Raw genomic sequence first — 222,935 nt, 5'->3', positions numbered from 1 at the left:
ATTCGGCTCAGCTGCCCCTTACAGGTCACCAGCACACAGCAGGACTCTGGAGCTCAGTCAGTAGGCCACCCCCACCACCAAAAGGAAGCATTCTGAAAGCAACGAGGAGCAAACATCTCCTGCGCACTGCACACGGGGGTGGCAGGAAAAGGCACATCACTTCAGAGAGGAAAGGGCCATGGGGTGGGGGCGGGGGCCAGGCTGAGGCTGCCACAGAGAGAAACGAAACGGAGATCTGATAAAGAAGCCGCATGCTGAACAAGGCTGGGGTGTAGCCAGAAGGCTGGGGTGCAGGAGCAAGGCTTGGAGGCCAAAGGCACAATGACAACTCAGCCCACTGACCTCTGGGCTTCTGGGGTAACTGCTGGTCAGGTGCTACCCATCCAGCAGCACATCCAAGTCCCAGGTCCCAGCCTCTAAAGAATCCCTGCCCCAGAACTGGTTTCTGGGGTGCCTGCCCTGCCTGGTCTTGGCCTCCAGGTTACTGAAGGGAAACTGAGGCTGGACAAGCCTCCCAATTTCAGTCAGTGTTGTCATCTACAGGGTCTGGGTTTGCTCCTGCTCCTAGCCTGGGCCACTCAGAGAGGAGAGATGGGAGTCAGCACGGGACCAGCCAGAGACTGTGGTGGCTAGTGTTCTTTGTTCAGCTCCTCAGCTGACCTTTTCATGGCCTTGGGGACTGTTCCTGTCCCTCTGGGTTCCCTATCCTCCGGAGGTGTACATGGGCCATCAATAGTATCAGAATCTTGAAGGGGTGCAGTTGAGCAGGGGGGCAGTTCCTTGCAATGCAGTTCCCAACACAGTGGCTTAAGCCAAAACCAGCCCAGCTAAGAACTGAACACTCGCCATCCCAGGACAAACCCAGGCTGAGGCCGCTATGACTGGCAGTGGCTTTCTCAAACTCTGGCCTTGAGATTTCTTTTACTGAGACTCTAGAGGTCCTTCCCAGCCCACTGCCTGACCCTCTCCATGAAAGGACAGGACTCCCCTCCCCCTGGACAGACTACAACTTGATTGGAGAGAGCAGCGGACCTCTCCTGGGACCATAAAGCATATGGTCAGAGGGTCACACAGGCTCTGGGGCAGGAGCCCATGATTCAGTGGGAGCGCTCTCAAGGATCTGGGAGGCGTGTAGTCTGGCCCACAGAGAACAATAGTAACAGCATCCCAGTGGCAGGAATGGTGCAGAGTAGGCCCGGATACCACATCTGAATGCTTAGCTGGGTGGTAAGCACCAGAGACCCCAGTAACATAAATTCAAAATCCACTCCCTCCATTCTCTACATTCCCTAGCTGTGGCCATTGCCAAATGACTTGCACCAAGATCAACAGAAACAGTGAAAACTCAGTAAGCAGGGTAAATATTGTTGCACTTTTTTCAAGTGAAGACAGACTTTTTGCAGAAATAAGCCCCCCACCCCCGACCCACAAAAGGAGCTCTGAAAGTGAGTGTCTACCCTCGTGCTCCCTGATTTTCTGCACAGCTTCTCCCCAGTAGGGGCAGACTACCTTTAGCAAACAGCCAAGGGTGGGTGGATGGAACCCATCCACTCCTGTGAGGCAAGGCCACATGGTACCAATCCACCCTGGTGGGCATCCGTGGTAGTTCACAGCATGGCACTTGCTACCTGCTCAGTCCGTGTTGTCTCTATGCTAAGGCAAGTCTTCATGGTCCCATTAACTGGTCTTTGTGGCAGGCACTGACCTGGAGCTCCTCCTGCCTCAGGCTTCCAAGTGCTGGAATCACAGGAGGGCACCATAGCACTGGGCTGTATTCCACTAGTTTCAACAGCGAACAGAGGCTGGGAAAGGCAAAGCAATCTGCCCATATTCTAACTATGCCAAGTAGATAAGGACTGTACTTGGTCTGAGGGAAATACTGGTTATACTGGTTTCTTTCTTTCTTTCTTTCTTTTTTTCTTTAGTTTTTCAAGACAGGGTTTTTCTGTGTAACAGCTCTGGCTATCTTGAAACTCATTTTGTAGACCAGGCTGGCCTTGAACTCAGAGATCCTCCTGCCTCTGCCTCCCAAGTGCTGGGATTAAAGGTGTGCGCTACCACCACCCAGCAAGACACTGGTTTCTTAACCTCGTACGCTAAGAGCCCAAAGCTAAAGGTTATGCTGGAAACAGGCCAAAGTGCAGAGAACTGGGGGCATGGGCAAGGGAAGGCAGCAGGTTTCCCACCATGGTCCTCACCTCTGAGTCCCTGTGTCTCCAAGGTGGGCAGGGAGGGAGCAGGAGTGGGCTGAGGTTGGAGGATGTGTAGAATATGTTATGCAGCAGGAGCCGTGTGTGTGTGTGTGTGTGTGTGTGTGTGTGTGTGTGTGTGTGTGTGTGTGTAAAGGAAGAGCCAGAGGTGGACTGTGACTCTCCAAGCCACTGAGAGGTGCCCTCATCACACCTCGCATGCCCTGGAGGCTCCTGCACCCATTGCTTTTTTTCACCAGATTCCCTGAGCAGGATTGATGAACGACGGAATAACGGGGGCAATCACATTATTCCTGAATGCATTTTAATAAAAATCAAATAAAAGCAATTATGTGAATTTCCAAGAGGATCACCTCTCCTCCTTTCCCCGAGGTAGGAAATGGAATGAATTCAGGAAATCATTAAAATCAGAAACCGAGCCGGCTGCCACCGAGGCTCTAGCGGCGGCAGAGGCGGCAGGGAAGCCCAGTCCTCACCGGCATGTGGCAGCCAGCGGCGTGGGTGCCTTCCTTCAGCTAACTGAGTGGAATTCCACCCATGGGTGACAGAGGGTAATTAAGGGCCAGAGGAGCCGCTTTGAACGCCGTTTGTCCCTTAGTGTAGACTGGCAGTTTCAAAGGGACCTAGCTTCCCCTCAAAGGAGCGTTCCCGTCACCAGCAGCCAGGGGCCTGATGGGCTCCGAAGCGGGTTCTCAAACTACTCAGTGTCCCTCTGCAGGGACATACAGAGCTCAGCCCATCTGGATGCCAAAAGACTGGGTATCCTGTCCTCTGTCACTTCTCAGAGGGGCACCGGCTTGTTACTTGCAAGAGCCTTCTGATGGCTCTTATCTCATCTAACCCTTGAGTTGATAAGCTCCTTTGAGATGGAGGCAGCTGTAGCCAGAGGGGGCCAGCCAGTGACATGTCCAAGACTCCCAGCTGGTAAGGCAACGCCAAGTCTGGATTCTGGCTTTTCTGGGACCACTAGGGCAAGTGCACATGTTGTGGTGTTGGTAGCCTGAACCCAGTGACTTCTACCAGGCACAGGGCTTGCAAGAGTCAACTGAGTGTCTCAGTCGTGTCCTAGACTGGTGTGACTATCTCCAGGCACTACTCAGGTAGTAGTCATCTTATCTGCACAGGTGTGGAACTAGGTTTCAGGGGGGCAAGGAGCTTGTCCACGGCCCCACGGATGGAAGTGAGGAGTTATGTTCTGCTAGGCTGCCAGAGTTCCCAGGCAGAGCCCCTGCCTGCTAAGTCTCTGAGGGAGCTTCCACTCAGGCCTTTGGGAGGAAGACATATAGAAGGTAAGAAAAGACTCTGCCGGCCCCCACAATCACACTAATAGCCCATGCCACCATGTCACCAGAAAAGGAAGCCCAAAAGGACCCAGAAAGGACTCCCTGATTATCTCAAAGTTCATCTCTCTCAAACACAACAACCTGAAACTCAGTTGCAGTGGGTACTGCAGCTGAAGGTCCCTTTTGGGGACAGCCTGAGTAAAGAGACAGGCTGAAAGGTCTGGAATAAGCTTTGCATGTGTGTCCCTAGTTCCTGTGTCCTCTGTGGGCACACGTACACGTTCGTGTGTATGTGTATGTGCATGGGTGTTTTTGTGAACACTCTGGTTCCTGCTTCAGACATTTGGTGGTGCTCTTCCACCCTGTCCAGTCTCACTCTGCTCTAGGCTGTCTTCAGTCTCTGCTGTTGGCACTGCTGTGCGCCCTCCCAGAGGACACCTGTGCAAACGTCACTGGGGAAAATCACAGCTTCCAGTCCAGGAAGCAAAGAGAAAGGGAAGCTTCTGGACCTTTCCTGCTGTCAGCTTCCTTGTGGGGCGGGCAGGCCCTGCACTGACATCACTCAGCATGAGAAGCAAGCACTGGCCACTGGTGGCTGATCTCATGGTTCTGGCCCCACTGTTGACCTGCAGGTGCCCTCTCAGGCCTCTGGATGCTAGGGACTCTATCTGAGAGGCTGAGGCTATGGTGCTGGAGGCTGCTAGGGCTGGTGTGCAGTCTAGGATGACATGTGAGTAGTTATTCAGTCCCCTCAAGAGCCAGCTGCTGGTCCACTGCCCTGCCCCTGCCAGCCCCTGTAGTCTAGTGCATGGTAGGTTCTCCATATATGTGCCTTGTGTGAGGCTCAAAGATCAAACAGGCTTATCCACAAAGAGAAGAAAGTCCCTCATCATGATCCACACACATGTGGACTTGGGATTACACACATATGTATGTGCACTCACACTCTTAACAACCATACCCCCATGTAGGCATATATATTGACTCACCCATCCATCCAGCAAGTGGATAGTAGAGCGCCCCAAGTCCTAAGAGCCTCCCTGAGACTTCCCTCCCAGTCCACAGGCCAGACTAGCCCACAGAACCTTGGAGGAAATCCTCCTCCATGAAGTCCCTATACCCAGGGATGTCCACGAGCTATCATGTACTCTCTTACTCTGAGTCACTCTAGGAATGTCTACTTTGGAGCCAATGCTCAGCTCCTCTGGGATCTGGGTACTAGCTACCTAACATCTCTGCCCTGTGAGATGGATGGCTGCCCAAAGATACTGATGGATACAGAGATCAGATCTCCCAAGGAAAGCTTCCCTGCCATGAAACCCTGGGGCTGGAGCTAGAAGGAGCCAGGTATCCTGGGTGGAAAGGAAAGGGTCCTACAGATGGAGAACACTGCCCAAGCAAACAGTAGCACACCTTGCTCAAGGAATGTCCAGTTGCCAGATGCTGCCCTGTCCTGTTGGCTGTACCAGGAACATGCGTCCATTTTGGAGCATTTGAGGCAGGAGGGCAAATGAGGTTCCATGTGGCCCTAAAAAAAGGGGGGGGCATGAGAATACAGGTGGCTCCTCAGAGGTCCTCCTGTCCCTTAAAGAAGTTACATCCTCTGGGATTGAAGAATCTAAGGCCATGTCTTAAAGGTGCAGTGAGGCCAGTGGTTCCGCACACATGTACTAAAACGATTTGTTTAAAAGAGGAAGGGAGTAATGATCACATTTAGGGTACTAGTTCCTCCTGGGAAGTAGGGGGCCAAGAGGCAGGTCTTCCCCAGTGCCCAAATAATCCAGTTCTTAAGCAGAGTGGCCATGAGCTTTCGTTCTGATGTGTTCATAGCTCACAAATAGTCTTTTATATGTAGGAAATATAATGTAATAAAATTTTAATTGTGTATAAGCCCAGGTTTACAGGGCTGTTGCGAGGCTGGGTTGGCTGAGAGGCCTCTATGATCCCCTGAGGCTGGCATCCTTAAAGGTACCCTCTGCAGCTCTGCGGCAGTGTAGAGGCCTGGGCTCTCTTCCCAGCTCCTCTAAATGCATAGAAGATCCCGGCCATGTCTAGGACAAGGCTGAGCATGGACAGGAAGACAGGCATAGAAGGCCAGCTCATCCTTTGCAAAGACTGCGCGTATCTGCCTGGGCCTTTTTGTCCTCTGTGCAGTGACAGCCTCTGATAAGCTGCTGTCCTAGGTCTGGTCAGACTGCACCACTTAGGTCACATTCCTTGGGACACTCCGCCTCCCCACAAGCAGACCTGTAACAGGGGCTGTGAGGACTGTAAGAGACCATGCGTGTTCTGGTACACCCCTGGCACTCAGGATCCCTCCACTAATGCTGGTCAAACAAACAAACAACAAAAAACCTACCTGAACAAAGCCCCTTCATACAGACAGGGCAGGACTGGAGTCTGCACTAACTGAGCTCGTGGCCCAACTCCACTGCTTACTGGCCAAAGCCTCTGGTCCTTTCCCCAGAGCGCACTGGGCTTCTGTGTACAGGGCACTACCAGAGCTCCTCTGGAGAGGAGAGAGAGGGTCAGCCCAGGAGAGGAAAAGTGAGAGCGAGGAAGTTCTGGCAAAGGAGAGTACAATGCATATGCCAGGCAAGTGACTTGGGCTCTGATCTCCTGCCCGGGGGTAAAACCCTTCTGCTTCATTATGGATAGGCTGGGCCTCACCCAGGGCAGCCCTAATCCCTGCTCCTGTGCAGCACTAAGGCCTCAGCTCAGACCCGGCTGGGATTGGGAGGGGGAGGGCAGGGATCAAAAGCAGAAGAGATTAGCATCATAGAGAGCCCCTGAGGGTGAGCCTGGATTAATTCACCCCTTCACTGTAACCCCCATACACACATACACATATGCCCCTATGCCTCCAAGGGCTCTGGGAGGCTGCCTGGGCTGGGGGAAGGGTCCCTTTTCATTCTAGGGCCCTGTTACACACCTGAGACCCAGTAAGGGTAAGGACAGTGGTTTGGACAGACTGACTGGGCAAAGCGGGTCTCATAGTATCCTTGAGGCACAGGCCTAATATTCTTCAAGGACTCCTTAGTCGATGCTATAATGCCTGCCTCCAGGAGCCATGGCCGGGCTATCCTAAGCTGGGGAGTGGAACAGGGCCCAGTATGGATCTGCCCCTGTAGACACCAAGAGAGCTGGCAAGCCTTTGGCAACAGAAAACAGGTGTGAAAGACTAAGCAGATCTGGTACCTGCCACCCCAATCCAGGCATGCTGGGCTCCTCTGGTCCTATGGCCTCTTCTCCCCTACCCCCACCCCAATACTTTCACCTATCTCTTGCCTCATGAGGTTTCAGCTCCCACCTCATGCCATCTGTTATTGCCCTTCAATGGACTCCAAGGTCCACTCCTCATGCCTATTCTGCAGGAGAAACTAAGACTCGGAGAAGCAGAAAGATGAGCCCAGTAAGAGGTGAGTGAATTCAGAGCTGTGGAGCTTCCAGAGAATCTGAGTATCAGCTTGGTCCAGGTCAGGCCAGCTATGTGTGCTCTACACTCTTCCAAAGCCCATGAGCAATGCATGGTCTCTGCTCCCCTGCCCAACGGTGTGCACAGAAATATGAGCCTTCTACCTGGACAGACCTCTGATGCTCCCCCACTAACACACTCGGCCTTTGCTCCTCTGTCTACTTTTGTGAAGGCCCATCACAAGTACCTCTCAGTGAGCTTCCTCCCATTGCCTTATCCATCAATGGCCTCCCTCTTCCCTAGCCAAGGGCCTGGAGATGTTCCTCTCTTGGGTACTAATCCCTTTACCTGTTGAGAAGCCCAAAGGGCAGATCAGTGGCTTCTCTGCATCATTCCACCTCTATCTCCAGGCTGGGATAAGGATGTGCAAAAGTGGGGAACACTATGGACACCCCAAACCTCAGCCTCTACAAGGCACACTCATTGCACTGCCATACAGCATCAAGTTTAACAGCCGGGGCTCTGAAATAGATTGTCCCGGGTTCATATCTCAGCACTTTTACCCAGTACCTGTGTGACCTTGGGCTTATGTAACCTGTCTGTACCTTAAATTATCTTTCCATTTGATTGGTTGGTTGGTTTGTTTGGGGAAAGGTTTCCAGGCTAGCATCATATTCTTTTTTTTTTTTTTTTTTGGTTTTTTTTTTTTTTTTTTTTTTTTTTTTTTTTTTTTTTTTTGGTTTTTTTTTTCGAGACAGGGTTTCTCTGCGTAGTTTTGCGCCTTTCCTGGAGCTCACTTGGTAGCCCAGGCTGGCCTCGAACTCACAGCGATCCGCCTGGCTCTGCCTCCCGAGTGCTGGGATTAAAGGTGTGCGCCACCACCGCCCGGCACTAGCATCATATTCTTGATGTTCCTCCTGCCTCGGTCTCTACAACGCTGGGATTATGGGTGTGTGCTACTGTACCCAGCACACTATCTGCTATTGACAGAAATAGGTTAGTTCCAAGCTTTGGAGGATGAAAGGCTTCCACATATGTAAATTCTTGGATTAAGACCCTGTATCTTGTATTCTTATATATGTGTCTGTTGTTACTAGTATTAGAGTCTAATTAACTAGAGACTAAGAAGAGGCATTGGCACAAAGTCTATCCAGAAGAGGATGGAAGTCCAGACAGGAACCGGAAAAGGGGGTTACATTTTAATCCCACTGAATGGCCAAAACCATCTTGGAAGTGGTTATCACCAGGCCTGCCTTGCAGATAAGGAAACTGAGGTTCCCAAAGGTGGTGTAAGCTCCAGAGAACGCATATCCCCAGTGGCAGGGCTGGAATGGAAGGCCAGGTCACATGGCTCCAAAGTCCACACTTTCAACAGCCCAAGCTGCCTCTCTGTCTGGCAGGAAGATAAGCCGTGTACACAAATAGCTGTAATCCGAGGTAGAAAGTGATAAGTGCCAAAAGGGACGATAAAGGCTCTGGGAGGGCTTGAGAGGGAGGCAGGCTGCCCAAGGCAGGAAGAGAAAGGGAGGCAGTCGGTCTGAGTGGGGTCTGGGAGGTGGACAGGCAGGGTAGGTGGAGCCAGGGGATCTAAGATAGGGTCTGTGTAGCCACAGTACCTAGCACCACGGCGTCACCAGGGCCCAATAAATATTTGTGACAGGAAGTGAAGGAGAAGATCAGAAAAAGGAAGGTGGCTGTACCGTCTCTGCTAAGCCCAGGATCTACCCATCTCACGAGGTTCAGATCAAGGTGTGAAGGGCTGCATGTGGACAATGAAGTATTTTGCTCAACATCAGGAAGAACTTTCCAGCAAGTTGGACCAGGCTTCTCTTGGGGGCAACTCTGTGTTGCAGCCTGCTGGTACTGGCTTAGGAAAGGCGGCAGTTAAACTTTCACCAAGTGTGTGAACTGCTAAGCAGACAGCACCAGGTCACCATGGTAGGACTATTTACACTAAGGGAATCAACAGATACTACGAATCAGGTTTTCCCCAGTCTGGAGAGCCAGATGTTAAACATTTACTAGCACACACACACCGCTGGGCAGAGGTCTGCTCTGTGAAGGAGCAAGCATTCTATCTCCTCCAGAAAGGTACAGGAAGCAAAAAAACAAAAACAAAAATTAATTCCTGGGAAGGACGGGGCTAAGGTGTTCTTGCTCAGTGAGGGGGTTCAAGTCAGATGACCTGAGAAGCCCCTCTCTGGCTTCAAGTGCCCGTGAAAAGTTGGGTTTAAGAAAACACTGTGCCAAGATAATTACTCATGCCAGGAAATCATTAACCACTTGACCTAGAAGGTGGGAATAGGGCAAGGACCTAGAAACCAGGGGAGAAGCTACGTGCTTACAGATGTCAAGAAAGCCTTTCTTAGTCTACATAGCCAGGAAGAAGCAACCCTAGGGCAAGAGAGAGCCTATGTCTCCAATACTCTGGGTCCAGGGCTCCTTCTGGGGCACGTGGCTGAACCTCTGGGAACAGGAGTCTCTGCATGGGACTGTTGGACTGGTTTCCTCCATCAGAATGTCAGGTGAGGGGGCAACATGGTTCACATCTGCCCTCCTCTTTGTTGGGTCCCTAGCACTTAGCTCTGTGCTCGACACAGCTTAGAGCCAATAATATTCATTTGTTGAATGAATGAAAGTGTCTGAGATCCTGTCTCTCAGCAGCATCTGGGGATAGGAGTGGCATCTTTTGAAACATCACTACTACCTGGGTTGGTGACACTGAATCAAGTTATCAGGATTCAAATCTTGACAAGACGCCCCCCCCCCACACACACCTGTATAATACTGGCCAAACCACCAAGCCATTTTCTCCTTCCACAAAGTGGGTTGTGCAATCTGCCTGCCTCCTGAGGCTGTTGTGGCACTTGTGTGGGATAGAAGGTGCTCTTTACAAACTCAAAAGTGCTATTCCCAGGGGAGAAGGGAGCTTGAGACGCTAACCTTGGCAGGAGCTACTTTGTAGACCCTGACCAATGACCAGAATGTTGGTCTTGCAGGGCTGATCACTGGAGTAACCTGGGACAGAATGGCCCATGGCCTGGGAAGGTCAGAGTTCAGGTGCAAGAGGGATCTCTTAAAAGGGGTGTGAGCAAAAGGAGACAGCCATGGAGTCTTGGAGAGCCCTTTCCAAAGAGCAAATGGGTAACTGTCTCAGCAGAGAAGCCATTTGACGTGCCTCTGGGGTCCCAGTCCTCTACCCCTGCAGATGGCATACCTTACTGGGAGTGGGTAGCAAAGCCTGCTGTGTTCAGCCTAGAATCGAACCGGTGTTTAAAGTGATGTTCTACAAGAGAGAGATTTGCAACACCCTCAGACATGTACCCATAGTCCTTTCTTGGTAGGGTGGGGGTCTGCCTGCCAGGGAAGAGGTCCAGCTACCCAAGGCTGCAGGCAGATGAGGAAGGAAGGCATGAGGGTGGCAGTGGTCCTCCAGCCCTCCCCAATGACATCTAATACTTACAGAAGGGGTGAGGCCAGGCCTCTGGGTGGCCGGCTCCTGCTCCATCCTATGCAGCTGGGTCACTGTTCTATTTGGCACCAGCTGCAGTTGAGAACAATGTCTTGGTTTCTCTTCTTTCTTCTCTCTCGTTTTAATTGAGGGGAGAAGGACCACAGCCACTTGCTGAACAGCTCAGCATCATCAAGGCGCCTGGGACTGTGCATCTTTCAAAAAAAGCACAGTTGCAGGAGCACCAAGGCAGGCTGCAAGGTGCAGGGATGCCAGTCACTTTGGGAGCCTTGATACTAATCCTGCCTTTGCTGTTCAACACCAGTGATTTTTCTTCCCTAAATCTGAAGAACGGCATCTGGACAATCCTTCACAGGAGCCTGGTCTGTCCGTGTGTGTCCCCATCTCCGCTGTACTTGACTGCTTGTAAAGTCACTGGGTAACAGTATAGAGCAACCTCTATTCTACCTCTAGAGGTGGGGGGACTGGGTAGTTTCCACCATGAGGTGTTACACTGGCAAATGAGAGTTCCTATGCCTCAGTTTTCTCATCAGTAAGATGGAGCCATTAGTACTAATTCTCAGCTCATGTGAGGACCAGAATTCAAGTGTATGAGCTACTGAGGACCTGCCCAGGCAGTCTCTATGGTCATACTGACAGGGAGGCAGGCAGTCTGGCAGCATTCAGGGATGGAGGTGATGTAGACAGCTTGGCTGGTGGTACCATCAGAGTAGGCTCCTGAGCAGGTGGCTGCAGACATGGACTGGAAGGCTGGGATGGGTGTGTCCTAGGAGACAAAGGGAGCGTGCACAAAAGCAGGCAAGGAGTTGTATGCATGTGATGGTGGTACTTCTGGAAGCCGCCGAGCATGAAGAACATGAAGACAGGTTAGGGCAAGAGGGTGTAAAAAGCATGCATATGTGAGACATCAGTCCTGAGCTCCTTTGCAGGGCGAAAGTGCTGCAGGATGAAGGCAGGAAGCCACTGTACTCCACCCCTGGCATGCTGCATTTATCTCCCCAGCTGGCCTTCACACACCAGTCCCAGCTTGCTGTCTGGTGGAGCGCTGGCGTAGGGAGAGGGTGCTGCAGGAAGTGGCCCACCTTTCATGCTCTCTCTGTACTTCCCAGTCCTGTGGCCCAGTGAAAGCCACCGCCTCCCTCTGTGTCATCCCAGTCACCCATAGAAGTGCCATTGTGAGGATCAGAGGATGACAAGACAAGATGGCATGTCCCAGCTGGGTGTGGTGGCTCACAGCTGTAATCCTAGCACCCGGCAGACACAGAACTCTGAGTTCAAAGGCCAGCCTGGGCTACACAGCAAGACTTCGTCTCAAAGTGCCACACTCCCATGAAGAACCCAATACAAATAAGTCCTCCTAGTTGATCATATACTGGGAATCTTCCTACGATGCATCAGTTGTCTAGTGTTCAGAGAAGGGAGGAGAATCTAGCTGGAACATAGAGGCTCTGTGCTGGAGGGTACAGGCTTTCTGTGGCGGACCAACTATCTACTCCTACGAGGTATAGGTACAGAGCTGGGCAGGATCCAAAGGGTCCCGGTCCAACCACAGGTAAAGACTAATTATGTTCCCATTACTCACTGTCTAGGAAGGGCTTAGACAGAGATCTAGCAGGTGCTTATATCTTCCCCCAAAGCACTTCAAAAATCACCTCAGCTGTACCATACTTGGTCATGAGATGAGCTCAGAGGTGTAGCCACACCTGGAACCCTACCGCCCCGCCCCCCACTCCCGACCCCCAGCAGCCAATCAACCTCTGTGCTCTTCCTTCGGCCTGGAGACACAGAAGGAGACGGAGTGCCAAAGCACCTGGCCCACGGGAGCCGCGAGATGGATTTTCACATACCTTTTGACTCCAGGAGGAGAAAGGCAGGAACTGGTACCTGCATGCTTGTTCCTACCTCAACCCACTGATGGCAGCCTGGTCCAGAGGCCGTACTCGCTACACCCTGCATGCACAGATCCTCTGCATACTCTGGGTGCTCACACCTCCCATCACAGGCTTCCTCCTGGCCCTTGGACTTCCTGCCTCCTGGGACCCAGGCTCAGGCCCCGCCTAAGCAGTGGCCCTCTTCCTCAGACTTGATGGTTCTATGAGGGTAGGAAACAAGAGGTACTTAGGCCTGATGGGAAGGTGGGTGTAAGCTGAGCCTGCACTGCGTGGCCCACACTCTGGTGGGCACAGACGCTGCCTTCAGAGCCAGGGGAATACAGGAACCTTCATCCACCAGGCAGAATGCACTTTCCACCTCTGTTTCAACCCAGGCCTACTGTAGCTGAGGCTGAGATGGGGAACTCAGGGCACAGAGAACAGCAAGGCTTGATGGCTGCTATGAGATCTAGCCTTTAGTTTATAGAGGGCCCAGAAAGGGAGAACAACTTGTCTAGGGCCACACAGAATTTCTGGCTAAGGATGCAGAGCTTGGGTTGTTGATTCACAGGAAGCCACGTTAATGAGGGTCTGAACAGCATGGGACGGCATGTACAGTCCTCTTTTCTTTGGAGGGGATAGTAATGTCCCTAACTGCAGGCAATAAGTTAATGCCCATGATGTCCTCACTCAGCACACAGTAGGCACCAAATAAGTCATACCTTCTAAGACTCCAGAGGGAGCCAACCAACAGGACTAGCAGCTTCCTGGGCAGAGGAATAGAGAGAACAATGGCCTAGGATCCCCAAGGCTTGAGGCCTGGGGCCCTCACAAGAGGCCTGGATGTGATTTCTCAGACTTCTTGCCCCCAAGGTGCCATGCTTGGTGGACTGACTGGGAAGGCTGACTCTGTCTTGCTGGGCTCCTCTGCCCTCTGCAGCTACTTCCGGGTTTCCAGATGAACTTGTTGGCTAGAAATAAGGGGTGGGGGAGCCAGCAAGATGGCTCCTCTTTGGGAAAGGCTTCTGCTGCCAAGCCTGAGGATCAACCCCCTGGAAGGACCTACATTGATACAAGGGGAGAAGTGATTCCCAAAAGATGTTCTCTGACCTTCTTGTGTATCTCTCTCCTCAAATAAATAAATACAATGTAATTTTTAAGAAAAAAAGGGGGGGGAGTGGGGCCTTCTGGACAGGAGCTTTTGAACATGAATGTTCACCTGAGGTCACCATTTCCTCCACTTCCTGGAGGTGGCTAGCTCTGCTTACTTACAGAAGGATTTGGAGAGGTTTGATGACTCAGGTGGTCATCAAGGCCAACAGGCCTGGCCCAGGTGTTGGTTGGGGCTGGATTCTTGCATCCCAAGTCTGACAGGGACTTTGGTGCTGGGGATGGAGGTGTCTTTCTGGGTGTACCAATGCTGTGAAGGTCAGAGGGCAGGATGGCTGTGGCTCCATTTAGAAAACTGAATCCTCACCTTTCAAGTCAAGCTTTCCAGGATTTCTCAGACTACCCTTCCCAACCTTGGCCACCCACAGGCTGTGGTGTGTGTGTGTGTGTGTGTGTGTGTGTGTGTGTGTGTGTGTGTGTGTGTTCTTCTTGGAAATGTGCCGGGGCCAGGCCATTCCAGTGTCCCTAGAGGTCTGGAAATGGTTTCATGCCACCCACTTTCCCCAAGGATACTCATCTGCCACCTGTGGGTGGGTAGTGGAGCAAGTTGCTAACTGTTCATCCTGTGTGACAGGTCCGAGGACCGAGGCCGAGGAGCACCGCCCCACCCCCACCTCCATCCGGCACCCAATGGCAGCAGGAGGCAGAATTTGTCGGGGGTGGGGGGAGTAGTTTCCTGCACCCAGACACCCCCTGCCCCACGTCCCTGTGGACCTGAGCCGCAATCTGCTCTCAGGAATTCCAGGCTGAGTTCACCGCTGCCAGACCCGTCAGAGCTTTGAGAATGAATTCAAAGCTAGCAAACGCACTTTGCCTCCTTGTCTTAGTGGTGGAAGGAGTGATCTCTCTGGCCCTGAAGGAGTTCAAGCCGAGGTCAGAGCAGCCAGCCCTCCTAAGGATATTCTAAAATGGGGGTCTGAGGTGCGGGGGGGGGAGCGCTCCCGCCTGCTCCCCCTGTTGGCCCGCGGTGTGCTACGATCACCGCCCAAGAGGCTCAGGAACCCGCGAGTCTGCGTGGCACGTCTGCGCTCCCATGCGGACCTCGTCAATCAAATTGCGGCCCTGGAGAGGCCAAGACTTCTTCCGCCCGCCCCAGGCCCCGAGCAGGACCCCCGCCCGGGCTGCCTGCCCGAGCCCGCCCCCAGCGGTGTCATTGTTCTCTGACGTCACGCGGCGGCCCCGCCCCTCTCCCCCCACTTTTCCTCCCCACCTCCGGTTCTCCCGGCTAGCCGCCAAGCAGCCTCCGACGACCCGGCAGTGCAGGGCTCCCCCCGCGGCCCGGCCGGGGCTGCGCCCCCTTGCGCTCTTCCCAACTTGCCTTTGTTATTCCAGCTCCCTTCCTCGCCTTGCCTCCGACACCGCGGCTGCCTGCAAAACGCGGAGCACGGAGCAGTCGCCACACCTGGATTGCCTAGCGGGCTCCGTCCCAAGCCTCCCCCGCCTGCCCTGGAGGGGAGTGCGTGCGTGCGCGCGTGTCCAACCCAGGCGCTTGTTATCCTTAGGACCGGAGTACCTCTAATCAGGAAGGGGGTTTGAGGAAGGGATGTGGAAGCGTTAGGGGAACATGTGTTTGTATGTGTACGTGAGCGTGAGATGCAGTGCACGGGGGAATGCCTCGTGGTTTTGTTTTTTGTTTTTTTTAAAAGCGTACCGGAGGTGGTGTACAGCGAGGTTAATGTGTACAATTGTATGAATCCGGGTGTACGGGCATATCTAGGATGGAAAGTGTGTGTGCAAGTGTGTTGGAGGGGCAGTATGTGTGCTCTGCTGAGGGTAGGCGCAAATGTGTGTGCCGTTTGTGTAGGAGTTTCTGTGTGAGTGGCAATGGACATGAGCCAAAGGGAGTGCGCACTTGGATACTCTCGGGGGCGGGTCTGCGAGGGGAACCCCCGCGAGTGGGCGCACCTAACTGTGCTTCGTGAGTGCCCTCCGCCACCAGAGGAGTGGTTGGTTCCCAGCCCTGGGCTGGGAGCTGGGCTGGGTTCTTTCCACCTCTGCAGCGCCAGAGCGCTCGGCTCGTGGCGCCCCAGGCGCTCCCAGCAAGGCACCTGGGCGTTCTTGAGTCTCTGAACTTCGAGTGGGGTGGGGACATATGGTTCGCTCTGCATCCCTTGCTCCTCCTCAGAGGTCAAGGGAGGCCCCCTTTAACCTCCTACGTCACCAGTGGTGGTGAAGGTTAGGGTCGTCTCACCCTCTCTCTGCCACACGGTTTTAGGAACAATCCCAAAGTCTCCGGGGATTCTTTACACACCTCTCGTTAGCAACTCGGTCACCCCAATTCGGTTGGCTGACAGCACCTGCGGCCCCAGTGTACTCCCGCAGGGGACCAGCAGGAAGCGGGGTACACCTTCGGGCAGTAATTTTGCTCCTACCAATGCGGTCCCTTCCTAGGCACATTAGTCTCCCCACTCCAAACTTACGGGATTGAGGGGGTGTTAAAGAGCGGCGAAGGGAGGCGAGAGGAGGGACCGAGAGTAAACCAGCGGCATAGGGTGTGGGGGTAGCGAGGAGCCTACCAGAGTCAGGAAGAGAAAAGCTTCGAGAGAGCAGAGACCTGGGAACAGGAAGAAAGGGAGGGAAAGAAGGGAAAGGAGAGGTAGAGAGGCGGAAAGGAAAGGGAGAGCGCAGCGAGCGCGCAGATGGAGAGCGAACCAAGGCAAGCAGAGCTGAGCGCTGGAGGCGCGGCGCTCCGCTCCCGCGGTGATTCCGTGCCGGCTTTTGCGGGAGGCCGGCGGCGCGGGGCCCTTTGGAAATAGAATAGCCAATGTAATCTGACACTTCAACTTGCTCGGCTCCGGGCGAGTTGATTCACTTACTCACCCCCTAACGCCGAGTTCCTTTTCACTGTCTGTGGACATTAAAAAAGCGAGCGGCGGCGGCGGCGGGCGCCCGGGAGAGCGAGCGGCCGGGCGGGCGAGCAGTGATCCGGCCGCAGAGCAAGCGAGCAGCGCCGGCGCAGCGCAGTGACCCCAGCCCCGGCCGGCTAGGAGCCGGAGCGGGAGTCGGAGCCGAGCGGATCTCCGCACTCTCCCTGCGCTCCTCCCGGCTCCAGCCGGCCCTACCCGGCGGTGGCGGCGGCGCGTCCTCCAGCGGTGGCAGTGGTGCTCGCAGCGCCCGGTAAGTTTGGGGACAGAGCCAGGCGCCCGTTAGCACTGAGGGTTCCTCCCGCTCCCCGCGGATCGTCGGGGTGCGAGCGCCGGGTACTGTACTAGGGCTTTCCGATTAGAGGCTTAGCTCCGGCCGGGCGAAAGGCGCCAGCCGTGCGGGCTCGGTGCGCTGCCCTGGCCGCCGGGGGCGGAGGCCCTGGACACCAGCGAGCGCCGAGCTGCGTAGAGCGGCTCGGACTGAGCGCGGGGACGGAGGGAATCGTCGGGTGTGCGGGGCGCCGGTGCGGTTTGTGGGCGCGCGGACTCGGTGCCCGCCTCCTGCCGGCGCACCTCCAGCCGTCGCTCCGAACACTCGGGGTCCGGCCGGGAAACGGATTCCGAGGAGGGAGGGAAGGACCCGGGAAGGACTGGCTGAGTCTCCCTCGCCTCCTTTGGAAAGATGTGAAGTTGTGCTCCTGGGTGCGTAGGAGAACCGCCGGGAAGGCGCTGGATTCCAGGGTGGCCAAGGTTGGTGGTGTTAAGTTGTGCCTCCGAATTTCTATGGAGAACACACTTTAGTACATGGGAAATGGGGGCGCGGTTAAGTTGTTTTGCGGGGAGAATGGCCCAGGAAAACGCGGCGCGTGGCTGGAGCAGGGCACGCCGAGTGGAGTGTGTCTAGGCTTCCCGTTCGGGCTTCGGAAGCCGAAGGGGCTTTCAGGCCAACGCCTGGCTGGGGCTGCCCCAGCCAGGAGGCGAGCCCAAGGGGAAGATGTGTCTGTGTGTGCGCGCGCGCGTTGCAAATACGAAAGTAATTTCCCCGTGTTCTTTCTTCCTTTCTGTCTCCGGCGGCGGTGGCCCCGGGGGAGTGGTAGGCTGGCCCGGGTATAGGTTGAGGGGCCGGGCTGGAGCTGAAGCTGGGGTCTGGATGGTGGGGGGCAAGCTCTGAAAGCTTGTTTCACATTCCTGGTGTCGAAGCTGGGGAGAAAACAGTGGGGAGCACGGCCTTGGTGTCGCGGTGCAGGCTGCGGGAGCGCGTCGCCCCCTGGCCGGGGACATCTGTCCAGGAAGCTGGCCAGGCGGGGAGAGGGCGCGGTGCAGAGGGCAGGCTCCCCGCCCTGGAGCGGTGGGGGCGCGGGCGAGGGGCGGCCGCCTCTCCCGGCCATTGTGCGCCAGCAGATTTTCACGGGAGACTGCCCCGAAGCCGCCGGAGAAGGCCAGGAGCCGGCCACAGCCCCGGGTTTAAAAGACACTCCAGGAATGTAAACAACCCGGGCGGGAGGGCTAGCGGACTGAAGCGCGCCAGGACTGCGGGCCTGGGCCCCCCACCCTCCCCCGGGGACAGCCGATCGAAGCGGCCACTCTGCTCTTTCCTCTACCTGCCGCAAACTTTTCCCTCCTCTGCTTTACAGTTCCACCTTGTACCTCCAGCCCCGGGCTGGGCTAGGGCCTTTCCCATAACCCGGGCTCAGGGAGCTTGGTATCCGGCACCGACCGGGAGGCCAGGCGGCTCGATCCCTGCTTCGATGCCGGGAGCCCGGGAGACGTCTGCCCCGGGAGCTGCAGCTCCTTGGGCTCGCAGTGCTAAGAGTAACTGGGACTGGGAGCCTGCCCGCCTGGATTGCTTGCTCGCTCTCTCCCGCCCTCCTTCCCGCGGCTCCTTCCCCCGCTCTCCCCCTTCCCCTTTCCCCTGACTGCTTTTCCAATGCCCTGACATGAGGGAGGAAGATTTAACTTGGCAGCCCAAACAAATGTTCTCTCTGAGATCTCCAAGAAGCTGGCTGGCGGCTGGGCTGGCGGGGTGAGTGCACCGCTCGGCCAGCCTTTCCCTCCTCTCTGCACTGCCAGGGACATTTGGAGCCCCGTGGGTGGACAGCCCTGGGCATGAACAGTGGAGACCAACCCCCGGGATTTGAAAGGGCGGTCAGTGGGCTGCGCCTGTGGAAGCCCCTGCCTTGGCGCTAGCTACATAGAAGAGAGCCATTGGCTCCAGCTGCCTCCTGGTGCCAATGGTTTTCTGAAGGGTTTTCTTGAGCAACAGTTTGCCTCTGCTGCAACCTGGGAACTGGGCCTGGTAGACCAGAGGGTTAACTAGTGCAGTCTCCTCCCTCCCTCGTGGGTGTGAGGACAGGCTGGTTACACAGGGCAGGGCAGGAGGCCAGAGGCTGTTCCCAGAGGTGCCTGGTTTTGCTTATTGTTTTTTTGAAGGTACAGATAAAGGGATGGTGGCTGGGGCTGGAGAAACAGGCGACTTGGCTGCTGGTGAATTCTGACCTGCCTCCCTGTGCTTGTTCAGTGACTAGAGTGTGGAAGAGTTGCCTGTGAGCTATTTGGGAAGTTTAGATGAGGAAGCAAACCCATGGCCTTTTCTTATCCGGGCTGGTTTTTGAAGAGGTCCAAAGCAGGGGGAATTCCTGGCCCCTTGCTTGGGACCTCTGGCCGCTGAGCCGAGGCAGAGGGTTTGTGAACACCCCCGGGAGCCTTGTGCTGACCTTTCCCTCTTGAAGAAGAGGATGTCGAAACACCAGCATCAAACAAAAGGCACATTGAAAGCCCTATCTGCCTAGGAGCGCGTGCGGCTTTGGGGCTAGGAGTGCCTTTAGAGGGAGATGGTGTTTTCCTCTGGGTTTTATGATTTTGGTTGTTCTGTTTTTCCCCCAAAAGACAGAAGCATCACTGGCCCTAAGTCACACGGTTAGGAGACCTAGTTTTCTCCTATGAATCAGAAGTTTAGACTTGAGAACTTGGTAACTGAGGCTGGGGGAGGAGCTATAGACTTTCCAGGACTTGAGCTGCGGTTGTAAGACTTTCTGAGTACTGCTCCCAGGCTCACAGAGGGGACTGGACTTACGAAAAAACTTTGAATAAATAGCCTTGTCTGTGCAGAAACGGCTGCTGGCTTCATTGTGGGGACAAAATGTTCTTTTTTTCCTCCTAAGGAAAAGTGGGGGGGGGGAGGCGGGTGTGTGTGTGGAATCCAGGGGCAAATAGAGACTTAGAAGCTGGGGTTTGGCTCCAACCCTCCTCCCTGATCCCCACCTCGTGTGTGTGTGTGTGTGTGTGTGTGTGTGTGTGTGTGTGTGTGTGTGTGTGTTCATGTAATACTTCCTCAGCCATAGCAACCCTACCTTTTCATCCCTGGCCCCTGTTCAGATGACCCAACATGGCACAGTTGTCCACAGGTTCACTCCTACCAGAAGATGGAAGGAAGGACCCAGCTGAGAAGAGCCAACCTCCCCCTGCCCCCCCCCCCCACCTCTGACTGGTGGGGGTGGATAAGGAAGGAAGGCACTTTAGAGGTTATATGTGTCCTCAGAGTCTGGGTACACGAGGGCCTGTGTAGGAAGCTTGGATACCTAGCTCCAGTTCCAGGTCTATGGAGGGTTTTTTTTTTTTTACCCAAAGTCTTGGGGTAAAATGTTGTAAGAAACCTGTGCAGCAGCAAGTTAATTTTGGGAAGCGACTGTGGACACGGTGGCATGAAACCAGGGTGTGGGGCCTGCTGGACAGTGGCTGGGTCCCATACATTTTCATTCATAACTGCTCCTGTGGGTCCTTGTCAGGCCCCCGCCTCTGTTTCGTCTTTATGAGATTCCTTGGGTTTTGTGTAGACAACAAAGGCCGCTGCCCTAATTACCCCTGACCCTGACCCTTCGGCTGCAGTTTCTCCTAGTGACTGCTGGATCCTCTCAGCAGGACACTGTGGCCTCCACCCAGGCCCTCTCTGGGGGGAATCTTTGTCCTGAACAGACCCTGAGGCTGGGGTTGTGGCAGCCTGCCTGGGTGCATGGAGCCTGGCCTGGAAGTTCCAGCCATGAGTCTGAGGTTAGGCTCTCCCTCGGGAGGCAACACCCGGCAGTCCTACCGCAGACGCGAGCAGGGGCAGAGAAAAAGGTATCAGGAGGCTGTAGCTGCTGGCCGTGTGGGCCGGGATGTGGACTCTGCCGAGCCTCAGTCTCCAGATTTGTAAAATGAGTTCAAGCGCAGAACTCCTGTCATCCCACATGGTTGCCGGGAGGATCCAACCATTTGAGTCTTCAGCCTGAAGGCTAGGTTGGATAGATAACAAAAGGGCCAGATTCAGGGTAAGGGATGCTGGAAACAGTTTCCAGAAGTGGCTCCCTCAGCCTTACTTACTTACCTCCCTAACGGCTGACTGTTCAGCCTTGGCTTGCATGCCTCCTGTGACGGGGTGCTCACCACTTCTGGGCAGCAAGCCTCTACTCACTGGCAGCTGTGAGTTGCATGCTTCCTGGAAAGCCACAGCAGGTGATTGATCCCGACTTGAGACTTAAGGTGCTGGGGCCTCTCTCAACCATTTCCTTAATGATCATGAGGTCTAAATCTTGTACCCAGGCTTTAGTGATCCATGTGCATGGTGGTGGGGAGCACTCTCCCCATGACTGTTTCCAGCCTTCCTGATAGGACAGAAGTTCAGGGGAGGGTCTGCCCAAGGGGTTCTTCTCTTCTGCTGGCTCTAGGCCTGCCTCCTGGCACTTTCTTTCCTTGAATTGGGCATGACCTGGGAAGGGTGGTATATGAAGGGAGGAGTCAGGTCAGGGACCCAGAACTGACTCTTCATGTGTTTAATGATAGTCTACAGAGTGAAGACAGTGGCCAGTGGATCCCAGAACTAGGCAAGACGCTCTTTAGGAGCTTTTGTCCAGCAAGGGCAGAAAGACCAGTCCAAATAAATAATTATCCACCAGTCTCTGGCTGCCTGCCATGTGCACGTGAGAAAGGGTGTGGCCATAGCCCCTTCCCTTTGCCTGGCGCGGTCTGTCTAGAATCACTTTTCAAATTTGTTGGATCCCATTAACAACAGTGTCAGCTGCTATCTGGAATTACTTCCATTTAGCAGAGAAGAAAACTAAAGCTCCGAGAGAGGCCGAGAGGCTGTGGCTAAGCCAGGACTCAGCCCCAGGCCTTACAGACCCCTACATCACAGCACATCGAGCAATAGACCCAACTATGCTGGCTTGTGGCACAGAATCCTGTGTGGATCCCAGGAGTGGAGCAGTTGTTTCCAGAAGGGTCGCAGGTGGTCCTCCCTGCATCTGGCAATACACACCCCCAGCAGCTGTCTCTTCCTCCTTCTCTCTCTCTCTCTCTCTCTCTCTCTCTCTCTCTCTCTCTCTCTCTCCCTCCCTCCCTCCCTCCCTCCCTCCCTCCCTCCTTCTCTCACCCATCTAGAGCTTGCATGAACCTCACATGCTGCCTGCCTAGGCGTATGTGTGCAGCAGCCTCAGCTCTGCCCGGCCCTGGAGGAGGAAGCAAGATTGTCCCCGAGCTGCTATGGTTTCTATAGACACAGAGCAGGAGCATGACTCAAACTGCCCCTCCTCTGGCTGAGTCAGTCCCCTACACTGTGTAGGGTGGCCGCCCAATGGGGCCCCTGGGTTCTTTCCTCGCCATGGGCACCAACCCCCTTTGCACCTCGTCATCTGGAGCCTAGTTGAGTGCCACCCTTTGACAAGACTTTGGCTGGTGGGGTCATGGGCAGTGGGTTACTGGGCAGGCTGAGATAGCACCTCCCCAGAAGTCTGCCCTGGCCTGGCCAGGCACACCTGTGCAGGTAATGACTGTAGCCCTGAGGGCCAGGAGCCTGCCCCTCCCATTAGCCCCAGCTGCCAGGGTTACTACAGGATTGTGCTGGGGGAGGCCGGGGTGCCTGAGCTAATTAGATTTCTTAGATTTCAACGCTCCCCTAATCCTGTTAGCCTGGCTGTAATTGTAACCACTTCAAGGTTTTTGGCGGTGGCAGGCTGTTGAGGACAGACGTTATGGAGACTCTGCTCTGCCCAGCCCTAACCCTCCACAGCCGGTTGGGGATAGAGGCCACCTTTCCAGGTCTCTTGGGTGGGGTGGGGGTGGGGGATCTATATAGCATGTCTGTATCCCAAACTGCCGGAACAGATAATGTCTCTCCTAGATCTCCTAGCTCAAATCCTTGTCAGAACTTGTGGGGAAACTGAGGCTGAAGAATGACAGGGAATGGCAGAGGGCTTCAATAACTGGAGTGGCTTGTTCTCGGGAGCTTCAGGACAGGTTTGGAATTCCCAGGGGCTAGGAACCTTCCTGAGACACCTGCCCCCAGAAACAGGGTTTGGGGGGCCTTGCTCCCTTTTGGTGACCACCCGTGCCGCTTTCCTCTCCTCAAGCACACATGCTCATCTCTGCCTGTCTTCCTCCCATGTCCTCAAATATGAGGTAGTTTGATCCTTTTTTGCCCATCAGTCTTTCCCACATCCCTGCCAATTCTATACCCACCAGGACATGGCCAGGCCGCTGACGGGGAAACAGTGTCAGAATGTAACTCTTGTGTGCTTTCAATGGCTCCTTGTCCAGACTTCTTTTTTGGTGTCTAGCTTGAGTGGAAACTGCACACAAGAAGGGATTCCTCTGGCCTGCAGAGCCCCTTCTCTGCCTGGAGGCTCACCTTAGATTCAGAAGCTCATCCTATAGTCTTAGCTCTGGACCACAGGAAGAAATGCCCAGAAGTCCCCTTCCTTCTACCTCAGAATCCACTTCTCTGGACTTTAAACTCCCAAGCCTATAGAATTAGGGGGCTGCCTGTCCTTTTCTAGCCCAGGAACCAGAACCTTAGAAAGCAGTGATTAGCCCCATTGAAGGTTGGCAGTGCATGGAGCTGCACCAGGACCAGAACCTGGACCCTGTCCGTTCATAAGCTTGCTAGACATTTACAGTGGGCCAGCCCTAGCTCTTTTTAGCTGGTCTTTACCTCAATAAAGGCTGTTTGTAACCTAGCTCAGGAGCCCAGCTGAGGGAGAGTAGGGTGGCCTCTGACTTCATTTTAGGGATAGCCTCTGAACCTCTTGCAGTACGCAAGCTTGAGTGTATGCATGTGTGTGTATGCATGTGTGTATATCCATGCGTGTGTGTTTCCAGGTTGAGTGCAATGCTGATGTGTGAGAAGTCAAACCGAGTTCCTCTTGAGAGGGTCCAAGCTCTCACCAGCCAAGGCTTCCTCTCCCTCCCTCCAGAGCCCTCACTCCCACGCATTTCATGCTGACTTCAGGTGGCTGATGGCTTGCTTGTCTGCTGCCCTTGCCTCCGTGGATAAGGAAGCAGAGTTGGAACCTGCTTGCTCCACCCTCACAGTCACCTGTGTTGGGTCCAGGTGACAGCTGCTAGAGGAAAAAGGGACCCGGCTCAGGATGCAATTGTCTGGACCTTGCCCTGTCCCCAAGGCTCCTGCCCAATCTCCCACCCTGCTCTCTGGGTGGACCTTGACCTCAGCTGGGACTGTTGAGAAGCTCAGAACACTGGTCCAACGGCCAGCAAGCAGCAGGGCCAAGCGACAGGCAGAGCCAGGAGCTTTCCAGAAAGAGTCTTGACTTTTTTCTCTTGGTGTTTGGAAGTCCAAGGAGTCCTTCCCTATGTTTGCCCTTCTGGATGGCAGATGGGGAAAGCCCAAGGGGACAGGCCCCAGGTCAAAGGAGATGGCTTTCCCACAGCGGGGTGTCACAGCAAGGAAGCCGTGGAGGGGCTGGTCCAGGTGCAGAGGCTCAGTGTGTCACTGAGGTTGCTACTGTTCGCAGACGTGAAATCATTTACTGAAGCCCCCCCCCCAAATCTCTGCTGCCACCCCTCTCTGTGTGTTTGTGTGTGTCTCTGTGTCTGTGTGTATGTGCATGTCTGAATTTGTGTGTGCCTGCCTGTGTTTGTGTGTCTGTGTGTGTCTATGTGTCTGTCAGTGTCTGTATGTATGTGTGTCTGAGTGTGTCTGTGTGTGTCTGTGTGTATGTGTGTGTCTTTATGTATGTGTGTCTGAGTGTGTGTGTCTGTGTGTATGTGTGTGTCTTGAGTCTGTGTGTGTCTGTATGTATGGTCTGTGTCTGTGTAGGTGTGGTCTGTGTGTTGGTGTGTGTGTATGTGTCTGTGTGTTGGTGTGTGTGTGTTTGTCTGAGTCTGTGTGTGTCTGTATGTATGTATGGTCTGTGTCTGTGTAGGTGTGGTCTGTGTGTGTGTTTGTCTGAGTCTGTGTGTGTCTGTATGTATGTATGGTCTGTGTCTGTGTGGGTATGGTCTGTGTGTTGGTGTGTGTGTGTGTGTGTGTGTGTCTGTGTGTGTGAAGCCAACCTCAGGTATTGCTCCTCAGGACAGCCATCTTGTATTTTGAGACAGGGTTTCTCACTGGGACCTTAGCTGATTAGGCTAAGCTGGCCGACCAGTCAGCCTCGGGGACCTTCTTGTCTCTGCCCTCAAGCCCTGGGACTGTAAGAGCACCACGACTCTTGACTTTTGACATGGGCACTGGAGACTGAACTAGGTCTTCTTCATATTTGCATGGCAAGAGCTTCAGGGACTGAGATGTCTATCTCCCCAGCCCTGTCTCAAGGTTTTTCTCTGGCTGCCTGGAGTCAGCTCTCAACTCCACCTTTTATGTGTGACATCTCTGACCTTGGCCTCCACATCTGTAAAAGAGTTATTCATGCTCTAACAATCACTAACACACTGCCCTCCCCATAGGTTAAGAAGCCAGAAGAGTGCTCAGTGCCTGGCATGTGGCAAGTACTTAAAGAATGGTAGTCTTAGTCACTGTCATGAGTGTCCTCCCAAAGCCTTACCTCCAGTGCACTGACGGCTCAAGGTCAAACTGACTGAGGACCAACTAGGGCCTTCTGAAGCGTGAGATGGGAGCCTGTCCTCCCATAGAGGCTACTGGTAATAATTCGAGGGCATTTTAACTCCACCCACCAAGAAGGCTGGTTATCCCCCCCACCCCCATCCCCCCAATGTTCTCAGTCATCTGGCTTCCTGTCTGAGAGCTTTGTTTTCCCTTCTGCAAACTGAGGCAGGAGATACCAAAAACTCCCCTTTTGGCCTCTGTCCATGTGATAAGACTCAGGGTGGACCAGGCCTCAATACCTGCTCAGCTCTGTGGAGGGCAGCTGTGAAGGAGGACAGAGAATGGGACCTTTGGCTAATCATAGACACACACACACACACACACACCCTGCCGCCCCCGACCGAGCTTCAGTTTTCTTACCCACCAATTATGAACAGGGATGATATCATAGCATCCTGATGCTGGTTGTTGGGGTATCACAACCCCCACCCCTCCACTCCTGGGAAACCCTCAGCCTAGTTTACTAGGAACTCTGACAGGAAAGAGCACTTGGCCTCATTCTGGTATTCCCCATCTTCTGGAGAGATAGCCCACAGCTTGCTTCAGTGTGGACTCCCTGGAAGCAGTATCAGAAGGTTGCCCTGGCCCACAAAGCTGGTGTCCCTGGCCATGAGATGAATAGCTGGCCGTGTCTTGAAGGCCCTCCTGGCCACATTCTGGCCTAGTGTATGACCTCTCTCTTTGTTGTCTTTCAGACAGCTTTGTTGTCTCACCCAGCTTGACATTTTACTGGTGAGAAGACAGGCTGAAAGGAAGAGAAGGGACTTGGCTAAGGTCCCTAGCAATAGAGTCTCCTGAGGCAGATGACCTGGCCCGGGTGTTGGGTGGTCCCGGGAGATGGAGGGTGAACAGTCATGGATATGGCCTTGTGGGGTCCCTGATGTCCCTGGGAAATGGTCCTACTTCCTGTTGTAGCTTACTGTCTCTGGATTCAGTCCTTAGCTCTTTCGGGATTAGGTGGGGAGAAGCCCGCCCCCCCCCCCCCGCCCCCGTGCACCTCTAGGAAGGCAGCAGACCAGGTCAGAGCTGATGTGGGTCATCTCTTCCTTGGGGTTGGGAGCCCCGACACTGCTCAGGTGGACACACAGGCCTCAGAAGAGCTGGCTGCCCTCATACTGTGAGGTGGCCTTTTCTGGAGGCAGGCTTTGCATGCAGAGAGGCAGTTTGGGTAGGCCCTTGAGGAGGGTTGTGACCCCCAATCTGCCACTGTGGGTAACACATCATTTTCCTGGCTCACAGTCTTCATGTGACTTTCCTGACTTTGGGGAGTGGACTGGATGGCTGGCAGGGAGAGGAGGAGCGTGTTCATTGGCCGTCCGTCGTCTCCCTACTCATCGAGTGTGGGCCACTGAAGCCTCAGCGCCTCCTTGTGCCTCAGCTCCTGGGAGAAGACCTGAAAGTTCAGGGGTGTATTTTAGTTTTGTTTTGATGTTGGGCTTGGGGCTATGAGCTCCTCCGCTGACCTCCTGCTGAAGGGGGGCGGGGCTTCAGTGCCCTCGAAGAACCCACCTGAGCTGACTTCAATTTTCTGTCATTCCTTGTCAGCCTGGCTGGTCCCTTTATGCAGGAGGAGTGGGCCTGCTTGGAGGGTTCGTATCCTTTCAGGCCTCAGAATTCTTGGGTTTGCTGTCTTGGATAGAGCCCCCTTTGCCTGACCCCACAGACTCCACACATCTTTATTTCCGGTATTCCTAGGAATTTGGGATCCCAAGTCATCCGGCTACTCTGGGCGCTGCATCCTCTGATGCCTGTCATACAGATTTACACCCTGTATGTGACATCCTCACAGTGTCATGTGTGGCCTTGTGCCCCTCCAGGAGTGGGCTGCTCCTTACTCCCCAGCAGTTCTATCTGGAAAGTTCCATGTTCTGTGGAGTTTAGAAGGGCTCCTGAGGCCCAGTTCTCATCCCAGAACTGTGAAGAATCCAGGACTCACACCCCCACACCCCCCCCCCCTCTACACAGCACAATTGTATCACCTGAGTCCTCCCTGGCTGAGTCTAAGGCAGGAGTAAGTAGAGTGGACTCCCTGGAGGAGATGGCTTTCTTTTGGCTTCAAGTTTCATTTTTCGTTTCTTCTTCTTCTTCTTCTTCTTCTTCTTCTTCTTCTTCTTCTTCTTCTTCTTCTTCTTCTTCTTCTTCTTCTTCTTCTCTTCCTCCTCCTCCTCCTCCTCCTCCTCCTCCTCCTCCTCCTTCTTCTTCTGGCTCTGACTTTCTTAGTTAGGATTTCTATTGTTGTGATAAAACACCTTGATCAGATGGGTGGGTGGTAGCACGTACCTTTAATCCCAGCTTTCAGGAGGCAGAGGCAGGCAGATTTCTGAATTCAAAGTCAGCCTGGTCTACAGAGTGAGTTCCAGGACAGCCAAGGCTACACAGAGAAAAAAAATAAAACAACAAACAAGCAAACAACAACAACAACAACAACAACAACAACAACAACAACAAAAACCCACCATGACCAAAGGAACTTGGAGAAGAAAGGGTTTATTTCATTTTAGAGATTGTAATCCACCATCCAGGAAAATCAGGATGAGAACTCCATGCAGCCACCTGGAGGCAGGAGCTGATGGAGGAATGCTGTGTACTAGCTGGCTCTTCATGGCCTGCTTTCCTAATTAGAGCATCCAGGACCACCAGCCCAGAGATGACCCCACCCACAGTGGGCTGGGCCCCTCTCACATCAGTCACTAACTAAGAAAAGGCACCACGGACTTGCCTACAAGTTACTCTTTTTTTGTTTTGTTTTGGGTTTTTCGAGACAGCATTTTTCTGTGTAGTTTTGGTGCCTTTCCTGGAACTCTGTAGCTCAGGCTGGCCTCAAACACACAGAGATCCGCCTGCCTCTGCCTCCCGAGTGCTGGGATTAAAGGTGTGCGCCGCCGCCGCCGCCGCCGCCGCCGCCGCCGCCGCCGCCACCACCACCACCACCACCACCAGGCTGACAAGTTACTCTTATGGAGCCATTTTCTCCGTGGAGATTCCCAGATGGCTCCAGCTTGTATCAAGTTGAAATAAAACTAGCCAGTGCACTGGGCCTTCCTATTCTCTTTGCATCTGTGCAGCTGGAAGACATCAGGCAGGTTGGGGAAGTAATGCACTCAGGTTGTGGGATGTGGAAGTGGCTGGTGGGGGGGGGGGTGGGCGGCGGCGACGACTACGACGAGGACGGCAGACTGCAGGGACAGAGCAGGAAGAAAGTGGCCGGCATTTGCTGATCCAGCAGGATCCTGTGCTGGAGCCCCGGGGGTTTTGTCTTTTGGGCCCTTCCTGTCATACTCATTCAGCACTAGAGGTGGAGCCCTGTCCAGGGAGGTGGCAGCAGTATGCACGTGAGAAGAGCCCGCCTCCCACGGACCCTTGGTTCAACCCAGCTTGTCTCCCACCTCCACAGCCGACCGTCCAGGCGTATCCTACCCAAGCACTCTCAGGCTCCAAAGCCCAGGAGAGCTCTCTGCAAGAAGCACTGGGTTTGGAATCAGAATTTTTGACATCGCTTCCTGCTGTGGCATCCCTTGTGGCTGTTGGGAACATTAAATGTGAGGCCCTGCCCTTGTCAGGTGCTGTGCGGTGTCGCTGTGTCACACAGCATAGAGTATTATTACCACATACATCAATAATAACAGCCCAGACCAGGCCAAACCCTCATTTAGCCACTTGAGTCTAAACCCCGAGAGACAGGTCGCTAGATGAGCTGGGACGGGAACCTAGGTATCCCAACCAAGTAGCATGTGGTTGGTTCTTGCACTGTTCCTACAAAAGCTCTCCCCTGGAGTGAGTGAGGCCCGGGGACAGGGCCCTCTGTGGCTGTTAACAGTAGTGCTGCTACTTTGCTTGGGACTTCTGCGTTGGCCCACAGAGGCAAGGTCCTGTGCCTCTGCCTCTGCTCCCCGGAGCTGTAGGGCCTAGGGCATGCACCTACGTATTTGACTCTGCTCTCCAGAGCTGTAGGGCCTGGGGCAAGCATCTAGGTATTTATTCACTGTGGTCTCTGGAGGGCTGCTGGTCCCTTGGTCATAGTCTGCTCATGGCCACCATCCTATAACAAGATACTTCTCAGTCCATACGGGGCTGTCTTATTTTTGCCAGCTGTCACTTGGAATAGTCAGGGCCCCAGAAACTGTTGCCCTGTGAGACTCCTTGCCCACGTGTCTGGCCTATCTGGCCACAAAATGTGGCCTTGTCCTAGACCACAGTTTGGACTTGTTGCTACACTGTCAGTGGACACGACCTCTCCCAGAACCCACAGATCCAAAGATGGCTAGAGGGTGGGTGGGCATTAGGAGGGAGCGAGGGACCCTGTCCACCTCACCCTTCTGTCCCTACTTTCCAGTTAGGGAAGTGAGGCCCAGAGAGGGGGAGAGCTAGCAAGATTCTGAGCGCTCCTACCCTAGCCGGCTGGCTCCCCGTCATCCCTTTGCCTCCATCCTCCACTCTCTGAGGCTGGCCTCATTCCTGCTGGTCCGAGTGTACGCAGGATGAGCGGACCACAGGCGGAGCAGCAGTCTCTGGGTGCTTCTTAAGGTGTCTTCATCACTCGGGCCAACCCTGCTTCCTAAGGGGCGTGGTTCTCACTGGCCTGAGAGCTAGCCATGGCCTGTGTCCAGTCCCCAGTGCTCTTCCCAGGGAAGAGTGGTATCTGGAACCCTTCAGGGCTGTCACCTCCCCTGTGACAGTACCTCCTCTGTCGCTGTGCCCCTTAAACCCTTGGGAGTGTGGGGAGTGTCATGGGCACCAGCGTTTGGTCTCTGTCTTCCTTGTCAGCCAGTGTCCCACCCTCCATCCCCTCTGCTTTCTGTACTGAGTACCAGTTCCCCCCTATTCCAGTCTCCCCTCCTTCTTTCCCCTTTTCTCCTGTAGTATCAAGGATTGAACCCGGGGCCTCCCCCACGCTAGGCAAGCACTCCACCACCGAAGTCCCCTCCCCGACTTTTTGAGACTGGTTTCTGGCCTGGAACTCACTACGTAGCTGAGTATGACCTTGAATTTCTGATCCTCCAGCTGCTACCTTCCAAGTGCTGAGACTATAGACACGGACCGTGACGTGTGAATTATTCGGGGTTGGAGGTCAAACCCAGAGTTTTGTGTATTAAGCTACATCCTAATCCCTACTATTTTCTTATTTGGAGACAAGATCTCACTAAGTTGCCCAAGCTGACCTTGAACTTACTTTACAGTACAGGTGGGCCTGGTAATTACCATCCTCCTGTCTCAGCCTCCAAGCAGCTGAGCCACCAGGCTTACACGGCACACCATGGTTTTCTAATATGCAGTTACCTCAAGCCCTGAGCCTCGATATTTTCTCTAGCCTCGTCACTCAGTCTGGTGATGAATGAACTCCTGTTCATCCCTAAGAAGCCAGTTCAAGAGCTGCCCTGCCGAGCTCTCCTTCCAGGGGATAGTATCGGATGCTGGGGAGCTCTCTTCTGAAGATTCCGCCTCTCCACCCCGCTGCTCTCTTTCTTAGTTGCTTACCACCATCCTAGGCTGGGGCTGGGACTGTACCTCCCTTCACACCCCCTCTTTCCGCCCATGTCCTCACAGGTTGGCCCAGGGCCGGCACAGAGGAGGTAACAAAAACATTTCAGTGTATTCCTGGAGCAGTAGCTGGTTACTATGGAAACAAGGAAGTGTTGCAACTTCCTGAACTTGAGGTTGGGGTCAGAGAAGGCAGCTCTGTCTTGGTTCCATGAGATGGGCCCAGGATGACTGTCCTGGAGTTCTTCCTAACTCCCAAGTTGCCTAGGGCAGAAACTTTTCCTGTCTCTAAGCCTCAGTTTATCCTTCAGGAAGATGGAGACATGGGGATGCCTGGCTCGCTGCCTTAACTTACCAAATCCATCTCCCTATGTGACAAACAGCCCCTTTGCCTTCTTCAGGCCTCAGTTTCCCTACTTTGCTCATCATTTTTCCCTAATGAGGTACTCCATTCAGTGTCTAGACCCAAGTCTCTGTAGGCTGACTGCCCTTGACAGCATCAGGATTCCTGTGACTAGTGCAGAGGCACAAAGAGGGAAGTCCCCAGGGCTGGGGTGGCAGAGGGTAGAGCACGAGGTGGATGGAAGGGTTGTCGGCAAACCAGGCCAGCTGACTCTGGTCTGAGCCAGCACAGGCCCTGGGTCACTTTCCCTCACCCTGAGGGTGGCCTAAGCCAGTGTGGGTCAGGGTGGCTCTTGATTTTGCTGGAGACTGGCGGCTTTGCCTTCTGGTGTCATGCTATGGGGACCCTGCCCTGCCCTCTGAGGTCTAACGTGTCCTGGATAGCCTCAGAGGATGCTCCCTGCCCACAGCAGTAGGTGGGCAGCGTGTTCTTTCTGTTTCCTCTCTCTCTCTGCCTCATTGCTCAGAGCCTCGAGTCAGCCAAGCTCCAGCTGCAGCCTGGCTGCTGCCTCCTCCGCAGCCCTGCAGCGCAGGCAGGTGCATCTGAGCTCAGCCCTGTCCACACATGACAACGAAGCCAGGCCGAGAGTCAAGCAGCCTCGCCCAGGTCCCGCTGCCATGCATACCTGCCACCTGGCTAAGTAGGTAGCAGACTTGGACTACCCACATGCACGCTGCCTCCTTTAGGCCTTTAGGGGTAGACCAGCTTCCCTCCGCCCCCCCAGGCCTGGGACCAGTAGGACCTGGAGGAAAAGGTTTCACATCCTCTGCAGCTGAGCTTGTTAATCTGTAAAATAGGGGGAGTGGGGGTGAGGCTGAGGAGGCTGAGGCAAGCTGCCTGAGTTCTCCGGAGCCTAGTCACAATCAGTGGAACTGTCCGTGGCAGGCAGTCACAGGCTGGTAGCCCAGGTGCTGTGGTGAATGTAGCTGAGTAGTAGAATGCTTACCTAGCAGATCGGAGGCTCCGAGTTCCACTCCAGCACAAATGGAAGGGGAAGGAGGCAAGGGAGAGACTGAGAAAGGAAGGATGGGTGGAAGGAAGGAAGGAGCAAGCAATCCTATTTTTTGGTTGGTTGGTTGGTTGGTTGGTTTTTTGAGACAGGGTTTCTCTGTGTAGCCCTGGCTTTCCTGGGACTCCCTCTGAAGACCAGGCTGGCCTAGAACTCAAGAGATCTGCCTGCCTCTGCCTCCCGAGTGCTGGGATTAGTGAGTACTGCTTCCTCTGTCTCTGACGGAGGGGACCAGCAGACATCTACAGATAGGTCTTTTCTCCCTGCTGTTGCCCGCTGTGTCTGTTACCCCTGGGGCAGCACTGGAACCTGGAAGAAGCTCTCTCCAGGGTCTGCTGACCAGCTGCCCCCTCCTGCTACCTTTCAGCTTCCTGATCTGCACAAGCCCTGTGCTCTCCCTCCATGGTGGGGCATTGAGTCCATGCTGGCGCCTGAGATGCTTCTGGAAGCCTGTGTGAGCCTTTTGTTTGAGTAGGCAGAGTCCTCACACTGGACCCCATTTCTCTCAGGTTTCACGTTGGCTCTCACTTCTAAGAGATTCTCACTTTGTGGGTGAGTGTGGATCTGTGCACTGGCATGTAGAGGCCAGAAGACCCGCCCTCAGATGTCATTCCTCAGATGCTGCTCATCTCTCTTTTTTTTTTTTTCCAATTATTTATCATTAGTGAGTATACACGTGTGCCTGATTGTGTGCGCCTGTGGTGGCCAGAGGGTCCAAGGACAACTTGATGGAGTCCGGGGTCTGGAACTGAACTCAGGTCTTGTACATAAAGCCTTTACCTGCTGAGCTGTCTTGCTGGAGCCGTCATTTTTTGTTGAGTCAGGGTCTCTCACTGGCCTAGGCTGGCTGGCCAGTGAGCCAGAGATCTACCCGCCTGTCTCCCCAGCATTGGGATCACAAGTGAACCAGCTTTATTCATTCATTCATTCATTCATTCATTCATTCATTCATTTAACATGGGAGATTCTGGGGACTCCAACTCCAGTCCTAAGCTCTTAACCCACTGAGCCGCCCTGCCAGCCCTGGGGCTCTCACTTTTGCGCACAGCCACAGGAGCCCGGCAGGCAAGCAAGCCAGCTCTTCACAGTTTGGCAGGGAGACATGTGTCTCCTAGGAGGCCTCCTACTTCTCTGTTTGCTGAGGTCCCCTTGGGGGCCCCCCAGCGCTTCGCCTTCTTCCTGATTTGAGATCTATCCCCAGACAGTGCCTGGAGCGGAGAAGCCCTGAGTCAAGCTGGGTGTAGCTGCAAGTCATTGGAAGGAAGCCTTCCACCACCGTCCTGATGACTGCCACACAGAAAACTCGGATTCTCAGGGTGTGGGGGCCCTGACATATTTGCCCACTGCCATTCTGCTTCTTAGGGTCTTAAAAAAGAATCCTTTTTTTTTTTTGAAGCCCTGAGACTAGCCCTGATTTCTTTACCTTTGGCTGGTATTTCACTGTCAAACCCTTGCTTTCTGTCTCCCTCTTGAGCGTGTCCTTTATCTTCCTTGCTCAAGCAGGTACTTTTTTTTCTCTTTTGAATCCCATATAGTAATAAATGCACATCTCATTTTATTTAGATTTCTCACGCCAAAAAAAAAAAAAAAAAAAAAAAAAGGCAGGGAGGGTTAGTAAACTCTGCCTTGGTTGTTCTTCCTTTGGTAGAGGTTTGTTGTCCTTGTTTGTTTGGGTTGGGTTTTTATCTCTGGGTCTGAGGTTTTATCTGCTGTTTCTGCCCATGAGCTCCGGACCTGCAGCCCTTCCCATTGTCTGTCTGCTGGCCGTGTGTCTCCTAGGAGGCCTGTGTGCCCTCAGTGCGTGTGCTCACCACACAAGTGGTTCTTACGTTGTCGCTCCCTGCAGATTATGTGTTTATTAAATCGCATGCTGGAAAATGGTGGTAATGTGTTTTGGGGGAGGGCAGTCTTGGTTGTGATTTGCATAAAGTCACTGCATAGGACTCAGACTAGGGTTGTCACCTCCCCACTGCTCGGCTGTAACCCGGAAGTCACCCTGATAGCGCCACTGCGACCATGAGATTGGGTGTCTGTCCCAGGGGCTTTTCTTGTGAAATAACACAGGGAGCTCTGGACTCGACCTTCAGATTTCCAAAGCCCTCTCTGGTAACCTCCATATAATCCCTCGCTGTCCTCTCTCGGCTGGGCCACCAGAGTGGGTCTAAGTAAGAGCTACCTCAGCCATCGGCACCTGCCCTCTCTGCTTACCTCTCCTCTGTGCCTTCCCACACCACAGCCTGGCCTTCGAGGCGTCCTGTTAGCTGGCCCAAGCCCTGCTTTCATATGTGTGCACTTTATGCGTTCTGTTCCTTCTGCTCTGTCTGCCAGGGGAACTCCTAGGCATCCTGCAAAGCCTCCTCAAGCCTCAGACTGTCCGAGGGCAGTGGCCAGGTTGCGCGGACAGTCTGCCCTCGTCCTCCTTCCTCAGGCACTGCCTGCTGACTTCTGTGGCAGCCTGTGTCACCAGGATGGCTGCCGCTTTCAGCTCCAACTCGCCAACACCCTGCACCACGTCTGGCATCTAGCAAGCATTCCAGAATGCTCTCTGCACAGTGAATAATAAGTGACGCCACCTTTGACACAGCGCTGGTGGGTTTTGTGGTTTGGAACACACGTCTTCCCATTCAGGAGGAATGAACAACCTCAGTGCTGGGATCACAGCTGGGCCCGTGAGCCTGGCCCAACCCCTCTGTCCAACCTTCACCTTCCCGGTTGGAGCAGAGGGCCAGCGAGCACCTCCAGGGCAAGGCTGTGTTGTGTGAAGTGGCCAGGTCCATAGACACCAGCACTCCAGTTGCCCCTGCCTTGCTGTCTGCCCTGGTTTTGCTGGCTTGGAGAACTGTCTCCATTTTAGCAGCCTGGCCAGGCTGAAGGGCCTCTTGGGCAAGACCCTAGGCAGATCTGGAGCCTGGGCCTCACAGGCAGCCTACACACCAGGCGAATCTATGGCAAATGGCCCTGGCTTGCCAGCTCTGGAGAGGGCAGAGGGAGGGCCACCTTCTGTCGGGTAAACATGGTGTCCAGGCCTGCCTGGGCACGTTCCTGGCTCTGTCGGTTAAAGACACAGGACGACATTTTATTTCAACAAACCTGGAGTTGCTGGGTGGCGATGAGAAGTGACAGGTAGGGACATGAGGTAATCTGTAACCCTTGCTGGCCTCAGTCCTGCCAGTTCTTCCCAGATGAGGGCACAGGCCACAGGAGGTTGTATGTGTGTGTGTGTGGGGGGGGGGGGGCATGTCCCCAGGCCAGTCTGACTGTGGTCCTTTCCATCACTGTCCTCTTTTCTCTGCTGGCTGTTTCTGGGCCCTGTGGGTAAGGGTGAGGGTGGTGGGTGGGCTTTGAGCTTGCTTGTGGCTTAAGTCAGGTCTGACTCCAGAGCCACCTCTGCATTCCCGCTGCAGACACACTCGCTCGAGTCCACCCTTACCCAAGGTGGCTCCCTGTTCCCTGGGACACCCACTGGGCTTCAGACAGAGTCTGTTGGGCTTGTTCCTGGAGTGGTGGCCTCTGCAATGGGAGGTCTCATCCACTTACTAGATTTAGAAGTGGAGCTCAGCACCATGTTTCTGGATCTTTCTCCTGACATGAGGCCTTCTGCTGACTCTGCGTGTGTGTTTGTGTGTGTGTGTGTGTGTGTGTGTGTGTGTGTGTGTGTGTGTACTTGTGCATACGTGCGCGCTCATGTGAAGGTGTGCACATACCACAGCTTGTGTGTCGTGTCTGGAGGTCAGAGGATAACTTTTAGGAACCAGTTCTTTCTTCTACCAGGCTGAGTGCCGCGCCTGTGCCTGCTGAGGCATCTCTCTGGCCTGACTCTGTTTTGATCTGTCTGTTGGTGCGCCTGAGTAACATTCTGGGCATAGTGACCAGCACTGTCCGAATGGGAAGCCCTGAGCATTGCCTGGGCGGTTTGCCCTGGGGAGATAGATGGAAGGGTCGTTTGCCTCTTGGGAGAGCTTCTGTGGTCCATGACAGAGGCAGAACTATTCCAGGCATTCTGTTCTCATCCACTGGAGCTGAGCGGTCCTGTTCCGTAGTCCTTGACCCCTGTGTGAACAGATTCTGGGACACCTGTGGGGACAGAGAGCAGGGCTGCCACTCTGGCTCGCTTGCCTTCTCTCCTGCTGCGGTGTCGGGCTAATGTGGCATCCTTGGCTTGCGGCGGGGCAAGCAGTGGACCCTCCTGAGGGTCCTGAAAGCTGGGAGATGCCCTGGGATCGCTCCATGAGACCCCATAGGAGGCAGGTAGAAATCGGAAGTCCTGGGTCCCGTCGGACATGGCGTGATGCTTTTCGTCGTAGACTGGCTTGGAAGGCTAGGAGCTCAATACCCGGAGGGCGGGCACTCTGCTCCGACCCCCAGCTGCCCCTGGGACGGAGGGCCAGTCCCTGCCTTTGTCTCTCTGTTCCACTCCTCACTCTCAGGCCACCGCTCTCTCCTCTCATGTCCCCTTGCCCATGAGGGCCCCTGCGAAGCTCCTGGTTTTCTGAAAGGAGGGGACAGGTTGCAAAGATCCGGGAAGAGCTAGAGTATAATTTTATTTCTGTGGTTTTCCTTTCAAGCTGTCACGGTAAATCTATTTTACTTGTCACTTTGTAAGTCATTATGCAGAATTAAACCTTTTACTGGCTTTTAAGGCTTCTGCAGCCATGGATGGCCCACTCCGCCCCGTGCTGCCTGCTTCTTCCTCCTGTCTGCCCCGAGGAACCTCAAATGCTCCAGGCCAGCCCTATGGCTGTTTACTTCGGGAACGTCCGGTCCGTTAGGTTGCCTATGGGACCTGGGACACAGTGTGCTGTCGTTCACTTCGCTTCCTCTTCTCACAACTGGGAAACCATGCTGGGAATCAGGGGCTCGCCATGGTTTCCAATACCCCCCCCCCCCAATGTGGTGGGGCAGTGGAGACTCTGAGAGCCAGGAAGCATGGGATGCTGAGATGGAGAGGCTGTCCCCAGTACCCAGGCAGACTGGGGCATCTGCTGGGGGCTCTGGTATGAGTGCTCCAGACCTTTGGAATGGGAGAGATGCTAGGGGCTAGAGAAAGCCCTTCTGTCCCCTTCCGGGGGCAGGGGCAGGGGTAGGTGGGAGGGGTAGGTGGGTGTTGTACAGTAGGCCTGGAAAGTACACTGGGGTACAGCTGGAGATGAGAACGTGGTTAGAGACACCACTCTGGCATGTAGGATCCCGTTTATTTATCCTCCAGAAGTCTGTGCCCGGCTCCAGAGGAGCTCTTCAGCGTGAGCACAATGGAGCCATTGGTGGAGCTTGCTGGGAGCTGCGCAGAAGGACCAGGCTGCTAGGCTGCCCGCCAGCAGAATGCGTCTCTCACAGCCAGCCCATCTGGGGAGGCCCACAGTAGAACAGAAGGCACAGGCTACCAGCCCCATAGGCTGCCGCCACAGCAGGGGTATGTGAGGCCTCTGGGTGCTGCCTAGGTCAGGGACCCTGGTATCGCCCCTGGCCAGCCATCCAGCCTTCTGCTTTGCCTCATCCGTAGGGACAGATGGCCTTGCTGGAGGCCAAGTCTACCTGAGCAGTCTGTGCCTGAGGATGTCCCTGGTCAATCTGCCAAAGCTGTCCCCCAGCTTGGGAGGCCAGCACGTGCCCCCCTTTTTTTTTATATTTGAACCCTGACATAGTGTCACTCCATTGGGATCCCATGGGGAAACTCCTACTGGTTCACCCTCACGTGCATTACTCTCGCCACCATCAGCTTCTAGAATTGTCTGCTGTCTCCCTTAGCACGAGGCCATCAGGGTATAGCTAGAGCGATGTACCTTGAGTGGAGGATGGGTAGATGAATCCCGAGACCTTGATCTGGATCCGTTGCATGGTTTAAATGGGATGGTGAACCTTGGCTACTGGGCAGAACCGAGAAGATAAATTCTCAGAGCTCCGGAGGTGACAGTGGAAGAGGTTCAGAGGAGTGAGAAGAACATGGGCCAGAGTGGTCAGGTCAGGGAAGGCCACTTGGAGGAAGGGACATTTCAGGGAAGCTTTAAGAATGGAGTGACTCTGGCTAGAGCAAGGCAAGGTGGGAGAAGAAAGGTACTTCTTGGGTGGGAGGGCACGAAGGAAGGGAAGGAGGGAGACATGTGGGGTCTTCAGGCAGTTTGGCCAGTGCCTGTGGCCTTTATTTTCTTTTTATCTATCTATCTATCTATCTATCTATCTATCTATCTATCTATCTATCTATCTATCTATCTATCTATCCATCTATCCATCTATCTATTTATTTATTTTTGGTTTTTTGAGACAGGGTTTCTCTGTGTAGCTTTGCGCCTTTCCTGGAACTCACTTGGTAGCCCAGGCTGGCCTTGAACTCACAGAGATCAACCTGCCTCTGCCTCCAGAGTGCTGGGATTAAAGGCATGCGCCACCACCGCCCGGCGCCTGTGGACTTTAAGGGGGTAGCTGTGAATCTCCAGGAATGGTCAGCACCATTTAAGGGAAGGCAGGTAGCAGATGGGAGTAAGGTGTTGCCTGGAGGCTCCAACAGAGGGGACAGGGGCTGAGCAGTGTTTTAGGAGATTAATGTGGTGTCAGGGAGCCACCAAGGCTGGAGGAGGAGACTGAGCCCTGTTAATTACACCCATGAGTCCCACAGGTGTCTTCAGAACCAACTAGCTGCCCTGTGCTGGGTGGGAGAATTGTCAGGGGTGGAGCTAGGGAATGGGCCCTCCTCCACAGGTGGAGGAGGAGTTTGCAAGTCTCATCTGGTGGAGTGTAGTAAGGAGTCAAGAGAGGGAAGACATCCTTGTGAGTCAACATTGATATGATTATCTGTCTGGAAAGCTGACCTATATTGGCATGGCCATCTCATGGCTGCCAGCTTCCCTTGGGTTTCATCCATGGTCCCTTCTATGAACAAGCCCATGTCGACAGATCGGGCTCCAGGTGAGCGTTGCTACCACTAGGAGACCATGCTTCGAAGGTTAAGGAGTGTCTCTCTGTGGGCGGGGCTCCAGTCACCCTGCATGCCCATTGTCATGGTAGCCTTGCAACTCTTGATCCAGAGCCTTGCAACCTCAGACAAGAGGTTCTGACGTGCTCTTCGTGGTCTCTGGTGACTTCTAGGGCTATGCTATATTTGCTTGTGTCTCTTGTGCAGTTCCGGGAGGCCTTCATAAGTCTAGCACCCTTACCTGATCCCCAAGGCACGTGCCCCTGCTTGCTGTTTTGCTGGGTCTAGACTCCCAGTGCAGAGGCTTTCCATCTTAGCTTGTCCTCTAAGATGGGACTTGAGGTAGTTTTTTTTTGTTTGTTTGTTTGCTGGTTGGTTGTTTTTAGAATAAATTTTGTTTTTCTTGATAGGGGGAACAGAGAGTCCAGGAAACAGCACCCTCAAAAACATTAGCTTATAATGCTGGCCGTTGAGGGGCTGCGTGGCCAGCCAGTAGGAGACTGGCTCCTTGGTATTCATGAACAGTGGCAGAAACTAAGACCCAAAGAGTGGATGGGACCGTTCTGCAGCCAACCAGCAAGATGGCAAATGGGGGAGCAGGTTCCGGCCCTAGTCAATGGCGACAGTTATTTTTCTGTCTTAGCCACCACCACAAGCACGGTACTGCACAATTTCTGTGATTATCTCATTTAATTCTCCAGGGAACCGTAAAGAAAGAACTGTCGTATCTGCATTTGACAGACACACAGGCTTAATGGTGTGATGTCGTGAGGTGATCACAGCTGCAAAGTGAGACCATGTCCGTAGCAGGATTTGAATGCAGATCTGGGTATCAGAAGCCTCTCTTCTTTGTCCCCTCTCTGGCCCCTGCCCTGGTCCTGCTTCCTAGGCCAGCAGTGGGAAGGCCTCTTCCTCTTTCTAGACGTGGGAGTGAGGACTTTCTGTATTTAAGAGATAAAGAGCACTTTCTGGATGATTTTTATCAGTTCAAGTAAGCCTGTTTGACTTACAGGAAGAAGGCCGTTCCATTTGCATGTGGAGAGAGAAAGGCAGCGGTGAGCACTGGGTAGATTTATAAATAAACAGTCTGCCGAGGGCATTGTCTGTCCCCAGCCGGACAATGAAGGACTCATATTGACACCACAGCCTGTTCTGCACGTCAAAGCTGCCCTTTGGACAGAAAGACCTGCTTGAGTAAGAGAGGGCCACCGAGATGCCAAGGAACCCTTCCTCTGACTGGCTTCCCCAGACCTGCTGGGTGAGTCCAGCTGCGGCTGGGCCTGTTTCCTGAGGCCCTAGGTGTGCAAGGAGCGAGCAAGGTGTATACAGCCGGCCTGTGCTGGTACTAACCTGGGCTGTGAGGGCTGGAACTAGGCAGCTTCTGCCCTGTTTGCAGCTCTGTGGGAGCCCCTGAGCTGGGTCCCAGGAGTCTCAAGTCCCCAGTTGCCCCAGTGGTTACCATTCGCCAGAGAAGGCAGGCAGAACCCAGCCCTCCGCCACGACTCTCAGGCTCTTCTGTCTTTGGTGCCTCCTGTCCTTGGCTGCTAAGCTGTGTTGGCTCCCTACTTCCCAGGCTCTTTTGAAAATGGAAGCCCACGGTTGCTGCATCGGGTGGCCTGGCCCTGCCACCTGAGTGGGTGATTTGGTACAAGTCCAGCAACTTCCTGGGCTTCAGTGTCCTCTTTAGTCAGTGTCTGGGCTGGGAAATCATTCAGTCGGGAAAGCACTTGTTGAACACCCATGAGCACCTGCACCCAAGTGAGGAGCCAGGTGTGGTGGCATGGTGCTTATAATTTTAGCATTGGGGAGGCAGAGTCGGGAGGACCCCTGGAGCTCGGTGGCCAGCCAGGCTAGCCCAGGTTACACACACCACATACACACACACACACACAGATAGATCATGCTTGCTGAGTGCTGGTGAGAGGCCTGGAGACCCAGACACCTGTGCACTCACACCCATTAGCACATATGCACTTGCTCATGCAGAAAGTGACCAGATTGAATGCTGATGAGGGGCCCAGGACCCTTGGGGCACAAGGCTCAGGGCCCTGCACCACTCTGGATTCACATGCACTTCTCACCTGCAGGGTCTTGGGCAGTTGGCATGCTCATTTCATGGGACAATGGAGTTGTTAGGGGGATGAAATACAATAATGTATGCTTAGTGCTCAGGGTTGAGCCAGTCCCATGGTGAATGCTCGTAAATAAATTATGTCAGTAATATTTATTTCAGGGGGAAAACTCTATTTTCAAGTCAGAACACTGTCTATTAAGTCAAATGTTCCCCTGATTTAATTCCAGCTAGCACTAAATAACAATAATAACCATAGAACCTGTAGTTTGGAGACTGCCCCCACGAGGTTCGGGGCTATGCCTCTGAGCTTGCTTCCTGATCCGGGCTCTTATGCAGAGACAACCCTGAGCACCAGCCTGGCCTATCCTTGCTTGGCTGGCTGCCTGGGCCTTCCTGCTGCCCAGCTGCTCTACAGGGTAACTACAGGTGATTTTGTCTTTCTGACTCTCTGCTGAATGCAGACAGTAGCTTTACCTGCTGCCCTGATTGGTCTCACCATCTCTGGACCTGTATTTCTCTGGCCGACGCAACCATGGCCATGAAGAGGATGCCTCATGCATCTCTTCACCCAGAGATGCCGTGGGCTTCTATACCCCCGAAGTGCAGTGAGCCTTCCTTGCGTAGAGGCCAGTTCTCATGGGCCCCAGCTATTCTGGGGTCTCTCCCTGTCCCCAGATCTCACCCCTCATGGTCAGCTTGAAGCATCTGTAGATGACAGTACCAAAGCTGCCCTAAGTATGCACTGCTCACAGTGAGCTAGGGACTCATCCTTCCTGTTGAGGAACCCAAAAGTCCGCAGAGATGGCTGAGACCATAGGCCTCTGACACCTACCAGGCAGGTGATTGGCATAACTTACTACTGTTCTGTGTTTTTGCTTAGTTGATGGGACCAGAATGTGAACCTAGCTCCCAAACTCAAGTCCTCACCTGCCTACTGGCCCTGCTGTCCAGAATGGTCCTAAAGGAAGCCGAATGTAGAGAATGGTCAGGAGGGGAGGGAGGGGACAGGTCCCCACAGTGAGCTAGATATGAGAATGTGTGACACAGCTTCTGACCACTGGGAGAGGCAATTCTGCTCGGAAACAACATGTTTTTGCAGAATCTCTTTATCCTAAACCACTGCATTCAGGAATGGGCAGGAGTGGGGTCTGCTGAGGCCGAGTCTCTGCTAGGCACTGAGGACAAGATGGTGACCCCGAGAGTTAAGATTCCTATCTGTGGGGAGCCCGAGAGAAAGCACTGGTAAACAAGCCAATTATCTACATCTTTGGTAATCACAGTGAGTGCCAAGGAAGAAACAAGTGCTAGATGGGAAATTCTGGGAGGTGGGTTGCAGGGGCCTGATCAAGCTATGTGATAATGAGGGTGGGGAGTAATGTGTGGGGAAAGTCTGAGTGGCTGAAAGGAGACCTGTGTGGCTGAGGGACAGTGGCCAAAGGACAAAGTAACTGAATAAAACGAACACCTTGTACATCTTCTGTCCCATTTGTCCCTGGAGAGCCAGCAGAGTCTGGCTCAGCCTGTCATGGACATGCATCCAGTTGGGGCTGGGGCCCACAGATGGTGATGAGGTCTACATGGGACCAGCTTCCTGCCCCAGCCAAGGGGCACATAAAGATGACATCACTGTCTATTTATGCTTCCTGAAGGCCACCCCCACCCTTGAGGCATGAATGGGAGGACTGACCTTGGCCCTTGATCCCTTGTGCTAGTGAATACCACCTGTCACGCCTGAGGACCTCAGCTGCCGCAGAGGGAGGGGGAGCCCCAGTGTTCATTCTGTGTGTCAGTTTGGGTTCTGCCTGGGGTCACCTGGTCCTGCACCTTGGTTTATTGGCTTTGGTCCTTGTTCAGACCAGTGTAGAGAGCTGCCTCAAATGAAATGTGGAGAACTGGGGATGATAATGAAATCAACTGTTTCCCCAGTAATTCTGGAGACTGATGCATCATTAATGTTGGTAATACAGTGCCTGTCAGCTCACAAACTTCTCAATAAATGTGCAGCTGGCAAGCTCTGATAGAAATTGGAGGCAAGCAGAGAATGAGATTTGGGGCCTTTGATATATGGGGTGTCAGTGGCACTGTAAAGTTTTTATCAATTTCTGTCACTTTGGGCTTTTGTGCATGCTACATATGTGGTCTGCATGGCCCCTCTCATGGGCTGCTTGGCTGCTGACTGTGCCCTCACATTAATGTGAGGAGGAGGAGTTGTTGCAGGGGCCCTCCACATCCTCCTGAGCCTTTACCCTGAGGCCTGTTACTCAGAGCTGCTCAGACCAACCCAGACAGGCAGCACCAGGGGCCTCTGGACTGGTCTCATGGATCACTCAGCCACCATGTCAGTTTTGAGTGAGACTGTCTAAAGCATCAGTTCTCAACCTGTGGGTCCTGACTCCCCTCCCCCCCCCGGGGGGGGGGTCAAACAACCTTTTCACAGGAGTCGCCTAAGACTGTCGGAAAACACAGATATTTATATTACAACTCATAACAGTAGCAAAATTACAGTTATGTAGTAGCAACAAAATATATGGTTGGGTTAAAGTGTTGCAGCATTATGAAGGTTGAGAAGCACTGGTCTAGAGGGACTTGGGTCCCAGATGGAAGCCTGGGTATGAGCTTAGGGGTGTGGGGATCAGAGCTAGTGTGGAAGTGTATGGGTGGATGAGCAGTAGGGCACGTTAGGTAGGAGACGCTGCGTGGATCCAGGCTCGGAACTGCAGGGAGGAAATGGACCAGGCTGGGCTTGGATGCGTGGGTAAAGGGACAGTAGACTTTCAGATGCAGCATAATGTGGTGGTTGGTGTGTGCATTCTGGAGCCAGGCTGCTGGGTCCCAGATCCCAGCTCTTGTGTTTGCCAGCTGGGCAACCTTGTTCAGGTACCTCCGCCTCGCTGCCTCGGTTCCTTCCTTTTGTTAAATGGGGAATGGAAATCTAACCAAAGGAATGGAAACACCACATACCTCGAAGGCTCTGACTGATCACGGATGAAATTTGTAGGATATCCAAGCCCATCTGTGGGTCAGACACGGAGCTGGGATTTGAGCTCATGTGACCCTCAAAGCCTGGAGGCTCCAGGATGCTGAGGCTGGGGCTGCAGTAGTGCCAGAGTGGCCAGGAGGACACCACACGCATGCACGCACATACACAAGAATGAGGTCCCGGCCCCCTTCAGAGCTCTGACCTCCCAAGGTCAACCTCACCAGCAAGGAGGTTAATTGTGAGAGGAGAGCACGAGGAGGTTCAGGCTCTCAAGGAAGCTGGAGAAATTTTGAGACCAGGGACCAGAATGTGGCCACATAAGGAACTTGCTGGGGCTCCTGGGGTTTAGACGGAGACGGTGGTGATGCCAGGCAGAAGCACCAGAAGCCAAACAGAGCGGGGCAGGGGCTTGGATCTTCCTGCCATGTCCTGTGCAAGAATTAGGGACAGGCCTCAAGAGGCCCAGTGCCTGGAAACCAAGCGTAAGGATTCTTGAGTTGTAGGGAGAACTGGAGCCAGGAGGTCCCTCTGCCACAACCATAGCATCACTGACCTGCTGAGAGCTGACATGGGGGGTGTCGGAGTTCATTGTGCTGGTGCTGGGAGACCACTGCTCCTGGGGACCTTCTGGAAGAGGGAGGGGCCTCTCGCCACTCTGAACACGGTGCTCTTGGGCCTCCCTCAGGCTGCTTGTGAGGTGCTTCTCCCTCCCCAGTCTCTGCAGAACCCAGGAGATGCCTCTGGATGCTCAACCCGTGTTAGCTCTCCCAGGAGGGCAGCGTGCGAGCTCTTGGGACTCTCAGGAAGAAGGGTCTTGAGAGGAACATGGAAGTCAGAGGTTCTCCACTGTGCCCTAGCAGGGAACCTCTGTGTTCGGCCTGGAACCCTTGCTTGTTCCCATCTCACAGTTCTAGGAAGACTCTTCTCCAAGGCCCTTGTGCCCTTAGCTTGGAGTATTCCTTCACCTCAAAACACCTGTTCCTGTTTTGTGGAAGGGGAGCTGGCTAAAGGTGCATTGTCGGGGTCAGCCAGCTTCCTCTCATTCTCAAGGGGCAAGTCCTGGGAATAGCTGGAGCAGCCCACTGATTTGATCCTACCACAGTTGGCCCTAACTGCTGCTGTGACAACAGGTATCAGGCCCTGAAGGAGTGGCCCAGCCCAGGAGCTCAGAGACTCACTGAGAACAAGACAGGTCAGGAGTTTCCCACAACATGAGTGTCTAATAAGCCCTGCCAAGGGAGCAGAGGCTACAAGTCAACCTGTTAGGAAAGGGTAGTCAGGGAGGGCTTCCCAGAGGAGGAGGAAGGCCTTTGCACGACATCCCGAATGATATCCTGTTTCTAGCAGAGAGGGGCTGGAGAGGACATCAGCTCTGTATCCACAGAACTAACTAGGGCCTAAGTATCCATCACGGAGGCCTTGAACAGCAACCGTGCCTCAGAGGACTCAGGTAGGCGCGATGCCCCCAGATCCTGTCCACCACAGAGCAGTTGTGGCTGCCAGAGGGCTAGTCTTATGGGCCCCAGAGCCCTGCTGTGGTCCAGGAGGGATATAGAGTCTGAGACCCATCACACTGATCCCTGGGGCTTATGGACCAGATGCTGAGCCTCTCTCAGCACAGCTGGACGGGTGCCTTGGAAGCCAGGCAGAGAGCTTCAGGTCGGAGGAGCACAGAGTCTCGGCCTCCAGAGCATCCTAAGAGGACAGGATCCCCTGGAGGGAAAGAGCTGACCGTGTTATAGAAGACTCTTGAGGGGGTCTTGGAGGGGACCATGGCCGTACACTTGGCTGGGGCAAAGAGAGAGGAGAAGCAAGCTCTCCTTCTTCCCTGGAGAGTGATTCAGCACAGACTGGCACACCGTCCTGAGCAGCCCTATGCGGTTGTGTAGAGGAGGGCCAGGGCTCAGCCCCAGGGAGTCACTATCCATCTAATGGAGAGGGGTGTGCAGTGCAGGCGGAGAGCTGAGCTCACTCTGATGGGAAAGTGGGAGGGGAGGGTGATTCCCGGGCCAGAAAGAGAGGGAAGGACATGGGAGGCACCAGGGGAGCAAGCCGAAGGACAGACACGAGGGGAGGTGTTGAGTGCGGGGTAAACTCTCAAGCCGGGAGTCAGCCGGGCCTCCCAGGCAGAGGTTGAAGGGCCTGGTTTCTTTGTCTGGACCTCCTGTGCTCTGTCTGCCCTTGGGTGTTTCTGGGAAGGTCAGTGCTTGTGTGACAGTGGCCCATCTGTGTGTTGCTACATGGGGTAGCCGGATTCATGGACCTGCAGGTCAGAGACCAGGCCAGCTGCGCACGGAGGGAGGGAGTCTCTCTAGACAGGGTCCACCAGCTGCCCCTTGCATGTTAAAGTCCAGGGTAACCCAGGTCGAGGAAGGAGGAAGGCGCGCAGGGTCAGGTGACAGCTGTCCTGGCAGGTGTGCCCTCATCTGGCGTGAAGACGGCTGTGGGGCCCAGGGGTGGCCTCATTTCTCACCTCGCTCCCTGATGCCAACATGTACGTGGTGCTATGGGGTGCTAGCCCTCCGGGCTGAGCATTCCCTGTCAGGAACAGGTGTCCATTCCCCCACTGGCAGTTGGCACAGTGAATGAAATAACTAAGGACCAGAGAAGGCGAGTGACCTGCCCTAGCGACACAGTAAACAAACCTTCCATCTGCCTCCCAGAGTCCCATGCCACCATGATCCTGGAGGCTTTGGGATAAACTGGTTGGGCCAGGATCTGGCCAACGCCTCTGTCCCTCAAAACATACATGCGGGGCCATGTGCCTACTCAGTGTGTCTTTACCCCACCTTAAAAACAGAGGCAGCCACCAACCCAGGAAGGCCTAGCCAAAGTTTGGCTTGGACCAACCCTCCTGGGATGGCAGTAAAGTCCCTGAGCTCGCTGACTGAGAGGCAGAGTCCCAGCTCTGTGAGCATAAACATGGCTATTTTTAGCCCTCACAGGGCTGTGAGTGCAGCAATGTGACCTGAATTTGGCTTGGCCCCCTCATCCTGCCCCACCCCAGGACAACAGACCTCTCCTGCCCCTGAGTCTCCCCATCAGCTCAAGGCAGCCCTGGGAGTCACTGGGCATTTTGAGGAAGGGAACTGGGCTGGCTCAGACAGGGGTCCTCAAAAGGATGGCCAGGATCCAGTCAGGCCCATGCGGAGGTTAGCTTGGCTAACAGGATGTGGTAGGCAGAGAGAGGTGGCATTTGAGCCATCTGTGTCTTGTTTTCTTCTGTGGTGCTGGGTACCCCTCTGGCCTGGCTGGGCCTCAGGAAGCCTGGGCTCTGCCTCTGTCTCACAGACTCCCAGGCAGTCGTGGCTGCTCTCAGTTCTTGGCATCGTCATCTAGGGAGTGGGGGAGTTTGTGGATGGTCACTCACTTCCTCTTTCAGCTAACCCTGAGCTGCCATTTTGTGCCAGCCACTGGACATGCCACAGAGGCCAACCTGACTAGGTGCCTACCCTCCTGGGCTGTTGTTATTGGGCAGAGATGGGTGGGACCATGGAAGGCAGAATAAATACACACAGAAGGAATCAGCTTTGGGGGCATCCGATATAGGAATGGCATTGAGTGTTATTGCAGAAGGCCATGTGTTTTAGGTAAGGGCACCCGGGGAAGGACCTCTTGGGAAACTATAGAGCTGGTCATGGTGTGGGCAGAGAATTGGAGAGGGAAAGACATGTGCAAATGCCCTGAGGCAGGAATTCATTTAGGGTCTGAGGTACTGACGGAGTGGACAGCAATGGAGAGGAGTCTCTAAAACGAGGTGAACAAGGACCAGAAGCACACAGGGTGGAGGCAGCAAATAGGAAGAGTTAGGCCAGTGCAGGGAAGAGGACAGGATGAGCCTGAGAGCCAGTGAAGAGATGTTATCCTCCTGCCAGCAAAGGAGGTGGGGGCGGGGGATGGACAGGTGAGCAAATAATATGACGGTCTACAGGGCAGCAAGTACCTTGGCTGAAGGCAGCCTCAGAGTCAAGGTTGATTGCTTGGTTTATGGGTCCGACCTATGGGTGTTGGACCCTGGGCTCCTGTGGGGTGGACATCAGTTGATCCAGAAGGAACCGTGAAGAAGGAGGGTGAACTTGCTGAGGGCAAGCAGACCGTGAAAGGGCAGTGTCATGGTGGATGCACTGGTTTGCTGTGTCTGTTGACACCCAAGAGAGTGGTTTTATGGGTCCAATCAAACCCAATGCTAGCAGGTCCCCCTACTCTGCCAACCTCCTGGGGCGGTGTGGGCGGGACTGTCCTGGGCTTTGTTTTAGTGCATCTGGGACCATGGCTCTCTGAAGCTTGGCTTGTAGGTTGCCTGGCCTGGGTGGAGCTGGGTGCAGTGGGTGGGGTCTGCAGCCTGGGTACAGAGGGGTTAGAAGCCCCACCTGGAAGAATAGACTTGGCATTGCTCAGCAGGTGCGTGCCTTGGGCACGGAACGCTGTTCACTTTCTCCTGGCCCTGGGCCCTGGGGGCCACTGCTGTTCCGTGTCCTCAGCTGGGAACTTCTGCTTGTGACATAGCAGCAGCCTCTGGTGTGCCCACTGGCATTCGAAGCCAGAAGGGTCAGCTACATGTGTGGGGATGTTCACAGCAGACTCAGTTTCCCTGTGCTGTGTGCTGGCCAGCATGGGGATCCTAGACATGTCCCTCTCCTTCCCGAGCCTTGGCGTTTCTGCCTGAGACGCTGGAACGCAGTGGAAGAGCCTCAGGGCTTTGGGACTGGAAAGGTCCTTTTGTAACTCAGGCCAGTGGGCTGAGCCTGGTGGAGCCGGAGGGAGCTGGTTAGTATGGGATAGAACAGGGAGGGCTGTGACAATCCCTTATTGCAAAAGCCCCTGTACAGGTCTTTGCCTCGTTGACATTGACACCTTACTGTGGCCGTGGGCATTATGGAAGGTCAGTAAATTTCTGCAAGCCATCGGCGAGAGCCTGCTTAGCGCAGCCTCATCTGCCTTTCCTCAACCCTGCATTGCAACTAGAATCTTAATTTAGGGAGAGGGCTCCTCCACTGTTGAGGTTCCCGAGAGAGCCATAATCCCAGCCTGTGACTCCTTCCGAACCTAACAAGAAGGCTGTGAGCTTCACTGCCCCTCATGGTAGCTTTGAGGACTCTCTGTGTCTGTGTGTATCTCCTGCAGCATGTATGTGTGTCTGCTGGTCTGGGTTTGTGCTGTGGTAGAAAGTGAGGAAAAGAGCAGATGTTGCCTCCAGTTGCCACCAAACTGTCTTGAAATGCTATAAATATTTTCTAAAAGATGAACTTCCCAGGCCGATGCGTTAGTACCTGCTCAGAAGCTGATTCCTGAAAATTAAGACAAACAACCTCTTAAATCATAGCTGTTAACCTCAGGTGTAAAAGCTGTTAGCACAGCCATGGGTCAGGGTGACTCCACTCCGCCTGAGTGACTGTGTAGCAGAGATGAGGGACCTTGGCTTACTCAGAAGGCTTCGATAACCAGGCTCAGCCACTCACTGCCATGCGACTTCAAGTCTGTGAGTCCGTGTCTTTGAGCCTCCTCTCTTGTCAATGGGGTGCTGTTGTTGGCCACCCCCTCAGATCCCGTGAACCTTGTGGAGATGACCACGCTCCTGAAAGGTTAACAGAGATGGCTGCGCTGTGTTCACTGCTGTGTAAATCAGAACACAGAGTCCTGTCTGTGCCCAGACCACTCCGCCTCTCAGCCTGTGTCAAGGACACCTTCCAATGGCCAAAGCACTTACATGCTGCTGTTTTCTTCTAACGTCACTGGGCTGCAGGGGGCTGCAGCTCGTGGTGAGCAATAGCCCCATAGTATATCGTTCATGAGTCTGCTCTCCTCTCTAATTTGTATTCATGGTGGTTAAAGCTAATTTCGTATTAAGATGGTGCTGTGAACTTCTTAGAAATGTGTTTAAGCAAAAGTTGTGAGATGACTTCAACTAGACTATTCTGAGGACATCTCTGAGGAGAGCAGGAGCAATAACAACGGGCAGGAGGAGAATTTGGGATGTCGTTTGGGCTGCCCTTCCTCTGAGGGCTCGTGGAATTGTCTTAGGACTGTGGCTAGAGAAGGGCTGTACTGGAAGGACAGATTCTGGTGGCCTATCCCCGCCTCGCCCAACAGACAGAGAAATCCCAGGCCCAGGACCCAGGCCTATTAGAGAAGCTGCTGTGCTCCTACAGTGTTTGGGCCAAGAGCCTGGAAGGGTCTGACGACATCTCCGGTCCTCACACCCACTGTGTGTTTCCCCTAAAGATCTCAAACTGGGGTCCAAGGCTTGCATCTGCCAGCTGATATCTCCCAGGCCAGAACCAAGACTAGGCCCCACTTAAGTAGGCTGTGATTTATCCCAGTGGAATGTGACTGTCAATATCACTTTGTGTTATTCCCTGTCTATGAGTGATAGCCCAGGGTGCCATGTAGGATGATAATTCTAAGGCCGCATTGGAGCTCTGGAAGAGAGCACAGGGATTGATTGGTAATGCCTACCCATAGGTGTGGGAAAGGAGCTTGGGGATACTTGTGCTATCATTCGTCATCCAGGATCTTGTGGCTGGATCCCGTTGCCATTCTAGAGCTGAACAGGGTGATTCACTAGCCAGTGAAAGAACCTACAGGCAAGCTCCCGTTGGGACTCAGCCCGTGGCTGGATATGGTGTAGGTGACTAGAAAGTAATGTCAACCAGCATCCAGAAGGATCACCACAGTCAGGAAAAGTCACAGAGGCACAACCATGGGGAGCACAGCGGGGGTGGAGGATGGGGGGGGGGCGGAAGTCATCCACTTTGCATGTTCACAAGGCTCCTCACCCCCCTGTGCTTTTAGGTGAACCCAGATTTTTCCAGGGCATCCCTGGTTTCAGATCCCTGAACAGTGTTTTCCGTGGCTTCACCAGCATTTGAACTGTGGTTCGGGGAGCCCAGCGGCCTTTCTGTCCTTCCCAGAGCCTCTGACGTCACTATTGCCTCCAAGCCTGCAATGGGAGGGCAGCCTCCATTCATCCCATCCCCATTTATCAGCTGAAGAAACAAGGTCCAGGCTTGGCAAGGGACTTGCTTGAGATCACACAAAGAGGGCATGCAGAAACCTGGCCTGAACCCATGGCACTCATCTCCTGACCACTTCCCCATCCACTGGCACTGATCACTCAGAAGACAGTGGTTCAATCCCCAGTACCCCTTTCCAGCCCCACAAATGGGTGTTTAATCTTGAGTGGCTTGTGGTGGCCTTCAGGTCTCTGTGGCCTGGAAAGTGAGACCTCTGTGACCAAACAGCCTAGTGTGCATTCTGCCCACTTCTTTTCCCTGGGTTTCTTGATCCATCAGATGGGTTACCAGGAGCACACAAGCTCTTGTGTAAGCCCCCAGTTCATGGTGTGTATACATTCAAGGTAGGGTCTGGAGGCCCCTGTGTCATTCATTCGCCTATGATTCAGAATGGCAGAGTGCTCAGCAGGAGCAGCTCGTGGTCTGGCCAGTGGGCCGCCACATGAGCACTCAGTGGCATTCCTGTTTGCAGCAGGGACAGAGGGCCTGAGCCCACAGGACAGAGGGATGGATGGTGGCTGCACCCACTGTCCCGCTCCGGGGGAGGGGTGTGTGTCAGAAAGGCTCTTGCTGTGCAGGGAGACGACTTGGAGCAGGGCTGGGGGTGGGGACCAGGGAGGAAGGCACCAGGCAGAGGTGTAAAATGATGTGGGCAGAGAATCTATTACAGGGCTGACCCAGTCTTGCACCTCACAGCATCCGAGGCGTCTTCAGACGAAGCTAGGCAGCAGGGCAAAGCTGAGAAGAGCTGGAGCCTCCCAAGCTTTCCCCTGGGGGCAGGCACAGAGAATCCTTCCCTGAGGCCAAGCTTCAGGGACTGTCTGGTTTCACTGTCTGATGAACAGGTCCCCATCGTCTGTCTGTCTGCCTGCCTGCTTGCTGCCTGCCTGTCTGCCTGGCTGGCTGTCTCTGCTCTCCTCATCTGTCTGAGCAGCATCCACAGCTCCTCCCCAGTGCTCTGTCACCATGCGTCCACTCTCAGGCTGGTGGTGACACCAGCGGCCCATTCAGAGACCTATTCATTCTGCCGCCGTCGCCGCCGCCGCCGGGGCAGGCACAGGGCCCGGTTTTAATCATATGTGCTCTACCACGAGCTACAGATGGCTGTATTATTAATAGTCATAATTAATCAGCATCCACGAGATCTTTTCCCCCAGCAGCAGATCCTCAGCTTGAGCAGCCCCGGAGGCCCTGAGCCCATCCCCACTTTACAGACGGGAAGAAGTGATGTGGGCCAAGGGAGGGGACTCCCCCTGGGTGGAACTGACAGGGGAATCCATGCTTAAATGCCTAGGCTGGTGACAGCCCACAGTGTTCCTGTTGAGGAATCGACTGTCCGCCTCCCCTCCCCCACCCTCCTGTGCCCATAGGATACTAGTCGCTGGTAGAAGCTGTTGGTGCTAGGCCTGGAGGCCAGTGCCCAAGCTGTGAATGTGCTTCAAGGCTTGGCTGAACAAGGAGTGGCAAAGGTTAAAGCCAGGAGGGCCTGGCCGCGAGCAGGGCAAGGGGGATCTAGCTCGGATGCAGGTGTGTGTGTGTGGGGGCACTCGTGGAGTGAGAGATGCCAAATGCCAGCATCCTCCCTCTCTTCTGCCCCCAGCTGCTGGCCCTTCATCCTGAGCGCCAAGTCTGGCCGCGGTGATTTAAACAGCTGCGGCAAGTGGCTTCCTGATTTATGGGGCTGCTGTGAGCATCCCAGCTATGAAGCACAGCATTGGCGGCGAGAGCTCCTTAGCCGGTCCTGCAGATGGCTGCCTTCCGTGCGTGCTCTCTTTGCTTGTCTCCCCGTCCTGGCCACCTCCAGAACGACTGCTGTGTATGAGGGTATACACATGTGTCCTGACCCGCGTCTGGGGACCACGTGCTGTGTGCATCAGGGGCTGTTCCCATCCTTGCTCTGGATTCAAGCGCAAATGAACATGGTGTGCCATGCATACACCCGTACCTGCCAGCATCCAGAGCAGTACCTGGTCTTGTGGGGTGGATGTGTGCTTATCAGCCTGTGCGCATGCCTGTGTTTGACACACAGTGATCAACAGTGAGCATCAGGAATGTTAATGGGGTTTGTCTTTGTGTACACGCACACGTGCATACACCCGCTGACTTACCTTTTGCTTTCCACCCTAACAAGCCCGTGTGTAAGCAGACGTGGGATAGGTAAGGAGAATGTGTCTGCATGCATGTGCATGTGTGTGCACACACAAAATACTCAGTGTGTTCCAGGCACCTGGCTTGATCATAGGGTCGTGAATAAGGCTTCCTGCTCTTACCGTCAGGAACGAGTGGCCATGCCAGGAACTCTTCAGGCAGTAGGGAGATAGCTTCATTTGTCCTTGGAGCCTTTTGCCTATCTTTCCCACCCCCCACCCCCACCCCAGATCGCCACACAATCTCTGTTTCTCCCCTACCATGTCCACCAGCTGTGAGCCAGGCCATCGGAAGAGGACTGTGTCATGGAAGCCCATCCCCAAAGCATCAACCCCGGTTCTGTCAGGAGCATGTGGCTGTGGGCAGTTCCTTCCACCTCTCCATCCTGTGTTTTCCTGTTTGCTAATGGGTTCAAGGGCGGCCATTTTGGAATTCAGTTCAGATTACTGAGCAATTCAGGCTCCTTCCCAGTCAGGCTTGGTGGGGTGGGGGTGGGGCAGTTCTCCATCTGTCACATGGTAATAATGACCTTCACCGGCTGCCTCCATGAGCCTTTTACTCTGTTCTGTTTGTAGTGCTAGAGATGGAACCCAGGGCCCCATCATGCAGAGCAAGCACTCTTGCTTGAAACAGAATATTAATAATATGACTAGACTGACCTCAGACTTGAAATCCTCCTGCCCCCAGCCTCCTGAGTTCCAGTCCTGAACCAGCATGCCCAACTTCGAAAGGCCATTTTGAGGAAGAGATGAACAAAGGGCTCTGAGAGGAAGGCGGGATGATGGGTGAGATCATGCCCACAGCACTTGTCAAAGCTCTGGGCTTGAGCAATGAGGAGTGCAAGGCCATTAGTGACTGATAGAGGCCAGGACCCAAATTCTCAAACAGCTACTCTGACCCGGGATCTCAGACAACGACTTCCTCTTTAGCTCCATCCAAATCTCTGTGGAACTTGGCCTCTGCCTTTCATGATGCTGTAGCTTATCACACTCTCCATGCAGCAGAGGAAGGATACGGGAGATGCATGGTCACATACAGTGAACACACAAGGCAGTGGCACCCATCCCTCTACTTAGTAGCCTGTCACTGCACAGGTGGCCCTGAATCTGGAAAGTCAGGCAGGTGCATGGTGAATGGCAATGCACCAGGGTAGGATGCCTATTTGTGAGGTTCTGTCTATGCTTCTAGACTTAACCATTTGCTAGAATCAACTATGTGGCATCCAGGCCTTTGTAGGGTGGCACACTGAGAACGAGGCTGTTGTTTCTGGTCTTTGCTAGCTACAAGGGAACTTGCATTTGGCACCGCCCAGCTCCCCTACGCTAGTCCAGAGGTCACCTTGATCTGCTACCTTTGGTCCACAAGGCCCTGAAAAGAAGCCTGAGGACGAGGGGGCTACAGATCACTTTCCATCTGAACCTGGTGGAGCTGCAAGCCTTGTGCCAACCAAGAAAACCGCCAGCCCTGGATTTAGAGCTGTGGGGTTCAAACAGAGCCCTGTGTCTGGTGGGTCCCTGGCAGCTGCTGGGGTGCAGAGGAATAGTCAGAGTCTCTAGTAGAAATGAGTCCCGGGCGCCCAGGCCAGTTCAGATAGACCTCACAGAGACATAGGCAGGGTTGCAGGGACTTGGGGGGTCATGGGGCTTAGGTAGAAGGCAGACTAGAATGCATCCAGACCTCGAAGGACAGAAAAGATTTGGCTAGCTTGAGAGAGAGAGCAGTGTGACAGCGGGTGTGGGCGTGAGGACAGAGGTTTGGAGTGGCTCTTGGGGACAGGCGAATCCTCTCCCATCAGACATCAGGGCTGCTCTGGCTCAAATGGTCTTGTCTCTTGGTGAACAGAGGCCACGGGGTAAAGCAGATGGCCAGTGGAGGCGGGGTGGGGGTGCCTTCAGGCCTGAGCCAAGCGAAGCCAAGTGGCCCACATAGGCCAGAGTCGAAGACCTTGGCACAAGCATTTGAGCTCTCCACTTGAAAGTTAATGATTCATTTGTGGCCAATTTCTGTTGGCATTTGCCTGGAAATTCCCAAGCCTGCCCCTTCCTTTGGCTTGGGAACTCCAAGAATACAGTCTCATTATATTTGGCTGAGAGCATCTCACCCTCTCTCTGGGCAATGGCTTTTAAAATTGTCATCAGACCTATGCAGGTTATCCATTAGGAAGAACTGGTGCTGGGTGGTAGACTGGGAACTGGGGTGGCGTGGGTGGATTTGAGTGTAATAAAGTTAGGGATTCACTCTGACCCTGTGTGCCAAGTGCTGGTGAAAAGAACCCTGTTTGTATTCATGATGTCCCCCCATTTAGCTCAGCACAGATGTGACCAGAATTCAGTCTAGGATAATGCATATAGTGTGCAACAACTATAAGTAGAGAGAGCAGAATTTGACAGGTAGAGAAAGAACTGTCACATGCAAAGGCCCTGGGGCATGACAGCCCAGGGTGGTCCAATCATTGTAGTGTGAGTAGGTTACAGAGACTTCTGTGAACACACCAACGAGTGAAGAACTGGAAGACTGGAGGGTTTGACAGTCACAAGTGCTACGAAGTAATATGAAGTTAGAGCTGGAGCTGGATGTGTTTGTTTTGGTTATGGAGTCATTTGCCCATTTGGGTCTTGATTTTTGCTGGCCAGCAGAACTTTCTCGATAGCCTGCTCCCAAGCTCCGCCCAGGGCCCTGCACCTGTGTGAAGCCTGTATTAGAGAGAAGCGGTCATACATACCAACCCAGCTGAGTGCTGACAAGAACACACAGGAGCCCTGAGACGCTGGCAGGAGCACAGGTGGGGGAGGGACAATGTCACTCTGAGCCTGGTGACGAACAAAGCAGTGTTGGTTGGGGTCAACTCCCAGAATTCCATGTCCCCGGCAGGCTACCGCCAGCTACCCTGGAGGCTCACCCATGTCTCATGGGAGCCATGTGGCTTTTCCCATCCTGAATGTGTCTCTGTCACTGTGTGTACAGGTAGAGCCCGGGAGGGGACAGTTGATAGCAGAGCAAAGGCTAGATTCAGGGTCCCACCTCTGCATTAGCTTGATGTACCCACACTCCTACTCCATAGGCCCCTCCAGCCTGAAGGATGTTCCCTGAATCCCAGGCCGCTTCTCCTAAGCAGCTGAGAAAGGGACCCTTTGACTTTGCAGACTGAAATTCTTCTGGCGATGCCTTGACAGTCCTTGGTGTGATGGTAAACATCTACTCTCCGTAAAACATCTCCCCGAGACAGCAGCTTGCTCTGACGAGGGTGTGATCCACACTTGGCAGGGCCCCTGCTGCAACTGACACCCTGAAAAAAAACATTCAGAAAGACCAATGTGTGCTGGGCATGGCTGGAGGGGCTGGGCAGGGTCAGGCGGAGCAGCCCAGCTGGGCCTGGGATCCTCACATGGCCTCTGGCTGTAGCTGGTCCCTGGGCTGTGAGGTGGGGGCAGTATCAGGTGTCTCTTGGCTCCCACAGCCCTGGTGTCTGGGTCCTTGGCACGTTAGGCAGCAATGGGGATCCTGTCTCCCAAGGGTAACATCGCCAGGCCCGTCTGTGGCTGAACACTTGGACCTACAGCCTCGGGGCCTGCGTCACACTGGCTTAGGTGTCCTGAATCAGAGCCAGGAAATGGATCTGCCGTACCAGTGTGGTGGGGATACTGGCCGGGCAGCTGGGGTGAACCTCAAGCTCCTGCCTGTGTAGACTGAGGGTGCTAGCCTTCTGCCCAAACTCCCATCCCACCAAGCCAGAAGCCGCCACTCAAGCAGACCCCCCCCCCCCCCACACACACACACACAACGTTCAGCCTTTACCTGGGCTACCCCCTGAGTGCCATTCCTGTCTTCCCTGGGATAATTTTCTGCACCCATCTAAGGATTTTCCCAGGAATTACTTCAGTGAATCCTTCCTTAGCATTCTCATCCAGCCACAGCTGACCCCTCTTCTCTGCATCACCTCCCCATGGAGCCCTAGTTCTGTGTCCATCATTGTGTAGCACACAGTCTTGCCATGGGGTGTCTCCCACCACCGTTAGTTAGCCCCTGAGGGCTTTGGGGCTTGTTTATTTGTGCATCCTGCCGCCCTGATATATAGTAGGTGCCCAATAAAAAGCAGGCTGGATTTAATTAAGAGGCTCCTGAAGGCGGTGATGGAGTCTCCCTTTGTTAATAATGTCAGGCAGAACAGAGGGTTTCACATTTGCAAGCGCAAAGCCTCAGCTTCCCTACCCCCACCTACCCCTCTACCCAAGGTGACTGCTGGGGCTGGGGCCAGCCTCCTGCTGGCCTCTCTCCAGCCACTGCCTTCCTGGCTGGCAGAAGCCAGCTCCCCGGGCTGCCCGAGTGATCACTCCAGAAAACACCCCAGTGGAAACTGCATGAATGATTGATAAGGGCTGAGAGCTGTTTAATATTTTCCTCCTGTTTAATGGCTATCAATAATTTAATACGCTCTCTGTATGTTTTTAAGAAATAGCACCCATTTTGCCGTCTCCGGTTTAGCGGGCTAAATGATTTAAGTGTTGGACGTGTGCTCAAAGGATGGAGGTGGAGCGAGTCAGAAATCTGGTGTCTGGAGGGGGTGGTAATGAGGGCTACCACAGCATCTTGGCCTGTGTGTGTGTGTGTGTGTGTGTGTGTGTGTATGGGGGGGGGCGTTGGTTAAAAGGGCGAGTGCCTTTCTGCTAAGAGCAAGATAATTGTTTTTCTGGAGCCTCGGTGGGCAGCTGTTGCTCCCCAACCCTGCCCCATGATAAAGATTGTGGCGGCTCTGGGGGCTCAGGAGCTAGGAAGGAGCTGGGTTGGTACCACCACTGTGGGATGAATCCCCCCCCCCCCACCGACTCCTGAAGCTTCTAAATCGCTCTTAATGATATGTTCAGGCCACTGCCCAGGAGGGCTGGTATCTTCCAGATGGGTTTGGAGAGATGGAGAGGGATATTCAAAGCTGATAATCTCTAGACCCAGAAGGACCTGGAAGGTCACCTGCTAGTGTCCCTCATCTTTCCAGATGCCGAGGATCACCTGGGAGATCTGATTAACTATTTACATTTCTGGGCTGTCTTCCAGACCCACATTCTCTCCAGGGAGAGGGCAAGAAGACACTGTGGGCACAGCAATCATCCGAGCACTGTGGTCCTCAGGGGAGTCTGAGAAATCGAAGTCCAGCTTGCTTCTGATGTACCTGTGACTTCATGGGTCCCTCCCACCATGTACAGCTCCTTTTCCAGCTGCTCTTGTATAGCTGTCTTCTCTCGATAGGATGGACCTCCGCCCCAGGCACCTGGTGGCCCTCCCTCACCCAGCCTGGGCACACTTCTCTGCTCAGTAGGGGCTTCCTTTCTTAGCACAGGATGTCTGAGGCTGGCTGCGGCCTGTGTGGAATGAGGTGGCTGCATCAGACTGCTGTTAGCAGGAATTGGTGCTGGCACAGTGAGGACAGGAAAAGACCTGAGACCCACCATCACCTCGCCCTCTCAGGGCTCGGGCCTTTCCCTGAAGAGGGGGAAAGGGCCCATCTGAGACGGTTAAATTAGCCTATCTTTCACGTGGGTGGTGGGCTGTGGTGTAGCTCTGTTGGTGGGCTACACACACGTTTAGAAGAGAGCTGGAGTGGATGAAGCCCACAGAGGGTTGTTGGTACGCAGGGCCCTAGCTGAGACCCTGTGCTGGTTACCCACGGCAGAGTCGGGAGGCTGCTGTGCAGGCTGGGTCCGAAGCACCACAGAGTTACAGAGGAGTCAATGTCCTTGTCTGGCCCCCAGGCCTCTTCCTTTGCTCTTCGAGGCTCTTGTGGTCTTATTTTAGTAGGTAATTATGGGGGAATGGTACACGTTTATGGGGTCATCTACAACAGAGAACCCCGAAGGCCTTCCCACTGTAGAACCTTCTTGGCATGCCCACGTTCAGCCTCACCTTTGGTCTTTTCTGGAGATGAAGATGAAGGTGAAGGAATGTTGCCTTGTTCGATGCGAGCCTATGATCTGTGTCACCAGGAGACTCATCACCGTAGGACCCCAGGGTCTCTTCCCTGGGCGATGACTGGCCTCTGCTGGAAGAGCCTTCAGAATCAGAAGAAAAAGACTCAATCCTGCCTGAGAGAGGCTCTGTCCCCTCCCTCCCAGAACTGTGTGCATGTGGGCCCAGAAAAAGATGGGAGGGAGGTCAAGGAAGACTTCCTGGAGGAGGTACTGCCTGGCATGGTGGGAAGGGGTAAGGCATCCCAGATGCAGAGGTGAGGTAGCAGGGCCGTTCAGGGAGGGGCTGGACCTGTCACTCAGGCCAAGGCTTCAAGATGTGTTTGGTTTCAGCTGCTATTGAAGTGTTAGAGCTCCTTAGAAAAGTGTCCTACCCTACTCATGTAGCTGTATAAATTGTCTCAGTGAACATGCTTGTGTAACCACTGCGCCACCAAGAAGCACAACATTCCGGACTCCCTAGAAGGCCGGGTATTCCTCTTAGACTCTACTCCCCTCTTCAGAAGCAAAGGATTCTGGCTTCTGAAACTTGCTCTCGGTTATGTGTTATGTGCACCTTAAAAGGCGTGGTCTGCAAGAGCCCCCCTCACTCTTGTCTGGGGAGTCCCTTGGGCACATGTGGCCCCTCCAGTCAGCTGAGGTAGAGGCCTTTTCTCCACCTGGCTGTGGACTGGAATACTGGCTGTGCTCCACTTCTCCAGCGTCCAGTGAAGGCAGAATGTTTCTTCTGCGGTCCTAAGGCTTTCTGAGAGTCAAGGTCAGAAAGACAGAAGGAACCCCCCCGGAGCCAGGTCTCTCCACCCCAGCAAATGCCGCTTTCCCTGAATCCCGTCCCTCAAAGCCAGTTTGAAGGCTCACACAGGACCACGGGCGAAGAGCAGACTGCCCTTATGAAGGGCATGCCATGGCGATGCTGCAGCCCCGAGTCCCCTTGCCTCTTCTTGACCTTGGTCTGTGTGATCTCCAGGTGTGTTCTTGCCCATGTCTGGCTTTCCCATCTGTGCTCTGTTGGTGGGATTTATGTGTTGTTGCTGGATGTAGTTAGGGGGTCCCATCCTCTCGATACTCCGAGGGAGTACATGGGATGCACCGACTTGTCCCTTCTGTGGCTGGGTGTTTATGTGAAAAGTGTTCACTCGGGAGTGGTTGTGCCTGACACTGAGGAACCACACTGAGGAACCAATGTGTGCGTTGCTGTAGAAATGGACTGGCTAGGTCTACTCCACACCCTACTCCAAAATGGCGATACTAGTGCGTGCTCCACCAGCAGTGTTCAGGGTCCAGAAGGGACTTTAGAAAGGCTTGATGGGTATCTCTGCTCTGGACAGTGGTGGAGATGCTTCAGGAGGCTCCCTGCGCTGCCCTCCCCGAGCCTCAGGTCTCCAGGCTGGAGGAAGAAGGGCTAGCAGGCTGGGCAGTTTGGCCTGAGGAAGGCTTCTTCCCTGTGGCACCCTTTCCAGCCCTAGGGACTTCTCGTCTTCTAGGGCTCATCCCCAACAGTCAGTTGCCTCGAGACACAGCTGAGAGGAGTCTGTCAAAGCAGCCTTCATACCTGAGTCTGCCAGCAATGGGTAAAGCTAGGAGACATGATACACTTCTGACCTTGCCCCTCTCACTAAGGAATCCTGGGAAAAGTGGGCCCCTAGAAGGGCCTCAGTGTCCTCATTTGTAGAACAACAGAGAATCTCTCTCTCTCTCTCTCTCTCTCTCTCTCTCTCTCTCTCTCTCTCTCTCTCTCTCTCTCTCTCTCTCACACACACACACACACACACACACACACACACACACACACACACACACACACATCTGCCACTGCCACTACCATGTTCTGGAACCCCAGACAGTGGGAAGCCTTTGGGTTGCTCCGAAGGCCTCCTGACTGAAGGCACATGGCAGCTGGCCCACAGGTTGAGCCTGTCCAGTGAACCCCTCACTGAACCAGGATGGCTGGCCTCGTCGCTCTCTCCCTCTGTCTCTTTTCCATCCAACACCAAACGGTCCCTGTGTCCCTTGATGACAATGTCAGAGGAAGGATACATTAGACCTTCTTTCTGATGAGGCTTTGGAAATCTGGGAGAGAGTTGGTCAATATGCCACAAATCTGCAGAGAACAGAGGGGGTGTGGTCAAAGAGGGCCTCCCAGGGGACCTGAACATGGGCTCCAAGGCCCCTCTGGCTTGGGGCTTTGAATGACAAAGAAGAGGAGACCCGGCTGGAGGACAGGAGGCCTGTTGGTGGGGTAGAGTGGTGGTATGTGAGTGTGTGTGTGGCGGGGGGGTAACTGCTGCTGTCTGTATACGGGCTATAGAGCCCACTGAGTGAGGCTGATTGTTGGGTCGCAAGTATGAATTTCAAGAGCCCGTGCCTGTCCTATGAAGAACTATAGCCCCCAGTTCTCTGGAGCTCCCCTTGGATATGTGGCTGTGTTTTCCGGGAGGTGGTTTGAGGGACCCAGGCATGCTAGATTTAAGGGACCGCTAGGAGACTCGGGGTTGCCTGCTGGCCGGAACCCGGAGCTCATTGTCTCCTCTGCTCTTTCTTGCAGAACTTGTGGCCACTGTGCTCGGACAGCATAGAGCCCACTCAGCGCCTCCTTCGCCGCAGCCTCCCTTCCCCAACACTGCAACAGCCTTGAGCTGTGATCGACGGACGGAAGCCTTAGCAGGTGAGTGGATGCGCCAGCTGTATTGGTACCGGGAATCTGCCACGGAGGGACGGGTGAGTGTGTGTGGCCACCTGAAACAGGCGGTGTCAGTAGCTTGAGGAGCTGCATGGGGAGATGGCTCGTTCCTCCGTTTCCCCTTTGTTTCTGGGCTTCCAAACCAGAGAAGCGAAGGCTTGAGCCTAGCCTGGGCATTGGATGCATAGTTTTAGTCTATTGTCAGTGCCCTGTGTGGGGCTTGGTGGCTCTCACCCTCCTGCTAAGGGATTTTGCCTTCTAATCTAGTTTCTGGAGATAACGACAGTCGTCATAGTAAGAGAGTAGTGTCCTCTGCTCCCGTGGACACTTGACTGTGCACAGGTACCATGCCAAGCATTTGCCCTCCATAACTGCCCTTGAGGGAGGGGCTGTCACCATCTCCATTGTGCAGCAAGTACCTTGCCAGAGGCCAGACACCTGACCAAACCTGGGTTTACGTTCATATCTGTGCACCCTTGAGCCCTGTCCTGGTCCTCCCCGTTCTATGGCAGCTTCTTGAGGGTGGGACTGAGTGTCCTCAGAAGAGCCAACTCACGACAGAAGGGGAGGCCTTCTACGAAGGGACAGTGGCTGCTGGTTGCTGTGATCTAGCTTCCTCAGATACTCTAGGAATTGACCATTTCACACTGGACGGGGTAACTGAGGCCTAGAGAGGGTGGGATACACAGGCCGGAAATGACAGGGCCAGAATGGGTATTGATCAACCACGCTGCACCCAAAGCCCTCCTTTCTGCTGGGAAGCCTCCCTGATGTGGGAATAGCATCTACATCAGGGTAGAAAGCCTAGGCATAAGCCCTGCCTGGGAAGTGGTTGAGCGGGCCTGGGGAAGGTGAGAAGGTTACTATGCTGATATAGAGGGGCAAGGAAGACCAAGCAGAGGGCAGCACAGCTCCTGCGGAAGCAAAAGTTAACTCACAGCCATTCAGGCCTGTATCTGAGTGCCCAAGAGAGACCGTTAGAATCAGGGTCGGCTGTATCATTTGCGGGGCCGAGTGAAAAATAAAAATCAAGGCCAGTTGTTCACAAAGTATTAAGGACTTGAATGATGGCAAGCACAGTGAGGTCCCTTGAAGCTTGAGGACCAGGGTGACAAAGGCCAGCCCCTAAAGCCAGGTGTAGAAGTAGAGTGAACTCGTCGAGAAGTACTTCTGCATACAAGTGGAATAAAGTGGGAGCAATCAAGCGAATCCATAGCCTCCTCCACTTACAAGCCATCTACGGGCCTGCTGACCATGTACACGGCCCCTTGGCGTCGGCGCTTCATCCGCTACATCCACAGTGCTGTCCCCTCACACAGCGGGGAGGCTCTGTGATGCCAGGGTCTAGCTGGTCTCCAGCAGCCGGGGACAGGCTGCATTAGGATTGTGTGGGAACTCTCTTGGGCACGCTGTTCCAGCCTGCCCTACCAGTCCCCTCCCCGCTAAACCTGCAGCCTGGCAGCGTGTGTGACAAGGGACAGAGAGAAAGGAAGACCCAGCAGTGGAGCTGCTGCCACCAAGGCCAGCTGTTTGCAGAGCTTCCTGTCTGGCCTGCTCTCTGCTTGCCTGTTCCTCATGCACTTGTTCCTGTGGGTTGGATGCCCGGAACCTTCAGCGCCCCGGTACTACCACTACCAGGGGCTGCCTCTTGTGGTTCTCTGCAGTGGGCAGCGTGCTCATTAGATCTGGTAAGAAGGCATTATTCTTATTGGCTGGATGCAAAAAACAAAACAACAACAACAAAAAAAACTGGCTGTGAGACCTAAGGCCACTCCAAACCCCCCTGGGCTATGGTGAGGAGGCCCATCTAGGCCCTGAGATGGCTGATGATTGTAAAGGGCCATATACCTAAGCTCTGCCCTAGAGACAGACTTTTTCCCCACTCTGGGTAAAATTTAACTTCAACCCCTGGTAAAGGAGAGGTTCTAGGTTTTCGGCTCCTGGAGATGAGCTGGTGGGTCCTGGAGCTCTGGCCCAGCAGAAGCCTTCAGCCCTGCTTATTGCTGGGAGGAGTGTGGCTCAGCCCACACAGAGCTTGGGCAAGCCACTCGCTGGGCAGAGGCGAGAAGACTTGAGTTGCTCCCGGCCATCGCAGATGGAAAGGCCAGATGCAGAGGGAGAGGGTGTCCTGTCAGGTTGTGACCAGCTACCCCTTCTGTGGCTGGGATGTAGAGAAGGCATACTGGGTGAATACATTGAACATGACATGGTTGAGAGTGTGGACTCAGGGCCTAGGCTTTGGGGTGTTCGTGGCTCTATTGCTCCATTTTTTTTTTTTTTAATTGCCTCATTCTTGTGACAAAGTCTCTTTGAGCCCCCTGTCATCATCTGCAGGTGAGGGAGAGAGTCTTCTCTGGGAGGTGTCATATGGTCACTATGCTTCCAGCCAGGCCTGCGGACGGGTGATGGGTAGCAGGGGTGCGTGACATGGTTGACTCCAGCTGTGTGGATACTCAGAGACAGTTCCTAGAGAGAGGCTTGCCTGTGGAATCACTGAGAAGACACCGGGAAGGGGTGGGGGAGATCTGGGTTCCTGAGGAGGTGATCCCATGCATGCTCTGTGGGCAGCCACGTGACAAGAGTCACATTTGTGCCCCACCAGCCCCCAGGCTCCAGGCAATGGCATCTTGCCTCCAAACTGGCAGTCACCTGTAGTCTGTGCACTAGGGTTAAGCACAATGTGGGCTGCCTGAAAAGACCTTGGGTGCCAAGGCCAGCAGGCTGGGCCCAGCCTGAGGTCATGCAGAACTGGACTTCCAGGGCCGCCTGTGACATGCCTGTCAGTCTTCAGTCCAGCTGAGAATGCATGCCCCAGCCCCTGCCCGGAATTTGTGGCCTCCAGGCCACCCCCTCCACTAGCAGCCTCTGCAGCCTGCCCTGCCCCACCCTCCTCCCGCTACTCCAGCCTGGAGCTGGAAATAGTCTACAGCCTGCTGCTTATTCCTGCCCTCATGGGTTAGTAGGGTGGGGCTGCCTTTCCACTAGACCTGCTGTGTGACCTCGGGTAAGTCCCTGCCCTTCTCTGTGGCTGTTCCTTAGCCTGTACAACCAGAAGGTGAAGTTTTTAAACATCAACAACCCAGTAAAAGCTGAACTTGTCCTATGGTGCAGATGAGGAAACTCACCACACAGAGAGACTAGGAAACCTACCCAGAGTCACACAGCCCTTGATGGAGCTGGGATCAAGCCCAGTTTCCTCTGGAACCATATGTTCTCCCTGCTGTCAGGCTGGCTCTCCCAGACGCTGGCACCCTCGGGCTGAATGCGAATGGTGGTTGAGCCGTTGGGTGAGCATGAGTCCAAGGCAGCAGTCACAGGACTGCGGTGCACAGGCACACAAGTGTCCACTCAGTGAGGGCGAAGGCCCAGGAGGTAGCCAAGAAGTCTGCCTGGAGGAGGAGGAAGCAGTGCAGGGTTCTGTGGGACCTGGCAGCCTCCCGGCCAGCCAGGAAGATACATCCAGCCGCAGCTGGAATTGGGTGCTTCAGCAGCTCCCGCGGGCCCCAGAGACCCGTACCCAGTTTGGCCTGGCTTCTTTCTTCTCTAATGGGAGCAAGGGCAGCTCTCTGGGGACTTGGGGTCCAGCCTCAGCTGCCACGCTAGAGGTAGAGCCCCTGAGCCTTGGTTCCCAGGCTAGGGGAAACAGGCTTCTTCCTGTAGCTGGGCCCCACAAGGTCTTAAAGCCCTCAGTACCTATTCTGGGAGGGAAAAGCCCGCCTACCCAAAGGCAGGAGGAGGGTAGTCTAAAGGGGGGCCAAGTGCTACCCTCTTCTGCCACACTCTGCACATCTGTTGGTCCCTCACCCCTCAGTGGCCCAAACTCAGCCCAGGAGCTTAGGGTGGACGTTCTTGAGGGACAAAGGATTACAGAAACCCAGAAACCCACCTGGGGACACACAGCTTCATTATGTCAGACACAAGAGGCTAAGACTCAGGTATCCTTCCCAAGATGGGCAAGGCAGGGTTGCTCCCCAACTCTACCACCTACCTATTTATGTAGGAATGGGAGGGCCCATAAAGAGCTCTGTGAATGTAATATGGGCAACTCTTCCTTCCGCTGAGGTTTGCTCACCCAGCTCTTGCCATGTTCAGCTTGTTCAGCTCTTGTCCATGAGACACATACCCAGGCCCCACTTGTAATGAAGGACAGCTCTGCCTGTGCCTTTTGTCTCTGTATCCAAAGCCCCCACATACCTCACAGCAAAGGAGAAGACCCTGGGCTGGCTGCTGTCTCGAGGCATCAAAATGTCACACTCTCTCCCAGAGAAGGAATGTGCCGCGGGAGCCACCTGGCCAAGATCCCCATGGCTCGGGAGACCCGAGGCCCGGTGCTGGAGATCCACAGTAACAGCATGGCGCTCTAGCCCTACTGCCAAGCACACTGCCCTCCTAAACTACTCTGACGATAGGGACGGCGGGGAGGCTGACAGTGGGGACCAGCAATAGTGACCAGAGCACTGTGTTTAACAAAAAGCAAAGGCAGCCGAGGAGCTGTGACTGCAGAGAGCCCAGGGAAGCTCAGATGTTTGTGGAGACTCGCCTACAGGGGGCAGAGGGGCCCAGCTCTGTGAAAACTGATCACTGCCTTCTGTCATGGCCCTCCCAGTAGTGAAATCTTCTCTGTCCTGACCCGTTTACTTGGTGTCAAGACATTTACATGGTGTCATGCTATGGATGAGAACAGAAAGTAGACCGGAGATCGGGGCCTACCCATAGTCATCATCTCCTTTTGCAGTGGGATGCTGAGTACCCAGCCACCCTGCAGTCTGGGAGGCTACGCTATGGCATTCCTGTTACCTGGGGTAAGGGTCTGGAGCTAGTCCTGAAGAATGAACCTGAAATGGACTGCCAGTATCCAAGCCACAGGAAAAGCTGGGCAGAGAGACCACCCCAGTGACTGTGTAGAGGGCCAAGGGGCTGATAAAGGAAAGGGGTGGGTAGATGCCTGTGGAAGTCTAGATGCCAGAAGAATGGAATTTGTATTTTTCTTCTAACTCCCTAACGTTCCACTTCTGTGCCTTGGTTTCCCTCAGATCTTCTCTGGGCTTCGGGTACCTAGGAGCCACCTCCAGGCTTTGAAGCCACCTCCAGGCTTTGGTAGGAACATCTGCCTTTGGCCAGCACAAGCTGTGCTTGGGTTTTTGCTGAGGGAGGGACAAAACTATCTGGATCCTTGGTGGGCAACTGGCTGGGGAAACTGGAGCTGGACTCAGGGCTTCTCCATAGCTGACGGAGACCAGCTTAAGGCTCCTAGAGTTTCCTAGGCTAGACCATCCCGGGAGGGCAGGGGATGGCCCTGGGTAATTCTACCTGTGGACTGAGGATCTAGTTCTCAGAGCACGTTTGGGAGAAGGGCCTGATTTGGGCATCCCCATCTTTCCTATAACCACCTGCCTCCTGGGAGAGGCTGGAAGCAGGGAGAGGGTAGTCCTCCCAAGACTGTGGCAGGTGACCCAGGCTCTGGTGAAGGTATGGTAGGTGGGGAGATCTCCCTGGCTGCCACCAGTCTCCAGTCGGTAGCCATGCTGGGGCCCTGTGGTCTGCTCCCTGATCACTCCGACACTGTGTGCCAAACGGCACTGACTCACAGTGGTCCTGTTCTCACCTCTTTCCTGGCAATAGCTCCAGCCACAGGCCCCTTGGACTGCATGTCCTGGGATTGCATAAACCTCCTGCACTAGCAGTCTGCACGGCTCCGTTCCCGTCAGCCTAGGGATGGCCCAGGATCCCGTCCAGGAAGCCCATAGTCCTTTCTGGAATGCTACAACAGCTACCCTACAACAAGGAGAGGCAGAATTCCCTGAACTCAAAGCCTCTCCACGACCCCTGACTCATGTTATTCTCATCGTATCAGCTGGGTATGAGCCTGCATCCAATGTGGAAAACTAGAGTCAGAGAGGGCAGGACATTTGGCTAAGGTCACACAGCCAATCCAAAATCAAGCTGAGCTTCCGGGCCCCTGCTTATACTCCTCGGGAACCAAGCAAGTGTTGTTTGTTTGTTAGGGGAAGCCACTGGCTAGAGTTGCTAGAAGCCGACAGGAGGCCTTGCTCTCTTCCCTCCTGGACTTCATCTGCTCTAATTGGCCACCAGTGCTAGTGGTGCTGACATTTACCTGGTAGAAGGGCCTCTCCCTCTTGCATCAAGATACTAAAAATAGCGGGGGCCAGCTTCCTTCAGCCCCTGCCCAGCCCACGCTTGCTCCCCGCCTCAGTGACCTTTTTCCTGGGGTGGCACTAGGCTCCGCCTTGCTGTCCCTGTCAGGTCTCCATGTCCTCAGGCTGTCAGGCAGTGGCCCTGCGGGGAACTCCTCCTCCTTTTCCTTGCTTCCCTGTGGGCACTCCCTGTCTGCAGTGACCACCTCATTCCTGGGCTCCAGCAGGGGGCATGCTCCATCCCCTAGTGATCTGGTGCTCAGTTCTCATCCTCCTCTATGCTAAAGTCAAGTTGCGGGGGTGGCAAGGATGGAAACAGTCCTGGGATAGAGGCAATGAAGACAAGCCAGGCTTTACCTTGGGTATTGTGAGCCTATGTACATCCCTATCTCTGAAATGGGCAGCACCACGTGACCCTAGAGTGTTGCAAGGATGTACTAAGGCAATGTACAAGAGGAGCCGAGCCCCCTCTGGGAGCTTTTCTCAAACAGCTACTCTGGGAACCTAATAAACGAGGCTGATATGCTGGAACAGGGAAGGAACGTTCCAGAACAGGCGAAGGATTGGCAACTTGACTTCCTCCAGGTCAGGGCCTCTTGCCCATTCCCCGTGCACTTCCAGCCTGGCCTGCCATGCCTGCCTAGCCAGTGTTTGTCTGGTTCGTGTCCTGGGTCAGTATGACCAGAAGTGTGTGCACACTGGCCTCCATCCAGTGGCTGGCTGGCTTTGGACTCAGCCCAGTGGAAACAGGAGTGGTTTTCCAGGTTTGGGCTTGTGCCTGACACAGGGGCTACTCCAGTGTGCCTCAGCTGATAATGCTCTAACTTACCCTGTGTCGTACGGGGGCTCGGTCATCAGCACGTGTGCACACAAAAGAGCGTGTGGTCCAGTCGTCATGCTGGGGACGCCTGAACTGGGCCTCCTGCTAGCGAGGCTGGTGGCACTGTTGGTGGTAGTGACAGTGGCCACCTGCTGTGTTGAGTGACTGGTGTCAGCTGCTGAGCACACAGCACGTGGGGTCCTGAATACAGTCTCCAAACCCCTCACATGAGGTCCTGTCATACGCTGCATTCCAGATGAGGAGACTGAGGCACACACGGAGGCCACCCACAGTTAGAAAAGGGTGCGTCTGGAAACCAGAATCCAGACTATCAGCCCAGCTAGAGTGACCCACAGCTGTGCATGCCTAGGACTGCTCCAGCGTTCGGAACGTTAAGTCCCAAATCCTGGAGATTCGTCTCTCTTCTGGGTGACACAGGGTGGGTGACAGGGCCAGCTCTGGCTGGACACAGTGCCTCCCCTCCACAGGCCCACTTGGATCTCCCTCAGCTTGGGGGACTTGCTGGTTCTGTCTGGACTTGGCCCTTCCTGTGTCTTATGGCCTGCTCCCTGCTGGTTGCTGGTCACCACTCTTTCCAGACTTACTCTGTTCCTCTCTAACTGCTCTTCTCCACCCTGGTCTCAGGAGGATTCTAGAACATGCCAGTCAGGTCTTTGCCCAGGTTGTACCAGTAGCTGGGTCATGGGAGATGGGCTGCTGTTTATCAGGCCTCAGTTTCCCTATTTGCACAGAGGGGCTTGGCAGCTCTCCTCCCACCCTTCTAAAGATTTCTGGGACCTCTTTTTTATTGTTACCGTGTGTGTGTGTGGGGGGGGGGGGGACTCAAGGTGCTCAGGGGCCATGGTCACAGGTAGAGGTCTTTGACTCCTCAGGGGTCGATCCTTGCCTTCCTTCCACCTTGTGTGAGGCAGGTTCTCGTGTTTGCCCTTGTGTACACTAGACCAGCTGGCTTGTGAGCTTCCTGGGATTCTCATGGCTCCGCCTTCCATCTTGCTGTGGGAGCATTGGCGTTACAGATGTACACGACCGCTTCTCACTTTGCGGCACTTCGGAACTCTCTCTCTCTCTCTCTGTCTCTGTCTCTCTCTATCTCTATCTCTGCCTCTCTCTGTATGGGACGCCCATGCATGCATGCATGCATGCATGCATGCGCGCGCATGCGCACGGGTTCTTACACTTGCGCAGTTCAACACCCGTTGAACCGTCCTTCTCTTTAGCCCCGGAACATCTGAAGAGCAGAGGCAGAAGGAGCCCCGAAGGAGCAGGGCCTTTCTAGTGCAATGATGTACACCAGCATTGATAAAGGAGACATCTCGGCAGAGGGACAGAGCAGGGCCGGGGACACTGCTGGCCTGTGTTGCCCCTCCCTATGCCAGGACTTCGTGGGTGAGGAACCAGCGCTCCATGGGTGCCTGGGTCAGTTCTTACGGATGTAGAAAGTGGTGCATGTTGAGGCCAGGTCTCGCATGGAGGAAGCCTAGCATATCATTGACACTCCCCTCCCCCTGGTCCCTGGACCTTTTTCTCATCTCTGCCTCTGTGTTCTCACTATCTTGCTCCCGCCAGCAGCCAGGCCTTACTATGTTCCTGCCTCTGTGTCACCCTCTCCAACCTTCTCTATCTCCCTAGTTCCCCATTGCCCTCGTGCGGGGGGCGGGGGGGGGCACATTACAAGACGCCATCAAGGCCATCTTCCTGACTTCGTAAGGTCTGAGATCTGTTTGGGCCTCTCAGACAACCTGAACCTTCTGAGTCTTCTGTCTTGAGGGGTATGGGTGACATGGTACCTTTGTACAGGCATACAGGCTTGGCTCTATGCCCAATCCAGGCCTGGTCTCACTGTGGATACAGTGTATTCAGGACCAGAACAACACCCTGCTCGGACACTACCCAGAACTACTGCCCCCAGCTACCCAGTGTGGCTCAGGCCCAGCTTCCGGATGCAGGAGCAGCCTGTCTGCTCACATGGATGTTCCGTTCCAGGAGGGCAGAGCTGTGCCGTGGGGAGCGAGCAGGCTCGTGTGGTAAATGCAGGCGTGTGCTCCCAGCTCCACAGCTATGCGACTTGGGGCAGCCCAGATAAGCCTCGGGAGTATAATTTATGACATGTGGATAGCAAGAATGCCTTCATCACAGGCTACTGGAATAGTAAGAGCATACAGGGTCCTGGGACATTGTAAGGATGATAGGCACAGTGCTTATCCATTTTTTGTTTGTTTGTTTGTTTGTTTGTTTGTTTTTTGTCAGAACAGGGAAGTACTTTATCCTTGAGCTGTCGACCATCTTCCAAAAAGGCTCTCACTCTGTCTTTGATGTCACTTTCATTTCTGCCCACCCCCACCTTTGTTCTGTCCTAGCACTCCTTCCCAGGGCCCCTGACACCCCAAGAATCCAGCCAGTGCCTGCTGGCCTAGGCTGTCACTTAATCGCCCCATCTCCACTGGGCACCTTCTGATCTGACCCCAGGGTTCACTCATTTTTTCCTCCCACAGGTGTCTGGACCCCAGGGATGGGGGCTCATGACAGGGTGTTGGGTGAACCCATGTTCAAGCAAAATCATCTCCAAGAGCAACATAGCTGTGGCCAGCCAGGATTCTGGGTCTACCCGTAGGCTGCCGAGGACGTATCTGGAATGCTACCTGGAATCAGGGACAGCACCCACCCCTAGCTTCTTGGGGTCCCGCAGGCACCATGAAGTGTGATTTGCAGCTGGCTCCCCCGCGGTCCAGCGCCTCTCTCTCAGCTGTAGGGCTCTGTTTTTGTTTGCCGAGGTCCTGCCCCACCCCCGCCGTCCTCCGTTCAATTGTGTTATTATATTTAAACAAATCAATTCCATTGCAGAGTTTTCCCGTCCTAATGATGAGTTTGCAGTGCAGAGGCCATTGATTTCTCACAGCCCTGAAAACCAGCTGATGAATGGCACCCGTGCTTCTTTGGAGAGGCACTTAGGCAGTCTTGCATGTGCCCCCAAGCTACCTAGGGACACTGCCCCACCCTGCCCTCAGCTGCTGCCTGCAGCTGGGACTGAGGTCATGGGCCAAAGGAGACCCCGAGTCCCTCCCCGGGTGGATGGAATGTTGTGGCGCAGCCTGCGCCTGCTCTGGTGACACCGAGTGAAGATTTTTTTTTTATTGATTTTGGCCCCAGGCAGGACTTACAGAGCAGAGAAGCCTCAAGGTGTGATCTTGATCTTCTACAAACCCAAAGCGCCTTCTTAGGAGTTGGCACCTAGTCCCTAGACCTGGTGGGGCTGCCAGTAAAAGCCATTTGAGCCGCTTTGGGGAAGGGAGGGTCGAGAGCTGCCCATGCTGGAGAGGTGAGAGGGCTTCCCTTTGGGAAATCCGTCAGAACCCAGTGTTCAAAGGCACCGTTAAGCTGCCACCCAGGGCTTTTGCCTCTCAGATCCCGGCTTTTCCTGCTTCTCTGAGTTCCTATGGGCAGGGACTACTGTTCCCAGCATGGAGGGACCTCAAAAGAGGGAGGGAAGGGCAGCCGTTTGCCTGCCAGGGTGGAGGCACAGTGGACTCTGGGAGCCAGTCAAGTTCCCAGTTGTACTTCTTGGAGTGTCCCGGTGACAGGGAGGCTGCCCCCACTGCCAGCCTTACTCTTATCCACCCTGGGCTTCTGTCTGTGTGAGCCAGGCCCCTTGCAGGTTTCAGGCTTAGCTGCCCACCGCAGCACCCTCAGGAGCCTGTGAACTGGAGTGTCAGGGTCTAGAGTGAACCTCAGAGGGCATGCCTGGCCTCAGGTCCTCCGAATGCAGCACAAAACTCTCGGGGTGGCGGGGGTGGAGCAGAAGCCAATTTGCTGACCACTCTCCACTGCCAGTTCACTCTTTCTTTTAGAGACCAGAGCTTATGGCCCAGAGGAGGGCGCTGTTCTTCAGGGCTGCAGCCGGTACCTCACAGGCTGCAGCAGCGTTGGAACTGGGGTAGGGGCTTGTGCATGGCTGTCCTGTGTTTCCCACGTTTCCTGAGACCACCCCTCACTGAGGACCCCAGGCTGGCCCAGTGTGCACCTTCCTGTGCATTCCCAGTGGCCACGCCAAACAACCACTCCCCCCCACCTCCCCACCCCCGCCTTCCTGCAGACTGACAGCTACTATAATCAGGTTAGCCTCCCTCTGCTCCATGCTTGCTCTGCTGAGCCAGACCAGCTGCCTCTAATGGCCGGTCCACCTGGCCCTCTCTGTGGTGCTGGGGTGGGGGAGGGGAACTGAGGCAAGAGCTGCCTTCCTCCACGTAGACCTCTGCAGGAGCCCAAATCCTTACTCCGGCATCTAAGACCTTGCTCCCTTCTCCCGTCTCCATGCCCCCGGGAATACTCATGAGTGTAGTGGCTGCTCCTGTACATGTAGGGCCCTTTGTTACACTTCCTAGAAAACGTCTGTGTATCCTTAGAAACCCAATTCCCATCTCTTCCTCCGGACTACTTCAACGGCCCCTACCTGCCCTGGGTGCTCCTCTGACCGTGAGCCAATCAGTGCCAATGTATTAAGAGCATTACTCCTGGATGTAGTCCAGGAAGAAAAAAAAAATATATATATATACATTCCTTTCTCTGTACTGCAGGTGGCAGCTTGAGAAATATCCAGTAAATGGCCAGGGCCAGCCAAGGAAAGAGAAGCAACCAGAGGAAAGAAAGAAACAGACAGGAGGGGCCAGGAGAGCCGCTGCCAGCCCCTCACACACTGCAGCCCACTTCCTGCCGGGGAGGTCCATTCCCAGCTCCTCGTGACACATGTCAGGCCTGAAATAGACCCACGGGGCCGTGGTGGTGTCTTTACCACCCCTCCTCCCTTCTGGGCACGTTGGCTCCTCCCCTTCTGGGCCCTGCTCAGTGCCAGGACCCTTGCCAGCCAGCAGGGCCAGGCCATGATCTCTGTCCCTGCTTTTTTTTTTTTTTTTTTTTTTAAATAAATGCAGTGTGTAAATAGGGTCTGCTGCTTCCCAGGAGCGCTGTGTTTAAGGACTGGGGCACCACTGCAGGCATGATTGTGCTACCAAACCCATCAGCTGCCTAATTACCATTCATTTTGCATTTATTTCTGCTAATTAAAAAGAGAGGAACTCCTAACGACTTTTACGTAAATACTCGATTTGTTCTATGTAAAGACGGGGTTCAGATTTGAGGGTGATTGTCTACTCCTGTAGCTGTCACACACGAAGTGCTGGGGGATGGTGCTCAGAGGGCCTGTCTGGGGATCAGGGGGTCACCAGGAATGTCAGATACCATGAGTGCTTGGGCTGCAGTCTGACTAGTGGAGCTGGGGGGAAACCCTGGCTCATGCTCCTAGACATATGAGATTGAGACCCACACCTCCCAGAGAGAGATAGACTCTGCTTCCGGTGCATGGACTCTCATTCTAGTGCTCATATGGACTTAAGAACTCAAGGAAGGAAAGGGCAGCCTGGCTCAGCCCTTATGCTCTTGGAGAAATCTCCGCCTCCTCTCACTTCCCATCTGTGCCGTAGCTCCCCAGCAGCCCTTATGCTCTTGGAGGCATTCTCCCCACCTGGACGGAGGCCCCCGCCATGACAAGCCTGCACCCTGCCCAGGCCTTTGCAGACTGATGTACCAGGAAACAGGTGTGGGGCTGGCTGATTTCACATTTTTAATATTATGTATTTATTTTCATGTGGATTAGAAAATATGTATAATTAGTATATAAGACCCATGATTTGGCAGATGATAGTACTTTAGATGAGGCTAAGTAAAAAGAAGGTGATTGGTTTAAAATGATTAAAATAATGATACATAAATTATTAAGGTGGAACACAGATGGCTTGTGGTATCTGATGACAGATGAAGGGACACACTGAAAGTGTCTGAGTGACGATGACTACCGAGCCAGGCCCTGGCATTGCGGGTCCAGAGAACTGCTATTCCCTGGCCTATAGATACCCTGCCTCATCCTAGGGGCAAATGGCACTCCTGGAACATTCCAGAGTCTCCCTAACTCTATTGGCCATAAGCAGTAACCCCCAAGAAACATAGAGCGTAAGTGGAAGGACCTGTAAAGTGGCTTCCTGCCCAGGGTCACTTGACATGGCACAGACACATATCCTGGCCTCCCTGGTGTTGTAGGCTGTAGATAGGAGGCCGATGTGCCTCTGGATGGCTTCCTACTATCTGTCTTCCAGGCCAGTCTCAAGACGCTAGGGCCGAACAGCTCCAAGGCTCTGGTGGCTTCTAGCCAGGGTTTCCATCCTCCTGCCTGCTGCTCTGAGACCTTCATCTCTTCCTCTGTTCAGTAGGAGCTGGTGGGGCTGAGAGACATTGGAGAAGGATGTGCAGACTGCTCCTTGGGAAGCACTCGGCTCAGCCATGGTACACAGTGGGTCCTGGCTGGAGCCTTGGGCCACCACCTCCTTGTATACTCTCTGTGGGAGGGGACCATAGTGCTATAACCTGTCAGCCTCAGTTCATCAACCCTTGGGTCATTCTGGAGGCCTTAGGGGCAAATGGGAGAGAAAAAGGACGAATAGAGGCGTGACCTGAGTGGCCAAAGACACCCGCCATTGCCTCCTCCTCTTCCTCCTCCATCAGCCACCGGCTAGCCTGTTCCACCATCATGGCCTCATGACCCCAGGCTTCCAGCAACCCTCCCTGCCCTCCAAAAGACTAGCTGCAAACCTCTCAGGAGCTCACTGCTACTGCAGGCCAGCCCCTGTGGGCACTACTCCCCGGCCACCTCCTCTTCTCTGGGACATGGGGCAGTCTGGCAACACGCTGGGTGACCTTGAGCAGCCCCCTCCTCCACCCCACTAAGATCTCCCTGGTGCCAGCCCAGTCCATCTCTAAGGCCTCTCCCACTCCAAACCCTGTCTACCTGCCCCGGCAAGTGAAGGCAGTGTCCATTGCTGCCTACGCAGAAGGCCCAGCACGTTGGGTGAGGCAAGCAGGGGCCCTGTTGGCTTGCTGAGGTGTTGGTGCCAGGTGGGGTGAGTAAGTGATTTCATTCATGAATGAATGCATAAATGAATGGGTATACTTAACATCCACCCTTGGTTGCCGCCGCCGCCGCTGCTGCTGCTGCTGCTGCTGCTGCTGCTGCTGTTGGAGTCTCTCCAGCTTCTCAGAGCAGTGGCCGAGAGGACTGGCCAAGGACTGGCTGCGGCACAGTGCCAGCCTGTCTGGGTTCGTATCCTGGCCGTGACCTTGAGCTGTGTTCTTCTTGTCTTTCTATGTTTCCTCATCTTTTAAAATGGGTACAGTTTGTACTTCCTAGGATGTCATGAGACTAAGGGACTCTTAGGACGGTGCAGCTGAAGGCCCTTTAAAGTTAGCTGTTATTAACAGTTTCATTACCACTACGATAATTACCAAAGGTCGGGGGAACGTTGGATGGAGTCTTGGAGTCCCTGGGAGCTATGGAATGTTATAGGCAGAGAAGTGCAGCAAGCTGTAATTAGGAGCTTTCATTATAAGCATTTCAGGGAAATTGTTTAAAGAAGCTTCATCAGAAACAGGACTCAGTTCCCTTAGGACTCAGGAGTTGGTTATGATTTTTCTGACTCTCTAAATAGACATTTACAGTTTGACATATGCAAGAGGGTCTCCAAAATTGCATCAATTTAAGCTTCTGTGGATCTGAACGACACAAGTTTTATCAGTGTGCCTGCTTCTATGCTCCCCCTTCAGTGAGTCCCGGCAGGAGGTGGTGGCACTGCCCACTTTGAGAGGCACCTAACTTCTTAGCCTCAGACACCATGCTGTGTGCAGACTGGTCTCTTACTTGGAGTTCCCTAGCCTGAGAATGGCCTGAAGGGTTCCAGGCAGCCCACAGAGAGAAAGGGTTCTCTTTCTCTTCCCTGTCAATGTCTCCTGCCAGGGACCTGCACCACACAAAGGCCCAGGTGCTGGGCCCCGTTGCCCCTGTACTTCTGAGCTGAGGGCTCTTGCCCACCGGCCGAGGTCTGCTTACTCTCTCCTCTCCTGTGTGTGCCCTGGGCACTACAAGGCAGTTAGGCTGCGGGAAACAGGTTGCTGAGCTGTGAGGTTGTCGCTGGAGTGGCTGGCTGTGTGCCAAGTCGAGGGTTTAGTGCCAGGTTGGGGCCCGGGACTGGCCTTGCCCTCAAGGATCTCTTTGGTCACCAAGACCACAGGATTCTCACCCGAAGGGTAAGGTGGAGACGGGATGATGGGGTCAGGCCCCTTATCCGTTATCTCGGAGTAAAAGTGCAGAAAGCCAGTAGCTCGTGGAAGGCCTGACAGATGGAACGCACTCCAGAGGACGGACCGTTAGCTGGGGAAGACCCCCGGGGTGAGCACTCTGGACACTTGCTGCCTCCACTGGCAGCAGGGCCTCTAGACCCTGTTCTGAGAGGGACATTTATAACTCACAGCTGTGCGGTCCTGAGCCCAACTGACTGTGGTAAACCGATCTGGCTTCAGGAAGTCCCAACCCAAGGCCACTCCCAACTCGACCCCACATTCTCCTCACCTCCTGACACCCACATCCTGTTCTCAGCAGGAGGGCGGGCAGTGGGGCCCAGGCAGGGTCTCCAGCTGCAAAGCACCGGGATGGTTCTAGAACTGTGAGGCCACCAACCTCATCAGGGCCTGTCCCAAAGACAAATAGATAAGGACACCGGGTCAACAGAGGGCTGGTGACTGCCGCCCCCCGCTGCACCTCCCCCCCACCCCCCGCACCCCATACACCGCCCCCAGGTCCATAGGCTTGAGGACCCGGAGTGCTGGTTGTAGGATCAGGGGCATGCTTGGCACTCCCACTATGATCCAAAGAGGGGTTGATGCTTCTATGCCCTGCCAACCACTGTAGCCCAGAGGAGCCTGACGGAAGAGAGAAGAGAGCTTCAGGGAATGCTGGGAAAAGACGCCATCTTGGACCCCAGGCTTTTGCATTGCCACCTTCTTTCTGGTTACTTCCTTCTCTGGAGGCCCCATACCGTCCACTGAGTGTGGGGCTGGGCTGGGCTGGGGAAAGGGAGGGCGCTGCTGCAAGCTTCCAGCCTTCTATGGCCTTGGCTCTGGTGTTTGGGCCAAGCACTCACTTCTCTGCCATGTTTTCCCTGCAAACAGAACTGTAGTGCAGGAACTTGGCCCAGGAAACTCTAGAAGTTTGTGACCAGATTCTAAACTCAGAACCAGAAAGAGCATGTATTTTTGTTTTATTTGGTTACGTATTTATTAAATCATATTAGAAATACCAAACTATATGTCATACCCATTGCTTTATGGCTCTCCTCTGCTTTAAACTGTTTCTGGAGGCTAGGGAGGTGCAGACAGATGGATCCCTGAGGCTCAACAGCCGGCCAGTCTAGCTGAACCGGTGAGCCCCAGGTTCAGTGAGAGACCCTGCCTCAAAGACACGATGTGGAACACCAGGTGTAGTGGCACACGCCTTTAAATCCCACCACGAGGGATGCAGAAACCAGCAGATCTTAGTGAATATAAAAGGCTAGCCTGGTCTTCAGAGTAAGTTCCAGGCCAGTCAGAGCCTCCTAGTAAGACCATGTCTCAAAAACAAAAACAAAAAAGACGGAGAGTGGATACTGAAGACAGCATTGACCTTCAGCTTCTCCTCGTGTGTGCATGTACACAGACAAAAATGAAATAGATACCAGCTGTAGAAGTGGCTCAGTGGTTAAGAGCAGATACCGCTTGTCCAGAGGACCTGACTTTGCTCTCCAGCACACCTATAGTACTAGCTCAGTTACTCTGGCCTCCAGCCTCATGTACACATACCCGCACAGAGACAGACGTGGTGGCTTATGGAAGAGCCACTCCACACATCCTCCAGTAACAGCGGACTCTGGATCTCCCTTGATGTACAGATCCTCAAGGCTCTGTACAGTGACAAGGGCTGGTGCTCCTGAGATGGGGGACAGCATAAATAGGAGTAAAACTGACCGGCTGTACCATGGTGGTGATTATGCTCTCAAGAAGACATGGACAGCGAGTGTCTAAGACATGAGGATACCATGTGGCAGGCAATGGTGGTGCTTTGTTTTAGCATCTATCTATCTATCTATCTATCTATCTATCTATCTATCTATCTATCTGTTTGTTTACAATTGGGGGGCATTTGCTCATCTCAGCGTGCATATGGGTTGAACTCGAGGTTGTCACGGCAGGCACCTTTACACTCTGAGCTAGCTCACCTGCTGGAGACTGGGTTCTAAGAAGTGAAATGCAGGCAGAAAAGAGAGCATGGGGCAGAGGAGTGCTCTGATGGTTAGTTAAGGCCTCTGTGAGCTTGGAGGCTAGTACAGTGGAGAGGATGGTCTCAACTGGGAACAACAGGGGAATTAGAGAGGTAGAGGTATCGATTGAGGAGCATGGAATCATTGAAGGCTTGCTGCCAGGTCCTAAGAGAGCTCTGGTAGCTTTCACTGGGGGTATTAGGGAAGAGGTGAGCAGCAGTTGCATCTAAATATTCCTGAGATCCTACATCAGGTTTGCTGTGGACTCTGATGGAGGATCCTGTAGATCAAGGATGGTCAGGGCTGGCTGGTCGGTTTGGGACAGAGCCAGAGAAGGAGGTTGTCATTTTCTCTGCCCCTGGACTGCTGGGAGTACAGAGTGGGACCCCAGAAGGCACTCTGCTTTGGATGGATGGAGGTGCTGCACCTCGGAGCCACAAAGGGCCGAGCCAGGAGGCAGCCAGACCTGAGTCTGGAAAGAGAGACTGTGCCTGGAGATGCACGGTCGGTCGGGAATTGTTTGTGACCGGTGTTACAAGCTAGGCAGCCAGTGAGGTCACCCTGAGAGAGAGCTTGTTGAGAGTGTGGAGGCCAGGAGTCTGAGTCTGAGTCACAGCCATCTGGCCCTGGAGAGGAGCACAGATGGGGAGGGAACAGGAATGGATGTCAGGAGGGCGCAACCAGAGAGGCAGAGGAGAGCAGAGCCAGCTCTAAGTGGACAGGAAGATGTCATTGGGAAAGCTGGGAAGGGCACTGCAATGCAGAGGGAACAGAGGGAACACACACAAAGGCTCAGAGACCTTAATAGGGAAGCGGTATTCAGAGAGGATTGTTAGAGTTGGAGAAGGGACTAGGGACTTCCTTCTGCTACACAGGTGGGGAGGACCCCAGGGGTGGGCTGCTAATGAGCCTATGTCCCGGCCTTCTGTCCATCTGGTGAGGCCCCATCAGGCCTCTAGCCCTAAGGTCTGTCCATTTCTCATTCTTTGAGAAGTCCTGTTGGGCCCTTTTGGCCTCCTGCCCATCTCGCGCTCTTGGGCCCATGGTTACGCCCTTTCCTGTATCCCTCGTCCAGAGTACAGGGCTCAAGGAGGCAGGGCAAGGGAAAGACAAGAACAGCCCCCTGTTACATCTCTGGGCAGGAGCAGATCCTTGCTCTTAAAGAGAGAACTACCTTCCAGGGCTGCCGGAGGGTTGGACTGCTGGCCCAGGGGTCATGGCACTCTGCCATAGGCAGGGGACTATGTTTCTATCCCGTGATAGTTTTCTCTCCTTACCTAAGCTCTGTCTCTCTCAGTGTGTCCCCACTGGGCTGGGACAAGGCTGGTGAGACACAAAAAGAGCACTTGTAACCTCATGTGTCCTCTTTCAGCTTCTAGACACTCCCTGTTGGTGTTCAGGACTCAGGGATGGGGTTCCCACCTTGCTACCACGGCAGGACATTGAAAGCTGCCACTGCCCCATGCTGGACCCAGCACACTGAGAGTCCCTGAGCCATCTCTTTCCTCCCTAATGACCCTGCAGCTCCCTCGTGTGCCTCATGGTGGGCAGATGAGCAGAGGGGACAATGGTGGGCCCCCATTTCCCAAGAGCCTTTGAGGGTACAGTTGAGGCTTTGGGGTCAGCAGGGCAGGGGGGGGGAACGACGACGACGACGACGACGACGACGACGACGATGATGACGACGACCCTGTAACCTTCAGTGTGACAGAGCAATGTGGAACTCCTTAGGGAGAAGCACTCCCCTGCCTGTGGGCTCAGCAAGACAGCAGGGGCTTTGGACATTGGACACGGGCGCCACAGGAGCAAGGCCAGCCCTCAGCAGGAGCTGACCGTGGTGGTAGGCTGCTTGTTACAGGCTTCTGACATTCCTCAGCCTGAGAACTGCACAGAACCCAGGTGGGGCCTTGGGACCGAGTGAGAGGGGGTGCCCCCATGATTCTGCAGTAGGATTAGGGGAGCCAGCCAAGGCTGCTTTGATGCTATGGGGCTCTATGTCGCCTCAGTGGCAGGAGACTGTGGGTAATCTCATTAATGTGCTCTGCGGATAGCCAAGTAATCCCGGGGCCTTCCTTCAGACTCACTTTCTTTAAGCCTCCCTCCACCTGTCCCTGTCTTAATCCTCTCCTGCCTCAGTGATCTCTGGCAGGGCTGGACTTATCGCCATTGAACAGATTGGTAAGCCAGGGCTCCAGAGGACCCAGTGTGTAGGATGTCACAGCTAATTTGTCGAGGAGGCCCTTTGTTATTGGCGAAATTAAGGCAACTCCACATAGTTAAAAGGGAGGTTTATTTTGTGGGGTAATTCACAAATGAAGGGATAGGTAACAGGGTCTGGGAAAGGTGTAGCGCAGTCCGGCTGTGTTCTCTGGAGAATTCTGCTCGGTCTACCTCCAGCATCCAGGGTCCAGGAACCAAGAGAGCCGGCGCATCCCGATCTCGGGTCTTCAGGGTCCTCTCTTGGCCCCACCTTGTAGGCATGACAGTTACCAAAGCCTCAGTGGGGGTTGGAACTTCCAGATCAAAGCTGGAATGGCTACCCACTACACTTTGTACCTGAGCCATCTGAACCCAAAGTCTAGGAACTTAAAACAAACTCTATGGTCTCCCACGCTCTTCTAGAATAGCCAGGCATAAACCACCTTTCAGCATTTTCATTGTGGAGGTAAGGAAATGGAGGCCCAGAGAAAGCAAGGCACTTTCGAAGAGCCACACAGCAGCCAGTCAGGTCTAGCATCAGAATTACAGCTGGCGCCCTGCTCCCCAGAAGGCACAGAGGTCCCTCCTGGGCTCTGTCCACCACTGCCCACAGCGCCCACTGCATTAAACTCCCCAGCAAGCCTCTCCTTTTGAAGGCACCCAGTTCTGAACCCCAGAGCTTTCCAGTGCCCATTGTTTAAATATAGATTACTAATGAACTGCTTTTTCTTCGCCTTCCCAGTGAATAGTTGTGTAAAGTTAATTTGCAGTGTTATGTAAATTCTGTTTAACTTCAATCAAGTTTCTAATTATGTTTTTACCGCAGTAATTCCCATTTGATTTGTCATCTCCTGTTAGGTATTTAACGTTCGGTGGGCAGGCTTGCTTTCTACCATCTCTCCATTTTCCAGCACCCATTCCCCGCTGACCTGCCTGCCTGCCTGCCTTTCCCCCACGCTCCTCCTCCGCTGCTGTTCTCCTCCTGTCCATCACTTCCTCTTCCTCTCCTCATTCACCAGTTTCCTTTTCTCTTGCTCACTCCTGGAGTCCTCCCTCCCCTCCTGCTTCTCCCCCTACCCCCAGATCTTGTTTCTCATTCTTCCAGGCCTTCCTCGCTCTGTGTATCATATGTCCTCTGTCCACCCGGGTCTCGCTCTGCTGCCCCCTGTATTCTCCATCCTTCTTTGTGATCCAGCGAGTGTTCCTCCTTCTTTGAGTCTTCTCTCTCTCTTTCTCTCTCTCTCTCTCTCTCTCTCTCTCTCTCTCTCTCTCTCTCTCTCTCTCTCTCTTCTTCTCCTTGTGCCCTTGAGCCATTTCAAGGGAGTGTGTAGGGGGCGCTTCTAGGGCCCCCAACACTGAGGCAAGAGTAGGATTACCAGGCATGGATCCTGAGCATCTCTTCAGAAATCAGGGTCTGGCCTTGGAAACACAGTCAGGAACTTCACAGGTAAACTGTTCCCGGGCTGTGGAGTGGAGCCTGGGTGAGAAACATGGGCTCTGACTCTGATAGGCCGCAGCCTTCTTGTTAGCACCCCCTGTGGCCACGCCCCCCTCTCCGCCCCTGTCTGTGAAGTGGAGTGACAGGAGCTCTTGTACTCAGCTGCTGTGAGGATAGATGAGGTGACTTCCTGGAAGAGCTTGCTGGGGCCAGGTGGAGATGGCTTTTTATCTGGGAACCCTCAGCCTCACCTCTCGCTTTTCTCTGGCTTCCCAGGTTCCAGGAAGATTCTGGACTACTGGGCCCTGGTATCCGGGCCAGGCCTGAGCCAGGTGGAAGCTAGCTACAGGTGATCTCACAGCCACCAGCAAGGGCAGAGACTGAATGTAGTCTTGGGCCTGTCCCCAGGATGTCAAGGGCAGAGGTGTAGCTACGAGGTAGCGACAGGCATCTTTACCTTGACCTCTAGCGTCCCCAGAGTCATGCTGTGGTGTCCAGCTGTGAGACTTACATTCTGTCACCAAGTCCCTGGGGCTTCCTTTCTGGGCCTTGAGTCTAGCCCTAGCCCTGGCTCTGGGGTTCCCCCCCGGCCCCCCATTATTTGAGAGTTGTTGGCAGCCACAGAGGGGCTCTCTGGCGTGTGTCTGCCCTTGTGGGAGGCAGAGGGGGAAGGAAAAGAACAGACAGAGGCCTGGGTGGGCATGTGTCCCTCCTCATCCTGTCCTCCTTGTTCCCCACAGTCCTGGCTTCTCATCGGCCAGGAAGCAGAAAACAAATGTTTGCAAGGAGCATTCTACCAAGCGAGGAAAGGCCACTGGTCACTTGTCCTTCAGAAACTCAGAAACCTGAGCTGGCTCAGCCTGCCCTGCTGGGCCTTGTGGCCACCTGACCCAGTGAGTGGTTGTGTGTGTGTGTGTGTGTGTGCACATGCGTGTGAGACCAAGGAAACCTTGGCCATCACGTGGCTGCTCTTTCCCCTGTTTATCTAAGTAAGCAGTTCAGGTCAGCTGAAGCGAGGAGGCTGTGACATGCACCACAGGACAGAGGACAGGAGCCGCAGTGCAATGGAAGGCCGTGAGCCAGGGGTCAGAGGTCCTGGGCCACCGCACTGAGTGGGGAGGACTGGACTGGGCCAGCCCTGGACATACCCTCCCCACCAGGATCTCCAGCCCGGACACAGAGAGGCTGGTAGCTCTGGCAAGGCGGAGCTCCAAAAGGCAACATCCCAGCCAGAGATGGGGTTGGTATATAAAAGCTGCCTCCAACTACTGTGGCCCCAGACCTGTGCTGCTGCAGAGTCCTGAGCCTTGGCTTTCCCACATGGACCCAGAAAGCCACTGAATGCGTGTGGCGTACCTACTGTGAGGCAGGCCCTGGTTCCCGCGGAGGTGTGTGTACATGCCTGTTTCTCCAGAACCTCTGGGGAACCCCATATCTGACGTGTTTCCTTCTGGGAATCAATCCTACTGAGACCAATCCCCTTCCAGGGTGAGGACCCTATGACCTTATCATGAGGTGACCTGTCCCATCTACCACTGTTCAGGAGGCCTGAAACCCCAGTGTTGGGTCAGAGCTCACCAAGAGGAGGAGGCGGGTGAGAGACGTGTATTCCTCGAAGACTGGAGAATGAGGCCCGAGCAGGTGTTTCTAGCCGAGGAGGGGCCCATTCCTCCGGGGATGTAGGGCCAGAGCAGCTGTGTACAGCGGCCAGCTACACAGGCCAAGATAACCTCCGGACATCTGGGGCCTTCTATGAACCCTCCAGCGGGGAAAGACGGCCCTGAAATCACTCCGAATGGGCCGCCCTCGGTCTTTACCATGCTTGCCAGTCTTTCTAGGAACCATGCTGTTCTCCCTGGCCTGGAAGCGGGTGCCCAGCACCCACATTCAGATGGAAATGGTAAAATGACAGCCACTTTGGTTCACGTCTGCATCCCCTTCTCGGCTGACCCTTCCCCGCGTCCTTCCTTCCACAAACATTCTTGGCATGTGTCCTTGCCGGCTCTGTGTTCCAGGAAAACCACATTCCCCAGCCCTAGAGATACCAATTGCCAAATCAGTGGTGGTCAGACGGGCCAAAGGGGTCCAGAAGGTGAGAGCTGTTAGAAGAGGCAGCTGTGGCTGGGAATTGGGGTCCCGCTACCTGGGCGCTGGGAGGGAAAGGCGCCCTTGGTACTGAGTGTCAAGATGAGGAGGTCCCGAGGGCCACCTCCGAGCATACACGGCGTCTCCAAGCTTTGCTGTGATAGCTGTTAGGGGTTCGGTATTCAACGTGAAGAAGATGAATGGGGAACCTCTGTGCAGAGAAAAGCTAGAGGGATGTACCCAGTCAGTGGCTGCCGTTTTACCGTTCCCATCTGAATGTGGGTGCTGGGCAGGGGGGCGGGGGCAGCAGAGCGGACAAGGCTAGAGCCTACAGTGCCCTCTGGGCCTTATTGCCAGCCCTAGCTTGCACCCTACAGCTCCAGGGTTGGCTGTCTTCTGCCCACAGACGTCAGGTAGTTCTTTTAGTGGGCTGGCCACCTGCCAGGCTGAAGTCTGACCTCTGTCCTTCATCCCACTTTGTGTGAGGGCCACAGACCATTAGCCTTCAGCATCTCTGAGCCCCGGCTTCCAGGCTTCCTGCCTTGCAAGTCCCAGCAGTATAGACCAGGCCTCTGATCCAGAACTGGTAGCCAGGGTGTGGCTCACGTCCGTTCTGCCAAAGCTCAGCAGATGCACCTTCCCACCTCTCAGGATTTCCAGGGCCAGGAGGCCTGCTGGGGCTATGCCTTGGGTGGGGAGATGCTTGGGCTGCCATGTACAGGCAAGAGACTGGATTCCAGGGGAGGCCTGGTCTCTCCCACTCTCAGTGAACAGGAGAGGCCTATGTTGAGGTGAGGTGGGCCTACTGGGGTGCAGCTGAGAGGCCCTCCCTTCTCATTCTGATGTCTAGCAGTCTGATGGGGACCCAATGTAGCCCTCCCATTGGCTGGGGAGCCATGAAGGAGGGGCCAGGGAGGGGCTAAACGCTGTGTCTACATCCCCCCACCCCGGGGCGGGGCACCAACTTCCTTTTTTTTACTGTACCCTCAGCCTGAGTGAATGTATCCCCAACTCCTGAACCATAGAGAATGGGCTGGGGTCACCTACAATGCTAGAGTCAAAATGTACATGGGTGACCCCATGGGCCTTTCCCTGCATGCCACTCGGGTGATCTGACGTGTCAGCACTAGGTAAGACTAATTCCCACAGGCCCTACTCAGCCATGTCCAAGGTCATATGCTCAGGGGAGAAACACAGTGATACTTTTGCCATGGCATCATTCTGTAAAATAAATGATCAAGAGTCCCAGAGGTCAGAGGTCATGGTGGCCAAGCTTGCCAGGCTTCCTAGTCCATCCTGCCTCCAGAAAGCAGCAGCCCTTATGAAGAGACCTCTGAGGCCCTCCGTCTCCCCTGGGCCCAGTGGGGTTGATGGGACAGGAAACCAGGGCAAGTGGGAGGATGGTCTAGCCCAGAGATGAAATACAATGAAGTCTGTCCTGTCCCCCAGGGCCATAGACACACGGGTCACCCCCACAGGAAGCCCTACCCAAGCGCTACCTTGGCCCACCCAGGTTTCCCGACTGAAGTGTCTCCTATTCCCGTGGGAGCCACCACCAAGAATCCTGCCCCCTTGAGAAAGGAAGGACTGCCCTGACCGTGACCTGTTCTGGCTCCTCCCTCCCAGGCTGTCCTGTGGTTAGAGACTCTCAGCCAGCACCAACCCTCACCCTCCATGTGAGGCTCCTTGGTACAATTTTTCAGGCCCATGGCAGAAACTTCAGGCCTGCAAGCCAGAGGCCCAGATTCTTTGTCCAGAATCTGCCCCGGGTTTGTTTGGTGGTGCACTTGGGCAAGTCACTTGCCCACTCCGGACCTCATCTGTAAAGAGCCAAGGAGAGGTGGACACTCTGCCTAGCATAAGCAGTTGGTGAAAAGAAACCCTTGGCAGAGGATGAATTTAGGATTGGTGAGGACAGTCAGTCTTGGGTGACCACTTACAGGCGCCTTGCACCTCCCTGAGGAGGAGGGGAGGCCCTTCTTCCGCAGCCCAGCAGGTGGAACATGTCTGAGTTCTGCCTTGCTCAGGCCAGTGTGTCAGGTCGGTGGATCTGTATGTAGGTGGAAGTCTGGGGCTGTGGGTGTTGCTGTGAACAGGTCCTCTAACCCATTCTCTCCCCTGGCAGGTACCGCCACACCTGGGACACCCCCCTCAAGCTGGGTGGCCACCAGCCCGGCACAGTTTAGTGTGTACGTGGATGACTGGTCCCAAGGGGACCAAGGAGAGGGTCAGGACTCCAAGGAAAAGTGGGTTCATTGTGACTTGGAAGGGTAAAGGGAGCTGTCGGACACCTTGAGCTCATGTGCCAGCTAATGAACAGTGGGGAAGCCCCTAACACAGGAGCCCTCCGCCTCAGGATCCACTCTGTCCACTTGGACTCATGGGACCTTTGTCATGTGGCACTGTGGGGTGATCCCGGCAAGTCAGACCAGAGGGGACAGCGGTGCAGAGGGAGGGAGGTACAGTGCCCGTAAGGTGCTGAGACTGAGGAGTCATGGGTTCCTGGGGAGAGAAATTGGCAGTGAGAAGCCTGGATCCAGCGTGGTGCCCCAAGTCACGAGGAGACAAATAATCTGAGTGGATGCCAGCACCAGGGACCCAGGCCAACCTCCCCTTCCTGTGGACTGGAGCAGAGTGGTTGTCCCAGGCTGACACTATGCCCCTCGCCTCTTCCTCTGGGCGTCTCCCTGTTCCACCTAGCCCTAGGTGGGTCCCATTGTTCCTTCCGCCCTCTGTGGCTCTCTGCTCCTTGTGGGAGGGTACTCTGGTGCCGCCCAGAAGCTCTGGGAGTGGGTGGAGTCCTAGGCTGGATGGTTATGAGTCAGTGTTGCTGTGTGTCACCAGACTGCATGCTGGGCTGTTTCCCTGCCTGCCTGCCTCTTCTCTCCCGCCCACATATGTGGGCTGCTCCTCTGGAGGGGACAATGCTGTATCCGCAAGCTCGAAACGACCCAGGGCAGAGAACCTGAGGGCTCAGCTCTAGGCCTCAGGGTCCTCCATCCCTAAGCCCCATTCCCAGTGCAATGGAGCTATCATGGGCAAGCCAGAGTTCTCAGCCCTGGCCTCAGAGGAAACTGTGGACAGTTCTGAATGATAACTACCTCAGACCGGTGAAATCAGGTCCTTGGGTGTAGCCGGCTGCTGCTGGCTGGGCTGCTCTGGTTTGGGTGGCCTCTGGTGGCTGCCTTCGCTGCTCTCCCCGAGAGCCCCTGGGAAGAGAGTCCTGTTGACTCAGTTCACAGAGCCTAGAGCCGGTGCTGGGCCCAGCTCTGGCGCTTTCTGACCCTGAGCATGAGCCTCCTCTTCCTCATTTATGCAGTGAGGGTGCCATTGACACTTTGGGGTGTGTAAGTGTGTTCATAGTGAGCTCATGTGTGTAAACCGTGTCCTGAGACTAGGCCTGGGGCAGAGGCAGTAGGCACCATAACAACACTCTGGCCACCACTGTTCCTTTGTGTCCAACGAAGTCCTTGCCCGGCTTTGTAGCAAGCTGCTTGAGACTTGATAGTTTAGAAAGAATAGGAGTTCATTTGGCCCACAGTTCTGGAGTGTGGGGAGTGCAAGGGTACAGTGTTAGCATCTGCTGGGGCTTCCCGACACAGCAGAGAGTGTTGCGTGGCAACACTGAGCTCTTCTGTGAAGCCACTAATGCCATGCTGAGGGCCCCACCCTTGTACCCTCACTCAAGCCTATGAACCTTCTGACGGCCCCACCTCCAAACCATTAACACATAGACTTTGGGGACACATTCGAACTGTAATGTTGGGGTGCCTGCAAGGCTAGGGCTGGACTCTAAAGCCTCATGAAGAGACAGCTCACCTCAGGGGATGTCCTTGGGCCGTCCAGCTCCCTGGAATGTGTGCTCTGTCACTCCTAAGGATGAGCGGGCTGGTAAGGGCGTCGCTCCTCACCCCGACAATCCAATCAGATAGCCAGGGTGTGAGCCTCTCCCTCTGAAAGAACAGGGGGAATCCCGGATTCTGTGGAGAAGGGCACCTTAGGTCTGCAAGAAGACCTGGCTGGCATGCTTCTAGGGAGCAGCAAGCACCTCCAGGACAGAGCGTCACTGGGCTCTGGGTGTGCCCTGGCTCAGGGATGGGTGAGCTGACATCACACCCATAATTGGTGCAGGAAGATGCAGAGGCTGAAACACACTGGCACCATCCAGGGCTGGGCCCCAGGCACCCAGGGAGGCAAGCCTAGCTAGTTTCTGCCGTGCACAGTAGAGCAGGTCGGGGATGCCCTTCTCGGCCCACCACCTGCTGCGTGCCATTCTCCTCCTAGAGTTCATCCAGCCATCCAGGCAGCTGCGTAGGCATCCTTCCTCCCTCCCCCCCCCCCCAGCAGCTGTCCCAGGTCAGGAAAAGGTGAAAGGCAAAATCTGGACGCAAAGGACAGCACTGAGCAAACAGAGCGCCGGTAGGGAAGGTTGACTTGGTGAGGTGCCCGGGCACACACTGTGGGCTGAAGTGCAGTGGCCTTTTCTTCTTTGGTCCTTCAGCTGCCTCTTACACACTGACTGGCCGCCTGTGGAAGGAAGGCTGGACCACCCTCTAACACCTTGTCATACCACGGAGGCCACAGGAAAGACAGGATGCTATCTAGGCCTGGGTGATGATAGACTCTTAGTAAGAACAGGGCTTTCTTTTGCCTGGATTTTATACACCTGGGCTCCACTACATCCCAGGCACAAGTGGCCAGCGTCCCCAAGGGATGCCTGCTAAGGAATGTGATTGCCTGGGGGTGGGGGCAGAGATCATAGGGAATACATCGTCCCCGGTGCCCAAACTTCTTGAACTTCCTGTACCAATTACGGGTATGAAGCCAACCCATCCAGGCCTTTAGCCATTGATGGCCCCAGATGGGGGAACTAAGGTCTGGAAGGACTGGCTGCTTATTTGTGGGCCAAGACTGTCTCCCCTGGCTCCTTAGTTCCCCCCCACCCCCCGGCCACATACACATACACCCCTACTGTTCCCATGCCCCAGGATACCCCACCTGCCATCCATCCACCTGCCTTCCTACCTCAGCTCAAAATGGGAACACACGGTCAGGCCGAGACACTGCCAGGGGCCCCGCCTCCCAGCCCCGCCTCCCACCTTGCCTTCCTGCACTTCTGTTTTGCTCTTCTTGCATGTGAGGTACCCAGGGTCATTTGTTAAAGGAAGGGGATAAGTTCCCGAGGGAGAGAATGAGTGAATGACAGTGCCTAGAAGTCAGTTGACAACTCCCGTTTTAAAAAACGAGAGCCGAGTCTCAGGGACCCTCCTCCATGACCGCGTCTTTGGGTTCCTGGCGGCTGTAGAGTGTGAACCCGAGTTTCATAGGATTCTCTCCTGTGGGTGGTTCCTGCCAATGTTCATGTCTCCGAAAACAACCTGGAACATCCCGTGATGCTCAGAGGTGTCGACAAGGGCCCAGGAGGCAGGTAACGCCCCAGGTTTGCAGCTGTCCCCTGCCCAGCAGGTCAGCCCACTGTTTCTGCCCCATCCCTGGCTCCCTGGTCAGAAAGCCTGCACCTGCTTTAATGCAGGGCACAGTGTGACAGCAGCTGGTTGAGTCTGTGTGCAGACCAAAGACCTGCTAATGGTTATTCTCAGGCATCCCTGCCCATGAGTTCCCACCCTGAGCCACCAGCCCACCTGTCACCTGGAGGCCAGTGAGGTGCAGCGGCAGCAAGAATTCTGAGTGCCCCAACCCCCAGGGTCCAGCTCCGCCCTGCCTGGAATGAGGACAGCCAAGTCCTCCCTTGTGGCCTTCATGGCCCAAAATATAGATAACTGCCAAGTTCTAATTATGCAAGAAGAAACACTGAATGTTCTGGAAGCTCTGGAAAGACCTTGGGCCAGAAGGGACACCTCTATGAAGGCAGCATTAATCATCAGGTGATTCTTCAGGGAGTGGAGATGACCAGGTCCACAAGGCAGTGGTAGAGATGCTGGAAGTGCAGTGTGAGGTGGGGCCTCAAAATCCTGCTCCTTTTGGCCAAAGGCTTCTACCTGCAGATGTAGTTTCAGGTCTGCTTAATGGGACCTTCTCATTACGGGGACCAGGATCATGCTAAGGGCTGGGAGGGAGCTAAAAGAGTTGTTGAGGAAGGGCCAACAGGTGAGACAGTCCTTGTGGTAGCAGACTGGGCCACACTGTGTGTGTGTGTGTGTGTGTGTGTGTGTGTGTGTGTGTGTGTGTGTGTGTACGCGCGCGCGCGTGCGTGTGTGCGTGTATGAGTGTACTGGTGTCACTTTCTGGCTGGTATCACTAACCATGAATAATAGGCACTGAGGCTATCAACAGAGCTGTCATCCCATACCCTTCTCTGGGCGAAGCTAGCCACTGGTAGGAAGTTTGTGGTAGGCCTGTGGGTGGTTCCCGCCAATGCGCACTTCTCTGAGAACATCCTGGAACATCTCTTGTGGGTGCATAGGGGGACGTTTTGAGACAACTCCAGCTTTCCAGCCAGCAGACCTTGGCTCCCCCTAGCTCTGGAGCCTGAGTCGGGCTATCCCAGTCCAGCTCCCCAACCCACAGCTCAGCTCAGTGAGGGTGAGGTCAGGGAACATGTATTCCAAGAATGCAGGAGGCAGAGCTTCAGATAAGGTTTGGATAACCATCTGGGGTAAATATTTGCCTTTTTTCTGGAGCCAGCCCGGGCCTCCAAAGAGAGACCAAGACCAGGGCTTGGGCTCAGGGTCATCTTAGGGGATGTGTGTCTATGTAAATCTCTCGGGAAATCCCTGTCCCCATGAAGAGTTTGGTTGGACCCAAGAGGGGACCCATTCCTCACCCTAGCCTCTGACATAACAGCTCTACAAAGTAGGGGTGGCACAACTGCCCTGTCCAGGTCAGGCACCAGGAGGTAGGGTGGCAGGGTTCAGGTCTTCGTACCAGGTCAGCTGGGAATGGGCATGCCCCCATGATGGAGGTTCTGCCCCCACTCAGCCACTTGTGAATAGAGCAGTTCTGCACTCTGCAAAGGTGCCTTGTCACCATTCTCTGGACTCTTCCTCCACGCCTTGTAACACTTCCTGTCTGGTTCATCCCTCGGGATTGCAGGCTCGGCCGTAGACAGCCCGTACACTGTAAGGGCTGTCTAGCTACCCTTGGTCTGGGTATGCTCATGTTCAAGATCCTCGCCAGCCTGGAGCCTCCCTTGCAGATGAGTTGTTGGAGGAAAAGTTAGAAAGGAGATAGAGGCTCAGAGAGGCTGAGTGACCTGCACCCGGTGACCCAGCAAAGCAGGGACTTAAGCCCGGCCCTACCCATCCCTGCCCCCTGACCTAACCACAGGATTCCAATCCAGATCATGGTCTCCATCAAAACAACCCCCACTTCCTCCTAGGGATCCTTGGAGGAGGTGGGGATGGTAACTTGGCAATGGTTGGGGGACCCTGTCTTGGCCCTGAGACAGTCCCAGTCCCCAAGTGATCTCTGCCTTATGCAAGACCGACCAGGGTCTGCTCACTCAGGAGCAGTAATGGAGACTCCAGCAACCACATTCCCCACCGGGGCTTTGGAATCATGCCTAAGATGGGTGTGGCCCTGTGTGGCTTTCTCTGTCACTGATGGAAGCTGCCTTGTGGTTGGAGTCTCGCCCCCCACCCTGCAAGGGTCCCCATTCACAGGAAACCAGGGTGAGTTCCTACTGCCCACAATCCTCCAGGATACCAAAGGCCTTTGAGGAAGAAAACAGTGCCTCTCAGACCTGCTATTTACCCTGTGGTTTGCACTGTCTGGGAGCAGCCAAGGACAAGTCACCTCTTGCCTCTGTCCTTGGCCTTACTAGGTGTCCAAGCGCACGCAGGCTGGGAGCCATAGCGGAGGACACTAGCAGGAGTGGGTGAGTTGGACACCATGTCTCTCCTGTGTCCACTGCCTCGTCCAGGCTCCTGGTACCCGAGCCTTCTGTAGGAGGGGCCTCGGATCCACTTGTTCTGAGCAGGGCTACCGAATGACTTCCAGGGCCAGGCTGTTAGGTACATTAGCTCTGCGGTAGCTGTGTGACCTTAGGCCGTTAGAGAACTTCTCTGGGCCTTGCCTAAAAATTAAAGTGCCTTTTTTCTGAGGCTAATTCCGGCCATCGTGACCCCATAGCATGGATTCAGTGTCAGCCTCCTGTGCCTGTGTCTTCAGATATAAGGCAGACGCATACCCCTGACCCGGTCCAGAGCTCAAATTCCAGTGTCCTTCCCTCGGTGCCCTTCCTGGCCTGCTTACCCCTTGGCATAAGTTTAACACTGAGGTAGTAGGGCTGTAGGAGATGGGGGCCATATGTCCATGCTGAACCAGATGCCCAAGTCAAAGCCACGCACCCTGAGTGGCAGGCGTTGATTCTTAAAGCCTGGGTGACACCAAGTGAGCAAGGCCTTTCCGGCTCCGACTTATGTCTCCACTGCCAAAATAATCATTTTCTCTTTGTCAGCGGCTCTGCCGGCCAACTAGACTTCAGGAAACTGCCTGGGCTGTGGATGGCAGGAGGCAGGAGGTTCGTTCCCTTTCCACACCAGCCCAGTTGCTGCTGTGTATGAGACCCTGGTCCTCAGTTTCCTCCTTTGTAAAATGGAACGTAGCAGCAACAGTACCCAGGGACTATTTTATATTCTCAAAGTAACTAATTGGCTGGCCTGGCGGCTCTAGGACTCTGTGCTGTGTGGAACCCTGCACTGGCCCCTATGGGGTGATTCATGTCCCAACTAGCAGACAAGGGTCCACACCCTGTATACACCGCCTTACGTGGTCTGTGTCTCCAAGCGGGGGGCCTATGTCCCTACAATTGAGGCAAGGAGATGTGTGCCAGGCACACATCTTTAGAGAGTGGGTGACCTGGGGGCTTGAACTAGGTTCTTCTGATTTGAGACTGTGCCCTAAACCACAGGGCTCAGGAGTCTCTGGCAGCTGTGCCTGCTGGGCAGTGAGAGAGCCCGGGCCAGGCTGCGTGGCTGGTACCACCCGTCCCGCCATCAGCCAGGCCTCTCTGCTCCGAGAGGCCTGCCGCCCTGGGGCCAGCGGTCTTAGGGACTCAGAGGCAAGTGTGCTGGCCCCAGGAAGCACAGTGCTTGCTTCCGACCACAGAACTGCTTTCATAGAGCCAGAATTTGAAATTGGGGTCTGCATCTCTCACCCTGCCAGAGAGCCTCCTGGGTACCGATGAGCTCCCTGGGCAGTGGGGTAACCAGAGGCCACCCAGTGAGGACAACTTTGCCCCATGCCCTGCCACCCGCATGGGTAGCTGCTCTGCATTCTGCCCTCTCAGACCTTGGTGCAGCCCCCAGCTAGTCTCCCTACCACCTCCTTCTCATCCAAGTTCTTCTCCCTCAGCAGCCACGGGAACTCTTCCCAAATTGGCATGCAGGTCATTCCCCCTCTGTGACTGCTTCTGCCCACTGCTGCTCTGCTCCACACTCCCTGAGCCCACGCCTCCCATTCTCGTGTCCTCTAGACCACACTTGGTCCCCTACCGTTTGGAGTCTTCGCTTATACTGTTCCTTCTGCCCAGATGCTATTCCCTGACTCCTAGTCTGCCTTTCGATTCATCCTTTAACTTCACCTTCCTGAAGAGGCCACTCCACCCTTTGAGTCTCTGCGGGGCAGCCCCTGCTCTTGTTCTGGATGTGAGATGCTACTTAGGTTTGCCGTGCTTCATTCTGAGCTGTTGAAGCAGCAACCGCTATCACAGCTTGGGTGTTCTGTTCATGCCGTGTTCATGGGGTGAATGGTGTGAGCATCACCACTTCCTCTTGGGTCCGAGAGAGAGAGAGAGAGAGAGAGAGAGAGAGAGAGAGAGAGAGAGAGAGAGAGAGAGAGAGAGAGAAGGGGATCCATTGTACAGGGAAACTGAAGTCTACAGAAATGCAGAAATGGAGTGTCTGGACCTGCCTACATCACCCCCACGACACCCCTTGGTGCTCCCATCTGTCAGCTGGTTCTGCCTGTTAAGTTTTCCCTTTGGTAACAGTTGTGACAGTGTGATCAGCCTGGCAGGCCCTGCAGGAGCCGGACACGCTAACCGTCCCCTCTCATTGCAGGAGGATGGACCTTGAGTGAAGTGGAGGGGCTGTGAGCTGCCGACCAGTGCAGGGACACGAGCGACTCTTGGCTCACGGAGGTAGGTGCACATTTCTGCCGAGAGCTCCCAGAAGCAGATGAACATCAGGGCTGGGGGTCCTAGGTTAGTCTCAGCCACACTGGGGCTTCCCAGCCCTCACAGTGGGGGCCGGTGCCACCACCTTTGCTGGATGTCATTGTGTCCTGACAAGTGCTCCCTATAGTTCATGCCCCATGCATGGCCTCTGCCTTGATGTTTCTCAAGTAGCCGCTGAGATAAGGTGGAGAGTGCTTGGGATGCAAGCCTGTCATTCCCAGCCTTGGCACGGTGATACTTACAAGCACACTGGTGACCCTGAGCCCCCGTGGGACACAGGAACCCCTAGGAGGGTGGCCTGGATGGCAGAGAGGCATGCTCACTGCCATGAGTCACCAGTGTGCCACAGTGAGCGCTGCTAACCTCAGAGCCTGACTCTGGCACTTGTCCACTGGAACCATGAGCAATTGCGCTATACTTTGCTTTAACTGTCTGTCAAATGGGAATGGCATGATAAGGGATGTATGCAGCGTATTGCCTATTTCCTTGGGGATCCTGGGACTCCCTCCCCACTATGCCCTTCCTCTGAGGACCTGCCAGTACCAGGATGGGCACAGACAGACCACCTGGCCTGATGGAGAACTTAGGTCCCGCAGGGAGCTCCTGAGAATGGCAGGGACCAAACCTTAGGATTGAGCTGGCCTAGACACCAGGGTGTCTCATCCCAGGATGGCATTTCAGGGTTGATCACACTTGGCTCCACACCAAAGGGTACCTGTGTAATCTCTATTTACTCCTTGGCTCTCAACCCAGAGGGTTCAGAAGCCATACACAGATGCTCATTGGCTCAGAGCCCTTTGTCTCAGGGCACCATGGCCCTGGGCCACTTTGGGAGAGTAGAGAGAGATTCCCTGCCCAACTGCCTGAAGCTTTTCAGTAGAGTATGATAGGGCAGAACCGGCAGTTCAACTGGGGACCTGGGCTATGGCCCCATCTGCTGCAGGAACCCCAGATTTCTGCTTCTCAACTGTGTGACTGACTGTAGGTGGGTCACATCCCTATAGCAAGAGTGAGGTTCTTATCCCCAAATGAACATAAGCATCACCATCATGGCAGACAGCCCTGCTAGGATGCTTAGAAGCCTCTGATGGTGTTCTATTTTGGCTCTTCTGGTACCTGGGTTGTACTCTTGGAACACACACTTCCCCGCATGAGATCCCTTAGAGGAGGTTTGTGTAATGCCTGTTTCCCAGAGACTCTGTAGTTAAGAAACCCATTGAGCTGTAAGTGGTGGAGAGGGATTTGAACCGAGGTCTGTAAGAATTAAGCAATGTGTAATGTCAGAGGACAGAGACCAGGAAGGGTCTACATAGATGCAGGGAAAGCCACCTCCAGCTCTGCCTCTTCAGCCTCCCTGTACTGCTCTCGGAAGCCAGGGGCTTTGCCCCCTCCCCAGCAGGCTGCACATACCTCTCTGATAGAGCTACCCACATTGCTCCTCTCTGCAGTGGGGCCTCTCAACAGTCCAGTTCGGCTAGAGGAATCCATGCTAACTGCTAGGTAACCCTTTTGACTCTCCTTCACGGTGGGTTCTCTTTTCGGATGTTTTTCAAGGTAATTCATTCCCTTTCCAGAAATTGCCAGTGGCAGAGCATTAGGCAGCTGGTAATTAATCATGGGAATGGCTTCAAGTTTATTCTTTAAAAAAAAAAAGAAAAAGAAAGAAAGAAAGAAAGAAAAGAAAAAGAAGAAGAAAAAGAAAGCGAGGAACAGAAAGCCTTGGTGGAAAAAGAAAAGAAACCCTTTCCAAGGTAGGGCTGGTAATCAATACCTCCGTGTCCTAGAAACGGCGAATGGGGGTGGCAGCCAGGAGCTGTGGTCAGCACCTGCAGCAGGGAGGAGTCTCATTCTTGGCCATCACCCAGGTGACCCTGGGAAGTCACTGCCTCCCTCTGAACTCAGGTTCGCCACTGTAAAGTAGGTTAAGGTTAGATGCTGATGAGACAAGTGTGTTCATGACTGTGACCCAGTGCCCAGCACGCTGTGGCTGCCCCAGAGATATTACTGAGTGACTAGACCAGCTGACATCAGTAAAAATGGCAGCACAGGGTGACGGGACCCTTGAGTCACTTTCTAGATGACAGAAGCACAGTTTGGCTCAGTGGACTTTGGGCAGGAGGGTCAGAGTCCCTTGGGCTCTTCATCTTCAACCTTCTAGGAGTCGGAGCTATCAAGAGAGCGTGATTGCTGGAGTTGGGGTGTTGGGGGCATTCAGGCTGTGGGGACGTGATGCTCTCCACAGTGGACCCTGGAGAAGGGCCGCAGGAAGATCACCCTGGGAGAATGCAACACCACTGTAACTGCAGCTTGGACTCACCCCGTGGCCTGGGTACCAGAACTGAATGGAGTGGGAGGAAGGCCTAAGCCCCTGAGGCTGGGCTGGGGTGAACAGGCTATGCCCTGGGTAGTTGTGGAATAGTGTCTGCATCTTAGAGGTAGGATCTCAGACCTAGGCCCCACCTGCTGGTCAGATCTGGTGTGACTTGACACCATCTCTGTCTCCACCCCCAGCCCCACCCCCGACCCCCAGTGACTGCGTTGTCTCCATCTATCTCCATGGCTCTCCTTTGCCAAGCACGCATGGCCTTCTCTTCCCTAGCATGGCACTCTCCCCATGCTGCCCAGGCTGGCCAGCTGAGCCCAGTCCCTCCTCACCTCTGCTCTCCTTTATCACCAGAGCCACTCTGCCAGGCACCCATCAGTTCCTCTGCTTTGTCCTTCTCCTCCAGTCTCAGAGAACTGACACCTCCTGGGGTCCTGAACTGCCAGTCTTGGCCTGGCTTATCTGGTTCTGTTTCTCCCTTGAAGCAGGTATTTGAAGAAGCTGGTATGCAAAACCAGGAAGGGGTTGTTCCTGGCCAAGGGCCATAGTGCAAGGCCCAGCATGGGTCCACAGGGCAACGTCGCCATTCACAGAGGCTAGGTGGCAGCGTTGCCTATGTGGCTGGGGGTAGGACTGCACTGTCCTCTCCCTGGAGTTTGGGACCTGCCATGCTGGCCACTTGGAATGGAGAAGGATCTTCTAGCCCAGATGAAGACAAGGGGCCCACACCTACTGGCAGGGTCTTCAGAAACCTGGCATTTCCCTGCAGCATTATTGAAATTTTTGCTATAATTAGAAGTGAGGTGTACAGGCACCGGCTGCCTGGTGGGAGTGTGTGTGTGTGCTCATGAATAAATAAATCATCCTCTCCCAAGGGAAGGAGAGCTGGAGGGTGAGCTCCCAGAGAACTACAGGCCTAGGAGTGTCAGTGACCTGGCACCTTCTGGAGAGTCTCTGGCTAGTATCTTCTTGGAAATGCCTACTGTGCCTGGCATAGTCAGCCTGTCATGGTAGCTGCTACCATCTGGCCACTGTCTCCTTTCCTAGCCACATTACCGACCAGCCTCTACCAGTGCCCTAGGCTAGAGCACCACTGTCCCCTCACTGTACCTTCCCACACTGCACCACGGTTCATAGCCTGCCATGTCCCCTTCCAGATTGTGCATCCTGACCTCTTGGGTGCCTCCTTCAATCCGTGCTTCCTGTGCGAGGCGAGATTAGACCCCTGTCTCTGAAGGACCCTGAGCACTTGCTCTGTCTTCCGAAATCCAGGTCCTTCCTCTGCTGTGCCCTCATCACAGCCTCATGGGGGCCTGCCACATTGTTTCCCATTGATCGTGTATCGGAATGATAATCTATGGGGTTCACAGGGCAGATGTTTTACATCTGTTTTTATATCGGGTCTTCTCGATCTGGCGTGTACTTGCTAAGTACACACAGCTCTCACTGTTCAGCCACCCCTGTGGCTCTTGAGGACACAGCAGCCAGTACAGGCTTGGAGGGTCTGGCTTTCCTCAGTTAGGGGTGAGAACCAAGGCCCGCCTGGCCAAGCATGAGCCTGTGGTCATGAAGGTGGATGAGGCCATCAGGGTTATGGCTGAAATGCTTGGGATAGAAACACACTATGCCTAGAGGGCAGACTTGTGTGGATTCTGTCCCATCTCCCACAGTGAGCTCAAGTAAGTGGGGACTGTCCAAACAACCATTACCAGCATGGACCCATGCCTCTGGCCTTGCCGCTCATCCCTTCCAGCTTCTAAATAGGGGGCTCAGAGAGTCGAGATTTGACCTCCCAGGAAAGGAGGGTGTCTGACCTCCTTGCCTCTCAACTCAAACAAGCATTTGAAATTACAGAGATGTTCCAAGGGTGTGCCCTCCTCTCAGGAACCTGGGAGGGTGGAGGATGCTGGTGTCATGGAAGACTTCGTGAGCCAAAGTGGGAGAAGGGAACTCACTTCTTGGGGTCAGGGTCACCCCTGCTAGCCTGAGTCGGGGGGCGCTTTCTGGAGGCGGGGTATTTCCCAGGTCAGGCTGGCAGCCAAGCCCGCTTTCTTCTTAGATACCATCAAGCCCCTCCCCCTGCACTGGGGCTGCACACAGCAGCTCTGCTCAGCTCTCCCAATGATTGCCTCTGCTCAGGCAGTGTGGTGAGCCATGGAAGGTTCAGGTGCTGCCTCACTCCTCTGAAGGGCTTCCTCTGGGCCTGCCTCTTTCCACTGTTCAGTGTACACTGAACTGAACACCCCCTTCCCCTCCCTGCCCACTGAGATTCACAGACCCTGCTTCTAAAGCCTTTCAACCCCAATCCCTTGGCTTTTCCTTGCTTTTGTTCCTTTAAGCCAGCTGTCTGTTGTCTTCTCCTTTGAGGTACTAGGGATTTAGCCCAGGGCCTTGTTCATGCTAGGTAAGCAGCCTACCATAGTCTACCAAGGAGCTACACTCCAAGACCTTAATTTTATTTATTTATTTATTTATTTATTTATTTATTTATTTATTTATTTATTTATTTTTGGAGAGTGTGTGTGTGTGTGTGTGTGTGTGTGTGTGTGTGTGTGTGTGTGTGTATTTTCCTCGTGCTCTGCCAGGCAGGCCTCAAACTTTGCTGTCTAGTGCAGACAGGCTTGACTTTGTCATCTTCTAGCCTCGTGCTATTTAAAGGCAATTACCTCTCTGAGCCACATTCTCAACATGGTTCTTGGCACTCCAGTGCTGAGGGGTCTCAGGAGGCCCATGTGCCTCAGTTTCCCAGGGATGGCAACAAGCCTTCATCCATTAAGCTCTTTCAGTACTTGGAGGACTAGGTTCAGAAGGGTTCTGAGGCTGTGTATAGGCTCTGTAGGAAACAGTATTGGTAGTTCAAGGCACACATCTGCCTGTCTAGCTCCTGCTTCCTAGGGTTGGATCCCTCCATGGGTTCCTCAGTTCTGGTCTGTGGCAATACAAAGAGAAGGAAGGGGCAGTGGCCTCTCTGTGGCCCCAGTGGCATCCATTCACTCTGGCTGCCCGGGTGACTCTGCCCCCAGAGAGTGGGCTGTTTCATGGAGAGCGGGGCCTTGGGTCCTTCTGAAGCTCAGCCCCCTACACCTGTGTCTCCTGTCCAGCATGCCTCATCCTCTGTAGTTTGTTTGGAAGGAGCATGTCTTTCCTCCAGGATGTCGGGAACCTTCTGCCGTGTCCCGGGGCACCTTTGGACACTCCGTTCAGATAAAGGATGTAATGTGACAGCTGGTTAAAATGTGTTATAGGGACAAAGCTGCCAGGTTCAAGTCCCTGCTTTGCCACTTAGAAGCCAGGTCAGTGTGAATCAGGTGGTCTGTCTTTGGGCTCCCTGCTCTTTCCATCCCTGCGCATAGCAAGAGCTGGGAAGCACCCATCCCCTCTGTGAACCGGAGACCCTGGACTCCTGTCCCAACAGAGATACCCCTCCACCAGACAGGAACAGCCAGTGAGGTTTCCTCATTATTGCCCTCCACACACACTGCCCACCCTCACTATCACTGTACACACACACACACACACACCACTCCTCTTGTGAGCAGGAAATTTTAGGCTGACACTTGAGTATGTTAGCAGCACTTTCCGAGCCAGCTAGCATGCAGGGGGCCCCACAGACTTTGGATTAAATGCAAACACTTGGGCTGTCTCTCGGAGTTAGTCTGTGGGCTGCTGTTGAGCTCAGGCCTCTGAAGTGAGTGTGTGTGTGTGTGTGTGTGTGTGTGTTGTGTATTTAGAGAGTGTCTCTTCCTGGAAACGAGCCCCTTAGAGCAGAAGTAAGTGATCTCCAGGCTTGAGTTCTGGGCAGTGTGATAATTCAGGTGCTTAGGGAGAGACACTGTCTGACACCAGACTCCCTGACTTTCCCAGCTTCCCGGCTCTGCCCCCAGAATGAGCTGACTAGTGCTCAGGCTTCCCTCAGCAGAGGCCTCTAGGCTGTGAGACAAAGGAAGTCGGAGTACTGGCACCTGTGAAAACAGAAAGGACCACAGGGCCAGAGGACAGCCTCCTGGCTCCGGTACCAAGACAAGTCACTGCATAGGAGGAGGGGAATAAGGAAGAATTTCAAGACTCTACCTTGATGGCTAAATAGTGAGAGCAAGTGACTTGTCCAAGACCACTGGACCCAAATTTTGTTTGCTTTTTGTTTTTTGAGGCAGGGTTTGTCTTTGTAGTCCTGGCCGTCTTGGAACTCACTATGTAGACCAGGCTGGCCTTGAACTCACAGAGATCCTCCTGTTTTGCCTCCCAAGTGCTGGGATTAAAGGCATGAGCTGCCAGCATCTGGCCACCAAACCCAAATTTAAGGCCCAATCTTTGCTATTAATCATGGCATCAGTGTGGTATGCGTGCGACTGCTTAAAATATGCGGTGTGTGCTGGGGAGCCTTACTGGTAGTTGTATTAATTAATACTTGCTTCAATTACTTTGCATGCACCATCTAATTTAAACTTCATGGACGTTTGTTTTAAACCTAGAATGTAGGTGCGCACCTGCAATTCAAGCATCCATGACACCAAACCAGGATCACCTCAAGTTTGAGGCCAGCTTGGGCTATATAGCCAATGCTGCTCTAGGAAACTAAACAACCACCACAACCACCACAACCACCAATTGTTTGTAAAGTAAGGAACTGATAGGCTAAGAACTCCACCCATGGCCACACACCCACTGGAAGGTGGGGCCAGAATGTGAACTGGCCCCACCTGACTTTCAAGTCTGAGCCCTCAGCCTTGAGTGTAGGCATAGGGAGCCACTCCTGGCTTTGCAGGGACAGAGATCCCTGCCAGCCTCCAAAATGGCAGGGGACTGCTTGGAGGTCCACGGCAGTGTTGTCTGTAGAGGACCCGGGCTCTTCCCCATTCTCAGACCATAGGGAGAGGGAGAATGGCACCCCCTCATCCAGTGGGTAGATGCAGCCAGGAATGCCAAAATGGCCAGCATATCCCATGCTACCAGCTGTGGCACAGGCCACCCAGTCGGGAACCTTCTTAGCATCTCCTAGGATAGTTAATGAACCCAGTTTACTATAGTTGCTGAAACAAAGTGAGTCTGCTATAGGGCTACCTGGGACCCACAGGCTGGCTGTCCCTCCTATGACAGGGACAGAGATAGGCCGTCTGAACTGGGTAGAACATGAGACATCAGGAGGAAAGCCAAAGCTTAGTCCCATAGCTGAGCACTGGGGTGTAACTCCAGAGAGGCTCCTAGGAGGCATGTCATGGAACAAGGCCCTCTCGGCACATCTTTGTTTAATGGGCAGAGGGGAGCCAGTGAAAATGTGGTTAGTAGCAGAACATGAGGCCAGTTCTCTCTGGGTTTCCATGGGAGGGTGTTCGTGCTGGAGATCCTTTCTGTAGCTGAGTTGCCCTTTTGCAAGCCTGGCCTTTAAAATGCAAGTCCAGTGAGAGTGGGAATTAGTGTGTTCAAATTGTTCATCAGAAACGGGATGCCAGGATGCTGCAGAGCCCCTTGAGCAAGCCAAATGGAGAATTCTGGAGATGTTAAGGACCAAGGGCTCTGAGGAGGCAACCATCCATGTCTTCATCATCCTATACCTCCTGCATGGGAGGAAATGAAGGCCTGGGGCCGGGAAGGGTTTGTCTGAAGAAACCCAGGGTCCTTGCAGTAAATGCATCGCTCTGACCTATACCTGCCATAGCTCCAGTCTGCACCTGCTCTCCTGAGGGAGGCCTCTTCCGGCATGTCTCTGATCTCCAGCCAAAGGGAGAAGACGATGTGTGAGACTGGGGAGTGGTTCACCAGGATCAGAACAAGAGCATCCTCCGGGAGACAGTGGGACCCTCCTCTTGTTCCTAGACATGGAGGCTGCCATGCCTGGCCTGTTGCAAGTATGCAGTGGTCAGCTGGCATAGCTGCCATCAATCTGGGTTGCAGTCCGTGGAGTGGTCTTGAGCGCTTAGCTGCTAGCAGCCTACCATGTGTTGGGTACCCATGACTGGAGCTGCCAAGTCCATGTACAGCCCAGCCTGCGCACACTGCCTAGCAGGACCTGTGAAATGAAAACACGCTGTTTCCTGCTGAAGGCCAACACAGGGCTGGGCTCCATGTGGCCTTGGCAAGCTGGCCCCGATCTCAGGAAGCCCTGCCCCCACGCCCTCCACCCCCCAGCAGTGCCACAAAAACAGTGGAAAAGTGAGCCTGCTCCAAGGCTGTTTCCACTGTAAACAGTGGCTCTTCAGCTGTCCCCAGCCTCCTGAGTCAGGGCCAGACTCCTCCACCCTGCCTGGGAAGGACCTCAGCCGCCCTCTGTCCCAACAGAGGCGCACTCATGGAAGAAGCCCTCTGTGCCTTACTTATAGTCTAGATCCAACATGCCAAGACCCCTTAGTCTTCACACGCAGCCTGTGTAGTGAGAAGATGGAGGTCAGGGAGCACAGCTGTGCACAGAGAAGCACAGAGCATTTGACCAACGTCACGCAGCAAAGACAAGACTGACCCAGTCTTTGGTCCTCCCAGAAGCACCTGTCCGAGCCTGCGGGTCTCAGAGAAAGAGTCCGTGTGCCATTCACTCACGGCCAGATGCAACTTGAGTTTCATTGACTTTATCCCATAAATGCAGGAAGTCAGCAGCGTTTAGTGGGAGCAGCGTCTTCATTTTCAATTTGAATTTTTTTTGGGGGGTGGGGAGGATGACTTACTATTTCTAGAAACCAGGAGTCTTCACAGTGTGATGGAGGGGCTGAGGTCAGGGCACTCCCCCTTGACAATGAATTTACCCCTTCCCAGACTAGCTAGGATGGGTGCTACCAATGATGGAGTGCCATGAGGAGGTGTCCCATCCTGCAGAGAAGCCTCTTAGAGAAGGTGGATTTATTTGGGCCTAGGTGCTAGGTACCAAGAGGTTCTGCTTTGCAGTTTGACACCAGGTTATCTGTGCAGTAAAGGTCCCTGTGGGTCCCCCTGGAGCCCACTAGGCTCTGTCTGTTAGCTGACTACAGTACACGACCATGCCATCTTACACTCACTTGGTCCAGAAGCCAATGCTGAGTGTCTACTGTATACAAAATGTCAGAAAAGCCAAAGAGCTCAGGCCCCCTACACCTGCACCCCCCCCATCACCCGTTCTACCCTAGAAGCCCAGCCAAGCCCCTCTCTGAGATTCTCACCACGCCAGATCTGGAGGCCAGCTGGGCTGTGGGAGCAGCAGAGGTCCCAGGAGGAGCTATCTCCGGTCCCCTCCACCCACCGACGTCCTTGGTGGCCCTAAGACAGCTTTATGGAGGACAGATTGAGGCTGTCTCCCTCCTGGCAGGTTTATTTCTTCATTTTTCAAACCCTGCTCTGATTTTTCCACCTTGGCCTCCCTGCCCCCACTGGCTCCCTGGCAAACTTCCTCTGCCTCCCCCTCATCTGTCAGCCTGGCTAGGCAGAGGGCCACTGGCCTCCCAGGTGATTGAGTTATGGGAAAGACAGGCTAGACTCTGCAGGAGTGCTTTTGGCTTCCTGCCTTCAGAAGGATGGGGAGGCCGGAAGGGTGGCGAACGCGGGCCACGGATCCCTGATGTGGCTCCAGTCCTTCAAGACAGCCCTACCTGCTGACCAGGCCAGCTGTGTTCGGGCCTCGGTTTCCCTTCCTGAGGAATGGGCAGGCCCAGAGCCAAAGGACGGCAAGGTGTCAGAGCAGCTGACTACTGACTCATCGTGGGAAATTTCCTAAGCATTGCTGTCTCTGAGCTGCAGATCAGAGACACACGTGGAGGGAGAAGAAAAGGGAGGTACATATGTACAAAGAGCCTACTGGGTGCAGTCCCTCCGCCCCAGCAGTACCCTAAAGAGATAGCTGCTGGTAGCAATAGGTCAGAATTATTTTGAAAGATGGGTGGGGTTTTGTTTGTTTGTTGTTAGAGTGTTGTTGTTGTTTTTAAAGATGGTCTTGTTATGTAGCCTAAGCTGGACTCAGAGTCAGTATATAGCCCAGGATAGCCCCCCACCTCCTAGCAGTCCAACTGTCTCAGCTTCTGAGTGTCCAGATTACAGGCTTGTGTGGCTTGCCAGCCTCAGCTCCAAGTCTCTAGAAGACAGGGGTTCTGAATCTCTGGGGGCTACAGAAGGTTAGACAATGAAGTGGGTCCCCAAAAGAGCGGGGGGGTGGGGGGAGGATGGACTTGATTGTCCCAAAGACAGACCAGAGAAGTGAGCAGAGCAGCCTGAGGTCACACAGCTGGAAGTAGAGCCCTGTTCTGCCCGGCTCCTCCTCCACCCTCCTTGCTCTCTGTGGCGTCAAGCCACTTCTCATCTGACTGTTGGCAAGGAGGACTTGCCGTTCCAGCTGCCGTGGCCCAGCCCATGCTTGCCATGATGGACTGAAAGCTTGGTGGCCTCAAGGTTTGCCCCTTTCTTACAAGCCAGTGTCTGACCCTCGGCTAGTCAGGCCCCACCTGCTGTCTCTTCCCTGGGAAGGAGGGGCTGGAGGGGAACCCCCCCCTCCCCACCCTGCCACGCTGCTCTTGCTCTCCAGCTCATGGGAATGAAAAACACATTGGCTTCATTATCCTCGGATTGAATGAGCAGGGTTGCTATGGCAACAGCCATCTCAGGCCAGCAAGGGGGCAGGGAAGGGGCTGGTGAGACCGGAGCAAGTGGGGACCGGGCAGCGGGTGGGCAGGCACATCGGGTGGGCAGGCCACAGGAACAATTGTCATTTATGCCACCCACCCTCTTTTGAGGCCCCTGGCTTCCAGTCAACAATCTCACATGGGGAGAGGCAGGGGGATTGAGAAGGCAGTAGCATCCTTCCCTAACTTGCCCCTCGTTCCTGTCCCTTTCATGGAAGGGTGCCAGGATGGTGGCAGACCCGTATCCAGAGCCACTCAGTGGACCTACTTTCCAGCAGAGACCACCAGCCCAGGGGCTCCGTGAGCCTCCTGGGTGCATGGTTAGTGGAAGAGATAGACTATGATAGCTCAGCAAGCTGCCAACATAACTGTTCTGGGAGGCTGGCTCTCCAGGTATGAATAAGACAAGGCAGGTGATGGTGGCTAGGAGGTGGCTTCTTAGGTCCAGCCCTCAGCAAATCCATCCCCTGACCCTGACCCTTTTAGAGCCAAGTATCCTGGTGCCCATGAGGGCCCTTCCCTACCTGGGGCCTGGATGCACCCTCCCTTCCAACCCACAAATAGCCACACCCAGATAAGCTCCATCCTACCATCCTGTGCACAGCCTAGCCCAAAGGTGACCAGCTGTAGCCTTTGCTTCTCTAAAGAACTCCAGCTGTTCATCCTGAGGAACCCCAAGCAATCGATGCCATTCCGTCTTATCAGGAAGCCTCAGATGTCCCTTCCATTGGATCCAGACACAGAGATCACCTTGCTTCCAGGGACTATGCCCACGGGACAGTGACATCAGATAGAACCACTCAGAACCCCACTGCTGACCCCATTTGGATGCACCACCCTGGCCAGGCCCCCCCTTGTGCACACACCACAGCTCTCACAGCCCAGCTTCGCCGCCACCTCTCTGTCCTGCCTCTTACTATGTTAACTTCAATGAGAAACCGAGGCTTGGAAGGGAAATGATTTGTCCAGGGCCACAGTGTGTGTGTGTGCGTGTGCGCGCAGATGGGAGATCTGGGCAGCACAGACTGATATGGGACATCACTTTTCCAAGCCAGGCCCTTAGTACCCATTGTGATGGGCCAAGAGGCCTCATGGTCTTAGATCCAGAGCCAACCTTCTCCAGGGCTGGTGACAACTTCCCTACCAGGACTGACTGCAGCGATAGCTCTGCCTGCCGGTCCCAGGTTTGAGAGTTCTTTGGTGACCTTTCCTGGTGGGGAGGAACCATTGTGGGTGATCCAGGTCTGAATTCTTTTCTCTGAGCCCTAACAAGGTGGGCAGTCCTGTGGGCCCACACACACCTGGGCATATGACTTCTAAGGAGATAGGCAATGGGGAGGGGGGAGGGGCCAGAATCAGAGTGGATGGCCTATAGATGCCCTGCCCTTCTGCCAAGTCGGGTACAGCGAAGGGAAAGACTGCAGAGAAGCCACTCAGGGTTCCCAAGCGAGTTGCAAACCCATCCCAGGGGCTGTTCTCAAGTGCAGGCTCTGGGGCCCATCAAGGGACACCTGGGACAGGCCAGAAATCAGCGCACCTGACTGTGCCCCCGGGTCTGGCCACCCTGCCTCGAGATCCGAGGCCTGTGCCTTGAGTCTTCCTGGCTGAGGCTCCATCCCCTAGCCTCAGATGGAGTGACAAGCCTTTGCTGACCCTCCCTGGGCCCTGTCCATCATCCCTCTTCCCTCTCCCCACAGTCCCCATTCCCCATGGCATCCTCCCCTGCTGTTGACCTCCCATGACTCCACGGCTGTGTATCCTGGGCCCTCCTCCTCGTCACCACCAGGGCTACAGCCCGGCTCCGCACCCACAGGCCTTTGGAGGGCGGTTGTTGGGCAAACCTGTCATTTTCCCAGCTGGGGATTATAGGTTTGGGGCTTAGGGCGTCTGGGGGAGGAGGAGCCAGGACCCTGGTGTCATGCCAGAGAGATACACCTCACAGGAAGAGGGATGGGAGTGGTGCTGTTGGGGCCTGGCTGAGGATTCCTGAAACTTGACTGGTGTGTGTGTGTGTGTGTGTGTGTGTGTGTGTGTGTGTGTGTGTGTGTGTGTGTGTGTGTTTACACCTCTCCTGAAGGTCAGGGCCTCTCTTTACTCTCATGATTTAATCCTCTCAGTGAGCCCAAGGACAAACCTAGCTTCAGATTTTCCAGATTTGAAAAAGACAGAACTCTGTATGGTAAGTGACTCAGTCAGTAAAGCCCTTGCCCTGAAAGCCTGAGGACCTGAATTCAGATCCCAGGAACCCACGTAAAAAGCCGGACACGTTGTTACACGCTTGTGATCCCAGCTGTGCTGAGAAGAAAAGCCAAGATACGCAGATCCCTAGAGTTCACTAACCACTAGCCTAGCCTGCTTGGCAAAGTTCCAGGCCAGTGAACACTCTTTCTCAAACAAAAGGTCGGGGGTACCTGAGGAATGACACCCAAGATTGCCCTCTGACCTACACATATGAATAAATGCACACCCATCCACACATCTGTCTAGCACATACATACACACATATACACACACATACACATCTGTACATGCGCACACACCTACACATCTGTATAGACATACATCTATATATCTGTATACACACACACCTACACCTCTGTATACACACACACTTATACCTCTGTACACGCACACACACTTATCTACACATCTGTACAGACACACATCTGCATATCTATCCAGCACATGCATGCACGCACACACACCCCTACACATCTGTACACACACACACACACACACACACACACACACACACACATATCTACACAAAGACAAAACTTAGGAAAGGCATCAGACTGATCAGACAGGCCTTCTATACAACAGGTTAAAGCAGAGCCAAGATTGGTGCCCAGTAGGCAGCCTCCTGCTGGTCTCTCGGCATCCCAAGATGCTGGGGAAGCCTGTCCCTGACTGCTTTACCTCACCTGGATTGTGCCTCTCCTTCCACTCTCTGGTCTCAGGGACAGAGAGTGAGCATGGAGGAGATGGTGTGAACTGCACTCGGTACGATCAGAAGAATCTCCCAGTGTTCCATCAGTACAAATTAGAGTAGGTCTACACACCTATGAGGTGACCCAGCCCTCGAAAGGATCCAGGTAAAATATATATATATATATATATGCCAGTGATAGGGCCGAGGGACCCCTAAGGGGCTTGAGGACTTGAAGAATTCATGTCTCAAGAAACATGGTAGAATGGTTCTGAGCGCCGGATCTCTCGACTCAGACCGACCTCTGTGCTCAAGTCTGGGACCCAAGTCATGTAAGAGACTCTTGGAGGCTCAACCGTGGCTTATGTGGGTCATGTTAGAAGAGTTGATGGAGCCGCTACTGGCTCCTTGCTGCTGGCTGACTGTGATGCTTGTTCAGGGGGGGTCTTTGCTATTCTGGCTGTTGGTACTTAAGGCCCTGTTCACCATCTGAACAGCAAGGGGTGGAGCAGGGCAGCCAGTGTGCTTCAGGCAGCCAGGAGGGGCCTTTGGAGCTCTCCCAGACTACACCAACTGGGGAGCCAGCATTTCTGATGGACCGCCACTTCCTGTGTGAACTGGACTTCTGCTGGCAGCCAGAGGGACCTCATGGAGCCAACCCATGACTCCCCACAGGCCCAGGGGAGCAGAGAGCTGGAGGGAACCAAGGCTAGGGGGAGGCCTGCCTGTTCTTGGGAATTCACGACGTGTCTGCTTGTTGCAAGCATCTCGATAAGGAAGATTTGTGGGTGAGATTTGCAATTCTGTTTCCTCTGATGGTTATAAATCAGTGGCACACACATCTTCCGTGAAGCTGGAGGCTCACAAGCACACACAGGAGCATGCAGACGGAAGCACACACGAGTACCATCCCTATCTGATGTCCCCTGGAGCATGGCAAAGACTTCTTAAGGGAGTGGGGTGCTGTGGAGGAAAAAACGAGAGTCCCTGACTGCCACCTGTCCTAACAGGGTCCCAGAACCAGAGATAAAAGACTGAGATGGGCAGGGTGACTCGTGTGGGAACCTTCATTCAGCTCTGCACTCTGCTACTGACTAGCTGTGCGCTCTTGGCTGTGTGGCTTTTAAAAGTTCCTACCCCAGCTTCCCCGTTTCTGAAATGAGGCTACTTATGCTATTACCTCGCAGCATAGTTGAAAGAATAAAATAAAATACGATGTACAGAATGCTTAAAACAGCCCAGAATACATAGTGAGTGAGAGCTTTGGGAAAACTTGACATCATCATCTATTGGTCCTCTCTGAGCCCCCAGACCTTCCACTAGGGGCTGTTAACTTTCTGGCCACTGGATTGTGACCATGAAAGATGCAGTAAGAGGCCCTTTGGATGGGGTGGCCATTGCTGTGCCTGCTGGAGGTGGGCTCAGGGACTGGGGGGGGGGGGGGTCTGAAGCCTCCAGGTGTCTCTTCTCTGTGGCCTGTCTTCCTGTGGGAGGACAGTGTGCAGATGTTTGGAGGACCAGGGAAGGCTCTGAGGAGGAAAGCCAAGGGGGGAGTCTAGGAACATCTGTCTCCCTTTCACCATGGTGGAAGGAAAGCCCTAGCCACATTGTCTCTCTTTGCCCCAATTCTCCTGCCTTTTCCCATGGGAAGGGGCCTTGGAGAGGGGCAGGTGTGAGTCACGGCTGTGCCATGCACTTACTGGGTGGCCTTGGGCAGGTCATATAATCCCTCCACTCCTTCCAGTGAGGGATGATTGTTCCTGCCATGCCAGGCAGCTGGAGAGCGTGTTAAATGAGATACCGCATGTCAAGCCCTTAGCCCGGCGCCCGGTGGTGGCCTCAGGATAAGTGCTCCGCAAATCCCGTCGGGGCTCCTTTCCTTCCTCCAGCACCTGATGCACACGGATGGCATCGTCTCAGGCCAGACCTTGTAATATTTCTCTCTGGGGAAAAAAAAATGAGCTTTAAATCTGGGACATTAGGAGCAACTGTAGGCAAGCATGGAGAGAGAGAGGAAATGAGACCTGCCCCGCTCCCATGCAGGTCCTCTCACCGTGGCAGAGTGGGGGTGCCATGCACAAAGCCCAGCTCTTAATGGCCCGCTGCTGCCCCCCCCACTCCTGCACCTTTACTGCCTCCTGGGGTCCACAGGTGCTATCAACGTGGGCTCCCTTCCAAGCTGCTCCTGGCATTTTTACCTGCTCAGCCATAAAGCCCTGGAAAGCAATGAATCTAGGGCCGAGGAGCCACTTGCACAGCGCCGGGGTGGGGGAGAGATGGGGAGCAGTGGCTGTATTTCTGCAGAGCTGGCACTTTTACGCCCCTCTCTCCCAGCTCACTGCTGGGGCAAGCAGGACAGTGAAGCCTTGGCCTCAGATAATTGTCGGGAGCATCCCAGGCCAAGCCTAGTCTCCCTGTCAGAACTTTGGAGGCCGGACTTTTCTGTTACCAGGGAAACCAGTCTTCCCTGGAAAGGAAATCAACACGGGTGCTTTGGCTGTTGAGATGCAGCCCCTCCCTGGGCTCCCCCGCCCCCAAATGAGTTCCCTCCAAAACTGATTGCCCCGAAAGCACCCAGGCGACAGCATCCCGCCTCCTCCCTGAGCTCAAGGAGATGCCAGAAAATGAGATCTGCCCCTGACCTTGCGTTTTCCACCTCTTTAAAACATTCCATTGTAGTGCAAGGACGTGTTTTGTTTTTTCTTATTTATCTTCCTCTCCTGCCAGCTGGGGTTCTGAGTCTTTCTCTGCTCTTGTTGACTGGAGCCAGAAGGGAAAGGCCTTCCACCTCTTTCTCCCCTTCAGCTGTCAGGAAAAATAAACAGGCAGCTTTATATTTGGAAAACAGAGGGTCTTGGCCACCAGATTGCTATGTCCGGGGCAGGTCACAGCCTTGGTTGTCCCCCTCCTGCACCAGGGGTTTGAAATCTGACCTGCAGATTTGTAGAGCTGGAGGGGGGAGGGTAGGCCTGTCTTTACTCACATAGACTTTTAGAAGTCATTGGAGGGGCACTGTCATTCTCCAGCAGCACCGGGCCTTAGGAAAGCGGGTTATAAGAAAGAATAGCCAGGAACAATTCCAAGGCTGGCAAGCTGAGAGCAGGGGTGCCTCATTCCTACCCTGTACTCTACCCACCCAGGTCACAGATGAACCTGAGCTTATGGTGACATTACCAGATCCTTCAAGGAGATTTTTGGTGGGGGACTGGTGGGTGGGGTTTGAGACAGGGTGTCTCTGTGTAACAGCCTTGGCTGTCCCGGAACTCGCTTTGTGGACCAGGCTGGCCTCGAACTCACAGAGACCAGCCTGCCTCTGCTTCCCCAGCACTGGGATTAAAGGTGTGCGCCACCACACTGGTCTCTGAGGAGAATCTTGATGCAGGGCCCATTGTCCTCCTTGTGCACTCCTGAATGGAGACTAAACAAAGCAGGGAGGCAGAGAGAGAGAGAGAAAAAAAAAAACCAGATTAGCTAGAGGGTGGTTAGAGGCTTTTAGGGTTCAGTTGAAGAGGGTGAAGCTATGAAGAGCCCTTGGTCCAAACAGCCACCAGACCCTTCCCTCTTAGAGTGTGGGTCTCCCCACCCCAACTTCTGCTGGGACTTGATGCTCTGTCCTCAGCCTGCCCTGTGACCTGTGCCTCCAGGACCCACTTTGTTTTGGTGATCTGCGGAGTTACTCTGTCACCTACAAGTGACTCCCTGTTCCATAAGTAATTTTAAATAAATCCTTTCTTGTCCCTAAACTTCCACGGGAGGCAAGCACGCCCCTGCTGGGCTTTTCTCCTTCTGATTTGCAGACAACATGTGGTCCAGGAAGTGTGCCCATCCATTGGCCAGCGAGGGCCCCATGCCCCAGCCATGTGAAGCACCCATCCAGGCACAGACGCACAGCAGGGGTCCCCAGGCCTTTGTATCCTCAGTCTAGGTTTGCATGGATCTTCCTGAAGCCCTGTCAGCTCTTGCTATTAGCACGAGGCTCTCAGAATGTAGAGTAAACTAATGAATTACAGCATGATTACACAGCACATAATTAACTTTGTAATTAATATGCAACTGCCACTTAAGCTAAAACACTGCTTATAGAGACGTAAGGCAATGGGAAATCACAGGTCAGAAATGGGCTTCGGGATTTTTAGAAGCCTAAGCGGAAGTGGGGGATCACGCAAGGCCACAGGGCATGTTAATTAAAAGATGGTGAATAGTGGGAGCCCAGAATCTTTTCATTCTGCACCTTCTTTAACAAAGACCCCTAGCGCTTGCCAGGTTGATCAGCCAGCATTAGCCAAATCAGCCCCTGAGCTTTGTCTTTTCATATACAGGGCAGGCCTTACCTTCCTGCCCACCCTTCCTTGGCCCTTGGAGCCTGGCTGGACCCCTTCCTCCTCCAGAAAGCTTGTGGGGTTCCCTGCCTCCAGGGCTCAGCCTCATGCTGGGCATAACCAGCAGGTGTCTGGGCAGCTCCCCTGCCTCACCTGTATTTTAGGCTTCAAGAAGTCAGGGGTTCCATCTTCATTTTTATTCAATCTTATCATTCATTCTCTGGCCTATCCCAATGGTTTAAATCTAGAGGATCCCTTAGACATCATCCCACCCAGCCCCCCTCCTCCCACTAGGGCCAGACTGAGAATCTCAGTCACCTGGTAATATGGGCGTGGGCTGAGCAGGAAGCCTCCAAAGAGTCTCTCTCTGCTCTAGAGTGCTACCACACACACACACACAGGCACATGCACACGCACACGCACACACACACCAGTTGTGTGTGTGTCCTTGGGAAGGTGTGTAAGCTCTCTGAGCCTTGCTTACTATAAGGTACAGGCAGTGAGACCCATCCCAATGGAGTACGAATTAGGTGGGAAGATGTACCTGAAGAAGCTTATTGGCGTGCACACGATGTATAGAGCTGTCTAAGGTTTCTGCAGCTAAGGGAACAGGTCCAGAGAAGTGAATATCCATAGCACTGCACATGGGCTGGTGTGCTTGGAACCCCCCCCCCAAAAAAAAAAACAAGAGCACCCAATGATGGACCCCTGTCCATATATCCTACCCTGAGCTGGATCTTTAGGACAGAGTTGTCCTCCTGGCCCCTGGCCCCAGGACCATGTGCAGAGACCAAGGTTCAAACCCTAGCATTGTGTTTTCTGATCTGGGGCCGATTTTAAGCTCCTTTCTTCTTTCCTGCCTGAGCAGTCCCATCAGTAGATGGCAGCAATCCTCCTGCCTTTGGCTGGGTTGTTACACTTCATAGGAAATGTCAAATGTGAGCCTGGAGAGTGGTAGCTAAGGTGCACCTGTTCTCATTATTATTCCAAGTTAGTGGAAGCTGCAGGGTGTTCACCCCCACAGCCTTGGGGAGAAAGCCCTCACTCTTTGGGCCACTGGGCGCCACACACCTGGCTCCTGTGTCCTTTGCCTGGGTGGGGGAAGGAGGGGTATTGGCCTCAGCAGATCCAGTCTTCTTAGCCAGTTCCTGTGACCTTTGCCCATTCAGGAAGTGGCTGGGCCTCTGCTCCCAGCCTAAGTCAGACTGGCTGCAGAGGGGAGCTGTCTGGATTTCCATGAGAGGCAGGCACTCATGAAGCTTCTCAAGGTCTTGGATCCAGCCCTTCCTGGGGCGTCTCTTCCCAGAGATACTTTGGGGTCAGATCTTCATGTGAAACCGAGTTTGTCCCGCACCCACCCTGGTGACCCTGCCAGCTCTTCTGTGTCTCCTCTGCCTCTGCTCTTTCCTTTGTACCCCACTGGCTTGCCTCGTAGGTTAGCATTTCTCAATATCTCAATAGCTGGGGACATTCATGCCTGTGGAATTTTCAGATGTGTTCAGGGAAAGGGGTGTCTGTCTTATGATCCAATACCTGTGGAAATGTCAAGTGTTCAGAGCCACGTGGGAACATGTAGAGGCCATCTCTCCAGGAGGGCAGAACATAGAACATTTGTCTCAACTGACCAGGGCCTCAATTCTTCAGAACAACCTCAGGGGGTTGTGTTCCGGGTGACAGATCACAGCCACTCACTGACCGACCCTCTCTTAACTGACCCTTCCTTCAGTGGACCCTCTCTGGCCTCCTGTCCCCCACTGCAGACACTGCCTGCCTGGATAGGCTCTGTGTGGGTACCCAGGCCCTTGCCTGGAGACCTCACAAGTCTCAGAGCTCCTGCCCTGTTCCATAGCCACACTGAAACTTTACAGCCCGGGCCTTTCCCACTCAGTGTCTCTGCCTAGTATTACAGCTGCTGGGCTTGGCCAGGCCTCATTTTTAGTCCCCGTTCATCCTCCAAGCCCCTGTGGAGGCTCACTCAAAAGGGATGTGGGAAGGGGTTACTGGAGAGATGGCTCAGTGGTTAAGAGCACATACTGCTCTTCCTGAGGACCTGAGTTCGATCCCAGCACCCATGTTAGGCAGCTTACAACTGCCTGTAGTGCCAGCTCCAGCGGAATCTGACACCTCTGACCTCTGTGGGTGCTCGCATTCCCCCCCCCCCACATATACACAATTGAAATAATAAAAAAAAGACGGGTGCTGAGGGGTAGCGCCCCAACCCACCCTCCATCCTCAGCAGCCTCAGTTTACAAACTGAGCCTCTTTTTAAGACACTACTGCAAAATTTCGTAAGCAGGCTTAAAAACTAGGCTTTGGGATTTTTTCAGATTGAAAATTTTTAGCATTCAGAGTAACGGCACATAAGTCTTCCTCAGCAGGCGCCAGGCTTCTGGTTTTTTGTTTTTCCTCCCTGCACGGATATTGTCCAGAAGGGTCAGGGAGTCTGCACAGAACTAGTAGTTGGGGCTAGATGCAGATTCGTGTTCAGTAACCGACTGACTGAGTGAGCCCAGCAGCCTGGGTGGCAGCTGCTGTCACCGCTTCACGTTTTCAGAAGAGCCCAGGGCTCGGGGGCCAGCAAATAACAGGGGCAGGATTTGAACCCAGTGGCCTGCTGCCCTTACCACTAAGCCACTCTGACTATCTAAGACTGCATGATGACAAGAAGGTCAGGACACCCAAGTGCTCTGTGAACCGCAGAGTGCATGTGGTGGGACCTCTCGTCACCGTCGCCAGGCAGGAAGTAAGGTCCCACTTATCCCCGGAGGGCCTCTGAGCTGAGACTGCAGTGGCTGGGTCCCCTGAGACCCTCATACCCAGAAACTCACTGAGCTCAGACAAGATACTAGACGGTATGATGGGGCCTGGAACCAGCTGCAGGGAAAGAAGACTTCTGCCCGGAACCCTGGGCTCACAGCTCTGCTGGGAAAGCATGGCTGTCTCACAGTGGGCACGGAGCTTTCCTTCCTGTCACCCTTGGGATGGGCACTCAGCCCAACCCGGGGAGCTGGCAGCTCCGGGCAGCCCACTGTGGCAGCTGTGGACTGAATGTGGCCTAGCCTAGGCCGGCACCTGCAAGGGCCAACTGAGACTGTGAGAGGCTAGGGGGGAGCTGAGAGGCTCGGCAGCTGGGGCTCCCAGGCCGAGGCTGGACTACTCAGGCTTTCGAGGTTCTTCTCTGCTCACACCCACCCTTCCCAGGTCTGTTTCCTCAGCAGTGGATGCCAGGTGGGTCTGATGACCGCTTCCGAGGATCCCTACTAGGTCTAGGCCATAAGAACTGTTGTTTGTTGTTTCCTTATTGGTTTTTGTTTTGTTTTGTTTTTTTGTTTTTGTTTTTGTTTTTCAAGACGGGGTTTCTCTGTGTAACAGTCCTGCCTGGATCTCGCTCTGTAGACCAGGCTGGCCTTGAACTCACAGAGATCTGCCTGCCTCTGCCTCCCGAGTGCTGGGATTAAAGGCGTGCACCACCACCGTCCAGCGGTTGTTGTTTTCTGTCTGCCACTTATAGCACAAATCTATCTCCCTTCTGATACTTTTCCTTTAAAAAAAATAGTTTTTGAAAAATTTGATAGACAGAGGCAGACAGAAGCTGCTCTAGGGGCTGGAGAGGACTCTGGTTAAAAACTCACATTGCTTTCCCAGCACCTACCTCTGGAGGCTCACAATCACTTGTCACTACAATTCCAGGGGATGAGGGGTCTGACCCCCTCTTCTGGCCTCCACAGGCACTACACTCCTGGGTTTCTGTGCATGTGTGTGTGTGTGCACAACCAAAAATAAAAGAAGCTGCTCCACTGGACAGCCATACCTCCGTCTGGCTGAGAGCCTCGGTTTTCCCATCTGCAAAATGGAGTAATAGAGTCAGCTTTTCGGCTATGCTATGAGACTGGCTGCTTTAGCTGTGTGGTCCCACCATCCAGGGGTTTCCGGGGGGCCTTGCTCACACTCTGGGTTTCAGAAAAGAACACCAAGCCGGGCGGTGGTGGCGCATGCCTTTAATCCCAGCACTCGGGAGGCAGAGCCAAGCGGATCTCTGTGAGTTCGAGGCCAGCCTGGGCTACCAAGTGAGTTCCAGGAAAGGCGCAAAGCTACACAGAGAAACCCTGTCTTGAAAAACCAAAAAAGAAAGAAAGAAAGAAAAAAAGAAAAAAACACCAAGTCGGAGATCTGGAAGTAGGTGTGTGGTCGCCCTGACAGCCTCTTGCCGCTCACTCTCCTTTCAGAGATGAATCACTCAAGGCCGGGGAGACAGCTCGGTCAGTACAGGCCTGTCACACAAACACCAGGACCCCAGCTCCGATCCCTAGAACCCCCATAAAAGCCATATAGTAGTGCAAACCTACAACCCCAGCATTGATGTGTGTGGCAGCAAGGGAGATAGGCAGACCCCTGAAGCTCACTGGCCACACAGCCTGGCCGAGTCAACAAACTTCAGATTCAGTGCGAGATTCTGCCTAAAAAATAAAGATGAAAAGAAACTGAAAAAAAGACATCCCGTGTCAACCTTGGACCTCCACACACTCTCACACATACACTAGCACCAACATGCACACGCTACACACATTCACAACAACACACACCAAGTTGACTCACCTGGACGTCTTCATTTCCTGGGTTAGTAAGGAGTGGGTGGGTAGACAATCATCTGTCAATGTCTGGACTACCTGAGAAGAGTGTTGTGATTGATTAGCCATGTCTGTCTGGGGTGCAGAAGTTGGGGGTGTTTCTACGCTCAGCCTTGCTCTCAGCCCCACTCTCCCTGGACTGTGTGGTCCCTTACAGACCTATTGAGCTCTCAGGGCTCCCTCTGGAAAATGCTGTTGCCTTTGTCTTGTCAAGTTCCCCACAATACCAAGTGCAGATTTTGAAGGTGTGGGGAGCCAGAGGTAGGAGACAGTCCAAACACCTTCTGTGCTATAGGACCATCTGCCTGAGTTCACTGCTTTCTGGAAGACTCCAGCTTCCCTCCTTCCCTGTCCCCCAGAGCTCTTGAGTAACCACTGGCCTCCCCCACCCCTTCCCATTTCCTGGCATCTGAGACTTCGGAATAGCCACGGGAGCCCGAGGCAAAGGCAGGTCAGGGCCTCTGTGTGAGCGCTGCTGTCCTGGGAGACACAGTCATTTCGGCACGGCACAGCAGTGATGGTCACTTCCTCGCTCTGGGCAGTGGGGCTGGGAAGGAAGCGTCCAGCTGATGACGATCTGCCGTGCTCCTGTGCGCAACGAGTGGGCTGTGCAACAGAGGCTTCTGTGGTCAGAACAGGGACAGAATCCCGGCGCCACCTCTCAGCACTGTGGCCTCAAGCAAGTCACTGGGCCTCTCAGAGCCTCGGTGTCCTCTCTGTGGCCCGACCATGATAACTGGAGCCGAAGTCACAGCAGAGCTGACACTTAAGTGAGGTGACGCAGAGAACCTAGTGGGAAGACTGGCTTTGGGGAGAAGGAGAGCCCCAAAGGCCTTGCCCAAGACTGGGCCAGCCCGCGCCCCCGCGTGCGTGCGTGCGTGCGTGCGTGCTGAAGGAGTGGGGGGTCAGGGACTTAGACTGTGGCCAGAGGAGGGCAGAGGGCTTGACTTGAGGGTACTGCGAGGCTGCTGAGGCATCCTGTGCCCAGGGGACAAAGAGCCCAGATGTAGTTGCCGTCCCAGGCCGAGTGTGGGTGGGGACAGTGGCCGACCTTTCTCGGGGCCACATTCCAGAGTGTGTTACTTCTCTAGACAGTCCAGGGCATAGTGTCAGGCACGGCTAGGTGGGGCTGCCCTTCGGGACCTGGCTCCGAAGGGAAGGCTCTGTAGTTTTCCTTTAACCAACGCCAACAGTGGAGGCTCCTGTGGATAGGGTGGGTGCTGGAAGATGGGGTCACTGAGAGAAGAGGGTCCACCCTTCCAGAAACCTCCAACACGGAGCCAGAGCCTCTGCAGTCACTGGCCAGATGGTGTGGGCCTTATGGAGTCTGGTCACAGGGTGTTTGCTGCTTGGATAGAGGAAGCAGGTGTGGGCCTTCCAGAATCCTTCCTCCCGAGTGTCTTTGCTCGCTCGCTCCGCTCCTCAGCCCAGCAGGGAGGGGAGGAGATTTCCTGTCCTCCCATAGAAGACACAGGCTCAGGAGGTGAAAGGGCCTTCCCAAAGCCCACAGCCAGGAAGGCCTGGCCCTCAGCCCACCACCCACTGGAGCGCCGCCCTGGACAGGCCTCCTGCCTGCCCAGGGCCTGCCCTCACTGCCTGACCTAGAGAAGGACAGCTGGTCCCCAGCAGCTGCCCAGGGCTTCCTCACTCCTCTGGCTCCTTCTGCCTGCCCTTCTTCCAGACTCCCCTGGAGTAGAACGCCAAAGTCGGAGTCACTCCCTCCACCTGCCTTTGCTTCCCGTTTCTCGGGGCTTCCATGACTTCCCTTTCAAGATGAGGAGGGTGGAGGTCTACCTCAGAGCTTCCCTTACCTCAGCCCCATCCACCCCACCCACCCCACTAAAGCTACATTCAAAATGACTTTGAACTCAGATCAGCCATAGGTTAAGTAGCTCAACTCCATCTTAAATAAGACGTATGAACTCAACTCTTGGTCATTTTCCTAGACCCAAGACTTCACTATGAAAATGAAAAAAGTTTGCCCATGGACTGCCAGAAATCGTCCTTTTCACCCATGGGACAAGAGTCACTCCTTAAGAAAAGATCCCCTGGGTACAGCTAACATTTCAATGCTCAGTACCTTAGCCATGGCCATGCACCCTCGCTTGGCTGTCCATCGAATGAGCACATTCTGGGTGTGGGATTTAAGACACGTTAGTGCCACACGTCACAGCTGAAGGGGAGACAGGTGTATGACAGAGATACTGAGAAGACAGGAGTAGAGTGAGTGAGCAGTGCCACTGGGGGTCACAGTTTACTAGACCTTGATGAGTGAAAGGGGCAGGCAGTCTGACCTGAGGGCAGGCCGAGTCAAAGCTGTAGCAAAGTCTTCAGAGCTCAGACCAGGAGTCAGCCAGCTGTCCAAGGGAGGGAGTTGGGATGTGAGCTAAAAGTGGTGGGAGGTGGGGGGCCAGGCCAGGAAAGGCCATGGCTGAGCCTTTCCCTCTCAAAATCTAAAGCTGGGATGGTACCCTAGAGCCTCACTCACTCACTCACTCACTCACTCACTCACTCTATCTATCTATCTATCTATCTATCTATCTATCTATCTATCTATCTATCTATCTATCTATCTATCTATCTATCACCTAGCAAGGCTGTCCCCAGCTGACCAGCCCTGGTCCTGTTTCAGAGCCCAATCTCTACTCAGGCTGTTGGAAGAGCCCCCCACCCCCGCTGCCGGCCCCACCCCCCCACCCCCTACGCGCACTGCAGATGTGCATGGTGATTGAATCATTGCTGCACACCGCTGCTCACACAGCTCCCCGGAGATGTGCTACTTGCCTGTGCAAGCTGTCAGGAGACGTGTGTGCTCGAGTGCATCTGGGCCAGCAGCCCATGTGTGCACACACCGGCTCTGGAGAGTGCAGAGGGGGCACGCAGGTGCACAAACAGTGCAAAAACACCTCCACCTGGAGGTGCTCGGGATCGCTGGCTAGGCCTGAAAAGTAAGAAAAGAGCTGTCTGTAAAGTGTTTGTGAGGTGTTCCTGCCACACTAGGGTGCTGCATAAAGGGCTCTGAGTGCCCACAGTATGGTAAAAATGCCCTGTCCCTGTGTCCAGGGAAGAATCCAGGGCAGGGCCCTATGTGTAAGACAGCCAGAGGGTTCTTGTCCATTTGAGGCTTCTGTCTGCTCCGTTCTGCCCCTGGCATAGTTGAAGAGGCTGGCTTCTTAGCCTTCAGTTCTCCACAGTTCATTCTCAGAGAGGCTTTCCATCCACAGGGCAGACTTGGCCTGAGCTTTGCTAGGAGATGACAGTGTAAATCGAAGCTCCTCCCAGCACGACCACCCCTGGAAATTGGGAAGACTCAGCCTGACTCCCATGTCGTCACCTAAAACCTTCCATACATGTAATGAACCCTGACCAGGCATAGCTTCAAAAAGAGGCAGTGTCTGGGGCATTGGTCCATCTTGGGGGTGGGGCTCTCATGGAGTTTTCCAGGCAGCAGGCTCCCCAGCTTGGGAAGAACCTTTGAATTTTGAAGTTGAGTGCTCTGTTCCTACTGAGGTGGAGTTTCCAGGCAGCCAGAGCCCTCAGAGATGCTGGAGTTTGGCACACTGCCAGAGGATGACGAGCCCAGCCCTTCATTTTACAGTTAAGAGAAATTGAGACCCAGCTCCTTACCCGGTTCGGTTCATCCAGTGGGAGGGTGGCGGAGCGGGCACCCATTGCAGACCCCAGGTTAACTAGGAAGGCTTTACGCAGAGATAGCTGCATAGTCAAGGTCCCTGACGGAGCCCACAACCACTCAGAGGACAACAGAGTGGAAGAGGCTACCAGGCATTGCTTTGGGTTGATAGAGAGCCCAGACCTTCCTGGGTGCTAGAGCTGCAGCCACTAAGGGTTTATAAGGACTTCTAAAGGCACCTAGAGGCAAGCATAGCCGAGCGCTGCTTCTGTGGCTGCAGAGCGACCTCTGCTGGCTGCCAAGCACTCGTCACTTCCCGACCGCAGGGTGCTACGCTCAGGTTCTGGGGTGGCCTTGGAAACCACTCCCTTCGGATGGGTTGAGTGGAACAAGGACATCCTCAGGGGGCCCAGTCATGGCTTGAGATAGAAATGTAAAGGAGACGGTGGCCACCAGCCTTACAGGCATGGAAAGAACAGCGTGTTCATGGTTAGAAGGGCAGAGGTTTCCATATTAGCTCAGCCATGCCTCAGAACTGGGCCGCCAGTGAAAACAGCAGGCACAGAAGCCAGACTGTCCCTTCCATGTCCCAATTCTTCTGCCTAGTGCTAACCTCTCCTCAGGCCCTGGACCCTTAGCTTTCACATCCTCTCCCCTTGCAATGTGGAATTCAGACCCAACACTTCCATTCGTTTCTGGTGTTAATGACCCCAGTCTCCACCATTAATATCAGCAGGTTGGAACAGGAAAGCCAGGATTCTGCCCTAGCTCTTACAAGACCAACGGTAAACTGAGTCACGGTTTCCTCGTTTACAATGTGGGACTACTCCAGTACCCGTCAGTGCCCAGGGTCTGGACCAGCACCTGACCATTAGCAGAAGCTCAACCAGTTGTCACCTAGAAGGTGACCTAGGGTAAATGCAGGGTTTTTTTTTCTTTTGAGACAGAGTGTCAGCAAAACTGGTAATCCTCCTGCCTCAGCCTTGCAAATGCTGTGATGACGCATATGTGTGCCAAGAGTTTCTTGAACACTGGAAGATCATGTCATTTTCCTAGGCCATGCACTGGGCCCCAGCACTGGAGATCCTGCAGTGTTCCCGGGCCAGTGGAAGCACAGGGCTGAGCAGATGGAAACGAACAGTGGATGGATGGATGGATGGATGGATGGATGGATGGATGGATGGATGGATGGATGGATCAGTTGTCCTAGTCGGGTTACTATCACTGTGATGAAACACCGTGACCAAAAGCAACTTGGGGAGGAAAGGGTTTACTTAGCTTACATACACTGAATTACAGCCCACGGTGGGGGGGGGGGGGGGGGCGGGAACCAAGGCAGGAAGTCAAATGGGATGGGGCCCTGGAGCTGATGCAGAGGCCGTGGAGAGATGCTGCTTACTGGCTTGCTCCCCATGGCTCGCTCAGCCTGCTTTCTTGTAGAACCCAGGACCACCAGCCCAGGGATGGCACCACCCACAATGGGCTGGGCCCTCTCCCATCAGTTACTAATTAAGAAAATGCCCCACAGGCTTTTCTGGCCACAACCTGATGTTATGAAGGCAGGTTTTTGTGTTTTTTTTTTTTTTTTCCCAACTGAGGCTCCTTCCTCTCAAATGACTTTAGCTTGTGTCAAGTTGACATAAAACTACCCAGGACATCAACAAACAAGACAGTCACTGAAATGATAAAGAAATGATGGGCCTGGAGTTGGGTGTCAGGGAGTATAAACATTTGACAAGTACCAGGACAGTGAAATGAGGGTCGGGATGACGACGGGAGAAATAAATACACCACAACCCCCACTTTCACCTTCTTGCTGGAAGACTGCAGGATAACGCTGGGCACCCAGGGCCCCTCCAGGGCAGGACTGCCAGTGTTGAAGGGGGAGGCTAATAGCGGGAAGGCTGGGCAAGGTCGTCAGGTGTAGCACCACCCAGTGACACCCTCTCTCCTCTCTCCTCAGGCTGGACCACGTTCATGGCTCTCGGGTAGAAACCAGCGAAACGGCCAGAATGAATTCTATGGACAGGCACATCCAGCAGACCAATGACCGTCTGCAGTGCATCAAGCAGGTGAGTGTGGCCGGCTGGCAGGGTGCAGAGGGGAGGCAGGGAGCAGGTCTGTGCTGCAGCAGGATGGTCCCTGAGGGCCAGCCTAACCCTAGACTCTCACACACACATGAACGCCAGCACCGCCTCACCCAGACCCAGCTGTGTGACTCTGGGCCAGTGTGCTGCCTTCCCTGGGCTTTGCTTCCATGCTTTGAGCTGTGGTGAACATGCAGTGAGGCGTCTCGCACCGTGGTCCACTTCCTGCCACGTCCCTTCCCAGACCTCTGCTCCCCGGCTCCCTGCTCCAGCTATTTGCTAACAACAGTGAGAAAAGGCCTGGTATGGTGACGCACTTCTGTGGTTGCATACACTAGGTAGATGGAAGCAGGAAGTTCGGGAGTTCAAGATCATTTTCAGCTACTTCTCGGGTTTGAGGCCAGGCTGGGCTAGATGAGACCCTATGCCAAAAAGTTACAAGAAAAGGTTCTTGGAAACTAAATCATTTTACAGAAAAGAAACTGAGGCACAGAAAGGGAACAGTACCTTAGTGGTGTTAGGACAACTTCATCCTACAGTGTGGGGGTTACCCCAGCTTACCCACACACTGACTGAGCCCCAGTGGCAGTTCACCGCCAGCACCCCGGACATGGGTTGTTGGTAAGTAGGGAACTCCTCACTAGACACGCCCCACCAGAGATAACTAGAAATGATGCTCTACCTTGGGCCCAACCTCCAGCCGAGGACTGTGGAGTCTCAGGCATTACAACTTAATCAAAATAGAAAGGCAATTGTCTGCATGCATGGATGACAAATATGTCTGCTGGGTGGACCCTGACAGGTGCAGGCTGTGGCTCCCACCCTGGGCCTCATAACCTTGGGCTCCCGCACCAAATTCTTCTGGCACAGCCTTCCCAGCCACACTCCCAGCCGCCAGCGGTCCCTGGCACCAGCACCCCAGCACCTTGCAGCCCTTCTCAGCAGCCCTCTGGGTTGGCTGCTCCTCTTCTTTAGCCTGAACCAAAGCTTCCGCTTCACAGGGTGCACTTCTCAGGGCTCTTGGTCATCTCAGTGCCACAGGAAGAATCCTGAACTGCGAATCAGTTCACTGTGCCCGGCAACCTCCCCAGGCCCTAGGCAGTTTTCAGAGCATCAGCACACCCTGTGCCTGAGCTCAGGGGCTTCTTGGTCACCTGGTAACCAACCTCACCTATTCTGCTCCCCTCCTGAGCAGAGATGAGAGGATCTCTCAAAGTCCACAGTGTCCTACCTGGGGCTCAGTCCATCCAGGGTGGGGCCATAGTATTTTGGGTGGGTGCAGAGGAGAGTGGACCAATAAATGGTTCTATAAGAGGATGGTGGGTGAGTGGGTAGATGGACATATGGCTGGGGAGTTAGATGAGTGGGTAGGTATAGATGATAGATGGATAGATGAATGGATGGGTGGCTGGCTGGATAAATTGGCTTTTAGATGAATGGACAGATGAATGAGTGGATGGGTAAGGAATAGATAAAGTAATTAATGGACAAATGGGCGGATGGGCAGGTAGATATGTGGATGGATTTGTTCTGGATGGATGAATGGATAGACACATGGATGGATTGTGTGATTCACAGAGGGACTGCTGGGTAGCTGGGAGCCAGCCCTGGTTGGAGCATTGGTGTGCGCAGTTCCTGCCCACACACTCAACAATCATGGATCTAGCTCCAGTCCCCTGAGGAATTGTAGAGATGGGCGGGCTTTCTGATGGGAAACAGGGCATTGGAATCCGGGATCAGCCACTGCTGAGAGCCTCTGCCAGTGATTCAAAATGTGTCCCTACTCCAGCTGTTCATCCTAAGCCTGTCCCTTTCCCTCCCGGGGCCACTGGGGTCCCTTGTGAAGTGGCCAGGTGGAGAGAACCTGTCATGAGGATAGCTGGACACCCACCCATCACTCCTTTCAGACCTTACCTTATGCCGGGACAAGGAGTATCTAGGAAGTTGCTTCTACCCTCTAGATTCTAGAGTCTATAGACTTTTTTTTTTCTTTTTTTGGAGCTGAGGATCGAACCCAGGGCCTTGCGCTTGCTAGGCAAGCGATCTACCACTGAGCTAAATCCCCAACCCGAGTCTATAGACTTAAGAGAAGTCTATGGTCATAAGAGAAGCAAGGCTTCCTGCATAGGAAGCACCATTTGCCTCCAGCCATGCCTGGCCCCACGCTGTAACATGCTTATCCCACACTTCTATACTTGGCCATAGCCCTGCAAGCTGCCACCGCCCCACCCCCACCTTTCCTAGATGAGGCCTCTGAGGTTCAGTAATATCCTTGGGGCTGCGTGACTCCATGGCTGGGCTGGAGTTGGGGTCAGGTGTGCACTTTGTGGGTCAAGACACAGTCTCTCTTCGTACTGAAGCCATATTGAGGCTGCGGGCAGCAACCAGAGCAGAGAGGCAAGGGCCTCAGCCGAGGCCACAGAGCTCCAGGCAAGAACCAGCTAAGGGACGCTATGCTGCTGTTTACCTCATCTGTGGGATACATCCCATAATGAGCCAGCTGTGTGTGAGTGAAGAGGGAGACACAGGCTGGCAAGATACAGAAGGCTGGAGCTCCAAGAGGGCCTGACCAAGAGCAGGCTTGGGGATCGGCCTCGGAGGCCGTCCGGGAGCTCAGATCTCTAAAGAGCATTGCTGTGACCACCGGAGGAGCATTGCTGACACTGCCGATTGGTTGTGACATCACATAAATAAATGAAACACCTAGTTGTCAGCGGGAGTGCAAGCCAGAAGGAGCTGCTGGGCTGCCACGCTCCATCAGAGCCCCAGCATTCCCTGAGGCCTCTGAAAGGCAGAGAAGAAGAAAACGTAGAAACAGAAGCAAAGGCAGGCAGCCATTGTCCCAAAGAGTGGGGCTGTGTATGCAGGCCCCTCCTCTCCTGGTGATCTTGTAGAAGGAGCTGCCACTTTAGAGAGCCAAGCCTGAGAGCCTCGCACAGCTGGGCTCCCACAGGGGAGGCAGGGAACTTCTGGGAGACGGAGATGGAGCCGAGGGCCGCCCCATGTGGAACCACCCCACCTGTCAGGCACTCTGCCTGGACTACATAAGCCCAGTCTTGTTTAATCCTCACTCGGCCCCATGACACGGGCTGTGTCTGCTCACCTGACCCTTTTCTCCACTCTGTTTTTTGTTTTCCCTCCCTTTTTCTCATGGAGAGGGGTGTTCTCATTGAGTTCACTTATCTCTCCTCACTGTAAGCTCTTCCTTGCATGAACCATACTATGACAAGCGCGAGGAACCAAACCACCCATGACCCTGTGGGCAGTTCATCCTCCCCATCTTACAGATGGATGACCGAAGCGAGGAGAGGTGAAGGGACCCATCCTAGATTAATAAGGGGCGCACGCAGGCAGAGTGATCCCAGAGCCCTGACCCCAGAGGGACTCCCAGAGCCCTATCCGGGGATTCTAGCTCCTAGGCCCACCCTGCCTTGGTTGCCAATCCACTCAAGCCACAGGCAGGTGGGTTACAGGGTTCATCTAGGCCAGTGTGATCTGCTGTCCCTACCATTACCAAGGGTCCTGGAGCTGCTGGCATCCTGTATGTGTACAACTGGTTTCTACCAGGACCTTGGAGATACCCTGTGATATCTTCCAAAACCCCTTTGAGACCTCTCCCCAGCAGCTGCATCCTCAGAGCACTTGGATGTCTGATGGCTCCGGCCTTCCTTTACCTGCCCTGGCTCTTTCTTTGAAGTGGGTTACTGGCCTTATCCTGCTGCAGTGAGCCAGGCCTTGTATAGAGGGGTGGTTGATAAAGCTGGATAATCTGGCCTGCCTTCTGCCCATTCTGTGGGTGTCCTTTCTGACCAGGCCTGGGGTGGCCTCCTCCGGCAGCCTCAAGCCTTTCCTCTTTCTCCACAGCACTTACAGAACCCCGCCAACTTCCACAATGCTGCCACGGAGCTGCTGGATTGGTGTGGAGACCCGCGAGCCTTCCAGCGGCCCTTTGAACAGAGCCTTATGGGCTGCCTGACGGTGAGTCTCCACCTCCCCGACCCAGCACCCAGGGAAACACGGATGTGGGGCAGCTGCCCACACTGCAAGCTGGCCCTGCAGGTGCCTGCCGTCCCCCCCAGGTCTGATATGGGTTGTGTGGCTTCCTCACACTATTGAGAAGCACACTGTGGGGACCAGTACTCCATGAGAAGCAGGACAGCTCAACTTCTAAGAACTCTGCCTTCCTTTCCCATGGCCACTTGTCCCTTTATTTGCCGAACATTCATTGAGTTGCCCTCTGGTCATCTACCCATCCACTCAAGAACACGTATCAGGCCCCAGTTACCTTCATCCATCTGGACAAATAAACCTTGATTGATCCCTTACTTAACATGTGTGGCCCCCTCTGCCAAGTCCTGGAAACTCCAAGAGGAATAAAACTTTCTTAAGCTTGATTTCTTAGTAAGGGACAGCTGTGTAGAGAAATGACCGAGAAACCAGTGTTAGAGCTGCATGGATCCTTTATCAGCTGAAAGGTGGGGCTGGTCGTGCAAAACCTCACATGCATATGCCACAGCTGGCCAAGCTGCTGACCACAGCCAGGTCCCTGGGCCACAAAGCAGCATGTGCAAAGGCCCTTGGTGTCCAAAACACGGGGTAGGGCTCTAGGATCCAGACTGGACAGGACCTTAAACCTGAGGCCCAGAACTTGAGACCGGCGAGAAGGACCTGAGGGGTCTTTCCTCGCTTTTAAGTGTTCCCCCTAACCATGTAGCTTGCATTTGAAAGTGAAACTGGTGAGACAGTTAACTGTCCTCAGAAGACCTGTAGTGGGCTTGGAAGGGAGCGTGGATGACGCTGTGGGAGCCTGTGTGTCCCGGTTGTGGAATGGAGGCGTGGCCAGGCAGGAATGGTATCTCTTGAGGGGCTCCAGCCAGGAGGGAAGCAGAGAGCACAGTTTAGCTCTACCTTCCAAGGGGAAACATGGTGAGCGCATAATCGGCCTCTCTCGCTCTGAGAAAGGCTGAGCTTCCTGCGGCACATGCCACCTCCCAGAATCGACCTGTCCCTTCCAGCTGCCCGTTTTACAGAGGACACTAAGACTCACAAGTGACTGCCGTGGCACCCAGACTTGAAAACAGCTTAGTCTCTAGCTGAGGCCCGCCTGAACCTAGAGGAGATGTTCCAGTCTGTCTGTAACATGGCCCAGACCCTCCCGAGACTCTTCTGTCAGAAGCTGCCCCCATCTGTCTCCCTCAAACCACCTGCATGGTCCTGTCTTCCTCGTCCTTCAGCCCCCAAGCTCCCCTCTCCTCTCAACTGCCTAATCCTCTTTGTGGGATCTGGGTCCGGCCTAAGCCCCATAGAGAGGGCCAGATGTTGCCCAGGCCCCAGTTTCCTGTAACTGTAGTGGCAAGAGAAGGTGGGGGCCATGCACAGAATATCATCAAACAAACTAATATGCTTCCCCAGCATATACTGCCCCAAGCTTGGCCCTGCCCAGATCATGGACCTGAGGGAGATACTGGCCCTGGCCAGCCTGGATAGACCAGGAACTAGCACTGCCTTGACTTTATCATCCAGCAGACATTTACCAAGTCTCTGCTGGTAAACACAGTAGGAACTCAGGTTCCCAGGGAAGAACCAACAACAGGCCAGGAGAACGGAACCTGGGTGTCAGCTGGAAGGGACAGGTACTGGTGGCAAAGAAGCAGAAGATTGAGAGCTGTGCTGGCGTATGCACAGTAGCTGTGGGGGTCTGTTCTGGAAGTGAGCAAGCAACAAGGCAGGCCTTCCTTCCTGGAGGAGGGACTCCGCCCCGAGGACCCCGATGAGCCTTTCCAAGCAGAGGGCACTGTGTCCGTTCACTGGGTCCTCTCACCGCATCCCCACAATAAAGCATGCTGTTGCACCTGTCCTCCAGCCCGCCCCCCAACCAGAGGGAGCCCTCAAAAGCCCCTCTGTTGCCCCCCCACACACACACACCCCAACACACACACACAAACATGGCCCCAGCTGCACAGGCCTATGAGCTGAGGAGAGCCTGCTGCAGGAGGAAATTGGAGAGAGGACAGTCATAGAAGTTGACCTTGGTATCCAGTCTCTTTTCTGGGGCTCCATCTTCATGGTAGATATAAAGAATGTTCCAGGTAGGCAGGGAAGCGGGGTGGGGGTGGGTCACCATCCTCATCTAGTGCTGCCTGCAAGAGGAGATGAATACAGGGTAAGGAGGATAAGGTCTCCCCAACACACACACACCACCACCACCACCACCACCACCACCACCACCGGACCGCAGGCTTGGGTCCCTCCCTAGCCAAAGGCAGCTAAGCCTGTAGGTTGACACAGTTCCCTAGGTGACCTCTGAGAGCTGGCTCCAAATTCCTCCAGATCCGGCTTACTTTGAAGATATAAATTAAAAACCACTCAGCTGCAGGCAACACATGGACATGGAGGGGGTGTTGTTATCGTTGTTGTTGTTTGGGTTTCTGTTTTGTTTTGTTTTGCTTTTTGTTTCTTTGCCACTAAATTCTAAACTGCCCAGGTTCAATTTAAGTGTGAGGCTCTGGGCCACAGGCCACCTGAACTGAGCCCTGGAGGCCTGTCTGGACTCATTCCAATCTACCAGCTGTGGGAGATTTGTACCCATCTCACAGGTGGAAGTAACTGAGGCCCAGGGAATAGGTAGTCACTTGAGTGATGTGGGATGACTGGCAAGGAGCACCTGCAGACCTCAGATTCAGAGCATCAGCTGCAACAGCAGGACCATATACTCCCTTAAGCAAGTCCCCTCCCGGTCCTGTGTCTGGGACAGTTTTTCACCCTTTGAAGTATTGAAACTAAACACCCCTGCCAGGTGTCCCTCTCAAGGTCTAGGTACGCGCGGCAGCCAGGCCCGGCAGAAGGGCAGCCTCACACTAGCTGGGTTTTAGCATGCATCCTGTCTAGTAGGGCAGCCACTTGTCTTCATGCCTAGGGACTCTCGCTGGAGTACAGCTAGGCCTCTCTGAGATACAAGCTGCCCAGAGAGACACACCTTACCAGTGGCCACTGGACCCTACCTGGTAAAATTTTCTTGGGGGCCGGGCAGCACGTGAGACTGTCCAGTGTCACCGGCTGGGGCTTGTTCTGTCACCTGTGCTGTGTGGGCTTAAGGAAACCCTTTCTGGGTCTCAGCTTCTTCAACAACAACAACAAAAAACCTGCTTGAGCCCACAGCCCCTTCTACAAGCCAGACTTGGCAATAGCAGACCCACCAGCTCGCTGGCCTGAAGTCTTCACAGCCTGCTCATGACCCTACAGCCTGCTCATGACCCCAGGCCGCTCTTGCTCAACTCAGCTAGAATCATTTTTCCAAACCAGAGCAGCAAGACTGGCCGGTATCGGCCAGGCACAAAACCTTTGCCTTGCTTCCCTGACCCAGAGCCCAGGGGCCTCCCTGGAGGTGGGGAGCTGTGGCTTTGACCTTTCATTGGCCAGACTACCTGGACCACACACACACACATACTACACCCTTGTCCTCTGGGAGCCAAGTTCTCAGTATACTGTTAATGGCGTCAACATTCCCCCAGCAGAACCTTCGTCCTGCACAGTTCAAATGCAGGGACTCCACAGCTGAGCTCCCTGATGCCCCCCTAGGCTGTTGTGCCAGAAGGCACTCAAGGGGAGTGAGGAAGGTTCTGGACTTTCTGAACTGCAACATCTAAACTGCAGCTCAGAAAGTCGAGAACCTTCCCCCACTTCCCTGAGTGCCTGCCTTGAAAAATCTCCATGAGCCAGATTGTATTAGGGATCCGGGCCAAGACAGTGAGGAGCCTCCACCCTAGGTGGCTAGAGACTCAGAGAGCCTGTGGGAAAGAGACTTGGGGAGCAGGGAAGGATTCTGTTTGCATCAGAAGCTAAGCAAACATCCCAAAGTGAAATTAGCTGCCTCCCCCCACCCCCGCGCCCCCATCCTGGCTGGCATTGGCCCTGCAGGGGGTTCCCAAGAGAAGAGACAAAGGGCCCAGAGCTCTGATCTAGCAGGTACTGGTTGTCCTGGGGAAGGGGACACCATTGGCTCCTCCCTGATTCTGTGACCCTCCATCTGGCCTTCTGGGTCCCTTCAGTTGAAATGAGGAGGGAGTCAGGCATGGGGATATGTCTGCAGTGCTCCAAAGCATCCCAGGTTGGAAGCCAGACTGGGCTACATAATGATACCCTCCCAAAGAAAGAAAGAACAGGATGAGGGAGAAAGGGAAAGGAGCTGGCCTCACAGGCGTGGTTGGAAGGTTTTCCCTTTCAGCTCTAGGGCCCTTGCGGCAATCCCCCAAAGTGGGCAGGAAAAAATGCCTTGCTGTTGTGATGGCTCTGGATGCCAGGCTAAACCCACAGCAGCCCTGAAGCCTCACAGCAGCCTCCAAGTAGGTGGCCCCCAGAGACCTAAGGACTGAGTCTGGACTGAGTCTCCCTTCCTCAGCAGCAGGGGCGTCTGGGAAGACTCCTCCCGACTCAGCCATGGCCCTCCCCCCCCCCCCCCCCCCCCCCCCCCCCGCCCTCCTTCCTGACTCATTCTCCAAGTTGCTTCCTTTCAAACAAGGAAGCATTGTCCTGCCACTGTTAATGAGGTGAGAATATAGACCTGGAAGCAACAGGTCACCCAGGGATAGTTCTTCCTAGGACGGTCAGATGGGCGAGAGCCTCCAGGGTCTCTCCTTGGACCCTGGGGAAACCCAGTTCCACACAACACCCTCCAAGGCTCCCATCTCTCCGGATGGATAAGATTCAGGGCTTACTCTCACTTGGTGCTAAGTCAGACCCCAGGCTAAGCTCCAGGATACAGGGGTCTGCATTTCTAGGCTGAGGTGTGATGATCTACAGAACCAAGTAGATCATCCGGTCCGCCTGCTTTAGGAGCCGTTAACGCACACTAGGCCACCCTGCCTGCCAGCTACGGGAAGAGCAGGAAATCCCAAGTCCCTGTTTCTCAGGGCATGGCTGTTGATGCAGGACAGTGAGGGATCCAGGGCATCTCCAGGAAACCCCCAGGATGTGCTGATGCCTGGGAACAGCAGAGGCAGTGAGCACCTGCTGTATGGTGGGGGAGGCCTGAAGAGAAAGAAGCATCCTGGGCCTGGGCCTGGGAAGGTAAGTTCAGGAGCCCTGGGGTGACGCCTAGCGCCTAGCTGGGGTCATTCTGGCTAAGGTGGTGTTACCCCTCTAGCTAATGGCTAGCTAGAAGGTGATCATTCTAAGCCATTGAAAGAGACCCACTAGAATCCTAGCTCCCCTGGCCTTAGACCTCAGCTGTAGCCTGGCCGCTTCGCCTGCTTCATTTTGCAGAGGGCATGTGTCCCTACCGAGGCTCAGAGCTCTGATGAACTGGTAACTCACCCTGGATTTCCCTCTTCCCTGCTGTCAGGTGGTTAGCCGCGTGGCTGCCCAACAGGGGTTTGACCTGGACCTGGGCTACAGACTCTTGGCCGTGTGTGCTGCCAATCGAGACAAGTTCACCCCCAAGTCTGCTGGTAAGTACCTATCTGGGGCTCCACAGGTGGAGCAGGAAGGTGGAGAGAGCCTCAGTTGGTCTAGAGGTGGTGCAAGCCTCTGAGGATGAATGGCTGAGCAATCAGCTCTAAGGGCCTCCAGATGGGGCTCAGCTCAGTGTGTCTCCCAGCACAGGGGCACCACAGAGCTACCAAAGGTTCCCAGATATACCACACCCCAGCATAGGCACTGTGCTGATGGTAGGCCGGGCATCTTCTCGTTCGATCCCTGCAGTGAGCGTTTGACATATGCCTTGTGTTATCTGTCCAATTGCGCCAGTGAAGAAACCGAGGCTCAGAGAAGCAGAAGACGTCTTCCTGGTCACGGAGCTATACTACAGAGTTAACATGCATAGTGACCCTTACACACCATTCATTCATTCATTCACTCACTTACTCACTCATTCATTCATTCATTCATTCAAAACCCATTTAAAGCGAACAAACAAAAATGAACCTGTCAATCTAGCATTTCTAAAAACCTTTTCTGCATAACATTGTCTATTGAGACTTGGCCACAGCATATGGCTCATGAGCCCATATTTTACAGAGGCCAGGGAAGGTGCTGACCTTCGTTCTGTCCTGGGGGAACACATCACAGTTACTGGAATTTGGGGGCAACTTGAGCAAAAAAAAAAAAATGGACCCCGTCTCAATTTTTTTTTCTTTTTTAAGATTCGCTTTTGCATCTGCCACCAGCCTCATAAATGTGCTTAGGCAGCAGGTACATTCAGACGTCTGCCTTTGCTTAGTGAATGACCTCTAGACCTGTTTGATCTCTTGGAAAGGCAGGAATGATATTGAGACTTGCCTTGCAGGGACCATGGTAAGTTCATGTCAAGTGCCTAGTCGGGATGATACTAACATTCTTTATTGATTCAGAATGAGTGGATAAATGATGATAATGTGGGGTGTGCATGCACAGGTGTGCACACATGTTGAAGTGTCTGTAGGTTCAAACAGATGTGCACACAAGTTGGAGTGTCTGTAATTCTAGCTGTGCTCAGGCTCTGAAGGACGTGTCTAGGAGAGATTGGGAAGTGCAGACCATGCTGGGTCAAGGGAAGCTTTCCAAAGTTGAGAAAGAGTTGGCTATTCTGACAAAACCAGGGGCAGACACCTTCACGGAGGAAAGGGGCCTTGTGTGCAAAGGGCCTTGAGTGGCAGGGGAACCGGGCTTTGTGTCAGAATTAAAACAAGGATGGTGCTTCTGAAACCTAGAGCATGGGGCCAGGGGCTGCTCATGGAGTCAGTGGCAGCTGAATCATATAGGCTTTGTCTTCAAAGTTGTGTTCTCTATCCTGAGAGTCATGGAAATGTGGGTAAAGATCTCAAGTCTATGACAGCCATGTCTGCTAGCACAGGGAACAGATTGCATGGGGCAGGGGTCGGTGTGGACACACGGGCCAGCAGCAGATCTCTGGGGAGACCACCGGGGCATGGCCTTGTTGTAGAGTGCTCGCCTGGTGTCCTTGCTTCCTATTGTGATAAACCACCACGATCAAAAGCAACTTGGAGAGCAAAGGGTTTATTTCCACTTACAGATAAACCCTCTCCCATCTGGAAGGGAAGTCAAGGCCAAAACTCAAGGCAGGAACCTAGAGGCAGGACCTGAAGCAAAAGCTGCTTGTTGGGTTGCTTCTCATGGCTTGCTCCGTTTGTTTGTTTGTTTATTTGTTTATACAATCTGGGACCACCGGCTGGGGATGGCACTTCCCACAGTGAGCTGGGCCTTCCCACATAAGTCATTAGTCAAGAAGGTGTCCCACGGACCTGCCTATATGCCAGTTTGGTGGAGGCACTTTCTCGAGTGAGGTTCTCTTTTCCCAGATGACCCCAGCTGCGTCGAGTTGACAGGAAACTCGCCAGCACACCCAGCATGCAGGCTTCTCCCTCGTGCAAATAAGTAAATAAACAAAATCACACAAAATCAAGAAAGAGTATGTCGGCAGAGAGGGAAAAGGTCAATGGGAGAGTGGCTGCTCTGGAAGCCAGAGCTACTTCTTAGTGTGTGTGTGTGGGGGGGGTGACTCAGGCCTTGTAAACCTGTCCCCTGGATCTCTTAAACCCCTCTCCTGCTGGCTCATACCGTAGTCTGTGGAGTGCTGTAAACCTCAGCCCTGTGAGACACAGAATACTATCTACATTTGAGAGGGTGAGGATGCTGTTCAAAGAGGTCTTGTGGATGTCTGCAGTCACACAGCTCACAGATGATCCGGCTGGGACTAGGACTCCAGCCTTCGCTGAGGGCGTTGCCTGCTCCATCGGAGCTGACCCCAGGTCTGATCAGATCCTAGACCAGCAGACCTCTGCTCCCATCTAGAATCCAAGCACTCTTTGACTTGGCACAGGTCTCTCCAGCAGGATGCTGTACTCTCTGGGTACCACGTCATCACTTCGGAAGCAGGGATTTGCTCTCTTTTGTCTACATAGCAGCAGGGCAAGGTCACAGTTCACAGCACCCCTTCCGGTCCTGGTGTCCGTGTTCTCCTTTGGCGACTGGTGATGCAGCATGCTGCGCCTTGGCAGAAGTGGAGTCCCTTGCTGGGATTCAGGCCTGTCAGACCCAAGAGCCCTGACTCACTGCCTTTCCGAGGTGTGACACCAAGAAGGAAGGGCATCCCCTGCTTGGGAGGGTGGAGGCCAGTCTTAGGAGGCTGCAACAGCTGGTGTCTTTCAAGGGATGAAGGGCTTCCTGGGCACAGGCTGAGTCTCTCAGCCACCTCGCCTGCCTCCGAGCTGTGCAGTCAGAGGTTTGTCCGCCTCCCGCATAGCTGCCTCTGGGAACTCAGGGCTCCTTCCATGTGGGCTAAGAAAGAGACCCCAGCTGGTGCCTGACATCGTGGGCACCAGTAGATGCTGCTTGCCAGCCATCCTCCTCCGTGTCCCTGTCCCCAGCGCTTCTCCTGACCTACCTCGTCCTTCTACCCTGGGCTCTGAGGACAAGTGGGTCCATTATCAGATGGAATTTTCAGGTGCGTGTGCTTCTCCAAGCCTCCCGAGAGGCCTTGGTCCTGGCCCTCTGTGCTCAGAGCCTGTGGCAGCCCAGCTGCCCTCCCTTCCCCACTTGCCCGGGCTCCGCTCTGTCTAGCTTGCCTGTCCAGTGTCTCTGTCCTTCCTCCCCAGGGGCCTCTGCTGTCTGTTCCTTCCTTGCCGGTCTTGACCAGCTCTAGCTAGCCTCCTTGGCTCTCTGTGCCTGTGTGGGTTTCTTTGTGTCTCAGATTTTATCCCCACACTTGGTCCACGTGGCTGGCTATACATGTGTGTGGCTGTGATGGCATGCATGTCTTTATGTGAAGTTATGTGTGGTGTGAGATTGCCTATCGTGGGTTTGTGCAGTGTGTGTGTGTGTGTGTGTGTGTGTGTGTGTGTGTTGCTGTGAGTGTGTTCAAGGCCATCTCCTTGTGTATGCATGCCTGGTATTTCTGAATGTGTGGGTGTGTACATGGTATGCATCTCTCTCTCTCTCTCTCTCTCTCTCTCTCTCTCTCTCTCTCTCTCTCTCTCTCTGTGACAGTGGGTCATGCATGTGTACATTGTGTGTGCCTAGGTCTGTATGTTTACATTGCCATCTGTCTGTATGCTCACGCCTAGTATTTCTGACTGTGTTGAGTGTGTAGACATGTATGTATCTGATGAGTCTTTCTGTTTATAGTGTGTATGTGGAAGGATCTCGGTGCATGGAGACCTGTGAGTGTGCACAGCTGTGTGTGGGCTCTGGAGGTGGTGCACGCCTGTGACTGTGTGACTGTGAATGGCTGAGCAGTGTGCATGCGCGCACGTGTGTGTGTGTGTGTGTGTGTGTGTGTGTGTGTGTGTGTGTGTGTGTGACTGGCTGCATCTGTGGGCGCCTCTCCCACCCTTCTGCCTTCTGTCTCTCCTGTCAGGAGGCCAGGCTGGGGCTCGAGAAGGCCATGGAATGAGATCATGCTGCGAGGAGAGATGCTTTGTCAAGAGTGCTGGCGGAGAGTGGGGCTGTGTGCCTGACTGTGGCTGTGAGCAGGGTGGTGGCTGTGAGCAGGCTCAGGCCTGGGGGCAGCACTGTATGGCAGGAGCAAGAGAGAGAGACAGAGACGGAATGCAGAGCATGAGCGGGGCCCAGACACTACAGCAAGCCGCCCAGGCAGCTGCCTCCACGTGGGGCCCTCTGATGCCCAACCCCCAGCTCTTTGTTCTGCTGCAGCCTTTAGCCTCTGCGCACACGGGAGCAGGAGCACGCGTGCGCACATGCACTCAGCATCCTCATCTTGAGGCTCCTGAGGGGCCAGCTGCACCCCATCCCCCACCCCCTACCTTTTCCTAGCATAGAAGGTCACCTGCCCAGCCCCCAGCACCTGACACCTCCCAGACTCTCCTCCAAGACTGTAGCGATGCCCGTCAGCCCCCTCCGCCACCACATGCCAGCCCGGAGTCACTTGGCAGGCTGTACTGAAATGTCAGCCTCTTCAGCACTGAGTGGTTCAGCCTTCTGGCTACATGGTGGGAGTAGCAGACAGTCGCCATGTCCAAGGTCCCCAAGAGTCCCCTGCATGCTTCTGCTGGTGTTCATGCTTGAAGAGGTCTATGCAGCCTCAGCTGACCCTCTGAGCAGCCAGCACATGTTGAAATAACACACTAGAGAATGTCGGAGCTCAGAAGGTAAGCAGCCCAGGGACCAGAGGAAAGGAGGCTGCACAATGGGGCTGGGGCAGGGGTGGGGATGCCTGCTCTTTTCCTTTCCACGCTTCCTTCTCCCTGGCGTAGCCAAGGCTGTGGGTTCTTTTGGGTGTTGTTGGCATAATGGGAGTGTGGGAGCCCAGCTAGCATGGGAGGCATCAAGGATACCCAGGGCCACTCTGACAGGCACCAGTGGGCTTTTGGAGAAGGGACCACAGAGGCAGAAGAATGGTCAGAGTGGGAAGAGATAACCTTCCCTAGGGACAGGCAGAGGACACAGCCAGGCTGCTCAGGACTGGGTGTGACAACAGAACTACCAGGTAGCTTTAGAAAACGCCTGTCAGCTGTCTGCCTTTGCTCTTTGTGGGGTAGCACCATCATGCAGATGTCTCGCTTCCTTTGGATGGGAACCATGGGTCTGCATTCCCAAGAGGGATACAGTCTAACAAGTTCCCCCTTGGGGACACATGCTGTGCCCAAACGCCTACCTACTGCCCTACCCTGCCCCCCAGCCTGCCACTGCGGACAAGCCTGTGTCTGATCTCTGTTCTAAGCACACCCTCACACCTTCCAGCGCAGCAGCCAAAGCCCCGAAACAGGAATGGAAACAATGTAGCTTGCTGGCTTCCAGTTCCCAAATATGTATGTGTCGGCTCTGTTTCCCTGATGTGTGACATGCCCGTAGCCTCCAAGGGAGGTGTCCGCTGGTCATAGTAGAGGCATTGAGACATGCCTTGCCTCTCTCTGCCTGTGATCTGTGGAGGAAGGTCTTAGGAGACACTGGGTCCCACCCTAGAGCTCTCAGTCCAGGGGTAGGGGCTGAAACGGGGACTTCCACAGTAGCTTGTGTGGCAGCCCTGGAGTTCATTTGTCATGGGGCTGGGATGGGCCACAGGCATCCAAAGCCAGTTAGATTATTTCAACTTCTACCACCCGGGACTCCGTACACCAGGGAAGGCAGGTCAAGACCAGCATCCTCCTGTCTCGGGAAAATAAGCCTTCTTGCACCCACCTGACTGCACGGTGGCTCTGTGGCGCCTCCGTGGTGGGCCGCACTCCCGGTCTCATGGTGTCATGGCTTCTTCTATCTCTCCCTTCACCCTCCCCCATAGCCTTTCTCCACCCTCCCTGCCTCTGCCCACCCCAACAGAGCTCTCAGCTGCCTTCCCTTCAGCATGGAGGACAAATGGCCCCATTCAGGGACACCCGCCAGAGCTGTCTCTCTAAGACAAAGCTGTGTGCAGCTCCGCGTGAAAAACGGCTCGCGGCCGCCCAGTGAGCAAGCAGGATTGGTGGGTGCAAATTGCAGGGGATTTGTTAACGGCTGCCAGCTCCCCCAGAGATAGCAGGAAGGCAAGGCCTTGTCCTTGAAACGCTGGCAGGCTGGGGCACCTTTTCAAGGCCAGAGACAGACTTCCTCCTGGACACCACCCCCACCCCCACGTGGACTCTCTGCGTAGAGCTGGGATGTGGAGGAGGACTTGGCTTCCTTCCTCCTACAGGACCTTCTGCCTGTCCCAGGCCAGGTCCCCTTGGAAATGGCTCTGGATTTTATTGCCAGCCCCTGGGAACTGACTAACGATCAGATATGTGTAGTGGCCAAAACCTATGTGCTCAGTGCTATATGGGAGAGGTCACTGGGCCACACCCATTTACAGAGGAGGAAACTGAGGCCCTGAGAGGGCCAGACAGACTCCAGCCCAATGGCTCCCAGCGCTGGTGACAGAATTTACTTGTAGGAGGGTCACATTAGGGTCCCAGGAAGCTATCCTTTCTCCTGAATGACCACGAGTGACCCAGGAAGACAGGTTGTCCTGAGGCAATGGCCCCAGGTCCCCCAACTCCCAGCCCCCTGAGGGATGTGGCCTGGGATCTGGTGACCTTGTTCTGCTCTTCAGGAAAGAGGGACAGTGGGAAGAAACTTGTGGACCCAGCATTCCCAGGCTAAGGAGTTTCGGGGAAGGGAGGGCAGGAGGATAGTCCCCAGGGTGTTGAAAGTTCACACTGGAGAAGGGTCAGAGTCACGTCAGAAAGCAGGCCGATGTGGGAAGAGCATCCCTCTCAGGGAAAGAAAGGGCTGAGGTTCTCCATGGCCACAGTGGCCACTGAAAACAAGGGCCGTGTTGGAATGCCTAGGGCACCATCAGATCAGCCTTTTAAGAACAACAACCAGCTTCACCGAGGAAGAGCACACCAATTGGTTGTCCAATACTAAATGGTCAGCCTTGAAAACACGCTAACACATAGCATTATATGGACGGAGCAGATTGCATTTATTTATCTAGAAATGTACACACACACACACATACACACAAACTGCCAGGTACACAAACTGCCCATGAGTACACTAGGCCCACAAAATAGGCAGTTTCCCAAAATATCGACCTACAGACTATATCTACTACAGGGCACAGGGGAGGTGGGTATGCGACCGTTTCCCTTTATTTCCTGTGTGTTCTCGTGAGTTTCTCCTGAGCTCATTGGAGTTGTTGGGGGTCGTGAGAACAGAACCAACTCCTGGGTGGCTCAGCTGTTTCCCTACACAGATAGCCCCACAGTGGTGCCACAAGAGCCCTAGGGGACAGGTCTCTTCTTGTCAGGAGGCCATTCTCTCTGCCTCTCTGCAGAATTAGCTCATTGCTCCCCGCCCTGCCACAGAGACTTGTGCAAGGCCAAGGCTGCCTGCGGCTCAGCCAGGTGTCTACTTTCCCGACCCATCCAAACTAAGAGGCCAAAGGGTTAGGAAAGAGAGTAGGGCACCCACCCACTCCGGTAGGAGGTGTCCCGGCTGTGATCCTTCCAAGTGATGCAACAAAGCCCTCTCAGCTGGGAGTCCAAGCACTGGGGTCTGTGAGTAGAGGGGTAAGGATCAAGGATGCATATGGTAGGGGAGGCCAGGCTGCTAAAGGCTTCCTGCTGAACAGCGTGTTTCTGACATGAGTTCCCCCAAATGCAGATCCTACAGGGAAGATTCCACTGTACTTTGCTTCTTCAGAGGGGGTCCCAGAAAGCAAGATAAAGAAATAGGAGCATGGGTGGGAGGGAGAAACCTCAGTGGAGTATGGCTGTTAGGCATGGTATCTGCTGTGGGCTCCTGGTGGTCAGCTTGCCTGGAGCTCTGTTAGGCAGGAGAACTCACCCCTCACCCTCACCAGCTGGGAGCCATGGGGGAAGAAGGACTTGCTCACTGTCCCCTTTCATTAGTTGAGGGCTGTCTGGGGTGCAGGATGGGGTGGGTCAACTTCCACCATGCAGGAAGCTCTGTCTGGGGGCAAAACCACCTCCTAGGTTGCTGTGTGCCATACAGCAGGGAGCAGATAAGGCCTCTGCCGTGTCTGCCATGAGAACTTTGCATGCCACTGTCCCCTGTATCCCCGCTCATCACCTGGACAGATTCCAGTCCAGTTAGATATGGTTGCATTACTGAGAGTTTTGCTCTGTTCTTTTGACTTCTACATGGGGACTGTAAAAAAGAACTCTATTTCACTACCTGAAGAACTATTCATCACTACCTACTGTGGGCTAGCCGCTCTTGCCACACTCAGAAACTGTCAAAATAACGAAAGCCACTCCTGGTTCTTAGTTGAATGACATCTCGTGGGGACTTGGGACCATGTAAGCCATCCTGTAGGTCATGTCCTGTGGATGATAGCATTTTACTGGACATTGGTTCCACCCCGCCTCAAGTTCTCCTACCTTCTAAGGCCTCTGAACTGCAAAATGGCACAAAAGGGAGAAAGGGGCAGTGGATGTTGGGTGATTTTCAGCACAAAAAAAAAATGCCAAACAGGAAAGGAATGATGGGGTGCCAGTGCCAGCCCACTCTAAGCATAGGCTGCAGGTGGAGAGAGAGAGAGAGAGAGAGAGAGAGAGAGAGAGAGAGAGAGAGAGAGAGAGAGAGAGAGAGAGAGAGCGCCCAAGCGCTTGAGGTTTGAAATAAATGAATGCTTCTGTTCTGTGGGTGAGAGGCAACAGGAACGCCACACCCACCACAGCTCGTCACCGGTCTTCAGGTCCATGAATCCCCAAGGCAGGCTTTAAGGAAGAAACTGAGGCTCTGCGGGTAGCAGGGACAGAGGTAGAGCCAGGCCATCTTTGCTTCTCTGGAGTGTGGGAGGGACCTGAGTAGCTAGAAAGCAACTCTGGAGATGAAGACCCAAAAGCACTGTCACCATTAAGGTGACTCCTTTCTATACCAGCATTCAGCTTCCCAACACAAAGGTGCCTTCAGGACAGAGGTTCTGCGGAAGAAACAGTCCCCTCTGATGCCCCCAGTGTAGCCCAAGGAGGTATGGCTTGATCAAGCCAACCACAGCCATTAACATCAAAAGGGAAGGAGCAGGTAGGAGGGTCAAGTAAGCCCAGGACCTTGGCCTTAAGATGGGCTTAGCATTCTCACAAGAGGAGGGATTCTAGGAGATTCCAGGATAGGAAGGTTAGGTAGATCCAGGGCTTGGCAGGAAGTGGGCAAGTAGGCATGGAAACTTTCTCAGCAAGGGTTGCAAGTCGGCAGCCTTGTAAATACCTCCCGACAGAAGCAGACAAGAATCAGCAGTTATTATCTATCTTGCCTGTTTAGATTTACAGCCAGGGCAGGTCAGGAAAGGGCATCTGGATTAGGAGAAAATCTACTTTATATCCCCTTTCCGCCATAACACAGCAAACCTGAGATCAGTGGGTAGCCGTCACTCATCCCTTGTCGTGACCCCAGCCTCCTGCATCCATCGCCTGGTGTAGGTGAACAGGCTGAAGTTTAGAAAGGTCAAGTACTGTGAGCCAGAGTTGTGAATCAAGTAAGAGTGTCTGCTGGGTGTGGTGGTGCATTCATGTAATCCCAGCACTTGAGAGAAGCAGAAGGATCAGGCGTTCAAGGCCAGGCTCAGCAATGTAGACCAGAGGCCAGCCTGGCTTGCATGAGAGCCTGTCTCAAAAACTGGGGAGGTGACTGGAGGTAAAGCACTGGCTGAGGAAGCGTGGAGAACCTGAGTTCTAATCTCTGGAACCGCATCCAGATGAGTGCAGTAACATCTGTCTATAATCCCAGTAGGGAAGCCAAGACAGGAATATCCCTGGAAACGTGTGGGATTCCAGTTCTCAAACTGGGTGAAAGGCTAAGACTGGCACTCAAGATTGTTCTCTGATCTCCACATGTATGCTACAGGATGCATACTCACTCACATATGAACATGTACATACATATATGCACCCATATCATACACACGCATACACACACACACACACACACACACACACACACACAGAGTGAAATTAAAAAAACAAAAACAAAAAACACAGCCACTCTTAATGGCATACACCTTTGATCCCAGCACTCAGGAAGCAGAGGCAGGTGGATCTCTGTGAGTTCGAGGCCAGCCTGGGCTACAGAGTGAGTTCCAGGGCAGCCAGAGCTATGTAATGAGACTCTGTCTCAAAGAAACAAAAACCCACTAACCAACCATAATCCAGCACTCAGGAATCAGAAGTAGGCAGATCTCTGAGTTTGATACCAGCTTGGTCTATGTAGAAAGTTTCAGGCCAGCAGGGCTACATAGTGAGACCCTGGGGGAGAGAGAGAGAGAGAGAGAGAGAGAGAGAGAGAGAGAGAGAGAGAGAGAGAGAGAGAGAGAGAGACACACACACACACACACACACACACACACACACACACACACACGGGCAGGCAGGAGGTGGAGAAGAAGAGGGAACAGTGGTGGTATGATAAGATGGATCTTGTCACCAAGGCTTTCGGCCTGAGTTCCATCCCTGGTAGTTGAGGAAAACCAGTTGCTCTCAGTTGTCCTCTGACCTCCACATGCATGCCATGGCATGTATGCACATACCCTCACATATACACAGAAAAATGCAGGCCAGTTGGAGAACACCAAGTTCAAGACCAGCCTGGTCTACACAAACTAAATGAATAATAAATAATAAAAATATTAATGACTCGAGCTATCCCAGATGACTAGAGTTTCTTGCATTTGGCAGTCTTAAATACATGGCAGAGATTTGGATCCATCTCTAGGGTCATTTGATACCCATGGTAAGGGGCAGAGAACCGAGGCTGGCCCGAACTGACATGGAGAACTCTTTCTAGCCACTGCTGATAGTTCGTAGAGAAGAGGAGCAGTTAAACATGCAGGGTCAGAAGCACCCTGCCTGGCTCCGAATGCCACCCAGCCCCCTACTTACCAGCTGTGTGACCTTGGAAAAGTCACCAGCCTTTTTATGTACCTGAGTGAAGGGACTCTCAACAATGCCAGCATCACAGGATTGAACTTAGAACAGAGCCTGGTGTCTCGTGATGGCTGTGTGCTGGCAATTTTACCCAACACACTGGCATCCAATCTCCTGGGATGCCTAGTATCCCTAAGAGGAGCACAGAAGCTGGGGTCTGAAGGGCAAGGGACCTGTTTGCATCCGTTGCAAACAAGGAACATGCTTGCATCTGGGTGGGGAGGGGGAGGGGCTAAATACCAGGCACAGGGGTGGGGACTCCTGTGACTCCAAGTCCAGAAGCCCTGGGCTGTGGTTTCCATACAATGCAGTACATATATCTCCTCCCCCTCATGAAGGGAGGCTGAGCCGAGCTTGGGAGGCCGGAAGTTGCAGAGTAGAGAGCTGACTGAGGAAGGCAGGACAGGGCCAACAGTGCCCAGTCTGTGCCCTAGGCAAGAGCTCTGTCTCAACACGTGTTCTCAGTAATGTTCTCAGGACCTCAGGACTGGAAAGAAGGAGAGGAACATTTATTGAGTTTCTGCGCGGCGTTGTGCTGGGTGTTTTATCAGTCTTGGGGCTGGTCGTCACAGTCAGTCAACTCACTGCAGGGACTTGGGAAGCTGACACACTGATAACAAGGCAAAGGGTGGAGGGGTGGCTGGGGGTGGGGCTCAGCACAGGTTGTCCCGGATAGTGGAACAGCAAAAGGAAGAAGCTCGTGAGGAAGAGGGTGTGGCCTTGGCCTGCTGACTCCAGGCACAGTGCTCTCTCTCCTATTTCCTGGTCCCACCTCTTCACCCTCCCTCCCTGGGATCAGTCACTGTCAAGGAGGAAGCAGGAAGCGCACCTTGGCCTTCTTGGCCAGGTTGAGCTGCCCAAGTCAGCATGCACAGAGTGCTCAGAGACCAGGATACTGGCCTGGGGACACTTTCCAGTGACCTTCATTGGGTCCCAGTGATTTCTGAGCCAGGGCTTCTCATAGGATAGTTACAGCTCAGAATGAGAAACCAGAGTGGGGACAACCTAGGGTAAAGGTCCAGCCCAGGCTTCCGGGTCAGCCTAGCCCTGACCTCTGACCCTGGCCTTGTTCTGCAGCCCCATACTTTAAGGAAAAAGTATGCCACAGAAGGTGGCATCAAAAACTCTTGCTTTGTGGTCCAGGTTGGAAGCCTACTGGCAAAGCCCTATGAAAATCACCTCAATTCTCTCAGCTTGGGGTCCAGTGCATCTAGAATCCAGGTCTCTCAGCTAGAGCAGCAGCAATTCTGTTTCCGTGGCAACCCCGCTATCTCTCGAGGGACCATCTGGATCCTGTCACCCTGGCAAGGTGCTGCCCAGGCAACCAGGTGTTTGTGTTTTGCAGGGAAGCGCTGCATAGTGATAATTCCCTCTCTGGGGACAGGGTGGTGGCCAGGCAGGTGGCTGAAAGGAAGGAGGCCCACCTTGGCTAATGTCAGGCCTTTGCTGAAGAACAGGAAAGCCCTGGCCAATGGCTCCTCATTAACAGATACCTCATTACCTTCCTCAGAACATGGAGGCTTGTTGAGGCTGGCCAGCTGGGGAACACTGCCCAGGGCCTGGACTCCTTGCAGGGAATTCCAGAGGACCCAGTCTCACCTGTTTGGAATGAAGAGACACTGTTGTCTCTGGCAGGGAACAGGAATTACCAGGAGCCTGCCTTTCTTTCGGACTGCCTCGTAATTAGAGTCAGCAGAAACTCGCTGCCGAAAATAAGCTGAATTCACCCCTGCAGCGTGAGCACCTGTGTGCCCCAAGAGTGTCTGCACCCTCGAAGAGCTCACACACTGGGACCAGGCAGGGACATGCTTAGGAGGAACACAATGTCAGAAGAGCCACATGGCCCAGGTAGGACAGAGTAGGGGGCATGTAGAAGCTCCTGCTGGCCATCTGACAGGAAGCTAACCCAGACTAGCTTGGAGCCAAAGGGGGACAAGACAGTTGTGGGGGTGGGGAAGCCCAGCCCTCTGCCTTCCAGCACAGCAGCTCCCGATGGAATGCTTCCCTTCGCTGGACACGAAACTGAGGGTCACAGGAGTAAAGTCCAATGCTCGGGGTCACATGGCTGGAGAGGGACTAGGTCAAGGCAGAACCAGACAACGGCATCCTGAGGGTGTGCTGCTCTGATGTTGGGGTTGCCAGGGGAGATTCCATTTCCCGGGGGCCTGAGGCTTCTTTCTGGGTAATCCCCACCTTTCCCTTCCCTCCCTCCCTTCCTCCTCTCCATGCCGCTTCCTCTTTTATTCCCCATTTCCCTTTTTTTTTACCTCTTCCCTTCCTCACTCTCCCACACGGCTCTCCTCATCTTCTTTGTCTTTCCCTGTCCCCAGGGACCTCAACTCTCTATAGCCCTGGCCCTGCCGGCTCAGCTGTGCTCCACCTTGGAGTCACCATCACATCTTGTTCCTCTGGCTAAGGCACAACCCTAGGGTGCCACTGCCATTTAGCTCTGTCCTTTCCTGAGTGCCTCCACCACCATGGAAGGAACATAGCTAACATATAGTCCTGTCCCCTCAAGTTTCTTCGTGGTCCTGATCCCCTCTCAGATGTGCCCCAGATGTTTGCAGTCACTTCCTCCCAGAGGCCAGGATGCGCATCTGTGCAGACAGGTTTGGGAGAGAAGGTGAAGACCCTACCTTCCCTGAAGAGGCAGGTCCCCTGAAGAGGCAGGAGATTAGTGCAGCTCTAGTCACGGGAAAGCCAGATGAAAAGCTGCAAAATTCCATGAGGGTGGCCCGGCCCTTGTTTATGTGCCCTTGTGTGAACAGAGGCAACTTGGTGATCCCTGGAAAGACATTCGAGTGCCCCACTTCTGAGGCTGAACCTTGTGTCTGGCTTTTCTAATCCAAATGGAGAAAAAGAAGAGCAGAGTAGCTGCCCCTTTAAATATGGAAGCAGGATGCTGAGCCCCAGGGCACTGGAGGCCTGATTGGACCACAGTTAGATCTTACACTTATGGTCCCAGGCTCCGCCCTTGGGAGGGAAGGGCTCCCTTAGCTCCATGTGGGACTGCTATCACCTACCTAGGCAGGTAAGCCAAAGTGGGCATCTCAGCTGAAGGTCCCAGAAGTGGGCTGGGGATCAGAACACCAGCCCCCACAGTGGGCATCCGTGTGCAGTGAGTGGGCAGCAGAGGGCCATGCACATGGCCCTCCTGGCACTGCCAAGACTTCAGTTTCTCCAAGGAAGTGGATAGTTCTCTTGCTGTCAGCCATCTGTGATCTAGCACCGTGTCCTGACCAGTCCAGTGTGGTTGAAGGTTGGCTCTCTGTGACCAGTGCGCAGGCATTGGACTTACATGATCTGAGTAACAAGGATGGGACAGGGACTGTCCATCTGGGGAAACCCTCATAGCCATGGCTGCTGCTCTAGGCCTGTCCTCCACCTGCCTGCTTTTGAGTTGTGACATTATTTACTGGTGCTCAAGTTCAAACCCAGGGCCTCAAACGTACTAAGCACTCCCGCCATTGGCACACACCTCCAGCACTTGCCGCTCTGTGGCTTTGGACAGCCAGCGTGACCACTCTGCACCTCCTCTGATGTGTCAAGAAACGGAGCTATGACCCCTCCCTCCCAGGGTGGTTTCTTTTTGTGTGGAAGATAGAACAGGATGTTGTAGGAAGAAGATGTGTTTTGCTTGCCACTGACTGGGACAGAGCAGGTACAGGATACTGGCCTCCACCCGCTAAAAAGAATCCCTTGTGAGAGCGGAGTCCTGGGTGATAAGTAGGTCAGGCCTGAGGGCAGTGCCTTGCTAGAGATGTCCTAATGAGCGGAAGTGTCGGCTCTGGGCTTCCTGCTTACTCTCTGATGTGAGTGAGTGTCGGAGTGCGGAGGGTTCGGTTCATGAAGATCACTGGCCCAACTCCTATAGATCTGAGAAGAGACCAGCACAGAGTGGAGCGTGATCTTCCCAGCATCCCTGACCCTCATAGGGCTGGACTGACACCAAATAGTGCCTGTCACTATGGCTCTTCCTGCCACGGCTAACAATCCCAAGTGTTTCCAGGCGGTTTTTTGTTTGCTTTTCACATGGTTTTTTTTTTTTTTTTTTTAGGCAAGGTCTCATAGAACCCAGGCTAGTCTTGAACTCCTCCTGGTCCTCCTGAGGCCACTTTCTAGGTGCTGGAATTACAGGTCAACACTGCCATGCCTGGCTGTTGAATACTCTTAGGTGGAAAATTCCACACCCAACCCCAGAGACGGTCACAATCAAAACAGAGCAGGGCTGGGGGTGTGGCTCGGTTGGGAGAGTATCTTTGCCTGACATGCACAAAGCCCTGGGTTTGAACCTCAGCACTGTGTAAAATGAATCTCGGTGGCACATGTCTGCCCTCCTAGCACTCCAACAATAGAGGTGGGAAAATAAGGAATTCAAAATCATCCTCAGCTATATCCTGAGGTTAGCCTGGTCTGTATAAGCCCCTGTCATTAAATTTTTAACAATAAGTACACCGTGTTGTTAAAATTTTCCTTCAGACTGTTTGCATAAGGTGCTTGTGATTTGGAAATTAATTTAGTGTTAGACTTGGGTCCCCTTTCCAGGATATGTATATATTTACATATTTTACTACCCCCTAAACCCAGAAATCTGAGTTACTTCTGGTGCCAGGCACTTCAGATAGGGCTGCTCTGCCTATGCACTGACATCAGTTAAGGAACGGGATTGTGTTGAATCTTCATCATGCTGTAGATCCTGGACAATCAGGGCACACTCATCCTCTCCTTTGCTCCTCACAGAAATCTTAATCTGGGACTCAAGGAGCTGAGTGCCTTGCTAGAGACCCCCCCCCAAGTCCCCTCCCCGTGCCACTAGCAAATAGCAGGAGTAGAATTCAGACCCCGGTACCCCTGAGTCCCTGGAGGAGGAAGGAGGATGCCCGGAAGTCTAGGGGATGACCAGAGGCTGAAATGGGTAGGGATGCTGCTTCCTGACCCAGACCAGTGGACCACCCACTCAGTCTCACCAGACCTGAGCTTCTTCCCTACACCCTTTCCTTCTGGAAGCTTTGCTAGCCTGTTCTTTTACTTGACCACAGCAGCAGGAAGGGCACTGAGGCTAGGGGCCAGGCCCAGACCCACGAAGTTCTTTCTTGGCAAATGTGGGACCCTGAGCCTGTCTTCCTCACCTCACGTTGAGGGCTCCTACCTGAAGCTCCTAGCTCTTAGCCTCGAAGCAGGGCCTCTCCCAACCTTGCAGGCCTGTGGGCCTGACCGTATGCTAGACACAGTGAACGCTGTATGTGAGGTGAACACCATCCTCACCCTACAGCAAGCTCTCTAGTGATACCTCCACAAAGGACAGGGAAAGCACCTCATGGCTGAGAACTTAGAAAGGCTTGGCTGAAGCCGGACGGTGGTGGTACACACCTTTAATCCCAGCACTTGGGAGGCACAGCCAGGAGGAGCTCTGTGAATTCAAGGCCAGCCTGGTCTACAGAGTGAGATCCAGGATAGGCGCCAAAACTACACAGAGAAACCCTGTCTTGAAAAACCAAAGAGAGAGAGAGAGAGAGAGAGAGAGAGAGAGAGAGAGAGAGAGAGAGAGAGAGAGAGAGAAAAGGAAGGAAGGAAAGAAAGAAAGAAAGAAAGAAAGAAAGAAAGAAAGAAAGAAAGAAAGAAAGAAAGAAAGAAAGAAAGAAAGAAAGAAAGAAAGAAAGAAAGAAAGAAAGGCTTGCCTGAGGAGGTAACCCTTGCTGGAAGGCCCCAAAGAGCAGAGCTGCCCTGAGAAGAGGGTGAGGAAGGGCATGTGCAGGGGCCTGGCTACAAAGGATGCAGGTTCCAATCTCTTAACTGTGTCACTTGGATCCTCAGTCATCTTCTTTTGTATGACAGGAACGGTGCCACCCAGCTCCTAGCATCTGAGGAGTTAAGGATCTGAGGGTGTGGGATCCTACAGGATCTGATGCTCTCTCTTGGCTCCTGACTCCTAGCCACCCCTGACACTCGGAGCTCTGTCAGTAATGGCTGCTCCTCAGCTCGATGAGTTAATTAGGCCAAATTCAATTACATACCATGCTCCCAGGTCTGTCTAGAACCCAAGGTGGGTGTGGGCTGTCTGTGCTCCAGAGCATTCAGCAGCAATGGCTTAGATCCCAGGGCTGCCACACTGCACATCCCAGCTGGGTAAACTGAAGCATAGAGCAGGCAGTGTGCAACCTGCTGTAGCAAAACACTCCGGGCCTGGGTCATTTATAGACAACAGAAATTTACAGCTCAAAGCACAGAGGCTGGGAAGTCCAAGATCCAAACGCCAGCAGATAGGGGCCTGGTGATGGCCCTTGGTATCTGCTGGCACCTTCTTCCTGCATCCTTTCCTGGCAGAAGAGGAGTGACAGGGCCCCCTCAAGCCTCTTCATCAGAGAAATCATCCTCCTGGGGGTGCAACCCTCGTGACCGCCCCACCTCCCAAAGGCCCCACCTCTTCATAGTCTCATTAGATAGCAGATTTCAACACACAAATTCTAGAGGGACACAGCACTCAGACCATAGTGTCCCCATACCACAGTGGCCCAGAGATGAAGCTTCTTTGACAGTCAGGGCTACGGACAAGGACTCACGCCCCTTGACTCCCGCCACTCCTGCATGGCCAATTCTTCCCAACTCCATGTTGGCACCCAGCTGCCGCCCAGCATGTTGACTGGTATGTAGGGAGAGCAGTAGCACCAATAAGGTAGGCAAACCAGGATCCATACACACAAGCACTACAGCAAGCCTTGGACTAGAGCCATCCAAGCCAAGGACCACATCATTTGAGGTCATGAATGCTAATCTAAGAAGCTAAGCCTTGGACTTGGTCCGGGCAGCTGGAGGAAACCAGGTCACTGTTTGGACAAAATGGGTGTTGTGGCCACCTTTGCCTTTTAGGAGTCTTAGCAGGTAAAGAGGGAGCTGGGGCCAGAGACAGAAAACACAGTTTAGAGACTTGAACTCGAGTCTACTTGGGTGGAAGCAGGGTGTGTTGGGAGGGACAGAGGATAAATCTCCACCATGTCCACTGGCCACATCTCACTCTGGGTCAGCCAATATGCCAAGCCTCTGAAACTCAGTCAGTGACAAGAAGCTGTTTCATACTTGATACCCAAGTTATTGGTTGTGAATATGGTATAAAACACTTTGGGGAGAGGTGGGAGGGAGGTGTCTTTTACTTTTACTTAAATTAGGTCTTTAAATAATTCTAAAATGAAAGTTGATTGTTTTTTAAGCCTAAAAATAATATATATTATTTATAGGACAGTGTGGAATATAGACAGTAAGAGGTAAAGCTGAAAATACTACCACTAAGCTAATAGGTTGGTGATTCTCCATTAGTCATTCAATAAACATTTCTCGAGCACCTGTTGTGGTCCAGGCACAAAATCATCAGGGATGCAGCAGTGAACAAAACAGATACGGCTCCTGCCTTGATGGAGCACCTAGTCTAACACAATTAGATCCTTATAAATAAGCTCCAAGAAATGGAAAGGCAAAGAAGCATTGTGTATCTGTTACTGTAGAGGCGGCTTCTTGGTCTTGACAGAAAGATGTGAATTCTGGGTCTCTTGCCTGGCCCAGTGCCACCTTCCCAGGAGATGGGCAAGAACACCCCAATGGGGTTGCTGCTTCTTAGGGCTTACCCAGCCATCTTAGGGAAGCCAGTGCCCCTTGTCAGAAGGAGAGGTACAGAATCCACACTAGCTGTCTTCCCTGGTAGTAAAAGGAAACCGGGGCCCAGAGAAAGACCTCTCCCTGGTCCCCCGGCAGGCCTATAGAGCTTTCTCCCTGGAAGGCATGTGCTGCTCCACTGAGCTCAGCTCCAAGGATCCTGATTTCAACACTGGGCCTCCCACACCTTGCCCTGCCCTGGCAGCCAGCTTCAGAGTTTCCCCAGACAGACATTCCTGCGTGGCCTGTCTGCTCACGTCCAGAGCCCCTGGAGGTGGGGGACATCTGGGACCACACTGGGGAGAAGAAGACGCTGCTGGCTCACCTGAGCCACCATGGGAAAGAAGCAGGCAGCCAGGACAGAGGGAGAAGAGGGAGAGAAGGCACCAGGTAATAGATTCCTGGCAAACCTCATGGGCCCACAGAGTTCTCAGAACACTGAGGTGTCAGGGCATGCTCCCCCATTCCACTCACCTCTACTCCCCCCTTCTCTAGCACCCTGAGAAGCAAGGCCTTCAGAAACTAAGCCTACCAGGACAGGAGTTCCTGTGTCGTTCCTGCCCAACCCCCCTCAACCTACACATCTGGGTGACAAGTCAGTCACCACCATGCCCGGGAAGTCCCCACCCTTCATAGGGCTAGGGCTGAAGAACTTCCCCTGGCTGCTGATTTGCTGTGTGATGGAAAGCAGTCCCTGTGCTTCTCTGAACCTCACAGACAGACAGACGACTGACAAACAGACTTGACAGACACACTCCTATGACCGGAAAGGAAATTGCTTTTCCAGCTCCAAAGAACTTATGTGGGTTCAAGCCTGGAGCCATCTGAAGCTGTGTCCTGGGAGAAGCAATAAAACCCCAGGACTGCTGAGGCATGAACATCTGAACTGCCTCTGTACCCCCTCCCTTCAAAAGCAGCTCTAGAAATCAATGGGAAAAGATTCCTTAGAGGCTGGGCTCATGCGGCAGTGTGCACCCACCACTTCCCGGCCCCTTTGTTAGCCAGCCTAAGCTTCCTGTCCAAACAGATTTCCTCCCTAGGAAATAGCCTGTGTTCTGCCAGACAGTAGGCTGGCTACCTAGTCCCTGGATAGGCGGGCATGGGTAGCCAGGACATGCAGATCCCTGAAGCCTATGATTAGTCGCTGTATATTCATTCATTTCTTCACTCCCTCATTAATTCAGGCAGCTGTTCTAGGTCTCTTATGTATAGAGAATACTTAGGAAGCATCTGTAGGGCATATTTGAGGTACTGTCAATACAGTTCCTACTAGACAGCAGTCCCACTTGACAAAGCTTGCCTTTTTAGCCAGAGAGACAGCATTCAACACAGTAAGTCCTTGAAACACCAGAGTGGCAAAGCTAAGATAGGAAAGAATCTCAGGCTGAGGCAGGAAGGGTTGTGATTTGGGACATCGTGCCTGAGGAAGGTCTCCCTGAGAAGGGGAGCCTGCAAGAGGTGACAGAGTCCTGATGTGCCTGGAAACTCTGCTGTCTGAAGCAGGAAGGGGGTTTGGAGGCTGCAGCAGGGTCCACAGAGGCAGTCGGAGGAAATGAGTCCAGACCAGAAGACCCAAGACCAAAGCATGGGCCTTGCCAAGCTCCTAGGAAGGGGCAGTGCTGGGCTCCCTCCAAGCTGCTGAAGCTCCTTAGCCAGGGCTTTGAAGCTGCTGTAGTTCTCTGAAGCCTGCCTACTCCTCCCTGAGGAGGGGATGCATGTCTGCCTTTTGTATCCAAATGTCCCCTTTTCTCAAGGACACCAGTCATGCTGGACTAAGGCCCACACTCATGACCTCATCTTAACTTGATCTTCAGCAAAGACTCTGTTTCTTATATTTTTGGTTGTGAGCCTAACCCTTAATGGCCAAGCCATCGCTTCAGCCCAAGACTGTTTCTAAGTAGGATTTCCTTCTCAGGTCCTGGAGCTAATACTGCAACATTTGGGGAGGTGTACATTCCACCGCCACACCATGACTTCTCAATCTATCCCGATTGTCTTCTTTGGTCTTCACTAGGACCTGCTGTTGGGTGTCCTCACCTGTCTGAAGAGGTCCAGTAGACTCTGAAAGCCCAGCTGTCTCGTCCAGTGCTTGGTTCTCAAACTTCTGCCTCCTGAGTCCCTCAGTGAGTTCTAGAACACAGCAGCTCTCACTCCCTGCTTCCACTCCAGGCCTGGGGTCAGCTCCCACCCTTGCTTGTCAGGCTCTCCATTAGCATCAGTCCTGTTGAGGGGTCCTCACAAGCATAGAGCCTGAATCTAGTCCCCTTGCCAGCTGAGCAGGTAGGGAACAGGCAGGGCCTTTCTGAGCCAGCTCGTGAGTCCGTCCCCACTTCACTCCCCCGGCTACTGCCAGCCATGCAGGAAGCTTTCCCGGATTTCCAATAACCTGGAAATTGTAGGGTTTCTCGGACATGCTGAGTGGAGGTGAGGGGCAGGGGCTGGTGTTGTTTTCAAAATGAAATGATTATAGGATTTGGGCAGAAGCCAAATGCAGGGTTCTGAGAAAGCTGCCTGGGTCTGGGATGAGGAGCCATGCTGGGGAGCGGGGGGAGGGGGGATTCCAGGAAGGGGCAAGGGACACTACGATGGGAGGAGGGGATAATGAGGTCTCCTTCCCACCCCATCTCAGGTGGAGCTGACCCCGCCAACAGCAAGTAGATAAAGTGTACAGGTGCTGGATTTTAAAAAGAAACAAAGCATTGAGTTGTCTCTTCATGTGTAATGTGGTGGGCTAGGAGCAATGCAATACACTGCTCTGGCCGTGGGGTCCAGGTAGGCACTGGCAATGCTGAGTCTAGGCATCTCATGTCAGACAGTATAATGTGTATCAGCATGTAGAGGATGTGTCAGGGCTTAGATACAAATAGCTTAGATATTTTTCCAAACTTTGCCTGGCCTCCCTATCCCTAATTTTTGCCTTCTGTGTGGCAAATAATAACCCCGGACCAAAAGGGTAGTAAGGATGCTGTGTGTCGATGCTCGGAAAGTACTAGAACCTACAGAGCAGCCAGTAGGCATTCAATGTCCAGGGGTTAGTAGGAATAGAGGGGAACTCAGCCTGGTGGCCCTGCACTGTGTCCCTGGTGTAGGCGAGCTTCTAGGCTCTTGTGGCAACACCCGAGCTGGCCACGAGCCAAACCTTACCTGTGCCTTCCTTCTTCAAGATTAAGAAGGGCTTGCCAGGACTGGGGTGGGAGAATGGCAGAGGAAACAGTGTCGTGCAGGATGTGTTCTCTGTGTCCTGACCATGCAAAAGGAGACAGAAGCCCCAGAAGTGGTGGCTCCTAGAGGCAGAGGCCAGAAGGTGACTCACACTCAATGCTGTCTTTGGATCCTTAGTTAACTTAGCTGTCTGTGTGACTGGTGCCCTGTGACCCATTCTCTGTATGGGTACTTCAGAGCAACACTCCTTTCTGTGGCCACTCCCCCCACCCCCCCTCCCCGTCCCCTTGATCTTCTCCCTGCTTCTCAAGGTACTCACACCTACCTTGCCACTGAGTGTCTGAGCCCCCAAAAGTGGCATCTCCCTGTCATCAGGATCCTTTTTCAGTCCTGCTGAATCAGCAAACTGCCTGAGTTAGAGATCCACTCCATCTCTATGGGGCTCAGAACCCAGTGCCCAGAATCTGAGCCACATCATGGCAGCAATTCTGCCTCTCCTGGTCTTCTGAGTTTGGCTTGTGCATGACAGGCCTGCCTGCCTGCCTTCCTAACTTCCTGGTGGCCTTTGGGTCCCTAGGCCACCCCCCACCCCCACCCCCACCCCCACCCCCTGCGCGCGCGCACACACACACACACACACACACACACACACACACACACACACACAAGCTATATATGGGAGGTGACCCAGCTTGTAACCATTTTTAACCCCTGAGTGACTTGCATTCGAGGTAGGGTAACTTTTCTTACTGGAACTGATTCCAGGAGTCCAACCCCTCATCGATGAGCTGGAGGAGGTCTCTCCTTGGACCCAAGCTTGGGGCAGTGGTATCCTGGCTTCATTACCCTCCCTTCCCACCCCTCCTCTCTAGCGGGTCCTGCAGAGGTGGGCTCCCGCCTGACAGGCACGCCAGAGCATAAAGCATCCCCCTCTCCGGAGCCAGCCAGTCGTGCCCCAGCACTGTATTTATTGGCGGCTCCTCTTCACTAAGGCCCACGGCAGGAGTTCAGACACCCGCGAGAAAAGCCACCCGCTATTGATCCGGCGTCAGGGCTCTGGAGCCTGGCCGGCATTCATCAAGGAGCCACAGCATGGGGCTACAGCTTGCCCTTTCTTTCTTCTTTCTTTCTTCTTCCTCCCAAGTCATTCCCCTCGGGGCCGGGAGGGGGGGTGGGGTGGGGGGACGACGACTTGCCGAGGTCACTCAGAGAGCTGCTGAGCGCCTGTGAGTAGAGTCGCAGGATGCCTTTGTCTGCGGCCTCTTTGCTGTAGATCCTTATCAAGGCAAGCCCGGGGGTGGAGCAGCGGCCGTGGGCCCCAGGCTTTTGAGCAAATCTTTGGAAGTTAGAGATGTGGAGCTGGCTGGAACTTGGAGCGAGTCGGGGAAAGCCCTTCTACAAAAGACAGTGTGTGGAGTACCGGCATTTCTGTAGACTCCAAGCGGCAATCCTAAAAAGAGCCTGCTAACTAAGAGGGCCGAGAGGGACTTGATTCCGGAGCAGAGAGCCTAGAAATTAGCAAGTGAAAAGGGCCAGTTTGGACTGATGAATGGGTGCTTGAAAACAATTTGTTTTCTTAATTATGTAAATATGCTAGTGAAGAGTATTTACTCTTTGAGTTACCTTGGAAAACCCTGAACCTTGCAATATTAATTGTTTTCTCTGGACTCCACTCTGATGCTTTTGAAGTGGGTCCCTAGAAGGTAGGACCTGGAGGCAGAACAATGGGGGCTGTGTCATAGTTTCTAGAGGATTGTCACCACCACATCCTTGTCCCTAAGGTGTAAACTTTGCTCAATTCCAGCCTGAATTCTCACTCAACTGCAGGAATGATCTTTCTTTAAAATATGTGCGTTTCATTTCTATCTGTGTATATTATGTATGAGTGTTTTTGCCTGCTTCTATGTCTGCATTCCACTTGTGTGCCTGGTGCTCTCAGAGGCCAGAAGAGGGCTCCAGTGCCCCGAAAACTGGAGTGACAGATGATTGGGAGCTGCCATGTGGGTGCTGAGAACAGAATGCAGATCCACTGCAAGAGCGGTGGATGCCTTTAACCTCTGAGCCAACTCTCCTGCCATGGGGTTATCTTTCTAAAGTTAGTGCTGGTAGCCGAAAAGGCCCTAAGAATCAGTTGAGGATTGTAAACTGACATTGTACAAAACTTTGGGCGGGCGGGTGGGGGGGGTCCTGCTTATTTAGGGGCTTTAGTGTTTGGATTCTGGTTAATTAAGACTAAGTCAGCCTAATACCAGAAAGAAAGTAGGTCTTAGGAATGTGTGTCTCCATGCTTGTTTGTGCAGTGAGGGCCAAAGTGTCCTGCCCTACCTGCTGGCTATGCTGAGCAGTGGAAACGATGGGAAGAGAGTCTTCACCTAACTTCTTGGAGCCCCAAATCTCTGTGGGGCTGTGTGGAGGGGTAGGGTCTCAGTAAATATCCCAGTGAACAAATGAATGTCCCCAAAGAAACCATGAGAACACAGGAGGAGATGCAAGTGAGCCCCACCTGAAATGTGTGCACAGCAGAGAGAAGTCCACCTCCCCACTGCCCCGAGGTTGGCCCTCCAGGAAGGAGATGCCAATTCATCTCACTTGCAGAAGCTGGTTCTTGTGCAAAAAAAAAAAAGAAAAAGAAAAAGAAAGAAAGAAAAAAAGAAAAGGAAAGAAAGAAAAGAAAGCCAGTTATGAAGTAGGAATTAATCCATTTAACCAGCTCCTGGGAAGGAAAAGCCCATGACAACTGCATTTCCAAATGCCATCCCGAAAGTGATATTTCAAGTGGCAGTGGGTGGGATTAGAGCCTGCTAACGATCTGTGTCAAACAGGAGCAAGAGCATAATATCTAGATAAGTGATCTGCCTTGCCCCTTCCGTGGCGGGCAGCAAGTCAAGCAGAAATGTTTAGGAGCAAGTCGAGAGCTCATACTGAAGGGGCTTGTGCCATAAGAACGACCCTCAAAGGCAAAGGGCGTCGTCTCCCCATGCTGGTGAGATCAGTGTCCAAATGCAGAGAATTTAAAGCCGCTTTTTGGCTGCCTTTCTTGGGGGTGAGTGACCGGCCTTTCCTACTTTCTTAATTGGGGCAGTTAGGAACTCATTCAAACAACTTTCACTGGCTAGTGGGCGGGACGGGATGGGGGAGCTATAAAACAGTTTCTCCTTAGTGAGTGATCTAGGTTGGTAGAGCCCTCGGAGGAGGAAGGGGAGCTGACCTCTTTTAGGCGGGGCAGCGAATGGGTTTCCAGGGGTGCCTGAGGGGCAAAGTGGGAGGGGCAAGCGTCTGCGGAAAGCCTGGAGCCCTTGCTACTGACTGGCTGGAAGGAAGAGGCCGCGGCCGCCACAGGATGCTGTGTCAGGAAGGCGGCTGCTCCGGGAGCGGGGGCGGGGCTGTGCACAGCAGCCGCCCCCGGCTTCCCTCCCGCCGCCAGCTGCCCGGCACAGGAACTCCCCGAAGTCGGGGAGCCAGAGCTTATGTGCGCCAGTTTCACCCTACCCTGAGTCCCGCCTTCGGGGAATCCCAGGGGCGACAGGGACCCCTGTGCCAGGGGAGTAAAATGCCAAGCTGCAGACCTTCTCCGCCCCTACTAACCCGTTCAGAAACCCTTTAAACCCAGGTTGCAACTGGATGTCCCCAGCCTGCCCCGCCCCTTCCCCTGGCAGAGGCCACCCGGGCCCCGCCGCGGACCCTCATTAGCATGACCACTTGGGAAGATTCTCCGGCGGGGGCGGGAGGCACCCGAAGTCATCCACCGCCAGCGCCTTCCCGGAGGCCCCCTCCGGCGACAGCGCTCCAGGAGCCCTACTCGCACAAGTGTTGCTTCCAATTAATTGCGAAGGCGGGGGAGGGAGAGGGGCCCGGTCGCCGCCCCCGCCCGGAGGCTGGAGCGCCACTCGTCGGGTCGTGCGTTCGCTCAGGCGGCGGCGTGCACCAGCACCACCCCTGCGTGCAAGTTTGAAATGTGAGCTGCCTCCGATCCCCAGTCACTAGCGCTCCCTCGCAGTGAAGTGGCTGGGCCGGCGGGCTGCGCACGCGAGTGAGTGCGGGCTGCGGGGCGGGGGTGCGGGCGCGAGGCTCGCGGGGCGGGGAGGGCTCCCCCGAGACGCCAAGGCAGGGCCGCTCGCCTTTCATCGTCCTCCCGCGCTCCTCCTCCCTCCCCTCCCCCCCACCCCCGCCGCGGCGCGCCCGGCTTCCCCCGAGCCCCCGGCCCCACGCGGCGGCACGCAGGCTGGGTGGTCACGCCTGCGGGGGTCCGGGAGCGCGGCGCAGCGCGGCGGGCCGTGGGAAGTTTCTCCTGCGCGCCCCGTGCGCCCCCGCCCCCCGCGCGCCCCCGGTCCCCATCCCCGTCCCCGGAGGGCTGTCGCTTGCGCCCGGGCGCGCGGCTGGCTGCCTCCTCGGCGGCGGCGGCCCCATTAGCGGAGCCTCCGCCTGTGATTGGCTTCGCCCGGGAAGCTGGAGACGGGCGATGAATAATTGATGTGTGCGGTGCGGTAGCCGGACAGCGGCGGCGGTGGCGGGCGGCAGCGAGCGGGAGCGCGGGAGCCGGAGCGCCCTCGGAGCGGGCAGCGCGCAGCGAGCGGGCGCCGGAGCCACCCGGGGGCCCCCGCGCGGCCGCCGCCGCCGCCGCCGCCCCGGCGCGGAGCGGGGATGCAGGCGGCGCCCGCTGCCTGCTCGCAGCCTTTGTTCGGCGCCGGCTGATCCCTGCCCTGAGTAGCTCACTGCGGTCGCTGCCGCGGGCCGGGCTCCAGCCTCCCGGGGCGCCAGGGCGGGACCGCGGACTGTGCAACTTCTAGGTGAGTGTGGGGCTGGAGGGGTCGGCGCTGGGCGCCCGCGGGCCGGGCCCCGGCTCCCTTCGGGAGCGGGGGTGAGTGTGCGTGTGTGTGTGTGTGTGTGTGTGTGTGTGTGTGTGTGTGTGTGTGTGTGTGTGACAGAGGAGAGCCGGTGCATTGTGGGTAGCACCGTGTGCTGCATGGTGTCAGCCTGAGGCTTGGCCATGAGAGTGGCTTCAGCGTGCACAAGGCCCATTTTGTGCACCCACAGAGGAGACCTTGGTTCCTCCTCCGGATGAGAGGGTAGGTGGGGGACCAGAAAGTGTGCTCCCCACGCTTCTGTCCTAAAGGTGAAGTGTTGGTTCTTCAGCAGACATTTTACAAGGCTCCATCCCTGGTAGGTTCCCTTTACAAAAATAAGAATTAGTCCAGAAGCCTTTGGTGGAGGCAGTGGCTAACGATTTTAACTTAGAGCTAGCTACTCCTTTGTCAGAATGAATCCTTGATGCTGTAGACAGCTGTAGCGCTCCCTTCCCAGAAGTGATGGGTGAACAGCAGACTTCTGACAAGTGTTTGCTGGAAAGATTGCTGCTGCTGCTGCTGCTGCTGCTGCTGCTGCTGCTGCTGCTGCTGCTGCTGGTAGAGGAGGTGGAGAAGGATTCGTCTGCACTAGAGGCCCAGGAGGGACCTGTCTGTGGTGGGTAGGGGTGGCTGGCATCAGGCCCTGAAGACCTTGCAGAGAGGTTTCTCAGAACACTGCAGGGACTGAGAAGCAGCTGCCAGAGGTCCCTAGCATATGGCATTAGTGTTGGTGCCCAGGACACAGATAAGTCCCAGTTCCTAGTTGGCCTGGAAGCCAGCAGCAGTAAGATTGGGAGGGCAGACGGTATTCCTTGGATGGGCTTCAGAAGAGCATCAGATCCTACAGTGAGGCCACAGTACCCTGCCCTTGACCATCAGGCTTAACTGCCAATGGGCCTGGACATAGCAGGTGGTTCTTCTGAGAGGGAGGTTTTGTGAGGCAGCTGCCAGAGTGTTGGTACCAGTGTTTCTCAACAGCCTATCCTTGAGAGTGGGCCAGAAATCGGGCCAAGGATTGAACAAGGCCATGTCACCAGGAAACTTGGATGGTGTGGAGAGAGACTTCTCCATTTCAGAGGCTCTGGATCCAGATGTGCAGTGTATTGAGATTTAAGGTCTATATGGCTTATAGTAAGTCTGTTCCTCCTTTTTTTATATCTTCACCAGGCAGTGACTACCCTGTAAGTAGCTGGAATCGAGTCCCTTCAGGGCTATTTTTACCCCAAACTTCCTTAGTGAGAAACCACCAAACGGCAAAGCTTTGGTGAGAATCTGAGTCTGTACCGGAAGCAACCGCCTGCACAGAGTTTGAGGCCTGCTTCCTAATGCTGCTTGCTCTTGTTCTCCCATGCACAGCCTCCCTCAGCCATGAGAGCTCCCCACACACACACAGCCCCATGCACTCCAGAGAAAGTTCCATATCGACTATGGGAAAATAATGTGCCCAGCCCAGCCCAGCAGGGAGTGGAGGAAACCCGGCAGGACTTCTGCTGGAGCAATGCCTTGACTCTTGACTCTGTGATGAAGCTTCTTAAAGACAAGAACCATGGGTCCCTTGCACCCCACTGCCCACCACAGTGCTTGGCAATGAGTAGATGGAGACTCAGTGACTGCTCAGCAATTGTATGAATGTGCAGAGCCCACAGCAGGATCCAAAGAGCACGTCCAGATCTCTGTCTGCACCTACTGAACACCCAGCTGCTTTCAGATCCTAGGAGGTCTAAGATGAGTCACTAGGCTGAGCTTAGGTGCTCAGACGGAGAGCCCTGTTCCTAGTTAACCAGAGTCCTGCCTCAGGTCTTCCTGCGTGGCCTTTGCTAGGTCACCGCCATGAGGGATGGCTGCTGAGCTCAGTGGAAAAACTACCATCCAATATGGTGGCCGCGCTAACCACATATGGCTGCTTATACATTTAAACTGGTTTAAGAATAAAAGTGATATTTGCTTAATTCTGTTTTCCTCCTGGGTGTTCTGTGTGTCACCAAGCCCAGTCTGAGTTATCACCAGTACTTAACTCAGTGTTTCGTGCACACCAACCATACAGGCACCATATCAAATGAGCTAGCTCAAGTCATTTTCTTATTGGGACTAGCTTCATTTCAGATGTTCGATAGCCACACAGGCTAGTGTGGCCACTTTACTGGACAGCTTGGATTATAAAACGGCTTCCTAGTGGCAGAAAGTTCCCGGCTCAGCGCTGGGTGGGGACTTAGAAAACTTAAGATGAGCCCACCTTGTGACAGTCAGTGCAAGCCTGATTAGATAGACCTTTCCATGTTCTTAACATTTTGAGTCATCATCATGGCCCCTGTGTGGGGCAGGCATAGGCTAGCCAGTGCTCCCAATTAACACTGGGGTTAAATTCTGCTGGAGGGTGTGAGCCCTGGTAGACAGCACTCTGCTGTGTAATAGAGGTCAGCCAGGGGGCACAGATGGGCAGCAGTCCCAGGAGCATCCTCAGACCTCCCTGAGGACTGTCATGGTGCCGGCAAGGCGTCAGGCTCTGTGAAGTCATCTATCAATCAGGCAATCCTCGGAACAGGCAGTTCTGAGCTGGCAGAGCTGGAAGGAGAGGGAAAGGTACCCTGAGCCCGGGAGGTGTTTACCTTGCTGGATGTGGCTTTGGTCCCTCAGGAGAGGCCAACTCCTCCACAAGGGAAGGGACTCATCACTGGGCAAGTAGCCCAGCTGCTTGGAGGCACCCCAGAGAAAGAAGAAAAGAAGTGTCCCAGAGAAAGGGAAGTCTGGACAGCTAGCAAATGGGCCAGCATTGCCCCTTGCTCTCCTCCACCCGGGGCCTACTACCCCTGGTATCACAGCATACCCACTGGGCTCTGCTTGCCCTGGCACTCTCCAGAAGCCTCAGCTGCCTGGGAAACTCTCCAGGGCCTTCAAACAGCAGCTGCCTCCCAGGGGAGCATGCTCAGGGAAAAACAAGGCCCCCACCCTCCAAGCATATCCAGCTTCCCAGGGAACTCCTAAGCAGTACCTCTAGGCTGGGAAGGACAAGACAGCAGCCACTGCCCAGGGACAAGGGACCAAGGTCACAGCAGGACAGACCTGGGATGGAGTAAGGGTCCTCCCTTACCTGGTCTTCAATGGGTCGCTCACTGAGAGCCGGAAGCTAACAGCTAAGCTGAGTCCTGATGCTTGCTTTCTTGCACCAGTCAGGCAAAGTTGGTGGCCGGCAGCCTTGTCCCAATGTCCCGAGCCTCCCACCTGCCCGCAGTAGGTATTTCTGCCTCCTCAGGCCCTGGACTAGCTGAAGGGGTGGCTTTCTGCACACCTGGAAGGGAGTCTTCCAGATCCATCTAGGGGAATATGAAGGATGAGCAGGGCTTTGTTTGCACTCTCAGGTTGCAGCCCTATTAACAAGACCCCCACAGGCTGCCACAGTGTCCCTTTTCCTCAGAGTCTCACTGGATGTGAACCCCTCCGAGGGGATTCATGGAGCCAAGCCCTGCCTGTCAGCAGTTATGTGTGGATCCGGGGACTGGGCTTGTCCACCCATGGTCACCCAGGCAGTTCAAGGAGTTCAGGTTGTTTTCTTCTCACAGTAGCCCAACTGTGGCCCTGACTTCTACCAAGAGCCCACTCTGGGCTTCTCCAGAGCCATCTGGGAACCTTCTAATCCTGTGGGTTTTCTACAGACCTGCCTGGGCTGCGGGGGGGGGGGGGGGGGGGGGCGGGGGGGGGGTGCTGGAGGGGCTAGCCTATAGCAACAGCCAGTGATGCCTGTATTTGGTGCATGAAGAACTGGGAGTTAGGGGGTGGGAGGCTTTTTCCAGGACAGCCCTGCCTCTGAGCCTGGGGCCCCTCCATGATTGCTTTTTGCTGGATGAGCTCCCCCACATACTTCAGACGCTGTTCAGGATAACACAGTTCCTCAGGCCCAGCCTCCCAACAATAGTGTCTGTAGTGTGGTGTGGACATTAGTGTGTGACCTTTGACAAGTCACCTTGGGGTGGGGGTGGGGCTGAGGCTTCCGGTAGGACTGCTCTGTCATGTCAGTGCGCTGGAGCTGTGGAAGGGAGGAGGCAGTGGTGACTTTGGGACTGGATCGGTCTTAAGTTTCCCAGAAGTGAGGGAGTGAGTGGGATAGTAATGTCATGTGGGCGAGCGTAGCCTGGTGTGGCGCTGGAGGAGAAAAGAGGTGGGTGGACCAGAGCCTCTGGTGGAGGCTAGGTGGTTCATTGCTGAAGCTCTCAGCCAGAGCACGGGGTTCTTCTAGTGCAGTTGGGGAGCCAGAGGGCCCTGGAAGTGCAGTTTCCAGAAGCAAGGTTGCTGCTGAGCTGCAGGCCAGAAGAGAGTTTGCTTGGAAGAGGGGAGGTTAGCATCTTGCAGTGGGAATGCCCTTGCTTCTGCTGACAAAGTGAAAGCCCTCTCTGGTCACGGGGCTCCTGTTTTACAGTTGTCATGGGGGGGGGGTGGTGTCAAAAGCAGCACTCTGCCTCCCCCAGAGCTTTGGGAACTTGCTGGAACTTGTCCAGATCTCTCCAGGCAGCTCTCTGCACTCTGGGGTTGTAGGGGGAGAGAATATAGGTCCTGTTTGTAGACATGCAGCCCCCTGTAGGTTCCAGGCAGGACTGGGAAGTTCTAATGCAGTGAGGGCATTTCCTGGTGGTTGGGACTGCAGGGGATAGGTAAAGGAGAAGCTCCCAGGGCTTTTCGCACCCTTTGTGGCCCAGGCAGTGATCCCTAGGGTCAGAGCCTGAGGCACCTCATGATTTATAGGACCTCGTCTGTCTCCAGAGCCTGTCATCTGATTAGTGGAATCACAGTGTACAGAGAACATTCTGTAACTTCGCCTTCCATCCCTACTTATCCTTGGGAGGATTTTGAAAAAAATGGGAGGGGCATCTTTCAAAGAGGAAGGAAGCAGCCCCCAGGGCCTGCCTGCTTTTCTTTCCTTCTACCTCCCTTTCTTCCTTTCCCCTCCCTTTCCTTCCTCCTTTAATTCCTTCCTTGTTCCTTCTCTTCCTCTTTCCCCCCTCTCACTCCCCCACACACACTCCTTCATTCCTTTTTCTTCTCTTCAATGCTGGAAGTTGAACCCATGGCCTTACCTCACAAGCTAAGCTGCTGCGGTTGGCTTCTGTGTATTGGTAATTGACACATAGTAAGTAAAGGGCCAGATCCCCGGGATACAGGGTAACACTTGACACCTACCCTGCAAAGATCAGGCCAGAGCTGGAATCCTCTTTCATCTCCTCAGTTCTGCTGGGTCTAGGCCCAGCTCAAATGCCACCACCCAGGAAGCTGCCTCTGGCCCCCAGCACACACAGCCGCATGCAGCACAGGCAGCTGAGAAGAGCAATGGAATGGAGACAGCCCAACCCAAAACACTACTTACTGGAAACATTCCGAGAGATTTTGGTTTTTTTTTTTTTTTTTTTTTTTTTGAGTGTGCGATTAGGTTATACAGTTTTCAAGTGAAAGCTTTCTAATGACAGTGTTGTGTCACAGTGTCAAAAGGTTAGACATGCCAGCCTGTGATCACATCCCCACAGGGTGTCACCTTGCTTGACTGCGAGGGGAGACAAGTTATGTGTGAGCAATGTCAATGCTGGGTGCCTCGTAAATGTGTTACATGACCAGCCCAGGGCACAGGCCCGTGATGACAGAAATGGTCATCCGGGGAATAAATGAGAGGTCTGAAACCCTGCAGAGGCAAGGGGATTGCCATGAGTTTGATGTTAGTCTAGGTACAAGGCCCTGTCTAAAAACAAAACAAAAGAAAATGAGTAGACTCACTGTGTACAGAGCACATAGGCACATATACTTGGGTCCTTGACCTGAGCTCGGGGTGCCAAGATAACTATGTGGTATACAATGTAAGGAGTCTTTGGCTTTCTTGGGGTCCTTGCCTGCCAAGATTTATTACACAACTCCACGTAGTTATCAGTAGCTGACTGTGCTTATTTAGTTGTGGTTTGTTGTATTGTTGTTGTTTATTGGGGTATTATTTTTCTGAGACAGTATCTTACTTTCTAGCCTAGGCTGGCCTCAGGCATGAGCCACCATGCTCAGCACATGTACTTATTTAAATGTACTAGTTAAAATTAGATAATTTTTGAGTTTTCAGTTCCTCAGTCTCACTATATGAAGTTCTTGGTAGGCACCATACTAAATGGTATGGCCACAACTCAGAAAGGCAGGAAGTTCTTTTGGGCTCTGTGATGCCTATGAGTCACTGAAGGCTCTTGAAGATGTCTACAAGGTCCGTGGGAGGTAGGGTCTGCAGGGAGCCTCATACTCACAAGATAGAGCTGGCCTGCCCCACCACCCTGCCGAGTACAAGTCTTTTAAAACAGGGTCACCCGGGGTATTCCCAAATCATGTTGAAAAGTAATTATGAAACCCACATCTGTAGTTTCCTGGGTGACTTTGGGTAAGTCACTTAACATCAAGCTTGTTTTCTGATCAATAAAACAGCTGTGCAGCCTGCCTGGCAGGTTGCAGAGGGCTCATGGGGCTGTGGACCACTTAGCTCTGTGTCTGGAATATAGTAGCTGCCCAGGAAATGACAGCTTGACTCAAATCAGCTGTTCCCACACCTGAAAATGGAGTTCTTTCTCGACCTGCCTCGCCCACAGCCTTCTCTGGAACTCAGTTTCCTATTGTGTTCTGCGAGCAGAGTCTTGCCTGTGCCTTGTAGAAGTGCCCATCCCTTCCTTCTGAAGGGCCACCATTCCTGGACAGGCTGGAATGGTGTGGGGGAGAGTGACCGTATTCTTGTCATCTCATACCCTGGTGTAAAGCCACAGGGCTGACTGACACTGTTGACTGGCTCGGCCTGGGAAGCCTCAGCTCACGTCCCAGCTGTGGAGGAAGTACGTAGGTGCTGGCAGCTACTTTCATTTCCTTCCTGAGGCCTGAGCTGGGAGTCTGTACCTTGGGCTCCTAAGGTCCTCTGGCGCTCTGCACACCAGCATCCATCTGAGATCTGTTTGTGGCCCATCAAGAACTGGAAGCCCCTGGATATCTAGGCAGAAGGTCTGTAAGCCAAGCTGTGTGGAGGGGACTCTTGTTACTCTGTACCACTGAAGAGGGTGGGCTTTTTTGAGTGGGAACCTGGTCAGTCCTGAGGAACCATTAGCTGTCCTTCGAGCTTTGTAACAAGTCTCTGTATTTGTACAGGGCCTGCTCCTCTTGGGGTGCGTCATTCCCGCCTTCCATTTAACCTGAGAAACCTGGGTACTTTGCTTGCCCATGGGTCCCCCAGGCCTTCACCCTGAGCTCAGGGCTTCCTTGGTGTTTGCATAGGAAAGGTTTGTGGCTTCACTGCAGGGACTTGAGGACAGTTTGGGCATGTGAGCTCTTTATTTCCCAGCCGTCGTCCTCTGGTGTTCGCAGACAGTCCCAGGGATGCCCCTGCAGAAGTCAGCACCAACACATAAAACCCCTGCTCAACCCACGGGGCTGCACACACCCATGACCACCGATCCCTAGTGACCTGGGAGGTACCTAGGGACAGAAGAGGCTCCCAGAGGCCATCAGGATGTAGGAAGGAGCAAGGGCCCTTCCACTTGCCTCCCTTTTGGGCACAGCATAGGACCTGTCTCCTTCCCGGTCCTGCTAACACCCAACGGCCCAGTGGGCAGCTAGCATACGGCTTGGGGTACAGAAGAAGCACCACTGTCGGGTCCCTCCTGCCCACCCACCTGACCTCAAATCAAGACTCAACCAGGGCCAAGCTGATCAGGGGCTGGTAATCCTCTCAGCTTTTTGTGCTGGGCTCTGTCCAGAAAGGTCTTCAATGACCTAGGTAAAATCCCTCTTCTCCAGTGGCAACCACTAGGGCTTCTCCAGGGGCTTCTTCCCAGTTTGGGCGGGGGGGGGGGGGGTCTCCCACCTACAGGAGTGCCCCCACAAACTCTTACCTAGTTGGAACACAGCCCCTATAGAGGCCTGCTCAGGCCAGCTTCCCTCAACACCTCCCTGGTTCTGGGTCCTGTTATCTGAAACTTTGCTGTCCCCAACCCCCCATTCAGATGAGAACGGTGACAGCCTGCCCTCAGCTGCACCCCACCCCCCAGTAACGTGTAACCCACCATCGCGTCTCCCACGTTCTTCTGGGGACCCTGGATGCATGCCCGTTCTGTCATGCTTATGCTGATACAGACCTGTGACCCCCACCAGGCACTCTGCCTGTTGCTAGCGTTCAGTAACCCCTGGGTTTGTGCAGGAACCATGAACTTCAAGTCCGTAGCTGAAACTCCCTCGCGTTTGTGTGTTCAGCATCTGGGTGGGTGAAATGCAAGCAAATATGTTTTTGAATGTGTGAATGAACAAAGAAGAGGTTCTGGGTGGGGCCTCTGCCCTCTTGGGAGTTTCAAGTCCCCCAGTGGGACTGGAAGGCACGGGCTGCGCAGGGCAGCATGTGTGTGTGTGTGTGTGTGTGTGTGTGTGTGTGTGTGTGTGTGTGTGTATGTGTATCTGGGGGTAAAGTGGATAGGCCTGTTGCAAGGGGCATGTGCCGGAGAAGAGATGTAGAAGATGGGTTGTTTGCAAGTGTTACATGGGTTTCCGTGTGTGTGTGTGTGTGTGTGTGTGTGTGTGTGTGTGTGTGTGTGTGTCCCCATATAGACAAGTTAAGGACCTTTCCATGTTGAATCATTGTTAGATGAGCCTATGGGGTAGGGTTCTTGCGGGTTGTACACACTTGTAGGTGACTAGCCAGTGTGCCTGGCACAAAGGACGCAGTGTGTAGATGTTAGTGGATACCCTGGTGTTAGACTAGAGGGATGAGCCCCAGCTGCCCCTTTCCCTGCAGTAACAAGCCCTGAGCCTCAAGGCCGGCCTGCCACTCCAGTGGAGTATTTCTCAGGGTAAGGGTACTGTTCCCCAGCAGTAGCTCCCAGGCAGGATCAGGGAGCCTAGGAGCTAGCATGACTTCAGGGATAGAAAGGCTGAGGTAGCCACCTCGTCCTTGGAATCTGACTGCACTGTGATCCTCTCGGGAAGCCTTAGGAGAAGGTAAGCTGTGGCTTCTCCAACTCTGTCTTGGCACCCACAGTTTCCTTTCTGTCTCCAGCAGCGAGAAGATACTGTGCGTGTCATCATAGATACCTGAGCAGGGATACTTAGCAGAGCACCTGGGTGTCCAACAGAAGGAGCTAACCTCTCAGGTCCTCCATTTTCCCCATCTGAAAAACGCCTGTCAGTTCCTCTTCCTGCTTAGCACCAGAGCTAAAGGACCCTGGGAAGGCTGTTCTCTGAGCCCTCAAAGTCAGGTCCCTCTGGTCATGGCCATCTGGGTAGGCCTGAGGTAAAGGGTCTCCACAGTAGTTCAGAGTCTCACCTTGACTCCTCTTACTACAGGACACAAGGAGAGACAACACCCATGTGACCTTATTTTACACCTGACTCAAGCTTCAGATTGCAGGTTGAGGTCAGAGGTCATTGGCTACCTTCAAACCTTCAGTGACAAGTTTTGTCATAGTAGATGTTTCTAGAGCTCTTCAGAGTTCAGAAGGGACTTTCCTGCCCATGTTGCCCTCTCTCGCCAGCAAAGGAAGTACTCTCATGGACTAATGGGCATGTGGAGGCAGGGAGTGTGGAATGTTAGGTAGAGCTGCATATAACTCTCTAGTTCTCTCCCTTCACATACTGAGTCTTCTACACCATCAGCAGACCCTTGCAAGCCCTGGCACCTCTCCCCAGAAGTGCCCTCAAGAACTGGAAATCCAGACAACAGAATTTTCACTGGGGTCTGGGACTTGGTTAGGAGCCACTGTACTCAGGGGAGGATGACACCATGACCCCAAAAGATGATACTCATGACATTGTATCCAACATGGCCCATGTGGATGCCCTAGGCCTGCACACATGCTTGCGCGCACACACACACCATTTACACACAGCCAAGCACATGCTCCTTTCACACACAACTGCGCCCCAACCTCCAAAGAAAACAAAAAACAAAAGATACATTGCTTCCCCCCACACACACCTTGGGTTTTGCCTCTCCGTTTAGAAAACTTCAATTGTAGCTTCTATTCTTGTTTTTAAACTGATTTTGTTTTGAATGTTAAGTAACTATGGCTTGTTTGACATACTTCAGAAAACAAAGCCTCTGGGGAAGAAGTAGCCTGTTTGCTTACGATGGAGCGTAGAAGTTCAATGAAGAACGTTCATTCTACTTCTGGGTTTTTCTGGAATGCTCGGCCGTGCCCTGCTGTGCTCTGAAAGGCAGCCAGAAACACATGCGTGCGTGTACACACACACACACACACACACACACACACACACACACACACACACACACACACATGCTGAGCATGGTACAGAATAGATAGGGTGGCTGGGGAGAGACTAAGTGGGGGCAAACTCAGGGTCTGAACCCCAAGAGTGTCTGAAGGGCTCTGGGGATGGCCCTCTCCATTCAAGAATGGGCTGAAATAGTTGCTCACAATAAATTTAAATAAAAGTAAATAAGAGCTGGGATATAGCTCACTGGTAGAGCACTTATGCCCAACATGCTCAAGTTTGCCCATATACTGCCCCCATAACACAAACTCAGATTTATTGCTCATGATCTTGAGGGCCCAGCTGCCTTTGTTATGATGGCACAGGACACAGAAGTAGAGCCTAGCACCTGGGCTGTGAGGAAAGCCACAGAATGAGACCAGGATGGCCTTGAGCCAGGCTGCCCCTGGTAGTGCAGCTGGTGAAAGCCTGCTCCTTTCCACCTAGGAACTTAGTGAGGCTCACGTCTGAGCCAAGGAGCAGCCTACCGCTGTTGCCCAAAGTTAACTTGAACCTGGTCTGGGGGTATTCAGAATGGTGATGGTTGGTGCCATGGGGGGTCTAGTGGGTAAGGGAGACCCCTCAGAGAAGGCTTGATGGCTTTGGAACCTAGTGTGCTTCCCTATCCCAGTTTTCAGCCCAGGGTCCCATGGTCTCATTCATTCTTGCTTGCGAGGAAGGGTGTGCATTTATAAAACCATATGCCTTGCAGCCAAGCTCAGCCTGCAACATCCAGGTTTGCCTGAGCTGTACATGACAGCTGGTGCCTGCTCATGCCCTGCAGGGTTGTTGGCCTCCAGCCTAGCTTGATTCCATCCTTCTGTGCCCCCAAGGTGTCTACCACAGCCTTAGAAGGCATTGCTCCCCCTACTCCAACCCCCATCCAACCCAGGTCTATTCTCTGTGGCCTCTGGGAGGTTCAGGTTTCTACCCACCAGGTGGGCAGCTCCCCTTGTTCCCCCAAACAGCAGCTCAGCTCACAACACTGCCCTGTTCCTGCCACCTGGGCCCCCAGGTGCCATCTGCCACCTTGTTTCAGACAGCAGGTAGGCGATCTCAGGGCAAGCGCAAGAAGAAAGCATGTAGGCCTAGGATAGAGAAGGTGAGAGGTTCCAAGCTGAGGGTAGCCATTAGCCCACCTGCTACAGGGCATCTGCATTGTCCTCAGCCTCTCTGTAGGGCTCATAAATGCAGGCATGGGGATGGATGGAAGGAACAAAGAGTCCCCCAGTGGATCCCCATCTTCACCTCTTACTGTATGACTGTGGGGTCCCTCTGGACATCTCTGTAGATCTGAGCCTCAGATCAGTTCTCAAACTGGTCAGCAGGGGCACCGTGTGTCTCCCAGCATGTTCCCGTTACCTTCCTGCGCCTTCTGCCTGTCTCTGCCTGGGCTTCTGAGACGAAGGGTGTCTTTGAACCACCTTCCCCCACATTGGACTGCTCCACTTCATTTCATCTTCCCCGGGCTCCAACTCAGAAGTAAACCCTCCCTTCCCACCCCTGCACTTCTTGAATTTAACAAGCCTGCTGGAAAACAATAGTGATTTCCGCATCGATCATAAACAGAAGTGATTACCATACAATTACGGCCTGAACCATCAGCCTGGATGCAATCACAGAGCCGTGTTGTAAATCGGAAGACAATTGCCTGCAGAATTACCCCCAAATTGGTTTAAGTGGCAACAAAGGAGTGTTGGCATTTTGGGGAGGGGTGAGAGAATTCTGGTGGTCCTGTTAGCGGAGGGTCTCCACTGGGGTGCTCCCTAGTGGCTTCTTGGAAATTAAGTATAGGGGGAGCTACCTGTCCCACACCCACTTTTCCCCCTTCAGTTAGTGCTGTGCTGGCACAATTAGTTGTAGACTTGTTTATACTAATGTGTGAGTGGCTAGGTATTCCTTGAACCTGGGCGGTGTAAAGAGGTGATCCTTGTGGAAGGGGGTGTTCCCGGGGCCTAATGATCTGTAACCCTTTCTCGCGGCAGGCGCCCTTTTCCCCTGTGGTCTGTCCAGGTCAGCCCCTCTGTCTAGGCTCTTCTGACCTGCCCTTTCTATATCCTTCCCTCCCTATCCCCTCGCCCAGGGGTGGACTCTCTTCAGGCCTTTCCCACATCCCATCTAGGGCAGCCATCCTGAGGTGTGGCTTTGCAGGCAGCCTCAGTAGTTAAAGCCTCTTCCTCTCCTGTCTGTGCTTTGTGAGAAGTCTCTGGCTGTGAGATGCCTTTAGGTCTAAGTATGGATTGTTATTAATCTTCAGCTCTGTGTGTGTGTGTGTGTGTGTGTGTGTGTGTGTGTGTGTGTGTGTGTGTGTGTGTGTACCACTAATCTCCAGCTGTGCATGTGTCTCTGTGTGTGTCTGTATGTGTACTGTTAATATCCGACTGTGTGTATTATGTTTGTATTGTTAATCTCCAGCTATGTGTGTCTGTGTGTCCGTCTCTGCGTCCGTCCTGTTAATCTCCAGCTGTGTGTGTATGTGTTATCTCCAATTGTGTATGTGTATATCTGGGTGTGTGTGCACGCACACACTCTCTCTAGGATATCAGACTGCGTTGAAGCTCCCAGGAACCAAGAACAGCCTGCCTGTGATTGGTAGACCCAGGTTCTGCCAGGTGCAGCCAAGTCCACCCTGGCAATGTCTGCTTGGCACATCTTGTCTAATCTTCACAGGAAGGTTCAAGCATACTTGTGACTGCCTGGTTTAGGATTCTCAAAGCTGTCAGATGAGTTGGGTTGGTCCAGGCCATACGGTCCATCTGAGTGAGGAGTGGGGTCGTCAGACTGACATTCTATATAGCTAGTTGTCATCCCTTCAGACCTGCTAAGGGCAGACAGTGGTGCCTGACCTGCCCATGACCTCAGACAGCTCTCAATAGTGAATTTACACTTGCTCTTTCATATCAGTCTGTCATCCCCAGTTTTATGAAGAAAAGTGGTCTTCTCCAGGTGCAGCCTGAGGGTCAAGAGTCTTGCCCAGACTTCCTAGCAGCCCTCGGGTCCTTGTTGACCAAAGCTGATTTGAGCCCCACTGCTAGACATCAGAGCTGGACTCACTGGTACCTGAGAAGCCAGAGGCAACCTGTTCTCCATTGAGTTCTTTCTTGCAAAGCCTCAGGATGGTGTCCCTTCTGGACTTTGTAAACCAAATATGGTGGTAGCTTCTCCATCTCTATCCTGAACTCCAAGGACTTGGCCTGAGGGGCTAGAGCAGCCTGGGGGTAGAGAGGGGCAGTCGCCACCTGCTTTGCTCTGGCATCAAAAGGCTGGCTGTGCAGCCTCTAGTGTCCAGTCAGTGGGAAGATGGGGCTCAAAGCCACAGAGCCCTGCACTTGGACTGAGGTGCCACCCCCACCGTGGTTAGGTTTGTGCCGTCTCTACCTCTAAACCCCAGCTTTCTATTCTTTAAGTAGGGACGCCTCCCACTGTGCTGGCTTATATGACCCAGGAGTGAGTGTGCCTGGTCTAGGCTCTTAAGATAATGAATGGTCATCTTTGGCCTGAGGTCCCATCCAGGCTTTGTGAGCATTTGTCCTGGGACATATTCTGCACTGACCATGCTCAGGATTGGGTTTGCTCTTCACAGTAGCTGCTGGGTCTATGCTAAGCAACCGAAGGCAGGGACCCCAGGTGGCCATTGACACTTGAATTCAGTGAATTAAACTTAAATGAGACTTCAGCTCAGCTCTACCTCCATTGCAGGGCCACAGGTGAAGCATTCCACAGCCACAGGTGCCTCTGCCTCTTGGTTGTAGGCAGCACAGATAGATGGAGAACATCCCTACCTTCGGGGAAATTCCATAGCAGGGCTGTGCTATGTTATTGAACTGTTGCCCAAATATGACACTGAGGACAAGGTGGTGGCATGCCATAGGCAGTCTCAGCTAGAGCCAGGCTGAGGACACAGGCAGATCTGCTGGCTGCACCCTGCCTTTTGATCAGCATAGACTCTTCCCCTGCCATGAAACGTCAGTGGACTCCCCGAAGGCAAAGCCTTCATTTTCTTCCTGGGGAACTTGAGGCAAGTAGGTTTTGAACCACTGTCTAATGAATGAATGAGTAAACATCACCGGGATGCAAGTTTGGGATAAACTTGACTACCCTCCTGACAGAATTAACGTGGGGCGGGTAGAGCCAGCCGCTGAGGAGTGATGGATGGCCCCTTTCTCAAGATAAATGTGGCAGTCAAGGTAATCGGATTGTGTGTGACGGTCTAATTTGTAGGCGAGGGTAGGAAGCGCCCAGCCATGCCTCGCCCCAGCCACCCATATTAGTTTAATCAAATGCCCAGTATCTAAATGGCTGGGCCCAAGTGATGGATGGTGTGAGCTTTGTTAAATGCTGTTGCCCTGCCGAGCCAGACTCCCCAAAGCCCCACCAGGCTCCTGAGCTCTTTAATTTGTTTCTTCTTGCTTGGTTATCTCTGCATGGAGCAGGGAAGTGGGACCTGGGCTCTGTCTTCAAGTCATGGATTTTCATAGAGGCTGAAATGGAGGCTTAGAAGCAGCTGATGTCCACTTCCACCTTTTCTCAGAAGCCTTCCTGAGTCATTGCACCATCTTGGGGAACCATGCCCCTCAACCTGGGCTCCAGTCTTCTGTCTCAAGACTCTCCCCTTTTACTTCAGCCATCTGGCCTTTCCCCTTCCTTCCTTCCTTCCTTCCTTCCTTCCTTCCTTCCTTCCTTCCTTCCCTCCCTCCCTCCCTCCCTCCCTCCCTCCCTCCCTTCTTCCTTTCTTTCTAGCACTAGCTGTCTTGGAACTCACCATATAGACCAGGCTGTCTTAGAAGTCATGAGGGCCACCTGCCTCTCCCTCCTGAGTGCTGGAATAAAAGCGTACACCACCACATTCAGGTTCCTTTTCACTTTCTTTTTTTGTTTTTTGAGACAGGGTTTCTCTGTATAGCCCTGGCTGTCCTGGGACTCACCCTGTAGACCAGGTTTTTGGCCTTGAACTCACTGAGATCCGCCTGGCTCTGCCTCCCAAGTGCTGGGATTAAAGGCGTGCGCCACCACCGCCCAGCTCTTTCCACTTTTTTTTTTTTTTTTTTTTTTTTTTTGGTTTTTAGAGACAGGGTTTCTCTGTGTAGCTTTGCGCCTTTCCTGGAACTCGCTTTGGAGACCAGGCTGGCCTTGAACTCACAGAGATCCACCTGCCTCTGCCTCCCGAGTGCTGGGATTAAAGGCAAGCGCCACCACCGCCCGGCTCTTTTCCACTTTCTTAATGGGGTATTTCAGTGATGGTTTTTCTCCATCCTGGATGACAATTGTTCAGTTTTCCATTAGTGCAAGGAACCTTCCCTGAGAGTCTTCCTGTTTCAACATCTAGACAGTGTATTGTACACACACACACACACACACACACACACACACTCTGTGGTGTGAGGTAGGAATTACAGTGGAGTCCCAAGGCTGGGTCCTTGAAAGAGACAAGGTATAGAGCATAGAAGACCCTCTGGGAATTGACAGTGTATTTGGTCTGAAATCCCCGTTCTTGAAAGGGATTCCTGCAGATGGCAGAAAGATCTCCTTCCTCCCTTGTCACATACCTGGCTGCCAGCGGGAGTGTTTGTCACCCAGTCACTACCGGGGTGGTGGTGGAAACCACACTCCAGGTGGGGACTGGAGAGTCGGCTAAGAAGATTTTTTTTTTAAGTAGCAGGTAACCAGAGCTCGCCAGAGCAGTGAAACAAGGTTGGCAGGTGGTGAGTCCAGCGGCTGGGAGGAAGCCCTGGCTGAGGAGGTGCCGGTGGTGAAGGAGAACCCCAAAGTGAATGTCTGAATGAGGCTGAAAAGTTTTGCTGTGAGTCCACGATAGAAAAACTAAAGGCTCCAGCAGCGGTGGTCCCCTTATGAGAGGAAATGGGGGGCGGGGGGCGGGGGATGCCAAATGACAACTGTTTCCACTATTCTCACTGTATGTGTGTGTAGCCTCTTCAGAAAGAGAACAGGGAGGTGGGTCCGGTGTTGGGAGAACTGTGGAGTCTTGAGACTGCTCCCTCTTGCTGCCTCTGTGCATATCTCTTCTCTAAGGAGCATGTTTTTATGACATTGTAAATACAGTGCTGTTTTTCGCCTTCCGAGAGAATAGATTCCCCCGTCCTTTGCTCTTGCTGGTTGTCCTTCGGCAAGTCCCTCAAGGTCTCTAGGGACCAGGAGAAGAGACACGTGGTCACTGGTTCCCAGGACTGTCAGGACAAGGGAGAAAAGGGATGTGCTGATTTCTGTCTAGCATATGCTGAGGACACACGTGCCTGTATGACCTGGCTCTTTTAAGGTCAGAGAAAGAAACTAGTCTCATCCTCAGATTCTCCCTGGGTTCGGGATCCCAGGATAGTCCAAACTGTGAAGTCTGACTCCCTTAAGAGTAGCTGGACTTGCTCCAGCCTGCTGACCACCATCCGTCACCCTGTGGCCTTGCTGGGTTGCCAATTGTCTGGCCAGACCAGCCCCTCAGGCCTGAAGCTTGCCCTGCTGGTGCCGCTCGGCTTGGCCAGCTGGCTGTCCAGCCCGAGCCCCTCCTGCCACAGTGTTTACGTCTCTCTTTCGCCTCAAGCTCTGTTAATTTTTCATGGCCTCCATCAGAGGCAGAAGGCAAAAGCTGTTTCCTGCAGGGAGAGAGCAGGAGCTGGAGAGGCGGAGGGAGTGTTGTGTGGTGATTAAACACTGCAGAGGTCTAAACAAATGGCAGTTGCCTCCTCCTGAGGCTCTGGAAGAGAAACCAGGAGCCAGGACTGCACAGCAGATGGCCCAGACTGCTGTCCCGGGCCTGCCCTCCCCCATCAAGCCCTGCCTTACCTGGGACTGCTCCTGAGATCCCACAGCTGACTCAGCCCTTCTGACTACCCCAGGACACTAGCCACAAGGCCCAGACTACTCAGTGCCACTCAGCCAGTCCACCAGCTGGTGATGTTGGCAACGAGAGCGGCTGGGGACAGACCCTAGGTTACAGATCAAGCAGCTTCAATCAGACCACTCAGGCAGGGTCACCGAAATAGGACCTGACCTGAATCAAATTCTTCACCTGTGGCTCTGTCATGCCCCTAGAACACCTGTGTGGACAGAAAGGTCACCCGCGGGTGAGGCAGGTGCGTACCCCACCTGGGCCTTGTTCCAAACTCTGTGATAAAGCCAGGGCTCCACCCACTCATGTCTCCAGCCTAGGATTTTTTTCTCTGAGAGTCCAAGGTCAAACCTCTGCAGTCTAGGATACAAAGGTGTTAGCAGCGACCCGAGAGAACATTTGCCAAGCTCACAGCGCTGGCCCTGAGAGCTCCTGAACATTCTTCCGTGAAAAGGAGAAAAGAGCCTCTCAAATCTGTTCCTGAAGCATCTGAGGGGACCTTTCATACTGCCAGGCTCTGATCTCAGCCACGCCTTTGGCCGGGCAGCGCTTCTCAGTGTGAGACCGGACAACATTGGCATCACCATAACCCGGTGGAACTGTAGATTCTTCAGGTCTGTCCCAGTGAGTCAGAGACCCCACAGCGAGTGGAGTCCAGCACTTGTCACCAGTGCTGTGACCTTCCAGATGATTCTAAGGATTAGATGAGAAGAATGTCTGGCCTGGAGATCCAGATGGTTCCGTCCTGCTTTGGGACTTCCCTGTCCAGGACATACTCTTACAAACTGGTGTGTTACACACTGAGCAACTGAGTAGCCAGTATGGGTATCAATAGAATTACTTCTGCTGCAGCAAGATGTCTGGATATTTAAAGAAGCCCACAGAGAATTCTATCAGGTTTAAACAAAAAACCTCTTTGCCTGCCCCACCCTCCAGCATGCCATACAAAGGGTGTCCTTTGGGTTTGCTTCAGATGGCGTCCATCTAAAACCAAGGGTGCCTGTGACTAAACAAGTAGCTGGCATTCTGGAATATGTTCCGGAATGTTTCTCTAGGGTGTAAAAGAGACCCCTATGGTTTAGAACGAAGAGCCAGTGGCATAAATAGCTGGATCTGGTGTTTTCCTGCAGCAGACTAGCCACCTGCCAACCTTGATGGGCACCTGGAGAGGAGGCAGTCACAGGCAGACACAGGTTGTTCTCCAATCCCAGCAATTACGTCAGGCTTTCTCAGAAATGGCGCGGAACAGCTGATCAGGGAGGGCGTAGAAATGAAACTGCTCTTGTTTGATGAGTAGGAAGGCAGCCCCAGCCGCCGCGCAGTTCTGGGCGGAGAACCCACTTGAAGACTGGGCAAGAAGGAGCTTCTAACCACCCCTGCTTACTGTGTTTAGAGCCCCTGGACTATAAGGCCTCCTAAAGAAGAAAAAAGAGCGCCTGTGCTGTCCCAGAGCTGACTCCTTAGCCCGAGGTTGGAGGAAGGAGGCTCCCATTCGTGTTTTTTCACCAGGATCCTAAAAGCCTAAAACTTAACCAGTCGGGAGCTGGGAAAGCAAGGAATGGGTGGTAAGGGAAAGGGTCCAAGGCCTAAAGGCAGAGCGTAGTGCAGGGTCTGCCTATCAGATGTTCCCTGAGTCAGCCCAAACCCAGTCGTGAAGGGTGTGGGTCGCCCTGTGAAGTACTGCCACCTTAGTCTCACCTGCCTCTGTCACCATGCCCCCACACCCCTTGAGTGTGGGCAGCTGCCTGGATTGTTCCTTTGTAGAAACAAGTTTGCTGTGGGGTGATCACTTCCCCAAGGCTGAGTCACCCCAGATGGCCTCCATGTTGGCGTCACGAGCTCTGCCATTTGAGGGTTCCTAGGGTGGTCATTGGCTGCTGGCTTCCCAAGGGTTGACACAGTGTCCAGCCAGGCTGCTCAGCACACAGATGTTGCCAACCAGCTACTGGTGTGTTGAGCACTGGGGTTCTGCTGAGCACTGGGGTTCTGTGCTATCTAAGGAAGGATTGAGACTCATTCCAGCCTGTTACCTGAGTCTCACTGAAATGTCTCAGAGGAGATTAGGGAAAAATAGATCCCTTCATGGATTCCCCCCCCCCATCCCCAGTTCCCTGAGGTCAACCAGAGGGGTAGTGCTGGTTAGCCTGCACGAGAAAGCATGTGTGATAAGGAAAATGGATCTCGAGGCTGTACCTGCTGGAATGAGGCTACCTACCGCTCCAGACCCGAGAAAGTGGGACTCCTTTCTTACTACAGACCCAAGCCAGTGTAAGGAGAGCCTCTTGGTCTCCCAAGCCAGCTGACTTCATTCCCTTTCTACCTTCATTGCTATCCCAGGGCCCCAGGGCTGTCCTTGGCTTGTTCAGGCACTCCTTGGGGCCAGAAGGCATTGCATGGGGGCAGGCAGGGACCTCTGTAGCCATTTGGGAATACTGATGTGTCCTTGAGCACCAAGGAGATCTGCCCTGGTGGAACCCATGTCCTCCCAGGATGTAGAGAGCAGGCATAATGTAACCTGGCCTATCTGTTAAAGCCATAGAGCCAAGGTTCTAAAAGAAAGACCTCCTCTGGGTTCTCTCCCCTCTGCTGCACACATGGTTGGTTGGTTGGTTGGTTGGTTGGTTGGTTGGTTGGTTGTGGTACTAGCTCCAGGCATGTTAGGCAAATGTTCTACCCCTGTGCTACTATCCCCAGGACTTGCATTGTTGTTGTTATTGTTCTATTCTTGAGATAAGGTCTCACTATGTAATCCTGGCTGTCCTGGAATTTGCTGTGTACTCCAGTCTGGCCTTGAACTCAAAGAAATTAGCCTGCCTTTCCCAGTGCCTCCTGAGTGTCCGGACTAAAGGCCTGGCCTGTTATCTCTCTTGTTTTACTTTTTACATTTACGTGTGTGTGTGTGTGTGTGTGTGTGTGTGTGTGTGTGTGTGTGTGTAGATCAAAGGACAGCTTGTGGGGGCCATTTCTCTCGTTCCACCTTGTGGGTCCTGGGATTCAGACTCACGTCACTAGGCTTGGTACCAAGCCCCCTTACCCACCAAGCCTTCTCACTGGTCTGCCTTTGCTCTTTCCTGCTGTAGTGGTCTGCAGCCTCTAGCCAGCGAATGTCCATCCCTACAGCCTAAGATGACAAAGGTCACAACCCACCACACACTAAGCTGTGGCCTGACTCAGTCTCCTGACGTCTGGATAAGAGCTGTAGCTGTCCGCCCACAGGAGGAGCTAGCTGTGGGAGGACCGATGAGCCAGTCCTTCAAGAGGGTAGTCTCCAGAGGTGGCTCCCTGCCAGTTCCCAACCAAAAGCAGCAGCTTGCTGGCCAACATCCCAGCCCAAGCCCATCCTCGGGTCCACAACACTCTGAGAGGACACTTTGCAGAGGTGGGACCGTCTTAAGGGTAGGACACTCGCTTCCTGATGAAAACACACTCTTGACTTGGCACTGAAGTGTCTTAGCATCTGAGTCTGAATTGGACCTCTGGGTTACCCACTGCTCATTAGAGCAGTGGGCGGGGCACTTCTCAGACTAGGCGGTTTCTGAGGCCCAACTCAAAGGCAATATCCTTGGGTCTCCTCTTGCTCAGCCTGGACAGCCTCCGCAGGGCAAGGAACAGCCAAACCGGTTTGGGAATCAGCCTTGAAGGCTCCAGGGTCCCCTAGAGTTCAGTTCCCAGGGTATGTTCACACGCCTTGAGACACCGCCTTCTGCCGACCATAGAGCCCTTGGGAAGAGGGGGTGGGAGTGAGCAAGCGTATTCTGGAGGCCGGGGTGGGGGTGGGGGGAGCGGCCTGAAGCTACTCTAGGCTGGGCCAGACCACGGGATCATTAAGTCCACACCTTCCCAGCCTGAGGAGCTGACAGGAAACTAACGTGCATACCTCAGGCAGGCTACACACCAGATCTGGTCAGTCCTTGCCTGTGGGACCTAAGCTCCTGTAAGAAGGAGGTGGTCAATGGAAGCGTTCCCAGCTAGTGTGCCAACAGGCAGCCTCCCCTGGTTCTTACTTACCCTTCTTCTTACCACACAGTGATGGGGATGGCAGAGCAGGGAACAGAAGGTGAGAATGATCTGGGAAAACCAAAAGCTGTTGAAGCTCAGGCTTCAACCCCCTACCGAGAAAGGCAGCACAACCGTGTGGCGGTACCTATGGAGAGCCTCCTCCCCAGAAAACCAGGGGCTGTTGTCCGAACCACCAGAGTCCAGCACCCTGTGACCGTGGAGCAGTCCTGACCCTTTGCCACAGCTGCAGAGTACTTCCCACCCACCCACATGCCCTCCTAGACTCTCCTGTGGAGCTTAGAAAGGGCAAAAGCTGCCCATGGCCACACCGGGAGTTAGGCTCGAGCTCAGCTCAGATGAGAAACTGGGACGGTAGTACTTCCGTGTCTCCCGGTGACAGGTCTGCTCTCAGATATGATGGCACAGCCACTGTCCTGTGGAGTCATCGTGTTTGAATCCACCAACCCCCATTCCCTTCCACCAGCACAGTATTGTCTTGGGCAGCCCTTGAGGCATGGGATGTGAGGGTGAAGCCAAGGGTGCCAAACAGCTGGGAAGCGGGAGGAAGCGCTGACTCTCAGCCATCGTGTCCCTGGGCAGATCTCCACCATTCCCAGAAGGGTGAGCAAGGTCAAAATGGCCACCCGTCCGATAGACGGCCGCGCCTGTCGAACCCTAAGGCTGCGTTACCATGTCAGTGACTCAGAGCAACCTGGCCCAGTCCAAGAGTAGGATCTCCTCTTGTGGTCACGTGCTTCCTTTGTGGGTTCCTCCTAGGGCAGGGAATGGGGCCATTTCTCCATTTCTGGGGCACCCAGCAGAGGAGGACTCCAGAGGCAGAGCGATAGTTCTGTGGACATTTCTGTTCTCCAGGATACAGGTCCAGTGGCCTGACAGGACTGGGAACAGAGCCATGAGAGCCGAGCCCTGGCTCCTGTCACCCTCCCACTTCCTTCAGGGCACAGTTGGGTGACTCTTAGGACCTTCCCAAGCTGGTTTGTGTGCAGAGGGTGGCTGTGAAGTCTGCCCTAGCCCCTGTTCTCAGTGCTGCTGCAGAGGGTGGGCCTCGACAGGCTGGCCCCTGGCACTTTGGACACAGGAGCTGAGGCAGGCGGGAGTAGATCAGTGTTATGGTGGTTGGAAGGAGGGGTGGACTTGCAGGGAGACACTGGATGTGGACACCGCTGAGTGCCGGAGATGGCACTACCCACCCCAGGGAACAGTGAGCATAAAGGTGCCAAGTGGGCAATTTTTAGCATTTATGTGCATTTGTGTGATTCTCCTAGAGTTTGGGAAAGACAGACCACAAGGGACCAGGTCCATTCTCTATTTGTCAGGTGTCTCGGCATCGGAGAGCCTGCAGAGGAAGGCGGCAGGGAACACCAGTCAGACAATTCAGCCTGCAGGATGCTCTGCCTGCTAGCATGATATCTGCATTTGTCTGTGAGCTTGTTCAATGTTCCTCTCAGGAGGGAGGGGACTGAGTGCTTCTCATATGAGCGTCCTAAGTTACGTCTGATCTATTGTCTTGGGGCTCCTCAGACCAGGCTATCTATCCATCCATCCATCCATCCATCCATCGGTGTTTTGCTTGCATCTGTGTTTATGTGAGGGTGTCAAATCCCTTGGAACTGGAGTTACAGACAGTTGTGAGCTGCCATATGAGTGCTGGGAATTGAACCTGGGTCCTCTAGAAGAGCAGCCAGTGCTCTTAGCCTCTGAGCCATCTCTAGCCCTGAACAAAAGGACTTCTTACTGTGTATCCCTGGTGAGTTCTAGAGTATTCAGCATAAGTAGGAGGCTCCCAGAGGCCTCTGTCATGGGACCAGGACCTTGTGCTTGGAAGATGAAAGAGGAGAATGTGAGAATATGACCTGGCCCCATCTAGAGGAGTAGGAGGTTGTCTTTCTTCTCATGGTTACCCCATGGGAGATAGATGTACAGACACCACGAGCATTAGTACCAGCTCGTGAGCAGAGATGAAGGTGGCAGTTGTCCCCAAGTCACCTACACTGTTGTTTCTGTAAGCTGCCTACATTTAGTCTCATTCCCCTGTGGCTGTGTGTATCGTGAAATGTGTCAGGGAACTCTGCAGTGGGTTTTATGTGGTTGACGGTGGCGTGGAGATTGGATTGCATTCAGGGGCCTTGCAGTTGCGCTATAGCCCGGGTCTCAGATGGAGTGCTTGATGACTGACCGTCTCCCATACTCTCATGTACTGAGCTATTTCTGTCTGTGACTCACCGCAACCTGTTAGTCATGTGTTAGCTGCGCAGTTCTTACTAAATGCTACACTGAGTACTGGGACGATGGAAGTGAGCCCCTCTAATCCCATGTCTAGCCCCTGGATATCACGACTCACGGTCCCATCTGCTTCCATTGGGCTTAGCCTGACTACCCAGAGCAGGGTGGGTTGGTGACAGGCAGGTTGGGAGACAGACATGTGGTGGCGAGTCCTGTTGGAATTCGTTCCTGAGCTTGGAGGAGGCAGAGTGCAAAGAGAACAGACTGCTGAGACAGTCAGCTCATCGTGACCACTTGGCTGCACAGGCCAGTGGGACACATTCTCCTCCTGGGACTGGAGCGGCCACGTTGGTGGGAGCTCTCCTGCCTCTGACTCAACAGGAAGTGCCCTAGCTCATCCTGCTGCTGTGTCATGGTCCCCTGTGCACCTAAAATGCATGACTAAGATATTTATTGGAATAATGACCCTTCCCAGGGTATGAGTGTGGAAGAGGAGTCTCCTGTGTCTTGCAGGCCTCTTCCTGGCTATTTCAGAGTCCTTGCTGGGTGCCCTAGGTCCCAGAAGCCACCGCGCCTATCCCTGCTGCCCCATGCACACATACACAACCCTCCTCCCCCAGCTGCCTGGTAGCCATGGAGCCGCTTTGTGCTCCTCAGAATGCCTTTGTTTCGCCCTGCATTCCCTGGTGGCAGCATGTTGGATAAGGCTTCTGTTTGGTTCTCACTTCCAGGTCTCGGACCACCTCCAGACTGCCTCTCAGGCCCAGCTCCTCCCGGCATCTGGTCCCTTCCAGTTCTTAGATCTTACAGGCACTGAGCAACATCCCAGGCCTGTGTCCACCCCTCCCTGCCTGGCTGCCCAGGGACCTGTTTCCCTATGACGTCCGGTTTCTGGCTCCATTTCAAGCTCAAGCCCAACCCCACAGCCTGGTGAAGGGCAGCCTCTCCTGTGCCCCTGTTCACCTACTCTCCTAGATGCTGGAACCCAGCCTCTGCTCCCTCTACCCCAGCTGGATCCCATCATCGTTGGCTCCCAAAGCTTGATCTCTGAAGCGCCACCCCATACCAGAGGTGTCCAGGCAGTTCCCAAATTAGAGCCTTGCAGCTTCTCTTTTCTTTGCCCTAAGGACATTGTGGTGGCCTCTGCTTGAGAGTGTTGTTGCAAGAAATGTCTTGAAGGGGCAGAAGTGGAGAACTTGGCTCTTCCATATACTCTCAGACCTGCCTCCTGGAACCCAGTTAGCAACCCCTGTATACCCTGCGTTCTTTCAATTCCACTAGGCAGTGGGCATGCCACCTTACTGTACTCCCCACTACCCCTGGTATAGGGGAACCTAGCTACGTCCTCAGGGACACAGAGGAGCAGAAACATCGTTCTTCTGGGGCCACAGGTGTCTTTGTATGAACTGAGGAGGCACAGCTGCTGCTGGGTAGGAAACTGCCCTTCTCTTCCTGTCCTCGCAGCAGGACACTGGCTGCCCTCCCTCTACCCCTTAGGGAGTAAAGAAGGGGCAGGTCCACATGCAGAGCCTGTGTGGAATGTGCGCGCAGATGGCTTCATCATATGCCCTGAGACGTCGACCACACATGTTTCCCATGAGTGTCTGGAGTTCGTAGCTCCCCAGGACATTGTCTCTGCCCTCTGCCCTGGGGTCAGAAGTGGACAGGCACACCAAGGTCCCAGAGCCTTCCTTCCTGTCACTCTCAAGCATGGGGGCGGTGGGGACTGATGCTGATCATCATCCGGTGAGCACACGATCACTGGCCATGTGCCTGCAGAGTCCCCTGTGCTTCAGAGTGGTGACTCGGACCACCCTCACAGCTGCCCGATGACCTTGTCCAGATGTCACACAGAGGTGGACTGGTTCCTCCCCGTGTGTCTCCCACTGGCTACGTGGTGAGTGCTGAGTTGCTAGGGCTGCCTTTCTGGAGTTGACATGCATTGTGGAATAACTCTGGTCCTCCAACCCCATCCCCATCACCACCACCTTTCTGGCTCCTGCTTGCACTCTCCTGGGGACACGGTATACCACATCTGCTCTGCGGAGCAGGCAGTCCATCTTAGAGATTGGAAATTAGCCTTACGCTGAGGACTCACACGCAGCCCACATGGTATCGTGTAGCTGGGAAGGCCAGTGTTCCCCGCTACTGCTCCCCACTGGTACCCACTGGGGACTGCATGAGCACCTTTGGGAGGGACTAGAGGCCTTCCTGGAGGAGCCAGCACTACAGAAGCACAATGCTGCAAGGGAGGACAAGAGGAAGTATTTTCTAGGCATGTCTTGGTGTCTTGAAGACTAACATATGGGGGGGGGGGGCTGGAACCTGCCGGGCAAAACAGGCTCCAGAGTGAGGAAATGAGAGGCTGTCTCCCATTTCCAAGGCCTTCTCCTGCCTGCACTGAGCAGGGTGCATTTGCAGGTGTCCCGGGGCCCTCTAGCAACCACTCACTGCCACACAGATCCCCTCCACCTACCAGCTACAGTTTGAAACACGGTCCGTGTCACTGTCATTGAAACATCATGTTACACCCATTGACAGTCAAGGCCTGGAGAGAGCAAGGTCACATACATGTCGCGGGCACTGTTTTGCTCCCAGATTGTTCATGTCCCTTGCCCTGAATCCTAGCAGGACAGCTGACCCCTACGGTCAGGGTTAGCCAGGACAGATGTGCACAGAGGTGCCTCCTTGCTCGCTGGGATCATCTCTAGCACAGGAAGCCCCATCCATACTCAGTAGGTGTTTGGCGGCTCTTTGTCAAATTAATTTAGGTGAGTGACCAGGCGCTTTGGCATTTAAGGTGACAATAGAGTGGAATGGAGCCTGGCAATAAGATGCTAGTTAGTATTTCTTGGGAGCCACACATGGTGGCTCTAATCCCGGTACTTGGGAGGCAGAGGCAGGCAGAACTTCTTCAAGTTCAAGGCCAGCCTGGTCTACATACTGGGTCAGCCGTAGCTTGTCCCAAAGGGTCCAATGGATCATTTTTTAAAAATTTATTAATATTATGTGTGTATCCATGTGTGTGTCACACAGCACACATGGGAAGGTCAGAAGACAATATACAGGAGTTGATTTTCCTTCCAGCATGTAGGTCTCAGGTATGGAGCTCAAGTTGTCAAGCCTTGAGACATCTCCCCAGCCCTCACGTGATCATTGTAGATGTGTCCGGGGTATGTGTGTTTGTCTGCTGTGTCGAGAAGTTTGGAAATAGTTTGAAATCTGAGTTGAGTTCCCAAGTAAGCAGCTGGGGTCCACCGTGGTCCCCGCTGCTATGTGGTGAGGTCAGCTAGAAGGACACTTGGCGGAGTGTTCTGTTTGGCTGGTGAGGAAACCGGCTTCCTCCAGTCTGAGAGGCCGGACTCCTGGGGCTACCCGCCTCTGTGCTTGGGCGTTGTGCAAGGCCTGCCCCAGGTGGGCATCGAGGAAGGGACCTCTAGGGATCGTACACAAGAGACACGTTTGCGGCTTGTTCTGCCCTCGGTAAGGCCAACCCCTGCCGTGGGTCCATCTGGAGCAGAGGAAGCAGTGGCTGCCACTGTACTCATGTCTCCTGAGTGCCAGGTCTTAGATCACAGGCCTCTGTGGACCCCACTCTTAGGTGCCGTTGGCTTCTGCTTCCATCTGCTCCTCTGGTTCCCAGTTTCTGGTGAGCAGAAGGCTTTCTCCATGTGGATATCCCAGACTGTGAAGGAGCCCAGCAAGGGTACAGTGGTGCTGGAACACCTCTCCGCATTCCTCTGCAGCCCCCCAAATGCTCAACTCTAGGAGGGTGGCCTTGGATCTAAGTGACATCTGCACCCAGCCCTGCAGGTGACCTGTGCACCTCCAGCTGCTGCCCAGGCAAAGCAAATGTGCCAACAACTGCCATGAGGCCAAGCAAGCTGTCCTTGTAAAAGGGTGAGGAGGGATGTGGGATCCTGGCTGATGCTTGAAGATGGAGGGGGCTTGGTGACCTGGGAGTGGGACTCGCCACAGAGAGGGGTAAAAGTTATGGCCAGAGTGTCTCTGATGCCCATCCTGGGACTGTGTGCCTCACCAGCTAGTATGTAGGTTGAAGCCAATGGAGAGACAAGACTTAGGGAAGCAGGTGGGCCTTCCCAGATCAGAGTGTGCTTAGCCCCACCTGGCTGAGTCCCTCAGTCCCATGGGCTTCTGCCTGGTCTGTCTCTTGACGTACTCCCCTTTTGGCTGCAGATTTCCATGTGGTGTTGGTCTCCTGTTGGTCTGCACCCTCCCGAGCATCTGCATTGCTCCTGCGCATTGTGAGGGAACTGCTGTCAACCTGTGTGCTCAACCAGGCTCTCAGCCAAGGCAGGGAGAGTGGGGTCCTCTGTGTTGCCTCTCTTTCCCTCCTGGACACAGGGTTGTGGCCTTCCGGGCATGTGACGATGTGGCTAACACATGTCCTGCCAGCTACCTTCCAGTCCTCATGGACTCATTATCTTTCCAGAAACTACCCCACTTGGGCCAGGGGGGAGGTGGACAAGGCCACCCTTCACCTGTAGGGCAGCCTGTGGTGACCAAGGAAAGCCCTGAATCCCGCAGTGGCCTGGCTGGCACTCAGAGGAGCAGGGCTTGGATCGGGAGGCAGGTTGCAGGCAGCAGAATGCTCTGCATCCGTGCTTTGTGCTGGCAGCAGGCCTCCTGGAGCTGCAGCCCCTCGGGCCTCGTGCGTGCAGATGAGCTTCCAGATGCCTGGTCCCCTGTGCGAGGAGCATAGCCAGGGCCTGGCGAAGAGTGGAGCAATCAGAAAACACACCTGTGTCTGACCCAGCCTTGCTGGATAGGCAGCTTTCCCTCTAGCCACGTCTAGTGGGTGCTGGGCGCTCACTAGGAGCCTCATCAGCTTCCGGGGCAGATGTACGTTGGGGCTGGGGTCCTGTCCTTGTAGTCACTCTGCTCTGCGCGCAGGTGACAGCAAGGGCACCCACAGAGAACGGTAGTACATCCGGGTGTCCACGGCCTCTCGGGGAGAAACAGAAGCTCCCTTGGGGGCTACGGCCCCACCTCCCTCCTTGGCCGAGCACTTGTACCCACCAGACAAGCTGAGCAAAGCATCTGGCAGCCTCAGTGAGACCCGTGTCGGCGCTGTGGGCCGAGGCAGGATCTGTACAGGGCCTGACCGTTTGCAGTACCAGGCACTCCTGGTCATTGTGCACGTGGGCATATTCCTCCGGTGCTGGCAACGGGAACTTCAGGTTCCATATTTAAGTGGGAGGAGCCAGGAGATGAAGACCGGCTGGGGTTTGGCCTGCTGAAGGCATTCTGCCTTCTGTTGGGTTTCTTACGAGCAGGGACACTGTCTATCTCACCACTCTCCGGTGATTACTGTGAATGACTTCGAGTGCCTGAGCCACAAGACAAGAACAAACACACACCACACACACGCACACGCGCACACGCGCGCGCACACACACACACACACACACACACACACACACACACACACACACACGCTCACACTGCTAACCCTCTGCTATGGAAACCTTTCATCCTAAGCATTTGAGTCCAGCAGAGAGAGAGGCAGGAGAGAGAGAGGAGACAGGCTGGTGTCAGCTCGACAGGAACGTTCTGGCTGGGAGTTTCAGAGAGGCCAGTGAATGCTCCTGGGTCCTCAGCTCCAAAAAAGCCCTGAGTTGTGGCTGCGCCTTACGGTTTTCAACATGTCTGTGATGAGAAGCCACTAAATGTTCAGAATATGGGGTAATGGGGTCCCCCAAAGTCTGTGGGGGAGCAGGAGTGTCTGGTTACACCCTGCCCCAAGGCCTTTGTTGGGCCCTTTCCCTCGGCTCACCCTTAGCTCCGTCTCTACCCTCCTCATTGTCTGAACCCTTTGTTGGTGCCTCTAACCTGGTGGCCCTCCAGTGGCCCTCCACTCTTGGAGCAGATGCTTTTGATCTCTCCTTTGAGAGCATTAGCCTATTTCATAGCTTAAAACACTGAGGCCGTCTCCCAAGAGCAAACCCAACATCCCAAACACCCTGTCTGGGAAGGGTGCAGTGAGGACTTGAGTGTGTGTGCCCACTGAGGACTTGAGTGTGCCCACTGACCATCTGTCCTTCCTTGCAGCCCTGCTGTCCTCCTGGTGTGAAGAACTCGGCCGCCTGCTGTTGCTCCGACATCAGAAGAGCCGCCAGAACGACCCCCCTGGGAAACTCCCCATGCAGCCCCCCCTCAACTCCATGAGCTCCATGAAACCCACTCTGTCGCACAGGTGAGCAAGCATGCCTTTGGGGATGGGCTACCTGGGCAGGCACTGAGCAGCTATCTTCTGGGTGCCTGGGGTCTGCTTGGAAACCTCCTGTGATGCAAGCCCTGAGAGCGGAGCCTCCGAGAGGCAGTTTGGCCTTTAAATCCTCCTAAATGATGTGGCTTCTTCCCCATCAGGCAGAGAGGGAGGGCTGGTTTGTCCCCACCCACTGCCACTTTGTCCTTGAGATGTCTGGCTTCTAGTAGAACATTAGGAATCATGAGCTCAGAGCCTTTCCTCGATCCAGAGCAGGCACTTAGGTGCTCTCAGGGAAACCAGGGGCAAGAGGGTCTCAGGACGCCCCAGGGCTGGTGGTCACACCCCAGCGTGGGGCAGAACCAGGCCACACCCATCATACCAGAGCAAGTGAAACTGGGCTGGGACTGCCAGAACCCTGGATCCTAGGCAGGAACAGGCTTGCTAGGGGCTGCCAAGCACCTAGGAACTGGCCAGGCTGCCCTGCACCAGCCTCGGAAAAGCACGTGGTGAGACTGGCAATTCCCTGTTAATTATCTCGCAGGCGCCTTGCTGAGCTGATGCTCTGAGTATTCTGTGGGCTGACCCCGCAACAACAGGGCCCGTCATGCTGTCTGCACCCCCTCCTTGTGGGTCCTCGCTAATGACTGGGGCCTCTGCAGTCGGCTCAGCTCTCATTATCCTGCCTGGCTGAGAGCCTCACGGCCCAGAACATGCTGTAGTCAATCCTGGACTGCATGGTCCAGGCACTGCCAGAACTCAGGGTCAACTTTGTCTTCTCAATCGAATTAACTGTCAGGACCAGAGAGGGCCTCCACGCTCATCAAAGCAAGTGCCCTGCCCAGCCAGGATGGCCCAGCTATGTGTTTACCTGCCATTTCAGAGCACAGCAAGCTGCTCTCCTCCAGGACACTGCCTCACCAGGCCCTGGGCCCAGGCTCTGACAGCACAGCCTCTTCCTCCTGTGCCAGTGTTTCCTAAGGGGTTTGTACTTGGCCCTGGAGAGCTGTGTGAGGTGGTGGTCTTATAAAGTGTTTAGCATCGAGGGCCTTGCCTACCTTACTTTTCTGATGACTGCCCCATTTCCCCCAAGCATGGCAGCCATGAGAATACCCAACACATTTGGGAGAGTGGGGATGTTGCCTTAGTTGAGAACTGTCACTCTAGGGAGGCCAAGCTTCTGCCTTCCACTCTTTATCCCTGGTCCAGCTGTCAGTGAATAGGACTTTGGCAATTGATCTGATGATATTTTAGCTTTGACCATTTCATTTGGCATTTGGAGGCAGAGTCTCTGTCTCTGTGGCATCGGCTGGTACCCATCTCCTGATCCTCCTCCTGATTCAGCCTTCTACTGCTAGGATTGTAGTGGTGTGTGTGTGTGTGTGTGTGTGTGTGTGTGTGTGTGTGTGTGTGTGTGTGTATGTGTGCGTGCGCGGCATCATACTCAGCTGTCTCTTACTAATTCTGCCCAGCCCTTCAGCTCCTCAGAACCACCCTGACTCCCATCACCCCATTAACCTGCCTCTCCCAACTTTCTTTTCCTACATCATTTTCCTGGAGATGATGGTGACGGGCCAAGGTACCGTGGCTTCCCGCTCAAGTCCTGTCCCAAACCTGCTTGGCTGTGGCTTCTCTAGCCCTGGAGCATAGCAGGTTCCAACCACTGCCAGTCCTTTACTAGGTCTTCATCAAGTTGACTCCATATGGATTATTTGTCATTAACCAAAGGCAAGGCTTCTCTTTCCTCAGAAGCCGAATCTATCAGCAGAGGAGGAAGGTTCATGGGGCAAAATTAGGGGCTGGTAGCTAAAGGCGGGACAGAGGGAAGCCGGGGTCCTAGGAGGAGGGTAGGCAGGGCTGACAGTTGGAGGCTTCCTGAAGGTAAGGTATTTTGACTGTGGAGGATCCGGGCTGAGGAAAGGCCACCTGCATTCTGTGACCTCAAACTGGCTATACCTAAAAGTACTGTGTGTGAGAAGCTGCTGGCCAGCATGACAAGTTCAGGGCTTAAAGGTCTCAGGGCCTTAAAGGTCTCGTGGGATAACAGACTTCGCACAGCCAGTGGTGTGCGAGCTGAAAGGCCTAGATAGCATTATTCTGTGGCCTCTGGTGGCCTTTCAAAGACAGGCTAGGGAGCTGGGGACCTGTTGGCCATGGATTGGGCTTGAGCCTGATCTGTTAAACTGAATGGAAGTTCCTCTTGGGAGCATAGCAAAGTTGCAGAGCTTAGAAGGCAGCTAAACCGGCTGAGTGGGAAAGTGAGTTGCCCAGGAACACACAGCTGAGAGAGGCGAAGCAGGACACAGAACAAGGTAGTCAAGGGTAGGTAGGAAGGGAGAAGTTGTTTGCTGGTTTTGATGGTTCTGGAACAGTCTATGCCCCGCTCTCATCCACGGCTTACTCTAGGTAATTACCACAATACTGCCACATTATGGTGGGGCAGCTGTCGACCAATGGCCAGTCCCTGACTCTTCTTTAAGCCCAGTGCTGTGGTGAGGATACTGAGACACCAGTGACCAGAAGCTGACTGGCCTTCCTTGTAACCTTCGTGCCTGTCCCTGTGGGAGGCATCTCTCATTTTCAGGGGAACTCTGGAGGGCCCCAGGAGTTATTAAGCTTCGAGTGTAAATTCCTAAACATGGAAGCGAGAGCCTGTGCAGTGGAGACACTGACTGACTCTGGCATCTTCACAGGGGCTTTGGCCATCTTGTTAAGGGTGGAGCACAGTATGTACACTGGGAAGGTCTGGGTGTGGTACCCAGAAGATCCAGGGGTTCAGAAACTCTGGGTCCTCCACGAGAGGCTCGAAAACAAGCGGAGGGTAGGAACCAGGGACCTACCTGAACCACCCCCCAGAGGTCTGGAGGGCCCCTGAGGACCGAAGTGTTTCTGTGGCTCAGGTCATTGTCCTATCCACTGAAAACCATGAAGATGTGGTGGCACCACAGTGTAAGGCCGCAAGTTAGGGCCTGAGCTCTCTTCCCTTGGGCTGTGCCCTCTGCCTCTGTGAACCCCTGAAGTCCCAAAGAGACATGGTGCTGCCATGTCTCCATGCAAGAGATGCAGGGAGGGACCAGCTACTCCCAAGGCACTCTGTAAGAGTAACTGACCTTGTGAAGAAGGGGAACTAACTGTAGCTTGTAAAGAGTGTGCGGCTCCCGTTTTAGCCTCACCATTGGCGGTACCAAGGTCATCTTGCACTTAGCAAAGAGACACAGAAGCATATTACGTGCCTTCCCCAAGATGGAAGCTGGGAGGTACCTGGAGATCGAGCCATTGCCGGGGCAGAAGGGCACCTTTGGCATCCCTGAGGTGATCTCGACTTTATCCCAGCAACTTCTGCTTCCTCATCCAGGGTTTTAATGAGTGGTTTAAAAAGCCGTTTGTGATTAGCACATTGTCTGTATGCAAATGGGTGTTGCCAAGCTAATTAAGAGTCTAATAAATCTTGTTTATCTATTAATTTGATTACAATCAAAGCTGCTGGAGCCTCTGAGATCAAGGGTGATCTTGCTCCTCCTCCGGGGGCAGGGATTTGCTACATCCAAAGAGAGGCCCGGGAGTGCTGGGTAGGGCCATGGCCCGGAGCCAGGCTGCTGTCTTCCAGCTGTGAGTCTGGGCAGTTCCTCAGCCTCTCTGACCCTCAGTCTCCTCATCTGTAGGGAGAACACCAACTCTGGTCCATGGGGATCCCCAGGACTTGTGTGTCCCCCAAACCTTAGCCTGATGTCCTCTTGCCAGGCTCTTTTGTTGCCAGCTAATAGATGAGTGAAAACAGTTCCTGTAGAGCAGGGGTGTGGATCGGTGGTAGAGCCCTTGTTTTGCACACCCAAGGCCTTGGGTTCAATGGCCAGCACTGCAGAAGCAGACCTAAGGTAGCAGCACATACATCAGTAATCCCAGCACAGGGGAGGCCGGAGCAGGAGGGGCACAAATCCAGGCTGGTGCCTGGGCTGCACAGTGAGATCCTGTCTCAAAACAGCAGGGAAAACGAAAGAGTCAACTCTTATGTGTCGTTCCTTTCTGCCTGTCTGTACCAACTTTTGTGGTAGTAGGCTCCTCTTGCCCTGTGGCCAGCCTTCAAGCCTGACTACTGGGGTCTGATCTCCTGGGACTGGCATGGTGGAAGGAGAGACCGACTCCCACAAGTCGTCCTCTGACGTCCACATGTATACTGTGGTACACATGGCCCTACACATGTGTACACACAGAATAATTTTTTTTTTTTTAATTTTTGAGATAGGATCTCACTATGTAGCCCCTGGCTGTCCTAGAACTCACAATGTAGACCAGGCTGGCCTTGAACTTACAGAAATCTACCTGCCTCTGCTTCCTGAGCTGGAATTAAAGCTATGCACCACTACACCCAGCTAATCTTTCTTCCTTCCTTCCTTCCTTCCTTCCTTCCTTCCTTCCTTCCTTCCTTCCTCCCTCCCTCCCTCCCTCCCTCCCTCCCTCCCTCCCTCCCTCCCTCCCTCCCTCCCTCCCTCTTTCTTTCTTTCTTTCTTTCTTTCTTTCTTTCTTTCTTTCTTTCTTTCTTTCTTTCTTTCTTAAAACCTGAGAGAAGAAAGCTGAGGAGCCACAGTGGTCATAAACAGCCCTGACCACGAGACTCAGGGTTCCACAGTGGCTCCCTGCTGAGCAATGCTTACACCCTCTCTCACACAATGAGCAAGCTGCAGGAAGGCGAAGGCCAAGAACCATAATATGGAGACACTTGTTATGGTCTCCCCAAATTAAAACAACCGGGAGCATTAGCCCACTAGCTGACAGCACAGCCTGGCACAGAGCTGGTACCACTACAGCCAGATCAGGGAAATTAATTAAGAGAATACTCTAATAGCCACTTTCTCCCAAAGCGGCTGCCACAGCTTCAGGAAAGAAAGAACACAGCTTGCTTCCCCTTGCCTTGCGTGGATATCTGTGTGACCTGCGCAGGGAGAGCCAGGAGCCTGTCATTACAGGCCTAGGTTATTTTCTCATATCTCACAAGCCTGTACCAATGCTTACAGAGCTGGTACACAGACATATAAGCCATCCATTGTGACTTAGTGTGAAGGGCTCTAGGCAAGAAGCAGGGAGGAGGAAACCAAGGGAAATGCTATTGGTTTCATCACAGAAAGTCACGAAAGGGAAGATGCAGACAAGGCTTTGAGGTATGGGTAGGAGTTTTCTAGCTGGGAAAACAACAAAGAAAATCTGAACAGCCTTTTACTTGACAGGCAGGAATGATAACTCCCACTGCTGTTAGCAACATCTTTACAAACTTTTAACTTCAGAATATGGGGTCAATGTAGGTATCTACCCTGTGGAGGACGGCTGGACAGGGTCTGTCTGCCTGACCCTAGGAATGCTTACAGATGAGGAAGATGAGGCTGGCATTATGTGAAGATGGAGGTCACAGAAACTGCCACGGGCAGTGGGCAGTGGCTTTGCAAACAGATGTGGTGTTTGTTCCCAGCATGCCCTGGGCTGTGGCCTCTTCTCATTCTCTTTGCCGTCAGGCACAGAAGCATCCCGCACCTTGCGGGTATCAACATCACCCAGGCCCCAGGGAGCCAAAGCCCAAGGCAGGAAGTGTCTCTCACATCCCCAGTGCAACTAGGGGCGAGCAGAGTTCAAGCCAATATCCCCGGGCTTCCTGGGAGGGTTCAGGGAACCTGGAAGGGCAAAATGCAGGGCCAAAGGGACAGAGCTGCCCTGGCCTGAGGCGCAATGGCAGCACCAGAGGCCGGAGGCACTTGACAGGCACACGAGATGACCTTCCACAGCCCAACCCCTCTCAAGTGGGACAGGATTTTGAAGCAGGTTTGCCAGGGCAGGACTAGGTCTTGGGGCAGTTTGTGGCACGATTGGAATTCCCATAGAGGGGCAGAATTAACCTAGAGGGGTTATCAGGTCCTTGGGGCTGTTGACTACTACCCTCTTCAGGACAGCTATGTGGGCCAAGGGAAGAGCTTCTTAGAGGTGACCCCAAACTGCCAGGTACCATCTGGGCTCTGCATACTGTAGATACACAGTGCTGGTCAGAGAAGGCGGCCTTGGGACACCCTTCCCGATGTGCCCCGCCCCCAGGCCCTTTTGTCCCCAGGCCCTCTTGATCTTGGACAGAGGGGAAGGGGGTAGAAGTGAGAGTCCAGGCAGAGGTGACACAAGACAGGCTTGCTGCTGCGGATGCCTGTGGAGTTGAGAGCCTTTAGAGGCCATGAGTCCCATGGCGTGCTGGTGGATGCCAGTTCCGCCGTGAGACCCGAGGCCACCCTCCTCTGTGCTCCTCCAGTGTGCACCCCACAGCCCACAGGCTCTGTGCACACTAAGTATGTTGCTCTGGGACAGTGCACCCACCTGCTAGCCAAGGCCCTGAACTGCCCACTTTGGGAATGTTGCTCAGCATTGCTCTCCGCTGGCTGTGTGGAGGGTGGAACAGGAAGAGGCTGATTTCCTCTCACAAGGCCCAGCCATAGTGCTGGGGGTAGTAGGGGCCTTAGCTGCAGTAGCCTGGGAGGCCAGGTGGTGAGAGACAGGACTCCCCCAGAACCTGTCCAGCTGAATCAAAACGTCCATGAACTCAGCCCTGGCCTGGAAGATAATGAGGAACTTATGAAGCAGTTCTGGGGGGGGGGGGGGATGGATACAGACTTTTGCTTTATTAAGTCACCGGAGAGCCTGTGTCTGTCCGGCACACCCAAGATGGGAGTCTAGCGGGACAGTGGGAGACCAGGGGTCTCCTCTTTCTTTTGTGAAAACGTGGCCTGCAGGGTCTCCCAGCCAGGCCCCTTTTGCCAGCTTGTGCTTAGCCCCTCCCTGGAAGAGCAGAGATGCCCCTGCTAACCTGGCCTTAGGCCTCACTGTTGGGGGCTACACTTAGTCCCCAGTCAGCCACCTCTGCTACCGGGCCTTGTTCTGTCTCGTCAGCCTGCTCGTTCCCTGTGGACACCGAGAATAACGAGCCTGTGTCACTTTAAGGATACCTCTTTATCCCCTTGGGGTATGTCCTGCTCGGGCCCCCCAGGCCTGTGCTCACACTTCTGTCCTTGACTGAGCTTCTCGGTACTGATGCTCAGTCCACAGTGGCACGTGTGTTGAGAGAACAGTATTCATCCTTACTGTGTTCTGTGTTGTTTAGTTTGGGTTTAGGATGTGGTTTTCTTTTGAGACAGGGCCTCATACAGCCCAGGCTAGACTCAAACTTTCTACGTAGCCCAGGATGGCCTTGAACTTCTGATTCTCTTGTCTCCCACTCTTGAGATGATAGGCTTGTTGTAGATGTTTATCTCCGGCTGTTTGTACAACGCTGGAGTCGAGCCCTCTCCCAACTGAGCCCCACCCCCGTCCGTCACTGTGGTCGGCTCTCGTGCGGACTGGGCATCAAGACCCACTCCTGTATTGGGGGAAAGCGTGAGGACATGCTCTAGGTCTCTGCTCACAAAAGAGAGTACAGGAAGCTGCCTCAAGGGAGACCTGTGGACTGAGCTAGTGAGAGGAGTGTCCAGGACTGCTTTCCAGTTTGGCCGCTACCTGGCCAGACGGCAGGGTCCAGAACACTCTGTAACCACCGTGAAGGGTGAGAGGAGAGGCCTAGAAAATACGGCGTTTGCCCTGTACTGCTTCCTCCATGCTCAGGACTAGTTCAAGGCCTGGTCCTCATCTGGCTTGTCTGTCCTTTGGCCTTTAATCCACTCTGTCCCACGACACTCTTAGATTGGGCTCACTCTAGACTCTGGAGTAGAGGCGGGGAAGATAATAGTCGAATGTGTAATACGAGAGTGGTGAAGCGCTGTGAAAAATACGTAAAAAGACAGCGTGGGGTGCTTTTTATATGATGAGGGATAGGAAGGCTTTCCCAGGAGGTGACTTTCCAGAGAAACGAGAAGGAAGTGAGCATAGACCGACAGAGGCAGAGCGGTGAATAGCTGTGAAAAATACGTAAAAGACAGTGTGGGGTGCTTTTTGTATGACGAGAAATAGGAAGGCTTTCCCGGGAGGTGACTTTCCAGAGAAACAAGAAGTGAGCATCGGCCAGTGGAGGCAGATCCGGGGGAGAGGGTGTCACAGATGAAGGTGTTCTGCTGCTCTGGGGCATGGGTGTGGGGTTTTACGACTCTCACTGAGGAAGTGCAGGTGACCTCCAGTAGGGCTAGGGACCTTGGCCACTCTTAATGCTGTGACTCACTTTGGATGCCTTTTATTCCTCCCCCATCACCTCGGCTTGACTGCAAGGCCCCACTGAGTGCTCGAGGTAAACCCGAGACTGGATTGGAGGAAGTAGATTCCTGGCTTCTGATAGGAATGGGCTCTTTGGAAGGAGCTCCCTGTATAGGTGGCCAGAGCAGGCTGGGGTGAGGAGGCGAGGTGCAGGCTTGGGAATGAGCTGGTGGGATAGATCATTCTGGAGTGCATTTGGACTTTGCCCAGTCAACACTGGAAGCTGATGGTGCTGACTCATAGGTAAGGGAAGGTCTTAGCCAGGCAGGGATGTGCACAGGACTGGAAGGTGGGGGTAAGGCACCCAGGCAGGCTTTGCTTGCTTGGTCCTGGGCCCCAGAGGAAGGCTGATAGGGTGACCTAAGCCTGAATTCCAAAGACCAGGTCAGTAGGACTCAACAGCTAGTTTGTCATGAACCGCTGAGAGCAAGAAGTGGGACCAGGCTGTCCCTAGTGGAGACAATGCCTAGGTCCTGGCTGTTTCTAGAGGGTTCATGGACAGTCAGCATGCTTGAAGGAGGGGGCTTAGAGTGAGCTTTAGGTCACCATGGTTTCTTCGGTGCGTAGCTGCTGGACTGTGGGCAGAGATGGGGAAGAGTCGCTTCTGCCTGGCCTGTTCCCATGGAAGGTGCATCTTTTCTGCATCAAGTCCTCTCCTAAGCCTGAAGTCCCAGGGCTCCCTGGGGCGTGGGTCAGCTAGGATGGTGAGGTGAAGACACTGTCACCTGAGCCCTGCCCCAGCTCTAAAGACCTCTTCTCTCTCTGCAGTGATGGGTCATTTCCTTATGACTCTGTCCCTTGGCAGCAGAACACCAATCAGCCTCCCGGCTCCCTCTCCGTGGTCACCACGGTGTGGGGAGTGACCAACACATCCCAGAGTCAGGTAAGAACCTGTCCCACCCCCTGCTATGGCTCCTTCTAGGCACAAGTGTCCCTTATCTACCCACCCCTCTCCCCAGGGGGGAGGTTCTCTGGGGAACCATGCCATGACATTCCTCTTCACTGTCTGAAGCCAGTTCTAGGACATATCCAGCTGCAGACCACATCACTCCAGAAGGGGTACACACCAGGTCCCTAGCGGGGCACACCCATTGTAGGGCCTTCTGGGAGAGAAGAGGGAGGTTTGCCTCTGGCAAGCCGGCCACAGGTTCTCTTCTGAGACCGTGTTTATTCCAATTGTGTTAACAGACTCCCGTTTGTGACTGCCCTCGGGCTCCTAAGCTGGAAACCCTTGACCCTGAATGACCTGGATTAGGTTTTACCAAGATGTTCCCTTTCAGTCAAGGGTGCCTTAACCTGACAAGCCCCAGATGCCTTCCTAATCAAGCCTGTTTCCATTCATGTGTCTTCCTCTGTTCTCTCTCCTCCTCACCTCTGTCCTAACAGGGGGTCCCCCACCACTGGACTTGGGCCGGGCCACCCTGGAGGGAGCCATCATGCTTCCCTGGGGTCTCCATCCACAGACAACCTCTAGGCACCCGGGCCCTATTGCAAGAGTTGGGGCTGAGGAGGGCCTCAACTCAGTGCTTGCCAAGGGCTTGCTACTCACCTGCCTCATATCCCTCTCTCGTGCCTGGGGACCACTTGAGCTGGCATTGTGAGCCTTTGCCCCACTCTATCCTGGCTGAAGTTCTCAGCCCACTCCCTTTGATCCCTTTTGGTTCTGTGGACTGTTCAGGCCACCCCCATGCTCCTCTCTGCTGAGCCCTCCTTGGGATGTGTCCCTCTTTATCCTTCTTCTCATGACTCTTTCTCCACACTACCTCGGGGACTGACCTCGGTGACGGCCACACTCTCTGCTTGCAGGTCCTCGGGAACCCCATGGCCAATGCCAACAACCCTATGAATCCGGGCGGCAACCCCATGGCATCAGGCATGAGCACCAGCAACCCCGGACTCAACTCCCCGCAGTTCGCAGGGCAGCAGCAGCAGTTCTCCAGCAAAGCTGGCCCTGCACAGCCCTACATCCAGCCCAACATGTACGGCCGGCCCGGCTACCCCGGTAGCGGGGGCTTCGGAGCCAGGTGAGTGGCCAGCCTGGGCTGATGGATGGCCTTCTGCAGTGGTGTGTTAGCCTTCCTCCCTACGTCCAGAAAGGACTCTGACTTGGACTCCAACTCCGGGTTGCCTGGTCCAGGATGTGAGGACAGTGTTGCCCTGTGACTTATCAGGCTGACATCACCCACCCACCCGCGGGGGCGGGGTGGGGGGCGCAGAAAGGCTACATTCTCACTTCCTTCTTTAGCCTTGTATCTTTATGAATCATAAAGTCCATGGGGTGAACTGGCAAAGCGGGAGAGTGGTGACCGTGGGCTCCACTTGTCCAAAGTTCCTTAAGCTTTTTGCCTCTCTGAGGAGGAGACTAGAGTCCCCAGCTTCAGAAGACATCAAGGAAGGGGCAGAAGCAGGCAGGCCACCCTTCCCTGTCTAAACCACCCTGACCTCAGTCCACCCTAGCTCTCGGGACAAAGTTACTGAGTTTCTGGCCTTGTAGTTCAAAACAAGAGTCTCGCACTCCTGAACCCACATCCACACGGCACCATACAATTCTCAGGTCCGTGTCCACTAGAAGAGAAGTTGTGGTAGCCAACGGGAAGCCGAGAGGCTATGGAAACTTAGCACCAGCGAAAATTCAAGGAACAAGTGACGTAGTTGTCACCCGTAGCAAAAATAGCTGCCAACCTCAGGGGTCCCGGATCCCTACGGGGCTGGGTGCAAGGAGTACATGGGTACTGTAGTCATCCTCCCAACGTGTCCCAGCCTCGGCTTTAGATTTGAGGGCTCTCTGACTCCTCCCTGCTTCTCCTCCGCAGTTACCCTGGGGGTCCTAGTGCCCCTGCAGGCATGGGCATCCCTCCACACACCCGGCCTCCTGCTGATTTCACCCAACCAGCTGCGGCTGCTGCTGCAGCTGCAGTAGCAGCAGCAGCCGCCACAGCCACCGCCACAGCTACAGCCACAGTGGCAGCCTTGCAGGAGACACAGAACAAGGATATAAACCAGTATGGACCGGTAAGGGTTCCTGCCTCCTGGTCTGGCCTCACCAGACTGGGGAAATCAGTGTCGGTGACATGTGTCTCCTTGGAAGCCCCTACAAGGGTGTATGTTAGGGTGTGGGTGTGGTAGCATGGTTGGGTGTGGCGGGGGTGGGGAGTGGGTGTGCTCTGTTCTGTGTGGGATGAGGGCTCATGCGTGCACCTGGGGAAAGAGGTACCCCATTGGTCTCTGAGTTCCTGGTTACCAAGCAGTGGGCTCTGTGCCTAAAATCACTTCGTTCCTAGGCTGTCCCCAATCACCTCTCAGGCCACTACTGTCCTATTACCCACTTTGTGGATTTCGCCCAGGCCTCACCATAGATCCTCTGACCTTCAGAAGGCTGGGGTGGGGTGTGAAAAGGGGAGCCCCACCACCATGCAGGACAAAAGCATGGAGGAAGGGTACAGGGTGGGCAGGAGGAAGTGGGCTGGGTAAGTCACACTCAGTGTATGGAGGGTGTGTCTCCCTTGGCCTCCGACCAAGGGCAAGGCCAGGGCTTTCAGGAAAGGGCTTCAGCCTCCATCCTCATCCGCCTCCTCTTCCTGTGTCCTCCCTGTGCCCCTCCTGTCCCTGCCCTCTTCCCTGTCCCCTGCCTGCCTCCCTGGGAATGCTGCCTGTGCATTGGAGTGACTGCTCCTGGCCCTACCCAAACCCCCCCCCCAGCTGCACTTTCCCACGTGACCTGCAGAGGGCAGCAGTGAGCCCTGGAGGACTGGGTCCTTTGAGACCTCCCAGTTCCTAGCTGCAGCCACTTGGGAAAGTGTCCCATCCCCTTAGCTCCCTAACCCTTCCCTCCCTGCACTTTCAATGCATGTGGCATTTTATTCTTTTTTTCTTCTTCTCCTCCCGTTGAAGGTGTGTTCCTCTTTCCAGATGGGTCCCACCCAGGCGTATAACAGCCAATTCATGAACCAACCCGGGCCTCGGGGGCCTGCCTCCATGGGGGGCAGCATGAATCCTGCCAGCATGGCAGCTGGCTTGACACCCTCGGGGATGAGCGGCCCTCCCATGGGCATGAACCAGCCCCGACCACCCGGCATCAGCCCCTTTGGCACACACGGGCAGAGGATGCCCCAGCAGACCTACCCCGGCCCCCGGCCCCAGTCCCTTCCCATTCAGAGCATAAAGAGGCCATACCCAGGAGAGGTAAGTGACAACAGATGGGAGAGGTAGGGGCAGTGGCACAGGGATCATGGGCAGAGCCTCGGAAGGGTCATAGTTGGGCCACCAGAGAACTTGAAGTAAAGGTTGAGCATTGGAGCCTCAGTTCCTGACTGTCCTTTCTGCTGTGGAAGATCCCCAGCAAGGCATACCACCCGAGTCATGGTTTTGGTTTTGGTTTTTGTATCAATGATATCGACAATCCACCGTGGCCTCTAGGCTGCCTACAGGATAAGAGGCAGTGACATTGTGAAATGCCTGGCCTAGAGCAGGCAGGTGTCGAAGCAGAAACCATGATGACTGTTAGTTCCTGGCCAGGCTCAGCTACTAACTGGATGACTTTGGGTGAGGACCTCCACGCAGGGAGCGGCCTCTCGAGAGTGACGGCTGCCACCAAACCCTCTAGTACAGGCTGTCTGTGTCAGGAGGCCGTCAGATGGCAGGCAGTACATCCCTAGGGCTTCCTTCCATCATAGATGCTCTTCTGAGAATACTGTCTTCTCTGGGGTCACCCAGCAGAGGTGCTGATAGAAACCATCCCAGCAGACTGTCCCCAATTCCCTTTAAGGTTGGGGGATGGGGGGGAGGATGTCACCAGGCCTCAGTGACACTCAGAAAACAATTGAGCAGCACTGAGACCAGGATTCTGGCCCAGCAGATGCCCCTCACCCCCAATGAAGCTTGTTTTTGGCACACCCTATGATGCCCCTTCCTGAGCATGGCACCCCAGCTCTCCATCCCTTCTCAGATCACATCCTTCTGGCTGGTCAAGACTGTGGCCTTCAGCTGAAGCTGAAGTGGATTTCTATCCCAAAGAGCATAAGTTCCCCCATGTCCCCACAGGTCCCTTCAGCAGCCACTCTCACAGAGATTGGGTGATGTGATAACCGGTATAGGTGTCCTCAGCCTGAGGCTCAAGAGTAGGGGACTAGGTGCTTCCCATACACCCAGGAAGCCTACTCAAGTCCTGGGCCTCCACCTAAGGGTACCAGTTCAGGGAGAGAAATTCAAGGCTCATGGGCCCCCTCTGAGCCCTGGCTGTCCTTGGGTGGGGACCTTAAGCTGATGGCTTCACTCCCAGAGCACAGCCGCACGTGGTTGTTTTTCTTAGCATCCTCTACCCTCGAGCTCCTGATATGCCCTTGGCTGCACTGGGCACACATGTTCCGAACTTCAGGCTGCTGCCCTGAGGCCACAGAAGACTGACTTACTTATTGAGGCAGAGCCCTCTGCTCTTACTAAAGGAGTCCTCCACGAAGCATTGTTGCTTCCCAGCTGGCCCAGGTCATAATGCTGGGTGTCCCTGTCTGGGAGCTCTGGCTTCCACCTCATGGCAGCATGCTCATCCTGTGTTAGAAGTGGTAGAACCTCAGTGCGGGCTGGAGTCATGTTGCCTGGCTCCCTACAGCACTCCTGTAGCCTAATGAACACGTAGGTACCAGCCACTTCACAGCACAGTGAGAGTCGTGGAAAGTTCCTGAGTGCTACCCACTCTGATGTGTACTTCCAGGCACTGGGGCACGGCCACCAACTAGATCTGAGCCTAGAGGATGAGAGACTCTTAGGCAGGAAAGAGTCTTGAAAAGACAGGAAAGAAACCATTGACTCCGGGATGCCGTGTTCTGGGTACCTAAGTCACAGGTAGTCCTGGATCATCCAGTGTTCCAGATAGGGAAGGTGGCAGGAGGTGGCACTGTCTCCTTTCTGAATCACCTCTGCAGGAGGGGCTGTCTTGCACCCTCATTGACTAGTTCTCCCACAGCTGTGTAGAGTGGGTAGACGCTGCTAAGGATGGAACACTGGGTGGCTGTTTTGCTCAGCTGGAGACATAAGGACAGTGCTTACCCAGGTCAGCCTCACTGCAGGGGTCACCACCTCTTGGAAGTAAACTCTGTGACCGCCATCTCCCTGACACATTGGGGTACACAGTGGAGAACTCAGCCTTAGGAGACACAAAGGAGTGCTTTGAGCAGCTGGGACGCTCTGAGCATCCTTGGAGTTCTGAGGGCACAGGCTTCCAGAAGAACAGTTTCGTGGAGAGATTGCCTGTGATCTGGACGGGCAGAGCGTAGTGTCCCTGGATGGCAGAGGCTTCCAGCACCCTCTGGCTCATTCTCTCCCTGTGACAGGTCGAGAGGGCATTTTTGTGGGTAGAAGACGGAGGCGCTAAGAGGAGGCATTGGGGGCAGGGCTGAAGAGATGGCTCAGTGGTTAAGAGCACTCACAGCTCTTGCAGAGGAGCCAGGCTCAGTGACCAGGGCCCACATGATGCCTCATAACCATCCATAACTCTAGTTCTAGGGGTTCTGATCCCCTCTTCTGACCTTCACAGGTACCAGGCATGCTCATGGTGCACGTACATATATGTGGGGAACATTTTTTTTTTTTTTTTTTTTTTTAAAAAAGCTGGACCCAGACCTGGCGTTTGAGTTAGTGATCGCCTTGCCGGCACACCACACCACTGCTGACCTACCCCTGTCCTTTCTGCATTCCTACAGCCCAACTATGGAAACCAGCAATATGGACCAAACAGCCAGTTCCCCACCCAGCCCGGCCAGTACCCCAACCCCAACCCCCCGAGGCCACTCACATCTCCCAACTACCCCGGACAAAGGATGCCGAGCCAACCCAGCACCGGGCAGTACCCACCCCCCACGGTCAACATGGGGCAGTATTACAAGGTGAGCCCGCCCCCTGTTCAGGTCACCCCAGGCACTCCCGTATCTCACCCTCCTCACGGCAGCATTCTGACTGTGCGTGTGTTCCTGAAGGAGTCAAGAGGCAGTGGGGACATTTCCTGGTTCTCTCTGGGTGCTCAGCTGTGTCTGTGGAGAGGAGCCTATTCTCATGAGTTCAGATGGTAGTCCTCCTTTTTCCTTCTTCACAGTACGTGAGATGGGGACAGCAGGAGGAGGCACAATTCTGAAAGACAAACCACTGTCACCTTGACTCTCCCCCCACCACCCCCACCCACGTGTGTTGTATGCTTGTTGCTCATTTTATAGAACGTCTCTGTCCTGGATCGCGCCTCGCTTCTTTCTCCATGTCCGCTTCTCATTTTTCACTTTTACAGTGTTGCTGTGATAAAGATCTGTGAGCATTTAGCCTTTCCGTTGCCGTTATTGCAAAATGCGTTCTCAGAAGGGAAAGTCCCTCCGTAGTTTACACCGTGCTGGCTTGGGTGGCCATTGGCGCTCTATGATTGCCATCTCGGCTCATGCTTCAGCACCGTGCCTGTTGCTGTTTGGGGGTCTTTGACTAAAATTATAGCTGTGAGCAAAAGAGGCAATGGTCAGAACCTTCCCACCACCCTGGCAACAGTCCCCGCTTCCCTGGAGACCTGTTAGACCCCTGGTCCTGGAGACCCTGTTAGACCCCTCTTCCCCAGCACACTCGTGTCTCCAAGGGGGTCCAGCCATGGGGCTGTTCCGCCCTCACTCGTCACAATTTTTATTTCAACAGCCAGAACAGTTCAATGGGCAGAACAACACCTTCTCTGGAAGCAGCTACAGCAGTTACAGCCAAGGGAGCGTCAACAGGGTGAGTGTCATTTTAGTCTTCCCAAGTCCAGCAGACCCTCAGCAGGTATCAGCAGGCTCGAGCACGCCTTACCTTCCTGCCCCAGCATCTCTGCATGGTTGTAAGGGTCCACAGGTGGAGGATGCACTTCCTGGTCACCTGCTGAGACATAGATATGCTCAGGACCTAGGGTCCATTGCTCTACTGGGTGACCAAGGACAAGTATGGGCCCTACAGAAAACCAGACAGAGAAAGGATCCTGGGGACTGGGACTCCTCCTGCCCAGCCCCAGCAGGGACAGGGAATGTGGCCTAGAATCACAATGTGGGGAGGCCAGCTGCCCTTTCCTCCTGGTGTAGCTTAGACAAGGTGCTAGCACACTGAGCCTGTGTGTCCTCTTTGACATCTGGCTGTGGGAACCTGACCTGAGGGGATCAGCGGAGTGGGCTTTGATAAGGGATGGGGTCCTTATCAGTCCTTCCTGTCTTCCAAAAGGAGCAGGATTTTGCAGGTGGGAGTGTCCTCTGGTGAGGGGTAGTCCTAGGGTAGGATTTGGTGCAGATAGTAGAGTATATGTTCACAGCCTTGACCCATTACCTTCCTGTGAGTCCATAATCTGTTTCTGATATCTCTTTCCAGCCTCCCAGGCCGGTTCCTGTGGCAAATTACCCCCACTCACCTGTTCCAGGGAACCCCACGCCCCCAATGACTCCCGGGAGCAGCATACCTCCCTACCTGTCCCCCAGCCAAGATGTCAAGCCACCCTTCCCACCTGACATCAAGCCAAATATGAGCGCTCTGCCACCGCCCCCAGGTGAGGACCCCATACTCTCCATTCCTCTTCAGTTAGCTCTATCCGGAGGCCCCCAGTGAGCAGGATCAGAGGGCTCAGAAGCTGGACTACCTGGAATCCGAGTTAGGCAGAAAGGGTAGGAGGACCAAGAACAAGGATTCCCCTCTCCTGGGAACATTTAGTGTGGGGGCTGGACTGTCCTCTCTCCCCTGGCCACCAGGAAGAGCCTGGGTCTTCAGGGACAGAGAGGGCCAATGAGAGAAATGGGACCGCACAGTGGGGTGAACTGAGCTAAAGGAAGCCACAGGCTCTCAGTCATGTGCCTGGGTGCAGCACACTCTCTGTGGCTCTTGGCCCACGTTTATGTTCTTTGAGCGTGCTTCCCAAGGGGAGTCCCCAGCACCTGTGCAGCTGGGGTGCTTGCCACTCATTTGGTCCTTGTCTTTACCCAGCCAACCACAACGACGAGCTGCGGCTCACCTTCCCCGTGCGGGATGGCGTGGTTCTGGAGCCCTTCCGCCTGGAGCACAACCTGGCCGTCAGCAACCATGTGTTCCACCTGCGGCCCACAGTTCACCAGACGCTGATGTGGAGGTGAGGTGACCTGCGTGGTGACTGCCGTGTGTATGCAGGTGCTGGCAGCAGCACCCTGCCCTGCCACTGTCGCTGGCCTCTTCGGCATCATTGATAGGGCCGTACACTAGGCAAAGCCCCGGGATGTCACAAGGCACCCACAGGAGAGGGACCAAGCATCAGTGACTAGGAACAGCCGTTGCCCAAGACCTAAGCATTGACAGGACTTTCCAGAGGGTGAGGAGGCTAGCAGAGGAGCATTAAAGGCGGGAAAGAAGGTGGTGAATTAGCTAAAGGAAAAACCGTCAATCTGAGCATGGCTCATGTGGCCAGAGCTGCCAGTGTGAAGAGAGGAGGCTGCTGAGAACAGCAGAGCTGGGCTAGGTCGGCTCACCGAGCTCCATAGATTGCAAGGAGGTGACCACCTCCGTACATGACCTCTGAGATCTCGAAGGAAGCAATGTGTTTCCTTTTGGTTGAAGGGGAAACTGAGGCTAGAGGAGTCTTTTAAAGAATGTGAGTTCTCAAAGCAAGAAGTCGAGCTTGAACAAATCCCCTCTGGTTATTCAGTCATCAAGCAGGGTTCACCCAAAGGCCTGACAGAGAGCCCCAGCCCACCCCAGCTGCTTAGTAAGCATCCTCAAGGCTGGAAGTGGGCCTCTGCATGTTTGAAATCCCACAGCTTTGGGCAACCAGTGGGCTGTCACAGGCAAAACTGGGTGGGCATTCAGGACACAGAGCTGAGGCTTGAGAGCACACAGACAAAAGGGGCCAGGGATGCTGTTCCTTCCACCACCTGGAGATGGCCACAGTCAGCTTTACTGCTGGTCTTGACAAACATCTGTCTGTTTGTCCTTCTGACTCAGTCTTGGGGAAGAAGAGTCACTCTCAGGCTGACAGGGTAGCCAGCGCTGTGGGTGTGGCTGTAGTAGTATAAGATGGAAATGTGTAAGGGCTTGGGATGTTAGGATGGATTTGGATTAGTAGGAAGATAGATTCTCTGGGGCAGTGGTTCTCAACCTGTGGGTCCCAACCCCTTTGGGAGTCATATATCAGACATCCTGCATATCAGATATTTACATTATAATTCCTAACAGTAGCAGAATTGCAGTTATGAAGTCGCAACGGAAATAAATTTACGGTTGAGGGTCACCACAGCATAAGGAACTGCATTAAAAGATTGCAACATTAGGAAGGTTGAGAACCACTGCTCTGGGGTGAGGGAAGGGGAAAGGCTGGGGCCAAGGGGTAGGGTCCCTAGGAACTCAGGATGATCGTGTCCATCCTGGCCTCTCCCCAGGTCAGACCTGGAGCTGCAGTTCAAGTGCTACCACCACGAGGATCGGCAGATGAACACCAACTGGCCAGCCTCGGTGCAGGTCAGCGTCAACGCCACACCCCTCACGATCGAGCGAGGCGACAACAAGACCTCCCACAAGCCCCTGCACCTCAAGCATGTCTGCCAGCCGGGCCGTAACACCATCCAGATCACTGTCACCGCCTGCTGCTGTGTGAGTAGGGCGGGCGGGCAGGACTGGGAGGCATACCGTTGGCCTCCCTTGGGTCCCCAGGAATACCCTGGGACGTTGTCCTCCATCCCCAAGTGATCTCATCTGCTGCGTTCTGGCCGTTTCTGTTAGGCTTAGTCATTTTCCCCTTGCATTCTGCCTCCCCTGGGAGTCCACACACCTCCCCTTTATTCCTCGGTGCCACCCCAGGCACAAGCACCCCTATTCCAGTGGCCAGGTCAAAGCCGTAACCTACTCTTGATTTATTTGCGTGAAATTTTCATATTCCCACCACCTCTCCCTATTCCTGTTGTCTTGGGACTGTGGGGAGGATATATACTCATGAACTCCCACCTGTTCACATGCACACACGCACAGGCATATATATATATATATATATATATATATATATATATATATATATCCCTCTAATGCCCATGATTTGAGACCACCTCCGCACTCTCTTCCTGTGCCTAGAAATCAGAGGCTGGGACACAGAGCTTCCCTGGGATACTTACAGGGAAGTAAATTGCCTGCCTTATTCCATTGGTGTCTCTGAAAGATTCAAAAGGAAACACTCAGTTGTGTCTGTCTATGCAGGGGGTGGGGATGAGGCCACAGAAATTGGACCTATGAGATGGGGGCGCCTCATGAGGCTGCAGAGCTGTAGCATGAAGAGTTGGGATGCATGGTCCTAGAAGGCTTTCTGGGGGGGGGAGCTGGCAGGGACAGGCCAACTTGACAAGAAGGATAGGAAGTTAGGACAGGAGGGCAGGAACATACTGGAGTCCAGTCCTGATGCCATGTGTCCTGGAACCTCAGCCAGGAGGCTTTTTGGTGGAAAATCCGCCTTGTTAGCCTGGCGCATAGACAGTCATTGCAAAGGCCCAGCCTCTCAGTCCTGGGCCTCATTCTGATTTCCAAGCCCCTCTTTCTCCGAGGTCTTGGGGTACGCTCTCCTAGAGAGGCATCATGGAGGTCCTGCAGACCCTTGGGTACGGGGCAGCCTGGGTCCCATGCGCTGCAGCTGGGGCAGGCATGGGAACTGTGGCTCACACCGAGCCTCCCGCTCTCTCCGCAGTCCCACCTCTTCGTGCTGCAGCTGGTCCACCGGCCCTCTGTGCGCTCCGTGCTGCAGGGCCTCCTCAAGAAGCGCCTACTGCCCGCCGAGCACTGCATCACCAAAAGTGAGTCGGGTGGGTAGGGACAGGTTGGGAGGGGCTGGGCCCAAGAGGCGGTGGTGCCCAGGATGCCAAGCCCTGGAGCACCTCTCATGGGATGTACTGCCCCTCCTCCCTCTAGTTCTGTTCCTTGGTATTTCCCCATCGAGCCCCTGGACACCACCGTGCAGTCTGGTTTCTCTTCCCACACTTGCAGAGCTAAGTGCCTGAGGGGACTTTTTGCTGACCCAGTTAATTCAGAGGAGCACCAGACTGGGTTTCTGCAAGCTTTGCAGAAAGTCCCCGTTCCTAGCAAGGGTGTTCTTCAGAAAAGGGATTCTCCTCAGTCCTTTCTCCCTCCCATGCACGCTGCATACATCACATGGGGAATGCAGCGGGGCGTGGAATCCAGGACGTGTTCAGGCGCTTGCTTAGTTAGACCCAACCCCTCAGTAGAACACCCAGCCCCTCACCCTGTGCCTCCTACCCCACAGTCAAGCGGAATTTCAGCAGTGTGGCTGCCTCCTCGGGCAACACAACTCTCAATGGGGAGGATGGTGTGGAGCAGACAGCCATCAAGGTGTCTCTGAAGTGCCCCATCACATTCCGGCGCATACAGCTGCCTGCTCGAGGCCACGATTGCAAGCATGTTCAGGTGAGTAGTCCCAGGAAGTGCGCCTCTGAGGCAGGCTTCACTGAGTTGGCGGGGTGACAAGGGGCAGGCTGAGAGGCCAACAGGGATACCATGGCCACTGGCAGCCAATATCACTTACTCTCTCAGTCATCTTCTCCCCTTCGGGTCCATCTCTGTGGTGCAGAAAATACAGTTAGACAATCAGATATTGAAGACCAGCAGAAAGTCCTGGCTAGACACCACAGACTAGTTAGGGACCTGCCCTGAGCAGGTTTTTAGGAAGGAGACAACCCAGGCCAGCAAAGATCCATTGTGCAAGGGGATGCCCAGAATGCGTGTCCCAGAACAGGGATGCAAGGGTCACAGGGCTCAGGTACCCCACTGTCAAGCACAGTTCATCCTGAAAGCTGAGTGGCAGGCAGGCCTGCCCCCCTCTGAGTGCGTAGGCGTTGACAGGTAATATGATTGCTGTATCTGATACAGACTGATGAACTTGATCAGTTTCACCCTGGGTCCCCCAGCTGCTTCACTAAAGAGACTGCCAGAGGCCACACTGTCCCTGGCCTCAGTAAGAGACAACGGCAGTGAGAATTGGATGGGGTGCGGGGTCCAGGGGGGCTTCAAGGACAGGGAAGCGATGTGTCGGGACATGGCTGTCCTGCGGGGTGAGCAACAGAAGGGTTCTTCCCGGGAACTGAAGCCTTGCTACGGATCCAGAGCCCTGGCAAGGTGTCTCCCGACGGTGCTGATCTTACCTGTCTCTCTGTCTCTCCCTTCCACAGTGCTTCGACCTGGAGTCATACCTCCAACTGAATTGCGAGCGAGGGACCTGGAGGTGTCCTGTGTGCAAGTAAGCCGTTCCCGCCTTGCCTCTTCCTGGGGCACTAAGCCGCTCTGCTTACCCTCCAGGCCAGACAGGCCTCTACAGAGGCCTGGGTCTTGGGTTGCACTGCTACAGCACTTGGACCCGCAGTGGCAGGGCAGTGGAGATGGGTGGGCTGTGCCCTGCCTCCAGGAGCAAAGACCAAGCCTGTTCTTCTTTTCCAGTAAAACTGCTCTGCTTGAGGGTCTGGAGGTGGATCAGTATATGTGGGGGATCCTGAACGCCATCCAACAGTAAGTGAAGCCCCCACTGAAGGGGAACAGCCTGGCTTGGAGGAGGGTGGGAGAGGGGGAATGCAGAGAACCTTGGGTACTTCCGGGCCAGCCACCAATCTGCAGCCTGACTGCAGATTGAGAATTCCTGGACTTGGGGGGCCAATATGTTCTAGAAAGGACAGAACTCAGCCAATGCAGGAACTCCTCTTATGGGGGAGGGGGGACGGAGGTCTTGGGGCCAGCAGCCCCAGGCTCTGTTTTTCTAAGCCTCAATGTCCTCATTTCACCAAACAAGGTGTGAACTCGACCAGGCCTCTGCCCTATGCGCAGCCCTGACAGAGGAGGAGTGTAGACACCAGCGTCTTGTCTCCAAAGCTAGGGACTCTAAACCTCGGTTCCTCCCCTAAGATTGCTTTTCCCTACCAGCTCCGAGTTTGAAGAGGTCACCATTGACCCTACATGCAGCTGGCGGCCAGTGCCCATCAAGTCGGACCTCCACATCAAGGACGACCCTGATGGCATCCCCTCAAAGCGGTTCAAAACCATGAGCCCCAGCCAGATGATCATGCCCAATGTCATGGAGATGATCGCTGCTCTGGGCCCTGGCCCGTCTCCCTACCCCCTCCCACCTCCTCCTGGGGGAACCAGTTCCACCGACTACAGCAGCCAAGGTATGTCAGTGTGATACGGGACAGGGAGGGGGAGAAGAGGCCAGCCTGGGTCCACTGGGCACTTGAGATTTCTGTGTTGGTGGTAGCAGGCACAGAGTGGGGCTGGAGAGACGGTTCAGGGGTTAAGAGCATGTGCAGAGGGCCTGGGTTCAATTCCTAGAGCCCCCCTAATGACTCAGAACCAACCATTAACTCCAGTTTAAAGGGAGCTAGTACTCTCTTCCGAACGCTGCTTGCACCAGGCACACACATGGTACATACATATACATGTAGGCAAAACATTCCACTCATACCCACAAAAAATAAATCTTAAAAAGAGAGGGAAGGAGGGAGGGAGAACATACCCTCCAGAACTAGTCCTCAGGTCACTAGGCTTGAGGAAATGATGGTCCAAGCGCCAAGATTTCACAGCCTGCTCTGCCAGGTAACCAGTCCTGCCCTTCTGCCTCTCCCGCCGTCCCAGAGAGAGCCGAGGTGCTAGAGGCCTAGCCTTTGCTCACCCAGGCTCCTGTCACTCCACCTCACTCTCAGACTTCAGATGTCACCCCTGCTGCCTTCCACTCGGTTCCTAGAACATATCCCACTCTCTGTGTGAGGACGGTGGCCCTGTCAGATCTGTGATCTTAGGTCTCCAACGCGCCCAGGTGCTTAGTGGGCCAGAGTCATTAGTTTCCTGGCTTGAGTCCCACAGCCTATGCCAAGGACCCCAACATCCGAACACTCTGACTCTCCGTATCTCCCCGTCGCTGTGGGGTGGGGGATGCAGTGGCTGGAGAGGCTGGATTATCATCTAGAGCCTGGTGTTCTTGAATAAGGCAGAACAGCCCCCCTGGGTCTGGTGTTGGTAGGATGTGGCTCCAGTAGACAACAGCCCAGCAACTCCTGTTAAAATCTGAGCCTCTTTCAATGTCTCTGGCTTGACCTCTTCCTGCCCTTCGGTACCAGCAGAGCAGCCCACTCGTGGGGATGGAGGCTTTTGCACACACCTGGGGTGCCTCAGCCCATGAAATCATCATATGCTTCATCACAGAGCCTAAAGCAGATGCTTTGGGAGCCACGCCTGTTTCGAGCGATGGCAAGAACTCGGCTTTTATACTCTGTCAGCTGAGTGGCCACCTTCCCTCTGGATGACCTGCCCTCCACCCCATCTTATTCCCACCCCAGGAAACAACTACCAGGGCCATGGCAATTTTGACTTCCCCCATGGGAATCCCGGAGGGACGTCCATGAACGACTTCATGCATGGCCCCCCCCAGCTCTCCCACCCTCCGGACATGCCCAACAACATGGCCGCCCTCGAGAAACCCCTCAGCCACCCCATGCAGGAAACTGTGAGTACTTTCAGCCTGTGCCTCAACCTTCCCATTTGCCCCCGTGTTCCACTCCCAGCCTCGTCTTGGGCTGACCGAGGCAGGGGGGCTTTCCCTTGGGATCTTTGTGGTGGGAGTACCCGGATTTCCTCCTCAACAAAAAGAAAAACTAAGGTTTAGATCTGAGGGCTCTGAAGAAAGGGAGAGGCTGACGTGCCTGGTCCGTATCTGCTCACTTGGCCGTTTTATTGAGGACTTTGGATCCTCTTGAAATTAAGAGGATCCCCTGTGCCTACGTGTACCACCTCCAAGCTCCACTTACACCCTCCCACTGACTCCTCTGACCCCAGCCCCCTGAAGTTAGGTTCCATGCTCAGGTGTTTAGTCTCCAGGGATCTGAACCTTCTTTCAGGGTCTCACTTGCACCTGCCAAAAGGAGGTCCTGGGACATCTGACCCCCCAGAGGGTTTGGCTTCTTTGTCTTGTCTCCTGTTTATGGGCATGTTCCACATGCCTGGGGATACCTCCTTGGAGCAAGATGCCCAGAGCTAAGCACACGCCATCCCTTCCTGTGGCTCCTGCAACAGCCAAAGAGCTGACCATCCTCTTGAGCCCTCCTCTGTTTGAATGTTGGACCATTGCGCTTTATGTAGCAGATGCTCCTGGGTCAGGGTAAACAAGGCACCTTGAGCCTTGTACTCCCAAAGCACACCTTTGGGAGTGGGAGGGAGGAAGAGCAGTGGGGGGTTTGGGAGACTGAGATCCAGGGGCTGGAGTGGCTTCCCTAAGACCTCATTCATATTGGTCTCTCACTTTGGAGCTAAGGACCCCAGATAGGAATGCCAGCCAGAGAGGGTCCAGAGTTCCCACACTGCCTGGTAGTGGGGTTGGGGGACCTATGTCAGAAGACTAACAGGAGCCTTCTCATCTTCTCTCACATGGCCCGGGAGAAAGGGGTCACACTCTCATCCCTGACTCTCACTAAGAATGAGTATTGTGGCTGGGGATCTAGTTCCATTGGTAGAGGGCTTCCCAGCACTGCATCAACAGCACATGGTACAGACTTGCCATCTCAAAACTCAGAGATAGAGGGAGGAGCATCAAAAGTTCAGAGTCCTCCTTGGCTACAGAGCAAGTTTGAGGTCAACCTAGGATACGTGAGAGCCTGCCTTAAAAAAAAAACACACACACACACACAGAAAGAGGAAAGAAAAGTGCATATTGACTCTGCCTTGTGCAGTTTTCGACTTCCAGCCACTGATCTCCAAGTTCCCCAGGACCTCAGCATTCCACAGTGGGGAGACACCCACACATCCTGCATGCCACAATCCCTCACAACTACTAATCCGGGAAGATGGTAGGGAGGACCATATGTCTTCTTACAAGTCAAGCTTTTTTGCTTCTTGGTTCATCCTGCCGCCAAGTCTCAACATAGAGGACTCTGTCCCTAAATCAGCCTCAGAGCTCCTCTGGGATTCTCCAGAGGTGTGCCTGGTCCTTTCTCAGCTGTCATCTCTCCTGAAAGCAACCAGACCTAGCACTGCATTTATACCATGTAGGGGAGATAGTCCCAGGTCAACCCTTACTGCATCTATTGACCAGAAGCAGCCTGGCCCTGGCTAAGCAGGCGGCCGGAGAGTTCTCCTACAGTCCAGGAGAGGCTAGATGGTTCTAGCCAAGCACTGATTTGCCCAAGAATTCTCCCACACCAGGCAGCAGATTGGCAGATACAACAGCAGGGCCCCGAGCCCTGAGGCTTTCTTACTCTTGTCAAGGACAAGCGGGCAGTGGATCAGAGATTTTATAGGATCCGAGATATTAGCCCTGAGCTTAGCTCTTCATGGGGGTCCCTTCCTGCTTCCTTAGGAAGGGTGCCATGGAACATCCTTGGCTGCTGTGATCTAAGTGGGACCCCCAGCTGGCCTCTCACCACTCTGTGGCCCTTTCTTCCAGCCCCTTCATATCATGCTACATGTGGGTCACCTGGGGACCTGGGCTGGAGGAGCACTGTGATACTGTGGAGTGGAGCCCTGTACCCCCACAAAGAAAGGGTACACCAGGACTTTGGGTAGATAACCAGATCGCAGCAGACTTGGGGAAGCAGCTTTTAGCAGAAATGGGAAGAGGTGCTGGGGTCTGGGAGACCAAAGGTGGCGTGATTGCCGCTTGCCAACCCAGCAAGGGAGAACCCAGAAATGGAGACAGGGCAGGGATGAGAGTCATCTGAGACCAAGGAAGCATTTGGTCACCAGGCCGATGTGTCCTTGGCAGTATGTAAGTGGGGCTGGTGGCCCGGTTTGAGTGCACAGAGCAGGCAAAGCTTGGCTGGAGGTGTACAGGGCAGCTTCAAGCCTTCTGCTTTGAAGGGTCTGCTTGGAACAGCAAGTAGCATTCACCAGGCACATGTGTGCATCAAAACCCCTGTACCCACCTACCCACAGCCACCTGGTTGTCAATGCATCGCAAATTAGAAGGGATGAATTCCCTAGTTAACCTGTTAGAGTCACGCCACCCCATTCTTCGGCAGCCCCAGAGGAAGCCCATTGCTAACGGGTGGTATGGCCTTAAGAAGGCAGTACCCTAAAATGCCCCTTAGCCAGCCAGCTTCTCTCCCTGATCCGCCATTTTGACATCAGATGAGTTCCATCCTGGGAGGGAGGCAGGCAGGCAGGCAAAGACCCTGTCTCCTCCTGATCACCAGCCAGGGGCCCCCTTGGGGGTCACACTCCCAGTCCTGAGCTGCACGCCTGCCCGAGCCATGTCCACGCCTGCTCTGCACTGCCCTGGCCCGGAGCGGGGGTGGGGAGGGTGCACCACGCTGCCCGCAGCCACCCGCTTCCCGGAAACACGTCCATTTGCTTGTCCATTCTGCCCTCCCTGTTGTTTGTTGTGACAGTGTGGGGGTGGGGGGCTCTCTGGTCTGTGCCCGTCCCAAGGCCCTTCCCAGGCTCTGTGTGGAGGGAGGCCCCTTCCCCCACCCGTCCCTTCACAGCCTCCCTGGTTGTCAGTTTCTGGAAAGGATCGATTTTTTTTTTCTACTCTGCCCCTAACCCCATTGTTCTTCATGAGGGGTTCCCTTGTTTGAGGTCCGTGACTTCCCGGTTTGTTTGGTTTTCATTTTCTCCAGGCAACACCCCCACCCCCCACGCCCCCACCCCCCACCCCGTCGTCGTACCTCGTCACCTCACCTCTCTTTTCTCCTGCTCTCTCCTCCTCCACAGATGCCCCACGCTGGCAGTTCTGACCAGCCCCATCCCTCCATACAACAAGGTTTGCACGTACCACACCCCAGCAGCCAGGCAGGGCCTCCATTACACCACGGTGGGGCTCCTCCTCCTTCCCAGCCTCCCCGGCAGCCACCACAGGCCGCTCCCAGCAACCATCCACACAGCGACCTGACCTTTAACCCCTCCTCAGCCTTAGAGGGTCAGGCCGGAGCACAGGGAGCATCCGACATGCCGGAACCTTCACTGGATGTAAGTTGGGGTCACCACACACCTCGGTCTGGGGCCAGGCATGGCACCGGGACCTTCCCGAGAGAAGGGGGGTACTTAAGGGCTCAAGGCCCCGGGTGGAAAGGTGGGTGGGTGGTGGGTGGGCCCCAGCCAGTCTCCCCTAATTCTAGCACTAGGATGCCCCGTATACCGATAGGTCTTGTGAGGCCCACCCCCGCCCATCAGCCCCTTGGCCCAGTAGTCCTGTTCCCCAGTCCGACCCATGTTCTACTTAGGTCCTTGCCGGGTCCCTCCAGTCAGGGCCTTGGAGTTAGTACAAGAGTGTCCTTGCCCTTCTTCCCACACCCTCCCTCACACCCCCATGTCGAGCTTGCTGTTTCTGTGTCTACTTTCTGGCCTGAGCAGGGGAAGGGCTAAGAATGACGTTCCACCATTGTCTTGCTGGTCTTGTCTGCCTGCGGTTTCCTCGTCCATGTGTGTCCATTCCCTGCTTCCGCTTGCTCCATTGCTCACTCCAAGAAGCCTCCATGTGGGATGACGGAAGATGGTGGGGGGCGGACATGACTGGGAGAGGCAAGGTTGAAGTGGGCGGCTGAGACTCACGGATCTCCCATCCTGGGGCCTCAGTGGTCTAGAAGGGGGGTGGGGGGTCACAGAAAGACTGTGACTGGACACTTGCTCCTCCTACCCCCTCAGGAGCTAGGAGCTGTAGCTGAGCCCAACCCCTAGGTCCTGGACCCCTGGCCCCGCTGCCAACATCCACCCCAGTGGCATCAGCGAGCTCTTGGCAGGGAGAACTGTGCCATTATCTTGGCTTTGCAGATTCCCAGCTCTCCTCCCCTAGCCAGACCAGTGGGATGCTTTTAGATTCAGGAGCTCCTCTGCCCATATATGACATACATACTCCAAGGGTGTCACGTGAGGAGCGGGGACAGTGGACCACAGGGACAGGACAGGACAGCTGGTCTTCCCACGGCCTGCCTTGTGCTTATGGACGAAGCCCGATGGCTTATGTCAGCAAGCCGCTCGTGACAGGGTCTAAGAGGACAGGAGCAATCCAAAGGAAGCCCAGCCCTTGATCTGCAATGGGGCCGACATCAGTGCCTGAGAAGAGGGATCAGCCCAGTGGGGTCTCCACTGGTAGGCTGAGGGTCTCGCCGCTGCCCTTGGCATTTGTTGAGTGTGGGCGTGCCTCCCCCAGGGGAGATGCAGTGGCCTGGATTGGTCTTGGGGACAGCCAGCAGGCCCATACTCAACACTGTTAGTTTTCCATCTTTGAGGTAGAACCCCAGAGGAGGCAAGTGGAAGGAAGTGAGAAGGCCAGAGAGACTCCTCACTCCTTCTCCTAGACCACCCTCAGCCACCTCAACTGGGCTTTTTCTTTTCTAGCTGCTGCCGGAACTCACAAACCCCGACGAGCTCCTCTCCTACCTGGACCCCCCTGACCTTCCAAGCAATAGCAACGATGACCTCCTGTCTCTCTTTGAGAACAACTGAAGGCCACCTTCCATTAGGGCCATCCTACCCACTCTGCCTCCTACCCCCTCTGCCCCACATACTTGCCCTCCCAGGAGCCCGTGTTCAGGCCTCCCACACCAGGACCTCAGGCTGGGGGCTGAGCAGAGCACACTAGGCAGGGAAGGCCATGTGAGTCTGCAGTCCTCTTTGCCTGAATGCTCCGGGGCCTGTGCCCAGAGCAAACCCGAAGACGGCCCCTGGAAGATGAACCCCAGCTGAGAGGATCCAGGCCCAGCAAGAGACATGCCAGTGGCAACTATAGGTCCCTCCGTGTGCTGACTCCAGACGACCGACCTTCCAGTGTCCCAAAGTTCTTCCATGTTTTTAAACCATAGCCCTGCCTCCTGGCCCAGAGCCTCCTTCAAGTGACTGGAACCTGAGAGAAGCCTGCACTCCCTCCCCCAGGCCAGGGAAGTGGACAAGCCTTGGAGGAGGGTGACAGTTTGCAGCAGTGAGGAAGGTCCCCCCCCCACCAACACCCCCCCACACACACACACACAGACACACAGACACAAAACTCCCACAGAAAAGCACAAACCTTTGGGAAGGAGAACATCCCTCAGGGCTGAGGGTCGTGGCTTTGGCCTCTGACTTCTAAGCCAAGATGCCCTATAAACAAACGCTCTCTCAGCAGAACAAGGACAAAGTGCTGTGTCTGAGGCGGCTTGCCACTCCTGTTGGGGGACTGGTAGGAAACGGGTCAGGGCCTTCCGTGGAGCCAGGACAATGCATAGGAGGCCTCCTCCACTGAGACCAGGGCCAAGCCTTGCAGGGAGCCGAGAGCACGTGCCCAACTGTGCACCCCACCAAAATGTGCCCTCCCGTGGGGTTTGGGGAAGATGCCAGCCAGAGCCCAATGGGAGCAGCCAAAGCCTTGCAGTTTTGCCCCAAGCCACCCCCTGCTTTTAAATGACCACAGTGGAAAGCTCTGAAGTCACCTGAGAAAAAGGAGCATTGCATCTGGACAGCAAGCAAAGCATTTCCCTCCATGTTCTCCTTCCCTTCCCCCTGCCCTACATACCCTCCCTCTCCAAGACTATTCTCTGGGACCCACTTCCCTCTGGGTTCTGATTCTCCTTTCCCCAGCCAGCTGTAGGGGTGCATGGTAGAAAGGCTGGCCTTTGCAGCAAGAGTCCGGGGCATCCATGTCTCTCCCAGCCCCTCAGCCTGGTTCAGCAGGTTCTCCACCCAGGGCAGCCTCTGCCTTCCGCCCAGGCCATTGCTGCGTGCCCCAGGCTATCTTGGCAGGCAGCTGTGGCATTTGCGTAGCTGCCTGCCATCCCCTGTCTCCCTCCCTCCACCCAGAGCTCGCTCTACACTCCTGTGCACCCAGCAAGTGCAGCCTCTGGTCCTCCTCTGCTGTTCCACTCCATCCAGCTTAGAGTCCCCTGTTGGCTTGCCGTACTTTGACCTGCTTTGTTCTAGGCTGGTCTGTGTGCCCTGAGCCTCACGGCCTGTGGTGATGCCAGGTTGTCTGATCACGTGAGTCCCATCTGTAAATTCTTTGCTCTCATCTCCGGCGCTGCCACCCAGGGCCCTCTCCTGCCTCCTGTCCACTGTCAGCGTCCTCATTCACCATAAGTCGTTGGTCCTCCCTCTGTGCTCCCTGGCACTCTTCCATAGATTGTACCAGAAAGGTGACCCTAACTGTTGACTTACTGTCACCCTAAAAAAAAGGCACAAGAAAAGCTGCCATCATCCCACCCTTCTTCTTCCTTTGTCCTATTGAGGTTTTTTCAGACAGTGTGTTCAGTATGCAAATCAATTATTTTAAGAATCGCTTTTGTAAATATCTTTGTGAATATTTTAGTATCGTCTTTGATAATATTCAACATTTTCATGACCTGGTTATAGCCTTTGCTGGTGTTTTTAAAATATCTTGACTCAATGACAAAAACCAAGTTCTTTTTTTAAAAAAACAAACAAACAAACAAACAACAAAAAAAACAACAACAACCAGGGCTACTTGTACAGATGAGGGAGGAGCAGAAGAGGTGGCCGTGCTTGAGTTGAGAGACCAGGAAACCCACTGTGGAGAGCCACTCTGGGTCAACTGGTGGGACAACACTACACCAGATACCATGTGGCTGTCCCTACCCAGTGCCTGTGTCCTGGCACATGGCCATGCTCTGTGATGGACCGTACGGATTGTTCAGCTTCAGACTGACAGATGCCTTTCTCAGAAGTTCCTGCTTCTTGCCGTGATACTGTGCCCCAGAACAGCCTGGGGTCCCTGCTGGTTCTTGTCAGGTGCCCAGGTCCTCTACAGCTTTCCAATGCAAAAGACCTAAACACTCCCTGTCACCTCTCCTGCCATTACTCAGCTGGGACACCTGAGGCTGATTTCCTAGGTTCCCTCCCAGGCAAGTGCCCACCAGCAAGTTCACCACAGAGCCTGGAGCCAATGCTCTGGGAATACCCCCTTCCAGAGAAATGGTGGAGCTCATCCAGGGTGTGAGAGGGGGTACAAAGACATCTGGGGCTGGAGCCATGCCTTGGTAGTGACAGATGCAGGTAAAGGTGACATCCGTAAGCAGAGGCAGGCGTGGGCTCTGGAAAGAGCCTTCCTCGGTCCTTTCTGACAACTTGGAGCCATAGCAGCCTCAGAAATGAGGCCTCAGCAAGCCACTTTACCACAGTGAGCAACTCGCCCATAGACATGTACCGACCACCACGCAACAAAACGAGCTGGAAGTCCATGGGCAGATGGGAAGGGCCCCTGCACAGGCGATCACCCCCATCTTCTTGGTTTGAAGCTTTATTCATGTCTCATGTTCCCTGTAGCCATTTTATTTTTTAAAAGATTCCCAAGACTTTCTCCCTAACAGAAGCCCTAACCCCCAGAGAGCTACAGGTCTGCTCCCAATGGTCCCTCGGGCCTGACCCATCCGGACGAGGCAGTGTGAGCAGTGGCGACTCAAGGGACGTGTGTACATATGTAAATGAGAAATAGACATGTCAACAAGATGCATTCATTTCTCTTGGAATGTGTATTGTTTTTATTTTGCGAAACAAAACAACAAACGGCTTGGAACTCCTTCATCTTCTGTGGAATACTAGACCCCATTCGTTAGCGTTTGTGACCTCACCCTTGTCTCATGTAATATACTCTGCCCCTGTGTGGAAAGGCATTTTTGTTGCGTTTCGTTTTTATTTTACCTACATGTACTATTCACCTTCGGTGTCCTGGCCCTGCCACCTGTGTGTTTTTTAGGGTGCTATGGAAACAATGAAGAGAAACGGGGATTTCAGAAGAAAATTGTAACCAAATTCATACTTTGTATAAGTTTTTGATATCATGATCGCAGGTGATTCACACGTACACACACATCCACACCCACGCGTGCAGCCTGAAGTGACGTCCATGGAAACCGCCATAGTCTTTGTACATCGTATGTACACTGCAATCATTTCATACTTTCGACTGGTCAGAAAACTAATTGTGATTTCTAGTCTTGCAAAGCTGTATGTAGTTAGATGATGTGACCTCTAATATTTATCTAATAAATATGTATTCAGATGAAACCTGTATATTAGGTGTTCATGTGGTTATTTTGTATTTAAAGATCAGATTATTGGATTATTGCTAGACATTTCTATACTCTGTTGTAACACTGAGGTTTCTCATTTGCTCATGTTAATTTTTTTCTAAATAAATTGACAAAAAACGAAGGTTCTGGTGAGTTAGCTGTTTTGTGGATGCTAAGGACTGACTGGTCTGAGGGAACTGGCTTTCGTTTTTAAACTACCACCCTATCCTGTTGGTCTGTGCACACACAGAAACAGTGGAGTGGTTGGAGTGTTGGCTTGCAAGAATCCTGCTCTTGTGTCCCTGTGTGAGGTCCTGAAACCAATGCGAAGACAAAGCCCCAGGCATTTTCCCTCCTGGTGAGAGCCTATCTCCAACAAGCCCTGCTGAGGGAGAGCTTGTGGGACCCTGGACAGGGCCCATCCTGGAGGGGTGCTGCGGCCCTAGGCCATCTGTCTAGTAGCCCATGCTGAATCTCACAGACTAGGAACAGCCTGTCCATGTCAAGTCAGAGGTCCTGTCCACAGCATCTAGGCACAGCCAGACTTAAGAGCCTTTCCAGAACCCTGTCTCCAGCCCCTGGCTTCTCCCCACTGCTTCCCTGCACTACTCCAAGTGAAACTGGATTTTACTGTGTGGCTGCATTTTACATGGGTTCTCCCTCCTCAGGCCACAGTTCTAACACGCGGCACAGACTGTACTTCTGTGTATCCAATTTTAGATCTAGGGAAGTGGATCAGTGGATCAGTGGCCACCTTTGCCCTTCCTCCACTCAGCCTGACCACCGAGCAATAAAAACAAGCACGGCCAAAAAAAATTAGCCCTCCCTCAGCAAGGTCTAGCAGTGACAGTTCAGCAGGCTCCCCAGATACATCCACGAGTGTGAATCAAGCGTGTGAAAAGGGTGGGGAGGTAGATGGGCCACGCCTGGGGTGGGGTGGGTGGCTGTGCACAAGAGCCAGCTAGGCTGAAGGACTGCCTCTGGGGACCTGAGCACTGAGAAGTCCCGCCTGCCAGGAAGACAGGGACTGAGATGAAGGGGGATGAAGGTGAGGAGAAGAAGGTTCACATTAAAAATGGAGTCCTGGCCACTGCTAAGCTGCAGGCACTGGCTGCTGCCAACTTCTGGCAGCCTGAGACGGCAGGAGAGCTTCCTAGGCACGAGGGGAGCTTTGCAACAGGGCATCCCCACTCTCTGTTACCTTAGACCAGTGACTTTAGACCCGTGAACTGAGAAATAAGCGCATCGGGGCATGAGCAGACCCTTCAAATAAAACAGATAAACAAGGTGGAAAATATCAGCCGGGCCCCTATGGGGGAAGGAAAGGATGTCAGGCAGCTATCAAAGTGGGGATGGGAGTGTGTGTGTGTGTGTGTGTGTGTGTGTGTGTGTGTGTGTGTGTGTGTGTGTGTGTGCTGCATCAGGTTAGTTTTTGAGGGTTGTGGTTAAAAACAAAACTTCTGAGCACCATTACCTTCAAGGCAGGAAGTGAGCAGAGGAGGAGGAAGAGACCTGACTTCACTCTAAAGACTTGTCATTTTTAGCTTGACACCCTGCTGTCAGAGATACACAGGCCTGTGGCTTCCCCAAGCCCCTCATGGTAGGCTTGGCCCAGCTCATGCCTGCCGAAACAGGCAGCCTTCTTCTGCGATGGAGGGCCTAACTGTGAGATGAGAAAAGTCATCCAAGCCAAAGCAAGGCTGAACTCTGCTCCTAACACAGACATAATTAAAAATAATAAATGGGCGCACGTGCGTGGGGTTGGGGGGCGGCACAAAAGCCTGGTCCCCAGCAACTGGAGCTCAACTTCTGTTTCCCTTGTGGCTGTCCTCCACATACCTAGTCCTAAAGTGGAACTTTTTTTTTCCT

At 54.1% G+C, this 222,935-nt stretch overlaps 1 protein-coding gene and 2 long non-coding RNA genes across 12 annotated transcripts; 1 reads left to right on the top strand and 2 right to left on the bottom strand.

The window, feature by feature from the left end:
* The first annotated feature begins 16,273 nt into the window (after positions 1–16,273).
* Zmiz1 (zinc finger MIZ-type containing 1) lies at positions 16,274–221,208 on the top strand. 10 transcript variants are annotated; one of them, XM_006991625.4, is made up of 24 exons: positions 16,274–16,538; positions 61,675–61,794; positions 94,719–94,798; positions 123,201–123,309; positions 127,189–127,302; positions 132,665–132,770; positions 188,739–188,883; positions 197,869–197,983; positions 198,907–199,124; positions 199,914–200,112; positions 201,010–201,282; positions 203,796–203,978; positions 204,760–204,837; positions 205,456–205,630; positions 206,062–206,203; positions 207,483–207,693; positions 208,772–208,877; positions 209,345–209,505; positions 210,267–210,334; positions 210,532–210,600; positions 211,009–211,253; positions 212,418–212,584; positions 215,785–216,039; positions 217,408–221,208. In XM_006991625.4, the coding sequence occupies exons 4-24, from the start codon at positions 123,250–123,252 to the stop codon at positions 217,513–217,515; spliced, it is 3,198 nt and encodes a 1,065-aa protein (XP_006991687.1). In that variant the 5' UTR covers positions 16,274–16,538; positions 61,675–61,794; positions 94,719–94,798; positions 123,201–123,249; the 3' UTR covers positions 217,516–221,208. The 10 variants fall into 10 exon arrangements, with proteins under 10 accessions (XP_006991687.1, XP_006991686.1, XP_006991688.1 ...); XM_006991624.4 differs by having other exon boundaries at positions 200,992–201,282; XM_042284585.2 differs by lacking the exon at positions 16,274–16,538 and adding an exon at positions 16,907–17,035 and having other exon boundaries at positions 200,992–201,282.
* LOC143267283 (uncharacterized) lies at positions 81,248–82,691 on the bottom strand. The gene is made up of 2 exons (XR_013042264.1): positions 82,550–82,691; positions 81,248–81,444 (listed from the first exon to the last, which is right to left on the bottom strand). It is a non-coding gene; the product is annotated as an uncharacterized LOC143267283 (long non-coding RNA).
* On the bottom strand, positions 117,240–118,448 carry LOC143267282 (uncharacterized). Its single transcript, XR_013042263.1, has 3 exons — positions 117,766–118,448; positions 117,575–117,645; positions 117,240–117,435 (listed from the first exon to the last, which is right to left on the bottom strand). It is a non-coding gene; the product is annotated as an uncharacterized LOC143267282 (long non-coding RNA).
* Positions 221,209–222,935: the final 1,727 nt, after the last annotated feature.

Source organism: Peromyscus maniculatus, chromosome 9, assembly GCF_049852395.1.
Source record: "Peromyscus maniculatus bairdii isolate BWxNUB_F1_BW_parent chromosome 9, HU_Pman_BW_mat_3.1, whole genome shotgun sequence".
Classification (NCBI taxonomy): domain Eukaryota; kingdom Metazoa; phylum Chordata; class Mammalia; order Rodentia; family Cricetidae; genus Peromyscus; species Peromyscus maniculatus.
This window is presented reverse-complemented; position numbering and strand designations above follow the sequence as displayed.

Coding starts and splice junctions, on each gene's coding strand:
- Zmiz1 (XM_006991624.4), top strand. CDS start 123,250: ATGAATTCTATGGACAGGCACATCCAGCAGACCAATGACCGTCTGCAG. Junction 199,125..199,913: donor AGCGGGGGCTTCGGAGCCAG/GTGAGTGGCCAG, acceptor TCTCCTCCGCAG/TTACCCTGGGGGTCCTAGTG. Junction 206,204..207,482: donor CACCAGACGCTGATGTGGAG/GTGAGGTGACCT, acceptor GCCTCTCCCCAG/GTCAGACCTGGAGCTGCAGT.